The sequence below is a fragment of the Rhinolophus hipposideros genome (assembly GCF_964194185.1).
Source record: "Rhinolophus hipposideros genome assembly, chromosome: 2".
Lineage (NCBI taxonomy): Eukaryota > Metazoa > Chordata > Mammalia > Chiroptera > Rhinolophidae > Rhinolophus > Rhinolophus hipposideros.
In genome coordinates this window covers 75,298,260-75,542,052 of record NC_138048.1, presented here as the reverse complement: position 1 = coordinate 75,542,052, position 243,793 = coordinate 75,298,260, and the positions used below count along the sequence as shown (strand labels likewise).

The 243,793-nt window shown below is 35.0% G+C and overlaps 2 protein-coding genes across 6 annotated transcripts; one reads left to right on the top strand and one right to left on the bottom strand.

Annotated features, from left to right (window-relative positions):
• Positions 1-1,093: 1,093 nt before the first annotated feature.
• PDCD10 (programmed cell death 10) lies at positions 1,094-44,772 on the bottom strand. 4 transcript variants are annotated; one of them, XM_081029074.1, is made up of 8 exons: positions 44,643-44,772; positions 27,607-27,814; positions 19,573-19,626; positions 13,674-13,791; positions 11,872-11,998; positions 5,887-5,965; positions 5,521-5,603; positions 1,094-2,202 (listed from the first exon to the last, which is right to left on the bottom strand). In XM_081029074.1, the coding sequence occupies exons 2-8, from the start codon at positions 27,700-27,702 to the stop codon at positions 2,121-2,123; spliced, it is 639 nt and encodes a 212-aa protein (XP_080885200.1). In that variant the 5' UTR covers positions 27,703-27,814; positions 44,643-44,772; the 3' UTR covers positions 1,094-2,120. The 4 variants fall into 4 exon arrangements, with proteins under 4 accessions (XP_080885200.1, XP_080885198.1, XP_080885201.1 ...); XM_081029072.1 differs by having other exon boundaries at positions 44,662-44,741; XM_081029075.1 differs by lacking the exon at positions 44,643-44,772 and adding an exon at positions 34,963-35,123.
• Positions 44,773-45,048: 276 nt separating this feature from the next.
• Positions 45,049-114,406, top strand: SERPINI1 (serpin family I member 1). Of its 2 annotated transcripts, none has more exons than XM_081029049.1 (9): positions 45,049-45,632; positions 86,735-87,002; positions 88,063-88,293; positions 90,910-91,104; positions 92,558-92,762; positions 100,166-100,263; positions 112,271-112,357; positions 113,757-113,846; positions 114,080-114,406. In XM_081029049.1, exons 2-9 carry the CDS (start codon positions 86,753-86,755, stop codon positions 114,154-114,156), a joined length of 1,233 nt encoding a protein of 410 aa, XP_080885175.1. In that variant the 5' UTR covers positions 45,049-45,632; positions 86,735-86,752; the 3' UTR covers positions 114,157-114,406. The 2 variants fall into 2 exon arrangements, with proteins under 2 accessions (XP_080885175.1, XP_080885174.1); XM_081029048.1 differs by having other exon boundaries at positions 45,062-45,643; positions 114,080-114,405.
• The last annotated feature ends 129,387 nt before the right edge of the window (positions 114,407-243,793 follow it).

The window sequence follows — 243,793 nt, the reverse complement described above, 5'->3', positions numbered from 1 at the left end:
TTTTAACATCCGAAAAATAACCATGACTAAATAAAAAATTACCTTTTAAAATAAATTTAGATTTATTAAAAAAGAGATCACATTGTCCTAGTTTTTCTCATTTCCCTGTGGACCAAGGAGAGCTTTGTCAGGGAGTTAGTATTTTAAACAAGGTGCATTTCGGCAATGGATGAAGTACAGTTCGGTGGAGAGTATGGAGTCTGGAGACAAATGCTAAATTCAAATCCTGGTTCCAGCTGTTACCAGCACTTGTAACCTAAGCTCTCTTACCCAGTTTCTTCAAGTGCAAGAGATAGTTAAGTAATAGGACTGTTGAAAATTAATGTAACTAGAATAGTGCTTCATACAGAGAAGGTGCTCAAAATGTCTCCTTTTCTTCCTTTCCGTTGGGAGCCAGCCACCTTTGTGTTCTCTGAAGATGTTATCCAACTGGTGCCACATTGGCCCTTTGCTCACTCAACAAACTCAGCCCCCCTTGGGTTATATTAAGAATCTGAATTATTATGAGAATAAACCTCCTTTCAGGAGGTAAACATCATGAAAACAGAAATGAAAGATATTGGATAATGGAATGAAAAGATAAAGGGCTTATAAAAACAGATGAGTTGGGGCACTGCTGGTAACTGATGTGTTCTGTTAAGGAGGTACAGACAACAGGAGGAAAGGCTAATGTTAGAAAAGTCTGCTGCTCAAAAAAATCATACTTTTTCACGTATATTCATAAGTCTATTTTGCAAATGAATATCAGTCTACTTCCAAGAGTAAATAATAGTTCATATCAGAAATAAATAGCAGTAAGATCACCAGTTTCTATGATTTACCAGCTATGCATCTTGGAGGAAAAAAAAATTCAGTAAAATGTTCCTAAATTACGAGATTCCATCCAACTGTTGTTTTTTGGCTTATTTCCACATATTTCCTGTTTACATCTAACAAGACAAATTCCTTTTCTGTTGCCAACGATACTGATTCTTTAAAAAATCTATTTTTAAAAATGGAGAAAAGTTTTTCAAATAACTACATTGCATTAAAGCAAAATTTATATTGCCAACAGAATATTTAACATTTAAAATCTTTATGAAAGATAAACAAATTCTGATTTTTTCCTTTATTTTATCATAACCAAAAAATGAAATCACTTAACATGAATATTTAAAACATAATTTCCTTAAAACTTCTCTATGGTGAAACAAAACTATACATATTTAAAGAGTGTATCTAATATTATTAACACTCATGACAATTTCAAACCAACTAACATTGGTATAACTTCAAATTACTACTAGCTGTGGCTATTTTTGGAAAAAAGGTGCAAAGCTTATTAGGGCCCAGCATACCAGAAAGACTTAATTTTACATTGTCACAGAGTTCAAAAAGTGGCACTACAGTGTGAAGACACTATAAATTGCCATCTCTCTCATGTCTCTTAAAACAGGCTGGAAAAATATTCAGTACCCTATATATAATAACTAACAAAAATATTTCCATTGACTAGTTTTTGCCCAGTGATTAAGGACAAAAAATTAAAATTCTTGCTGCTTTATTATCTGATAAATTGCTAGTAAGCGCCTGCTAGACGTTCTTTAGACATTACCCCAAGTCGTTTTGGTCTTCTGATCTCATATATATGTGTATACATGTATATACATACATATATGTATGTACATACATATACATATATATTCACATATATATCCATGTTTTCAAGTAAAGAAATGTTTAACAGATGTAAACTATTTATTGAATATTTGCCACCAAATATTGTTAAATACATTATCTTGCAGCATATCGCTTTCAAGTTAAAATGTCAGAAACAAACACCAATATTTACAATTCTTTTAAGGAATGTTATATAATGACACATTAAGGCGTAAATTCTTTTGGCTTATAATTCTTAAAAGAATGATAATAGCAAAAGTGATGCAAAATCTTCAGTGTGAGATTATGATTAAGCTACATTTTACAAAAATATGGTGTAAGATGGCAATAATCCCATTCAACATCCTGGATTAGATCCCTGCAGGAGGGACTTATAATTTATACAGTCAAACTTTAAAATTTACAGATAAAGGCAGTTCAATACTGCCACTGAGAAGTACATCTCTTAACATATACAACTTTCAGGCCACAGTTTTGAAAGTCTGAAGTATCAAGTTGGTTTGATGAATTAGTCGGTTGGCACTTATGAACACATTTATTGCCCTGTTAAAAAAAAAAGAAAAAGAAAGCATTAATTTTATCCAAAAAATTAATTCTTTAAAAATATTATACTCAACGCCATATACTAACAGTAGCAATGAAGTCAATGTAGAAAAAAAGGGTGAGTTAGTACTGAGTATAACCTTTTATTCCAGATGGAATTGAATGGTCCTCCATCCCTTGAAACTATCTAGGAATTACTGCTCCCTAGTGGTACTGGTTGGCAATTAGGTGTTGGTGGCCCGCTAGCGACAGGTGGTGCCTGAACTACCAGGGTTCATTTATAGGTCAAATAACTGGTCAAAAGAAGAGGATTCAAATGTAGTCTCCAGCTGTGGTTCAAAGAACTTAACAAAATAAAATCTGCCGAAAGCATTATACTCAAGTCTCAAAATCTACGTGTCAATGAGCATTACAAATCCTTAAGAAAAAGCCAATTACTTCAAATTTGATTCATCCCAATCTCTCTTACCTGCTTTCAAAACAAAAATCTGTGACTTCTAATCTACTTTTAGGCTTATTCTACTTTTAAAACAACATAAGCATTAGTTTCAGTATTTCGAAGTTGGTAGTATATAAAAATATGTTAAAAATTACATTGTGCTGTATCACATTTCCTATCAGCCCATCATGTGACTAGAGCATAGAGCTAATGCCCTAGTCCCACTGTGTGGCCTTATCGGTTTCTTAGTAACCTGGTTAAAGATTGTTATCTTTATCCTGCAGTTCTCAAAAAAAGAGGGCCAAAGAAGAATTAGTTGAATAAAAGTTAATTCGTTATTGAAAGACAGCTCAAAGATCAGGCTCCAGTAATAATTTTCAGTTTGAGGAAACAGGTACAAAACTCATGACACATTAGTCATACACAAATAACTGTAATTTAAAGAAGCTGCTGAATGGAGGAAAGTAGTCGCAGAAAGCTTGAACAATCCATATGCCTCTCTAAACTGTTAAAAATAATTACGGGGCCAAAGCATTGGGATTTTAAAATACTGAACCCAAGTGATTCTAATGTATAAACATGACAGAAAGTAAATAATTTCAGATTAATAAAAATTAGGCTCTATATGAATTTTTACCTTTCAATGCGCTTATTGCACATAGTTCTTAATTAATTAGAACCAGAAATAATTATCCCATCATGTAAATTATTCTTTTAATGTGTTTTTGGTTATTTGGGCTTAGCAGAGGACATCCGGGGAAAACAGATGTAAGTTTACTTCCAGAACACACCTGCCATCTTATTAAACTAAGTCATCAAGGAACATTCACCCAAGACAACCTGAATAGTAGTATGGAACAACACAAAAACCATTAAAACTTCAGCTGAGTGTCTTTAATTCATAATATATATACATATAAACATTCTGACCAGTTTGAACTGTTAAAAATAACTTTAAAAATCAACAAACTACTCTAATGTATTATTTTAAAATATTATAATATTGTAATAGCTTGACATGGATATAGGGATCTTAAAACTTCAATGGAAGGATATGATGTTAGAGGCCCCTGCTAATTATAGCTGAAATAACTGCTATTTATTTTTCTGAGTTTAAGAACTATTAGAAATGTTTTTGTCAACAAATTTCCTAGCAATCCACTTGAGCTACAAAGAATTCACTATAAGGTCCAATGCTGCAGATGACATGGTCTCTGCATCAGCTTATACATTTTATTTTTACACACACACACACACACACACACACCACGGCGCCAAAAAAAGTATACATATTTTAAGCGATGATATCTATAGATTACTTTTCGAAGTTGAATTGAATTACGGTAGCAATGTGTAGTATGATGTTCGCTCAAAAGATGGAGTTAATCAAATGAATGTTAGCATCACCATCGGACAGGCAGGACAAAGAAAATGGCGGAAGCACAGTTATGTTCAAGAAGTGCAAGACCATTTTGAAGTAGTATTTGAAATTCGAGAATACTGTGGAAGTACGACAATGGAAGCATGACTATGCAAAAGAACCTCCAACAGGCCAAACAACCACACACACTCATGGTAAGTTTGAGATGCATAATACTATGTAAAGAAATTGAAACAGCATGTGCAGCGATACAAGTGGACACTTTGGTCACCGTTGCTCAAGCAGTAGTTTGCCGTAATCGGAAGTGTCTGGACGCTGATGGTAACCACTTTGAGCACCTCTTGTAAGTGCAGAAGTCAAATGTGACTTGTATTCACCTTTTGTTACAGAGTATTATCATTTCAATACTTTTTTCCTTTCTTAAAATATGTATACATTTTTTTGGCACCCTCTGTATGTACACAGACACACACACAAAAAAAAAAACCCACAAAATTTCTTAGTTTCTGGAGTATTCTACAACCGAATATATGTAAATTAAAAAATAATGTCCAATTTACTTTTTCAGTATTCTACCTGTTTTATAGAATATGTCTAAAAGTCTCCCTCCTTCTAGGACAATGGATCACAACCTTTGCAGCACTTTAAAATCACCTGGAGCATTTTTACAAAACACCTAAACCCTGGCCCCCCTGCAAGCCAAATGAATTAGAATTTCCGAAGGTAGGGCCAAGGCACTGGGATATTTAAAAACGGAACCTAAGAGAATCTAATGTGCAAACAGGATTGAGAACCGTTGTTTTAACCTTAACACAGCAGTTCTCAATAGACGTACAGCATCAGTATTATCTGGAAACTTCTTAGAAGTAAATGCACATTCTTGGGCCCACCTTAGACTAACAGAATCAGAAGCTCTGGGGGGTGGGACCCAAAAGCAATTTGTGCTTTAAGAGGCCCTCCAAGTGATTCCACTGCTACTCAAGTTTGAGAACCACTGCTTCAGGGGTCAGTAAGCCACATCTCACTCACTTTGTTTCTGTATGGCCTGCAAGCTAAGAATACTTTTACATTTTTAATTGGTAAAAAATAAAATAAAAATAAATCAGAAGAATAACACGCAATAAGTGAAAATTATATAAAAATCAAATTTCAATGTCTATAAATAGTTTTATTAGAACATGGCCATCGTGCTCACATTTCCGTATCATCTATGGCTGCTTTTGAACAACAGCAGAAGTGAAGGCGGCAGTTGCAACAAGCCCACCAAGTCAAAATATTTGCTGTCTGGCCCTTCCCATAAAAAGTCTGCCATTCCCTGCGCTAGAGTAGAGTTATGGCTGGATTATCAACCATTCCCTTTCTACTTTTAACAGTCTACTTTAGTATTAGCTTAAGTATTAACGATATAGTAAAAGGCTTTATATTTATATGGTCTTACTGTCATATAAACCACATAATTTATTTAATTTTAAAAGAGAAGGATGATAACAGTACTTACTTGCCATCTTTAAAATAGGTTTTCAGAGTATCACTGAAACTTTTGGAGTACTTTACAAATTCTTTCTTTTGGTGTTCAAGTGCCTATAGACATCAAAAAATAGTAAGAAAAAAGAATAAATAAGAAAAGAGAAATAATACAAAAGCCAAAGTCAAAGACAGGAGATTACACAGAATGTAGAATGAATTTTATATAACAGACAAGCATTTTTAGGAATATTTAGTAAACGCATGTAATAGGATATTTAAATTCAGTGGTTAATGATACAAAACTTCCCAATAATCAAACCGTCTTAGGATTTAATTCAACAAAACAACAAGCTGTTTCATCTAGGGTAGCAGCACATAAAGCTTCTACTGAACTTACCCTGCGGTTCTGGTATTGATATTTCTTGAAAACATTATTCACCGTATCAAGAAGTTCTTTTATTGCACTAGCTATATCCCTGTGGGGTGAGGAAAAAAAAATCTTCTTAAAATAAGCTACATTTGAAAAAAGTTTGTGTACACGTTTACAAATTACTAATCACACTGTTAACTACCATACAAACACCGCATCAAGCATAAATATTTGACTGGCTGGTTGAGTGGTGGTTTTAGCCCAGACTCTTCTGTAATTCTGACTTCTCCTGCACTGCTGACCAGACGTTCCATAACATTAACTTGCCCAAATCAGCATCATTTCACTCAGCATCACTTACTTAAGTTTGTAAGAACATGCCTCTGCCTCTCATCTTTTCCAGTTATGATTTTTCCTTTCTTTCACTAATATAGTTGAATTCAAGTTACCATATTCTCTACTCTTCCTAGCTCATGAACAATTAAATGAAATTTTGCTATTACATGTAACTTATTTCTGTACTTATCCACACTTCAAGTTACATACCTAATAGTTTGATGTTTAAAATATTGCCTCCTCAGGCATAGCTCTTCTCTCTTATGATGCATTTACCTTCTATCCAATAACCGTGTATCCCCATCTTCCAAACCGCATCTGTGACTATTTCCTTTAGAAAATATATTTAAATTTCTGGGAGAGACAATATCAGAATATTCTACCTTAACTTTTACAGCAATCATCCTTTGCTACATGTATATGCATCAATCTTTCCTCCCCTTTCTAAAGAGAAAGAAAATCTGTGATTCTCATTTGATTTGACTATGCTTCCTATCCATGCATCATTTTTCCTGAACTCTTTTTGTCTTTTATTTCTATGCTTTTCAATTTCCATGTTCTAACTTCATAGCAATTATTTTTTTGTCAAACTGAACTTAATGTAATTCTGCCCTCTCAAATAGTCTCCCATTATCTAAGCAAGGCTTCTCTTTTTTCACATCCATTCTGTTAGCTGTTAATTGTTACAAAACTTTTGCTGTTCAAATGCAAGTATGAAGACATAAATTAGTAAAATATAAATCTAAACTATTTCAAATATAACTTTTTATTACTGATTTTTAATAACAAATCCAATATTTCAGTTATTTTGTACCTATCACATTTCAGCTCTACGATTGAAAGAAACAAAAAAGCTCAGTGTCCAGACTGCCCAGATTTCTGTATGCATGTGTGTGTATTTCATAGCACGTTTCCAGTAAATAAATGTAGGAATTCTAAAAATTACAAGTAGACAGGATTTTGGTATAAAAAGGTATTTTAGCCTATTTTAAAATAATAATGACATTTTTATTAAATATTTCAGTAAATATTTACTTACTACCTCCTGAATGCCAACCATCAGTACTACTCAGAAATATTAAAACATTAAATATCCAAATAAGACAAAGAATTTTAGATAGGAATGATAGCTATGCGCTTTTTTCTGCCTCTAGTTTAGTAATAAAAGTTTTAAGTTATACAACTATCCTTTCATTTATGGTTTCAAGCAAGTTGAATCCTTCTGCATTGCTGTGATGCCACAAGCCCATTTCTGCTTAATAAAACGGTGTCATGTGACCATCCTATTTTGTAAGAAAAATTATAATTTCAACAAATAAAAAATGTCCAATCTCTGAATATGGATGATTCTTCAAATCCACAATGAGCCTATTTAATACAGAATATAAAGGAGCAAATTACACAGTGATCAGTTACCTGTTTATACACAACCGACTTTGTGATATACTTTAAAATTCTGCTAAAATAGGATTATAAAAATGTGCTTTCAGAGCTAATCAACAAGATGAACATATATTCCAATATTCAATGATAATGACTGGATTCCATAGATCAAAAAAAGCAGTTCTGAAACTGGTTGCTCACTCACTCACTTGGGCAGCAAAAACGAAGAGAGGCAGGAGCAGGAGAGAGAAGGAAGAGTTTAGTGGATAGTATTCCCGGCCTACTAATAAATATTGGGAATTTGTGCTTTAAAAAGGAAAACAATAATAAGTTTGCTAGGTGATTCTGCTGACAAACCAGGTTTGAAAACCACTGTCTGGATACTCAGATACTAGAGCTAAGGTTTGAGCCATTATTTGCCACAGAACTTTATAAAGAGGAAGGCTGTTTAGTCCTAGGCCTGGCCTTCTCGAAAATAATCTGCAGCATTTTACGTCAAATATTAAGTCCTCTGTATGTACACAGAACAGCATTTTCATTTATGGCATCAAGGAAACTAAATTACATTAGTAAATTACATTAGTAAATTAGTAAATTACATTAGTAAATACCTAAAGGTTTGTTTCCTACAAAAGAAATACCAGCACACACACAAAATACTTATTAAATAGATAAAGAACTAGAGAAAACTTGAGGGTAAAATAACTATAGTGTAATTATATGCTGGAGTTAAGGGATTCTGTGATAAGGGACACATAGTATGGGTATAATAGGAAAGAATCTTAGCAATTTGCAGCTAAATACTTAATGGGGCAATTTTGGAGAAAAATATACACTGTAAAAAAGAACAACCAGTAGCAGATGAAATGTAAATACACATCTTATCAAAAAATTGCATGGAATAGTAGAGCTGTTAATCTCACCCAAATCTGTATATGTTTATGCGAACACTCTAAGGGAAGTAAATTCCTATGTTGTATGTTTAGTTTGTCTAGATTGGCCAACTCTGGAAAAGCTAATTTAAAGCCACATTGAAAACCAAATTCTGGTGAATTTTTGCTTATGAATATGCAAATGTAGATTATAATGAGTAAATAGATAAATGCACAGCTTTCTGGTCTATTAAATCACAAGTCTCTGCTAGTCATCCTTTAATTAGAATGTATCAGACTTTAAAAAAATCCTATGAATTAATTTTATAAATTATTTGTGTAAGTTAAAATGTAGTCAAACAGAAACATTCATTAATTAAAAGTACTTTAAAATATCTGTTTGCTGGATCATTGTTCCTAATCAACTCCATAGAGAAATTGGAAAGTAAGCTAAATACTTGTGCTAGGCACTTTACCTATATCATTTCTTTCAATTCTCATAACTATTACCCTCATCTTCACAGGCAGAAACTAGAATCACAGAAGTTAAGCAACTTATCCAAGGTCACACAACTAAATAATCGGAATGGAGATTTAAGCCTAGATCTACTAATAGATACACAAATACCTGGATATTTGTTAGCTGACAAGAATCTACTTTTCTACTTTAACCTATAACACCACGTACAGTACTTGGCATGTTAGGTATATTAAACATGCTTATTGAAAAATATTGCTTAAAAAATGAAGGTGACAACTACTTTAAATACAAGAAAATAAAATATTTTAAAGAATAGTAACTGCACAGTATGTTGTGCCTAAAGAATAAGTCATTTTTTTATTTTGGTGCAACTTTACCCACTAATTTGTTACACAGTTAACCTTGGTAACAATATGTATGTATGTATATCTATCTATCTATCTATCTATCTATCGATCTATCTATCTATCTATCAATCAATCAATCATCTATCTACCTATCTATCTATCTATCTACACACAGACACACAGTATACACATTTTAAGAAAGGAAAAAACTATTAAAGTTACACTGATGGTAACCACTTTGAGCACCTCTTCTAATTGCGCAGTCAAATGTGACTTGTGTTCATCTTTTGTTATGAATATATACTGAGTATTACAATTTTAAGTCTTTTCCTTTCTTAAAAAGTGTATACATTTTTTTGCACTGTGTGTATACATACATAAATACATATATAATATATACATATATAATGTTATATATTATATATATGTATATGTAATAGAAATAATTACAACTTTAGCCATGAATGCTAATTCATACATTGTTGAATTTTAGTCGTGGAAATAAGACATATTATCAACAAAGTTTCCATGGCAAATTATCCCTCCTAAAATAGTTAAGTAAATTTTAATTGCTAATAATCTTAATTCAGTTGGCTGAGTACACTCCAGAAAACAGAACTGAACTATTTCTACGGCCCCATAAATGAGAGAAGCCCCTAATTCAGCCCTTTCAGTGACTATGGACAAAACTAAGGCTCTTGACCTCAACACCCTTATGATTAAAATGTGGCCATTTTATTAAAGTAGTTTTCAAACTGTATCTCTCTAAAACTATACTGGGTTTAGCAGAGATGCTTCATGGATTCACTAGAGGGGAGAAAGGGAGTCAAATAGCATAGTGAGAGCTCTAGGCCAATCATTTCTACCCCAGCTTCAACCAAAAAAACTGTTCTCCCTCTTACCTACTGGCATTCTATATAAGATGTCCTTTACATTCTTCCAAACCACAGAAACTTTTTTTTTTGTCAGATACCAGATTAGATCAACATTATGATCTACGGGAAGCAGCACCAAGCTCTACCAACGTACCAGCTGTGCCCTTGGGAAAGTTAGTTCATTTATTATGCCTCACTTTCCTCATTTGTTACAGGGCATAAGTTAATATGTACGTATATAAAGTCCTTTGAAAAGTGCTTAGCACGTAAGTTCCATACAAGTGATTAATATTATTAAGATGACATTGATTCTGTAATCCTCTACTTCAATGACCTGAATCAAAATTTTCTGAAAATATTGTTTTGAAAATGTCAAATCTTCATAGAAATGTAGTATAGATCACCAAAACAAATTAAAACTATTAAATTATTTGAAATAGAATAGATATAAACAATAGATGTAAACAATAGAAATAAATTGTTTACAACTGTGTTTGAGATCACTGATAATTTGTTCTTTTAATGGCCAAAAATGTTTACTTTATATACCGAACTAAAAATAAAAATCCATAAACAGTTGACTGTCTTCCTTATTCACATAGTTAAAAAATAGTTAGAAATAGTTAAAGGAAGTTGGGGCTTTTCAATAAAGGTGAAATATTTACCTTAGTGATTGTCCTGTCACATGGATTTTGCTAGTCAATGAAGCCTTTACCATCCTTTCTGGTCCTCAATCAGAGGACCAAAAAGAGGGGGGTCATTCCTTGAGAGCTGGGTTGGATACCCATCATGAACCATTCTTTTCTAAAATGGGACATTCTCCTCTCACTGTTTGTCACTAAAAATAGGTGCCCAAACTAGCTAAAATAGCATTTTGCAATGTGAATTGCAAAGAATACTATTTCTGAGAAATGAGTGTTAATATTTATTCCAAATGAGCCTAAGTTATTTAAAGATGTATGATGAACCTCTTCCAGAAAAAAGAACTGTGCTAAATCTTTCCTTTCTAGCAATTTCAACTTGTGGTTTCACCAAAAGGTTGTATTGATAGGATCACTACAATTATCACCTAATTTCTGTTTTCTATCCATCGAGGCTAAAGAAAATGACCAAATTCTTCAGTTTAAAAAAACCTCATCTAAAAATTATGAATGCAGTTCCCATCTCATTTCTTCTAGCCTCTCATCCCTGAGGAGAGGTTTCTTGGTTTGGGAACCACTCCTCTAGGATGACCTTTCTTAACAGTCAGCCTCCTGGCTCCACTCATATTTTCAGTATTTTTAAACCTGTCTCCAAAAGGCAAGGATTTGGAGCTTCACAATTAGGTCAGTATTAGAAGATGCTCTTCACCAAGAGTACATTACTTATCCTAATGACTTGTGTGCCATTTCTGAAATAAAAACAATACTGGTATCCTTTGTTATCAGTCCCTATAATTTATCCAACTTCTCTATTCACTTTAACCTGACATTTACATTTTTCCATTTTTTACGTACATTTCATCCACTGTTTTATAATCAAACATTAAAAAAGTTACTGTACTCTGAAGTCAAATGTCACAGCTTAGAAGTTAATAAAAAAGTATCATTTAAAAATTCCAAATTTTTTATTTCAAATTAATATTTTAATATTAATGTCATACCAAAATAAAACATCTAGAATGAGTGATTCTTTTGAAGTACTCGAGAAAAGAAGAACAAAACCAAAAAGTTTCTTACTTGATTGTCTGCAGAAACCTCACTCTGTCATTGATCTCATCTGGTATCTTACTGAGAATTTGCTTAAGTGCTCGTGCCTTTTCATTTAGGTCCTGGAATTCTGGCTCTGGTCGTTCAATCATATACTCTGATTAAATAGATACATAATAAAAAACATCATGTAACTTCTGTCAAATTCAAGTCTAAGAATTTACAGTGTTGGCCAAAGGGTGGGGTGAGGAAGGACAGGTAATTAGAAAAGATAGGTTACAAAGCAGAAACTGTTAGAGTTCAATTTATTTGGGTAATAAGAGGGCTCCTACCAAGTTAAAATCTTAATATGAAAGAGTACACTTTTAATTTGGGATAAATGGAAAGCCCATGAAATCTTAAAAAATAAATAAATAAATAAATAAATAAATAAATAAGTAAGTAAGTAAAATTCAAAGGGAGTCGATCAAATTTATGAGGCCTGTGAGGCTATATTTTACCAGGAAACCTTAAAGTAATGACTTTCATAACAAATATAATGGCAATATACATCTGCCAATGGGGAAGATTAATTTATTGTAACAAAAACCTCTAGACTGAATATACAATGGCTTATTACTATGTTTCCCCAAAAATAAGACCTAGCCAGGCAATCAGCTCTAATGCGTCTTTTGGAGGAAAAATTAATATAAGACCCAGTCTTACTTTACTATAAATTTTACTATAAAATTTAACTTATTTTACTATAAGACCGGGTCTAACATAATATAATACAATACCCGGTCTTATTTTACTATAAGACCGGGTCTTACATAGTATCACTTCATATCACATCATATCATATAATACCGGGTCTTATATTAATTTTTGCTCCAAAAGAGGCATTAGAGCTGATTGGCTAGGTCGTATTTTCAGGGAAACATGTTATGTCAAAACCCCAAACAACCTACTAAAATATTCAACACATTTTAATCTCACTTAAAAACAAAAACACCACTATAAATCCAACACAAAGGCTGGGATCACAGAATAGCAGTTTTGGAAAGGAAGTTAAATCAGACCTGGCAGAGGGAAAAAGGTTACTACCAGAGTCACTGCAGACCTGGAAACGCTACTGACCGATAAATATAACCTGGCCTAACAGGCATGCTTAAGTCTAGAATAGTGATGAGGACTTTCTTACAAGTTATGGAATAGGTTAAAATATTTATGTTTTTCTCCTTTAATCCTTTAATAAACATGGGTAATTATACCTCTATGCTCTCCTAAATTGGTGGGAAAATGTAGCTACGAAATTTAAGTGAAACTAATTCCTAATTATTTTAAAAAGCGAAAATTTAGAAAGAGGCAGAAAGATGGTTATACTGTTCTCTCAAATCCATGCTTGAAAATAATACGTTATACTAAAGTTAAAAAAAAAAAAAAAACCAAACTCATTACTTTCAAACTTCTATTTGCATATGTTCAACACAAAATTAAATAGCCATTCCACAGAGCTTATCTTTTGGCAAAACTAGAACTCATCAAATATATTAATAGGAAAAAAAAAGTTAAAGTGTACAGCATAAACAAACGCTTTATTTACTTCAAGTAATTAATTCTGACAAATATAAACAAAAAGCCAGAACCACTTTTCTATTTTATATAGTATTTCCCCCCACTATCCTCTCAATAATAATAATAATAATCATAATAATCATAATAATAATAATAATGAAAAAGAAGAGGGGAGGGAGAGATAAGAGGTGACAGCTCCTTTTGTCAAATAATTAAGATTTGAAAGAAGTGCTTTTCAACAACTAAGAAAAGTAAACAAGAATCTTTCTGATTACCTTCTACATCATCAGCTGCCATTCGAAGAAGGGACTCTGTGAAGTTAACTTCTACACTTTTTTTCTCTAAAATTTTCATAATGATGTCTTGTGTGAGTCCTGGATTTTCTTTTTCAGCCTATAAGAAAGAGAAAGCTAGTTTTGAAATATAGAAACTAAATCTAAATTTCAAAACGAAAAGTTAATTGTTTAGAATCTTTGGGAACTTAGACTGATCAAATTGTAAGAGCAGAAATCTTTGCAAAGCAAGTGTGAGGATGGCATTCACATGTTTTATTAAAGCTTGTGTATCAGTAACTTATTACAGCCATGGTCTCATTTTACATTTGAACATAAAGTACTTAATATTTTTTACTTTTCCTTTACACTGTCCTGCAATCAAACTAATAATAAAGATAGAAATAAACATTACATGGTAATCCAACCATTAACTATTTTCAGTAGTTTAAATATACTGAAGATTTTTACTTTTTTTCATTAGCTAATCTCTCAACTTCAGGATCAAACAACTACTCTTCTCACCAATATTTTGTAGATTCATTGCATTTAAATTAACGGAAGGGGGGAAAAACAAAACAGGATTTCTTCCAAGTTTTACTGAAGCTATATAATCCCTTAAATACTTTCCCACACAATGATTTTCACTTTCTATTTTATTTTTGTAGCAAGAATATTACCTTCACTAGTTTGCAGACCATGAGTAATCCTTTTAGTACCTCCTGAGCTAGTTTCACTAACGAGTTTACATGGGCTCTATGTTACTTTCTAGGGCACTAAAACCTTCCAGTCATTTGAAGACTGAGTAAGTATAGAGTTCTGAGTTTACCAAAGTTAATTTTGAAGATTTTGGTTTTCCCCAGGAATTTTGTCCCATTTTATTATTTTTTAAATTTTATAATCACAATCTAAGTTTGTTTCTTTTAGGATATCTGCCAATTGTAATCATTATGCTGATGATTTTCTATCTTTTTCTGCCCTGATATTAAATAAAAATTGAAATAACTGATGATCTTAATCAGATGGTGATCTATTTGTTTTGTTATGTATCAAGCACATTTAACCTCTGACTTTTCAATTTCATTCTGGTATCACTCCAGATCCAGCTTTCATCTATTCTTATTGTTCTTTCCATTCACTATAACATCTTGTTTCTCATTAGATTTCAGTATCAAAAATTAAAAAGTTGTAGAATGAAATGGGAAAAGAAAACACATACATTTATCTCAATCCTGAGATCATATTCACTGTTGTCAAATTCTATTCAGGGAAATCATTTTGATAGATAATTAATAACAATAAAATGTGCCCTACTGAATTCCATTTCTTTTAACAGTAGTCCCCCTTTATCTGCAGGGGATATGTTCCAAGACCACCAGTGGGTGCCTGTAACCTTGGAAGTACCAAACCCTATATATACAGATGCTCCTCAGCTTACCACAGGATTATTCCCTATAAACCCATCGTAAATTGAAAGTATCACGTCGAAAATGCAGTTTATACATCTAACCAATTGAACATCATAGCTTAGCCAAGCCTATCTTAAACATGCTCAGGACACAATATTCAAAAAACGCTGGCAACACAGTACACTACAGAGTATCAGTCGTTTACTGTCACAGATGAGTGCCTGACTGGGAACTGTGATCATGCTGCCATTGCCCAGAATCACGGGGGTAGCACACCACATATCGCTAGCCCAGGAAACGAACAAAAGTTCAAAATTCCAAACACGGTTTCTACTGAATGCAAACAGCTTTCGCACAATTTAGTCGAAAAATCATTAGGTCAAACCATTGGAAGTTGGGGACTGCCCATACTGTTCTTTCCTATACATACGTATCTATAAAATTTAATTTATAAATTAGGCACAGTAAGAGACCTAATAGAACAATTATAACATGTTTTAATAAAAGTTATGCGAACGTGTTCTCTCTCTCAAAATACTGTAACTATCTTTTACTTGCAGTAAATGACTTTGTGTCACCATTGATGATCTTTTGCCAATGTCTTCATATCGGCTCAATGCTTTCTGGTGCAACATGTTTTTGTCATCATTTGGAACTTTTTCTGTCCATTCTACCCACAAATTTAATGACATTCTATCTTAACTAAACACTTACCATCCACTGTGGCCATAACTTTTGCAGTATAAAGTGCGACAGCAAACTTGCAAATTTTTTTTTCCCTCTTCACAATTGCATTTGTACTTAACGTAGATCTTAGCAACCTCAGCAAACGATTATTTCCTTCCTTATTAAGTCAAAAACTTTCACCTTTTCACTTAGAGGAATCTCTTTAAGGCTTCTCTTTGATATCCTGTTTGCTAGTATCACAATACTTGAGCTTTGGGTCCATTATTAAGTAAAATAAGGGTTTCTTAAACATAAGCACTGGAGACTGTGGCAGATGATCTGATAACCGAGATGGCTACTTGGTGACCAACAGGCGGGAGCACACAGCATTAATACACTGGACAAAGGGACGATTCATGGCCCAGGTGGGACTGAGCATGAGGCATGAGATTTCATCACGCTACTCAAAACAGCACGCAATTTAAAAACTTACGAATTATTTCTGGAATTTTCCATTTCATATTTTCAAACTGTGGTTAAAACCACAGTAGTAACTAAAGTGAAACTGCAGATAAGGTGACCACTATATAATGTTTTGATTTTTCCTTCCATAAATGTATTTTAGAAACTTATAGAAATAAAACAAGCTGCCTTTTAAAAAAAAAAGGTATATAAATAAGCCTAAGGTAGTGTAAACTTTATTAATTTTGTGAACTGCCACAAAATTACATATAATACACTATTCAAATAAGCCAATATTTGATAAATGTTTTACCTGCCCTAAGTAGCATTAAATCTATACACACACAATATATTATCTTAGGAAGCAGGAGAGCATACTCTCTTGATGCCAGCAGAAAATAATCTCTCTCTGATTAAGTTATAATAAGGTGCTGAGAGAATTAAATGCTGAAAAGCCTGAGAACAAAGTTTTTAAGAACAAATTGGTCTGGAGCCCCAAAATGCCAAAGCTAGAATATAACAGAAATCACAGAGGTCCCTAACTTTCTCAGTTCAGTGTTCTTAGTGCCAAAAGAAATACCTAACAGTACTGTGTATTACACAGTTAGGTTCAAACAACTTAATAAGTTAGGACTTATGTCCTAACAATTTAGTAGCCTTAAAAAAATACATAAATTGAAAGAAAAGTGTCTTATTTCATTCTTAAACAACCATGATTATTTATTAATGAGATCTGTGCCTCTGCTGGATTCTGGCCAATTTCTTCAACGTTGGAATTAGATTGGACCCTTCCACACTCATTTCCTTGTACACTGATTTTCTTTGTGGCCATTTACTTTTTATCACAGCAGTGGCCAAAAGTCCAGTTAACAAAGATGACATCACTGAAAGGAATGTAGCCCAATCAAATATGTTGAAACTGCAAGCTACCTCAAGTTCAGTGTCAACCAGATGTTGACTATCGCTGTATTTCTCCAAAATTTAAAAATACCTCATGATACCCCCCGAGATAGCTGTGGGGCCCCAGTGTGCTTCAGAGCACAATTTAAGAACAAGCGCCTCAGTATCTTCTGGCTGGAGTCTCAGTTAAGCATTTTTTTTTTTTCAAATTTTAAAAACCTTTAAATTTACCCAATGACTCTGACAAAATAAACTGATCTACCCTTCAATCAGAGACTCTATTTATACTTCTAGATTTTCCCCCAGAATAAAACCCTCAACTCTGTGGTTGTGGAATTTTAATGAGGAATCCAACTGTGAGAGAAAACTATCTCCAAGGGCAGTAATACCCACTCTTGTGGATCAGTGATTCTCAACAGCACAACTGATCAGAACCTCCCAGAGAGGGGAAGGAATCAAAAGCAGTATCGGCATCTTAAAAGATAATATTCACTAGTATTATTTTACCTTGAAAACAATATTTTAATCCTTTTTATCCAAGTAACAAAAATAGATATTAAAACTTGATAAATATCACTGTTGTTGTGGACCAAGAATTGGAAACATGCATATAAATGAGTGAGGTTTTTCAATCTTTTTCAAATAAGCTATAGTTTAAAAGACACAAAAATCTTTATCTTTCTAATGCATGCCCTCCTTTAAATTTCATTTGAAATTTAACAAATTAAATATAATTAAGAATAAATCAATGCAAAACTAATGTCCTCCAAAATAACCTCCACTATCCTCAATTAAGAATCAGGGCCATGGACAGCAAAATTTTCCCATGTATCAAACCAGATCTACCATAGCCACATACTTTAAATACAGTTTTTGCTTTTTAATTGTATTTCAGTGTTAAAACATCAGCTTATACATAAGGATATTACAAGAAAAAGCTTCATGACATTCATTACTTTATCTCTTTTATGAATATCATTGAGTATACTATCTACTACTTAGAGTCATCTTTATTAGGGTACACAGGAGAAATTTCTCTCTGTTCTGGGTATAAGGAAAGCTAAAAAAAGTGACTTTTGCCTTATTAATACTACACTGTGCAACACATCACTTTTCCTTCTTTCCTTTGGTCACGAAGATGCTTAAAATAGTCTCCATTATGCCTCCCTAATGACCAAATATGCCATTCTGAACCACACCGATACTCAAAGGAAAGAAAAAATAAACAAACTGATGATGGTATTGCTCGCTTGATTCCCTTCATTAGCCCAATGATTTGGCAGGATATATTTTAAAGAAACTAGTATGTATACAGGCGCTACATAGTAGAGTGTTAAACACATCAAAATAGTTCTAATCGAATATATACACTATAATTTCTTGTGGTGAGGTAAGAGAGACGGCTGGTGACACTATCTGTGCAGCCAGTTAGAGTGCTATCCATCATCTAATCCTTGCCATAGAATCAAGCTGGATAGATTTACAGTTTCAACCCCCACAAAACTCAACTATAGATTTAAACATTGAAATACTTTACCCGAAATGTAAATTGTTTTAGCTATTAATAGGACAAACACACAAAAAATAAATAAACATTAAAAGTTTTGGGCACCCTGATATGTATTTGAGGGGGGTAGAGGGGGGCAGATATTGTTTTATATGAAAGAATACACCCAATATGTAGAGCAGGGCCACTCAATAGAAATATAATGCAAGAAACAAATACAAGCCCTTGTAATTTTAAATGTTCCAGTAGCCCATTAAAAAAGTAAAAAACACGTGCAATTATGTTAAGAGTAGATCAAAAATATTTCAACATTCAATCAATATAAAATACCTATTACTGAGTTATTTTACTTTCTCATACTAAGTCTTTGAAATCCAGTGTGTATTTTATATTTGGAGTACAACTCAATGCAAACTAGCCATATTTTACATGCTCAACATCAACATGTAGCTACTGATTATCCATTGAACAACTCAGGTCTAGAGACAATAAAAAAAAATTCTCTCTGAATGACTTAGCTGTATATTCTCAAAGTGTCTTTAACCTGATGTTAAAGACTGTTAATACATCTGTTAATACAGATGTCTTATTTTTCTCACTCAAAAACATTGTCTTATGTTCTACTATTAAACAATATAAAGAAAATCTCTTTGAGTTGTAATTTTACAAAATTTTTAACAACTCAAATAAAAAAGAGTTCAAAAATAATACAAAAAGCTAAAGAGAGAGCACTCCAAAGTCAGCTTGAAAAGCAGAAAAGATGAATATTAAGGAAACAACCTGTGCTCCAGCTCACATTTTGGAAGTGTTTTAAGCTTTCCACAGTACACTAAAACCAGCACAAGATAGCTGAAAAGGTTTTCGCTAAAAGGGACCAAACTGTAAATTATCAGGTGGTATTTAGATTGAGATGTAATGTACATTTCAATATAATCATAATAAATTATCTGCACCTTACCTTAATGAAAGCTGCTCTCAGTGTCTGAGCTGCAGAAAGATTTACTCGTTCTAGCTGCAATAAAAAATTTAAATCATTATTAATACCTATTTCCTTAAAAAAAAGCAACATTTCTGGTACTGCATTCTATAGTGATCACATTGACACACCAATTATTCAACTAACAAAAATATTTGCTAATGACTCTAAGTCACCATAATTCTTCAAACAGATGGGCTAAAATTTTTATTAGAAACCATGAAACATTAAGGTATGTGTATCAGTACCTTACATATTCTTTTTTAAAAAAAAATAAGAAACACTCTACCTTAAAGGTAGATCTAACATAAGCACAAATACAAAATGGTAAGTCTCTATAGAAAGAAAAAACATTCACTTGAATTACTGAAAATAGGGAAGGTTCATGATTAACTCTCAATGCTCTGTTGCAAATACATGGCATTGTGTGTGTGTGTGTTCTGAATACGAAATGACCAACACAAAGGAAACATTTATTACTTAAGGTATTTACTAACTTACTCCTTTTTATAATTGCTTTTCAATACCCTCAGCCAGGGATTAAGCTGAGATTAGCCTATTTTATTAACAGGCTAATATTAAACCAAACAGTGCTGATAAACTGTTTGAAACTCAAATTGAAGACTGTGGATCTTCTGGATTTGAGAGATGCTTATATCTGTTCTATTTTATCAGGATTAAAAAATGGTTACCTAAAATACTGAATCAAAAGATCAATCCAAATGCTTTTAATTTTTATATCAAATATGTGAGATTTATAATTTTGAAAGACTAATATCCTTATTTGACACTTTATATAATTCATTTTTCAGTGAGCCAAAGAAGGCATACTATTTTATTGAAAACAAAAACAAAAATAAAAAAAAAAATCACCTCATTCGTTGAAGAATTTACTGCCAAGCTTAAAATAATTAGCCGCAGTTAAATCCAGGTTTCTTTGGTCCCTAAGAATTAGGCCAATTAATAAAACTCAATATATGTGACATTTGGGACAATATCAAATGTTCAAAAGTATTACAAACTTTATAGATTATTATGCAAGTAGAATATTTCTACAAAAACCTTACGAACATACATCTCATTATGCAATAAATATTCCTTTCAATCCCTTGAGGCAATGAAAATGTGTTTTTCTTTATAAACAACATATACACACAGGTCTAAGGAATCTCCCCAACACTGTATCAATTTATTTTCTAAACAAGACAGGAATGTCAAGAACCCTATATCTCCTTATGAGCTATTCACCTTAAGCACAGACAAAAGCAACAAAATCTGCAAAGAAACATAATTTATCTCTAAAAATAAACAATGGACCATTTGAGTTAGTATTTAACTTGGCTTCTACAAACCCTGTAAAATCGAACATTGTCTTAGTAGGTAAAAGGGAAGACTCAAGGGGACCAGGTAGACAAATATAGCAAAATAGCAACTCCATGAGAAGTTTATAAAATTAACAAAGGAATGTTTCCAAAAATAAAAAATGTTATTCTTCCACACAACTCTTTAATTATAATGACTATTACTAAAGATTAAAATAATAATACAGCTCTTCTGATCTCAAGTTCTTGTGCAAGGGTGGCAGATGTAGACAGACAAGATGAATATATCCACCCTTATTTGGGTTTACACCACCCTCTGACCTCTATCAAGGAGTTAAAGGTCTGAGTCAGATGTGTGCCTTCAATTATCAGTAGAACTTATTCTGTAGGGCCCTAATATGTGAAAGGGTCAAGGCAATAAAAGGTCCAGAAAAGTCAGTGAAGAACTCAAAATTAGCCAAGATAGACATCAACATCTCTCGAGTTCTTGATTAAGTTTATGTATATGCACCTTAGACAAGAAAGGGGAAGGTCAGACGTGAACATATTAAATGAATTCTGGAAGTTGTGAAGTGCCTCCCCAGAAGTCTGTGGGGAGTCATTCTGGGATGCATCGCACACCCACGCATCTTGTGGAAAGCCCACTAGGCTTTGTTACTCATATGTTCCTGAATCTATAATTACAGCCGGCAATACTGAGGTAACAGGATGTGTTTTTATCTTCTCTATTAAAAAGTGCTTCTATTTTAGGCCTCTCATTTGTGATATGGAATTTCATAACAAAATCATATTCTTCTTACCAGTACCTTCCACGAGAGTATCTGGTTCTGGTAATATTCTAATAACAGCTACCATTTACTAAGCACCTATCATGAACTTTATTACACAGAGTATTTCTGAGATACTCAAAATAAATCTGTAACTAGCTATCATCATCTCCATTTTATAGCAGAAGAAATTCAATTTGCATAAGTGTATGCAAATGTTAAATAGCTAGTAAGTACAGAGACAGGATTCACACCAGATCTGTCTGGCTCCAAAACCCATGCACAAACCACTAATGCTGCCCTGCCTCCCTGTACTCACCCTTTCTAGACTGGAGTCTACCCTATCACTGAATCCCTTCAACTACCCAAATCAACAAATTCCTGAGTTTCTGCGATATGTAAGCAAGTCAGGGTAAGAAAGGCAAAGAATCAGATAGAAACTAATGGAACCACTGACAGCTGAAGTAGAAAGGAAAGTCTTTATGAAGATGAGATCTGAACTGGTCCTTGAAGAGTGTGACCACTTAAACTCATTTTTCTTGGCAGTCCTCCCATAAGGCTTTCTTCAGGTTTAAAATGGGGCATAATGATTTCTTGTAAGATTGCAACAGAAAAAGTTTCAGTTTCCATTTTGTTTCCAATACTTTTACTAATGAATCTAGTATTTTTTTTTTAATTTTTTTTTTTTTTTTAGCTTTTGGGATAACAGTTATTGGCTGGGGAATCTTTAAGGAGCCAATGAATTCCTTTTTTAATAGTACTTGATAGTGAACTGAATACACTACACATATTTCGAGTCAAAAGAAGGAAGAGGGAACATATAATTACATTAATGGATACTGAGATGACAGGTACTCCTTGGGCCTCTGCCTTATAGGACTTCCATTTTATCAGTAAAAGGAAAAGAAGAAAATCAAAGAAGAAAGGATACACAACACATCAGCTCACCTGAAAGAGAAGGAAATGCGCCTGCTGGAGAACATTTGGAGGGAAATGATGGCGAGCCTAACAGAGTCTCCCCCAACCTCACGTTCTGCCCAGTTTGGTGACTTCCTCCTACAACTTACTATTCTTCATAGTTTGAGAGCACTTACTATTAATTGCAAACTTGTCAAATTTAACTCTCTGGTCATTTATAAAAATATTTTAAAAGCTTACACATATTTTTGAATCCAGAGAACTCATTTATTATTTGCTCCGTTTATCTTATACTTTATATTTCAGTACCAAGCCAGTTTCTTAAACCAGTAATTAAAAAAAAAAAATCCATTTAACCATTTGCTCAACTTTTAAAGAGGCTTGCATAAAATATTTTGAAAAGTCTCTTTTTAAGGTCAAAATAATTAGGTTAGTTGGTTCTGAATTGTCTACAAATCTCGCTTCCTCAAAATCAAGCACGATTTCCCATGCTGATATGCCTTCCCCTCCCCCCAAGATAATAGATCCTATTCCTTGAAAGGAATTAAACTGGGCCAAGTCACAATAAAAACTCCACATAACACCTCTTATGATTCAAATGAGAATAAGGTGAGTCAGATGAAAAACTATAAATGCCAGAACAGTAAGTAGATGGAATCAAGAGTCCACCTATTAACTTTTGTGCTACCAAAGAGGAAGCAAGTGCAATCATGTGTTACAGATTAAGTTCATATTAAGTTCACGTAAGTTCATACATGTTAAGTACATATTAAGTTCAATAAATATTTCTAAAAGAATCAGTTCCTGGGGCAGTCACATTGTCTGGCAAAAAAGGTAAACAGAGTCATCTAACTAGCATAAAAATATTCCACTAAAACGTTGCCTACAAGTTTGCAAGTCTAGGGTATGATCACAGTTTTGTCAGAAATTATGTGGACGACTCCTTAATAATAACAGCTAACACTTACTACATGTCGGGTATATTTTAAGCACTATATTTAATTCATTTATTTTAGAGTGTGAGAATTATTGTTTAGCTTCATTTTACATATAAGGGAACGTAAGACAAGATTATACAGACTGTTTCCAAGGTAAATGTTAATCACTTCTGGAATGTGGGATTGCAGGTGAAACCCATGCCTTCACTGTGGATAAGTATATCAGTTTCAAAATTTGGATGAGATGTTTTTTTTTTTTTCTTTATAAAAGGGGGAGGGGGGATAGTTAGGTAAAATTGGAGAAGTTTTCCCAAAATTCATTTGTTTACTGGGAAAAATTATGAATCGCACATTCTGCTGAGAGCAGGCATAGGTTCTTCAGATGCTTCTGAATAGAATGATACTAACTGCTTATTCAGAAGCACATTTGTGTGCTTTATTAATAAGCGATCATATAAACTTTGGTGATCTAAAATTTATATTTGGTTGCAAAATTGTTATTTCTGTCTCAAAATATAATACGTAATTCTTCATAAACTGTATTTCACCTTAAAACAATTCCTCCAAAAAGTCACAGGAAAAGAAGACACATGGTATATGTTTTCCTAGAATGAAAAACTGGACGAACCATACATCTCTCCTGTTCCATATATAAAGAATTAGTAAAAAATAACACAGTGCATGAGAACCTGATCTAACACTTGGCATGAGGTGTCTATAAACTCATTCTATAATGCAACTAGGAGACCTATTTCACAGTACATTTACAACACATGCAATATACTTGGACTCTGAACTCTGCAGCAGCTTATTAAAAAAGGAGCCTACTCTTTCAGCTCTTGGAATAGCTTCATTAAGTTTAGCAAGCATCAGCTCCCAGAATGCCATAAATAACTTTACCTTGTAAGCCGGAGTACTAAAACTTCCTCAGGTGTAAGGATGTCCTACTATCTTTAAAAATCTGTTCTACAAGATGACTTCTTGACCACCATTGTTACTGTTATGGATGTAATAATATTGCGAGAATGCATAAGCTTTTTAACTCTTACAATGAATGCACTCTGGAAAAACTTTAGTGAATAATATAGCTTCAGAGTAAAATGCTCATCCCTACTGTGTTGCTACTTTCTGTAAGATTAAGCTGACAACCAGAAAAACAAAACTAAACTAAACTAATTTAGGTGCTAGTCGACTTATAGAAAACCCACATTTGAACTATGGTTAAACATTAACATTTAATTGATTAGGTATCTTATTTTGGATGTTACATTAATACACTGGAATGTCAGAGAACAATGCTAGTATTTTATTCTTTTTAACCCAACACTACACATTTGAAGACACAATAATTATTTGACTCCATTCCTAAACCAAGCCTTAGATTTCATCTCTATCAAACTATCACACTATTCCCAAAAGCCTATTTCTGAATATTCTTTTTTAAATACATTACAAAAATAATTTTTTATAAAGCTTGGAATTTTAATGTCAGATCAGTAAACTCAATTTGAGAATTAGACCCAGACAAGTTGATGTAGCATCTCTCAGTCTGCCACATCCAGCCATTTCATTTTCAAATTTCACTTCTAACAATTACTTCTTGAACCAACTATAAATCATTTGGCAACATGTTCTAATTCGGGGCCCATTAATCCACATGTTTTCAGATCTCATCTGGAAAGAATCACACTGCTTTTAATTCTGGAAGAGATTTACTAGTCCATTCATAGCTATTTCTTTTTCTTTCAAGTTACCTTTCCTTATACGTGAATAAATTAGAAAAGGTGTATCAATATTAATTCGAACAGTTCATTTTCACCAGAATCCCACATCCTATATAACTATTTTCCAAAGTCAAGATTTAAATAAAATCCATTTTCCCTATGTAGAAAAAGATCACTCAAGTTGTTAGGAAAAAAATTTTCTCATTCTTCTTTATTAACTAGAGGATCAAACTGAAGCTCAGCAATGTAATTGACCTCCCTTCATTCAAGAAAAGACTCAAAATATCAGATAAATATAAAACATACCCTCCAAACAACTTGTCCAACAGCCTATTTATTTAACTATGGAGTTAGTCTATAGATATAAAAAGAGGGAGCATCTCTGGGAGGCACTGTCATAAGGGTTCTTGAAGTATGTGAGAAGTCCAAACACTACTCCTCAGGACAGATTACTCACTAGCTTTCAATGACTGTCTCCTTACCTCCTACCTGGTATAAGGATAATTAATTTATTTCCTTAAACATCTGTGTTCTCTATGATTCTTGAGAAGTGCTATGTTGCCTTTTTTCTTCTGCATCTCCAGACCCTAGCAGAGTACTCAGAAAATAAATGGTTGGAATTTAATAAACATTTACTAAACAGGACTGAAGCACTTGCTTCTAACTCTAGTCTTGCAATGAATGGGTAAAGTATTAGAACAACATGGTGGAATTAAGTGTTAGAGTGTTGAGTACAGCTGCCGGAGATGGGTATAACCAGGACTAAAAGAGTGTCTCCAATGCCACCATGCTAGTAGTATAACAGTGACATGTTTTTCAAAAGAAGACTCCTACTTACTTCCTCTTTAGTACTAAACTTCTAAATTTCCCAACCTCCTTTGCAGCTAGGTATGGTCATAAGACTAAGTTTTTGCCAAGACATGTAAATGGAAGTCTTGTGTAGAACTTTCAAAAAGATTATTAAGAAAGCTGAAAGCAGCTGGAAATATCACCCCATTCCCTGGCTCCATTTTTTGTCCCTTCCAGGAAACAACTTAGGCCACGATGATTGGAGCTTCAGCAGCCTTCCCACATGCTGAGGTAACCTCGATAACAGAGGGCAAGCATTAGGAAGATGGGACAGAAATAGGAACCTGAGTTTCTGACAATTGTGTGCCATAACATTAGTCCTGAACCACTTACCTCTATAATTTTTTTATGTAAGAGAAATAAATTTTATCCAAGCTGCTGTTTTGAGTTTTCTTCTATGGTCACTGAACCTAACACTATTTGATAGTGTTTGAAGTTCCAAAATATGTATCAGACATGGAAACTAAGTCTGTGGATTTCAAGTTGAAGAGGATGAATCGCTCTCTATTGTCCCTAAGACACAAGACCATAAAATACATCAAATACATTATCATTAAACCTAATAATGTAGGAGAAATAGTTTTGACACCCACAATCTTACTGTAATATAAATATTTTACAAAAAAAGATGAAAAGTTATCAGAAATGTTGCGGGCTTCCAGACTATAGAAGCAATAAAATTAATGGTGTTGATAGCTTCATAATTAATTAGATTAGTAAAAAAGCAAAAAAATATAATTAAATAGACAAAAAGCCTGAAGCCACTAACTTTAGAGTCCTAGATTTTAGTCCTCAGTAATTTCAGGAAAATAATTTCACGTATCAGGACCTCAGTTCACCATTAAAAGAAGGGGAGTGATTAAATTACATTTCTAAGGAACTTCTAGCTCTACAAATTTTAGCATATACACATTAATTTAAAAGAAAAACCAAAAATGCATTGATATTAAATCCTAGAAAACCCTTCAAATTAAAAAAAGCAACGACTTAGTCTCTAAATACAAAGGACTTGTATCTTCCACTTATCAGTGAAAACGTTTGTCATCACTGACTATGTAACTCATGAGGGTATTTTTGTGTCTGCTCCTCTGGCTACCTAAAATGTTCTTACTCCCAACTCTTCAACTGTCTAACCCTTATTTATCCTTTTCCGATCTTAGCATGTCTCTTCTTTAGTGAGGCCTGCCCTGACCCGTAAAATAGGTCCAACCTGCTATTTTTTAACTTCACAGCATTTACGACAATTTTTCACTTATCTAATTATTTCTATTCTTTTGTTTAATGTCTCTCTCTCCCACTACAGTGAAACCTCTAGAAGGGGCACAGCATGTCTGGGTTTTTCCCATACTGTTTCATGTCCAGTCCTGGCACACTGCCTAACACATGGATGGATTTCATTTATACAAGTTTTGCTATATGAAGGAACAAACAAACAAATGAATAAATGAAGGAAGCATTAGGAAATGCAGATCGTGTGAGGAAATATTTACCCACTTACCTCATTAAACACAGGATACATGACTGCGTAGAGGGGCATAGAAACCATGGAAGTGGTCTCAGCTTCATTCTTCATCTCTTCCATTGTCATCCTCATTCAAAAGCCAACTACAGTAGAAAAAGCAGTGCTAAAATGCAGAGTAATCTTCATTCACTGTATTTCTTCTCTTTTTTGTGATAAAAGAACAGGTCACAAAACATATACTGACCTGGTTAAAGTGGAGAAAGAACAGATTTATTATATTAAGGAGAAACTACAAACACCACGATAACTTACTTTACAGTAACTGTCATTCTAATTTTACAAATGAAAAAGTAGGCTCAGAGATAACCAATCATTTGTCCAAGATCACACACGGAGAGGACCAAGATTCGATGCCGGTACTCAGAATGCAGATCTGAGCCTCCCACATCAAAAAATCAAGTTTGAAGTGGAAACAAAGAACTTCAGCTCATCTACACAAGAAAATGCCCAGAAGTAAATATACCCAGAGGTTGTTTATTCATGGAATAAATGCCCCTTTAGCACCAACTACATGCAAGATGCAGTGGGGGATGAGAAAGACGTGGTCCTCTTAAAAACTTATCTGTGACAAACTGAGGAAGATCTAAGTAGCTTGAGAGATATAATCGAAGGCCTGGAGTACTTATAGCTTCAAAAATCTCCAACCCACCCCATTTAAGAACCGCTTACTATCCTTCCACATCCAGACCAGTGAAGGGTAACTTAACATCTACTTGAACAATCTGGTTCCATTTCTGATGGTTCTAAACACTGAGTTTTTCCTACTTCTGGGCTCAAATCTACTGACTTCACAAAACAAACACAACAAAAATGGCCCATTCCTAAATTTTATTCTATAGGGCAAGAGACAACCATTACCTAATCAAACATTAAATAAATTGCTTTGGTCACAGCATTATAAATAGAATGAAGGAACAGAAGATGAAGGCAGGGAAAACTTAAGGGCCCTCCTATTATCTTTATAAGCGATCAATTGGATCTGAATAATACGCAAGAGGAAATAGGTAAATATCAGTTGTGGTCCTACTGTGCCTATTTAACTACTTAATAGGCCATTTTGGTAATTACTTTTCCATTCAGAAATAAATTGTGAATACCTGTTCATTATAAACTTGGAACAAAGAAAAGGGATTGAAATATAGAGATACTAATCAAAATGAAAATGATGGATACTGTATACTCAGTTTAGACAGTAAAAGAAGGCACTGGTATAATGAAAAAAGCAAGTGAGAAACAGGACAGGGGGAACAACAGAACTTAAAAAAGAACTGTCTCACTGGGTGACAGATAAAAAGAGTCATTTGTTTATTTAATGTTTATTTATTTAATAAATAGTTATTCATCACCTATACAGTATTAATCCTGGTACTAACAACAGACAAGGCTAGACCGTGGAAGGAAAGACAGAACATGAACAATACTGAGTATCACACAGGGAGACGTCAGGATGCTATACTGCTATGAGAGAACTGGTAACGAAAAGCCAAGTGTTTCAAATACTCCCAAGCATGGATATATATATATATATATATATATATATATATATATATGCGCACACACATATACATAAATATGTACATATATACAGGGGGTGCAAAAAAGAATGTATACACATTTTAAGAAACGTTACCTGTGCTCAAGCAGTAGTTTGCCGTAATCAGAAGTATCTAGACACTGACAGTAACCATTTTGAGCACCTCTTGTAATTGCAGAAGTTAAACGTGACTTGTATTCATCTTTTGTTATTGGTATATATTGAGTATTAATTTTTTTTTCCTTTCTTGAAATGTGTGTGTATACATACATGTATCTGTGTATATACATATTTGGCACCCTCTGTATTTGATTCCTTTGATAAGGCCAAGAGTAACACTCAAAGAATAGTGTCACTTGTACACTAGTATAATGGGTGAGGGAACTCCCTGCAGGGGCTGATGCAGTAAACTGGTGAGAGGGAAGTCTGAGCCTAATAATCTCAATAAAAGGAGGTGAAATTATAAAGAAGGTAAAACACTAAAGTAGGCTCCACAGAATCATTTTTGTCTTTTACTCTTTCAAACACACGTGCTTATTCCTGCATACATAAAGGCAGAAATAGTTGAAGGGCTCACTAAAGTGCCTAGGGTCACTTTCAGAATACCTGCTGACATCTACCTATCTACCACACAAAACCTACTCAAATATTTAAATTTCACCTTTTGCAAATACTGGCATTATTATTTTTTAAAATTTTGTTTAATAAGTAATAATGCACGTCAGGAAATTTTCACTTAAGATATTTATGACTCAAATTAACTACATATTTCCCCTAAACTAACTTTACAGTACTATTAACTACTATTTGTCAACAAAAGAGTATTATAGAAACATTATGGGCTAAATAATGTGGCTGGCCTAAACACACTTAACCACCTTTTAATACTGTTCCTACAGAAAATGCTCCAAAGAACAAATTTACTAATTTTCAGAGTACACATTCACAAATTAGGGCCACTCATGGCTTCACTAGTGTTTATATGAGATTAAAAACCAACAAATCCAATAAGGCTTTTAAAAAATTAAACTGTTCTAATTTCAACTTCAAGTTAAAATATACTGTCATTCCTTCTATATGCTTCATTTGGAACCATTAAATGGACAACCTACAATCACCTGGAACAAAGAGCCTGCTACCTAAGGATAGAGAGTAAGGTTCACCTGACTGAGCAGGGGCTGGGGCCCCGCCCCTTTGAGAAGGTTGCTTCCTTCCTGTCAGTGTGGGTGTAACCAGTCCTTGGCCAGCCAGGCAGCACATTATCAGTCCTCTAATACTGGCTGGGGTGAGGACTGCTCACGCAGACAACTGCAGGTTACTGACGCTAAATTCCCAAACCTGGAAAGGTCTTAAAAGGTCACCTCAAAGACCCTCTAACACAGCAGAAACCAAAGTCCCAAAAATAACTTGCCCATGGTTACAACTGTTCGCTGATAAATAAATACATGGGTATGGTGGCAACACAGCAAGAACCACTAGTTTCCCATTTCAAATGTATTGTTTGGGGGTAAAAGTTTTCATTTCAAAGTTAAGTTTTGTTTCTTGAGTGGTTATCATCCACAGAATTAAAAAAGAGAAAAGAACCAGAACTATAGATACTAATAATATAGATAAAAGGTATACTTTCCAACCAACTTGTCTTCAAAAACACCCTTTGTAACATGGGGATACCAAATGAATAGAATAAGCAACCTATCTATTTATACTTTTCCTTTTATTTCCTTGAATGTTCAAAATAGCTCTGCTAATTTCTAACGCAAGATGAATTAGTTTTAAATATCTTCCTGGGCTTAAGACAATTATTTATTTAGACTGAGGAGGCAACAAAACTAGGTTCTTGGCCATTCCAATGCCAAACTCCTAGTCTTAGGAGTTTCTGTCCTGCCTCGCCCAAACAACCAAACAACGGGAGCTTACTCATTTGCAGAACTACACTCTGGTTTATCTCAAGGCTCAGAATCAGCATTTCCTACAACAGCCTCACTTTACTCCATCTGGGGCATGAGATAACTAGGGACAAAGCTATTATTTACTCACAAATAAAAGTAGACAAAAGGAAATCCTTGGTACTGATATATGCAGTTCTTCGGGAGGAAAAGGAAGATTCCTAAGTAAATACTACAACTGAAACGTTTGTACGCAGGTCTATTTGTCTAGCTTTTCTCTATAGTCATAATCCAGTACTTAGCCCTCTTATGTGATCCTAAATTCTTATAATTCCTTTAATTTCCCTCCCCAAAGGGAGAAGTTTTATTTATTATTGTTGGATCTCCAACCTGCCCTTGAACATTTAGCTAAAAGACTTCATTCTAGGAGTAGGCAGCATCCATCTGTTTATGTTACCGTTTGTATTTCTTTTTCCCATTAGAGATGTTAGAAGTCAGGATAGCAGGTACACAGTACACAATGTTTGTTGAACAAACAAATTAACGAGATAAGAGATTGGCAATTTATAAGTTGAATCAGCCTTGCTAATACTTTTAAAATATCAAACCTAGCAAAACAAAAAAAAATAGAAATCTAATTATTTCTATTAACAAAGTCTGAACTCAGACACATTTACCAGCTTTTACTTCTTGCTATCCCAAGCTCTTCCTACTATAGTAAACTAGGAGAATGTAAGCAATAGGTAAAACTCATTATAACTTAAAACTTTTTGCACTAACTGTGGCACACGATGTTAAGAATAATATAAAGAAAAATAAAACAGATTATAAATTCTAATGTCTCATTTTTTATTGGGGATGCTAGGATATTTTTTAGATCCTGGGGATACAACTATTGTACACTTTTAATAGTTCACGAAATTCTCAAAGCACAAGAATTTCCAACATAGTTGTTAACCTTGCCTGACACATAAGCAAAATCCAAAGTTATGTCACTTTTAGCAGAAAGGAAAACTTTCTCTATGGGAAAGGATACAAGAATGATGCAATTTCCAAATGTTGGGTGGCCTAAGCCTTCACAATCACTCAGTGCCTATTAAAAACACGTATTCCTAAGATTAACCAGAATCTCCAAAAAAAAAAAGGGGGGGGCCAGTGAACTGTATTTTTAGCAGACAGCCCAGATGATTCTCAAGAACAGAACAAGATGAAATCCACTGATATGGAAAGAACACAGGCTAGAGTAGAAAATGTAGCTGCTAAGGCCAGTCTCAGGGACATAGGTAAAATTAAATTTGACTAAGCACCTGAGACAGGCGTTTTCGGTTCTGACTTTATGGAAGTTTCACTTTATCACTGGCCTTCTTTCCCCCATCAGAAGCAGAAGGGGTAAAATCATATCACCTTAAGGTCTGAACTCTAAAACTAAGTGATAAAATTTTATTACGTATTGATATCTACTCTAGGTTCAAAAGTAATTTCATGGAAAATAAAAAATAAAGGAAAATATCTCATCAAATCACTAAAAACTATTCACAAACTCTAATAAGGAGATCCTCTTCAATAGTTGGTTGATTCAAAGTTTCAAATAACTGACAATCCCTTGCTTTCTTCTCAAGCACCTGGCATCACGATTTATACCCATCAGGCTCGTAGAGAAACTGAATTTATTCCAAGGCTGTGTAGCTTAGTCAGGCCATTTCCCATAGCTGGAAAGGTGGGCACGTGATATCACAACCTACCTTTAGAGCCTTCTCCTGTCTAAGTGTCAGAGCCACTTCCAAACAACAGACAAAAGTTTAGAGAAAGAAGCTAGGAAAAAGGGAGGCAGAGGAACACAGTAAGTAGGATATCCTACTGAGACCAACATGAGCTAGAAGCCTTCAAGATATACCTACATCTCCCTCCTTCCTCTTCAAATTATATTTTCTGTAATTCATGGTCTTTGTTCTACAGTTTTCTTTTTAAATAATGTAATGTGGAACTCAACCTCCCTGAACATGAAAGGCTGTCAGTTCAGCATTTACTGAATTTTGCATTTAGGGACATCTAGAAACAATCTCTTGTTAATGGTAAGTATAACATATGACACATTCCCACTCTATTTGTTTACACATATCAAAAAAATTGGGGGGAGAGGCTTCTTCAAAATACCAAATGAATAATTTGTGCAGTATTATGGGAAAAGAGCATAAGAATTAAGGTCTGAAAACAGGCTCAACTCCTGGTATTGGCAATTACAAACAGTAGTGTCTGTTCAAGTCACTTTACCTTTCTATGCTTTAGTTTCTTCTTTAACATGGACGAAAGCTGAGCTGTATACTTGAAAGAGATGCCGTTAGAATAAAAGATTAGGTAATTTTTAAATCAAACCATAAAGCCTCTATATTAAAGACTTCATTTCATTTCACTAAGTTACTAAGCACTGTATTTTTGTACTTTTAAATACCTCTTCATAGAAAGTACACATTCTGCAATGAATTATTACCTCACTTGAAGATCTACTCCACTCAAATAAATTTTTAAAGGCACGTTCTCTGTTATACCACAATTTCTGGGTATCTGATACCACCAACTGGTTTAAGAAGTCCAGCTTTAGTCTTTTTTTAAAAAAAAAACAAGATAAAACAGATATAATCTTCAATATCTCTCTAAACATGACTGATCAAATAAGCATTTGCTGAGCTATTAATTAACAAATAACACAGGTTCTAAATAAAATATCATCTGCAAGTTGAGGTCTTTGAAAACAAATAACACTGGCAAATTAGATGAACCATGAAGGAAGAATGCCTAAATATGTAAGTGCTCTAAATTTAATTCATTTTATCATTTTTTTTTTGTTAACCTAGGTCTATCATTACAGAACCATACTTGCTTCTAAGCATACGCTTATAAATCACCCATTTAAAATCACTCATTTATTTTTCTATACAGGGTTAGATTAGAGTTAAGATTCTAAGAAAAACTTCAAAATCTACAATGTTACCTAAAGGAAAATAGGAACTCGATTGTTTCAAACATATTTGGCCAACATGAATAAATAGCGCTGTCATCAGAAAGGTTAGTAATAAGCAAAGTGATTCTAGAACCAGACTGGCCTGGGTTCAATCCTGGAATCCTGGGTCTACCACTTACTAGTTGTATGACCTGAGGTAAGTTATCTAACATCTCTGTGCTACAGTTTTCTCATCTATGAAATAGGAATAACAAGTTATCTATCTCGTATGGTTGACGTAAAGATTAAATGTTATTAACAAATAGAGCATTTAGAACAGTGCATGGCACATAGCAATTATTCAATAGTAGTTATTACAATTAAGTACATTTTAATCTATAATAGAAAGACAAGATCCGATCTCTTTCTAGAAGTCTGTCTCTGGCATAAGCATCTAGCCAGGGGAACCAAAGGCTCTTGAAAGCCAGATAGAGGAAAATAGATGATTTTAATCATCTTTAAAACAGCAGAAATCTACTGTTTGTTTGTTTTTTCAAATAAAATATTTTATAAAACTCTATATGTAAGAAATAAAACACTTAACTGCTCATTCATCCAATAATGTATTAAGTAACTACAATTTACCAGAACCTCCCTCTCAGATGCTTTTAAACACCTTCTCTCTACAACTTGAAAAGCACTTATCTAGGCCAACCAGTACAGAAGCATTATAAACAAAGCATTGTGAAGAACAAAGGTGAACGGCCCCAATAGTAAAGTTAAAGGCTCGCAAAAGATATCTGGACCCAGATTTTTCCATAAATAAGATCTCCAAATGTAACCTTACTCATGTCACAGGCTTACATATTTAAGAAACTTAAATGTTAAGACCATAAAATTTAAAGTGAAAACAGCCATTATACGAGGTCAGGCAATTAAGTTCTCAAACTCATCCTAGAAAAAGTGCTACATACCTCATTACTGAATATCACTACGGTCACCTTCGAAGGACTCCCCTTGGGAAGCTATGCACCAACACCAGCGCCTAGTCCACCCTTCAAAGCAATTTTGAAACTCTTTTTCTGGAATGGCCATCAGAGCTGTCGGCACATTACCCGATGTCCTGAATGTCATCAAAATGTCTTCCTTTCAATATTTCCTTTATCTTTGGGTAAAGAAAGAAGTCATTGGGGGCCAGATCATGTGAGTAGGGAGGGTGTTCCAATACAGTTATTTGTTTACTGGCTAAAAACTCCCTCACAGACAGTGCCATGTGAGCTGGTGCATTGTCACGATGCAAGAGCCACGAGTTGTTGGTGAAAAATGCAGGTCGTTTTCATCTAACTTTTTCAGCCAGCCTCTTCAGCACTTCCAAATAGTAAACTTGGTTAACTGCTTGTTCAGTTGGTACAAATTAATAATGTATAAACCCTCTGGTATCAAAAAAGGTTAGTTAGCAACATCATTGCAACAAGTTCACAAAATTAATTGTTACACTTCATATATTATCTAGTCCAATCTCCAAATTTGACAATTTAAAATTGAAAGTCCACAGAAATTCACATTAAGAAACAGAACAGAATGGTGACATACACTCAGTTACTATAGTCTATTGTACAGGACGTGTCAGTCTGCCAAAGTGAACTACTTCTAGACTAACCCGCTCTGCTGTTTGGGTCATCCATGGTCAATCAGTTTATAGTGTAGGCCCCCAGCCCCATGTGGAGTGCTTGGACACTGGGGCCAGACGGAATGTGGCTCGATTCAAGGTTACTTCATGGTACTCAGCAGCACACATTTGTGGCTCTCCAATCTGGGGATGCTGAGACATCAGACTCACCCTTAAAAGTTAAATGCATTGTATCAGTGTACACACTTGCATATTTTGGGGAGAAGTTCTAAAAATAGACATGTATAAAATGAACAAGAGTAATGAAGTTTTGTGTTTCTTTTTTTACACACAGATGGATAGCATATAGAGCAGTGGGTAAGTGCTCAGATTTGAAACAGAGACCTAAGTTTGAATTTTTGCTCAGCTGGGTGGTATCATTTAAGTTATAATCTCTCTAAACTCAGTGAGAGATTAATGGAAATATTACCTGAAACACTTCACAGGGTTATCATGAGTATTAAATGCATATAAAGCACTTAATACAGTGACTAACACACAATAAGGATTCAATTCATATTGTTATTGATATAGAATTTTATCCTAAACACAAGGCATCAGGACTAAGGCGATGCAAATCAGATGCCTAGAGCACAAAATTCAGCTCTGACTTGCATGACACAGAGTGAGCGCTTTCTTAAATTTTGCCCCTGGGCTCTGTTTGCTTCACTCAGGCTGTGCCCCACCACAGCACACAGAGTGATAGCCTAATACTGGTATCACAATGTCTTAAAGACCATATGCTTACATAGCATATTGTTAAAACATTTTATCCCCCATTTGTCAAAATGGAGGCATAAATAAATTACTGAGCCACCAGAAATAAATTACATAGTTTTGGAATACTTCGAGTTTGGTGAACAACTGCATTTTAAAACTATTTGCCAAACTTATGCTAAAAGTACTTTTTATTCTTTTAGATCAACTTAATAAAGACGAGTGTAGCCCAAAAGCAGACTAGGCAGCAGAGTGAAATCAAGATGCAATCAAGGACCTTCTTGAAATAATCCATAAAAGATAATCTATACCAGATAATCAAAAGATGACAATACAATCAAAGGGCTCCTAACCTCGGAATTAGCTGATGGAAAAAGGCAACAAGAACAGAAACAGCAGACTTCTAAGATATTTCTGCACAACTGTTTCAGGGGTAAGAATACACATCTCCTTAGTTTTGAAAAGCCTCAATTTTTTCCCCATTCCAATGGCTAAATTTTTGTTAAATCCTGGACTGAACAAAACTGAAATGAACACATTTGTTAGAGGCAGGAAACAAATCTGTCCCCTTGAATATGTTCATCTTTTACCCATAAAGTTCTTAATCTAGTGGCTCAAGAATCAAATATTCCTAACTAAACAGTCATTACATGCTTAACTGAGACACATCTATTGTCTTTTTACTAGTATTTGTGATCTCCTGTTTTAATTTCTCCAATATAATGTTGACTTCCTCTAAAATCCCTTAGAAATTCAACTGAATGTAAGCCCTTACCCTGTTCCTATGTTCTCTGAAAGTACAATTTAAGGAGACTGTACCACTACAGGTCTGGCCTACCTGCTCTGTAGCACGTATAATCTTAGACAACTACTAGTAAACTTAATGACTCCTAATTGCCTAAGGTCCTCTACAGTATGCAGGGTGTACTTTCTTTACCTTACTTTACAAAATTTCTTTCCACCAAAACACTGCCGCAAAGCACTCAATGTTGATAAAATTATTAGCCCCAGATAACAAATTGCCTCTGGCTCATTGAACACTAGGTGCTAACAAGGGCAAGTGCCATCTTGATAATGACATCTAACTTTCCTTTAGAACACAATCGATCTCAAATACAAATACAAATACAGTACAATAAGAAATGAGGGACACAACATGGTATCTGCTTATATTATACATTCAATTCCTCCTGTAACTTTCACTTGCAAAACTGTAATTCATTTTTTTAAGGAAGCATGCCAAAATAAGGTAGGGCCTCAGAAATTTCTCAAGTTTTGACAATGTTACCAAAATGCCAATTTTTTTGTAGATGAAAGCTAATAATTCAGGATAATTTGATAATCACAAAGTATGTGATTTCTGAATAAAACCACAGCATTATTCAAAATCTCTGGAATTAAATAAAGAAGTAAGAAAGCCTTGCAACAATCTGAACTAGTATAAGGAGCAGTTGCAGCCTAGAGGCAAGGTCTCTCATTTACCATTCCCAGCTGACTTTTGTTATAGCCACCTTAGGTCCGCCAAGGCAGCAGGGGGGTAACATCTTAGGGCCATTCCTTAACTCAATCTCCACTGGGGCTCCAGTTCGTCCTGAAGGCAGGATGGTTGAATAAAGGATGTTTCAGTGCCAGGGACCAAATGGTAAGTTAGAGAAACTCATATTTTCCCTTCCTATCAGCTCTGACCCAAAATTATCAAATGAACTGATGAACGTGAAAGTACTTAATATACTAGGAAGGGGGTAAAAGGAATCAAAAGGAACAAAAACAAAACCTAGAAAAAAATATATATCAGAAAGGCTGAATGTCCATGTAATGGTCTTGCCAGCCCCTTCCTCTTCTATTCCTAAATTACAAATGCCCTAAAGAGTTGTATTCCTTTCTCTATTTCCTAGTACCTAGCACAGTACTCTGCAGAGTCAGTCTAAGTCAGCAACAGTGTTAGTTGGAGATGTGGTAAACAAGTATAATCCATGCCCTTGAGGTAGTGTAGTCTTGTATGGAAGAGAGACAATAAAGAAATAAAACATGTCAATCTGCAGCTTTGCATAACTCCAGGAGCATACTTGCATCACGTTCTTTACACACACACAACCATATATATATGATGTGCTTAACATTTTTGGTGTGAAAACAAAACAGAAAAATAACTATTGAAATACACAGGTGATCATATGAGGTCTGACAATTAAATTAGCAAACTAGTTGCAATGATGTTGCTAACCTTTATTGATTGATATCACAGGGATTATTCATTATGAATTTGTACCCACTGGACAATTAACCAACTTTACTATTTGGAAGTGCTGAAAAGGCTGCGTAAAAAAGTTAGACGACCTGAATTTTTCACCGATAATTCATGGCTCTTGTATCACGACAATGCACCAGCTCCATGGCACTGTCTGTGCGAGTTTTCAGCCAGTAAACAAATAACTGTGTTGGAACACCCTCCCTACTCACCTGATCTGGCCCCTAATGACATCTTTCTTTACTTGAAGATAAAGGAAATATTAAAAGACATTTTGATAACATTCAGGACATCAGGGATAATGTTGACGACAGCTCTGATGGCCATTCCAGAAAAAGAGTTCCAAAATTGCTTTGAAGGGTGGACTAGGCGCTGGCATTGGTGCATAGCTTCCCAAGGGGAGGACTTCGACTGTGACTGTAGTGATAATTCAGCAATGAGGTATGTAGCACTTTTTCTAAGATGAGCTCATGAACTTAACTGTCCAACCTTCGTAATTCCATTACATGCACACAAACCCCAGAATAAAACAGATGAGACATGGATCTGCAATTTGCCCCCGCCAGACTTAGTGCCTCTTACAATGAGCAACCCTCCACACTGTGAGTCCTGAATGACAATATACATGTATTTATTTTCCAACATGGTCTCTGAATAACAAGTCAAATATTTCAACAAGCATTCAAAGAACATGTAATTCTATGTATTCCAATGCTAGAGGAAATATTGGCTGTGTTGAAGTTATGTTAATCTCCAATGTGGTAACCTCCAGAGGGATTTTTTTAGAGTAAATTTAAATACAAGTTAATTTTTGCCACACACTTTAGCCTTTTATTGCAACTCTAAATCTAACTGTCCTCCAATGGAGCTCAATCAGTAACATAATTTCTACTACAATGATCAAAAATATAGTCTTGAGCCAGGCAGCCTGGAATCAAATCCTAATTCTAAGCAATTACTGGTTGTGTGACCTCGGGCAAGTTGCTTAATCTCTCTGTACTTTAGTTTCCTCATTTAAATTGGAGACAATACTGCCTCTACCTCATAGGATTGTTGCAAGGATTATATGAGATTATGTAAAATGCTTAGTGTGATGCCTGGCACTTAGTTACTTACTGTTCAATAAATAATGGCTATCATATTATATACCAGCTCATCTCAAAGAAAATGCAAGGCATTTTCACACATAATACATACTTGATAAATGAATAAACCAAACTATCATTATTAGGTAACCTATACTTACTTCTGGTAAATTTACTTCCAAGGGACTGGCCTGAGTAAACAGTAGTGGCTACCATTTAATACGTTCCACTGCTGTTACCCAATATAAGCTTGCTTACAAAATCCTTTTTCTTTCTTTCTTCTTCTTTTTTTGTTTTTTGTTTTGTTTTTTTAAAAGACACTTGATTCTAGGCAACTCTATAAGATTGAGATTGAATAGATTCAATTAACTTTTTGGTTAAAAAAAAGTTACCCATTTGAAAATGTAAGGGTGTCCTTGAAAAATAAGATTGCAATAATACTTTACATTTTCAAAATGCAATTAATTTTGTAGCTAAAATGAGAAAAGTGTACTTTTCACCTTGATACAGGTAAAAATGGACCACCAAACTACACTGTTTACCTTTCTGCAAATAAATTATTTCAGATTGCTGCAGTGAAGGTGTTCATTTTTTACATTGTGTATTCTTAAAACATAAGTCTTTTAGGACTGCAACTTTCTATAACATTTTAAATGTAATAATATACACAATCACATTATTTAACTTCTAAATCACTTTTACAGTTTATATAATGGAGAAAAAAATTTATCATGGAATTGACTTAAAATTCTTAGTAACATACATCATAATGACCTTAAGAAGTAGTACTTCACTTTTATCCTCCATACATTGATTATAGGTAAGTATAAATTTTTTATCCAAGATTCAAATAACATAAGGACCAACTTTAAAAAATGTAAATTTAGGACTTAGTAAAGACTTATATTTAATAATAAAAACTGGGATCATTATCAAATTTTAAAGCCAAATATCAGCAAGCACTTTCTGACAATACCTTGTGAGAGTAAACTGGTATATTCAGGAAAGCATGTAAGGGCACAGCAACTCAAAGCTATTGAATTTATTTTATGCCACTACTATAGTACTGTAAAGGATTAGGATTTGTTTCCAGGGTCAAAACTTAATGCAATTTATTCTTGAAATTTTGTTTGCACGTTTTTAAAATAATGATTTATTTTTTACTCTCATAAGTATCTAGGTTGACAGCAAATAAAATATTATCATAAGACCCAATGAAATATGAAAATTTTCAAGAATGCCAAAATATAAGCTGCTTTGAAACTAGCACTATTCAACTTTACAAAGTCACCTTGTCGAAAGCATCAAACGCAGGTAATATTACATAAACGTAAAATTCAAAAAGATACCAAGATTAGAAAAGGAAACAACAAAAGAAAAAGGAAATAGATTTTATTGAGGACAAAATGAAATAAACATTAGGGAAGAACAGAATCCATTAATAGTTTATTCCATGTTTGTATTTTGTTATAATAAATGTTGCTTGCAGAAAACAGGACAACGATAAGATCCCAAAACGCTATTATACAGAAAGTTTGTTATAAGAGAAAATTACCCCTTTGTCATTTGCCCACAAAAAACTACCTATCCTGATTTTTAGAGACTTCCAAAAAAGAACAAACATCTTTCCACAATTTACATTAAGCTTCTGTCAATAATTCCTTTTTATTTAAGGGTGGGAAGCATGTCTGTTTTACTCATTTCTGTATTTCTGTCCCTAGCACAGTGCTGGAGGCTCTGTGAATGTACTCATTCATTCAATCATTCATTAATTCAGCAAGTATATATTGGGCACTTACTTTGTCTCAGATACTGTGTAATATTAGGTAAGGGAGAGGACAAATGAGAAGGCCCTGCCCAGGTAGCTTACAGTCTAATGAGGGAGACAGACATTTATCAAATAAATACAGAAACAGTCCCTATTGTGATGATGCTACAAAGGAGAAGTACAGAGTATGGTAAAGATATCATGGGAACTTACTCTAATTTTAGGAAGGAGAGGTCAAAGAGGTCAGCAAAAGTTCCCGAGATGAATGACATTTAAACTGAGACTTGAAAATTAACTAGGAATTGGCCAGAATTAGGAAGAGGAGGGGAAACAGTCCAGACATGGGCAATAGAACATGTACAAAAACTTCTAAGTCAGGAAGAAATTTATGCATACAGTATCTAAAAGGCACAGTAAATGAAAAAGGCTGGGAATAAGGATGGAGAGCTGGATAGGAGTCAAAAGATAAATTGTCAGTCAAAATCAGAGTAAAAGGATAATAGTATTTGAATATTGAAGTCATTTTAAATCTTTTTTTCTTGTAAAATAAATAATCTAAGGGAACGGAGTCTACAATATTCAGATTTGCAATAAGAAGACGTAGATTATGCCTTCATCCCCCCTGTGACCAGTTATATGACCTTGCACTTAACCACTCTGAACCTCTACATTCTCTTTGTGAGCAGGTACTCACTATTGTACCTACTAGGAATACATTAATACAGTCCTGTTTTTATGACCTTATATCCTTAAAGAGAAAGAGATAGATGTATATGGGAGACATCCTCAGTCCCATAAGAGAGGATGTCCAAAGGCTGACACAGGCTCCTACAAAACCCAAAATCAGAATGTAGACATTGGTGAACTACAAACTACTATAAAAATACAAGTGTACACATAATTCTGTGAACTCTAAATTATTCAAAGTGCAGATATCCAAAATGACCACAGTACCCCAGCATGTGACTGAAAGATGATAAATACAATAGAAATATTATTCCACCACTGCAACATAAGTGAAATAGTATATAATGGAACTCAGAAAAGAGTAGTGGTAGAACTGAACCAAGGATAAACACACATTCTGAACAAGTACATTATATTAATTGTATTTATTTCCAAATCTTCCCGATTTTAGTTCAAAAGCTCATTCCACAACTTCTTACGTGCATGTGAAAAGTTACAACTCATTTCACACTTCCCCCAACAAAAAGCAAATGCCTACTCTACCATCTAGAAAATACATTAACATTCTTGCTTTACTGTCACTGTCTCATGTTTATGGTCTAAACTATCTCACCATTTTAATATAGCACAAAGCCAATTATCCCCCGATAATTTCCCATTTGTTTAGTTGGTCTTCCTTGATGTCTGCATTATTCATGGTACCATATTATGCCTGATTTTACTTCATTCTACAGTACCACACCTACCTTCAATTTTAAAGGTCATATTAATGTACAGACCATCTTAACTTCAGCCATTGGGAAATGTTAAAATCTCTGATTCTAGAAAGTGTGCATTCAGAAAGTAGTAATTGCAGAATACATACAAATTGTAGTGTATTTCAAGGGTCAACTTATATAACAGTAAGCCATGATTGATTACCAGCTATCTGTAGATACCTAATTCTTATTTATAAACTTACTATGAAGAAATCCTGATGTCAATGAATATACTCCAAAATTATATTAAAGAACTATCCAATAATATTCATGAGCTGTAATTGGCCACAGTAACCATTATATAGGATAGGACTGAAACAAGTACATTTTCTGCACAATATAAAACATAATGTCCTATTTTTCCATTCTTTAACGTAAAAGGATGTGTTAAAAATAACAGATGACGCTAAGAAAAATATGTAAAAGCCTGATGCTATTTACACACACAAACATCCCAGAACCAAGAAAGAAGGGGAAACGTAAATAAAAGTCAACAAAATGTGATCTTACCTGCAAAAAATGCAACTTATTTTTCTAGTAAAGCGTACATACACTAAACTCTCTCAATGCTGTAGTATTTGAAAAAAGTGCAAAACAAGTTTTGTGAAAGAATTCCAATCCCACTGTTGTTAGTTTTACAAAATGAGAGTAAAAACCTTACTAAGTTAGGAAAAGACTATCTTCTAACTGTAAGGATGGGATATACTGTTTAACTGACGTTCTCCTATATCACTATCTACTATTTCAAGTGGTAGTACAGTCCATCATTTAATATACCCGTAATAAAGGAAAACATATGTAAGTTGAAGTCAATTATTTTTTTCCTTATTTTTCCAAAAGGTTAGTGTTGTGTCCTTCGTCTTTTATTCAGGAATTTCTCCCCAGTTCAAAAAGTCCTCACCTTACAGACGCACTCTTAGAAATACATAAAATGCATTCCTTTGCAACTTCCTTCACCCTCTTCAAAAAACATAACCAACTCTTTCAGTCTGGACCACAACCGGACTGGAATCAGAAGGTAGGTCTCTACGTGTGTGACCTTGGGCACCTCATTTATCCCCCTCCGTTTCCCCATCCGCATCCCAAAGTGAATGCTCTTTGAAAACAGTAAAGGTGCACAAACAGAGCTTAACAATTACATCGAAGAGGGGTAAGGTTTTTTGCTTAGGGCGAAATTCCTTCCTTAGCGGGGCCACATCCTGAAAATGGAACCGCATCTGTAGGTCTGTCTCTGTCGACATTTGACTCTTTTTTACAGTTCTCTTTCTTCGGAGGGTACCACCTGAGTCACTCTGAGAGAAGACTCCCAACGCCCTTTCCTCCCCCCACTCCTTCCCCACCCCACTTCTACAGAGGGGGGAACCAGCAGGCTCCCCTCCCCTGCCGAGCCACACCTTGAGAGGACCCCACCCCAGACACATCCGCCCTCGCCCTGCTCCGGGGCTACAGGACGCCAACCTCGCCCTGCCCCTCCCGCCCCCACCTCGAGGAGACTTCCTGGAGGCGTTCGGGCCCGAGCGGGGCAGGCGGCATTTACAAACCCGTTTTACGCCACTCGCGTAGGGTAACCTCGCTTACGCCCATAGGGCCCCGTTCTCAGCCCCGTCGGCTCCGCCTGGCAGAACCGAGCCCCAGCGCCTCAGCCAGGGCCCCTGATTAAGCCCAAACCTCTTCTGCTCCGCCCGGGGCTACAGAGACTTGGACAGAACAGCCACACCTTACCGGTAACTGAGGCACTCACTTCACTTCCCACCCTGGAGCCCTCTTCAACTCCCGGATCAATTCACTCCGGCGACGCCGGAAGGACCCGAGAGGAACCAGGCGTTGTCCGGAATCCTGCCCAGCCGGAGTCGCGCAGGGGCCTATGGGGACTCGTAGTCTCACTCACTGACGTCGTCGGCAATGCCTGCACACACAAGACTACAATTCCCGGCAGACCGTGCGGTGGAGCCTAAGGCGATGGGTGGGGACACTTTTAGCCAATAGGAGGAGAGTTCCCTGCCTTTGCGGGAGGAGGTGAAATGAAGAGAGAGGATGCACGGAAAGAGGAGGAAGGGAGGGGTCAACTCTCACCTGCGCCAATCAGAGTGCATGGTCGGCCCCGCGGCAACTCACCCTTTGTGGGGGCGGTCTAGCGGAGCAGAGGAAGGAAGGGGGTCAAGTGGGGCGGAGTTCCAAGTAGGGAACTCGGAAAGGCTGATCTGTGGACGCTGCGCGGACGGAGAGGGAGCACCGAGGGAATCGCCGGGGTGGAGAGAGGGCGCGGTGTGGCGATGCGCCCGGGCGGGAGGAGCTGCTTCCCCGAAACCTTCCGAGACCCAGGCACACCAGGCGACCAGACCTGCGGGTCGAGGAGGGCTAGATTGAGCCTGGGCTTCCCTCGAAGGCGCCGGGGCGGGGCGGGAGGCAGCTCCAGGTGTGAGGCCAGGGAAAGAGAGAGAGTTCCCCAGGGAAAGGGAAGTGGCAGAACAGCTGCAAAAGTGCAGGGAGCGGGAAGATAACCGGGGTGGCAGCTTCCCACCGCCTCCAGCAGGGGGAGGAGCAACAGCTGCCGAATTCACCAACTAGAGGAGGGGGAGGCGGAGCTTGGGTCCCTGTGGCAGCCGAAGGCGCAGCCTGGACTGTAGTTTCCCGGGAGAGAAGCGAGCAGGAGGAGCGGAGCGGAGCGCAATCCTCGGAGCATCAGCTCCCGCATCCCGCCAGGGGTTGCAGGTGTGTGGGAGGTAAGCGCGGGTGCCTCTCCTGGCGTCCGCACACTGCCCAAGAGAAAGAGTCTTCCAGTAGGAATTATATCAAGGCACAGCATAAAAAGAGTCTTTGACTCGCGTTAGAGAACTGGTGCAAACCCTTTTAGGTGAAATGTACAGTTTTAGACTTTGAAGGGGGAAAAAGGAAAAGGTGCTTGACTTGGGTATAAAGGGCGTGGTTAGTGTTTTTGGTGTGAGTTGTGCCATGAAAACTGTCTGGGATTGAAGGAAACCCTGCTAATTGAGAACAAGGATGCTATCAGGATAGGTGCGTAGCTGGCAGGAAAAAAAAAATGTCATGGAACAGAATGACTTCAGAACTCTCCCTAGAAAAATAACTTTGCATTCTTCAATGTCTACCTACCCTTTACGTTGTTTAATCAGATTATCGTGCTACCGACTTGTTTTCTAGGGTGGTTGTACGGCAGGTTCCTAGAATTGAAAGAGATCTGTGTTAAAGAAGCAAATCAAAGCAGGAATAATCAAGATGACTGAACCTATCAGAAGTATAACTTTTGCCAGCAGTGATATAAAAATGTGTTTTAATAAATGGATACTTAGCTTTCTTTCCAGTGGCTCTAGATGTTGGAACAAAGACCAGGACTCAGCCTATACAGTAGGAACATTCGGTGTAATACATTGGTACTCCTTATCCTCTTATTGGCGTCTGGTAATATTTGTACATTTTAAAAAACAAAAGTACCAGAAGAGCGGTGTTAGGATCTTTTCTGTTTAGAGAGTATGTACTAATTGATCACCCTTAATATATGTTATGAGGGATTCAGACTTAAAACACAGTAGTATAAAATAATACTTTATGGTTTATATGAAACCATGTGTCATTTCTTTGAATGTAATTAAATACCTATGGATGAAAATATGTTTTCATAGAAGGTAAAGGTGAAAGCCGCATGTACCTTGATGTAACAATGACAAAATCACAGCCTTTTCTTTTTAGAAAAGTATGTAAAAAGCAATTTGCCTGGTTCTTTTTGTTACAGAGGTTCCCCAGATACATAGCTTTTAATCATAGTAGCATATTGCAGCACATTTTGCTCTGAAATGCTTTCATTTTGACAGTTGTATATTTCAGAGTCTGCCTGAGTACTTTAATCTGGAATTTTTTTCAACAAGGGTCAATAAAATGGAGTAATTACCTTCTGTTTCTTGTTTTCACGTTTTCCTGATTTACTTAGGATTTTTGGATTTTATTTCTGTAAGGTACACAAAAATTCATTTTTGACAATAAATGGCTGGAAGAAATTCTAGCTTAAAGTTCATTCCTACTGAGTGCTACTACTGATAAGCCCAAATGACTTATCAGTGTATTTGCCCCTCCCTTCTGGAGCCCCTTTCACACTCTCACACACCAGAGAAATATATAGACTGACAGACCTTAGGAAAAACAACTGGTTTTTAGATTGTCCCCAAGCAGATCAGGTAAGTATTAGAAGCAGCAGAGACCTTAGAAGAAAGAAAAGCCACAGTAGCCACTAAACTTAGCAGCCATGGTAAGGATCCCTTTTTATCTTTGCTATATCACTGGAGAGTCTTTTAATCCACATAGCTGATAGGACCCTGTGAAAATGATTGTAGGGGGAAAAATGGGGCTAGGGTGTAATGAGGCTCGGAAAAGATTCTTTACCCTTGTTATTTGTGATTAAGTAGATTGTGCTGCATCTGTCTTAGATTCTCTCTCAGGCTCTGCTATTGATTCATTTTGTGAAATTGACCGTTTGCTGTCACTGGCTTATTTCTCTCCTGTAATAATAATAATAATAATAATAATAATAATACTGGCAATGAAGTTCTTTCAGAGCCTTTATTAAAAGATCTTTTTGAAAGAGTTTGGTTGGAGATTGGTTAATAAATAAATGGGATTGAAAATAAATATCAAACTGTTGAAATTCAGATGTATTTTGATCCCAACTATTTATAGGTCTACTCTGATAGAATATGGGATAAGATAGAATATCAGTAGGAATGAATGAGTTTGTGGTATTAAAATATTGGATTTTTTGCCTGTTTCCAAGATTTGAATCCTTTTTATTTTGTCAGTGTAAGAGATTAGGTTCCTATATCATTTGACAGTAAGAAGATCATGTTTTTATAAGGGAGAAAATCATTAGCAATATATGATACTTGGGTATTTGTTACCTTGAACTCATGACACATTTTAAATTGATGTTCACATTAAATCAGATAATCTTAAGACTTCTTGAGTGTATGTTCCTGGTGTGGAGAAGGTTTATTACGTGAGTTTATAATTTTATGTAAAGCACTGCCTAGGTTAAAAGCATATTTATTCTCCTGATTTTTACTATTTGTGTATGGCTATCAGTGAATGAATATATGATAGGATGAAAAAGAAAAACCAAGGAAGTGCAGAATTTCTGTCTTGAATGGAAGATGCTCTTGGGATTAATGTTCTTTAGCCAAAGGATTTGGTTAATTTCAAATTACAAAATATATTTTGGACTTTTTATTATTTAAAATTTTGACTCTTAAGCCTATTGAGTAGCATGGATTTCTCTAACAAGAGGATTCACTGATGCATGCAGCACTTTAAAGAGCAAGACTTAAAGGTTCAGGATCAGATCAAATGGTTTTGGTGCGATGGGGTGAGGTAGGTGGTTTACAAGTGGGGATAGTTATGAAGAAAACTGTTTGGAAAAGATAACCCTTAGCAAGAGAAAAAAGAGATTAGATCTTTGTTTTGTTAAATGCCTGTAAACAATTCCATGGTTTTCCCTCCCTCCACCCCACTCATTAATTTCTAAAGGCCTATATCCATAATGATACAGTACTTTCCTATATCCTCATTTTAACTGGAGTCAGACTGATATAGATTCATGAGATTTTAAATAATCACAGGATATTGAAGCAAAGCTGAAAAGATTGTGCATGCATACAGTTACTTCTAATTAAACTTAACTATTATTTGGACATACCACTGAAAAGAAATAAAAACCTAAAATGATGTTTTGCTCCTTAATAACAGAGGTACTTGAGCCAGACCCTAAAACAGAGCAAGAGCCACCCCACCCCACCTCACCCCCGCACCTTTAAAGCAAACTCCTAAGGTTAAACACTTAGGAGTTAAAACTTTGGGGTTAAACACTTAGGAGGTTAAAACTTTGGGGATCAGGATTAATTATTATACAAAGGTAAGGAGTTATTTTTGTACTGTTTTCAATCTTACCTCTAATGTTTTCAGAATTAAGTCCCTCAAGTTTGGTGTATTTTAAGTAGCTAGATTATTAGCTTCTGGAGACTATAATTTTTTTCTGTGTCCTGCTGGTTCTGAGCACCTTATATCATGCTCAGCATAAAGAAGTAGCCCTATAACCACTTACTGAGTTAGAACCATTACGGGTACTTCTTTAACATATTCATTGAGACCTCTTGCATTTTGATAGACAAGAGTCAGTTGACCTCACAGAATAATTACTATACATTAGGCCTACTGAGAATATCTTTGTGCTGGTTAGCTTTTGCAAAACTGTCGATTGAATGCAGTTTGATTCAGACAGTGTGGGCTGCAAAAAGACTTATCTACTACTTTTGTCTTCCAGTGTTTCTAAATTCATCCCACGAATAGGGAATATGGGTGAGGGAAAAGGCTCTCCCACCAGTGGCACCGTAGGGTCTGCATTTTACAACTAGGGTAGCCTGTGTGTGCCTCACCACCATTTTACTTTAAGCAAAATATCTTCGTTAATGCTTATCTATAAAGAGCATATTTCATTCTATAAAAACTGAATTTGCTCTCCCATTTTTCTAATTGTTTCTTTTAGAAAAAAAAAATAGAAGTCAGACTGATTATGTTTAACTGCCTGTGGAGTTGCGCGTTGATTGTTTTTTGCATTTGACCTTCCAGAAACAGTTTAATCTGATTAGTGTTAGAATTAAGAATTCAAACATGATTTTTCTTTTACTATAAGAACTGGAGAATTTTAGTTAAATGTAAATAGTTCTTTAGTAGTAAATTTAATAATAACATTTAACTGCCTTTTTTTCTGTTTTAACATACTTTTACTATTAATAGCATGCTGCTACAAATTGGCTTAGAACTGATGATTAATCTTCCTTCTTCATGTTCCTTTGGCATTAGTCTTAATACTTAGCACTGTGCCTTGTGCAGAGTTAGCTGAGTTCGTAACTGTCTTCACCACATGCTTCCTATCTTCAGGAATAAGACAATTTCATTTACCTTTGTATTTGCTTGGAGAGCCTCATTTTTAGTCTGTACTTGGTAACAGCTTATTTAAATGTTTAACAACCTGTAGTGAAACATCATTTTACATTTTTCACTAACAAGTACAACTACAAAAATGTGTTTTTATTAGACGTCTGTTTTAGCACAAAATTCAGCCCTCTGCCCACAACAGTTGCTTATATAGAGCTAAATTTAAATATCGCTCTTTTGTTGGATTTCTGAATGAATATAGCAAACATTGCTATTAACTGCAACCTTGCATATATGTGTGTATACTTTAGATATAAATTTATTAACGGGATGTCATTTGGAATTTGTGTAGTCTTCTCTGGCCTCTTTGACTTAAAGATGTACTTTTAAAGGACACTCCTCACACATCCATACACTTTCCAGGACTTTTTTTTTTTTCTTGACACAACACATAGAAATAGAAACTTAGAAAAAAACAGATGAATGTAATATGAGGGAGGCTTTATTTTAACTAAAACTTAACTGGTCTTAAATGTTCTATTTTCAGTGAAATGGTTGCATTGCGAGGCCTTATTCAGGCTTATTAAATGAAATTATGCAGGTATCTGTCATCTGTGAGCCAGCATAGGAAGAGATGAATTTTGAACTTTGGCACTAACAGTGCTCAGTGCTGGCCTTTTAGCACAGCTGCTGAAGTGTGCATGGTACCGGGAAGCCCATCCACTGCTTCCAGGCCCCCTTCTGGTGCAGCCTAGGGAAGGAGATTTCTGAGCTCCTCACACCTTGTAATGTGTGTGAAGAAGGAAGGCAGGGAATTGACTTGGATTTAACCAGTCTGGTTTTCCTAAATGTATTGTTTTTCCCAGACAGGTCTCAGACCAGAGTTCTAAGTAATAGGAACTCGGTGTCACAAATTGATCTCCATAGCACAATGCAGTAATTCAACGATTACTTATCAACTTTGTAGTCCACCCCCTCCCATTCCCCCATTACTCACCCCACCCCTAGCATCTTGGCTTCATTTGAATGGACCTGGAAGAGTTCACTGGAACACTTTTGATATTTTCCCCCACACTGGATTGCTTCTGTCATTTTATTGATAACCTAAATTTTGTTTTTAAAAAAACTAGCTTTATATGAGGTCTTTTAACCCAATGTAACTTGAAGAGTTAGTTAATTTTATTATTTTTCCACCTTTTAGTATAGACACTGTATAGTATAGTTTACTACTATATTTTTAGTATATTTTACTATAGATACTGTATTATGATGTATATAATTCTTGCCATTCACTTGAATTAAATCAGTTATTGGAGCCTTTAATTGTTATGTACTTCACAAAGCAATTTAGAATCATTGAAGCAATTAATGTTTTTTAGATACATTCAGCCTTCTGGTTAAGAAACCTCTACAAAGTGTCCTAAATTGTTTGATATTGAATTACTTGTTCTATGTTCAAAGCAGGTTAAATTGTATTTTATATCACATCATTTCACATAGAATACTGGATGAAATTTGTATAATACCAGTATTCTCACAGCTATGCAACAATGGTATAACTTTTGATTTTGCTAAATTAGGGAACCTTAAAAATTATATTATGAGGTCTGGAACACAAGGTATATTAACTAAATCTAAGTCAGAAAGGTCATTTTTTCTGTATTTCAAAGTTTCTGATATGTTCTTTTAAAAATAAAACGCTAATAAAATTATAAAGGCCTAATAATAACTATTAATGTTTTTAATATGACAGCAGAATTATCTAATAATTAGTAATATAAAATTAAACATTTTGAAGGAAAAACAATTCTTTTTATCCAAGATTTTCTTTTTTTTTTTTTTCATATCCATTGGGACAAATTTTTCTTTTAAATTTATTTATTGGGGTGACAATTGTTAATGAAATTACATAATTTCAGGTGTACAATTCTGTATTCATAAATCCCATTGTGTGTTCACCACCCAGAGTCAGTTCTCCTTCCATCACCATATATTTGATCCCCCTTACCCTCATCTCCCTCCCCCCACCCCCCTTACCTTCTGAGATTTTCTTAAAACCAAAATTTTATTCACATTATATGACCCAAAAATATTGACAATTAAAAAGAATAGTTTTAAAGTATGTATCAATTAGAAATGCTTTCAGCTATAAGTTTTATGCACAATGATATAAAACAATAGAGATTTATTTTTCCAGAACAAGATGTCTAGAGGAAAGTAGTTGTTTACTTTTTGTTTAGAGGCTCAATGTTATCAGGGTTTCGGCTTCATGCTTTCTTTTGTGCCTGCTGCAATGTGGATGCTTCTGCTGATCCAAATATCACATTCCAGTTCAGAGTAAGAAGAATGAGGAATGGCTGTACCTATTCAGTCTTTCTGTTTTAATTAGGAAATAAAACTTTTCCCAGTGACCTCCCAATGTCCATTGTGGACTTACTGGTTCATGGCATCTGGCTGCCCCACGCTCAAGATAGTAAGATATCAAAGACTTGTGACCTTTATGGTGGATAAAGCAGGGGAACAGTGGTTTGAAAATAATTTGGGGGTAACCAGTCAGTAGTTTCAGCCATAATCTGGTAATTAAAAATCATGTTAATTTTAAATTGTATTCTTTCTCATTCTGACTCAGTTCCTCATGTATGTTTGTTTTATCCCCAAGTTAGAAAACAATCTTCTGGATACCAAGTTTTCACTTCTGTGACTACCAAATTTCAAGTCTCTAGGCAAAGACATTCTGCAGAAACTTGGTATCTCTGGTTAAAAAGTCATGAGTCCATACCTCATATAATACTTGTCCTGTACTTTTCATTACAGTTATATTCAATAATGCTTGAAAGGATGATTTCATGATAAATCTCTTTTAAATCTCAAAGTATCAAAAAATCCCCATGTAGACTGCATTCAAGACTATGGGTATAATGCAAACGAAAGAACAATTGAATATTAGGATTCTTTTTAAGAAAATTTGTTTATCTGCCTGATAAAGCAAAATATGCCATTGTTTCATAGAGAGGAACTCACTCTAAAAATGTTTAATCCTAGAAAATTGTGTTATTAACCATTTTTAAAATGTGAAAAATATTATCGACATCTCTACAGTGACTATCACCTAAATTATGTCTCATTCTTACAATGACACATTTTGGACTTATAGTTTTGATCAATTATGATTTCTAGAGATAGGAAAGTTTGAGGAGAAAATTAAAACAGAAAATGAAAGTTTTTTCTACATAAAAAAATAATTCAATCAAAGATGTTGACCATAGAACCTTGGCTATACTTCAGTTTTCTACATTTTCATATTGACACTTTGCTGTCCAATTTTTACATTTTCTCATGTTACCTTTGGTGAATGGCTTTATTGGGACAAAACTCTCCAGATAGAGTTACATGTAAATTGCTAAATTACTTTTATAGTCTGTAGCATGGGGTTGAGTGCTATAGAGAGAAAAAACAAACTATATGAAATCACTTACTCCTTGGCATAGTCTTTTGTCAGTATAGTTAACAACAGAAGATATTACAAGACACATATACATGAAAACAAGGATATTTACCTTTGGACTGTGGAATTACAACAGTTCCTATGATAGAAGTCCAGAAGCAGAAGAAAGTGGGTTATGCTGTCATCAGGGAACACTTTGAGCAGTGTGGTTCATTGGTTAAGAGCTGGGGACAGCAAACTACAGCTTTCAGACACACTACCTTTTTTTCGTAAATCAAATTTTATTGGAACATGGCTATGCCCATCATTTACATACTGTTAAGATTGTCTTCTTGCTACAACAGCAGAGTTGAGTCATTGTGAAAAAGACCACATAGCCCACAAGCCTAAAATATTTCCTACCTGGCTCTTTAAAAAAAACAAAAAACTGTCGACCATTGGTTAATAATGTGCGCTCTGCAATCAGACAAAACTGGGTTCAAATTTGGTTTTGTAATCTGTGACTTGACCCAAAGGTTGTTTATGTTGATACAAGATTTCACATAAAGTGTATTGTACAATACCTGGCATGTGGTAGGTGTTCATTAAATATTTATTAAATTTATTAGATTTTTATTAGGATTTATTATTTTAAATGAACTATAACTTAATTTAAACGTAGGGATTTGAAATTCTAGTTGAGATTTGAAGCTTTACATTTAACTATTTCCTGCTCCTAAAATAAATGTTCAGGAAACTGGGAAGGGTATCATCTAATTGTAAGAAATTTTCAAGAGTTGCACAAACTACTGTGTAGGGACAATGAGCTTGATGTAAGAGACAAACAACTGAAATGTATGGAAAAGTAAAGCCCAGTCTTTAAAATACTATTAGAGTCATACTGTGGAAATATTATGGGTTTGGTTCCAGACCACTGCAATAAAGCAAATACTGCAATTAAGCAAATCACACCATTTTTTTGTTTCCTAGTGCATATAAAAGTTATGTTTACATTATACTATAGTCTATGAAGTGCACTAGCGTTATGTCTAAATATACACACCTTAACTAAAAAATATTGCTCACAAACACTAAACATCATCTAAGCCTATTGGAAAAATGGCACTGATAAGACTTTCTTGACTCAGGGTTGCCACAAGCCTTCAATTTGTAAACAATGCAATATCTACAAAGCACAATAAAGCGAGGTATGCCTATAATTAAGACTGAACAGCATATTGAATGGGAAACTATGCCAGTCAATTAAAAAAGTTAAGATACTTTATAGAGGAAAAGGATACATAAAAGTGAATATAGTAAAGAGGGGACATCACAACCAATCTTAACAGAAATAAAAGAGATTATTAGGGAACACTATGAACAATTATATGATAACAAATTAGATAAACTAACTGAAATGGACAGATTGCTACAAAAACACGAACTACCAAAACAATGAAATAGAAAATCTGTAGACTCAAAAATCCTCAATAAAATACTAGCAAATTGAATCTGGCAACAATTAAAAATTATATACCATGATCAAATGGAATTTATTCCAGGAATTCAAGGTTGATTCAACATAAAATCAGTGTAACGTATTATATCAACAGAAAGAAGACATGTGATCATCTCAATAGATGCAGAAAAACATTTGACAAAATCCAGCACATTTTCATGGTGAAAACGCAAAAATGTAGGAATAGAAAGGAACCTCCTAATCCTGATAAAGGACATCTACAAAAACCCCACAGCTGACAGCATTTTTAATGGTGAAAGACTGAACATTTTACTTTAAGATCATGAATAAGAGACAGAAGTCTGCTTTCACCTTCTATTCAACATCATACTAGAGGTTCTTGGCAAGAAAAGTGAGAAGCATCCAGGTTGGAAATGAAGTAAATCTATTCTGCTCACAGATGAAATATCTTGTACATAGAAAGTCCTAAGGAATCAACAACAACCAAAAAATTAAAAATAATAAACTATTGGAACTAACAAACAAGTTCAACAAGTTTGCAAGATATAAGATCAAGATAAAGAAATCAATTGTATTTTTATACACTAGCAGTGAACATCCAAAACTCAAAAATAATTTATTTACAATAGCATCAAAAAGAAGTATTTAATAAAGAAGGACAGTAAATTTTACAAAAGGAAGTATAAGACTCAATCACAAAAACATAAAATGGTGCACAAAATATCACTAAAAGAGATTAAAGAAATCCTAAATAAATTGAAAGATAACTCACGCTTGTAAGTTGAAAGAGTTAATATTGTTAAGAGGGCAATATTCGCCAAATTAATCTACAGATTCAATGTATCAAAAGATCAGCTACCTTTTTATTTTTTTTTGCAAAAATTGACAAGCCAATCTTAAAACTTACATGGAAATGCAAAGGACTTAACCACATATAGATGCATCATTGGAATGGAATTAAACGTCTAGAAAAAATACCTGACATTAATGGTCAGTTGATTTTTGACGAGAAAGGATAGTCTTCAAATAATACTGAAACAATATCTGCATGCAAAAGAATGAAACTGGTCCCTACCTGACACCATTTACAAAAATATAACTCAAAATGGATTACAGGCCTAACCATAAGAGCTAAAACTATAAAACCTAGAAGAAAACATAAGGGTATATTTTTGTCACTTTGCACTAGTCAGTGGTTTCTTAAATATGACACCAAAAGCGCAAGTGACAAAATGTATAAACAAAGTGGACTTCATCAAATTTAAAACTTTCAAAGAACACAAAAAAAGTGAAAATACAAGCCAAGATTAGGAGAAAATGTAAATTAAATATTTGAGAAGAGGTTTGCATCCAAAGGACATAAATAACTCTTACAATTTAAAAATAAAAAGACAACCCAATTAAAATAGGCAAAGGATTTGAATAGACATTTCTTTTTCCAAACAAGATAAAAAAATGCCCAATAAGCACATGAAAAAATACACAACGGTAGTCACTAGGGAAATACAAATCAAAACCACTAGTGAGATACTACTTCACATCCACTAGGTAGCTAAAATAAAAATACAATAACTATTAGGATGTAGAGAAAATTGAACCCTCATAAATTTTATGGATTGTAAAATGGTGCAACCACACTGAAAAACGATTTGGCTAGTCCTCAAAATGTTAACCATATGGTTAGCATGTGACCCAGAAATTCCACTCTAAGGCATATGTCTAATAGATTTGAAAATACATGTTCACATCAGAACTTGTACACAAATGTTCATAACAACATTATTCAAAATGGCCAAATAGCAGAAACATCCCCATCTATCAGTGAATGAATAGGTTAAAAAAAAATGTATGGCCGTACAATGGAATATTAATTGATCTTAAATGAAGAACTGATAGATGCTACAAAATGGATGACCTGAAAACATGCTACACAAAAAAAGCTAGATACAGCAGGCCAGATTTCATATAAAATACCCAGCAAAGGCAAATCTATAAAGACAAAGTAGACTAGTCCGGGGAGTGACTGCTAATGGTTATGGGGTTTCTTTCTGGGGTAATGAAATGTCCTAAAATTAGATAGTGGTGATGGTTGTATAGCTTTATGAATATATTAAAAACCACTAAATTGTAGAATTTAAAAGTATAAGTGAATAGAAAATGAAAAAAAAAAGGTAGAGTTATGTAAGATTAAATTATAAGGAACCTAGGCTAGCAGATAGAAGTAAAATAGAACAAAATATTCTCATTATGTGCTAGTTGGTCTCAAAACAGACAAAAGTTCATGAACAGACCTAGATCTAGCCACACTTTGTTCAGGTTTTTATTTTATTTTTAATTAATGAAAGGGGTGTATGGGGGGTGGGTGGGTGGGGAGAGAACCTAAACAACTCCAAACAGATACAAATAAAAGAGTGGAAATATCAGCTTGTCATCAGACATCTCTTCTGCAGCATTTAATGATAGTAGGTAATGGGACAATGAATATAGAATTGCAATGGAATACGTTTATGATTCAAAATGGCTTATCCAGCCAAAGTATGATTCAGTGTGCATGAGGATAAAAGAACAATCTTCTCAATCACACAAGGACACACACACACACCAGCACCAACAGCAACAATTGCATACTTTGATGGCCAGATAATCAGAATCAAAAATTCAAGATTGGGATTATAAAATAACAAAACAAATGACATTTAAATAGTTCCTGCTACTTTGTTTTAAAACAATGTATTAAAAATAATTATAATATATAATGCCGTTTGGTAGAAAAAATATATATCTGGATCAAATACCCCAGATCACCTCAAAAATACAGAACAGAATGAATAAGAAAGCATATTTAAATGCCTTATTTTACAAATCAGTTGATACTGATTTACAGTCAGTTGATACTGTTTTATTCTTCATATTCACAGAAAATATATATTTAAGAAGAAAGGAAAATCCATATTTAAGATCAATGCAAAAAGAAAAAGAATAAATAAGAAGCATGACAAAATGCTAAATGAATTTATCACAATTACCAATAAATATAGTCCTTTATTGAAAGGTAGAAACTGCCATGCTGTGTGGAAACAAAATCAAATTACTTCATTTTTTTAAAGAGACAAAGCTAAGTAAAACATACCAGTTGGAAGTAAAAGAATGGCAAAGCAATAATAGACAAAAATCAACTTAAAAATATAGGGTGGCTGTATCTTTGTCTTTAAGATAAGACAATTGAAGGCAAGAAAACTTGCATCTGGTCAAAAAGGTAATGTGTATTGGTAAAGATCTAATAGCCAGGAGCCTATCTGTACTCGTTGTATAGAATTAAAATACATGAAACAATCTGAAAAGGAAAATATGGTCCTTGGTATCAGATCTGGATTCAAGGGAAACAAGAAAATAAACATACAAGTGAAGAATAAGGAAAGGACAAAAATCGACTCAGGAAGAAGCAGAGGTTAAGACAATGGCCCAGATGTAGTACCAATGATAATATAGATTCGAGGAAGACTTGAGACACATAATCGACAGTTTTTACCTGTTAGCTACAGCACAGGGATTATAAAATAAGGCAGAAGTCAGCCCACAGGTAATAGTGTGTGTGTGTGAGTGTGTGTGTGTGTTACTGTTTTTAAATGCCAGTTTTCCACAATCACCAACATTCTCTATTGTCTTACTCGAGTATTGAGCTAGTTGGCACCATTTACCTTACCACCCTGGCCTCTGTAGGCATTTCAGTTTGTGACTCCCCAGGATGAGGTTAAGGGAGGAAGAGGTTAAGGAAGTCCCTCTTAAGGAAGAGGGACTGAGAAAGTTGTGAGTGAGCTATAGAAGACTAAATCCTTGTAATAGTTCAAAAAATAACAATTCTGTACACTTAAAATGGTTAAGATGGAAAAAATGTTGGTGTTTTACCATAATAAAAAATAAGTTCAGAAACCTTTAGAAAGTAATAATTAAAAATCAGCTGAAGCATTTAAATGTGTTTGTCTTAAAAGGGTTCTATTCAATCTGCTTCAGTTTGCTTCATATTATAAAAAGTAATGGTTCATTGAGATGTTGATACATCACCATGTAAAAATTCTAACCTTGCTTTTAGAATAAGGAAGTCAACCTTAGTTAAAATACTATCTCATTTCCTCTATTTTCAGTCTTAAAATTTTTGTTACTCTCATATCATTTCCTTTTATGTTGGAAAATTTTAGTTTTGGGGTTGATACTTGCTTCTTACCTACCACAAAACATATTAATTATGCTTACTGCGCTTACTGAATATAACATTCAGCTAGCTAGCTAGCATGAATAATCCATCACTGAGAATCGTTAACCATATATTACAAACTAGAAATAATTGCTATTTTTATGCAAGTAAAGGCACTCATTTGATTATATGGCTGACAACTTAAAACCATAAACCCAGTTTCACTTTCAATATAATACTGTACCAGCTAATATTTTATGTTTTCTTCCTTTTAGAATAACTTGGAAATGAAAACCTGTAACAGGAAAATCTTGTTGATCAAATGGATCCAAAATTTCCACCAAAACATACCTTAGAACCTAAGCTTCCCAATCCAGCCAAATTTCTTGCTGTAAAATCCACTTTATACGTCCCGTAGTACCTTAATCCCTTATTCAGAGCCTTCAGTTTACTTTTAATAAACTGTTTAATTTACTGCTTAACAAGGTTTAATTTGTACGTTTAGACAAATTAACAATGATTTACTGATATACCTTCTTAATATAAATGAAGGGGGAAAACAATGGAAACAAAAAGCATGGTTTTCTGAAATATACGAGGTATGATTGAAAAATGCAGTGAATATTTAAGTAAAAACAATTTATTACAGTAAAAGTCACATTGTCATCAATACCCCCTTTAAAATACTCCCCCCCCCCCCTTCGCTTCAAACACACTTATCCCATCATTCTTGCCACTTTCTGAAGCAGTTCTGGAAGTCCTCTTTTGTGAGTGTCTTTACTTCATCCTCCATCATGACAATGCTCTATGTCACACATCACTGCTGGTATACAGCAATTTCCATCAAATAAAAGCATTACGGTGTGTCCTTATCCACTTTATTCACTGGATCTGGCACCGTGCAACTTCTGGCTCTTCCCCAAAGTCAAAATGACCATGAAAAGTAAACATTTTGAATCAATTCAGGACATTGAGGCAGCTACAGCAGCACAACTAAAGACACTCACAAAAGAGGACTTCCAGAATTGCTTCAGAAAGTGGCAAGGACAATGGGATAAGTGTGTTCGAAGGAAGGGGGAGTATTTTGATGGGGATTCATAGCAATGTGTCTTGTACTATAATGCACGTGTTTGTGTTTTTTTAATTAAACATTCACCGTGTTTTTCAATCACACCTCGTACATACCTTGATACCTCAGTGAAGTCCAGTGTCACATACTCGTACGCCCTGGGACAATACTCAGTAGGTATTAGTCGGATGGGTGAAGAATAGTAAGTTCAGAATCATGATGTTCAGATGTGACAAAGAAGAGAAATAGTTGCATTTCCAGTTTTCTGAATAAAAAGAAAGTGTATTATACATTTTCTTTAAATTTTATGCAAATCGTTTAAGAAAAGTTAGGTGCTTAAGTAGTAAATTCACAGCTATTGGCAAAACACTTAGCTAGAGTGACATTTTCAGAGAAATTAAGAAAACCAAAGTTTTTCTATGCATACTTTCATATGCGTATTTATCCAAACATCTAAAATAATCGTTGTTAATGGTGGTATGTTTACTTTAGAGATGTGACTGGTTATACATTATGTAGGCTTTTCCAGATTGAGTTTAGGAAGCTCTATGAAATACTTCAGCAGCACAGTTTTGCATGGGGAAATAAGAACAGGAGTAAACAGGAAATCAGAAAAAAAGTTTAAAGCCAGACGGAAAAGTCGAGATGTGTGAAATGTGCACCGGTTTACCCTGCTGACTGATTAACCAGGGAATAGTATTGGGGTTATCAACAGTCAGCATATGGTGATAAGTTAGCAATGACATTTTCAAACTGTCAGCTTGACTGCCAGTGTAAAACTAATTGATTGGTAAGTGGTATGCAGCATTACCATGTATGATTTGTTTTAACATCTTTTGTAAAACAAGTCTCTAGTGTTAGCAAAGATTACTCCTCATGTAGGAAAGAACAACATTGTAGTAGAACTGTATACTGTCTCATGATATAAATGGATTTTGTTCCAAATTGTGTTTATATTAAGTTGAACTTAATGAAATTGCCCACATTTGACTATTGTTGACCTAAAAAAAAAAAAGGACGATTCACATGGTTCAACATCATACATCAGCTATTCCAACCTACAGGGTATTGTTCCAAACTGGGAAACTGTTTTCCAAAAGAAACTAAAATATTGTTGCTAGGTTAGTAATAAACATACGTACATTCTGTCTGTTTTCTGCCAGACCCTGTGCTCACGTGGATGATCATTTTCTCTCTTCATCTTCCTAAGTCTGAATCGGAATTTCCCAGAGCTTGGTCATAGTCTGTCTCTTCTCCACCCTCCCCAGGAAATCTCATTCATCCAGATAGTCTGAAATGTGCTGAGCACTCCCAAATGTATCTTTATCCCAGACCTTTACTCTGAACTCTAACCTTGTTTATCAAACTACTTCCTTAACTTTCCAAGTAGATGTCTCATAGGCATCTCAGATTTACCTATCCAAAACGAAATTCCTAACCTCGTCTCCCACCCTTCTCTGTTCTTGCTCCATCCTTCTCCATTGCAGTGAAAGGCACTTCCACCCACACAGATGGTCCAGGAGAGACCTGGGTGTCATCATGACTCATCCTTCCTTTGCATTACCTGTGTCCTGTTCAGTCTCTCTTAAATAAGGATATCCAGAATAATCTCTTTACTCTTTTCTATCTCCATTGCAACCATCTTAATCTACCTACTATGTCCTTTCACCTAGTTTGTTGCAATGGCCACCTAATTTGTTCTTGAGCTTCTACTCTAGATTCCCTACAACCCTTTCCATAAATACCTTGTTAAATATTCTGTATTTAAAAGAAAATGCAACATCCTTTCTGCCTCCAAAGCCCTATATGATCTGCCCCCTACCTACGTAAGCCAGCCTCCTCTTTCCCTTTTGGTCACTGATTTCTTTCAGCACCTCACATTCTTAAAGCTCTTTCCTGCTTCCCGGCCTTCCTTTTCCCTTCTATCCGGAATACCGCTTCTCTCAACTCATTTATCCTTCAGCTGTCAGCGTAAATGACCCTTGCTCAGAAAGGCCTTTCCTGATACTGATCCCTCACCCCAATCTAAAGTAGGCCCCCGAGATTCTTTCATAGAGCACATCATTCTTTTTTAATTGCACTTAACACAGTTTACAATTAAATACATGTGTGTGTTTATTTGGTTGCTTAAGCTCCATAAGGCCGGGCCCTTGTCTGCTGTGCTCGTCACTGTGTCCAGGGCTCAGTACCTAGTAGATGCTGTACCTGAAGTGACAGTCTGTCTTGGATGTTGGTGCTTGAAGAAAACCAGATTGTTCAGAAGATGATATGGTGATGAGGGGCCTCTAGAAGTGGTATACAGTACGTAGGACACAGGCTGCTCTCAAACCTCACCTTCATTTTGGGTGTGTTAACTCAATTTTTCCGAGCCCTTAAATTGTAAGCTTTTGAAAGTAGATGTTTTGTCTGTTTTGTTCACCACTGTATCATTACCACCTAAAAAAAGTGTCTGGTAAACAGTAGATACTTAACAAACATATGTTGAGTGAATTAACTTCTTGTTTCCTCTTTTGCAAAGTTCCTTTCTCATGACACGGTGCGGGATTTAATAAAAGAAAACACAGAAAATGCTTAGTATATAGCAGGTAGTCAATAAATGCCAGAAAATCTAGTGCCTTTTCCAAAACCTGATTTTGATTTTTTTTTTTTTTGTACCAGTGATTCTCAAAAGCCCTGGGCCCCCATGAAGATTGAGAATGGGGGGCAGTGAGGTGGGTGCATCAGTGCATCAGAATAACCTCTGCAGCTTCTTGCAAACTACTTAAACTTGTACATCTCCTCCACTGCCTACTACAGGGCTATTTTTAAATATATTACTCAAGTGTGCTGAGGCAAAAGAACCATATCTAAATCTTGCCTAGAACCAGTGTCACCAGAGTAATAGCTGATAAATGAAGGCTCTACACCGGAGGACTTTCAATGTGGTTAGCCAATAATAATAATAATAATAAAGGTATACATGTGTGCATATTTTATATGTATATATACTTTATATATATATATATATATATATATATATATATATATATATATGAACCTGCAATGATTATACAGTGATACTACTGTCTGCTGTTGGTAAGAAATATTATAATGTGTGCTTGCAGAGTGTTTCTCTAGGTGTATTACCTTGGATTTAATTCTAAATACAGTTGCTCGCCCATAACTTAAAAAAAAGAAACGATGTGATAGATTTCTGACTCTCCCAAATCATGTACTAACGTTACTTCAAGCTCCTTTCTCAAGGGAAATAGTTATAGTCCCGATGACTGTGGTTGGAAGAGACTCAGTTACGCCACATTTACCTTTGTTTTACCTCAATTTAAGAATTTGTGAGCTCTGCAATCATTTTTATATCAGTTAATTAGGCATGAAATCCAGAAGGGAAAAAAGGATGAGGGTAAGAATCATCACAGGCTGTCCACAAATCCCAGAAATAGAAGTGAGAATCCATCAACCAATAGAACCACACACTACAGCCAGACCTTAGGCTACAGAGACACAAATTCAACAATTGGAATAGATGAAAGTACTTCTTAAAGCCCTCTGCTGGTCTATAATTGTAAAATATTTACAAGCATTTGGATCGTTCATGCAATTGAAATATTTAAGCAATTCTAAGTGCCCTGCTTCAATGGGGCATATATTTTCATAAGTTGCAGTTTCTAGCATGAAACTCTGCTTTCTATAGTATATGGAGACTGTTCAGATTTGAATATTTTAAATGCCACCATAGAATAACATTAAGGTTTATGACCTGGCTTTAAGGAAATTCACAGTGTAAAATCTGAATTTACACATCTTTGGGACATACTAGGAATGTCACTAATCAGAGAAACCCATTAGAAGTAAAACTACTTCTGATAGAGCTTTATTCAAGAAGGGAAGTTAATTGGTCACACCCTCATCAATTGTTCACTTACAACATAACTCATTTGCAAGCTGTTACTCTCTAGGGCTCTCAGATTTGATCAGCTAAATGCCTTAGTTTTCTTCCATGTCAGAATTTCTCAGTCTTTCATTACTAGTCTGCGTGCCCACCCATGGAGTTCAGGGTTAAGCGGGTCTCCTCCCTGTCCTCTGCAGCCCCAGTAGCTGCTTGCTTCTTGGATTCCCACCAGCACTGACACCTAGTTGATCTCCCTGGATTACTTCTTTTCTTCCTTTCCTGCTGTTCACAAACATCTTTGATAACTTCCCTGCAGCCTCAGGCAGCTCAGTGAGCCATTCTGAACTGATATTTCCAAAACGTATTCAACAAATCCAATCCCTTTCTTACTTTTACTTTAGTCTTTCAACTCTCCTAGCAGCCTACTATGCCCTATCTCTCACTCTAAGTATTACACATATAACTCCATATCTACATAAGTGTATCTGCAGAGGGAAAAGTGATACATTTTAATCCATGTTATAGTTCACAATAATAGTTTGGAAGCACTTCCTAATTTTGAATCTCCCTGGTAGAATCAATATTTTAAAATAAATTTACAAGTGAAAACCAGTTCTTTTTTTAAAAAAGTAAAATGATAGCCTTAGATGCCTTCAAAAAAGTCCATTGTGGTGTAGCTATGCTTTGTAAAACGATCTGTTATTTTAGGTTAAGAAGTTAGGGAAAAGGGTACTATAAACAACATGTGCTTGGTACCGGGACGTTTGTACAATGCAGACCAATATCACTGACTATTCCTACTTGAAATTTCTGTAAACTTAAAATGTGAATTTGATATGGCATAAATAGTCTTTTAAAAAATACTTTGGTTTTCATATGTTTGTCACTTCTCTGAGAAAGAAAAGTGATCTCTGAGGTTCTAGTACTAATGAAATGGTTTAGGTTTAGGTTAATAAGCCCCAAACCTATATTATGAGCTATTAAAATATTAGTAGGTGTTGCTGGTTTTCTAAAATTGTTTTCTGAATTAAACTTCCAAATAAGTACATCTGGCCATCAGTCATAAGATAAGTCATCTATCTTATTTTGGAAGATGTAGATAAGCATATGCTCCTTGTAATTAATATGGCTGTCATAGCTGTGAAAGAAATTTCTAGTCCACCACTACAATTATTTAGATTAGCTATTTGATTTCCATTAATCAAAAGAAGACAAGAAAACTAAGTAACTACAATATTCAACCAACTGTCTTCCTCTGACTTGAAAAATAATATATTATAAGTCTCAGCTGACTCTTCATTATGTCATGAGTCTAAACCGCTGTGTGAAAAATAGAATTGGTGACTGTGACTATGTAAATGAGGTTTTCCACCGCAGGGAATCAGCTCTGTGAGATTCAGTATTTAAACCGCTACAAAGGATTTATTAAAGAGAAAAGTGCATCTATTACTCATTAGTCTATTTTGAGAAAAAGGCACATTAAACAGTAATTTTTAAATAATCAAGTTATTAATCACAGTATCAAATGACTTTAGTTTTGGAAAGAATCTTAAAGAGCAAAGACTACTTGCCATTTCCCTGATGCATCCCAGAACTTTTTCTAAGACTACCTGGAACAAGCCAGCTTTTTGAAAAGACCTCATTCCACCAAGCTGCAAGATCACTAAAGACAGTTTTTAATCGTTAGTCAAATCCTTGGTGTTTGCCAAGTGTTAGGAATATGTTAAACATTCAAAGTATGAGTTTGAGTGATGAATTCATAAGAGATTTTATAAACAAACACGATCACCTATCTTTTGCACAGGGATTTGTGCTATACAAATCATACTCAAGGTTGATTTTATGTATTTTCAAAAGCTCTGTTATTAAAGTAGCCTAAACTGATGATTCTCTCTCTCTCCCTCCCTCCCTCTCTCCCTCCCTCCCTCCCCCCCCTTTCTCTCACACACACACACACACAAACACACACACACACACACATACTATGAAATACAGCTATTGAACTCATAGTTATACTTCTTGCTGGCTGTTGTATATTCGGATTAACCAGGAATATAAATATTGCTAAACACCGATATTTGGCAAGGAAGTGGCAAGGCCAATGGGATAATTCTTGCCAATTACCAGATGGCCAAATCTACAGCCAGAGTATAAATGGCAAGGGTATTCAGTATCCTGAGCTTCCGTCTCTTTATAGGTCCTTTGTCTTCATTCGGAGCTGCTGGTATCTGCATCCAGTATGCTATGTCTGTGATACACCAGACATTTTTTTTCCTTCTTCAGCTATACATTTTATTTATTTATTTATTTATTTTCTCATATACCCATCTCCAAACAGACATTTCTAGGAATGGATTGATTTTCAGCAAGGCATTGATCTATGTGAGTTGAACCATCTAAAAAGGCCATAGCAAATCTAGGGCAATTTGAAAAATAAATAATGACAGCAATGACTATAACCCATAGAATAAAATAAATACCTGTGAGTCCATGCTCATACAAACAAATAATTTGGATACATAAATAAATGAGAGAGAAAGGATAGTTCTTCCTTACAGTACAATTCCAATTGATGAATGTAAAAAAGTGATGCAAGCAGAAAAATCACCATTTGGCAAACACCATGTTAATAACTGCAGACAAGAATAATCAAGGGATGTTAAAATTAGTGGTCAATAATATGATGAGAAATAGGATATTTGCATAGTCTTAATGTATTCACTCATGAGATACTTTGAACATTGCAGGAGATATGACAACTAAATACAATGTGGGACCCTGGATAGAATCCAGGACCAGAAAAGGGACATTATCGGAATAGTTGGAAACATTTGAATAAGGTCTGTAGACAGTTAATAGTATTATGTCAATGTTAATTTCCTGGTTTTGATCATTCTGCATCAGTTATAAGTAAAATGTTAACATCTGAGGAAAGAGTAAAGAGTATATGGGAACTGTTTCTATGTTTTTCAAACACTTTGCAAGTCTAAAATTATTTCAGAATTAAAATATAAATATTTTTTAAATAAATAAGAAGGTCATAACACATTCTGATATTTGAATGACCCTTGATAAAAGAAGCCTAGAAGAAAAAAGAAAAAAAAGAAGCCTAAAAGAAGCCTATAAAAGAAATAAGGACGTTTTTATGACGCACACTTGACACAGGAAATAGATGCCAGCTGGTGATTTGCCCAAGGCTACCCATTATGGAGCCAGGTGATCTGCTAGATTTTATTTTCCTCATTACGACCCCTGCGGTCTCATAACTGCTTCACAAGAAAGTTGGAGAAGGCATTATTATTCCCATTTTATAGACTTGAAAACAATTCCAGCAAGAAGAAAAGATTTACCATTTAGTTAGTGAGGGATGGAATTGGAACTCCATTTCAAATCCTCTCACTCTTAATCCAGTTTTCACTTATATTACATAAATGTAGCTATTTCTGTTCCTTTCATGTGACAAACATTTGTTTAGAATCTTCTAGGCAAGTCAATACCCTGAGCACCATGCATGCAATAATGGAAATATCTTTTGGCGGGGCATCTTCCATGAGGTGAGTTTGGAAAGAGACAAAGGTTAGGAATGCCATTCTAAGTAGCCATGATGGTAACTCAGCCTCTACAAACGGTAGCAAGAGTACAACAACATTGGCTTTGAAGCCCAGCCTCCTCGCAGTGCCTTTTACGACTTCTCTAAACATTTGGTGCCTATCCACTAGTGACAGACCACTTACAGGCTGTTGTTTAAATGTACACTTTATTTTCTTCACGTTAACTGCTTTGGGGATTGTTTTAGAATCTACTTACATTCTGCTTTCCTGGCAAGCTTAAATTAGCCTTGCTGCCCATATATGTCTGTGGTCCAGCTATCTGGCCTCATCAATTCCTCTATGTGGTGCCATCAATCAGATCTTACCAAAGTTACAGTGATTCTGGTCGGAGAAAGGCCAACCGCTGACTGAGTACCTAATACCAAGAGAAGATGGGCCCGTCTGGCTTTGGAACGCTGAGTGCCACATGCTGTTCTGGCACAAGGGCAGCAGAAGGCAGCTGAGCAGAGAGAATACATGCGGCCTCCAATCCTCTCACACTATGGCCTTTGCTCGAACGTACTGCCTCAGCCTAAATTCGTGAGCTGGCAACAGATTACTCAGTTCTGGTAGCCTGGCTGCAAAGTGTGCGTGTGCGTGTGTGTGTGTGTGTGTGTGTGTGTGTGTTCTTGACTGCTTTATTCATACAACCCTTAACCTGCTTAAACCAAGGGGTTATTGAAGTGGAACAGCTCTGCTGAATTTATTTAATCTGGTCAAAGATCACGGTTCAAAATGAGTTTACCTTTCCTTCACTGGTTTTAGACATGTGTTCAGATTTGCCTATAAGGGGGATGAGTTCAACATCATGGGGATTTAATGCATTAACATTTAAGATTCATTCATCACCTTTCTGCAAATAACTCTAGCCTAGTTCAAGGAGAGTAAGACCAGATGATTATTTTCTGTGGGGTGGGTAGTCTTGTATCTTTAGCTTCGGAGTGCCAGTGTTTGGTGGTATATGGGATAATATGGGATCTAAGCATCTATATTTGAGCAAGAACTAATACTAGCACAATAGCTACTCCTCATGAACAATTAGGGCAGGGGAACTCTGACTTAGAGGGGTAGAAAACAGTGACTCTTACATGGTTTACTCAGGGGTGATGTTTTGTTCTGATCCTGCCTTTAGGCATTAGAATAATAGACTTTTGGGATCACTGGTTTTGTTATAAAGTTAGTCCACTGCAAAATTAGCCCCTAAGTTGCAATGCTTAGAGACTTGAAGAGTCCAAATAACAAGCTGAAAATTCAGTGATGTCAATTTGAGTGTATTAAACCATTTTAACCATTGACCCCAGATTAAAAACTTTGTGGGCCTCCAGTTTATGGCTGAGGAATTTGCCAGATTCTCTCGTGTTAATAAAATGAAATTCCCAATTGTATCAATTTACAATTGTGTCATTAATTGTATTGGTATAAAAACTTGAAGCCATGTTATCCTTACAGATTTGATTGATGTGGTAGGGCGGTAAGTGGTGAGTAATGCCTTTATTATCTGTTTTATGTTTGTCTGTAAAGGGTATATTCTCTTTCAATCAAAATGACTCACTCTATGAGAACATTAACTCCCTAACACTTGTATATTCTACTGGTGTCCTAATTTCCTAAGATATTACAGTGATTTCTGTTGCTTAAATGATTGCTTATAATCATTTCTTATAAAATGTGCTTCCACACACTCAATAATGTCTTCTTTAAAACTTATATTTCACTGATTACATCTGACAGTCCCATATGGTGAAACTTAGTTATAACCCTTTCAATTAAATTACGGTTGGAAACCCACTTCTGGGGTACACATCTGTGATCTAAATTTCTCAGCGACATTCAGAACATGAAATAATTTGAGAGAATAAAGTTGCAATATAAGTGGGAGCAGAGGAGAAGGTTTTCAATCTATTAATTTATTTTTCAAAACTCATTACTTGTACACTGTAGTTTCTAAGTTAATTCTAACCAAAGATGAATAACACTGCTTTGGCAAGAGTATGTGCATACGATATTTCCATATGTTTAAGCAGAAATACCAAGTACAGTGCATATCTACCAGTAGAATGCAGTGGAAAATGTTCTTATGAACACAGGCTCTCTAGTGCCTGCTCCCAGCCTTGTTTTCAGCTAACAACCTTGCATCCTAATTCATGGAGATAAAGGAATCCATCAAAAAACTTCCATGGCCTCCCACTACCACAGGTCCCCACCTAAAAGCATTTATACCCATGTACTTTGCCTATTCTCCTGTTTCTACAGATGAATTGTCTGCTTCTATCTAAGGCCACCCCCGCTTCCATCTGTGCATAGGTTCTCATCCTCTCTCCTCACACTACCACTCCACAATGCCTTTCTTTCCTGAACCATCAGTCCTCCCTCTTTTCTGGAGTATCACTACTAGGAAATGAACATCCTGTTTTTTCTTTTACCTTAAAAAACAAGAACATGAAGAAAATCTTCCCTTGACTACCCTCTTCTCCATCCAGCTACTGCCCAATTTCTGTTCTTCCAAAGAATTGTCTTTGCTGAGTTTCTGCATCCTCTCTTCCCGATCTTCCTTAACTCACACTGATTAAGCATTCACCCACTCTCCTCCTGGCCCTCTACATTGGCTTGTGTGTCAGCTTCCTGCTTGCTGATCTTTGGCCTAAATAGATTCACTCCTTCCTCAGGCATCTGCTCTGGCTAATCACTGGCCTCTGACCCCAGTTAACAGTGGCTTACATCTTCCTGGAAGCCTTTGCTCAAAAATCACCTATGCACTGAAACCTTCCTAATCTTTTTATTTAAAATTGCAATACTCCTTCTCACCTCCTCACTCTCTTATCCCCCTGTGCAGTTCCCCACAACCCCCCACCCAGGATATTTACCACATTCTAAAGTACCATATTGTTTTATTTTCTAAATAAACTCCAATACGGGTTGATTTTTTTTGTTGTTGTCTTTTTGTTTTGGATTTGAGTGTTTGACAGGCAATATTGATATTGGTCTCCTCTGCAAACAAATTGAATGGCCCATGTCAAAGAAAGGCTGTTGCGGGGTAGGAGCTGGCTCTGCTAACCATAAACCATGTGGTCTAAGCTAGCTACCCTCTCTGAGTCTCAGTTTGCTCATCTGTAAGTGGAGATAATATACCTAAGTCGTTACCTCAGTAGCCAATCAATAGGATAGTCCCAGGTAGTCCTGAATGAGACGGGTGTGATTCTTGCCCTTGTGGGGTTTGCAGTCCAGGGAGGAGGTGGATATTAAATAATAATCCTAGAAATAAATGGAAACATCACAGCCACCCGAATGTAAAAATATGAATGAGCTGGCTTGCAAAGCGCCTTGTTTGTAATTAGTTCTACTTCCCCATTCCTCTCACAGTGTCACTGCCTTGTTTTCACCTCAGTTTTGCTGACAGGCACATCCTAATTGGTATCCTACCAACTTAGTTTTCACACTTGATTGCATCTAACAATCACCCGAAATATCTCTTAAAAATACAGGCAACATGTCTAGCATTTCTGTTTCAAGCGGTTGGTGATATGGCCCCAACCTGCATTTTCGCCACCTGCTAGGAAATTCTGATGCAGAAGTCTCCAGACCTCACACTGAGAAGTGCTGATTTAGAGAAATTGTTTTATCATCTCGTTTTTTTAATAATAAGTTATAAAAATATTTTAAAGTCATGCCATTCTGAATGAGGTACGCTCTCACAGACGCCATTTAGTCTAGGACTTTTGCCTCACGTTAATTATATTAATGACCCTAAGGGGCTCCACCCACACCACCTAAACATACTGGATTCTCAATCTTAAAATAACTCACTCCCGTGAGAATACATTTTGTTGCCTAGTAGCTTGACTGCAAAAAGCACTGGAAGAGTTTTAAAATGCCATCCATTATCATGGCTAAACAGTGAGGAGCAGTGAAGAGATTCACAACCAAAAAGAAAATTGACCACAGATGAGCCTTCCTGCTACAGACAGAGAGCCATCAACAGATGGTGCTGACTGCTGCCGTTATTAAGCCATGCAGCTTCAAATATACACATAATTTCACTCTATTAACATAATTATGCCAAGGCAAGTAATTTTGAAATATGACATGTGGCCATGTTTTGCGATAAGGTCATTAAACCCACAGAACTATTCCTTAATTAGTAATCATAAGGTAACTTATATATTACTCAATTCAGGATTATGGACGGCTGAAAAATCTGACTTGTGTGTTAAAGGCAAAAGGACACCAACGGCAATTTATAATTTGTCTTTTAAATTACAGTAATGTAGTTAGCTGCGTCCATGGAGGAATTTGTTTTTTTGGGTTTTTGTTTTCTAGACAATTAAAATGTATACTGGTAAATACCCCAGTATTTTATTTCAAATGGCTTATGGTAGTTTATCTAACATATATTACATGCATTCCTCTGGAATCTACCAAACAGAGTAAATTCATATTTTTGCGATGGTTCAAGGGCATCATCAGGAATGTCCAACACTGGTTGCTGCTGTGATACCCTGATCGATACAGGACATGTGCCTGTAGTAAGTAGTCCTACATTTTAAGGCCTTATGACAGAGCTAGATAGCTTTTCATCTGCTTGTAAGACCAACATTTTTTGTGGCTACTTCCTAGAGTCACTGTGCCTGTCTCCAGGAATCCCTTTCTCTGATTCTTTTTCCTTTGCTTTTTTCTTTGCTAAAAATGGGAAATCAAAACAAGCATGTATGTTAAGATTGGATTGTGCATAAAATAAAATAAGGAGTTTGGAGTAGGGACCCATGGCATATTCTTCTGAGTTAAGTATAAGAAACTTTAGTACAAAATATCTATATGGATTTTTAATTTTGGTTGTTTAAAAACCTTAAAGAATTTGCTTGTTCTAGTTTTTCAGTTGCATTCTGGATAAGAGAAATTATCTGAGATTGTCATCTTTATATAAATGAGATGGAACCATAGAGCCAAACCTAGAGATTAAAGGCATATTCTCTCATGTCTAAGAGGTTGCAGCTTTTTGATTCCCATTCGTTTTTTGTCCACAAGTCAAATGGCCTATGGTTACTCTCTAATAATAGCAAGAGTTCAGGCTTTAATATTACTTTTATCAAAATGATGTGGCAAATAGTACCTCAGTATAATTTTATTATAATCAGTAATTATTGAGTTTGACCATTTTTAATGTGTTTAAGAGCTGTTTTAAATCTTTTTTGGGTGAACTATTTATTCATAACCATTGCCTATTTTTCTATAATATTTTTGTTTGTTTTATTGATTTATAGAAATTCTCCATAGAGTAGGGAAATAATCCTTTAGTCTGTAATTCAACATTTTTCAGTTTGTCACATGTCATTTGACTTTACTCATATGTTTTTTGCTGTGCAGATTTTTTATTTTGCGTATCACATTTATTAATCTTTTCTTTAATGGCTCCTGAGTCTTTGTCACACTTAAGCCTTCTCCATTTCAACACTATATGTGTGTGTTTTATATGATACATATATATACACATATATATATACACACACACATATGTGTATACCCACATAAATATTTGTGTATATGAAACATACACACACAGACTTATGAATATGTTTTAAAATTCCCATGATTTCTCCCTGGAATTTTAAAGTTTCATTTTCACAATTAAAGTTTGATCCATCTGGAATTTATTTGTTTTAAACTACAAAGTATTCATCTTCTTTACATGTACTGAATGATGTATCTTACCTCACTGATTTCACATGCCAAATTTTATCATATACATATGTATTTTATCATATACAAATTTTATCAATACATTTGCTATTCTATTCTAATCATTATAGCTTTTTAATGCATTTTAGTATTTCATCACTGTTCTTTTTTCTCTAGAATTTTTCTTGTTATTCCTCTTCTTAATTTTTTTCTACATGAAATTTAAAATAGCTGTATTTTAAGTTGTTATTTGTATTGAAATTGCATTCAAGTATAGAGGAATATAAGAAGAACTGGCGTTTTTATTGTACTGAGTGTTCCTATCTAAGAATAAGGTATTAATTTCCACTTATTCTACTCTTTCCCCCCAATTGTCTCAGAATAACATAAATTATTTTTACAGTTTGTTTGTTTAAACCAGCATCCAAATAAAGTCCAGACATTGCAATTTGTTGATATATTTCTCAAGTCTCTTTTAAGCCATCTATCTCTCTGCCTCCCTGACTCTCATTGCCCTTTATTTCTACATCTTATTTGTTGAAACTGAATCAGTTATCATGCGGAATTTTCCACCACTTGGATCCTGGCTGTACCCCCATGGTGTTGTTTAACATGCTCATCTGTCCTTATTTCAGGAAGAATACACATATTTTAGAGTCATAAATATATTCTCTGAAATTTCTCTGATACAACTAGCTTTAACTTTCTTTTTTAATTTTTTATTAGTTCCAGGTGTACAAAACAGCATAATAATTAGATATTAAGATTCCTCACAAAGTGATAACCCACACCTCGAAATCTACTACCCCTCTGACATGGTACATAGCTATTACAATTACCATTGACTATCTTCCCTATGTGATACTTTACATCCCGTGGCTTTAGCTTTCAATGTTTCAGATCTGTAAGAAGCAACCCACATGACAGCGAAACAAAAAGCCAGCATCCTTGCCTGCATTTCACCGTGACTATTCTGAGACCCTTCAGTTGAACTAAGGGTCCAAGGAAAACAATGTGCCTTAATGGTGTGCTAGAGTTGTGAGCACTGATGCTCATAATATAAGATCCATAAAATATCACCCATTTTACCTGTCCAGTGATGGGAAAGGCCATAAGCTGTTGAAAGGAGCTTGATAAAGGACAATAAGGGACAGTTTACTATTACTGAGGACAGGTAAGCTTGGAAGAGATTCAGAAGAAAATAATTAAATCCATTTATCTCGAGATCTCTGAAAATAAGAGTGGTTAATTACTATTTGGAGTAGTTTAACTTTGCTTTGTGGAGAGAAGTACACAATCTCCCCTAACTTTATTTTCCTATCCAATATTAACATTGGTTGATTTCCTTGATTCATCTTTCTACACAATTTCTAAAGGTGGTGTTACTATATCATTATTGTGGTTCTGAAAATTACCAGGAAATGTAACCAGAATACTTTCATAGAGCCTTTTTATATTTACTTATGTTTTACTTGTTTGCCCACACCCTGCAATAAAAATTACAAGTGACTTTTTCAGTCATTCACAGTGATAAACAGGAAGAGGAAACCAAAGTTTCTTTTAGAAATCCCCCTAATGACAATGTGTGTAGAAGATTTATAAGTAGAGTTAACAGGTGGATATTTTTAGGATAGCATTAATACATTAGTCAATATCCAGGAAATTTTGTATTTTTAGTTTATAGGAGCATTAAAAAACAAAGCAGTATGGTGGAAATGTAAATTGGTACACCCACTATGGACAATAGTGTGGAGGTTCCTCAAAAATTTAATAGAATTACCAGATGACCCAGCAATCCCTCTTCTGAGTATCTACCCAAAGAATCTGAAAACATTTATCTGTAAAGATATATGTATCCCTATGTTCATTGCAGCATTATTCATGGTGGCCAAGTCATAAAAAGAACCAGAGTGTCCTTCGATAGATGATGGTTAAAGAAGATGTGGTACAATATACAATGGGATATTACTCAGTCATAAGAAAAGGTGAAATACTGCCATTTGCAACAACATGGATGGATCCTGAGATTATTATGTCAAGCAACATAAGTCAGACGGAAAAAGTCAAGAACCATATGATTTCACTTATATGTGGGATATGAAATTGAAAGCAACAAATGAACAAACAAACAAAAACTCTAGACACAGACAACAGTTTAGTGGTTACCAGAGGGAAAAGAAGGAGGGAGGAAGGGAGATAGAAATAGGTAAAGGGGGTCAAATGGGTATATGGTGACAAAGGAGATTTGACTTTGGGAAGTGAACACAATGCAATATATAGATGATGTATTATAGAATTGTATACTTGAAACCTATAGAATTTTATTAACCAATGTCACTGCAATAAATGTAATAAAAATTTTAAAAAGCAAAGCAGTAAAATTATTTTAGACACATTCTTTCACACTTTCACTTTCCCCACTGGTCTGTAGTCCTGCAGAAGACTGTTTAAAAAGTAATGTAAGTAAATTAATTTCCCCAGGGTACAGAAAGTGTGAGCCAAAAGTATTTTGTATTTTTTTTTCTTTTAAAGAAAAAACCATCTAATTTAAGTTGGTGTTTTATCAGTTAGTTCCTTCTGTCAGTTTCTAGCATTTCTCAACAAGGTGAAGAGAAAAGAATTCTAACAGGTAATCACAGTAAGTTTTCTTCCCCAAATTTCTAAACTAGTGTGCATTTTTTGAAATATAAGATATCATGATTTTTCAAAACATAGAAACAACTGTTTGAAACATAAAGTAGCAAAACAGCGTATAAAAAGTTCTCTTCCATCTGGAAGTAAATGCTCAGTAAGTAGTAGGCTGAAGTTGCCTATATTTGACCACTCTGACCTACGAAAATTCACAAGTTAATATCCTGCCTTATTCACCTTGGTGTCAGTATCCCTTGAGCCTAACCATCTTACTAAAAGAGCACTCAGATCTTGGGATTATTCGTTTTTAGCTAAGATCCAGAAATAGCTTTGTGGGGTTTCAACAGCTGTGAGGGCTACATTACAGGGAATCTAAAAAAGAAAGAAAAGACAGAAACACTGTAAATAACCCAAATGTAATTTAATATAAATTAACATAGTACAATATGATACAATAACTGATATAAATACTGAGAATCTGTGATACTTTGGTGTGTATGGCCAACAGCCCTCACTATTACTGTCCTCTATTAGGATATCAACACATTACAACAGTATATTTACAGTTCTGATTATGTATTATTAAGACAAGTTTAAAACTGGCTTTGGATGCTCTGAAAGTCTTTCTGTGAGAATTTATTCTTTAGGGTTGTGCACTACATAACTTTTCTGAATATTTTACCTCATTTCCCAGACCTTCAGGATATACTGAAATGTTAGTGAATGATTGGAGGCTACTCTATCGGGCTACTCCCAGGTTATTCTCTCCGTTAGCAAAACAGTTGGAAAGGAATCTTCACATCTGGGTATTTTGAGATTTTAAAAGACATGGACAACTTTTATTTTTTATTTTTTTATGGACAACTTTTAAATACTCTATTACACAAGTGACACTTTAATATCGGAAAATTAGAAAATTCAATATTTTTAAAGCTTTAAACAAAAGGTTGGACATCTCTGAGCAATGTAGATGTAACACACGAAGAAAAATATCACAAAGACATATACTTTATGCCATCCTTTTCGCTCTGTATCACTAGCACCTAGTACGAGGCCTGGCATGTAGTTGTCAAGGACAAGGTTTGTTGAATGAATGAATCAATTGATCAATAAATAAATTAATCAATCAATGAAATTCCAGGTATTGTGTTCATATTTGAATTTAATTATTTTTAGCATCTACAGTAGCTCATTGAACATCCTTTGTGTACCAGAAGTAGTCTAGTACAAATGACTGTTTCACACCTATAAAATGAGGGGCTGGATTAATGTTTCCAGCAGGAACCATCTACAACCTTGTAAACAGCTAAACCCACAGACTGGGGAAGAGAACAATCAGTAGAGATTTCTTACAACATTAATGGATAAGCTAAAACCATTAATGCCTGGCTTTCTTCCAAAATGCCCTTGGGCCACACATGACCTCGATTGATGATGACTTTTTAACAGGTCTCTCTGAAACTACTCTCTGAATTTTGCCTTCAGGATTGTGTGTCACTTGTTTAGCTCTCCTGACAGTATTCCAAAGGAAGTCATTCATTGGCAAGTATAGTCTCCCCAATTGTGCCAATGAGAATTATTCATTATCATTTTATGGAAAGTCCAAATCCCATTTCCAGGCAGGCTGGGGACCTGCCAGCTCACTGGTTCTTGTTGGCATTGACTTGCTTTTCCTCAGTAGGCACCACCTTTAACCAAAAGCTCTTGAAACGCCAAATGGAGCCTCTTTATCAGTTGATATCTCCCAAATAAAGAAGAAAGGGAGCATATTTCAAAATAAAACACCTTAGGTAAAGAGACATGTTTTGGGGAGGTTCATGCTACTAATTTTGCTCTATTTTTTGTTTTAAATACTTGTATTGTGGGCTATTTGTTCAAGTACCAATGTTATGAAGAGTAGATCTGTTTAACCTACTTCTAGCCCTGTCAAATATGGTAACCACTAGCCACATGGCTTTAAATTAATTAAAATAAAATACAATTAAAATTCCTGTTTCTCAGTTGCACTAGCCATCTTATAAGTGCCTGCTAGCCACAAGTGGCAAATGGCTACCTTATTGAACAAGTAAGTACACATATGTAATATTTCTATCATTACAGAAAGTTTTATTGGACCACATTTTTCTACGTTTTTGAAGGACACAGAGTAATCAAGTATTTTAGTTTTTAATTTTAGAACTTTCTTATGGCCTATGGTATGAAAAGTTTTGACCAGAGATTTATTTATTCAGCATCTATTTATTGAGTCAAAATAATTTCCTGACGTTATCTTTGCTGTGAAATGTTCTTGAAGGTTTACAGCTCCTTCTTCCTATTAGAGTGTGTGGCCCAGGGAGGTTACCTGGAAAACTGAAAATCTCCTTGGAAGACTCTCCAAAGAAATCTAATCTTCTAAATCAAAGTTTATTTCATTCCATTTAACCACCTCTTCATGCTGAGGTGTTCCAAATTAACATATTCATATACACCAAAGCACTTTAGACCTTATGGAGAATTTTAGCACAACACTTTCCCTCTGTGTTTTTCAACATTTCTAGGACTGGTTTGTCCGTAAGTGAGCAGGACTTGATAGACTATTCCAGGCCTAAACTTCCTCTGGGATGCTTGCAAAATACCCAAGAACTTTAGGCCTGTAGCACAGCCAGCTCATCAGTAATTCCAAGCCACACAATCCTACTGAATCATTTTGGGGTACCCGTGGTACAGTACTAATTCAACCAATAATTAGGGAATATTCACTGATTATGAAAAGACTAATACTACACTTCCTTTCTACTCTGACTGTTGGAATAGCACATGAAAACAAATATATATTTTTTTCTTTGACCCCCGTCCTCCCACCCTTCCACACACCCCTCGCCCCAACCTTCGGTTTTTAAGCCATTGTTTCTCAGTCTAGTTGTCGGGCCAAATATTTTTTGAATGAAAAATCTCTAATTTTAAGAATTTAAAAATTAGTTAAAAACAGATGTTTTTAAAAGGTTAAAATCTTGACTCTCATACAAATATAGAATGAACAAATGTCAAAGACTTTATTTAGCTCATTAATTGATGAGAACCAGGAAGCTGCTACAACCAATTTATGGGAGAATCCAAAAAAAAAAAAAAAAATCAAATGAATATGTAAACCCATCAAGAAGACTGAAATACATTTCCTTAATAGATACAAAACTGCCCAATATCCACAAAGCAATAATCAATTGCATTCAACCATACATGTACAATGTGCATTTTTATGGACAAGAATTACTTGCATCGCTATCAGATATCTGAGATTTTGAGAGCTGTAATATTGTTCAAAGATAACGTAGGGCCCAAAATCCATAGAGTCAGATAACCTGATGAGTTATGCTTTAGATAATGTATAGGTTTTCATCAAAGACATCTAGTAATTATCCTCGTTCATTTCCAATCTTTCATAATTTTTTCTAGTAAATTAAATATTTACAGTTTACTCTCTGCATAGTTCTGCCCCTTTGATTTATCTGCCCATTTCTTCCTTGTTTGAGAGATACCTGGTGAGCTTTCCTTTTTGCTTCATTCAATAAAACAGGAAAAAAAACATAAAGATGTATTTTATTGAAAAGTGCGAGAGTATGGAAAGGGTCGCAGTGGACTCGATAGCTGGATGGAGAAGCAGAAAAAAGAGATATAGTTTAAGATAAAGAGAGAAAGGATTAAATCATTTACATCATAATTTCATAGATGTTATGATTATAGAATTAAACCTTCTTGTATTTCCTTCCTTATTTGGTTCTGACCACTTGGTTTTAAGATACATCTCAATTTGATAACACATTTTTGGGGAGAAATAAAATTTTAAAAGGAAAAAAATGTACAGTTCTTAAACAAACTAGCACAGTGGAGTATATTTATTCATACCCAAGCATATTATGCAATTAATAATCAAAGTTTAAATCTAAGCCTTCTTATCATTTGTCTGAATCACATTGGCCATCATTAATCATGACACGTTAGTTTTCATAATGCATTTTCTGATCAAAACTTTTTAGGACATTTGTGATTGAAAATGTAATCTTAAGGTATTTCGAAGTATGATTTTGGTGTATTCTCTAAATCTCTATTTGATTATTTGACTAGTCTCCCCCACATCTCTATCTTCCACAGATCTATACAGCTAAGTTTGAAAATTATCAGGATGCTTTTGACAGCTCAGTACCTGAGCAATAGACCTTAAAGCATGCATGGTTCATTCACCTTCTCTTGCTTTCAAAACACTGATTTATTTTGAGAGATTTGGCAAATCCTTTTGTTTTTAACTGTCCTGTTTGGCATTCAACAGAAATTTCTTTTGTATATATCCCAAGTACAAGAGATGTATCTACTTGCACAAATGTATCTACTTGCATGTGGCTTCTATTTTTGGATCCTTTATAAAACATTTGTTTTACAAGAAAATCAGTTAGTTCATTTCTCAAGGGATAAATACTGGCATCACTTATAATAAATTTATATCCTCCTTTCGGTTCTCTTCTTCATAAATGGTCCTTTATGTTTTCAGTGCTGCTATTATATATAGTCCTATTGAGGACAATTCTGGATTCAACTTTGAGCAAAAATTTAATAGCGTTAGGCAGTGCCGATGGAAATAAGTCAACTGAGAGAACAACGATACTAGTAAACAAGGAGCCGAAAGTTCACATTTGTCCAGGTTATGACCCTTAACACAGGAAATGACAACAGTGTCACAACTTCCTGTTTGCTTGAGGACTTGCTGGTTTCTATGGACATTGATTGTATAATTTATTACATTTTCAGATAAGTTAAAATTCAGGGAAACAAGGAACACCATGCATGTTATAATTGAGGAAACTTGCTAAACTACAGATTGCTGAAATATAGATTGTTTCAGAAGGTAATGACTTTTTTTATGTGTGACACATTCTTTGACAAATTTCCCAGGTTCATGGCTGCTGATCTAGGTTAACCCTTTCTCTCAGTAAGTCAGGAAACAAAGGGCTGGAGATTTTGACCTGTTCCAAATTTCAACAAGTGACCTAGTACTAACCAAAGTTAGAACAATGGTTCCCAAACACCTGGTGCTAACACTTGGGGGGGGTGGAGGGAATCACTTTAAAGGACTGTCTTATTTTCATGCTGAAATGTTCATTCTCTTATGTGAATATGAGGCATTCTTTGTGTTATTTATTTATTTATTTTGCCCCCATCACAATGTATTTACCTGGTAAAATAAAAATTTAGCAATATAATATTGGTTCCCTTAATTAAAAATTTTTTTCTAGTCCTGTGTACATGCAAAAATCTGAGTTTAACAGACCAGAGAGCTTTAAGGCAGTGCTTTTTGCATTAGACATTTCTCCTTAGTTATTTGCTATAGCTGTTTTTTATTCATTTATATTTTTGCTAGAGAAAGAAACTTCTTCAGCCATTTTTCTCACCTGCAAAAAAATACCTTTTTTTTTCTCAACTCATAATTAAGAAACGATTTTTTTATTTCAATTAATTGGGTTATCAAAGAAAAACAAGTTGCATTTATGAATAACCAATCTCTATAAATAAGATAAACTACTAGGGAAGTTTTAAAAAAGATTTTCTTTTTTATTGTGCTAGTTTTTAGTTTTGTGATTCCTCATACCTCAGCTATAAGACGATTTTGTTTCAAAGAAGTGTTTTCTAAAGCAGTATACACACATATCATGCCCACAACCTACCCTACCCCTGGCAACAGACGTAGAGATGCAAACAATAATGGTCGTTTGTTTACAACTCAACCACTTCTGCCTTTTCTAGCACAGCAGCACTGTGTACTACTATTCTGGTACGACAGCCTCTTGTTTTTATGTAACAGCATTTTATTCAGTAGTTTGAAAATAATGAATGTACAAAGTAATGCTCTGTGTGAGAGTAACTCATTTTAGAATTCGTTATGATTAATGGTGGGGATTTGGCATTTCGGAGACTAATGTTACTACAGTAACATTTGGGTAGCACCTTTTGTGATTTTTCAAGGTGGTGCACTTGTTTGTTAATGCATCCCATGTCCAGTCATTGCATTATGTCAGTGTTGGTGACAGTGCCACTTTGTCAGGCTGGAAAGATGGTCTCAGACTCAATAAGGAAACACTTTATCAAAAGGAATAAAAAATGGAAATGAGGTACTACCTGTGGACTCAGATTAAATTAGCCTCAAGAATTTAGAAGCAACAACTTCTCTTGCTGTTACTTCTAATGCAACATTCTGGGCCTTCACCCCTCATGCTTCATTAATTCAACAAATATTTATTGGGCACCTACTATGTTAATTCATTAGGTGCTTGTTCTGATTATCTTAAGATTTACGGAGGTGAATGTACTTTAATTTATGCCTTCAGAAAGCCTAGAAAAAGAGATGAGGCATGTACAGAATTATCTGTAATGGAAGCAATGTTATATGCTGTGGTAGAGAGAAAATGTGGGGAAATAAATGTGAGAGAGAGAGAGATAAATGTGCAGAAATTGCTGTTTTAACTGAAGAAACAGGATGGTATTAATGAAGGAAATGGGAGTGGAACAGAACCTTGAGGAGTGGTTGGGATTTGAACATATAGAACCAGGCTGAAGTGTTCCAGGAGAAGAACTAGCAACAGAAGAGGGAAATTCTGGGATATGTATTTCAAAAGGGAGTCTGGCTAGAATTGCAGGATCCATGAAGGAGAGTTGTGGATAGACAGCAATGTTAAATCACAGTTCAGTGGGTTATGTTCTAGACCAAAGATTTTGGGCTTTAGTCTAGAAGCATGAAGGATGTCCTTAGGTTTTATAAATATAAGAATATCTGTTCATAACAGTACATGAAGACAATCCATCTGGAGTCTATGCGTATGTTAGATCAAAAAGGATAGTAACCTGGGGTTCAGAGAATGGCTGATAGCTATTGGTGGAGACCTTGAGAATGCATGAAAGAAAGCACGTCACTGTGGCCATGGCAATGACCATGGGATGATGGGGAGGAGGTGTCAGGTTTGCAGCATGGAATAAGTGTGGACAGTTTATTGAACATAAGGGAAACTGAGATGAAGTTTCATCTTTAAAAAGAAAAAAAAGAACAGGTTTTATTAATAAGACAGAGTACTGTTTGAGCCACCTTGAACTTGAAGTGCTGGCAAGAGTCAAAGACTAAATATCCCAAGAACAATTTGCAATGCATATCAGAAATTTAGATAAAAATAAAGCCAGAGCTAGAATTCTACTTACTTGGGAATAATATGATTGGGATAATAGTTGAAGTATCTTTGTTTTGAGAAAAGTTCACCAGCAGGAGTAAGAAGAACATTCCAGAGTTAAGAGGGCCAGGAATAGATCCATGGAGAACACATACTCTTAGAAGGGAGCAGCGGGAAAGGAAGCCTTCCTCTCTCTCCCGGAAAAAAAAATAGACTCGAAATAATCATCAGAGGCAGCAGAGGTGAAGTGGCCAAGGAACAGGGATGAGGGAGGTAGGATCAGAAATGCTGGACAAGGCTAGCAGAGGTCATTTTGCTTACCCACTGGAAATTTTGCCTTCAAAAGGAGGAAAGATCGCTTAACTATGGATAATATGTGTTTTTCCAGAGCAGAGTTCTTTAAATCTTTACTAAGGAGTTTCCTGAGCTGACCCACTCCCACCACTCACAGCCATGCTACTCCTATATTCGTAGCAGAACCTGAAAGTCAGTGGGCTTCTGCTCACTGCCCTGGGAAGAGCCCCCTTTCACAAACATGGGTGCTCTTTCTAGGAGTCCCCTAGTAGCCTGAAGATGCATTAGTTGTTTGGGTATCTCTTTCCCACAGTGAGGGAACCCTGCCAAGCTGAAGGTCCATGAAGCACTACTTCTTTTTGCCTCTGGTCTGTCTGCTGCAGACCAGAGGTTCCTCACTTGAGACCAGTGAATATCACAGCCAGTAAATACAAAGTTATGTTATCCATGTGCAAATATTTCTGAAGAAATGATTTACCCTTCTGATTCTTATAAGAGTCTCTTTTCTTAAATAGATAAGAACCACTGTAATAGATCATATACTCTTGCACAGTGATGTGGGTTCCTTGAAGATAAGAATCTGTTCTTATACATTTTGGTATTTTTCATGGTACCTCTATCAATCTTGATTGAATGAATGGCTAATGGTGCTACAATAGATGGGCCAAAACAATAATAAAACACTCATTTTGGCTCTATAGCCTCTTGTTTGACTTAGCAAATATACACAATTAGGAAACATATTTTCTAATAATAACTAGTATATCTTGTAGTTTAAAATGAGTGCTTCACACACAGGATCTCATTTATTTCTTTATTGTTATCCAGAGTAGGGATTATTATCTTTATTTCATGAATGAGAAAGCTAAGACAGAGAAGGCATGTGACTTGCCAAAGGTCAAACATATGTTTGCTATTATTCTCTTAAGATACATTCATTTGTAAATAAAAATGCCTATGAACGTAATAGATGTGACCTTGTTTTCTGGAATTCTTATTGGTTGTTAGTAAGTTGAGTTTTGTTTTATCTAAATGAAATATATTTATTAGCCTGAAATTTGATACTCATGTTAAGTGCAGTGGTTTCCAAATAGCTGTGTTATAACGTGACAGACACTATCACACAGTGACGTTCATTTCTTGGTCTTATACTAGATAACATTAAAGGAAAGTTAGGAGGTCCAGATTTGAGTCTTTACAGAATAGAAGGCAAGATGGCACATCTGATAGCAATATAACGTTGTGAGTAAGAGCTTGGGCTTTTGGATCTTACTTGGATTTCAAAGTTCCCCTAAACAGCATTACATTCTAAGTATCAAATACCGGATGTGTTTTAAGTTCTCTTTCTACTTAGAAGGAAGAATACCTACTAAATTTCCATCTGAATCTAAAAAGAGAAAAATTCATCTATTCTATTTTCCCCTTTTCCTGGAGTTGTCTCAGGTAGAAAAGGAGGAGAAGATGCCACCGCAGCCTCCCATCCATGGCACACTAGCAGGGCAGCTGTGTTCTCTTGGCACCTGCCTTCTGTCCCAAGGCTGCTGTCCCACTGTGACGTGCAGGTCACGTGCTGTTCTACAGCAGTGCACTTGATCTCCCATCAGCAGGCACCTCTTGCTTCCTCACAGAGCAAGTTGTGAGTGTCCATATTTACACAAAGCTGACCTCACCTTCCTACTCACACGAGTAATATTTAAAACTTAAAGCAACAAGGGGAGGGGAGCAGAAACTTGGAATTTCTCAGTCAAAAAAAAAAACTGATACCGAAAACTGAACCCTAAAATGTGAATGACTTATAAAATGACCAGGCAGTTCTTTGAAATTGGAATTAAAAATATTACAGGACTCATTAGGAAGCTCTGACTCAAAAACCTGTTGGAAACACACTACTCTTAAGTTAAATGTGTATGCATTCTGTTCACTGAGTAATGGGGGCTGTTAATGTTCTATACTAATTAAAATACAATTTTCCAAAGGTGTTGGCTCAACATCACTTTGTATGTTGCTTTAATGATTTTTTAAAAAAATATCAAGGACAAGTAAGCTGCTTAATTGGTTAAATACACAGTTTAGCTTTCAGATGACAAAGTATAAGGATATTAAGGAAAGAGGGTATCGTATCCCCAGTGTGTTTGTGCCAGTAAGGCTGTTTGTCAGAGAGACAAGGCTTTTGGAACCCTGGTGTGCCGAGAGGCAGAAATATTATTCAGAGATATCTGGACACTGACACTGTTTTCTCTTCCCAAGAGAAAATGGTCCAAGAACCAGATGAGCTTGATATTTGGACATATTCATTTAAGCAGAATCACCAGTTTGCTGGTATAAGCTGACATGGTAGCATAGTCCTACATACAGAAGGACATATTTAGAAGGTTCATTTCTGCTCAGAGATTGTTACTGGGAGTAGCAGCCTCCTAGGGAACCAATGTGTAAGAGAAAACCACACAAGGATGAGCTGAATCTGCTTTATCTCGGGGTTACCACTTCCTGTAGTTTCTGCAGCCTGCGCTGAATAAACTGGGGCTCATGGTAGGTATGTGTCTGGTATTTCCCACTAGTTGGTAGCCCAGATGCATGATGCATTAATGTAATAAGTTGTAGTAATGTGGCATTTTCAAATGCCTAACTTCACTAGTTCATCTTAAACCCTATAAATATAAATAGCTGTCATGAACCTATATAGTTTAGTATAAGATAGAGTGAACTGTTTCAAAATCCTGACAGAAACACATATAGTGAGGCTGAGAAAAATTGATAGATTAACCTCAACAAACGTAATCTACAATTTACTTACTACACACACACACACACACACACACACACACACACACTTAACCCCATGAAGGTGGGCACCCGGGCTATCTTATTCCTGGGAGTAATCTCAGAAGTTATGAATATTGTTTGTTCATTTGACTATTAGTTGGCTTTTAAAAAATCGGACTTTCCAATGTATCATTTATTAGGGATTTTGTTGCAGAGATTAACACTGTATATGTTTAAAAGCTTTGGGGTTACTTTACAACTTTTGAAGTAATAATTCATATACACACACACACACAAACACACGTTTGTGTGTGTGTGTGTGTATCTACATATATCGATATACATATGAATGTATATACATATGTGTATATAAATATATACGCATACACACACACACACACACACACACACACACACGGTGCCCAAAAAAATCTATACACATTTTAAGAAAGGAAAAAACTGTTCATTGTAATACTCAATGTATACCGATAACAAAAGATGAATACAAGTCACGTTTGACTTCTGCAATTACAAGACGTGCTCAAAGGGGTTACCATCAGTATAATTTTAATACAGTTTTTTCCTTTCTTAAAATGTGTATGCATTGTTTTGGCACTCTGCATATATATTTTACCTCTCACTCCATTTTTCTGAAATAATTAATAATCATTACGTAAATTATTGTTTTTCAGGCTTGAAACTATTCCAACATGGCTTTCTTTGGACTCTTCTCTTTGCTGGTTCTGCAAAGTTTGGCTTTAGGAGCCGCATTCCCTGATGAAACCATTGCTGAGTTCTCAGTGAATATGTATAACCATCTTCGAGACACTGGGGAAGATGAAAATATTCTTTTCTCTCCATTGAGTGTCACCCTTGCAATGGGAGTGCTGGAACTTGGGGCCCAAGGATCTACCCTGAAAGAAATCCGTCATTCAATGGGATATGACAGACTGAAAAATGGTAAGTGTCTTAGGTTTGATTTCTCAAGAAGATTTGACTTTCACTTTCAATTCAGTTATATTGTCTTATGTCAGAGGCAGCAGTTTTTATACAGGGTAAGAAAGTGATCTCATTGAAATGGTATGTCTTGGAGAAGCATTAGAAAACCCCAGAAAGGTGTTAATTCCTGGTTCCATCTCTGGCTGAGTTCACCTAAGAAAACTATATATTTTAGTATTATTATTTAAGTAAACCTTACTGTGATAAAAAAAAAGCAAACATTGTTCTTGCTCTGATGGAGTTTTTAGTCTAGAGTGAGAGACAAACACTAATCAGTCATCACATACATAAATGAAAAATTACAACTGCAACGAGTATTATAATGAAAAGCAACATGATTCTCTAAGAATATCAGAATTTTTTTTGCTTAAAGTCAACTGTGTCTTCACTGTTTAAATAGCATTAAAGATTTTTTTTAATGTTGTGTTGTTATCAAAATTATATGTACAAGTTGTACTTATATTGGAGAAAATTTCTAACCAAAAGATATTTTGTAATCATTTTGACATGATATAAGATTTCTACTTTAATGATTCAAATATACATGTGAATTAACTCTAAAAGTTAAGAAGTAAAACAATTTCTAATGGATTTTCTAGTTATAAGTTAACAATTGTCTAGTAAAAGTAAATTTAAAGGGTAGATTTGATTTTTAATCGTGATAATTAAATTAAATTTTTATTCCTGATAAACATAAAATGAGACTAATTGAATGAAAGTAACCTAAGTACTTTGAGAGAAAACAACCCCCAAATCTTTATAGATTTTACCAAAATATTGACTAAAATGAAAAATAATTAGTTGATAACACTAAGTTGGAAACAAGTTAATTTTAACGTCTAGCAACAGCACAAATATTGGAACCTCCTTACCAGGTCACTGTGGAAAATGAGCCAGTTCTTTTCCCTTGGGCCTCTGTTTTATTCACGCCCCCTCCCTTGTGGTTTTACTGCTCCTCCACTTTCCTAGATCTTTCACTGTGATTGTTACACTAATAAACTTATCCTTTGGCATTTTGCAGGTGAAGAATTTTCTTTTTTGAAGGATTTTTCTAATATGGTAACTGCTGAAGAGAGCCAGTATGTGATGAAAATTGCCAATTCCCTTTTTGTGCAAAATGGATTTCATGTCAATGATGAGTTTTTGCAAATGATGAAAAAATACTTTCGTGGAGAAGTAAATCATGTGGACTTCAGTCAAAATATTGCTGTGGCCAACCACATCAATAAGTGGGTGGAGAATAACACAAATAGTATGTCATTTGGTTCCTTTCTTTCTCAAATAGCTTAGGTTTAACTCTCTCTTACTACTGAAATTATTTGTCCCCACATTCCTTTAGCATTTTGAATGTCAGATAGCATTTAATTGAGCATTTAATAACTATTTTGTATATAACAGTCTTTTTAGAAGCACTGTTTGTGAATAAACATTTGATAAGGCAGTTAAGTCAGGATGCATAGAATTTTGGCACTGATAAACTAATCTGAAATCTGTGCTTTTGAATTAGTGGGTTTCTTCTGTATAATAATCTGAGCTACTATATGAAATTTTGCTTGAACTATTTAATAAATTAGATCTAATTAGAATGGCAGTCGGTGGCTCTCATCATTAAAATAGAATAAGAGAGAGTTAAAATCATATTTTAAAAATATTTGTTGGCTTTTATTTTTTTTATTAAATTTGTTGCAGTGACATTGGTTAGTAAAATTATATAGGTTTCACGTGTACAATTCTATAGTATGTCATTTATATATTGCATTGTGTGTTCACCACCTGAAGTCAAATCTCCTTTGTCACCATATATCTGACAGCTTTTACCCTCTTCTCTCTCCCCACACTCCTTACCCTCTGGTAACCACTAAACTGTTTTCTGTGTCTATGAGTTTTCATTTGTTTGTTTCTTTCTTTTTCATTTGTTGCTTTCAGCTTTATATTCCACATATAAGTGAAATCATATGGTTCTCAACTTTTTGTCTGACTTATTTTGCTTAGCATTATAACCTCAAGATACATCCGTGCTGTCACAAATGGTAGTATAATAAAATAACCATCTTTTCTTATGGCTGAGTAATATCTCATTGTATATATGTGCCACATCTTCTTTATCCATCATCTATCAAAGGACACTCTGGTTCTTTTTATGTCTTGGCCACTGTGAATAATGTTGCAATAAACATAGGGACACATACATTTTTTTACAGATAAATGTTTTCAAATTTTGGGGGTAGATACTCAGAAGAGGGATTCCTAAGACATAGCTAACTCTGTTCTTAATTTTTTAAGGAACCTCCATACTGTTTTCCATGATGACTGTACCTGTTTACATACCCACCAGCAATGTATGAGGATTCCTTCCCACTACCCCACAACCTATCTAACACCTGTTATTACTTGTCTTATTGATGGTAGCCATTCTAACAGGTGTGAGGTAGTATCTCATTGTGGTTTTAATTTGCATTTCCTAATAGCTAGTGAGTTGAGCATCTTTTCATGTATCTGTTGGCTATTTGTGTATGTCTTCTAGAAAGAGGTGTTTGTTCACGTACTCTGCCCATTTTTTAAATTGGATTATTTGTTTTTTTGTTATCGAGTTTTATGAGTTCTTTATATATTTTGAATATTAGCCCCTTATCTGTGGTGTTGTTTACAAATCCCCCCCCCATTTGGTTGGTGTCCTCTCTATTTTGTTCATGGTTTCTTTTGCTGTGCAGAAGCTTTTTAATTTGATGTAGTTCCATTCATTTATTTTTGTTTCTACTTCCCTTGCCTTTGAGGTCAAATTCATAAAATTCTTTCTAAGACTAAGGTCCGTAAGTCTAGTACCTATGTTTTCTTTTGTGCAATTTATTGTTTCAGGTCTTACATTTATATCTTTGATCCATTTGGAGTGCATTTTGATGTATTTACAAGCCGTGTAATTTTATTCTTTTGCATGGTTTTCAACCACCGAACTAGATTGGTACTCAAAAGTTTGAATAGGATTTCTTTAATAAAGAGTAGCTCATTTTAAGCCTAATTCAGTGGAGAGAAATTAGAAAGATGCATTAATTTAAAATTTTATTTCTAACTCATATGTTGTAAATGTATTTCATTTTTCCAAATGTTTCATATTTTGTCATTTTACTTTCCAATTTTACCATGAAAATAATTGAAATTAGAATCTAAAAAATAAGACTAAATTGAAAGTAGGTAGATTACTACAGATGCTCATTAAATTAATTCATATTTTCAAATTCCTCAAATAATGTTAATCTAATAAATCTATGAGACTACTTCCCACTGTGATCACTTTCACTAAGACCACTTTTTCAACTCTGAGATTGAAATGTAGGATAAAAGAAACATACACTTGATGTTTTTAACATTCAAAGAATGAATCAAGAGTAATAATCTACCTGGCATAGACTGAATTATTAAAAACTGTTTCCAAACTCTTTTAAACACTTAATAATCAACAAAGACCCAGTGTCTTTAAGAATCGATTTAGAAAGGAACATTTCAAAGGATAGAAAATAAGGCATCATGAGTTAAATTAGCTGTCACTCATCTGTGTCCACCGAGTCAAAAGTACCTGTTATATTTGGCAGAAAGCTATACAATATACATGGAGGAAATTGTAAATGGGATGACATTTTAATCATGTACATTGCTTAAAAGTTAACTTAGAAACATTTATTGAGTGCTTACTCTATGTCAAAATTGTATATAATTGTGTGTAACTTTTTCTTTGAAAATAAGGTATTTTTAATTTTTATTGCAAATTTGATAATGGTACACAGTTTTTCTGGATTGCTCTATCTGATGGTCCCCTTTCACCTTTCTATTTAATATGAATTTTCATCCATTTATTTATTTATTTTTTGAATAGGTTTGTTCAAAGACTTGGTATCCCCAAGAGATTTCGATGCCGTCACTCATCTGGCCCTCATCAATGCTGTCTATTTCAAGGGAAACTGGAAGTCCCAATTTAGACCTGAAAATACTAGAACCTTTTCCTTCACTAAAGATGATGAAAGTGAAGTCCAAATTCCAATGATGTATCAACAAGGAGAATTTTATTATGGTAAGATATTTTGGCTTTCATTTTTCTCTTCTTGTGGTGTATCAATAAATTTCTAAAAAAGAACGTTAAATATCCATTACTTAAATTTCTTGTCAATCTAGTTTGGGCTACAATTCAATTTCCTTGGCTCCATTTTCAAAAGTCTCTAATTAGATCCTGAGTGAGTATTATATGCATTGACAGCTTTCCAATCTGTTTTTTTTAATTTATAAATTTGATCACACCAGCAGAGTGACTTTATTCACATGGAAATGCATGACCTTGTGTAAGAATGTTGGCTACGAAAAGCCATTGGCTTTGGGATGTTTTTTAGTGAACTATATGTTGCACCCAGCTCTTGACTTGGGCTTCTCACAACTTTTTAAATTACAAGCATCCCTTTAAAATTTTGCTTTCACACTTGTGTATGTATGGTCAGGCATAATTATTCATTCATAGTTTCACTTACTGAGGATCTATGATTTGTGATACAACTCAATATTCTTGGAATTATTATCAAAGATGATTCATTGGACTTTTCAAGTTTCTGGTGTTAATCCTTCCTACACACCATATTGAACTGCAATAGTTTGTTGTCAGAAGCAGAAATATAATTATAAACTAAATATATGTTAGAACTAATAGCTTGTTCTATTTTTTTAAAAAAATTGTAAAATTAAAAGATGATAGTCATAGTTAATCAATTTAACAGTTAAAATAAAGGAAAATTACCCATTATTTGAGAACATCTAAAGGCCCTAGATCAATTATATGAAAATATTCATGCCAAAAGCATTCCATTTTGTTTTGAATGGGGGAAATTAGAAAGTAGTGGCAGGACCATTTGTTTTAAAGACTTCTTTATTTATATTTTATGAAGGCCTACTCAATTGAGCTAAGTTCATAGAACACAAAGCCAATGATCTAATTTACCTAAGTACCTAATTTGAAGGTCATAATCACCACAAATACACTAGATAGCTACTGTGGAATGCAATAGATTTCATTTTGGCTGTGCTGCCTTTGCCACAAAGCTTTTAGCTGTGGTATTAATAAAATACTAGGTATTACGTGGTCAATTTTTCTCTTCTCAGAAATCAGGTGGATATTACTAAATGTGACATAACCAACTTGGATCCAGGGCTATATTTTTCTAACCAGAACTTTTCATTGTTTCTAATAATAGCTCTTAAATCTATATTCATTTGAAGTATTATTTAAAAATAAAAAGTAAGTCTAGAGAACATGTTGTGACAAATGTGAAATAATTCTGGGGATTCTAAAATAAAATAAATTCTGCAGAGCTGAGGACTCACTTAAATTTCAAGGTCTATTTTTAAATAAACCCTCTTTTTATCAGATGCCTACATTTCTTATATCCTATTCACTATTTTGAAAAAAAAGTTATAACAACTTTAAACCTTTTATTTCAGCTTTGTAATGAGCTTTTTTGTCACGTTTCTTTTCTTTTTAGGGGAATTTAGTGATGGCTCCAATGAAGCTGGGGGTATCTACCAAGTCCTCGAAATACCATATGAGGGAGATGAGATAAGTATGATGCTGATATTGTCCAGACAGGAAGTTCCACTGGCCACCCTGGAGCCATTGGTCAAAGCACAGCTGATTGAAGAATGGGCAAACTCTGTGAAGAAGCAAAAAGTGGAAGTGTACCTGCCCAGGTGAGAGTCTCCTGTTGTGACTCCCTCGGATACCATGGGGGGGAGGGGTTTCAATGAAGGTTCTGACCCCCAAAATATTTTGCCACTACTTTTGAATTTTAAGTCTTGTGCTACTTTCCTCTTCCTTCTGCTCCTCTTCCTCTTTTCTTTCCTCCTCCTCCTCCTCCTCCTCCTCCTCCTCCTCCTCCTCCTCCTCCTTCTCCTCCTCTCCTTCTCCTTCTTTTTCTTCTCCTTTTTAAAAAGTATTCTTTCACACTCATGCAGTCCTGCCCAGAGACACAGGCTCTCTTGGTGCATTCAGTACTATTTAACAAGACCTAGTTTCATCTATGAGTCAGTATTCTTAGCTTCATTTTAGAAGATTTTCCAATAGATTGTCTCTTAGTATCATTTCCATTGAGAGTCTTCTGTAATTCATTAATATTTAAAGCTGATGGTATCTGGAAAAATCATCTCTGACATTGTTGAGAAAAGTGCAAGCAAATCACTGTGCTAGGTGCAGAGATGCAACCCTAAAAAAGCAAGAAGAAGCTTAACATCTCCCTGTGGCTGAAAGAATAAAATCCCTGCAGGGCTTGATGCTATCATTCTCTTCCTCATCCCTACCTCTGGCCACTCAGTACATCAAACATTTTGTAATATGTGCTGTCTGTGTGCTTGTAGTTATGCCAAAGACACCATGCTGTTTTCATGCCCCTGGCTCTCTATGTATGTATTTTTGCATTGGCCTAAAATGTCCTCCTCACATTGCTTTGCCAGATTTATTTACTTAGCCTGCAGAGTGCAGCTCTGGCTCTTCTAGGAAGCCTTCCATGGAACCCCTGATGGAGCAGGTGACCCTCACTTTGGCCTCACTTATGCACCTCACTGTCATGACAATGCATTTATGTTATGACTCTATAATGAAATTACCCTTTTGTGAGTCTTGCTTTTCTTTCAGTGTAGAGTCAGATCTCTCCCCCATAATGGAGGCACAATAAATGTTTGCAAAACCAAAGCCAACTGAAGATATTTATTCTGTCCTTGAATACCTTAAAACTTTGTAAGGGAGCTAGAACAGTAAACACAAACAAGTTTATAAACATAGTGTGTAAATTCTGGACTAGAAAACAATACACACACACAAACAACAGATAAACATATATGTATGTGCATGCGGAAATACAGTTCTAACTCATTCCATATTAGGAAAATTATACAAAGAAGATTAATTAATATGAACATTGAAAGGTGATAAATAGGACATTTAGTATTAAAATTGAATTATTGAAAACTCATTCATATTTATTCTAATGTTAGAAATTGTCATTTAAAAGATACATCTTATATAAATGCCGTTTTTTCCAAAAAATACTTAGTTGATGTTTGCTTATGTTAATGGAAATCTATTCAGCACTGTAGACATTTTGGCTTGAAATATATATACATGTATGTTAGTGTTACGTATCCATAATATATAACTATACATAATATATAGCTATACGTTTCTTAGTCTACATATAAAAATTAAGATAATCATACTATAAATTGTTTGTTTATGTTTTGTGGGATTTTTTGGCTAAAATATTAAGCTTGCATAACTTTCCATTAGAATATATTTATGTAGAAAGAGTCCACTATACGTCTATTCTCAAGGAGAGGTAGTCAATAAATATCTAACAAACATGAGTAAACCAAGTTTTTTTTTTCTTTTTAATATATAATTGACATCTGCATGCTTATTATGTAAACAATGTCTCTTAACTTTAAAAGAATTTACTTTTAAACTTAATAATTAAATTTAAATAACTCAATCAGATCTAAACTCTCACCCAGAGACTTTTTATCATTAATTTTGTATTTTCCTTGCATTTTACAATGAATTCCTTTTGATAGTATGAGAAATTCAGCAGTGTTAATGCTTCCCTTCTTAAATTTTATGTATTAAGAGCTGCATCTCCAAATGCTTCAATTCTGTGAAGATTCAAAGTTTTTAGCAGTGTTTTAACAGAATTCTAAATGAATGCTTAATAAGTATCACATATTCTATTTCAACCATATTCACTAGAAAATGTGGCCTCCAGGTCCTGTCCACTGAGAAACTGAATATAGCAGCAGAAGAAAATTATTTTTTCATATTCTACGAGATACTCTTCAATTATGAAATAGCTTAGCTTGCTTGCTTATATTAATGCCTGTTACTATACTAGGCACAATTAATTACCATGTAGCCAGTTCTCTAGGACTTCTATGAAATCTCCCCCTGCATGGCTAATGCATAGAGAGGGAGGCTGAGAACTGGAAAAGATAAATTTGGTTTCCCTTTTAAAGAGATTGACTGACTGTTTTTAAATATTTACATGCCAGTGATAATCAAAAAGAAACTATCCACCTCCTCCATTTTACAGCATTAGGAATGTTCAACGAGGGTAATGATTTATATGACCCAATTTTAGCAAAGGTAAAAATGGTCTAATAGCTGTGTTCTAGGTTTACTGAAGTATCTGTCTTAAATGGTTTGTATAGTTTTATTCATAAGGAGATTATTACCTGAAAATGCAACTTTGCATTTTTGTACTTTGACCAGTTCCTGTCCTGCTGACAGGTACTTTTACTTTCTATTATACTAGATTTTATACAAATAGCTTTAAAATGTTTTCTTAAGATGTGTAGGGTATATTTGTGGGGGGGAGGGGAGTCAATGATTTGTATTTTTGTTATTTTTTTTCCCTTCTGAACAACAAATTCTATAGGACTCAGAAGCTGAATTGAAATTGTATTTTAATCCAAAATACAATAATCTATTCAGGAGAGAGTTAGATTGCTATACCTATATGGTATCACCAAATCCAGTGAAATACTACAAGGTTTATTCATAGTCACACATCTCTAAGACTTAAATGAGATTGTCAGGTATTCTTCCAATTTATCCATGATAGCAAAAAGGGATCAAATATATGGTGATAGAAGAAGAACTGACTCTTGGGGGTGAACACACAATGTGATATACAGATGATGCATTACAGAATTGTATACCTGAAACCTATGTAACTTTACTAATAATTGTCACCCAATAAACTTTAAAAAATAAGAAAGAAAGAAAGAAAGAAAGAAAGAAAGAAAGAAAGAAAGAAAGAAAGAAAGAAAGAAAGAAAGAAAGAAAGAAAGGAAAAGGAAGAAAGAAAGAAAAGAAGTTTGGCTAATATATAAAATATATACAATCTAAAAAGCACTTCAGAATAATGGTTAGCAAAGAGTAAGCATCATATAAGTATTATCTATTATTGCTATTATTGTTTATTTTTTAATGTGCATTTTAAGTCCTAGTATTTATCTTGTGTTAATCTGTGGGTAGTTTTATGTATACTTTTTTCTAAGTAGGATTTTTAAAAATCTGCTTCTAATGAACATTATACTCCTCATCGTATTCTCTGGCATTTCAGTCTTTACTGATACAGCTTAAGTATAACAAGAGTTTTCTAAAATCAAAATCAAATATCTTAATACTTGGAAGGCAGAGGTACCTGGCTGTAGTAGTACCTTTCATTTGGATTTTTGTTGTCTCAGATTTGCCATTTGTGATCAGTGCTAGAAATCAAAGGATGTAAAGTCATTCTCTATTTTGTAACCAGGAATTACATTGTTATTTTGAAATGATTGTCTATTAATAAAGTACTTTGGTTTCATGTTTGCAAAAAAAAAAAAAATACATAAGCCACCAGATTTTGGTCTTTAACATCTACAAAGGGTTTGCTTAATTGCTTATAAATTTATAAATTTCCTTAAGGGTAATATATATATATATATATATATATATATATATATATATATATATATATATATATATATATATATATATATATATATTTGTTCTTTTCTCACCTTTTGCTCTCCATATGTATCTACTCAGTTTCCAATGCTTCTTCCTTCTGCATACCTCTTCAACTTATTCAGATAAAAAGTTGCAAATACACAACTACATTGTATGTCTTTGTAAAAGCAGGCATGCCTTTTGGTTTTGAAAAGCAATTTTGTAGACTTTTGTTTCTAAATTCACTAGCTGAAGTATAAAATCTGCCTATAGTTTGTTTTTTTTTAAATAAACCATTGTCAGAATTACAGTGATTAGTACTGGGGGGCTTTGCAGTTAGAAAAACCAATTCTATCACTTCCTAGCTGTGTGACTAGGGCAAGTTGCTTAGCTTTGTTGAACTTTAGTTTGTTCTTTTGTGGAATAGAAATAATACCTATCTCATAGGATTGTGTGAGATTGTCATACAGATTATTGAATGAATAAGGTACTATTCATAAAAGGACATGCATAGTGCCTGGGACATAGAAAGCACTTAGTATATGCTTAGTATATGGGACATAATGATTATTTATATCAGTATTATTCTATATTAAGAGGAAAGAGATAGTAATGGATAATAGCTATTTTTAAATAGTTTGACAAAGAAAAAAGACAAGGAATGGATAAGTGGAAATTGTTTACATCGTGTCTTCAACTTAGAACAAACACTATCATGACACCAACATTTTATTTCACTTCAACCTATATGCTTTGTCTTAGGCCAGATACTACAAATATTAAAATGAAAAAGATGCTAGAGTTGACTAATTTACAGTTAAAGTAGCAGGAAAGAATTCAGCTATTTACTTAAATTACTCCACTACTAGTAAAATGCAAATTTACAACACTTTAACATCTATAATAATGTGAATATTATACATAAATGCAATAGAATAAGTATTATTGACAGTATCTGCCATTTATTGCATGCCTGCTATATGCCAGGACCATCCTAAGACTTTCAGAAGCTTTATTTAATTCCCTTAACAATATTATGAAGTGGATATTATTGTTATTGCCATTTTACATATGCTAAAACTAAGGCTCAGAAATGAAGGAACATGCCCAAGTTCAATCTGGGTAAGTTACCATCTTCGCCTAAACAACCAGCCTCAGAAGTGTGAAACAAACCAAATTGTTTTAAGAGGTAAAAAGAATCCCCTACTGATATCTTCCCTTAAGTTTCTATTTTAGGAGAATTAGGACATACATCGTATGACCTGACCCATATCCCTGTATGACCTTTCTGCCCCTAAGTTTCTTCTTCTATTAACTGAGGATAATTATAATACTTACCTCAAAGGGCTCTGATGTTTTTTTAAATTAATCTGTTTTTCCTACTCTTGGAACAGTTTCTAGTATATCATAAGCTCCATATTAGTGACTAAAAGATAAATTAAGCACAATAGTAACAGAGCGCGCGCGCGCGCACACATACACACACACACAACACCTTAATAAAGCCATCAAATGTACTCTCCAAGACATTCCATACTTTTCTCTCATCCCCTTTTTCTACTTTCACAATCAATATCTGCTTTTTATAGAAAATAAATATTAAGTCCATGTTAAAGTGTAGGACATAGTTAAAATTTAGTACTTAGTTTAATATGTTTACTATACACTTATTCCACTGTTGGTCATATTTTTCTATAAACATGAACCTGTTAAAACTGTTTTCCTGTGATCATTCCTCTTGGTGTCTGAGTCTCGTTTATAGCCATCATTCCCCATTATTCTCTAAAAACTAAACATCAGAAGTGATGGTAATATAACTTTTAGTGACTTTCACTAAAGAGCTAAGAGACTTAGTTCTTTTAAGGACACAGACATTGCCTAAAAACTTATTATCTGTATTGATGAGTCAACATCTAAGTAAAAAAAAAAAAAATAGTTCTAACTACTTGTTTTCAGTTTTTATAAAAATTAATAAAACCCTTTACTTTTAAAAAATGCATTTTTTAATACATCCATTCAGTCCATATATTTTACTATAATAGAAAGATGAGTAATACAATTCATTATTTTGGGAGATATTCCATTTTAGGAACAATCTGGATTTCTGTTGATACAATTTTAAAAAAAAAATAGTATTCTGTTTATGACCACTGTAGTTATTTTTAAGGTTTTCAATAATGTTTTATTTCTTCTTATAAGAGTGAGACAAATTTTTGTGTAATAATTCATAAAGTCCATTGAAACAAAAAATATTTACTATTATTTTGTTTAAAAAATCTCTACTGTAATTGTAAAAGTGCACAGTTTTATTTTTTTTATTTTTTTTATTAGTTTCAGGTGTACAAGACAAGTTAATACTTAGACGTTTATCATTTATATCCCTCACACTGTGAACCCCCCTCCCCCCATCCATTATCCCTCCGACCTCACAGTGAGCCATCACATTATATATATAAAATTATAGTTGGCATTCATTATTGTTTAGCTTCTGGTGTACAATGCCATGGTCAGGCATCCACATTATCTCTGAGGTGGTCTCCCAAATAGGACGCATGTCCATCGGATACCCAACAAAATCTTTACAACATTATTGAATAAGTTCCCCCAAACTAATTTTCAGAAAACCCCGAGGCCATCTTGTGGTTACCAGCTGCTTCCTAATCCCTTCACCTTTCCCCTTATCCCCAACCCCCCCCCCCGCCCCCGCCCATCTAACAACTCTCGGTTTTTTCTTTGTGTCCTCAAAACTGTCTCTGATCAGTTCATTCACATGTTCTTTTCTTTAGATTCCGCATATAAGTGAGATCATATGGTACTTGTCTTTCTCTTTCTGACTTATTTCACTTAACATAATGTTCTCTAGATCCATCCATGTTGTTGCAAATGATAAGATTTCTTTCTTCTTTATGGCTGCGTAATACTCCATTGTATAAATGTACCACAGCTTCTTAATCCAGTCATCTACCTATGGTAAAAGTGCATAGTTTTTAAGATGTAATATTTAACTCACTTTCATTGATTAACAGTTTTTCTGTGGTGCTACCATGAGAAATTGTATATATAAACTATATCATGATATATGTAAACTATAGTGGTAGTTTTTATGTTTCCTTTCTCTGATTTGTATGGAGTTGAAATCTTGGATGCAGTTAACCCTCTCCATAGGGTGGAAAGTTGACCAGGATACTAAGAAGAGAATGAAATACTTTGGGTAAATGTATGATTAATCATTACCAGCTTAAAAAGTCAAATATATAAGTAGGTCATAGAATATTGAAAGCTATTCATTTAAAAGTTTTACATAATACAGTGGTAACAATTCTTGATCTCAAAACTCATTTTTTCTATCATATATTATGATTTTGTGTCCATTTTATATATTTTTTCCTAATTAATAATTTAGTACTATTCTGTTATGTTATTCTCTGATTCTCCCCTGTTTTAAAAGCACAATCAAATACTACTTGCAGTTAAAAGCCAGTTTGAGTATAATTTACCTTCTATAAAACCAACTTTAAAAATCATATCTAATATTTTATTCTTGTCCATGATACTGTAACTAAACACTTTTAAAGTGCTGTAACTAAATATTTTTCCCCTATGTGTTCTCCAGGTTCACAGTGGAACAGCAAATTGATTTAAAAGATGTTTTGAAGGCTCTTGGAATTACTGAAGTTTTCATCAAAAATGCAAATTTGACAGCCTTGTCTGGTAGGAAATAAATATCAATTTAAAAAAATTTTATATCACAAAAGCTTTTAAAAATGATGATGCTGAATCCTTTATATTATATTACCCTTTACATATTATGCAGTTCTGAAGTAAAATATAGTTATCATTTACCAGTTAAATACAACAAACACATTTAACTTCTATAAGTAAAGCTATGACTAATCATAACATTAAGCTTATATTATTCTGGTTCATGTCTTATTTTCAATAGTAGATTATATTCTCTACAAGACCTGTCTTACACATCTTTTAACTCCCCATCCCATCTGGGACAATGCCTTATAGAATAGATAATCAATAACTGTGTTGATTGACTATCTCAATATGTCTGGTTATAATAAATCATATAGGAAGGAAGAAGGAAGAGAGGATGAATATCTGCTGTAAAAGCTAGACACATTTTAAAATAATACCTAGTGAGATGATGTGAATATTATTCTAAGTCTTTAATGAAAAACAGTGGTTTTGAAGAAGTAGCTTTGAAATATACCTAGCAAATTTGACACTGAGTAATTTATTTAAATATTGCAAGAAAAAAAAATCCAGTTAAATTATTTGATTAAAATGCCCTAATTTGTTCAGGGTAAAAATCATAACATGTTAGTAACACTGAAGTAATTAGAACATGTAAAATCCTTTTGGAAATATTTTTAAGCAGCTAATGATAAGACATTTATCATTGAAATAAGGTACCTGTGAGTTTAAGACTCAGTTAGCTTATATAATGATTACTTTCTATCATTTCTATAGAACACAGAAAATAATCTGTTTTTCATGAGATAAAGTCAAATACATATCAAGATAAAAGAAACTGAACATGTAAAGCATCTTTATATGCAATTTATTGAACCCAATTTTCCAACTAGACAGAGCTGAGGTGATAGAAGATTCCTTAGTAGTTCATGAGTTACAGGAAAGAACTGAGTTTTCCTCTCCTGAAGTAGCAGGAAAATTAATCTGAGCAAAAAATAGCTTCTAAACCTGGAGTGTGAGATCTCATGGACTGAGCTCAGAGGAGTGGATGCCTCCATCCTTGAAATTACATACAGGGGTACGAAGGGGGGCGGGGAGAGAGAGAGAGAGAGAGAGAGAGAGAGAGAGAGAGAGAGAGAGAGAGAGAGAGAGAGAGAGGAAGCAGAATGGTCATAATTTCCAATAAATTCTCAAGGGGTCTACAATCAAAAAAGGCCTGCCCTCTCAGATTTGGGATTGGGCAGACTGTTTTCTATGCAGCAGGCAGCTTCCAGCAATGAGATGACACCGATGCACTTGATGCTACAACTTCTACCCCTCAGTTAGAGAGCTTACATCACAAGACACTAGCAGAGCTGTTCTAAATGTCTGCTATATAAACATTCCTGTCCACACAAAGAAGTGAATTTTCCCTGAGTAAAGGTTTTCGTGACTTATATCCAGCAGCTAAGGCTATGAACTCTTCAGTGAGATTGTCAAGAAGATAGGATGGGTAGAGATTCCAAAGGTGATGGGTACGTTTGTGTTTGAGTCAGAAATACATTCATGGTTCAAGCACAGTGTAAAGTTCCTATGCTCCCTTAGGAACTGAGAGAATCCGTCTACAATACTGGCCACATTCCAAATGGATAATTACATTCTGCTGTCTTACCATGGCGTTATTTTCACTTTGATTAGAGATTCCTTGTTTATTTTTTCACCCAAACATCTAGTCAGTTATTTCACACCCATAGAACATCTGCTGCTTTTCAGTCCTGAGAGAGTAGCACTGCCATGGCAAATCAGTTATGGTGGTCAGTGTAGCTTAAACTTTTTAACATATCTGGAAGGTTTGTAACATAATATTTAACCACCTTTACTATGTACAGAAACAGTACAGCATAGATATATATTATGAATGCAGATGGCTTGGAGATTAGAAATCACAATAAGGTCTTTTAGAGTTCCTATACGCTATATTAGGGGTGTCCAAACTTTTTTCAACGGTTTTCACCAAGGGCCATATGCGGTAAAATACACAAACAGCCGGGCCACTCACTCGAGGTGAGGTACGTATTGTCTCACCTGGTTTATTTAAGTAAACTAAATATATTTTTGGAATTTGCTGCGGGCCAATTAACAATGGATTGTTGGCCCGCGGGCCACAGTTTGGACACCACTGCATATGCAAAACCTCTGTTTGATCAAATCTCCATCAGAATTGAATCGTTCTAAGCATCCTGCTCCCAGATTCATGCCTGGAACCTGGCATGGGGCCAACACATGGTACACAGTGCCTGTTAGTTAAGTGATAAAATCAGGGGTGGGGAGGAGGGAAGAGGTTTCTGTGGGACCACTTTATACATTACATTTCTTTGAACATTTACTCCTTAAAACATCAGTAAGAAATCCAGGATTGGCCATCCTCAAACCCAATTCAAGTCTTAGGATAACTTGATGAAAGATCTGAAGCCAGCCTCTCAAGCTTTCAATGGGAATTCTTTGATTCTTAAATTTCTAGTTTTATCCGAGTCTTGGTGGCCCCAACATTCCAGCCAGCCACCCCAACAAATACCCACTACATCCTTCTCTTCCTCTCTCTCTCCTCTCTCTCTCTCTCCCTCCCTCCCTCTCTCTCCTCTCCTCTCTCTCTCTCTCTCTCTCTCTCTCTCTCTCTCTCTCTCTCTCTCTCTCACTTTCTCATACACACACACACACACACACACACACATTAATGTATGCATCATTCATTCAAAAACTATCTGGTGACACAACCATAACACTTGCCTCTATGTTTCCTCTGAATTCAGTACATTTATTCCCTGCATCATTTATTTGGGCACTGTATGCTCTGGCTTACATGCTTGGTATCCTTTTCACATGTCTAGTTGTTGTGTCTCCAAATAATGATTAAAGTGTCTATGACACTTAGTCCTCCCCAGAAGTACCCAGGAAAATTATTAGCATATATCATTTGGTTATATTATCTCCTACTTTAATGAGAACTTCATGGTGTTTAAGATGTATAGCATTAATTATATTCAATGCTATATCTCTTTCTTTCATTTAACAAGTCTTTGAGAAGCAGATAGTGTGAGCAAAGTACAATGTCATAAAAAAGAAGAAGCGATTAAAATATTATACCTCCTCTAAAGAAACATGCAGATTTGTGGGGAGAAGGACATAACAGCTGGAATTAATAAAAGGAAGAATGACTAAAATGTTTTAATAGCACAGGGGTTCTTAACCAGGACTGTTTTGCCCTCCACGGGACAACTGGCAATAGCTGGCAACCTTTTGGGTTGTCGGTACTGGGGAGTGCTGCTGATATTTTGGGTGTAGAGGCCAGGGATGAAGTTTACATCCCTGTGATCTACACTGCACAGGACAGTCCCCATAACAAAGAATCATCGTGCCCAAAATGTCCATAACGATGAGTTAAGAAACCCTGTACTAGAGAAAGTGTTATGGAAGCAGAAACACAGGGGGAAAAAAAATCGAAGAACAAAATGGGAGCATAGTATTTGGTCTAAAGATGGAGGAGGAGAATATAGGTATGTATTAAGTTTTTAAATGCATAGAACATTTTTGAACAACATCTTAGAAAGTTATAGCAGTGGTTGGCTCTAGAATATGGGACAGAGGTTCTTTGATAACAGGAGTTTTTGTTTCACATACCACTGTGTATACTGTTTGGAATTTTACTTTATTCTTCGGTTAAAATTCTTAAAAACTGAGAAAAACTTTTTAAAATAACATTATTAGATTTTGTAAATTCAAAAGCACCCAGAAAACGATTAGTTACTACTGTGACACTGCTACATTCTTAAATTATGTAATAAAGTTTTCATCTTTCTTCAAAAATAGCGAATGTGATTTAGTAGCGGATGAAAACAAAAACAAAAATGACCTCGGCTTCATGTTCTGCTTCTGGAAAAAGAGTGACTTGAGAATCCTTTGCAAAGACCTTTTGAATCCACTCTTTTATTTTCTATTTCATGACATCCACCTTCATTTCAGAGTCCCATTACTGCTGCGCTGGACTATTTCAATAGCCTCCTAAGTGGTTTCCGATCTCTCTTCCATTTAATCTGTCTTATCTACCACTTATCTACTATTACTGAGATTAATCACCTTAAAACTCACTTACAGATCATTCCAGTTCCTGTTCAAAGCCTCCCTTCAGCCAGCTGTGTACTGTCCACTGCGGGGCATTCGGACCTCAGCCCCCATTCAGCTTTAACTCTAGCTAATTCCTTATACACAGCTTGTGCCCCAGCAAAACTGAACACACCCTCTACACCACACATCTCCCCAGTGCCCCATCTTTATGAAATCTCTCCTACCCAAAATACCTCTATAACTGGGCCTCAGCTCACATATCCCCAACTTTTTCAAGCCACCATGATTACAACAACCAGAAGTAGTCACTCTTTCTTAAATTCTACAATATTCGGCACTTCACCTTGTGTCACATTTCACATCTGATCTCATATTATCGTTACTTATGCATCTGATATTCCCTGCCAGAATTTCAACCCACCAAAGACTGATCCCTCTGTATGCTTAGGAAGCACCCAGCACTGTGCTTTTCCCTTTGTACTCACTGAATAAGGAATGAATCAGATGAGATGCTCTGTATTTATTTTATCTATATTTTTCATATCAATTTGATGTCCATTGCTTTTAATGCCGAATTTCATTAACATAAAGCATAGTAAGCATTCATACAATAAACATGGAATGTAGAGAGTGCTGAGAAACATTTTCTTCTTGGGCTAGATGTAAAATGCTCATCTAGTTGAAGTAAGGATCCTTTTATAGAGTAGGGCTATTTTTGTAATGGAAATGAATGACTGTCAGCTTTTCGATTAATAGATAATCCTCTTGGAAGGTGTAAGGAGAAGGAGAAAGTGAGTACTAAATCCTTCAGCATGAAGTACGAGCTTTAATAAAGGAGCCAATAAAATAAAGGAGTTAAGAAGACACAGCAGAAGCCATATCCAGGTTAGACTCAAGAGCTTAGATTTATGCTGGACTGACTCTTACACCCCACCCTTGTTTGTTCTCTTTCTCCTTGTACCTGTAAGCCAGAGGGATAGATTTATCTTTCAATGCCATAATTCCATTTCTGCTCTTACTTTCTTACCTGGACTGTTGCAACAGTTAAGCTTGATCTTCCTGCCCCTGGCTTTCACTCATCCAGTTCACCCTTTACAGCTTCTACCTCAGGTGTCTTCTAAAATCAAAGCAGTTGTGTTCCTTTACTTCTGGACAAAGCCCAGCTTTCTAGCATCATGGTCCAAGCTCTTAGATCAGGTGCGTCCCCTGCCACTCCCACCTCCTCGTAGCCCAGGCTCCACTTGGACCTTGGGTCTTCCCTACTGCTTCTCTCACTTTGCAAATATAACCCTCTGCTTGGAATGCCTTTGCCCCCTTCTCTGACACTCACTCTTCTGCTTATTTTTCAAGAACCAGCCCAAATGTCACCACTTCTGAGAAACTTTCCCTGATATCTCTCCCTTCCTAGATGATTTACTTTCCCTCATTCAGAGTCTCATAGTGCAAAGTGCTATCACACATTTTACCTGTTCCTTAGATTATTTGTTCACAAATGTGTCTCTGTCCTCAGAAGCAGGGACGGGGTCATAGACATCTTTCTGTCCTCAGAGCCCAGCATGGTGTGGGGAGCAAGACAGATGCTGGGTGTGTGTGTGCTGTGAGGAGATGGTGCTGGCCCTGCCTTGCGCCACATGTGGAGGCTTCTCTCAAACCTCCAGCCCTCCTCATCATTCATCATGCTCCAGACACACAGGCCATCTCCTGGGTCCTTGAACACGTCTGGCTTGTGTCTGCCTCTGCACTAGGTTTCCTTCCATTGGAAGCTCTACTTTGAGATCTTCCCATCACTGGCTCCTTTGTATTCTTTAGGTCTCAGCTCAAATTGACCTCAGACATGCCTTTCCTAACAGCCTATGCTAAGACGCTCCTCTTCCATGCCCTAGTTACCAGCCAACACAATACTTTATCTTATTTCTTAGTTACACTTACCACACCCTGAAATTGTGGTCATGTATTGATTTGCTTTTATATTGTTCTTGTCATTTATTGTCCTAACCCCATTAGAAGGAACTATTTTAGTTCACCAAGGTATATCCAGTGCATCAGCTATGTTTGGCTCATAGGAGGTGCTTAGTACATGAATGCATGAATAAATGAATGAATGAGTGAATGAATGAATGAACAAATGATATGTGCTGGTCTATAACAAAATCTATCCAGAAACACAAACAAACTATTCCTACCTTGAAGGAAGGAAATTCTAAAAACCTTTCTAAAGTCCGTGGGCCGAAGCTAAAAATATTTTAGCAACTTAAGTGCAGAAATGCTTTTCGTATTCTGGTGTTCTGTTATGGAACTCTCTTTATTTTGTTATTTTAAGCATGTCCTTCCTGACGCAGACATCTATGTAAATTGGCTGTGTTTGGGAACAGTGCCACAAAGGAAGTAACGGCACCCACTTGCATCTGAGGGCCACCCTGCCAACATTATGCTAATCACAGATACTTAGAGGCTTTGGTGCCCTGCACAATACCTCACACAAACAGGGTACTCACGACATATTTGCTCAATGCTAAGTATTTTGTCCTGCTTCCTTTAGAAGAGCTTGAATTATGGCCCAGCTCTTCTCTGGGGAACCTAGGGTTTTACTGGCCCAGTTCCCATCTTACCCCTGTGAAAAGCCTGGCTCCATACTGCCCGGAGGAAAGCTGGAGCAGTCATTTGGCAGCAACATCTGTTGTGGCCACGATTAGACTGCTTGGGGCCAGTATGATTTTTTTTTTTTTTTGGTAGCTCTGTTTGCCTTTGACTTAGTTATTTTCTTTTTTAGAGAATAGTTAACTTTTCTCTAGCCAATAAGATGAGCTTATCAGTGTAAAATAAATCTCCTTAAGTGCTGTCACATTATCATTCATCAACTATCTGAGTGAAAACTTGGTGCCTGGCAGTGTGCAAGGAGTTGATAAGAGATGAATAGGACAAACAAGGTCAGGGCCCTCGAGAAAGGGTATGGCCTAGCACAAAAGATGACTGGCACATAATTACACAACGATGAGCAATTACACGACGGAAGGCAAGCATAGGAAGCTATGAGCTTGCCTGTATCCTTGCATGACCTGATCTCTTTCTAAAATTTAGTGACAGCAGACACATTCTTGATTAAACCACTTTGGGCTTATATTTTATTTTAACCTTTCTGCTTGAAGTTTGCCCCAAAAGAAAAAAAAAATCATTTTTTCCCCTTTGGTATCTGTGATGTAATTTCTTATTTGTTACATTTTCTGCCTCTTGTATAGGCAAAGGGATACTGTTTCTCTGAAGGTTAAGGTTTCTGAGGTCTTGTTTACATGTGTAGACCTTTGCTGTCCATCGTGCATCAGTTCACCACCCCTGAGGGCCGGGACGCTGGATTGGATCTTTATTTTGCTGTCTTTGAAATGTATACAATGACACGGGTCTGGTGGATACCATTCCCTGTGCTCATCTATTTGATTAGATTTTTAAGTTGTTTAGTGTGTGTGTGGTCTTCATATTCTTTCTTTCTCTGGTGCTGTTCTCCATTAATTACCTAGAGCATCTACTTTGGACTAGTGCCATATTTTATTATTACAGGAATAAACTTTATAGCGATAATTATGAACAGAATTGTGGTCATGGTGCCCAGAGAGTGACAACACCCAAAATCCTATGAAATAGCTGACCTTTTCATTCAACTATTAATACATTTCTGTTTATGCTGTGGACTGGGTTAAATACTGGAAAATTACACATTACCAGGAAACTCCCTCTACTAGGGTAGTTCATTTATTAGGCCTACTGAATGCCAGAAGTCAGGGATATTAAAGGGAGTGACACAATCCTTGTTTTAAGGAAGTTGACAGTCCAGAAAGAGAGAGTGATCAATACCAATATGATATATTATGAAGGCGTCAATAGAATTAGATCCTGGGTTCAGTGGGGAAGAGTGGTCAGCTCTCCTTTAGTGGGGGATAGAAATCAGAGGAGAGCAGAAAAGGCCTGGTAGACCTTAAAGCTGAGCCTTAAATGTAGATTAGCTGTCTGACTGAACAACAACAAGGGGTAAGGGAGTTTCTAGAGAAGCAAAGACACAGAAATGATAAAGTTTGGTAGGTTCAGGCTATTGGAGTTCAAATACACCGACGCACAGGGTATGAAGTGAAGAATGCTAAATGAATGAAGGAGAAGCAACCTAATAGAGGCCCTCTTATTGAATGCTGAGCAGGTACAGGGGGATGCGATATACTGAAATCGAGATGGGAGGTAGAGCAAGCAGGAGAGGGGGTAAACATTTTTAAGTAGGGTAGTGGCTTAAATTGGTTTCTATTTTGATAAGATCATCCCAGAGAAGCTTTAATATAAACTCGAGTCTGTTAGAGCTATTCTCAACTGCGGTGTCATGACACATTGTGACAACGTTGAAAGTCATTTTTTAAAAAAATATTTGTATATCTTGCGGGATTTAATTTTCTGATAAAAATGAACTTTTATCTCCATGTTATTAGGTATTTGGTTAATGATTTTTTTTCTCTCTTAAGACTGCCCTTACTCAATTTTAATATCAACCTAAGACTTAGATTACTTTTTCTAGAATCTAGAATGGTCTTATAACAGAAATTTCTATCTGTTCCTTAAAGATTTGGTTAAAATCATTCAGCAAACCATCTAGGCTTGGAGTCTTTAATTTTGAGGATGGGGGAAGTTTTTGTCTACTAATTCAACTAGTACTTTAATGCTTACTCGATTATTCAGATCTTCTATTTTTTTCCCTTGGTTCAATTTATAATTTATACATTTCTATAAAAGATTGATCATAGGCCTATTCATTTTCAAAGTTATCTGCATAAAGAAATACAAGAATCTTTTAGGGGAGATGAAAATATTCTGTATCTTATTTGTGGAGGTGGGTACAGATATATACATCTATCAAAACTTACCAAACTCTGTATTGTATAGAGATACAGTTTATAGCAAATAAATCATACCACACAAAGTTGGTTAACATTTATCTGCAGAAAATAATACATAGCACTTTTTGTGATTTAAAAAAAAAATTACCTTCTGTATCTTTAGATTTTTTCTTCTTTTTTTTGTCTTAATATTGTTTATTTGGGCAATCTCTCTTTCTTCTTCATGCATCCGGTTAAAAATTTGTCCATTTCATTATCTTTTAAATAACTAGCTCTCTGGGAGAACCCTTAGTATCCTTGTCTTGACTTTTCTGCCACAGTTCCTTACCACCATTTTGTATAAGTAAATGAAAGCATATGAAAGGATATGATTATATCTTTCATATGATTAGCATATGAAAGTTGATTAGAGGAGGGTATTCTTGGGGCAGAGGCCAGAAGTGAAGGAACAAGATTCCTTTTCTCAAGGTGCCTACTGAAGCCAGCAGATCAGGTTCACGAGTTACTGGAGGTGGTTTCCTCTATGCAAATTGATGTGGCTGAAATATCATTTGGTGTTTTTGAGAACTCCCCTCAGAATAATTGAAGAGGACTTAGCTGGCGATGTGGACATTCATTAACCTTTAGGACTGAGTTCTGTCACTTTTGCATTCAGGGCTGTAATATTGGCTCTTAGTGGATGACCCTATCAGACTGATGAAAATGGGCAGCAGAGTCTGAAAATCATACAGCATCAGTTAACTACTAAATCGTTAATGTGTTGTATTGTCTTGGAAATCATGTGTTTGTTTTACCAATTAAATATGTTTGACTAGTTATAAAGGCAATTTATATTTTTCTTTTTATTCATTGAAAAACTAGTCTTCTGGATTTGAAGGAGCTAATTATACTTAATTGTTTAGTGTAAAACCTTTATTGCTTTTTATTTTTCTTCTAGTCATCAAATGCATTCTAGAAGAAAATGTCATAATATGTGAGATGAACTGTTTCATAATGCAATGCTTATATCTGAACACTATATATGAGCTTAGAAAGTAATATCCCTATTAAAAGAATATTCAGAGATGCCTCTCAGTTGTCTTGGATTTTATTCAGAATAAGCAGGTGCTGTGCAACAGATGTACCAAAAACATTGTTGAACATCATTCCCTATCCATATAAGATAATTACGTATTTTTGAAAACTTGAAAGGAAAATGAGTGTTGTGGATAGGACTTCGTTAGTTATGGAAAATTACTAAGCAGCTTAATGGGAAATCAACTGTGCTTTTACTAATACTGATCGGTGCTGGTCATCAGCAACGAAGTTATTTATCTTAAATTCGAATTACACCTCCAAGAATTGGAAAAAGGGTGGAAAAACAAAATTGAGTAAACTACCCTGTGCTATTTTTTTTTATTTATTTATTTGAGGTATCTTTTGTTTGTTTTGTTGATTCTTGGGGATAAATTGGAAACCTAAGGCTAAAGGCCGCTCTATTGTATAATTTGCCAGGACTGACCTAACAAGTACCACAGACTGAGTGATTTGAACAATGGACATTTACTTTCTAGTAACAGTTCTGGAGACTGGAAGTCTGAGGTCAAGGTGTCTTTGGAGTTAGTTTCTTCTGAGTCCACTTTCCTTGGCTTGTAAATGGCTGCCTTCTCCCTACAACGTCACATGTTGTCAAGGTTTTCCAAAGAAATAGAACAGGAAAAATCTATATCTAGATCAAATCTATCTATCTATCTATCTATCTATCTATCTATCTATCTATCTATCTATCTATGCATATTTATGCATATCTATCTGTCTGTCTGTCTATCTATCAATCATCATCATCTATTGAGAGATGTAGTTTGAGAAATTGGCTCACACAGTGTAGAGACTTTGGAAATCCAAAATCTAAAGGGTAGGCAGGCAGGCTGGAGACTCAGGGAATAGTTTCAGTTCAAGCACAAAGGCAGTGGTTGGCAGAATTCCTTCGTGTTCAGAGAAAGTCAATCTTTGGTCTATTAAGGTCTTAAGCTGATTGGATCATGCTTTACTCAAAGTCCACCAATTTAAATGTTAATTTCATCCAGAAAACATCTTCACAGAAATACCCAGAATATGTTTGACTATCTGGACACTGTGGCCCAGCCAAGTTGATACATACAGTTAACCATCACACATGGTCTTCCCTCTGTACCTATCTGTGTCCAAATTTCCTCTCCTTATAAGGACACCAGTCATCATTGGATTAAGGCCCATCCTATTGATCCCATTTTAACTTAAAATCTATCTCCAAATACAGTCACGTTTTGAAGTCTTGGGGGTTAGGAATTCAACATATGAAGTTTGAGAGAACACAAGTCAGCAGATAACCACCATTAATTTAAAAATAAGCATGAATAGAAAGATAATTCAGAGGGAAAAGCAGTCCTCCTACTATTGAAAATGTGTTATTTCCTCTGACTTTAGGGTATTCCTCAAATAAGCCAATTAACTGGATGCAATGTAAAGAACTTTTTTATATGTTCACATTTCTACAACTTAGAAAACAATTTTATTTTTCTTTGCCAAAGTTATTTACATTACAACAATAATTAGAGTTTAGATTTTTTTTTAATGCTTCTTCTGGTTATATCTAGATTTCTATCTTTTTAAATTTTGTGTTTGCAAATTTCAAATTAGAGCACAACATGTAAGATGTTCTTTCATACTGCATTATGAACTAATTTGAAGTTGCTATTAGAACAGCCACTTTCTGCTTTTTCTGGCAATATAAGAAATAAGCAATAGGAAAATTACCAATAAAAATGAAGAGAAAATTAACAAGAGAATATGAAATGAGGACAATCAGAATACACATCTTCAATTGTTCTCTCAAATCATAAACGTAATCTTACAACATTATATCTTATGTTTTACATCATTATGTTTATATCATATATTAGTATCTTATGCCTCTTCTTATGTTTTTCAAATCCATTTAACTAAAGGTTAAAATGCTACCCTATCTCTGACACTGAAGAAATGCTTGTATTATCTACTTTTTTTTTTTTTTTTTTTTTTTGCAGATAACAAAGAGATTTTTCTTTCCAAAGCAATTCACAAGTCCTTCATAGAGGTTAATGAAGAAGGCTCCGAAGCCGCTGCCACCTCAGGTGCCAAGCTGTTTTCTAAAATCTTCTCATCTTTTCTAGATTTGTATTTTTGAAGCAATCTTGGGCAAGGGGTAGGGGTCATTTTTAGAACCAACCATAAAACTGACTCTTCTCTGGCTCTGCTCTAACTGAGAAGTATAGCTAAAACTAGCTAGAATGTTCTAAACTCACTCTAGTGCCCCATGTGGTGTGACTCCCACCTCCCATTTTCTAATGAAAGATGGGAGGACATTTGGCAGCTCTGTAGAGTAGACGTTCCTGCTCTGCTGCCTGTTTCAATGTTTTAAATATTTCCCTGCTGCCCACTGAAACATTTTCTTCTTAATTACTTGTGCAGGTTAGTTTTTAATTTTGTCAGTGAAAGGTTTTGATTTTTTAAAAGCATATACATGAACAAGAGCATATGATTGCAAGTAATAAATAACTTTAACTGAATTATAATACTAATAAAAATCACAATTTTAAATAAATAATTCAAAAAATTGCCATAAATCATGTGTCCAAAGCCAAATGGCAAATGTCCTTGGTCATTTTGATCATTCTGACTTCCCTAGTTATGTGAGAATGATTTTTCCAGTGCTTTTTTTCCCTTTCTATAATTTTTTGGATTGGTTTCAACCTCATCATCAAAGTTTAGTTGAGTTCCCCCCCACACACACACATAAAATGTAACACATCATAGTTGTACACAATATTCTACCTTTGCATAAATTTGTCCATTAAAAGGATAACACCAGTTAAAAAAGTATTTTCAGGAGGAAATAGAAACACAGTATTCTCAGACATCAAGAAAACTTAAAATCTTACATAATTTAATAGTGACCTTTTTCTCACAATTGAGTCACCCTTGAGCAAGTATAAAATGATCGTTCATAAGAAGGATCTCAGGGGAATTCAGTTTCCCAGCTGTAGGAAACACATTTCGGCTCCCATTGCTGTATTTTCCCTTTAATCACTGCCATTTCAGCCACTTACTAAAAGCCTGGTGACTTGCTATGTAAAAATACCCATTTCAGACAAATAATGATTTGAGAATATAAAGAAACTCTTTGTTTTTTTGGGGGGAGGGTTACTTCTCTCTTCCCTTAACTCAAAGGTCATTTTAGTAAAGCTGTAAGTATTTATCTGACACTGAGACTAAAAATATTGTAACAGGCAGAATAAATTGTCCTATTAGTTTTGGAGGGGTGGAGATAGGAAACTGTGTGTGTGTGTGAGTGTATGTGTGTGTGTATTTAAAGTAGAAGTGTTAGCACCTTTAGACTTTTTCTCTTTAAGTCTTTAAAATCATGTTTCCTGTAAACCATTGCCTTTGCATTAAACATAGATGGTTTGAAGAAATTTCTCATTATTCCCTGCACATACACAGACATGTAATTACTTTCTCTCTGCACTGTAGGAATGATTGCAATTAGCAGGATGGCTGTGCTCTATCCTCAAGTCATTGTCGATCATCCATTTTTCTTTCTTATCAGGAATAGGAGAACAGGTAAGTCTGTTATGAAAACAGAACATTTTAATAGGTTAAAGAGAAATAATTTTCTTTTAAATGAGACTGCTTTCTACGTTATTTATCAGATAATTTCTAATGTTCAAATGATTTTTTAAATGAAATTATATTTTCATTTTGAGATCATTGCTAATTCTAAGCAAGAAGGGAAATAATTCTCCTTTTTGTTTGTTTGTTTATCCCCTCTGTTGTTCACTTCCAACCCAATGCAGGTACAATCCTATTCATGGGCCGAGTCATGCATCCTGAAACAATGAATGCAAGTGGACATGATTTTGAGGAACTTTAAATCATTTCATTTGAATGACAAGAAAAATAATAACTAAGCACATTATGTTTGCAACTGGTATATATTTAAGATTTGTGTTTTACAGTATATGTCAAGATAATATTTAAAATAGCTCCAGATAAAAACAATGTATGTAAATTATAAGCCAATTTGTCAAGGAATGTTATCAGTATTATTGAGGTAATGGTCCTGTCATGTCATTGTGTTTGTTGTGCTGGTATTCAAAATAAAAGTACATATTGAACATGGAAACAGCTCTCTTTTTCATTTGAGAAGTTGCAATATAAAGACACCTCTAGGTGAAATTTGGAAACACTTATGCTTCTGGACATTTAAAACAAACAAACAAACAAACAAACAAACAACAACAACAACAAAACATTTAATAGACATTTAATGATATTAAGGAATTGACTTTTGCAAAGTGTGAAAACTTCTGGACATCTTAAATTTTTCCTAATCATGCAGAATCAAAGCACCAAAGTAAATTAGCTTCATATGCTTTTACCTAATAAGTAATTAACAAAGGAAATAAAGACAGGTACTCCACAAAAATTCTAATTGTTTTTCCTCTGAAGATGGTATATTACTGTGTAGTATAAAATAATGTGAACTGAACATCTTCTGTATGGCTCCTTGTCTTAGAAAAAAAACAGGGCTATGCAAATCCATAGATTATAGCTATGGCTTATTTACTATGTCTTTAAAAATCCACTTGGCTTCTTAAATACAGACTACAACCAAGTTCCCAAAAGTCCCCCAAAAATCCATATGAGCAAATGAATAATAAAAATATGCCTTTTGGTATGTCACCAGATAACTAACTACCATGTTTCCCCGAAAATAAGATGTAGCCAGACAATCAGCTCTATATGCATCTTTTGGAGCAAAAATTAATATTAAATACCTGGTCTTATTTCACTATAAGACCAGTTCTTTAATACAATACAATACAATACAATACAATACAATACAATACAATACAATACAATACAATGTAATATAATATAATATAATATAATATGATACTGGGTCTTATATATTATAAGACACGGTCTTATATTAATTTTTGCTTCAAAAGACGCGTTAGAGCTGATTGTCTGTCTAGGTCTTATTTTCGGGGAAACATGGTAGAAGAACTGTGCTGTACATATACCGGAAACTGCCAGGTCACAGGCTGAATGCTGCCCACAAAGGTGTTCTTGTTTGTTCGGTGTGAGAGATACTTGCTTTGAACTTGAACGTCTGTAATTGGGATATCATGTTTTTGTTTTTCCCACTGGTTACCTGGTGAATGGCTCCTGGGTGCATCTGTGTTTGAGATCTCTGGTGAGTTTTAACAACTACTTTGCAGACTATATTGGTCTTATTTTCTAGAACAAGAAGTAGTTGATTACAATGGAGGTAGTACTAACTTCTTAAGGTCTCTAGTAAATTATTTTTTTACACTTTGGCTGAAATAATGTCATTCCTTTAGTGGGGACAGGGAGGGATAAAGAAGAATGATCTCGTCATGTCTCGTGAATGACATTAGGCACATATAATTACCAAACTTTTGATTCTGTGATTAATGGTTTCAGAAAAAGTTGGAAACATTTCGGAATTTAACAGAAACAGTTTGCATGTAACTTTCTTGTGTGTTCGGTATTTTCCTAAGATTCGGGGCTGTTACCAAGAATTGACATTATTCTTAACTTTAATTCAATTCAGGAGGGTTGTAGTTTAGGGAAACCAGGCCTGATCCTAGACCTACTGTATTTTAAACTCTGAGGAAAAACTAGAAAATCTGTGTTTGTTTGTTTTTTTTAACAAATCCCCTTGGTGATTTTGTTACACTCTAAATCTTGAATATTGCTAAAATAAAGGATACATGTGGAATACGTACTTAGGTAATAGATGCTTAGGTATAATTTATAGAAAATTAGATCAATGAACAAAGTATCCAAAATTAGTGCTTCTCAAATTTCTGTGTGTTGGAATTACCTGGGGATGGTAATGCAGAGCTTTATTGGGCATATCTGGAGTGGCACCTCAGAACCTGCATTTCTAACAAGCTCCCAGTTAATGCCATTGTTGTGTTTCCATGGACTCAGGTTGATAGCAAAACTGCACTTAACAGAAAGGTTTCATGCTTGATATTTTTATACATGGAAACAGAAAAACTGTGTAATTTTCGTACAGTTTGGAGAGATTCAGGGGATGGAGCAGTAGTCTCCATTAAAAATGCCATGCACTTACACAAAAAGAAAAATAGGGTTTTGCTGCAAAGCCTTTTTTCCTATTGCATATTACAGAAAAATGCAGACTTGCTCTGCATATTTGAACCCTTGACATATATTCTTTAAAAAAATATAGGTACATTTATAGGGAAAGCCCATAAAAGAATTTATGAATACCCAAGGCCACCATGCTTAACACTAAATCTTTTACAGCTTATAGTCTCAGAAAACTCATAGTTTATTCATAAACCTGAGGTTATTCTAGAACAGTGCTCTTGTTTTCATTTATAATGTACACAGATTGGGCTAACTGATGTTGACAGAGGATTGTTATTCTGAGTTTGTGAGAGTCTTCATTACTGGATCGCTACTTGTTAAGCATTACATATTTGCTGTAGTTGTATGTCTATTAGTCAACTAAACGAGTTACCTGTAAGGAAGAGCAAACATCATTAGACAGGCACGTGGGTTTTATAAAGCCCAAAATACAATTTTTAAAGCTAATATAAGATGAAATGCTACCACTCAGAATGTTTACCTTAACATATTTCAATACAATTTAGATGCTCCTTAGAATAAAACTTTGTTATTAGTATGTTTATGGAGTGCTTCAAAATAGAATACTTGACAATACCAAGTTTTTCCTATTGCTTGACTTTGTTTATAACTTCTTCAATATTTTTCTTTCTATTGAGAAGGGAACATCTTATAGCTTAGTTTCAATTCCTTTGAAATGCATAAATTACTACACACACAGACACACACACACACACAGTGTGCACAACCTCCAGAAACTTCTTTCTCTTTGAACATATTGTGGCAGAGGAAATCAACAATTAGGCATCATTTGCTTTTAATTTAAATTTTTTTCCAGCTTTACTGAGGTGTATTTGACAAAACTGTACATATTTAAAGTGTACTACAATGTGATGATTTGGTGTACATGTCCATTGTAAAATAATTACCACAATCAAATTAGTGCATCCATCACCCACAGTTACTTTTTGGGGTTGTGTGGTGAGAATACTTGAGATTTACTCTTTAGCAATTTTCAAACATACAGTATAGTATTCATAACTATAGTCACCATGCTGTACATTAGATTCTCAGAACTTATTCATCTTATAACTGAAAGTATGTACCCTTTAAGCAATATCACCTGATTTTCCCAAAACGCCAGCCCCTAGCTACCACCATTCTACTCTCTGTTTTTTCAGATTCTACATTATGAGTGAGATCATGCAGTCTTTGTCATTCTTTGTCTGGCTTATTTCACTAAGCATAATGCCTTCCAAATTCATCCACATAGATTTCCTTCTTTTTATGGCTGACTAATATTCCTGTATGAGTGTGTGTGTGTGTGTACACACACACATATATATGTGTGTTTATATATGTATATATTTATAACATAGGAATATATATTATATATTATATTACATATAATATATGTCATATAACATATATATAACATATATATTATGTGTATAATATATATATATATATATATTACATTTTCTTTATCCATTCATGCATTGATGGACACAGGTTTTTTCTATATATTGGCTATTATGAATAATACTGAAATAAACAGATATCTCTTTGATTTTGCTTCCTATGTATTTTAGATATTAATCCCTCATTATATATATATGGTTTGCCTATATTTTCTCCTGTAGGTTGTGTGTTTTGTTGATAAGTTTCCTTTGCTGTGCAGAAGCTTTTTAGTTTGATATAGTCCCACTTGTTATTTTTTCTTTTGTTGCCTATGCCTTTGGTGTCATATCCAAAAAATTATTGCCAAGACAAATGCTAGGGTACATTTTCTCTGTGTCTCCTTCTAGTAATGCAAACATAGAGTGTACGATACTTAGCCCAGCTGCTTTGTTTCATGACTGCCAACAGTTATTCTGGAGGGAATGTGGAAGCCTCTGCATGCACATAAACACAGCTTATGGAAAAAATATCTGTGTCTTATGAAGATGGAGAGAGATTTTCACAGAAGAACCAGTTTAATTTTTTATTAACTACTTTGGTTCAAAGTATAAAAGATGGTTTAACATTAATAAACTTAAAGCTAAAAGTGCATTATGTTCATATGATTTTGGTGAGATAGATCCATGGATTTGTAAAAAGAATGTTTAATTAATGAAAATAAAATCAATGCAAACAAAACGTGGTTTTTTTGGTTAAAATCCACTCTTTATTATACATTAAGTATAGATAAACTTTTCCTCTCTTTAAAAATTGCAAAGTTTTTGTTTACTTGGAAAAAATTAAGTGGTTATTTGTGACATATGGCATATTTCAGAAAATGTTTTTTCTGTAGTCACCACAGTTTCTAGCTGATATAGCATTTTTTCTCTTTCTCAAATAGATCATATTTCATCTCTTTACTTTTCTGAAAGTTTTGTAATAATTCACAAATATATAAACCTGACATTTGTTCACACAATTGTTCTTTCCTCTGTCTATTATTCAAGGAAAATTTCTGATGGAGCGATTGTCTTTCCAAATGATTGAGTGACCTCCTTCTTTTGGGATTTTCTGTTTAAGTATTTATAACCAGATACCTATGGGAAAAATATGGGTGGTGGAATGACACAGAACCAAGTTTAAACATGAGATCTACCACTTATTAGATGTCTGTCCTTGGAACAAATTGTTTAAGTTTTAACTACATATTTAAATGATAACTTCTACTTCGTAGGAGTATATTAATGATTAAATGGTATAAATGTATATGAAAAAATATAAGTAGTACCAGACACATAGCAGTCACTTATAAACGCTAGCTATTAGCATTCACATTACCATATTTCAGCTTTACTATGGCACATCATTTTTCACATTTTAACGTTTATGAAAATGGAGCGAGCACTATGTTTTACAATTGCTGGTAAAGGTAGCGGTCATGACTTTAGATGGTGTTTGCCTCTGCATGCAGTAATCTTGTTGTATGAGGGTTGTCTAACTATAATCCCTTGGCTTCTCAGTCAACAAACCATTCGAGAAAGAATCATGATGACTATTTGAGGAAGCACTGAAAATCCTGGTTATTGTCTGAAAAACCTTTCATTGATTTTTCTGTAAGATAAAGTGCCAGTTTCAAAACTTGTCAATAGCTTAGAAGAAAGTCCTAGAGATAAAACTTGCTTTCTGGGCATGACTGTATCACCACTGCTCTTAGTGGCATAGACGACAACGGTAGGGGTAAACACAGACATCCCAGAAAGTGACTTGGAGCTGGACACTGTGTTTTAAAAACATTGTATTTTTTTGTATGTTCATTGTACAATATACATAAGTATGATATATAATCAAATTCACTTAAATAAGTCTAAAAGATGTACTTAATATTTTGAATGAGTTTAAAATAATTCTATTCAATGTGACACAGTCTAACTGATTTTTTCTTCCTTAGTAGTACATAAAACAAAGGAGTGTCTTATAATTGATGTCTTGAATTAGAAAATAATATGTTATCCATAGCAAGACTTGGGAAGGAATCATGTCTATTCAAGTGCATAGCAAGTGGAAATGGTATCACCTATAATTTCCAAAAGGCATTGCTTTCATTGGCAATCAGAGGTTTATGTAGAAGTGTGAATTCAAAAAGAGAGGAGGAAGGGAGTGGGGGAGGGAGAAAAGGAAGAAGGAAGTAGAAAAGCAAATATTCACAAGCTACCTACAAATGGAAATTCTTTTCCACTAAATGACTCTACAGTACCTGAAGCAGACTAAACTCAGTTACTAAAAAACGTCTGAAAGAAGAATTTTTCTGCTTTTCATCATGTAGAAGTGAACATTAACAACTGCAATGTGTGTGTGTGATAAGAGCAGAGTGGGAGAGTGGAAATCTTGAATTTAGCCTGTCTTTAAAAAAATTAATCTCTTAATGTAGCTTAATAGCGTTCTCACTTTACATACTGTACACGCTAATTAGAGGCAGTCTATGAGAAGGCTGATAATTATTAGATTTAAATGGCAGAGGTTTAATTTCGCCCTAATTTTTTATTCTTTCAATAAAACTCTTTCCTCCAGTAAGACTGTTTTTAATTAGCGGGTCTTTGCAATTTATAGAAGCTATGATCACACAATACTTCCATAGCAGCAGACTTTTAATTTTTAATTTTATTGTCTTCAGATGGATCGAATTGAAACCAATTTCTAGGGCATTTCCTCTGTCATACTGGTGCTAATGGAAGAAAATTTAAAAAGTAAATGCTAGATCTTGATAATTTTGAAAGAAATATTTTTCTAATTGAAATCATTCAGAAATATTTCCTTGAACCAAATAAAGCAGAAAGCATTTTGTTCATTTGACTTCTATTTCAATTAATGGTTTCTGGGTTATTCCATTTATATATTACATTAATAAAGCTAAAATTCTTTATTAAGAACTAAAGTGTTAAATATTTACCTGGGCAAATTTTAAAAGTGACAATAAATGCCACAAGATGTCACTGTAATCCTAATAAACTAATAAGGGTAGTAACCACTTTTATTTCAACATTTAAAGAAGTTAGGTGAAAAATATCTTCACAATAGTCACACAGCAGTTGGTAATGTTACAGTCTATCTTTCCAGATCTACATGTAAATATAAAAGTGCACCCTGTAATAAGCCTCTGACATTCAGTGCCAACTTTCATAGACTAGAGTAAGAATCTTTTACTCTATTGAAATAAAATAATTTTCATTTTCCATCTAGCTAATTTCTGATTATTAGCTAATTAATTATTAGCTAATAATTAGCTAATTATTTTCCGTATAATTCCATCTAGCTAATTTATGATTCAGATTGGAAATGGAATAGTTTTAACTCAATGGACATAAAACTCCAGGTTAAAGATCCTGTAAAAGCTCTCTATACCCATTCTATGATGTCTTTGATGTCTGTGAAAGATTCCATTGCCAGCCAGAATGCAGATAAAATTGACAAAACACAACTTGGGCCATAAAAAAAAGCAAAAATAATTCTCTTTTGGTAGTGTACTCAAGACACAAATTGTAAATGAACTACCCATTCCTGTTACATTCCCTGTTGAATAGTCTCCTTCTGATTCACATCCACACAGATTAAAGGGGAATCTATAAACCTTTTTTAACTACAGTGACAAAATCATGGACAAAAGATAGTTTCGCTGTTTTTTTCAAGATTGCTTTTACCATTAACTGATAGAGAGAGTAACCTATCGTTTATTAAAGAAAGCTCTGCTATGCCTTTGAATGTGTAAAATAACATTAGATTTAAAATTCTTAAATATTCTTAGCTACAAGGGACTGATTGCAATGCATACATGGATTTGGAGGCAACTGTTTTTGGAAGTTGTCCCCTACATTTCAAAAAAGGATGTCTCAGTGAAAATATTTCAAAAAACAAATTCTCATAACTAGGTGTATGAAAGCAATCACCACCAGTAACTTTGGTGATCACTTTTCCTTTTACTGAAGTTTTCTCCAAATTTATTCACTTAGCAATTACTAATTTATCATACACTAAAGATACAAAGATGAATTAAACACAGACTCAACAGAGTCTTAAGGCTCTTGAAATCTGGTTGGAGGAGGCAACTGCTTTAGCAGATGACGTTAGGACAAGAGCTCATATTGGGTGCAACTGGACATAGATGAAATGGTGAGTTCTTTAGGAAGCAAGGTAAAGAGGCCCACTTCTATATAAATCCCAAATGGAAGGCAAAAATGACCTTCTGGTGATTGTTTTTTTCTCTTAATATGCTGATTTATTTCCTTCTGCACTGAGAGAAAACCTGCCAAAATGCATGATTTCAATTCTCTTCTCAATTTGATAAGTTTCCTTAACTAATGAAACCAACCATTTTCTAATATGCATGACATTGTTAGCACACACACAAAAAAATGTAAGAAATTGTTTACTTGAAAATAGAAAACATTTCTAAAGAGATGTTCTCTTTAAAAAAATGCTCATATGGCTGCATAATTATATTGGATTTTACACTTGTTTGCTTCTGCACATAACATTGCAAAAAGTGCTTATCTATTGATCTGTATAGGTATGTAAAAGAGGAAAAGGTACCAAAAAAAAAATTCTAATGAAAAATAATTCTAAATCAAAGCCTATGATCTTATCAGCTAGAAGTTGTCTCTCCGTTAGTAAAGCATTTTATTTATGTATTTATGTATGTATGTAGTACGTGTGTATATATGTATGTATTTAAGTTTTCAATTATAGTTGACATTCACTATTATTTTACATTAACAGGAAAGCATTTTTAGACCCCCAAACCTAGTCTTTGGAGTTAGGGAAATAGCTTGTCACCTGTGGTAAGCCACAGCTAGAAGGTTATTCCAGTGCTGGCACAGAAAGGATTTTTATGTTCAGAATTTGGTATTATTACAAGATGACAAAGTTCCTAAGTAGTAGATTTATAGCCATTGACAGGCATAGAAGCTGTTTCTGGTAAATGAACGGGCTGGGAACAGACAAGAACAATTCACAGTTCTCATGTTCCTCCCATCTCCGGGAGATCTCCCTCCACAAATGTCACCAAGAGCATAAACTTTTGGGCAACCACTATAAGGGAGGCATGAAATACTGTGTCCACCCACCCACATCTGGTGTTTATATCCTTTGTACTGCTTCTTGCTGTTTGGGGGATAAACTCAAGTACTGGCAACCTAAACTTAGGTCCAAGTCATATCCACACCCACCCTGCAACCCTAGCTTCTCTGGTCTGGCCTAGTACATGCTATGCTTCTCCTTAAAATAAAAATTGCAGTTACGGTCAAACAGAAGATATTTCTTTGGAGAATTAATTTTTTTAAAAATTAAAACAATTATAAAAAGAAACTCTCATTTGCAAAAAACAAACACTCTGATTACAAAATGGACAGAGGAAATGAATAGACATTTTTCTAAAGTAGACATACAGATGGCCAACAGGTACATGAAAACATGTTCAACATCAGTAATCAGCAGGGAAATGCAAATCAAGGCCATGATGAGCTGTACCTCACATCCATCAGAAGGGCCATCATCAAAATGATCAGTGAAAACAAGTGCTGTTAAAGATGTGGAGAAAAGGGAAATATTGTGTACTGTTGATGGGGATATAAACTGGTACAGCCACTACGGAAAACAGCATGGAGGTTCCTCAAGAATTTTAAAGTAGAACTACCATACGATCTTGCAATTCCACTTCTGGTTATATATTCAAAGGAAATTAAATTACTGTCTCACAGAGATTTCTGTACCCCTATGTCCATTGCAACATTATTTACAATAGTCAAGACATGGAAACAGCCTAAGTGTCTATGTAGAGATAAATGGATAAAGACAATGTCACACACACACACACACACACACACACACACACACACACACACACCAGAACATCATTTAGCCAAAAAAAAAAAAAAGGAAGGAAATACTGCTATTTGTGACAACATAGATGAAACTTGAGGGCATTGTGTTAAATAAGTCAGACAGAAAAAGACTAATATGTATGATTTCACTTATATGTGGAATCTAAAATAACTGAACTCATCAAAACAGAATAGATTGGCAGTTGCCAAGGGCTGGGGAATTGGGGTGGGGGAAATGGGTGAATGTGGTCAAAAAAGTATGAAAATAAAAATGAACCTAACAGTTCATAGGAAGGGAAAAAGATAGAACTAGCCATGTGGCAAAAAAAGAAAAAGAAAAAAAGGCTAACTTTAAATCACTGGTTTGTTTTTCTCCTTGGTACACAGCATATCCCATCTTGCCTTGTAGCTGGGTGCAGCAAACAACTAAATTCTGGCAAAAAGTATGTAAGAGGACATATGTATGTCATTTATTATCCTCCAGCTCTTTCTCTCCCCTCACCTGCTGGCTGGGTGCAGAATACTCAGAGAGGGGTCAGGCCCTAGGTGCTGAAAGAAACCCCAAGAGGAAAGGAGCCTGGTTCCAAGTTGCCACTTGGAGAAGAGATGTCCAGAAGAGCCATGGGGCCAGGCACACTCATTTGACCTATCCATGAGCAAACGCTAATACTTGTATAGTTAAGACACTAAATTTAAGTCTATTTGTTTATCATAACTGTTAGCCTACTGTGATTTCCAAGCATATATATGACTGAATTATTCTCATAAGCATTCTGCATCCCCTTGTATTTTTATCCATTTTTCTTTTCCCTGACATTTTACCAAAATATGTAACACTACAAAATATACGTATCCCAGATCACAATGTGGCCCCCAATTAGCAAGGCATACTTACTTTAAATTAATACTTGATCTTTGTGAGGTTGCTTTCACTAAAAACTGTTGAACAAAGCAGGATATTATTTTCAGGAAGGAGTTTTGATGCTGACACCTTAAGTAGCCCCTTTATACAGGCCTAGTGGGTCAACAAACAGATGTTGATTAGATTGTACCACCTCTGCTTCTGACTCCAAGAACCAAATACATGAAACAGCCTTTTGTTTCCTGGACCAGTCTGCCCCAGGACACTGCATCTTTTGCCTGGTTCATTCTGTCTCTCTCTCAGCTCTGACTGCACTTACACCCTCAGGCTGAAGCTGCTACAGCTACCTATTGACCTTTAACATCGTCATCTCTTCCCAGGTCTGAACCACTAAGAAAAGCAGTCAAGCCATATAATAAGATATCCTATTAATGAATGTTTATTCGTTTATGAATTTATTCTCCATTGTCTGAGCACCTACCTGTGAGGGCACAGAGAAGCAAACGAGCTTGGCTCAACCCCTACCCTCAGAGAGCTTACACTCTTGTAGAAAGAGGTTGAGGGGAGAGACAGAAATGTACACAGGCAGTTGAGATCCTGTGCAAGGCGTGTGATAGAGGGATCTGTCAAAATGAATTGAGTTGTAGAAAGTTACGATTTGTGCTGTTTATTGTAGGCAACATAATACATTTTTAAAGTACTGTTACAAAAGGAACTTATTAAAGCATTTTTAAAATAGCTTTTGTTATTAACATCCTTCTTCCTCTGTTGCAAGGCCCACTTCCTTTAGATTTGTTTTCATACTGCACTTATTTAAATATATTTACCTGTTACTTCTGATTTTGAGTTTGGGCCTTTATTTTCTTTTAAAAGTCAAGATATTTACTGATCCTTTATAAACTAACCTACTTTGGGGATATTTATGGCATTCTCATTGCACAGGCATCACACAAATTAAAACAGTGCTAAAAGAGTTTGAAAATATAACATGCTATAAAAGCTCTAAATGATAACAGAATAGATGAGGGAAGACTTGCAGGCAATTTATCAGTTTTGTATGCATTTTTCCCCCTGATAGACAAACTGAGTTCAAGTTATCGATATTAGAAAGCTCTTAGAACAAGTTTCAAAATCAAATCAGAACAGATAAAACCCCCAAACCCAAAATGTCAAGCAAAAACCAACAATTGAAATCAATAGTTTAAAACAAACTATCTGCTCCAAATATTATTATGACAACAACAAAAATAGAACAAATTTTAATATAAGTATAGGTAAATAACAGATCATCAAATATGATCTTTGGAACGTGTATTTTAAAACTAGTTTTCAAAAATAAATTGTACTATATTTTAAGTGTTAAAATCCTGACACATTCAGTAAATACTATGAGTAACATATTGAGTAGTAATGTATCTGATATTATGACTGTGTATGTCTACAAGGCAGGCCTTAACATTTTTGAAAGTGGGAAAAAATATAATCAGTGGTTCCTACAATGGTAACTATTTAGCTTCAATCCTGACAAAGATCACTTTCTTATTTCACAATGTTAAAGAAAGTATTATCATTGCTAGGATTTGGCAAGAGTCTCAGAGGTGGAAAAGTAAACATTATGAAAAATTCACCTGTGCATAGCTCAGGAATACAATTGTTATCTCTGTGTATTTGAACTTCTAACTAGGATGTCTAATATATATTAAGGTAATGGAAGTTGAAATGTTTTTTACTAGAAGCTTTCCCAACCCCCCAAATAATCATTTATTTCCACTTAAGAGAACACTATTCAACCCTGCATTTTACTGTTGAGGAAACATACAGAGATGCAGCTTTCCCTGAGCGTAAGCATCCGCGTGTGGACACTAAATGTGCACCCTCTCTGTGCCGACCACTGTGCTTTATACACTTTGCATCATGTCATCCTTTTAATAAACCTAGGGGCTATTTTTATCCTGATTAATAAATGAGGAAAATTATGCTTGAGGCAATTGTATATCATACTCAGGGTCACATGGATACAATTTAAGTCCTGGGAGGGTCCTTCTTCAGAGGTAGCATTCTTACTCACTGCACCAAACTGCATATTGATTGTGGTGTCATAGTTTGAACCCAGGGCTCAGGACTACCAACCACATTCAGTACAGTTACTACACAACTTGTCACATTTTAGGCACTCAAAGATATTATGGAGCAAATTAATGAATGAACGTTAAATGCATAAAATGTAATGCTATGTCTTCACAAATTTATCTGCTATGAATTTTCACTAACACAGCTAGGAGAGTGGTTCCTTTTTTATAGTTAGCTAGACATCAGTTTTGTTTCCTTTCAAAGTTACCTTTACATTTTAATCACTATTTTAAAAGAAAATAAAATATAAGACAGTTCAGAGAAGGAAAATGTGCATTACCTGCAAAGCAGTTATGATTTGAAGTTGTTACCTGAATATGAGTGTATATTGAAGAAAATAAGAATAAATGCGAAAGAAAATATTCAGTGATACAACTGAAACTATACACTTTTAAAGAATTAATATAACATCAATTTTTTAAAATTTCTCATAATTTCAATTTAGTATATAAGATATGTATACATCATATGATGATTTTATGTATATATATATGTGTATATATATATATATATATATATATATATATATATATATATATATATATATATTTCCCTAAATGGGTATTGATTTATGTGCCAATATACTGCTATCTGATACTTCTTTATTGAAGCTTTAATTTAGTAAGTATTGAATAAGAAGCTTTCATCTAGTAAGTATTGAATAAAAGGGTTAGCGAGGCATACAAGAATCTATTGTAATTTACCATAATCATGTTTCTCAGATTTTCTAGGAAAATACCAATTTAAAGTGCATATTCTGCCCACACTCCTTTTTGTAAAACACCCAAGTGTTTTTGAAATTTCCACATTTTGATATCATCATGCCTTCTCCCAGACTTTTTCTCAAAGCCCCAAATCAATATATTCAATATCCATGTAGTCAACAAATATTTACTAGCTGTCCATTATGTGCCAAGCCCCTAGGATAGAGGCGTGAACATCAATCAGTACTACCTTTGGGTTCAGAAAAGTAGGTAGCTCTATGTCAACTTAATGGTGAATTATACATTAAAATTCAGTTGACCTTTAGAAAAGGTTAAAACTTTCTCTTTGTGCCTGTTGTGTGACTGCCTAGGAAACTTCCATTAAAAAAAGGATAACACAGGTTTTTGCTTTTTCCTTTATATTCTCCTTAGCATTTAGGAGAGTAAAGGTTTTATTTTTGTTTTTTTTAATTAAAGATGGAAGAATTTCAGGTTATTATGAGTTTAAACAGAGTTCATATCTATGGAAGGGGAACTTATCTATAGATATTTGCATTTTAGTGGCAAAAAGAGATAATACCTACAAGATAAAGATACTCCAGACAAATATATATTATTTGAATCCCATCAAATTATATTTTTCACCACTGCTCAACAATTTCAGTAACTTTTGTGATTTTATAGAAGTAATATCACTTGATTGTATAAAATATGAATTAAATGCCCATCAAAACAGGAATGGATGAATAAATTATTATAGATTCATACAATAGAACACTATGTATTAATTTAAAAAATAGAGTTTCAGGGATTAATGTGAAAAAAATCTCAAATACAGTATTGAGCAATATATGTGTGTGTGTCTGTGTGTGTGTATAGTAATATCATTTCTATAAAATTTTAAGCCATACAAAACAGTACCATATAGTACCAAATGGATGTACATAGTAAAAATACAAAGACCTGCATGGATTAATAAACAACAAATACAAGATAGTGGAGATGGAGAGAAAAGACTAGAAATGAGATCAAAGAAGGGTATCAAAGGAAGGAAGAGGTCAAATGTATGTATTAATACTACAGTCCAACAATTACCTTCATGAAAACATATAGGTGATTCCAGGGCTTCTCTGCCTTTCCTAAAGGTTCCCAGTGCTGACTGCCTTTAGTCTGATATCAGAAAGTTGTTGTCTCCTATAATTCATTTTATTTAAACTACTTAAGGTAGAAAAGTAATTCCTGACCCTCTTATTTCCTTATGGTTGAGGTGCAAATCTTATTAAATCTGAAAAATAACAACAAAAAAAGACCAAAAATAAAAAAAACACCCCAAAACTCTGAAACTGATATAGAGAAATATTGTTACGATTTGGCACTTTAAATTGTCAGGTCTGGAATGTTTGTTATATTATACTTTATACTTTTCTGTATGTTTGAACTATGTCATAATTTTAAAAAGCAAGTTATTGAAGACAGAGATAAAAGAAAACTTTTAAAAAAAATTCTGACAAGCCAAAAGGAAAAAAGAATTTTTCATTACTCTACCACCATAATTCTACCATCCAGAAGTAACCATGTCTACATTTTGGTGTGTATTCTTGTGTATTCTACAGTCACATGTGTGGGAAATGACATCATACATTTTGTTACCACTTAAAAATTTTATATTGTTAACATACGTTCAGAATATTAAATGTTTATTCTTACATCTTTCTAGAATGACATTTCATTGTATGTTTGTAACATGCTTTATTTAATCAATCCTCCCTAAAAATTTTATATTGTTAACATACGTTCAGAATATTAAATGTTTATTCTTACATCTTTCTAGAATGACATTTCATTGTATGTTTGTAACATGCTTTATTTAATCAATCCTCCCTTTCTAGAAACGTAGGCTGTTTTAATTTTCATAATTTTAAATAATGTTATAATGAATGTTCTTGAACATGTATTTTGTACATATAATTTCCATATAAGCATAATTTCTGGGTCAAAACTATACACAGTTTTCTAGGTTTAAAGCATGTTTTGAAATTGCTCTCCAAAAGATTATATTAAGTTATATCATCAGAATATGAAAGATTCCATTCACTAAAAATAGTGTTTATTATTTTAAAAAATCTCTAATAGTTACATGAAATAGAATTCTACTCTTTTTACTTTTGTAATTTGTTTCATAATTTTGCCTATATCTTAAATAGACTTTTATCATTTTACTTAGTTCTCTAAGATTTTTTATATTAAATATATTAACCTTTCTCATATAGTGTGAATATTTCTTCCACGTTATATTTTGCCTTTCATTTTAGAGTGTTTTTAATGTTTTCAATTTTATAAAGTTAAATCTATCACTATCCCTTTTTGTTTTCTGCTTATGTGTATAATAACTTATGCATTATTTATCATTTCTGTTTCATTTTGCACTTGGATATTTAACCATACAGAGCTTATTTTAGTATATTTGCAATAAATATTGTGAAAGAAATCTAATTCTATCTTATTATAGATTATTACAAATAGTTGATCAGCTGTTTAAAAGGCACTCATTGAATAGTCCAGATTTAACCTGCTAACTTGAATTTTTTCAATACTTAATTCTTATATATCCTGTTTGTGAATTTTCTATTCTTTCCATATTAAAAACTGAATTATTTTTCTACAAAGAGATAAATCTCTAGTATATATTTGAAGGAACTTTAAAAAGCAAGTTTCCTATGGTTCACATTGTGTTAACATTTTTAATGCAATCTATATAACTTAAACTATTACTTTTTCATATTTTCACTTCTCTTAGAATTCTAGTTTACTTGTACTAGAAAATAAAAAAAAGACATTAATGATCTATTGATTCTTGATAGTTAGAATCATTACACTCAAAGTTCAGGAATTTGAATTCATAATAAAAATAATTACAATATAGCAAGCACAAAGCCTTAGAAATACTCCCTCTTTATTGGCTAAAATGTTAATAGCAAACCATGAAACTGTACTGTGTCATATCATCCAAGTGATGGAAGTCTCAGTTTTACACCTCTCTACCTTGTTCCTTCTTTGCATCAGTGAGAGGAATGAAAATTCAAAGGACATGATCTGAACTCTCTTATTCTTATCCTCTTTCTCACCTATGGAAAATGAGTACCTGCATTTCTTACATTCTCCCTTCTTAATTACATAAAATTATACTGATTTTGCCATGGAAGAGGAAATATACATAAGGTATTTCTTTATTGAACAAGCCTCTCTGTTGTAATTATTAACATTTTGCTGTTTTTGTCGCAGCAGTTATTGATATGGTGACATCTCCCTTTTTTTCTTGTAATAACACACTCTCCCGGTTTGCCTCTTACCCGTCTGGCAGATCTGCCACATCCAGCACAACACGGGCAGTGAGAGGACGAGAAGTGGTGGCGAAGGGGTAAGAAAGAAACAGAAATCAAGAAAGTTTTGAAACAGTGGTCAAAGTTCTCACAGGACTGAGTGCCCCGAATCGGCCACTTTGTGGCTTTTATTGACGCACATACAAGGAAGTAGCATTGTGTTTATTAGGGTCTGTGAGTCCCATACACCATACCAGAAAACTGGTTCAAACCAATCACTCTTGCCTGTCAAAAGTCCCGTGATGTATAAATAATTATTGTTTGTACCTCCCCAGGGGACAAAATCTTTATGTTGAAAACTTATTGAGATGGAGAACTGATGAATCACTTCCCAAGCAGGTTGTGGGAAGGAATACAGCCACAGAGGCAGATCCTCTCTTTAGACGGGGGAAGGTGGGAGTCTTTGCCCATCTCTATCAACCCTGTGAATTCTCCTGGTGGTCCCCACACGACTGTGCCTGTCTTAAGTTGTTCCTTTCTTGAGGAATCTTACCCATCATTGGCTAGCCAGCCATCCTTTGGGGCCAAACAAGGAGATGGCATAAAGGTGAAGCCATGTCCCTGAAAGGAATAGTCTCACAGACTCTTCTTTCTTTTTAGGGGTAGGTACGAGGGGACACACAGGCATGCTGCTGTGTGACAACACAGGTCTTTCTCAGTCTCCTCTTCTTTTCTTGAAACTATCAGTTTTCCCTTGAACTCACCCATTTCTATGTCTTCATTTGCCATCTTTGACCAACTCCAAAATTCATATATCCTGTTGAGATATCTTTTCTGAGGGACATCAGACTCAATACAACTGAATGTGAGCACATTCTCTTTCACACATACTCTCCTCAACCCAGCTCCTTCTTCATCATCTCAAGAAATGATGTATCCATCCATTTATTCATACCAGAAACAGAGATACAATGCTTGATAATCCTCTCTCTCACAATAAATCATCAAATTAGTCAATTTAGTTTCCTAAACCCTTTCAAATGTGCCTACTTCTTTCCATCTCCATTGTCAACACAATGATCAGCACTGTCTGACGAAATATAATGGAATCCATACCTGCAAGTCACATCTAACTTCAAATTTTCTAGTAGCCACATTAAAAAAGTAAAAAGAAATAGGTGAAGTTGCATTTAATGTTATTATTTCACTCAATATATTCAAAATATCCTCATTTTAACATGAAATCAATATAAAATATTGTTAATGAGATATTTACATTCTTTTTTTCTTGCTAAGTCTTTAAAACCTGGTGAGTATTTTCTACTTACAGCACATTGTATCTTGGACAAGCCACATTTCAAATGCTCAATAGGCACATGTTGCTAGTGCCTGCCATATTGGACAGATCAGCTCTAGTCCAAGCCGTGACCATTTTTTGTTGCAGTGTCTGTTAATAGGCTTTATACAGGCCCACTTGGTCCCTTTTTAATTCATTTTTCATGGGCAACAAGGGTGATCTTTTTTTAATGCAAATCTGCTCTTATGACTGAAGATCCTTCATTAACTTCCCATTTTTTCCTTTGGCTAACGTCTGAAACTTCTAGCATAACCTATGTAACATCTATGATCTGATCTCATTTGATATTACTAGTTTGTGTAATGTACAAAACTTCTTAATTCACAGCTTTTATGTAAACTTGAAATATTTTCACTCTTATCCATCCTTAATTCTTGGCTTAAGTAACACTTAATTACAAAAATCTTCCTTGATACCCCTTTTCTCTTTTCCCCCAGAATGAGTTAGGATTCTAATTTACACAGTCTTATTGCACACAGTACTTTTACTTCATTGGTGAAATTATTTGTGTTCTTTATCTGTTCAATGTAGGCCTCCCATTTAGGACTATTAGTCACTCTTCTTCCTCTTTACATCCCTGTACCAAGAACAGTATTTGACATTGAATAAATATATATTGAACGTATAAATTTGTTCCTCTTAGCATTATTCATGTGAGAAAAACCAAGGTTACCAAGATGGGATTAGACCAATCTTGATTCACATTCCTGGGCTAGGGAGGGATTCTTCTTCCTTGAGCATAACGTTACCTCATTCTTGAACAAAATTAATGGTCTGGTAACAAGAAAGATGGGGAAGAAGTGGATACTGGGTAGGTTGCCAACACTGTCTACTAGAATTTCCAAATTATTGTTGTGATAGACTGCTCATCTACTTTAGCTTACATCAGCCCTAAGAAAAGCAAGGCAAAGGCATCTGGAGGTAAGTTTGTGGATGGAGTACTTTTGTTTTGTTTTTGACTATAAAAATAAAGGGGAAGAAACATACTATATTACTCTGGGTTCTCCAGAGAAACAGAACCAATAAGATATATATCTATATCTACATATCTGTATCTATATCTATTTACCTAAAGAGATTTATAATAGATATTAGTTCATGTGGTTATGTAGGCTGAGAATTAATACATTCTGCTGTCTGCAAGCTAGAGAACCAAGAAAGCTAATGATATAATTCAATTCCAGTCTGAAGGCCCCAGAAACAGGAGCCGATGTCTAAGGATAGGAGAAGATGGATGGATATTCCAGCACAAGAAGGAAAAGAGACTTTGACCATTCACCACCATTTTATTCCATTAAGGCCCTAAATGGATTGGATGATGGCCACTCACATTGGGGAGGGCAGATATCTTTATTCAGTCCACTGATTCAAATGCCAATCTCTTTTAGAAACACTTTCATAGACACACCCAGAAATATTTTACGAGCTATGTGGGTATCACTTAGCTCAGTCAAATCAACACATAAAGTTAACCATTACATGTTCATTATTAACCAACATTCACAAACATTTTCCTGCATCACTGCATTTGGTCCTCTGAACAATTCTGGGCAATCTCATTAAGTTGCTGTTATTACCATCATGCATAGTTTATAACAAAGAGATCACAAATCAGAGAAGTTAAGTGATTTGTCCCAGAGCACTTGGCAATTAAATGTTAGGACTTGGAGGTAGTAATCTGTTTCCCAAATCCAAACCCTTTCCCTACTACAGTGGTTCTTATATTATCAGTCTTATCTGGGAACTTGTTAGAAAAGCAAATTCTTGGGCCATACCCCAGATGAAATAAACCAGAAATTCTGGGAGTCTGACACAACAACTCGTATTTAACAAACACTCCAGGTTATTCTGATGCTTCAAGTTTGAGAACCACTGGACTACATCCTACAACCCACACTACTTTCCCCTAAGTTGATCAGAATTTTTGTCTGGTCGTTTTATAGTTCGGCAGAAAAAAAAAAAAAAAAAAGAAGAAGTACTGCTCTTTCCTAATGGTCAAACCAGGAAATACTTAGTGGGTATTCAAGTACATCATAAGAAGTCAAAGTTGTCTTTACCCTCCTTCCAGATTCAAAGGGCTCTTAAATTTAGGGATCTATCAATTGGGCTCCATTTCCAAGCTTACATTCTTGAATTAAATTAGTAGTGGCCAGGTACTCCTTATATACAGCCCAAGTTATATTTCTATATAAGCAGGCAAAGCAAGTTAGGAAAAGTTTGCATCTCATAGAACCACTTTTCTTTTACTTAACAATGAGTCACACTGAGCTCTGTCCTCTGCCAGAATGATAGCCCTTTACTCTCTATTTCCCATATTCTTCTGTGAACCAAGCTTTTTACCACAAACCTGCAGTATTTTCTCCTTAAAAAACAAAAGATATTTCAGTGACTAATAATCATCTCTGACAAATACGCCCTAATTCTAGCACAAGACAAGTTTGCCTTCTTTGAACTTTGATCCTATCGTTTGCTATATTATCAGTATTACAATAATTCTTTTTTATTTTTTGTACTTACTGGCCATATATAAAAGCCTTAACCAGACACTGAAATCTCAATTGTAACAATGAATATTCTTGGTCACGAGAAAGACGGGTCTAATAAAGAATCCTTCCCTCCTATTAGAGCAGAATTCCCAGCACATAGCATTTTTATGGTGATTTAGTTAGTGTTGTTAAGTGAACCTTGTAAATACTCCAACCAGATTCAATCTTCAGGTAAATCCTTCATACCAAAACACAGGAAAGTAGATAAATCACAATTTATATTTTTGGTGCATAGCAATTACTTATAAAGGAATATTTCCCAGCCACAGGTACAACAATCCCCTCCATATTTTCGCTTATTAAAAAAATACAAATAAGTATAAAACCAACATTGTTATTCTCTTTCCATGTCAAAATAGGGTCTAGTTTATGCCTTAAGAATTTATTCTTTAATGTTACGGCAATAACAATAGACCTGGTCAATGATCTATAAGAAGTATATAATACAGGAAATCTGTAAGTCAAAATGAACTCCAAGATTTATTAAGTGACAGGACTGTGCTGCACATTATAAGCAGAAATGACATACAAGGCTCATTAATAGTAAAAATTTCTATATTACCATTGAAATCTATTTTTCTTCTTGAAATTATTATATTTCCTGAAGGTAGACTGTATTTAAGAGTCTACAGAAATTTCAATCTGTATAAACTTATGTAATAAATTTTAGCCCATTAGTAATCAATCTATTAAATATTGAAGAGGCTTGCAAATTTTGAACAGGTGTTTTTAGAGTCTGCTATAGATTTTATTGTGGTTAAGGTGCATGCCATTTTTTTTTTTAGATCTCATATCTAATTAGTTAATTTTATTTTTACTTTTATTTTTTATTTTTATTTTTTACCTTTGACCCCCTTCATTCATTTCTCCCAACCACACTCTCCAACATCTGGCAACCACCGCTTTATTCTCTGTATCTTTGAGCTTATGTTTTTTTGTTTTGTTTTATTTCTTTGTTTTCTAGATTCCATGTAGAAGAACTATCGCATGGTATTTATTGTTCTCTGTCTGACTTATTTCACTTAGTGTAATGCCCTTGCGACCTACTCATGTCGTCACAAATGCCTAGGTTTCATTCTTTTTTTGGTTCAATAATATTCAACACATATTAAATAATTTCTTTATGCATTCATCCATTGATAAACACTTGGTTTCCATGATCTTGGCTGTTGTAAATAGAGCAGCAATAAGCAAGGGGTTGCATATATCCTTTCAATTTAGTGTTCTCATCTTCCTTGTATAAATACCTAAAAGTGGAAATGTTGGATCATATGGATATTTTATTTTTGATCTTTGGAGGAACTTCCACACTGTTTTCCATAGTGGCTGTACCAATTTACGTTCCTACCAACAGTGCACAAGTGTTCCCTTTTCTCCACTTCCTCAATAACACTTGTTATTTTTTGTATTTTGGGTAATAGCCATTTTAACAAGTGCAAGGTGACATCTCACTGCGGTTCAGATTTGCATTTCCCTGATGACTAATGGTGTTGAGCATCTTTTTATGTATCTTTTGGCCATCTATATGTCTTTGGAAAAAAAGCATTTGACAAAATTCAGCATCCACTTATCACAAAAATTCTCAACAAAGCAGGTATAGAGGGAACATACCTCAACATAATAAAAGTCATACGTGATGAGTCCACAGCTGACATCATACTTAATTGTGAAGAGCTAAAAGCCTTTCCTCTAACATCAGGAATAAGACAAGGATACCCCCTCTGAACACTTTTATTCAAGAGTATTGAAAGTCTTATCTAGAGCAATCAGGCAAGAATCAGAAATAAAAGACCTCCAAATTAGAAAGAAAAAGGTAAAATGTCACTATTTGCAGGTGACATGATATTACATATATAAATCCATAAAGATGCCATGAAAAAAAAACTATTAAAACTAATAAGCCAATTGAGTGAAGTTGCAGAATTCAAAAATCAATATGCAAAAATCTGTTATAATTCTAAACACTAAAAACAAACTATCAGAAAGAGAAATTAAAAAAAAATACCATTTACAACTGCATCAAAAAGAATAGAATACTGAGGAATAAATTTAACCAAGGAGTTGAAAGACCTGTATACTGAACACTAAGAAAAGACATTGAAGAAGACAAAATACATGGAAAGATATTCTGTGTCCATGGATTGGAAGAATTAACACAGTTAAAATGTTTATACTACCTAAAGCACTTTACGGATTCAGTGCAATCACTTTGAAAATTCCAGTGGCATTTTTCACAGTAATAGAACAAACAATTGGAAAATTTGTATGGAACCACAAAAGTTTCTGAGTGCCAAAACAATCTTGAGAAAGAAGAACAAAATTGAAAGTTCCATTGCTACCTGATTTCAAACTCTATTGCAAAGCCATGGTAGTTAAATTAGTATGGAACTGGTATAAAAACAGACACATGGATCAATGAAACAGAATAGAGATCCCAGAAATAAATCCATACACATATGGTCAATTAATTTATGGCAAAAGAGCCAAGAATATATAATGGGGAAAAGATTGTCTCTTCAATAAATGATGTTGGGAAAACCAGCCAGCCAAGTGCAAAAGAATGATACTGGACCACTCTGTAACACCACACACAAAAATTAACTCAAAATGGATTAAAGTCTTGAATGTGAGACCTGAAACCATAAAACTTCTAGAAGAAAATGTAGGTGGTAAGCTCTTTGACACAGGTCTCGGCGATGAATTTTTTGAATCTGACACCCCAACTATGTGTAATAGCAACAAAAGCAAAAATCAACAAGTGAGACTACATCAAACTAAAAATCTACACAGCAAAGGAAACCATTAAAAATATATAAATGCAACATACAGAATATGGGAAATCATTTACAAATAATGTATCTGATAGGAGATTAATATCCAAAATACTGTGTTTCCCTGAAAATAAGGCCTAACTGGACCATCAGCTCTAATGTGTCTTTTGGAGCAAAAATTAATATAAAACTTGGTCTTATGTAATATAAGACCAGGTCTTATGTGTTATGTTATGTTATGTTATGTTATGTTATGTTATGTTATATTAAACCCGGTTTTACATTATATTAAAATAAGACCGGTTTTATATTAATTTTTGCTCCAAAAGACGCATTAGAACTGATAGTCTGACTAGGTCTTCTTGTCAGGGAAACACGGTATGTAATGAACTCATAGAATTCAATAGCAAAAATTACACAAACAATCCGATTAAAAAATAAGCCCTACAATAATTCTAGCCCAAATATCATGGGACTATGCGCTTGAATACTGTTTATTTCTGGCATATTTGTGAGGATAAAAGGAATCACAGACCCAGGGTCAATTTTAGGCCCAACTGATATATTGGCAAAGTCTATCTCTCCCAGTTTTTGAGCCTTGGAAGCCTCTGTTAGTGACTACCTGACCATAATACTAGTAGTTATCCACAGACTTTTGCTGCTTCTTGGTTTTCTGAGTCCCACCCTATCATATATTACCATATTGTCTTCCCTCAAGAGCGCATCTTATACCTTGTATCCTATTCAAAATCACCTTTACAGAAAGAGGAAGAATTGTGCTGACTTTGAAGTCAGACCAACCTTATATAGCTGGTGACTTGAAGCAAGCTGATTACTCTTCAATTCAGTTCCTCATCTATAAAATGGGTATAATGCAGTCATTCTGAAATGGCAGGTACGTTGGAATTACCTGGAAGGCTTATGAAAAGGAAAAACAGAGTGCTAGGCCCGCCAGAGAGTTTCTGATTCAGTAGATCTAAAGCAGGGCCTGAGAATTTGCATTTTTAAAAAGGTCCCAGGTGATGCTGAAGTGCTTCTTTATTGACCACACTTCGAAAACCACTGAAATAGTGCTATTAGGATGAGAAATACTATTTATCAAGTACTCGATTCAATATAACCACCTAATGAATGTTAGTCTATTGCCCTCCACCTCTATAGCACGTCCTCAAAGCAAAGAAAGTAGACAATAAAAATGAATTAGTGACATTGCATTTGAATGGAATTGAGCTAAATACAATTATCTTTGGACAAGGCCTTTCTGGAGGCAAACCAAAAGACATGTTTCTGTGGAAATAAATTAAAAATTAAAGGAGATATTTTAGGCAAATTAATCTTTGAGAAGCTATTGATAAATATTAGCAAAAGCATCAGACAAAGGGCACTCATACATCATTAGTAGAGAAATAAAACTATATATGATTTTAGAGGGCAATTTGGTAGTAGTTTCCAAAATGTGAAAGATACATACACTTTGACCCAGCATTTCACTTCTAGAAATATATCTTCAGAAATACACATAAATGCACAGGAATATAGTACAACATATTTGCATAGCAGCATCTAAGCTCAGGTATGCAAGAAATGTAATTTTTTTCCTATAAGTCAACTTGATTTATACTTCAAGCCCATTGCACCAGGTGGTAAAAATAAATCTCTTTCATTTCAGGATTAATTCCTTGACATTTTTCTGATGTTGCATCTGAGAACCAAAGGCATGTACAGAGCAGAGGTGTTGGGGCTGTGTGTGAATAGTTGGCCTTATGTCATAACCCAGGCATGCTGTCATCTCCTGAGTTGGCTATTATTCTGTTGGGTGATAGATTTTGTATACAGATTGCTGCTAACTTATTGCATGATATCTTCCCTGCGGTCCCATCCTGCCTTTCTTCTACTACTCTCATACCATGCTGGGCTGCCAGACACAATTGGAGGCTGAGACCCTCACTGCTATGATGCTAATTTCAGATGCTTGAATTTACTCTGTGTCTTGTAAATTCTGAGGTTGTCTAGGGCTCTAGTCAACTATATACCTACTTATTTTAGTTCTCCTGATAGAAGAGATCAATAAAGTTCAACTGATAGTTTTGAAAGTGTCACAGATTACCTTTTGAAATCTTGTATTACTTTAGTTTTTATCAAATGCTGAAGGAAAACAACCATTTTGATGGCAAAAATCTTATTTTCAAGACAAGTCCCAAATGGAAGCCACTCCTTAATCAGTGACTCAGTGATTATAACTTAGCAACACCCAAATCTTTGTTAACTATATATAGCTTTATTTTTGTATGCATTGAAATGAGCTTCTGGTGGTCAAAAGCGTTTTATATTTTCAAAATGATGGCAGCTGTTTATCCTTAATTTTGAGAATAATTTGGAGAGCGATGTGCTTTATTTTTTGCCCAAAAGACAGGAATGACTTCATTGTTTAGGTACAGAAAGAAATATGTTAAATCATTCAACCAGTGCTGCTTGGAATAGACTTCTTTAAAGCATATTTTGATTGTGTAACTGTTCTGAACTAAACTGGGATTGCCAAATCTCAGGATGTTATATAATCCCTGAGAAAATATAAAAGAAAGAAATAAAGACATTTAAATAAAAGACAACAGAGCTGAGGCGTTTCAGCACACATTTTTTTAAGTACCCACAGTGTGCCAGATATTGTAGACGTGCACATAGGTATAGCACAGCTCCTGTCACTGAGATCTTAAATTAGGTGGGTGAGATAATCAAATAATAGAGACAAAGTTCTATCAAACAAGAAACACAAAGTACAGAGCCAGTTAGCATTTATTCTGTCTGAATAAAGGCTTCACAGTGGAGGTAACGTTTACTCTGTGGTGGAAGAGGGAAGGAAGCATATTTAAGGAGCAGGGACAGAATTTATTAAGAACAAAACATCCTATTTATCAGACTATATTCTCCGTGTTAGGAGAAAGAATGTCTGATTTAACGACTGTATCGTGAAAGCCAGGAAGAGTGTCCGATGCCTAAGAGGTAATCTATATATTTTGTCAAATGGATGAAATCATGATTTCATGAGAAAGTGAATAATACTAGGTTGTTCTATCTGGATAAAACACAGAAAGATTGGGGTTAACATAAAAGGGAAACTAGGTAAAGATCAAATGCCATAACGATGATCTTCTAAGGAATTAGGATTTTTGCCTTGCAGACACTGGGAGGCCACTAGCAGCATTTGAACAGGGCAGTGAGACAGGTGAGTATGTAGGAGGATTTTAGTACTAGAGCTCATTTAGGATTAATACCTCATATTCTAAAAATAATATTAATTATTCAGGCAACAGGCTTTACCTTTACCTCCTCTCCTCCCCACCCCACCTATCCACGCCCCCCCCACACACACATACCTCCCCTCAGACAAGCACTGCTGGGAAAAACAAAAAGGGGCCTACAGTATTACTGGTGAGGTGGAAGGTCCCCTCACTTGGCCAGGGTGCCTAGACAACCCTATAAGCTATGCTCTCTCTTCTACTCTCCGTGTTCCTTCACAGGAAGCCATTGGAAACAAAGCAGTCCTCTTGTGTTCTCTCCTGGGGCCACAGGACTTGGGATGATGATCCTATTTCCTCCCTTTGACTTTTCTTCAGAAGCAAATTGCAGAACAGACCTCTTTGCTAGGCAAACTGTTACGCAAGCCTCCTGCCTTCATACGTTTCTAGACTAAAAAGAGTGTTCCCGTTCAGGGAATGCCCATCAAGCTTTCCCAACGAATCTTTCACTCTCCAGTGTACTCTGATACTCCACCAATCTCTCCTCAGATCCTGCAATGAATCAGGCATCCAGCCAGGGATGGAGGCGAAAGGCATAGCTCCACCTCTTGCAGGAAACTTCAAGATCTTATTCCCATCCCCTACCACCCAAGTGTCATCATTGGCTTGAGGATGGATGGAATGTGAACACCTGGAGGAAAGGCAGAAGCCTGTCCCCAAAAATCATTGTTCTTGGGAGTGTATTATTTGGTTGAAGTTGGGCTTGTAGAATGAATAGTTTAGTTTAGAAAGTCAGTTGTTTAAAAATGTCAGGTATTTATGTGAAGAAAACAAAAACACAAATTTGAAAAGATATATGCACCTCTATGTTCATTGCAGCATTATTTACAATAGCCAAAACATGGAAGCAACTTAGGTGTTCATTAATAGATGAATGGATAAAGAAGATGTAATACAAACACACACACACACGCTCACTCACTCACACACACACACTCACACACTCACACACATACAGAGAGAGAGAGAAAGAGAGAGAAAGAAATATTACTCAGCAATAAAAAAGAATAAAATCTTGCCATTTGCAACAACATGGATGGACCTAGAGGACATTATGCTAAGTAAAAAAAGTAAGACAATACCTATAATCTCACTTATACATGGAATCCAAAAAAACAAAATGAATGAACAAACAAAACAGAAACAGACTCATAGATATAGAGAACAAGCTTATGGTTGCCAAAGGGGAGGGAGTGGGGGAATGGGAATTTTAAAAAAATTAGAAAAAAAAATAAATGAATAAAAAATTATCTGGAAGCTGTATTTTTCCTAAGTTACTGCTAATTAAATAGAGGCAACTTTCTAGAAAAACTTTTCCTTGAACTCTATATCACAACTTTTTAAAAACTGGTGAAATTTATTATCTCTTAAAACACAAATCAAACTTTTCTTCCACAAAGGCAGCTCAATATAGCCTTTTGCAGATGGATGGGTCTACTTTCAATGGCCTGGTAACTGAACACAGGCTAGCTATGCCCCATTTGCTCTGTTTCAGATTTATTCCTTCAGACTGAACATGAATGAATCAAGATTCAAGAGTAAAATTGCAGTCATTACTTTTAAAATGTATTTATTTTTTGGTTTGGCAAGTTGCCTCATTCCACAGAGACTTTACGAAATGTTTATGTCTTACTTTTTGAAGGTGAGAACTGTGATCTAATCTGTATTCTACAGGTTACTTAGCACACTGAGGATGCCCAATAAATATTAAACAGGAAGACTTTATCGAACCACTCTACACCATATACTTCCTAGTTCATCCATCGTGCCAGCTTCCAGTGCAGAACCATTATGAATAGATGGGTGGTTGGGTAGATTAATGAGTTAATTTATTTGATAGTTTACTGCCAAAATTTTGCTACCTATAATTAAGTCATATTTCTTGGTCTTCTACCACGAATCACAAGGAGAATAGTCTCGATAACATTAATAAAAAGCCCAAGTTTGAACAAATACACAGTAAGCTTCCGGTCTCTAAACACTTTAAAGCAGAGGTTAAGTCCTAATAAACTTCATTCCCATCAACCCATAAAAAGAGAACCTCCAAAATAAACATCTGGCACCTCCGAATCAAAACACTTTAATGATGTTATGATATGTGGTGATTACATTGATTCTGAATTATACAAAATTGAATTACATTCAGTACAGTTTTAATGTTAAATGATTTTTTTTCTCATAGCTATTAATTTATTAAACTCATTGATTTAAAAAGAATTCATAGATCACCTATTATGTTTCAGGCATTTTTTCTAGGCTCTGGAAAACAGATAAAAATCCCTGCATTGGTCGCCACCATTGCTCTGGGCCACCTCTCACAACTCACCCCGCCCCTGGCCCCACCTATCTGGGTGGATCCCTGCAGGAGTAAACAGAACTGCTGAAACAAACGGGCTCTGAATCTGGTGCAGAAAGAGCTTTGGAACTCCAAAAGCTCTTCGCATACCTATCAACCTGTTGCAGAAGACACTCCTGTAGATGTCTAGGAAGAGAAATAGTAAATCAGTGATTGCCATGAATAACCAAGGCAACAAGATAGCTCAGAAAGAAAGTGAAAAGTCTCCAGAAAAGGAACTTAGAGATATGGACCTTTGTGATTTAAATGACAGAGAATTCAAGATCGGAATTCTGAAAAAACTGAACGAGATGCAAGAAAACACAGAAAGGCAGTTTAATGAACTCAGAAACACAATCAAAGAACACCATGAGCATTTTACAAAAGAGATTGAAATCTTGAAAAAGAACCAAATAGAATTTCTGGAGATTAAGAACTCAATAGAAGAAATTAACAATAAAATATCCAGCTTAGGTAGTAGAGTTGACCAGATGGAGGAAAGAATCAGTGACATCGAAGATAGGAACCTGGAATTTACACAGAGGGAAGAAGAAAGAGACTTGAGACTTAAAAGAAATGAAAGAACTCTACAAGAACTTTCTGACTCCATCAGAAAGAGCAATATAAGAATAATGGGCATACCAGAAGGAGAAGAAAGAGGGAAGGGAACAGAGAATATATTCAAACAAATCGTCGATGAGAACTTCCCAAACTTGTGGACAGAACTGGATCCTCGAATCCAAGAAGCAAATAGAACACCTAATTACCTCAATCCCAACAGGCCTTCACCAAGGCACATTGTATTGAAGCTGTCTAAAATCAATGATAAAGAAAGAATCCTCAAGGCAGCCAGGGAAAAGAAGACGGTAACTTACAAAGGAAAGCCCATTAGATTATCATCAGATTTTTCAGCAGAAACTCTACAAGCTAGGAGGGAATGGAACCAAATATTCAAACTATTGAAAGAGAGAAATCATGAGCCAAGAATAATATATCCAGCAAAGATCTCCTTTAGATATGAAGGAGGAATAAAGACCTTTCCAGACATCCAGAAGCTGAGGGAATTTTCTAATACACGACCTGCACTACAAGAAATACTAAAGGAGGCTATTAGACCACCATCAACAGGGACAACTTGTGGCAACCAAAACATAAAAAGGGGGAGCGTAAAGGCCTGAACTGGAATATGGGAATAGAGAAAGTAAGCGGACTGAAAAAACTGGAATACTCTAAATATCAAACTTTCTTTTACATAAACTCAAGGGTAACCACTCAAAAAACATCCAAATCTGAAATATATACTGTAATAAAAGAAGAAACAGAGGGAAACATCATAGAATACTACCACACAGAAATAACAGACAACAACAAAAAGGCAAAGAAACAATGGAGACACAGCCTTACCAGAAAACTAAAGACAGAATGACAGGAAATCCTCACATATCAATAATCACCCTAAATGTAAATGGACTGAACTCACCAATAAAGAGACACAGAGTAGCAGATTGGATCAAAAAACTAAACCCAACCATATGCTGCCTACAAGAGACACATCTCAGCTACAAGGACAAGCATAGACTCAAAGTGAAAGGGTGGAAATTGACACTTCAAGCAAATGGTACCCAGAAAAAATCAGGTGTAGCCATAATGATTTCCGATGAAACAGACTTCAGGGTGAAAAAGATAACAAGAGACAAAGATGGACATTTCATAATGGTAAAGGGGACTATACAACAAGAAGACATAACAGTCATCAATATTTATGCCCCCAATCAGGGAGCACCGAAATATACCAAGCAACTACTAACAGAACTAAAGGGAGAAATTGACCAAAACACAATTATACTAGGGGACTTAAATACATCATTGACAGCTATGGATAGATCATCCAAACAGAAGATAAATAACGAAATCGCAGCCCTAAATGACACATTAGATGAATTGGACATAATTGACATATATAGAGCACTTCATCCTAAAACATCAGACTATACATTCTTTTCTAGTGTACATGGAACATTCTCAAAGATAGACCATATATTGGGACACAAAATCAGCCTCAGCAAATTTAAGAAGATTGAAATCATACCAAGCATATTCTCTGATCACAAAGCTTTGAAATTGGATATCAACTGCAAAAAGAAAGCAGGAAAAAACACAAATACATGGAGATTAAACAACATACTTTTAAAGAACGACTGGGTCAAAGAAGAAATTAGAGGAGATCTCAAAAGATACATAGAAACAAATGACAATGAAAATACATCCTACCAAAATTTTTGGGATGCCGCGAAAGCAGTTTTAAGAGGGAAATTTATATCATTACAGGCCTATCTCAAGAAACAAGAAAAATCCCAAATAAATAACCTCATGTTACACCTTAAAAAACTAGAAAAAGAAGAACAAGCGAAACCCAAGGTCAGCAGAAGAAAGGAAATAACAAAAATCAGAGCAGAACTAAATGAAATAGAGAACAAAAAGACAATAGAAAAAATTAATGTGACAAAAAGCTGGTTCTTTGAAAAGATTAACAAAATCGACAAACCCTTGGCTAGACTCACTAAGATAAAAAGAGAGAAGACACTAATTAATAAAATCAGAAATGAAAAAGGGGAAGTTATCACGGACACCACAGAAATACAAAGGATTATCCAAGAATACTATGAAGGACTATATGCCACCAAATTTAATAACTTAGAAGAAATGGACAAGTTCTTAGAAACATATAGCCTTCCAAGGCTGAACCAAGAAGAAGTGGAAAATCTAAACAGGCCGATCACCAGTAACGAAATTGAATCAGTCATCAAAAACCTTCCCAAAAGCAAAACTCCTGGACCAGATGGCTTCACCAGTGAATTCTACCAAACCTTCAAAGAGGATCTAATACCAATCCTGCTCAAACTCTTCCAAAAAATTGAAGAAGAGTCAGTACTCCCTAACTCATTTTATGAGGCCAACATTACCCTGATACCAAAACCTGGTAAGGACAACACAAAAAAAGAAAACTACAGACCTATATCTCTGATGAATACAGATGCTAAAATCCTAAACAAAATTCTAGCAAATCGAATACAACAATGCATTAAAAATATTATTCATCACGACCAAGTGGGGTTCATCCCCGGGGCACAAGGATGGTTCAACATTCGCAAATCCATCAATGTGATACATCACATAAACAAAATAAAGGACAAAAACCATATGATTCTATCAATTGATGCAGAAAAAGCATTTGATAAGATACAACATCCATTTATGATTAAAACACTTACTAAAATTGGTATAGAAGGAAAATACCTCAACATAATAAAGGCCATATACGACAAGCCCTCAGCTAACCTCATAATTAATGGTGAAAAGCTGAAGCCCTTTGCTCTACGTTCAGGAACACGACAAGGTTGTCCCCTATCACCTCTGCTTTTCAACATAGTGTTGGAAGTCCTCGCCAGAGCTATCAGGCAAGAGAAAGAAATAAAAGGCATCCAAATTGGGAATGAAGAAGTTAAATTGTCACTCTTTGCAGATGACATGATGCTATACATAGAAAACCCTAAAGACTCCACCAAAAAGCTATTAGAAACAATCAATGAATATAGTAAAGTTGCTGGCTACAAAATCAACGTACAAAAGTCCATTGCTTTCCTATATACCAACAATGAAATCTCAGAAAAAGAGATAGAAAAAACAATTCCTTTTGCAATTGCAGCAAAAAGAATAAAATACCTAGGAATAAACTTAACCAAGGATGTGAAGGATTTATATGCTGAAAACTATAAGACATTTTTGAAAGAAATTGAAGAAGACACAAAGAAATGGAAAGACATTCCGTGCTCATGGATTGGAAGAATCAACATAGTTAAAATGGCCATATTACCCAAAGCCATATACAGATTTAATGCAATCCCCATTAAAATCCCAATGGCATTTTTTAAAGAAATAGAACAAAAAATCATCAGATTTGTTTGGAACCACAAAAGACCCCGAATAGCCAAAGCAATATTAAAAAAAAAGAACAATACTGGAGGTATCACACTCCCTGATTTTTCCTTGTACTACAGGGCTACAATAATCAAAACAGCTTGGTATTGGCGGAAAAACAGACACATAGACCAATGGAATAGAATTGAGAACCCAGAAATAAAACCATATAAATATGGACAGATAATTTTTGACAAAGAAGCTAAAAACATACGATGGAGGAAAGACAGCCTCTTCAATAAATGGTGCTGGCAGAATTGGATAGCTACGTGCAAAAGAATGAAACTGGACTGCTATCTGTCACCATGTACCAAAATTAATTCAAAATGGATCAAAGACTTAAGCATAAGACCTGACACAATAAACTGCATTGAAGAAAACATAGGTACTAAACTTATGGATCTTGGGTTCAAAGAGCATTTTATGAATTTGACTCCAAAGGCAATGGAAGTAAAAACTAAAATAAACAAATGGGATTATATGAAACTGAAAAGCTTCTGCACAGCAAAAGAAACTATTGACAAAATAATGAGGCAACCAACTGAATGGGAGAAGATTTTCGCAAACAGTTCCTCTGATAAGGGGCTAATATCCAAAATATACAAGGAACTCATGAAACTCAACAACAAAAAAACAAACAACCCAATTGAAAAATGGACAGAGGACCTGAAGAGACATTTCTCCAAAGAGGATATACAAATGGCAAATAGACATATGAAAAAATGCTCAACATCGCTAATCATCAGAGAAATGCAAATGAAAACCACAATGAGATATCACCTCACCCCAGTCAGAATGGCTTTCATCAACAAAACAAATAGTAACAAGTGTTGGAGAGGCTGTGGAGAAAAAGGAACTCTCATACACTGTTGGTGGGAATGCAGACTGGTGCAGCCGCTATGGAAGGCAGTGTGGAGGTTCCTCAAGAAATTACGAATAGAATTACCATATGACCCAGCAATCGCTCTCCTGGGTATCTACCCCAAAAATATAAAAGCATTTCTCTATAGAGACACGTGTACGCCAATGTTCATTGCAGCTTTGTTTACGGTGGCCAAGACATGGAAACAACCAAAATGTCCTTCAATAGATGAATGGATAAAGAAGTTGTGGTACATATACACAATGGAATACTATTCGGCGTTAAGGAAAGATGATATAGGAACATTTGTGACAACATGGATGGATCTCGAGAGAATAATGCTAAGTGAAACAAGTCAGACAGAAAAAGCAGAGAACCCTATGATTTCACTGATATGTGGTATATAAACCAAAAAGAACAAGACAAACAAATGAGAAACAAAAACTCATAGACACAGACAATAATTTAGTGGTTACCAGAGGGTAAGGGGGTGGGGGGTGGGTGATGAGGGTAAAGGGGATCAAATATATGGTGATGGAAGGAGAACTGACTCTGGGTGGTGAACACACAATGGGATTTATAGACGATGTAATACAGAATTGTACACCTGAAATCCATGTAAATTTACTAACAATTGTCACCCCAATAAAATTAATTAAAAAAAAAATCCCTGCATAGATGGAGCTTGTATTCTATTGGAATATTTAATTTAGTAGGTTCTCAATCAAAATATTTAGAACATTTATTGTAATCAACAATTTTAATTCAAGTATTTAATGATTTGATTCATTCCTACTTAATAGAAAATCTATAAGGTAGATAGTAGAATTAGGGAAACAGCCAAGATCACTTGATTACCAAATTTATGTTCTTTTTCTAACACTGTGACAAGTACTTGTCTTTATATATATCTTGTTCAGGATTAGTTACAAGATCCCCTCTGCCTCTGACACTTTTTTTTCTAGCTCTGTAATAAAATATTGTAATTCATATACAATCTCAAGAAGATTGGGTTTCAACTTAAAAATAATGTTAATCAGGCTAAAGATAATACTGAGAAAATTACTCATTCCTAAAGGGACTTTACAAGAAAACCCAATGAAAAACTCAAGAACAATGCAGTACAATCATATCCTTATAGATTGGATTAAGGTGATATGAATTATATGGTAAACTGGAACCACTGCATTTTACATTCAAATATATTAACCTCTGCTCTTCCCAAATTGTTCTTAAATGTGTGCCTTAGGCTAACTAGATCTGACAGTTTCCCTATAAATCATATATGTGTATATTATGAACACCCTCCTTAAATAATATGACAACCTCCTCAAATAATATGATCTTCTCCCTTCACCTGAAAGCCTCCTACAGCCAAACTGCTTCACTTCGGATACCTACTGCAAATATATTTGTGTTTTAAAAAGTTGACTTAAAAGGTGGTAGAGGTGATTTCTGGTCAAGATGGTGAAATAGGTAAATGCTGTGCTCACCTCCTCTCAGGATGACATCAATTACAACAAAACCAAAGAATAACTGATAGGTACATAGAAAGATAGAAAGAAGCAGGAGAAGGAGGGAACTAGCTCCAGTTAGGAGGCCCCTTGCAGCTGCTCTCACTTGGGGCACAAACACCTTGCTTGCTCAGCAAGATATTGAAAACAAGATATATCATCAGAAGAAAAAAATACCAGAGAGGGAGGAAAACCATTCTGCTTATCAGAATATACATCCTGCTTCTCAGGATCATTTTTAATGAGCTTCTCAAATAAATCTTGGGAAATTAACAGGATCATGCTTATACCCTGAGAAACAACCTTGAGAACCAGAGGGGAGGATGGGACACCTCAGCAGAGAAAGAAAAAGATAACAGAGAGGGAGAGGGGCAGACAATTCTACCCATAGAGATAAAAACCTTCATACAATGTAAGTAGAGTTTGCTTCCCTCTCTTGGGTCAGCCTTTTCTAGGTCTTGGAGTGTACTAGCTTTTACTAATAAACGTGCTGTCCTATGCCGCACAAACTCTGTCTCTAGATTCTTTCCTTCAAGAAGACAAGACCTGAAGTACACCATCATTCCTGGTAACACAACCATTATGGAAAATTGCCTGAAGTCCAGCTGAACGAAATCTCTACAACTACAGACATACAGAAGCTGCACCTCGAGACTGGTAAGAGGGACAGAGACGTAGAATGGACTGGTTGCGTCCACATGTAACCATTTAAAATCGAAGGGAAAACTCAGCTTCCCAGGTCCCCCCACTGAGGAATGAGGGATCCCAGACCCACCCCATCCCCAGATTTCAGTGCCAGGAAGAGAAGTCCTTATAACTTCTGGCTGTGAAAACTAGCTGAGTGAGATGAGGGAGGCTGTACTTGCAGGCTCTCCTCTAAAAGGGTCCGCACATGAACTCTTTGATGGATTCATTTGCTCTGAGCTCCAGTGCTGGGGCAGCAGCTCAAAAGGCACCAGGTACCTATGGAGAGGAGCTGAATTTTCTAGCTTTAGAGTAAGAGCTGAAGAGGCAGCTTTCTCCCAGATGGAGGTGCTGGCAGAACTCATTGTTTCTTTGTTGATCCCTCCCCTTTCCTGCATGCAGACACAGGCAGATGCCATATCTGAGTCTCCATCAAACTGGCTATTACCTTCTGTCTGCCATGCCCTAGTGATTCCCTGAGACCACACCCCCACCCAACATTTTGGCACACTGAAGCTACTCCCAGTGGCTTTTATGTATAAATAGCCAGCCTTGACATGCTGCAGACTTTTCTAAAATCTCTCAAAAGTCCACAAAACCGACATAGGCAGCATCTGGCTTAGGGATGTCCCATGCCTCTGGCTGAGCAGCTCTAAGCCTGGCACTAGAAATAGCCGGCTTTGGTTTGTGGCTTGGCCTCTCAAGTCACCTCCAAACACAACGCAGGCAGCAACCATTTCTGGATTGCTTGGAGGTGGCCAGACTATGGCTGAACCTGGCCTGTAGCAGGTCCCCTCCCAGGAGGTCCTGGGGCTGACAGTCCAGGTGGCCAGCTTCAGACTGGCCTGGACCTTCACCTGGTCACCTCCAAGGACAACACACCCAAAGAGAAGACTAGACAGGCACCAGAGTCCCACTAAAGCAAACCCTACTCTGTAAAGTCAGCCCCTGCACAACACTCCCTCCGTTGTAGTCATGGATAGTACTCACAAACAATCAGCCTGAGGGTCAATCCGTATCATTCATGTGCAAACAACAATCAACTTCAATGACATCAGGAGGGCACACAGAAACCACACAAGGGACACACCTGGAGTACCCAGTTCTGGTGACCAGGAAGACTGCATCACTTGCATCCCACAGGACACCTGCTACATAAGGCTACTCTACTAAGACCAAACGCATAGCATCCCTACATAGAAACAAACACAAGGAAACAAAATGGGGAAACAAAAAAACGTGTCCCAAATAAAAGAACTGAACAAAGCTCCAGAAAAAAAGTAAAAAAGAAGAAGAAAAATAAAAATAAAAAACACTAAACAAAATGGAGATATGTGATCTACCAGATGTAGAGTTCCAAACACTGGTTATAAGATGCTCAGTAAAGTTATAAGGAAAACTTCAAAAAAGAGACAGGAAACACAAAAATGGAGATAAAAAGCCTAAAAAAGAACCAGTCAGACATAAAGATTACACTAACTGAAATGAAAAATACATTAGAGAGAATCAATAGTAAATTAGGTGAAGCAGAGAATTGAATTAGCAATTTAGAAAATAAGGTAGCAGAAAATACTCAATTAGAAGAGTAAAATGAAAAAAAGAATCCACAAAAATGAGGATACTTTAAGGGGCTTCTGGGACAACATCAAACGTACCAATTTGCATCATAGGGGTACCAGAAGCAGAGAGACGGAGCAAAACATCGAAAACCTACTTGAAGAAATAATGACTAAAAACTTTCCTAACCTGCTGTAGGAAATAGATATTCACGCCCAGAAAGTGCACAGAGTCCCAAACAAGATAAAACCAAAGAGGCCCACACCAAGATACATCATAATTGAAATGCCAAAGGATAAAGACAAAGAGAGGATCTTAAAAGCAGCAAGAGAAAAGCAGTTAGTTACCTATAAGGCAGCTCCCATAAGACTGTCAGCTGATTTCTCAGCAAAAACTTTGCAAGCCAGAAGAGATTGGCAGAGAACATTCCAAGTGATGAAAAGAAAGGACCTACAACCACAATTAACCTACACAGCAAAGCTGTCATTTAGAATTGAGGGACAGATAAAGAGCTTCCCAGACAAGAAAAAGCCAAAGGGGTTCCTCACTACCAAAGCAGTATTACAAGGAATCTTAGAGGGACTTCTTTATGATGAAAAATAAATAAATAAAAATATGAATAATAAAATAGCAATAGTTACATATCTATCAACAATTACTTTAAATGTAAATGGATAAAATGCTCCAATCAAAATAGAGAGTGGCTGAATGGATAAGAAAATAAGACCCTTACATATTTGTATGCTGCCTATAAGAAACTCACTTCAGATAAAAAAACACGCAGAGACTGAAAATAAAGGGATGGGAAAAAGATATTTCATGAAAAAGAAAAAAGATAAATAGTTGTGGTTGCAATATTTATACAGACAAAATAGACTTTAAAACAAAAGCTATGACAAGTGATAATGAAGGACCCAGTAATCCCACTTTTGGGTAATTATCCAAAGAAACCCAAAATGCTACTTCGAGGAGACATGTGTATCCATATGTTCATTACAGCATTGTTTACATTGGACAAGATGTGGAGGCAGCCCAGGTGTTCATCAAAGGAAGAATGAATAAAGAGGAGGTGGTACATATATACAATGGAATATTGCTTATTTCTTGGCCATGGAAGGGAATGGGCTTTTCCCATATGTGGCGGCATGGATGGACCTGGAAGGTATTGTGCTGAGTGGAGTATGTCAGACAGAGAAAGGCAGAGGCAATGTGATTTTGCTTATATGGAATCTAAAGAACAAAATAAACAAACAAAACAGAAACTTGTTGATACAGAGAACATTTTGTTGGTTACCAGACAGGATGGTGGTTGGGAATGGGTGAAAAACAGGAAGGGATTAAGAAGTACAAATTGTTACGGAGTAGTCTTGGGGGTGAAGGGTATAGCATAAGGAATATAGTCAATAATATTGTAATAACTATGTATGGTGTCAGACGGGTACTAGATTTATTGGAGTGACAGACGGGAGGGGATTAGGGGACAAGATGAAAAAGGAGAAGGCATTAAGAAATACAAATTGGTAGTTACAAAATAGTCATGGGGATGTAAGAGTAAAGCATAGAGAATGTAGTCAATAATACGGTAATAACTATGTATAGTGCCAGGTGGGTTCTAGACTAGTCAGGGGGATCATTTCTTAAATTATATCAATGTCTAACCACTATGCTGGACACCAGAAATTAATGTAAAATAATATTGAATGTCAACTCTACTTCAAAAAATTTAAAAGTGAGGCGAAAAGGTGACCGGGAATAAGAGGTTCAAATTTCCAGGTATAAAAGAAATAAATCGTGGGGATGTGATGTACAGCATGGGGAATATAGTCAGTAATATTGTGATAGCATCATACCATGTCGGATACTTGCTGGATTTATCATGGTGATCATTTCCTTAGGTAAATAAATGTTGAATAACTATTGTGTACACCTGAAATTAATATAATATTGTATGTTAGCTATATCTTAATAAAACACTTTTAAAAAGTGGTAAAAGGTAAAAGGAATGATGGAGACAAAAAAAAAAAAAAGGTTGGGAAAGACTATGTTTAAATAATTGGAGACCACACAATTATTTAGAAAATTACTTGTTTTAAAAATTCTGAAAGAAATTTTATTTTTCCAGCTTCACTGTCTTATTTAAATAAAGGCTAGTTGGTAAAATTAACTTGTCTTTGAATTTTGTATTACAACTTTAAAAATATTAAACAAATCTAGGATCTCTTAAATGAGATAACATTTTGAACCCTGAGCAATCTTTTCAGTTTCACTGAATAGTATAACTGCTTTCCGAAATGTAGCTTCTTATACCTAAAAAATCAAAATAATACCTTCTAGTTTCCTTCCTGAACTTCCCTTAATTTCATAAATTCCACTAGTGTTTATTTAAAAACTTATGTGCCAGGTGCTATTTCCCAGGGATGCAAAAATGAATGCTGTATTACTTTCTCTCAATATACTCACAATCTAGAAAAAAAGAAAGATAGAAGAAAATAATGGAGTTAAGTATAGTGATAGAGACAAACATAGTCTAATGAGAGTTTCATGAAAGGGGGTCTACAGTGTCAGCCAAGGACACAGAGGAGGGTTCCCGGTGAACATGATGCCCAAGAGAATGTGGCAGAGTGATAGGGGTTCCTCAAGGAGGCACAAAGGCAAGTTGCCTCTGCTCTTTTCTGAAACTGATATCCATTGTTAAGCTCATCATTAGTGTAGTCCACATGCTTTGTATCTCTCATTCCAAATAGTGAGTTCTATATGTGAAGGCCATATTTGACACACATTCTCTTGCACATGGTCTAAAATAATATCTTTAAGACATAAACTTTCAGTAAAGCAATTCCATTCTGCAAAACACAGGTAATTTGGGATTAAGAGACATACAAACCCAGTGCAAAAGTTTATATTAATTGCATCAGAAACACAATTTGCAAGACTTGACATTTTTCTCATATTGGAACAGATACAGACACTTGAAACCTTTTAAGGAATAATTGAGTAACTCTCAACTTCCCTGTGCATACTCAATCAAAGCCCATGAAAGAATTCTAAGGGAATCATTTCCATTTTGTTAAGCCTGTATATGTGTCAAACCTCACATAGAACAGTGTAGACAACATAAGCGAATACTGAATGGTGTGAAAGAGGGTAACTTGTCATGCCATACATCAAAATGATAGCACTGAAAATCAATGCAAGACAAAGCAATTTCAACTGAAAGAGACATTGTCTTGTAGCTTCCTTTATCCCTCTCCTCTCACCTCATCAGCCTCAAGAATTCACAGCAGGATATCAACACATGTGTTTATATTTGAATATAAAAGCACACACAAAAAATTCTAGTAAAATATGGTTCTAAATGCTTATAGCAATTACCTCTGATTAATATATTAGATCAAACAGCTTCTTTATTACTTTCCTGTTGTTTCTATTTTTTTTTGCAATGGATATGCATTACATTGATAATCAGAAGCTTATTATACTATTATAATTCTAATCCCAGTTTTCCTCATGCTGTGTTTATTTGTTGTGTGTTCTGATATAGACTGCAAGTTTCTTTGCATTTCCAGCTCCATGACTTGGACCCTGGTCTCTAACCAGTGTATTTGTGACAAGTAGGACATTCTCATGATAATTTTAAGCTAGAAAAAAAAAAGATGTTTTTTAGAAATTCTGGGAAAGGTATTTTATAGTTTATCTGCACACAAATTCTGACTGACATTTAATTTCTATTCCCACGCCCATGTTCACTGAAAAGCCTGACCTTGTTTATGTGGAATGTTTAAGTCACATGTTTTGTATACAGTCTTCCTTGATTCCTACAGCAGAGATGGGTTCTCTCTTTGACCTTCAAGCTAGGCAGTACAACCATAACACAATATTCAATTTTCTCTATTTTGTGGATGTTTTTTAGACTGTAAACTCTTTGAGAGAGGCCACGTGTTTCCTTTTTGCGCAGAGATCAGACCGCAGCTGATTATACAGAATGCACTACTCCCTTCTTTAGGATCATGGTGAGAACAAAAGCTCAGTGTCCTGGGGAATTCGAAAACACCACATTTAAAGATACTTTATGAGTCCTTTTTGAAAATAACTTCACAAAGCACGTATATATAATAGGTATTTGGCAATCTTCCTCATGATGAATAGACTATTTATTAGTCTACACCTCAGTGTGAATAAAATAATTGAAGTGTATGCTGTTATTGTTGAAATCATGCCATTGAAATATAATAGACTATGTCTAAATAAAATATAAGAACATAAATAAAATAAAACAAAACAAAATAAAATAAAACTGCCCCTTCCTGAGCAGTTAATTTCAGCATTTTGGGTAAATCTTGGCTTGCTAGCAAAGGATTGTTTCCTTTGAAAGAAGGGAGATGAACACATCACACATCTTCCAGGAAATAGAACTACTGAGCGTAAGGTGGTGTTTCCTAGTGAATGTCAAATATGATGCCATGCCATTTTCTAAGATGCACTAACCAGTTCAGGGTTCTGAAAAGGATAAAATCATCAAGAGCAAGTCCTTCGCTGTCCAACTGAGTGGCATTTACATTACATTCTTCAAACAGCAGAGCCCCAGAGAAGCTTGGAACTATAGATGTGAGAATCAGATTTGGGGTTCCAGGAAGGGATGAAACAAGCTCCCTATGCCAACAGCAATTCTCAATCATGAATGCAGACCCAGCCTTCAGGAGCTTTCAGCAACATAAACCAGAGGAAAAAGGGTAGAAACATGGCAACCACACACCACTCAAAGATCTCAGCTTTAAAACAACGCCAAACCGTTTCTTGCACTAATTCTAACTTAGAAAGGAAATGGCCTGGTAGTGCAGTGTTTCTCATATTTGAGAGTGCACACCAGTCACCTGGGGGCCGTGTCTCCCAGGAGATGTTGATGCTCTGGGATCTTGGACTGAGAAGCAAGATCTCAGAATACCATAGAGCCCTGTATGGTGCACTGAATCTGGTGGGTTCCAAAGGGCTGGGACAGCGTTGTCCTTCCTCAATGTTTGCTGTTTAAACCAGTGGAAGGTGGCATTGGGTGGGGTATGTGTAAGCTCAGAGGTGATTGGAAGCTCCAAGCCTGACTTAGGGCTCTGTCCTGTTGGTACATGCTTAGGCCATATTTGATGCATGTGCTGTTCAAAGAGGGGGCAGCCTTGTTCCTTCCATGGCTGGAGGGATCTCAGGAGCACAGCACGGACAGTGGAAGTCGACATCACACAGGCCCACATAGCATCATGACCTTAAAGACTGTGCACTCATTCACGGGGAGCAAAAGAGAGTGCAGGAGGGTATGCTAACCCTTTGCTCTTATGGCTTCCAAGCCTTCAACTTTCCAGAAGACAGCGTTTCCCTTCCTGCTGTCCCCGCCTCCCGGGAGAAGGTTGAGCCAGACCATTGCATCAGTTCATTACTGCGTCATCTATCTGCATGGCTTCCCCAACTCCTCTTTCATCCCAGAAAGACAGTAGCCTCTGACTTGTATTGTAGTCTATGATACTTCCACTACCATTGTCATTCGTGGCCCCAAGACACCTTTGTGCAAATCAGAGGGTACCCCTTCATTGGAGACAGAAATGTGGGCAAACTGAGGCACAACTTGGCCAGTGGAGCAGGGCTGGACTGAAGGTTCCACTGGCTCTCAGTGGCCACTTGGGCAAGCCACAAACTGCATCACTGCCTTTCTGGTGCTTCTCCCCCGCCCTGGAACTATTCGCCTGCAGAGAACCACTCAGACTCCTGAGTACGCATCCAGCTGCCAGTGATAGACATGTCCCCTGCCTCGGGTGGAAGGGGGGAGGGAGGGGCAAGAAAGGGTGCGGCAGAGAGGAGTTCTTGGAACTCCTCCAAAGTTCCTTCAGTTGACTGAGATGCCTCTCCCTTGCTGGAAATCAGTCCCTGGGCCCCACAGGGCCAGAGAAGCCTGACTCATGCTCGGCCATGACAGGGAAATTGTCAAAAATAGGCCTGAAATCCTTGCCAGGCCTCCCCATGAATTTTGTATGACCTTAAATATACTAGATAAGCCAGAAGCCTAAATTAGTTCTGCTCTTAGAATAATAGAACTTAGTTTTCTCCTTCCTTAAGTGGAATTATTAATTGTTAAATTTTAGACTTTCTTTCTTTGTTAATAGAATGTTCAAGGCCACAATTCCATAGATTTTTGAAGTGTTCATAAAATTAATTAATTTGTCATTATTAGCCATGTGATTTCTACTCTGATCTGGTATTTGTTTAGAAAAGTACTTTTGGTTATTTATTCATGATTTTTTTTGGTTGATTTTTAGTTTTATTGGGTTGACTGGAGAATGTGGCCCCTGTGGCTCTCTGTGAGATGAAGTACATGACTCACAATTGTATGTTTTAATAATGGAAGGAAATAATGCAGGATCTCCGTCTGTAGAAGACAAATGTTAAAATATACATATGTTTTCACACATTTAAAAAGGAGTCTTCTGCTCCTTTTTTTAAATGCATTGCATGTTTATTTGATTAAATTATCTTTGTATCTTTGGAGGATTTTGTTTTATATATTTTTGATGTTGTGTGCCTGGTGAATAAAGTTATAAACTTTACTTGGGTCTCTAGCTTTTACCATGATATAATTCCTTTGTTTCATTTAATGCATTTGTGGTAGATTTTGCTTTATCTCATGTATTGATATCGTCAGTCCTTTTTTTATTTGCATGTGCCTTTATAATTTTGCTCATCCTGTTCTCTTCAACCTTTTTCTTCTTTTTATTTTAGGTGTGTTTATTATAGATAACACATATCTGTATATATATTTATAGCCAATTTAATATTCCTTGTTTCATGACAGGGAAATTTGATTCGTTTTCATTTCAATCAAATTGTGAAGGTAATATTTTGGTTTTATTCTCATCATACTTGCTATTTATTAATTTTCCTCTTTTGACCTTTCTCTATGTTCTTGCTCATTATAGAAGCTTTTTTGCTAGTCCTGTTAAGTTTTTATTCAGTCCTCTCACTCTCACTTTTAAATTAATGTTATATTATGATTCCTCATGCCCTTAAATATTACCTTACTATTTTAAGAATAATATTAAAATCTATGTATCTCTATTAACACATAAAAATAAATAACTGTAGCCATCAAAATATTTCATTTGCCCATTGCCTCCTATCCCCACCCTTCCCCTCCTAACCCACTGAAGACAATCCCAACCACCCCCACCCCTCCATCCTGAAGAAACTGTACACCCTTGCCAACAACCAATACTTGAGTTTTGTAGCAACAGTTGTATATTTTTCACGTTTCATATCCTGGCTAACTTTTCTGCTACAGTCTTTTTTTCTGTTTAGGAATAAGTACTTAAAATTGAAATATATTCAAGTCATGTCATCTTATCCATTCATTTTATCTTTATATTTTAATATCCATGGCATTCCATGGGTCAACATTCGGAAATCTATTACTATGATTCATTAAGTAAACAAATTAAAGATGGAACATCATATTGCCTCTTTATGCTTTTGGTTTTAGTAATATCCTTTCACATTTATAATCCAGAAAGTGAGATAAGTAAGATATTATCCCATAACGCTCCCCTTTATTGCTCTTTCAAACTGGAAAAAAAAACACATTGCTGCCATTTTAGTCAACAGTTAAACTTTACTATAAACTAGTAAATAAATATCAAAATAAACTATTTTGATACCCTTTCCTGCTAAAGTAACCTGCAGCTCAAATCCCATTTGGGAAATCATCAAACTAGCAGATTCTGCAACATGGAATCCTATGAGATTTGAGGTCTGGATATGTCCAAGCCTTTCATGGGAGCTGACACTAAAACTTCAAAAATACCATACCTTCCAGGAATTCACATTTTCGTTATTTAATGTAGAATTGTGAAATCTTTAAGAAATAGCTGAATCATTCTTTCTTGACTATCTCCTGCCTGTTAAAGCAGGAAGTATGAAATAGCTCAAGGGAAGCAGTGAGGAATTTTCTTCCATTATATTCAGTAGCCTGAATCTGTCCAAATCACGTATAAAAGGATGTGAACAAATATAAATTAAAATTGAATTTTTCAGAAGAAGTTGAAAAAGTGCCCCTGGATATATTAAAGATATAAACTAAAAATTGATGTAAGTCATGAGTTCAGTGCTGCATAGACTGAAAGATTATGCAGTTTTAGGGACATTTTTTCTTTCTTCGCTTCCTACTTTCCCAGACTTCTACAAAGTGATTTGCTAGGAGGAATAAAAAGATAGATAAATTTTAGTGATGCTGAATGTATGTGTAAGTGAATTCTCTTCACTAACAGTAAGAGTGTAAATTGGTATAGACTTTCAGGATATTTTGAATGTATATAATTGTTTATTTTTTGTAAGTGCATACAGTTTTTAAAACCTGATTTCTTTAAAACCTAATTTCTTTAAAATTTATTTTAAGGAAATAGGCAGTTGTGCAAAGATGTATGTAAAAGTAGGTTTATTCATTGTTCTCAGTAGGAAAAAAATCTTTAAAAAAATTCCATAAACATCTGTTAAGCATAGGTGGTAAAATAATTTATTGTATATCCATATATTCAGCATTTAAAAATGGTTGATTAGATTTCTATGTACTGACATTGAATAATGCACACATTAATTGAAATGCATACACATATAGAGAAATATGCCTATGTCTAAATAGAAAATATCTGCATATCTACTTAAGAATAGATAGAAAAATATCAGGAAGGATATGGTTGAAAACCTTATTGGTGGTGTTTACAGTAGTGGGAAATATGTTGACCATATTCTTTATGCTGTGGGTATTTATTTGTGAATGGCTTGTCAGTATTTCTTCCTCCTGCATTTTTTTCTTTTTCATTAGTTTCTCTTCATTTTTCCCTTTTACTGAGGTTGATATATTGACTCATTTGAAATGAATAAGACATTCGTGTTTCTGACAAGGAGAAAATTCTGCATAACAGTATTTCAATAGCAGAGACTTCTACGCCATGAGCAAATATTTTCATCCCCAAATTTGGTATAAATGATTTAACAGAGAATTATTTTTCCAAAAGTAGGCATTATGGTCTGATTGGTTGCCCCCACTTTTTTTTTTTAAAGCAACTACACTATGTTATTGTTGCCTATGTAATACTGGGCATGAAAATGTTAAACAGTAAACCTCCTAAGATATAGCAGCCATATGATGTGTCATGGCATTCTCATTTCTGTTCAATGGCAGAAATGTGCTTTCAATTCAAACCCCAATAAGAAAGCTACTCTTCCAAACAAACTAGGCTAAATAACCCATCACGACACCACAGAAGACAATGGACCTAGACACAGAGGAAGCAAGCTAGAGAAAGGCAGTGCGACCATCAGAGACATGCAAAGAGCAGCGGCATCATGCAAACACAGAAAAGACAGGCCCGGTTAGTAAAAGGTCTTAACCCAGCACTTTTTTACAGAACAGATTGGGAGGGAAGCAAAGCTCCCTTAGCAGTTCTCCATTGCCTTTGCAGCAGTTAGTGTATGGCAACTTGCAATGAGGGCAAAGGGGTAGGAAAGTCATAGCATGGAAATAAATGGGATGCCCATAGAAGAAAAGGTACAACAGAACCTGGGGTACACAGGAGAAGAAGAGACCAGCTTGTGTTCAGCAGAAGTCAATTTATTAAGTGAATACATCTGTCAAAATATTTTCACTAGTTCGCTAATAAAGAGGTACCAAAAGCTAATTGTCAATCACATATACTTTTATGCATATATGCTTATATTACTTGTATTAAAATAGTATCCTTCTCAAGCTATATTGTGAGTTCAATTAGTCTTCAGAAAAATGTTTTCCTTAGTACTTAACCATAATCTTCAATTATCTGACTTATTTATAGCATATGCTCCCTGGTTATCTCCCTCCTGCAATAGAATGTAATTACAGACTGGGACAGAGGCCATCTCTGTTTTGTTTACCTCAGTGTCACCAGAATGAAGAACAGTGTCTGGCACACAGCAGACCTCACTAAGTATTTGTACTACAGTATATGCCAGACACTGTTTTAAGTGCTTTAATCTTCACATCAGTGATATGATTTAGGGTCTATTATTATCCCCATTTGACAGATGAGGAAATTGATACAGAGAGAAGTATCTTGCTCAAGCTTAGGTACTAGTAAGAGGCAGAGTCAAGACTTGAACCCAGGCAGTCAGTCCCCATCACTCATGCTCTAATTACTACCTCTAGTGGTTATGTATGTATTCGTATGTGTATCTATTTGTTGTATAAATACATGAAAACTTATTTCTGCCTGGGTGTATAACACATTAAATTATAACTAAATAATTTTGAATATAATTGAAACTTATTCTGATCATAGACAAAGTAATGGCCCACAATGGACATAATGATTATCCCATCATACACCTTATAGTGTCTCAGTTTTCTTTGCAACCCTCAATTACACTGCTTTTTGATTATCATGGTTTTACAAAACTTTACAAATGGAAAAGTAACACATTCATAAAGAGTTGTGACTCAAAGTGCTAGACATTCACATATTTTCATGAGCAATTGTAATTCTTTTATGCAGCCAGACGACCCCTGATTTATAGTTTCACATTTTTTTGTATTCCATCATTTTTTGTGACGAATTCACAAAAGATGAATGTTTACTGACTTAATTCAGTTATTATTTTTGATAAACTAAAAGTTGGGAGACATTTCAGTGGATGATGGAAAAAAACAGAACTGAAGGTTTGCAATTCAATCGGGAGTACCTAAAAATATCCATGTTTATATATCCTAGATATAATTCTCATGAAGAGTGACATATTTTCCTTTCTTGTCAAGTTTAACCAAAGTCATACCACCACCAAAACTGGCTGAAAACTTAAACATTCAGATAACCAGTTTGGTGGATGCTTGTTCAAATTTGTTGAACTACCCATTACTTACCAAGCAGTTACAGAACAGTCACAGTTTAAAATGAGCTATACATCATTGTTCCACGGAGGACCAAGAAATTATGTAGCCAGACAACCCCAGTTGTGCCAGATAAACCCACTCCTTCCTTCTTCCAAGACAGTCCCTGTTGTATTAGACAGCTTTAGAGCATTGTTGGAAAATCAGTAGACAGATTCTAAATTATTTTTTAGTGTTCAAAAGCTGTAGTGGTCTGAGAAGCCCAAAAACTTGGAACAGTAGGTAACAGATTATGCTTCAAGGTAGTAGGCTTTAATTCACTGATAAACTGTTTTTGTTATTCATCTAATGAAAATAGGTTTTAGAGCCAAATTCATGCTTTTGTGAATGGACTTTGATACACATCGAAAATATTTAATTCAGTGGTTATATTCCTGTCTGATAAGAGCAGATCATAGAATTTATTAAGCTTAAACATTTAATTAGCATGTCTCAGACTCCATAAGTCACTAGCTGAGTAGTCTTGGTCCAATTAGTTGACCACTCTAAGCTACAGTTTCCTCAACTATAAAATAGAAGTCATAACAACTCATAGGAATGTTAAAAGGATTAAATAAATGATGCCTGTGTCCTACCTGACACATAGTAAGTGCTCGTTAAATGTTGATTAATAGAAGTACCATTAGTAATAGCTACCTTATTTAGAGAGCCATCAATTCTGTTTGCTAAGCGTTCTGTTAGTGAGAATTATGCTTGTTTTTTGTTTTTAAATTGCATTGCTATCTTCAAGGGTGTAACTTCCCTTTAAAACTATGCAAACAGTAAGTCAGGGAAAAATGAACTGAAAGCAGGGACTCACTGTCTAAATTGCTTGAAAACCTTTAAGATGGATAAAATTGCATGCCTTAAAAAAAAAAAAAGCGACAACAAACTAGATTTGGTTATGAGAAAAAAAATAAAGGTTCCTCTCAAAAGAAAGCCCTTTTTGGCAGTCAACAAATTTTGGGGACAATTGAGTACAAGGAGAGTCAGCAATTAACTTCCTCATTGCATAGAAAAAACACTAAGAGCCCATCCAGAATCTGGAGGTGAAAGTGGGGAATAGAGGGGAGAACAGGGCAGAGGCAAATGAGATGTTGTCACCATTTCCTACTTCCGCCCTGAATACTCTTAAAAAATAAAGTTGTAGGAAAAGATGGAAAAGTAAAGTCACCATTTTATTGGTACCCTGAGTATTAATTACAGGGAAACATATATAGGCTTCCATAATCCAAGGTTGGGTATGCATGGTGACAAGTGTCACTTAGTTTGAAGACTCTAATTAGAAAACAAGGCTGGAGTTCTAGCTAGCACCTTCGGCTAGAAATAAAATATGAGGCAACAGCAACTCCAGCTCTAGAGACCCCACAGCAGTGAACCCTAGGGTGGCTTCTGAGAGGGCTCAGTAGTATCAAGCTGCAATGGTCTAGAGAATTCATACTTGAGCAAATGTTGGGAAAGCATAGACTGGGTTAGGTACCACTTGTTACTAGATTTTATGTTTGTCTAGCCCTTAAATGACATTTTTCTTTCATATGAATAACAAGAATGATAAACATAATCTGTTTTGTGCATTTCCTATATTTCAAGCACAGTTTTAACCACTTTGTTACATTTTATCTTATTTAATACTCACAACTTTATTGAATAGATGGAATTATTAGCTCCATTTCACAGGCCAAGAAACCAAAGCTTAGAGAGATTAATTAACTTGTCCAAATTCACACAGCTAGTAACTGGTAGAAATGGGATTTGTACAAATTTGATGCCAGGTGAGGTGTGTACCCTTTTATATTTTACAATACGTTTTCATTTCATTTTGTTTTATTACCCTGGAAATATCTGTTCATTGTAAAAAAAAATAAGGCAAAATACATATATCTTTACATTAAAGGGTGTAATTTGCTTAAGAAAAGTTATTTATTTCAAAATCATATTCAGCTATTTTGCACATTTCTCTTCTTATGGAGGGTGAACACTTTGAGCACTTTCTCATGTCCATCACAGGTCTTTGCACATAATGGGCACTCAAATGTACGTAGACCAAATAAATCCAACAGCAAGCTGCTTGTTGGGGCTGCCAAACTAGTGTGATAACACCCCACAGTCACTCTTCCGAACTGCAGTCCCCAAAGTTGGGTGCCAATATTTGCCCAGCCAGCCCAGGTTTCTGGCCATAGAACATGGCAATCCTAAAAACAGCCTTACAAGTGCTATCGGAGAATTAGATGACGAATAAATATCATGGAAGCACTTACTCCATTTTTTTTCTACTCTCAAAACATCTCTGAGCAGTAACTTATCCATACATAAAAAAACTTTTTCTTGTATTTTTTTTTGAATATTATATTTGGTTTTGGGGGAAACAGGCTCAGTGAAGAAAGAACAAAGAGAATAAAATTTATCACAAGAACAAAATTTAGAAATTTTACCCTTTAGGCAGATCCTTATTTTAAAAATAACTAGAAAAGAGAAGAAAAAGGAAAGGTGCAAGTGTCCAAATAAGATTCCTGATCAGTTGTTTCTTTTCATTGATATATTTTCATCATGTACTTGAGTTACAATATTTATGTATCAGGAATAAGAAAGTTTTAGTCATAAAAATTACGTAACATTCCTACCAACAATTGATCTTATTGTTCTCTTTACATGTATAGTGAAGAGTTATTCTTTTGTATGCCCAGACAAGATCTTTGTTACCTTCAAGAGCTGTAACTCTCACATTCCAAAATATGGTCCTCATGGGACCTGCCAATCACATTATCCCACCTCCAGGACAGGGCATGGTGCCAGATTGGGGTCAATCACATACTCCTTACCAGGCATGGAAAGAAAGTAGCTTAGGGATAGATGTGGGACTCAGGCCAATCAGAGTACTTTTATGGAAGTTTTCTAACTGGTACTGGTAGGAAATAGCTCTGCTCCTTGCGAGTTACAAGGCTTTAACAATATAAGCCCAGAGTGATCTGCTACCAGTTGCTGCCTCATGGAGATCACGTTTAAGAGGATGAAGTCAGCAATTAGAAAGGCAGAAGTGTGTGTGTGTATGTGTGTGTGTGTGTGTGTGTGTGTGTGTGTGTGTTTGTGCATGTGTGAGAGTCAGACAGAGACAGAGATAGTAATCCACTGCCTATAAGGCCAAATCTACTTTCCAAGGCTTGACTTTAGGAGCAAATAAATTGCCCATTTGCAGAGTTAGTTCTAGTTGAATCTCTGTCATTTAACTAAGAGTCCTGACTAATAGCCAAAACTCCAGGGTGCTAAGTAAACAAAATCTGCAAGACATCTATTTCCCTACTTCTATTCCTCTTGACATCTGTCCTCAAAGAAGATTTATGCAGGAAATGCTGAAGTCTCTTTGGCAAGTGTATAAAAATTACATTATTCAACAAGTATATCACATGCCTCTTTGGGGCCAGACATCATGTTAAACACTGGAAATAACTAAGAGATTGGGACAGGAAAGTCCCCTATCTCCATGGCAGAAGCATACATTAAAGCCAATAGCTACAGAACTGTGTAAGAAGGGCTTTAATCGGCACCTGTAGAAAGTGCTGTGAGAACTCAAAGAAGCAAGCAAAGTGTTCTAAAGGAAAGTTCAGTCTGGAACTTTGAGTATCTGGAAGAATGGCAGATTTTGCCAAGCAGAAAAACAGAGAAAAAGAGAACTATAGAAAGAGAAAATAGCGTATTGCAAGGGCATGGATATACAAATAAACACATGACATGTTTGAAGGGTAGCAAAACCTTGGATGCAATCATAGCAGAAGGTTGTGGAGTTGGGTAATGGGGAGGGATTAAGCTAAATCATTAGGCAGGACTCTGATTCTGCTATTAATTTTTATATCCTTATTTTAAACCTGTGTCTTTACCAAATTCTCTTATTAACTATTGTCTTTTCCATCGATTCTTTTGAATTTTCCAGATATGTAATCGCATCTCTTAGTAAATAAAGTTTAACTTCTTTGTTTCTTATTTATATTCTACTAATTACTTTCTCCTGTCTAATTGCATTGGTTAGTATTTGCAACATAATTCTAAATGTTATTACTATAACAGGGTTCTTTGTTCCTGACTTTAGAGGAAAATCATTACTACATTAAATATTAAACATGAAAGTTTCCCCAGGTTTTTGGGATGACATAAATATATTATAATGTTCTAAGGACGTTTATTGAGATTTTTAATATGAATGGGTGTTAAATTTTGTCTAGTGTATCTATTACATCTGTACAGATAATCATGTGGTTTTTCTTCTTGGTTCAATAATATAATGAATTACAATAATGGATTTCCAAATATTGGACCACCCATACAATGTTCAAAAAAACTAATTCGGTCATATCCATTTAAAAAAAAAAACTGAGCTGTTGGATTATTTTGGCTAATATTTAAGATTTAGATTTGTGTTTTAAAGAGAACATTGTGGAAATTTTGACAGATGTTTTGGAAGCAGATGAAGTTGGAGGATAATTTTAACAATCTAGGTGAGGAATTACTAATGGGACAAACTAATAAACAGTTACTTATAACAGCTATACACGATGTCACATGGGTAGTAAATGGGGGAGGTTGTCACTTTGTGAGGGGTGTAAATGTCTAACTATAACAATGCTTTGTGCACTTGAAACTAATAATAATAATAAAAATAAGTCCATTTCCATCAGGACCCCACTCAGTAGCAGAACCCCTGAAGACCCCGTTCACACTGTAGATGAGGATTTCTCCAAGGGGTGACATTTTTCATGGAATGCCATGTGACTGAGAGCACCTGCTGTTGTGCAAATCTATGGTACTGCTCAGTCTTCCTTGAAGTTTAGTTTATATAATTGCCTGTGGAAAAGAAAGTGAAAATATTCCTCCTGGAAGGGGGAACGTATTCATTTTCAACTGATCACATCCTTGTCTTTATCATGTTACAAATAATGTATATTTTTTAAGTAAAATAAAAAAAAGAGTTGTCTGTAATTTCTCTGTTTCATGTCAGACTGTCTATACCATCTGTCTTGTCATGGTCATGTTTCCAGATCCCATTACGGTCAGCAATATTGTCACTTAATAAATAAAAGAGTAAAAAGATATAAACGAATAAATAGGGGTTAACTGGAGGAAATAAATTCAGGTAATAGTCACCAGGTAGAGTTGATGGGATATAGGTACAGAATAAATGTGAGAGATTAAATTAGGTGATATTGTTGTTATTAATTTAGGTAAGGATTTTAAGAAAGAGAATTGGTTTGGGGATGGATAAGATATGCGTATTGATTTGTTAGATTTTGATATATTATCTTAAGGTTTCTATAAGACATCTGAGTGAGACAATCTGTCAATATAGTTCTATTTTCTAAGAAAATTGAATATTTATTAGGTTCTTATTTTTTGCCAGGTACTGTGCTAAATGCATTACATGTATTGCTCCATTCTTACTTAACAAGATATTAGGATTCTTATCATTCTCAAATTATAAGACAGAAAACTAATACAATGAGGTTAAGTAATTTATCAAGATCACCTAACCATTAAGTGGTCAAACCAGCTTTTGAACTTTGGCAACAATGCCGGAACCTACATATAATCCTTTTGTGGTGCCAACTCTCAGGATCTGGAGAGCAACCAGTGTATTCATGGTAGTCAAAACACTAGGAATGAATTAAATGTTCAAGAATGTTTAGAACAATGGTGAACAGTGATTAACAAAATTAAAAGCTGAGGGCACAACAATTAAAGAAGCAGGCATAACAGGAACCTAGGGAAGAGATTGAGAAGGGGCAGGCAGAGAGATGAAAGGAAAATCAAGGAGAGAGTGCAACATGGTACCAAGGAGGAGAGAGTGATGGGGAGTTCCAGTAGGGAATTGGTTTATTTTCTGACCCTGATTCTTTATTTTTAAGTTTTAAAATTTCCCGTGTAAATCAATTCCTGTTCTTTTAATACTTATCAAAAAAAAAAAGATGCATGGTGTGCAATACTGCAGGGTATCAACTGTCTTAATGAAATCAAATATTAATAAAATTATCAAACAGAAAAATTTTCTTTATCATAAGGAAAGATCAGTATGTCAATTTAGAAAAATTATAAACTTAGAAAGGTTCACATTTTATAAGCCTAGGTTGCTTAAATTTATTTTAAGTCATTAGTCAAAATAAAGCGATATGCAACTTCACAAAAGGAATTTGGTTAATTAGAAAGATAATCTCTAACAGATTCTGAAATTCAATTTTTATATAGTAATTGAGTGACAACATTAAACACTGTGGTATAACATCATTCTACAAGCTCAGATTTCTTTTTCCTCATTGTACTCTTCAATTGAAACTCCCATATATAGAATAAATAACCAGCATACTGATCAAATGAACAAACAATATATCGAAAGTTTTTTAAAAATGCAATTAACTAGTTTTACTTTACAGTAAATATATTAGCTTTGCTTTGTGAACTTTATGTCATTTCCTTCTTTGTGAGATATAAGAGGCAAGATCAATGAGGTTATTCATTTGGCCTTGGTTGAAAACATTCCAGTGCAATATTGCCATTCATCTTCATAGTCATTTGAAAGCAATTTGTTAGCCAGTTTTGTGATTCCACTTTACATTTTTTTGAGTTGATAAGATTCCAGAATTGCTTTCAAAATCATCTATCTTGTAAAGAGCAGAAAGCTTTAATCCCTCCACCTCTATGCAAGGAGGAATGTCTTAGAAATGTCTCCCCCAAATGAATTCTTGAAAAGTAGGAAGGATGGAGAGGATGAATCAACAAAATGTTATGTTTCTGCACCTTATCATTCTAAATGATCTTATAACCTGTTTCTTTTTATAAAAGGGTTTGTTGACTATGCCATCTTGTGGCTGACTTAAGCTACTACATAATGAACTAGAAATTTCATTTTATGTAAATAATGTGGAGGAGGGCAAAGTTTTGGTCATTGAATTTCATCTGCATTTGTTTTACTTAATAAGCTATTTTTAGTGCCAAATTTGATCTAATAAAAATTCACTCCCTTTAGTGTAAGCATCATCAAAGTAAAAGGGAAAAACAAAAACAGAAAGAAAGAAAAAGAAAGAAAAATAAAATAGCATTTTTTACATGCCACAAATTTATATTATATTTTATAGTATATAATTGAATTATGTTTCTTAAATTATTTTAGTTCTAAGGAGATTCCATTTTACACTGAAAAAGTGCTAATTCATTCTTGAAATACAATTACAATAAATAAAACTAATGTATTTAAATAGAAACATCAAAGATAAAAGTGAGCGTATAAACTTCTCCCCTTATTTTTGCTATTGCAAAATATACATATACTTCACAATGTAAACTGACAGAATTAACTTTAATTAGATAGAGACTATCTAATTTAAAAAGTCTCTATCAAAAGCAATGAGTAATTTTCTGTCCTTAATTTTCTATCTTACTCAATTCTCAGCAGCATTTGACAGAGTTAATACACCCCTCCCTCCTTCTAGAATCATTTTCTTCACTTGGCTTCCAGGACACCAAATTTTCCTGGTAGTATCAGCTACATAATTTGTGGGCCCAGAGCAAGATGAAAATGTGGGCTCCCTTGTTCAAAATGCAAGGAAAAAATAAAGACGATAAAGTACTAAATTATAAAACTTTACTTTCTCTCTCTCTCTCTCTTTCTCTCTCTCTCTCTCTCTCTCTCTCTCTCTCTCTCTCTCTCTCTCAACTTGTTATGGTGTTTGTTGCTTTCAATGTTGTTATAAGTAAAGAAAAATTTTAAATTAAAATGGTCAGCATGAATTTTACCATTTATATTGTGCAATGCCAGATTTAAATGAAAATGTAAGAGCATTTAGCTCATATAAATTATACAATTCATACTTTGTAATTCATATATGCATATATTTTTCACTTTTCTCAAAACAGTGGAAATGCTGCATAAAACTAACTCAACTATTTTTATTTATATTCTTGATACGCACACATTCTGCTATACTCTCTAAACTTGGCTTATGTATGAGTAAGGAAAGACCAAAAAGAAAAGGATCTATGGGTTGCTCTAAAGTTCCCTTTCCCTATATGTTATTTTCAGTGTTAAGTCATTGGCCAACACAGGGAACTAATATAAGTAAGAAAGGTAACGATAGGGTTCCTTGGTTGTTCATGTTTCTTAGATCACCATTGCCTTCTTTTCGCTCTAAAAGAAAATTCTGGTTTGAACAGAACGCACAGCCTCTGGAGGCTGTCAGCACCAACACTGCTTTCTCTGCTGTAGGTGTAATATGCTTATCTGTACTTGCTTTGAGTTTTACCAAACACCCAAACATCTGTGCTCACAGGGCAACATAAATTTGAATGGATGTCAAGTAATGGTGGATACACGTATTGTGAGTACCTTCTCTCCTCCCTTGCATGCTTCATTGTCCCATCAAACTCTACTTACCAAACACAGGTTCAAAGATAAAATTATTAAGAATTTGTGACAACTGAGCAATCAAGTATGGGGACCATCTGAATGCGAAGTACCACGTGGCTGCACAGGTCGCATGTCCATGAAGCCTTACCTGCTTCCTGGGTTTCCTCCTACATCGCTGGCTGCACCTTCTCAGTTGTCCTCATTGACTCTAGATGTCATCTATGTGTGGATTACTTACAAATCTGTACTTCTAGCCCTGACCTGTTCTCTGAGATCCAGCCGTACACAATCAACCCTGCCTGGCCTTTCCCCTTTGATGGATAAAACGTATCTTATATCTAACTCTCAATTTCACCCATAAACTTTTGCCTCCTCTAGCCCTTTTAACGCACTGTTCACTTCATCACTTAAACACAGGAGTCTTCCTTGATTATTTTTCTTGAATTCACCTAAACCTAAACCAGACACAAGTCCTGTCAGCTCTACCTTTCCAGTATATCCCCAGTTCAACCGTATCTCTCTACCTACGTGCGAAGAAATCTGACACAAATATAAGACTACTTATTTCCTGCAATGCGGTGATGACCTCTCAACCAAAGTCTTTGCTTCCATTTGTTTCTCTGGTTCTTTCCCCACACAGCAGTCAGAGTGATTTAAGATGAGAATCATTTTACAAACTCTCTGTTTAAATCTCTTTAATGGCTTCCCAGCACATTTTGAATAAAATCCAAACTCATCTAATGACCTGGGCATGCCTATCCTCCTGACCTTATGTCCTACCACGCTCTCCCTGGTCCCTGCGTGCCAACTAGTTTTGCTTTTTTATTTGCTGAACACGTCCCAAATTCACTCTTATCCTAGAGTCTCTAGAATTGCTCTTTCCTCTAGCAGGAACGCCTTTCTCCAGCCCCAATCTTCAAATTGCTCACTTTTTCAGGTCTTTTGTTTCTCTATTCAAATATTCTCTTCTCAGAGAGAGATTTCCTGCTATTCTACCTAAAATAACATCCTCGCCCCACTCCCCCACTTATATAGCCTATCCCATTATCCTTTTTACATTTTTCAGAGCGTTTATCGTGATTGTACTCTTTATCCATTGTTTACTTGTTGTTCTCTGTCTCACCCGCTAGAATATAAACTTCAAGAGTACAGCTTTGTCCATTAACTGCTGTGTCTCCAAGGCCTAAAACAGTGTCTGGAACATAGATGGTGACAAATATTTGTGGAATGAAAGAAGGGATGCTTTGTCTTCATATCCCTGGAAACTAGCATAACACAATGTTTGCACAATATAACTGCTCAATAAATGTTGTGGAAGGATAGAAGAAAGGAAGGAGGTTGCAAGGAAGAATCTACATTTCTCAGCTTATTAGGTTTATATGAAATAATAATTAATTAGTTCTGTGTGGTTGGCATCTAAAATTATTATATAGATGAATTCTGAAAACATACTTATATTTAATTTTTTTAAAAATGTCTTATTATTCTACTAATATGGCTAAAAACTGTTTTTCTGCTGGAGGAAAAATAAGATTAGGACTTAAATTGTAAGAATTTTCATCTTTTGTTCTTTTACTTTCAACTCTGATTTACCTTATTAAAAAGGTACATAGACAAAATGTTTAATTCTCTATTTAGTTGTAATAATCTCATAGGCAGAGAGGTCAAAATGAGATTCGACATATGCTTTGTTGACAGGTGACTAATTGCCTGGTGAATATTTAAATGACACTATTGCCTTTGTTGATAAATATTACATTGTACTTTTCTCTATCACATATTAAAATTGATAAAATATAATTTCTATAACTTTTGGAAAACAAGCACTTAGATTTCTTTAAGTTCAACAAAAGCAGTGTTACATCTCAATAAGACTAGCCTTTCCTTAATAGAGGCTCAATAATTATATATGGTCAGTGAATTTGCAAATCTTTTATGTTTTTAATTCAGAATATGTATATATGTGTATATATTTATATGTACATACGTATATAATGAAATAGCTGTTTATTATGAATAAATTCAGAAAGCTGGAAAGTAGATACAAGAACTCAAGACAAATGTGTCTAAATTGGTAGATATAACTAAATGAGTATAGCTATAATAAAATTTGTTTTTACTTGTTTGTTTTTCTTATAGCAATCTCATTCTGAGTCAGCACTCCACAGTGAATTTTGGAACTTCAGTAATGATCACTTCCTTCTGGGTTAAGTTAAATAAACATTTTATTTATTAAATATCTCACCTATATGACAAGAACTATGCTAAGATTTGGGAATATATTCATGAATAAAAAATATTTCCTAATTTCTGAGGCTCACAGCTTAGTAGGAAAACTAACAAATACTTTCTTACTTCAAAAAAATACAATACAAGAATATAATGAAGACATGCACAAAATAAAAAGGGAGCAATATGGACTAAATTACCTTGAAGGACAAACAGGGCAAAGTCAGGCCAAGTGTTAAGGGGAAGTGTTACAGAAAGGGGAAACAGAATGAAACAAGATACCTGTGCCTTGGAAATATTAAAAATGCTCTAAATAGGCAAGCATGATAGGTATATCATCACTTGAAGGGAACAAAGAAGTGGGGTAGTGGTAAGAGATGAGGTTTTTGAGGTAGACATTAGCCATGCTACAGAGACCTTTGTGGACCATGCTCAGGATCTTAGACATCACCCTGTACTCCATGTGGAGCCGCCAAAGTGCGTGAAGCAAAGAAATAATATAGAGTAGAGATGACATATAGAGCTGTGCTTCTCATAGTTCAAGTTTTATACAAATTATGTGGGGATCTTCTTAACTCTGAATCTTGATTCAGCACCTGGGGAGGGTGGGGAGAGAGGGGCTGCATTTCCAACAAGCTCCCAGGTGATATACTGGTTGGTGGGCTATCCTTTGAGTGGCAACATTTTAGGGACCTTTCCTTTGGGAGTATCTAATCAGGAAAAACATGATGGCAGGAATACTATGGTAATTATTGCAGAAATTTAGGTGAGAGATGATGAGGGCAGAGGGCAAAGTGGCAGTCACTAAAGGTAATTTGAGGGCAAATTGAAATATTTTTTTTCTAACACTTTTAATGAAAGAAGATTGAAACATACAAACAAGTTGAAAGTCTTTTACAGTGAGCACCCATATACCCACTACCTAATCTTATAATTAACATTTTATTATACTTTCATTATCACATAACTATTTACCTTTTTATCGCTCAATTTATTCATCTATCCATCTATTTTATGCACTTCAATGTAAGTGGCAATGTTAGTACACTTCCCTGCATTGAAAGAAAAACTAAGAATGATTGAAAATGGTATGGGTTGTTTATAAAGTTTATGTTTGATGTGGAAGAATGTAGAAATAAAGTTTGTGGTGTGAACTTGGAAATGCTTTGTGGAGTTTGAGCCAATAACACTAAGGTAGAGATATCAATTTAATAGATGCATTATGCATATGTACATGTAATGTCAACGGCTTTAGTTAGATTTCACAGTGTGAGACAGACTGGAAGTTTCAGTTGTTAGTTAAAATGAACGGAACAGATGAGACTGCTCAGGCAGACTGTAGAAAGAGAAGAGGATCAAGGACAGCATCCTGAGAGGAAAAAATGACATTTAAGACATGTACAAAAAAACATAAAGGAGAGTAGGAAGGAATTAGGGAAGCAAAAGAGAATCAGCACAGGGGAGGGTGACAGAAAACATTTCTTTGTAAATCTCTTCCGTTTAGGATTATTGTGGTTTTAAAAATGCTGACACTTTAAATATAATATACCATGTATCATATTCTATTTGTACATTTATATTTAAAAATCTGACATTACACTTTGAGTAGCCAATCTGAAATTCACACTGCTTTATCTACTCACCAGTGGAAGTAAAGAGCTATTCAAAGGGAAAGATTATATTCAGTAACTTCCTCAATTCTCACTTACTGAAATGTAAACTAATATTCCTTCTTTTGTCCTGAGTGGGGATGGCAACTAACTGCCCACCGATCCTCTTTTCTTAGACGGGAAGTCCTTTTCTTTAAGGGTTGGTCCTTGGTTTATAGACATATGTTTACAACATAGTTAAAAGTAACTTCCAGTTAACTTTAGACTCTTAGGACATTGGGCATAGTGAGAATAAAGAATTGTTTTTTTTTTTTCACTTCAGGATTCAAGGAGGAACCTACAAATTCATTCAATAAATCACTTTTAAAATATTATATTTTAGTTCCACACTATGGCTATTCAAAGGAGAAAGAAAGTTAAAGAGGGGAACCATAAGAAAGAATCATGGATGATTGGAAGGAAAAAAGTGGGGTAAAGCAAGAAAAGAACTGAAAGAAAAAAATAAAAAGAGGAAAAAATAAAGATCTTTAAAGGAAGAATAAATTTGCGTTTCCTTGAAGAACTATGTGTTATCCAGAGAAGTATACACACATTTTCTTATCAAGGGCTGGATAGTCAATATTTTTGGCTTTGTTCTGTCACAAATTTTACTCTCTGCCATTGGAGCACAAGAACAGCCATAGACAGTACATTAAAAACAAAACAAAACAAAACAAAAAACTGCATGTGGCTTTGTTTCAATAAATCCTAACTTATAAAATCTGACAGCCATCTGCATTGGCCCACTGGCTTCTTCTGCTGACTTCCATGTTAGAGGGTCAACACATGGGGACAGCAAACTTGTACCCTAATGGCCATTTATGTCTCTGTCACTTATTCTTCTTTGTTGCTGTTTTTTGTTTGTGTTGGTTTGGTTTTACAATCCTCTAAAAATATAAAAGCCACTCTTGGTCACATTTGGCCTGTGGGCAGTAGGTTGTCTGGCCTCTTGTCTAGAACCTGTATGTGTTGAGTACAATATCATGGGAGGCATTTGCAACTCTGCAAATTGTAAATAACTGGTATATGCAGAATAATTTTTGTCTATAGACCTGACATGCAAATTCTCCATAGAGGTCCAACTGACTTCCCTCACTCACAGTGGAAGAAACTAGTTTTGCCTCTATTTGCACATTCAATTTGATATTCCAATTTCTAAATATGCCTGTTCTTTAGAGTTCCCTTATAAACTGATTGTAACATCTTACCCATTTCATTATTAATGAACTAAAAAATTTTAAAAACATGTTGATTTTTAAGTCTGTATGAGAATCCTGATTTTCTTTTTTTTGACAACTCCTTTGAACACTGGCATAACTCTAATTTCCCCTTAAAACCTCCTGGGTTTCAGTACTGGAGTGGATTCTCCCAGCTACCTTGAATCTGACCTTTCCATGATGCCTTCTTCACTGAATATATCCGACCACCTTCATACACACTTCTCGATCCAAATTATTTGTGTGGAAAACCATTTTCCTCTAACTTTCGATTGAATGTGGTCTTTTCTTTTGTATACATGGATAATCTTACTTATAAATTTCAACTTTGGGAAGACAAAGATTATTGAGACAATTTTCAAAAATCATGGCAGTGAAATAAAAATTTAACCTCAGGCATATTTGACCTAGGAAGTGAATAACCCCAGCCCTGGGTTTAGCTGGGTAAGACTTCCATGTCCATATGCTTCTGGACTATCACTCATAAATAAAAAGGAACAACTGCTGGTACATACAACAATATCAGTAAAAATCAAGTGCATTATAATAAGAAAAATAATTCAAATTAAAATGCTATATACTTATGATTACATGCCATTCTGGAAAGTGGAAAACTATAGGGACAGAAAAGAGACCAGTAATTTCCAGTGAATGGAGGTTGGGTGAAGGGATTGATTAGAATGGCACACAAGGAAAATGTTGGGACTAATAGAACTGTTTACCTCCTAATAGTAGTAGTGGTTACATGACTATATATGTTTTTCAAAATTTATAGAACAAAATAGCCAAAAAAATATGAAGTTATTGTATATAATTATACTGCAATAAATCTGAGTAAAATATCTATCATCACCTATATATTTACATGGTTAAAATATTTGAAGATCTACTTTTTTAAGTTGAAAAACAATATCTAAATACACAACTTGTTATAAAAGTATAATACTATCTAAACTGATTTAAAGGTTTAAATTATAGCCCAAAGAAATACTTCACTATCTTTTTCCTAGTTTAGTGTTTTTATCATGAATGGTATTGGATATTGTCAAACGCTTTCCCTGCATCTATTGATTTCATCATGTGATTTTTATTCTTTACCCTGTTGATGTGATGGAGTGCATTAATTGATTTTTGAATGTTGAACTAGCTTTGCCTGCCTGGGATAAAATCCACTTGGTCCTGGTCTGTAATTCTTTTTCTACATTTCTTGTTGGATTCAATTTGCTAATAGTTTGTTGTGAATTTTTGCACCTATGTTTATGAGATAGGATATTAGTTGTAGTTTCTTTTCTTGCAATGTTTGTTGCCAGGATTTGGCATTAGGTGAATGCTGGCCTCATAGAATGAGTTAGAAAGTATTCCCTGTTCTTATCTTCTGAAAGATATTGTAGAGAATAAGTATAATGTTTTCCTTAAATGTTTGGTAGAAAGAATCCACCAATGGACCCATCTGAACCTGGTGCTTTCGGTTTTAGAAGGCTGTTAATTATTGATTAAATTATTAAATAGATTTAGACCTTTTTCAGATGGTCTATTTCTTCTTATGTGATTTTTGGCAAATTATGTCTTTGAAGGAATTGGTCTTTTCTTTCATCTAGGTTATCAAATTTGTGGGCATAGAGCTGTTCATGGTATTCCTTTATTATCCATTTAATGTCTATGGAAACTGTAGTAACATCTCTTCTTTAATTTCTAATATTAATAATTTGTGTCATCTCTTTTCTTAGGTAGAGTTGACAGAGATTTATTGACTTTGATCTTTTCAAAGAATCCCATTTTGGTTTCATTGACTTTCTCTATTGATCTCCTATTTTCAATTTCACTGATTTCTGCTCTAATTTTTATTATTTCTTTTCTTTTGCTTACTTTGGATTATTTTGCTCTCATTTTTCTACTTTCCTAAGGTGGAAGCTTAGATAATAGACTTTAGATCTTGTTTAATCTTCAAATATTTTGGCATTTTCTAGCTATCCTTCTGTTACTGATCTCTAGTGTAATTCCACTGTGGCCTGAGAGCAGATATTATATGATTTCTAGTCTTTCAAGTTTGTTAAGGTACGTTTTATGGTCCAGAATGTGGTCTGTCTTGGTGAATGCTCCATGTGAACTTGAATGCATGTGTTCTCTGCTGTAGTCTATTGAAGTAGTCTATTGATGTCCTTTATAACCAGTTGATTGATGGTGTTATTAAGTTCACCTGTGACCTTACTGATTTTTTGCCTGCTGGATCTGTCTGTTTCTGACAGATCCTTCAGCTTCATCTTTTCACTTGCAATTTATTTTTCCATTATAAACCTTAGCCATACTAAACTACAAATGTTAGATGTCCTAACCACAGTGTTCTCTCATCTCCAGCCTTTTGCCGGCACTATCCTTTGTCCGGAAGCACTCCTCTCCTTTTCTTTGCCTACTTGATTCCTCATTAACTCCAAGTGTTAGCCTAGATGCCAATTTTTTCAGAAGGCTTTCTCTAATGTTCTTCTACCCCAATGCATTAAGTGTCCCTTCTAGGCAATTCCATAGTTTTATGTGGTCACTTTTATTGTAATTCTTTTCATGTGAATTAATGATTTCCTACTACTACTTTCACCTTTACAATGTAAGTTTCTTCTTAAAGATATCTGACTTGTTTACAATTGTATTGCCTATCATAGTGCCTAATATACAGAGTAGGAGCATAAGTGCTTTTAATAAACAATGATAGAATTTCTTAATCTGAAAAATAGGTTACTTAAGTTTAAATGAAGCCTCTTTATAAAAATTGATTTATCCGATGATTTAATAAAGCAATGACCATTAAGTATTTGGGCCTTATTCACCATGTTAATGCTGTCATATTTTGCCATTGGAAATGGAGTGAACTGCGAAGACTTTTCATTGAAGAAAACAAGAATATATGATTTAAAATATAAATATAATTTGATTTTTGTTTGGTATTTATCATAGTAATTCTTTTTAATCACTTCTCTCAGAGCAGCCAGGTTATGTAGCAATTTCAGTTAATTAAAATGATTTCAGATTCAACGAAATTACTTAGTGCCTGTAGACTTATTTCTACCAGATTAGAAATCTCATATTAAAACATAAAGCAAGGTAGTAGTCTGAAGGACATGCAACACAATAGAGTCAGAAATGGAATCTTACTATTAGAGATTGTCCATATGTACTTAACAGTGATTTTATTAATCACGGCAGGTTAATGGCTTCAAAGAAAGTAACAAAAACATTATAAGATTTTAGAAATAAACTGTTTTTGAAAGTTGATATGATATATGCCAACATCAATATAGTAATAAAAATTTGGAGGTAAAAATTTGAGTGCAATAAAAGACATATAGAATATACAGTGGCTTCATTAAATGTTGAACATTTATTAATCTTTTTCCTCAAGAAGCAACTCATTATAACAGGGGAATATTAGTAACTTTACAGACTTTGGCAAAACAAAGTAGAATCCTTGGCACGTATTATATCATATATTTTTCAAATAAAAATTTTAAAAGTGAATTTCATTGGCATTCGGTTGCTGCCATTTCCATGTAGAGAGAAAAAAAATTTAGAACTTATCAGTCAGGCTAAACAAGAGGACATATGTATGAGAAAAATTTTAAGATTCCAAGAAACAACAGAGTTATTATATCACACCTGTGGCAGCCCCAAGTATCATTTAGTTTATTCTCTTGCACCTTTTATCAGAACCATCTTGTCCTCATATTTTAGGTCTCCAGAGTTGAGCTGTTAACTTATCCCATAATTTAGCTGAAAATAAGAAAGTCTTTCTTCATATTTCACATAAATCCTTTCTGTACAAATGATGTTATCATACCAAAACACATGAGTTATATTAGTATGACATGCCCTATGGCCCTCTTTGAGTTTCAGGATTATAAATCTCCTGAATAAATAGAATGTTCCTACTATGGTATGCACACTCCAGCAGCCTGTTTCCTTCTCTAGAATGGACTCCAGAACAGTGATGCCAAAAGACCCAAAGACTGTCCACAAGTTCGTGTCAGCAAAGCCAAGGACAAACAAGGACAATTTAAACAAACAACAAAACAAAACAAAACAAAAAAACTGAGTAGAGTTTTATAGACATTTTGTTAATTTAAAGGAATATTCTTTATTTTAAGATAGTATTTTTCCCATTGGATTACCTAACATATCTTTTAATTTTAGAAATGATGATGAAGTGTATGGTATTTTGTTGTTTTTGTTTTTTAATTATCTTATTTGAAAAATAAGAAATTTAATTTAAGAAATGTAGTGGAAAATTACTGTTTTACAATGGGACTTTATAATAAGAGCTACTTTTAATTAAATTAAATTTTAGATTGAAAAATCTATATTTTATATATGTATATATGAATATACACATGCATATATACATATGTTCATATAATTATTAGAAGATACCTTATGAAACTATTCCATATCTTTTTCAAAAAGATATAAAATGACAGGAACTTGACCCATCTCATACTTTCTATCAATCATATTGCCTAACAAAAATTTCTTCCAGTTTACGTTTAGAGCTTTCTTTGGTTTTTAAATGGGTGCTATTAAAGTTCTTGGTTTGCCTATTTTTCATTGGAGGTAAGATCTTGTTCTCTCCTAGAAAATTTAATCTCTTGAAGCACTTCCAATTCATTGGTTTCATGCCACTGTTGAGTATCTGTTACATGTCAGGGCTGGGCCAGATACTAAAAACTCTGTTAGACCAAGCACATACTATTTATACTACAGGAAAAAAAGAAAAGGCAAAACTTTAATTTGTCTCCAGTTTAACCTTACAGGAAGAAAATGAAAGCTTTTTTCATAGTTATTTTCTCCTCCCCAAAATGGAATGTGGAACAAGACCCATATGTCTATGTTACAAACATGCCATGGAATTTTTCTCAGCTTTTATCTTGTTTCCTGATCACTTATTCGTTATACTATTATAGAAAAATATACACATCTTTTTCAAAAGCTGCCAAGTCAATTTGTTGGGAACTAAAGTGAATTTCTACTGAAAGAATCCTCTTGAAATGTTTTTCCATAAACAATGCACATTTAAACACACAAACATTCCCAGTAGTTACACTGTGAAGTATTCTCCAGCTTAATGACCACCTCTCTCCATCTTCCATATCAGCAGGATGACTAGACTCTTGTACTTTCACTTATTCATTTAAAAATATACTTATTTCATGTCTGTGATATTCTAGTCACTGTGTTTGGCACAAGAGATATTAGTGGTGAATAAAAAAAGAAGGAAAACTATTGCGACTGTCAGCTACCAAATAGTAAGCAATGACCAATATGGCGAAAGAGTAGAAGACTAGTTGTTAAGATTTTGGTAGAGATGTTTAAGGTTATTCCCAAATGACCTTGTTTGGCAAGAACTCATTTTGGGGCTCTATCTCCAAATCTATCCTTTTTATTTCATGTATTTTCATGTTTCACTTCCTTAGCTTTCCACACTGTAGTTCTGCAAATTTATCTGCCCTTTCCTAGTACCACGTTCTGAGTCTTTCCATTTTCTCAACTATCACTTGGTTCCACTCCCATGGGAATTGCCGATGACTAATAAGCTTTTATCAATCTAATTCTTACACAGAAACCCATTTATAAAATAGATAAAAGCACAAGACTGCCTGAAGTGTTGAAGGGAATGAGAGGGCTCAGATGAATAACCCAGCCTATCTAGGGCTCTAAGGAGGATAATTTGAAAGTCACCACTCCATGATAAAGTTTGATAAATCAAAACTCATTAACATGACCTCTCATAAATATACATGTTCATTTTAGTAGGGTTTTCTGAATGTCAAATACCCAGTTTTTAAATATTTGTAAGCCATGCAACCCTGAAATAACAAATTATGTGGTACTTCTACATATAAAACAGATCAAAGAAGTTCATTCATTTAAACTCATTTTAAAGTTTAATTATACACTACTCATAGAAACAATCAGTGAGACAATCCTCCTCCTCGTGCTCCTCCTTTTTGTCCTTCCTCTCTCTGTCTCTCACACATACTTTCTCTCTATATATATGTATACGTGTATGTTTAACTTCAAAAAACAAAGAAAAAAAACCTGCCAAACTGTTTTCCAAAGTTGTTTTATCATTTTACACTCCCACCTACAGTATATGAGAGTTTCAATTTCTCCATATTTATACCAACACTTGGTATGATCAGTATTTTTAATTTTAGCCATTCTAGTAGGTTTGTAATGGTATCTCATTGTGATTTTAGTTTGGATTTCCTTAATGACTGATAAGGTTGAGAATTTTTCCATGTGCTTATTTGCCACCCATATTTTCTTTGGTCAAGTGTGTTAAAATATATTGACTTTTTTTTTTTAACTGAGTTGTTTTCTCCCCCCATTATTATTATTGAGTTTGAGAGTTCTTTGTATACCCTGGATTATCAAAATTTGAAAATATTTTCTCTATGTCTGTGATTTGTCCTCTCATTCTTTTACAAGTATCTTTTGAAGAACAAACGTTCTTAATTTTGATGAAATCTAGTTTATCATTGTTTTCTTATATGGATAATGTTTTTGGTGTCACATATAAGACATTTTTGCACATGCCACGTCACAAAGGGATACTCATAGTTATCTTAGAACTTTTATGGTTTTAAGTTTTACAGTTGGTCTATGATCCATTTTGACCTAATTTTTGTATACAGTGCAAGGTATGCATCAAAGCTCATTGAGTGGGGAGAAAGAGCATGGGATATTATTATCCAATTGCTGAAAAGTCTACCTTTTTTCACTGAAATGCATTTATACCTACCTGGAAACCTATTGACCATATGTGTGTAGGACGATTTTTTTTCAGTTCTCTATTATGTTTCATTATAAAATAATGTTAGACTTACTGAATTTGCAAATTGAGTACAGAGTTCCTTCATACCCTTCACCTAGCTTCCCTACTGTCAAAATCTTCCACAACCATGGTACAACGATTAAATTCAAGAAATAAATATTGGCACAATATTATTAAACAAGCTACAGACATTAGAATTTCAACAATTTTTTAATAATATTTTTTTGTGTGTGATCCAGGATCTAATCCAGGATCCATCATTGTATTTATCTATCCTCTAATCTGTTGTACTTCTCCAGTCTTCTCTTATCTTTCATGACCTATGCCTTTTGAAGCATACTGGTCAGTTATTTGTAGACCGTCTCTCAGTTTGAGTTTGATGTTTAGATTGACATTAGGAATGTTGGCAAAAATCCAAAAGAAGTGATGATATATCTTTTTCCATGCATTAAATCAGGGTACATAACATCAACATGTCAAATTATTAATTCATGTTAAAATTACTATTTTTTTACGTCAATACAGAAATGCCTTGTTGTATATTGTAAGTGTCCTAATCTTTTCTTTGTCTTTGTGATATGGGGTAACCAGTGAAGTGTTTTGATTAAAAGAGTGACTGGTATATTAGCAGAATCACTCTGGGCACTGTGTCTGAGGATAGAATGTGGGGAGGTGTGGCTTGAAGCAGGAGACCTGTTACAATGATATTATTAAGAAATACCAGGGTAGCAGCTGTGGGGTGGATGAGCGATGGTCAGATTCTAATATATTTTGAAGGTAGAGCTTATAGGATTTTATTCAGGATGAGTATTATGTTTGAGAGAAGAGAGTAGTTGAGGATAATTCCATAATGTTTGGCTTGAATACATGGATGTATGAAAGATGCTGATTTGAATAGGAGCTTTAGAAGTTTATTATTGGAATATTAGAAAACTATAAAACTTCCAAGAGGAATTTTAAGTAGGCAGGTGAATGAATATATGAGTCTGGGATTCAAGAAAGTGAGAGGTCTAGGATGGAGTTATAAATTTTGGAGTCATTAGCATATAGATGGTTTTTAAAGCCATCAGAATGGATAAGATCATTAATGGAGAGAGTTAAGAGAGGAAGAAGTCTAAACTCTGGGCATATTAATTAAGAGATTGGGGACAGGATGAGAAAGGAATAGCAAAAGAAATTATATAGTAGAATGAAACCTGGTGGTGTATGGAGTCCTAGAAGCCAAATGAAGAGAGTGCTTCTGGGACAAGAGAGTAACTTTGTTTCAAATGCAGTGGATAGATCAAGAGAATAAGGATTAGGGATTGACCATTGGATTTAGTAACTTGAAAGTCATTAGTGACCTTGCCAAATGTAGTTTCAGTGGAGTAGTGGAATAAAAACATTATTTGAGTGAGTTCAATAGAGCCGGGGAAGAGAATTGGAAGCAACAAGCATAGACAATACTTTTAACACTATTCCTGCACTCTGTAATGTATGTAAAGGAATGGGATGAAAGCTGAAAGAAGAAGTGGATTAAAGGGTATGTTTTTGTTTTAAATGACAAATATTACAGAATTTATTATTTTTGTGGGACTGATTTAGTAGAGAGGAGAATTTGATGATACAGAAGGGAGAGAATCGATGGCTTCGGGTAGAGAGGAAGAGCTAGAATCTGATCCACAAATAAAGATAGAAGAATTTATAAGTCATACCTGTTAAAGAGAGGAAAGCAGAACAAACGGTTGGGCAGATGTGAATGGGTGGATAATGGATGATGGTACACTGTGAAAATTCTTTTCTGATTTCTTGGGTGAGAGTGAGGATGGAGTCATAGATCATGGAAGTCAGAAGAGAGAGGAGAAGAGGGAGACTGAGGGAGAGAATGGATCTGGGAATATAGTGTTATTTCCAGACAACACCTTAAGGTGAGTGCTTATACATTTTAAAGTGAGACAACTCGTGGTCATGAACCACCTTCTGTTATACAGATGTAGGTGCAAGTAAGAATTTGAAGGTATATGACAGGAACCTTTTAAACATTGTGATGTCTGGGCCTTGCTCACTTTTATAAAGATATTCTTATTTATTACATTTGGTTGGGGAAGGCCCTGGCCATTGGATTTTTTTAAGGTACCCCACATGATCTAAGGAAAAGTCAGAATCACACCACTGAAGTATTACACAGCTTTTGTCTGAGGCACTGGAGGTATGGAGTAGTTGTCAAGGGCTACAAAGCTAAAAAGATAAATTAAGACCAGTTGTGATTTATTTATCTTACTAATTAATTTTTGAATAATATCAGTCTACAACTTTTAGACTTGGGGAAATTCCAACAGTGCTTAGAAAAGACAAGGGTAAAAAAAAATGTCTGACATTTGGCTTCTCTACCCCCATTATGGGAAAAATATACAGAAAATTGAGACATAACATTTTAGGTATTTGATAGTTTTTTAAAAAAAATATACTAACTTGGATGGAAACAAATCAATTTGTGATCTTCATCAAATATGCTACTATTTTTTTTAGCATAGAGGTTTTTACGCTAAGTTTCAGCCTGCAACATTTTGTATATATAAAACTGAAGTTCTAACAGAAATTTCATGTGAAGAAGAATGTTTCGTTCTTTTGATATGAAACACACTCATAAGTTTACTAAAACTTTTTCAGTCTATGGATGGATCACCACTGCACAGAAAAAAAGGAATAATGGGTTTTCCAAGATATGCCATATATCTTGTTTTGAAAGTAGATTTTGAATACAAAGATTTCCTAAATGCCCTGTTCCGCTAAAGCAGTAAAGACTATGGCAGTATTTGCTGTGCTTTTGGCAAACGACGGTTTTTCAGTCCTCAAAAATACTTCTAACATTTTTCAGTTTGTGGAAAGGAGACATACAAGTTTCAGGTAGAGACGACCTTTGTTTTATCAGCTCATGATGTTAAAAATTCACAGTGCCTTCGGTATACAGAGCAGGCGCTCTGAGTATACTTGTTGGACCAATAAATGAGTGTAGAATACAATATGATACTCTCCCTTTTCTGTCAAAAGTTGTAAAACTTTGCTTTGAAAAAAAATCTATTATTTCTGTCTTGTACTGAACAAGGCAGAATTCCTTATCTTTAATTTAAAGAAGTTTTATTTGAGCAACGTTCAAGTAGGAATTAGATAATTTCCTTTTTGTTCCTCCGCTGGTTCTGAAACTACAGAAGCAAGAAACCAAATACTGAGGGATATATTGCACAAATATGACTTCATATAAACCCAAGCCAGATGTGAACCATTCAAGAAATAATGGAGCTGCAGACAGAAAACCTTTAAGGGATGCTGTGGATGTCTGTTCCCTCTGCTGTCATTTATGTTTCTGTTGTCAAGGCTTACTTATACCATAGTTTAGACAATTCCTCGGAAACGAAGTTCAGGGTTTCGCTGCTCCAGGAGCACAGGGATTCTTTGATGAGCTCTAAGAGATCAGTAACAATACCTCCTGAAGGGTCAGGTTGCTAAGTTACAGCTTGTTTCCCTGGTCACAGTGAACACATGGAAGACCCCCAAAAGAGACTACAGATTCTTGGTGGACAGCTCTCATATGCTCTCCTGGGAGAATAATGAAAAATGTCTTCAGGAAAATAGCTCTATGAAGGTCAGAGGGACTTTATGTACCTGCAAGACATGTCTGAGAGGTAAGAAAATGAAATGTTAAAAGTAACCTAAGTCATTACTTGAGAGAAAACAAACCAACATAGATTGTGTTACCGGGTTCAGTGTCACTTAAAGATGTATAGTCATGCAACTGTGTTACTGATGATGGTTGCTTTGGGAGAGAAGCAAACCCCATTGCCACCCTCTTCCCTAATACGGTGCAACAGGTTACAAGTACAACGCAATTTCTGTGATCATTGTTATAGCTGAAAGAGGTGGGCTTACTGTTTTAGTAATGACATGTATCTATAGATACACAGGACTCTTTAAGAGAGCATGTGTGAATTTCAGGATAAAAATAGGTAAGATTACCAAAAGGAAATGTCAATTGGTGAATTGTTATTCCTTATTAGCTAATATTTATTACTTAAGTTTACATGAAAACCTACCACAAAAAAACAGGGCTTGTTCTAGCACATTAAAGCCACAAATCAGATTAAACAGGCCAAAACTCAATTCTTATTTCTTCATTCCTAAATTTCATAGCTATTTTGTAAATGTTTCTCAAATCATGCTGATAATTAGACAATATTTTTGTCTTTATATTGGTGTATAACCTGGCTCTCATGTATAAAAAAGAGAGTTGCACCTTTAATTTTCAGGCTTAAGTACATTGTGGTTTCATATGAATGTATGGAACTTATTTGGAGCTTTCATTTATTGTCTATAGTTAGGAGAGGAAGCACATATAGGTAGGGATTTAGAAGCCAAAGCAATTCTATTATAGAAGTTCTATTTTTGTTAGCAAACTCAAACAGTGTCTAGATATCATGTTGATTTTAATGTTAAAAATTGTGTCATAATTTGTAGAAATGGACTTGTGAAATAACAGTTTTTAAATGGGTAAAAGTTCTGTAAAAAATTGTAAACTTTATTTTTCCCTGTTTTCTAACACCCTTTAATACACTGTGCCAAGAAGAGGTTTATTTGTGATGTCTGTATAAAGTGACCTTTAAGATCACTATTTTTTTAAACTAGTAAATCTTTAAAAAATTATTTTAGAGAGGGAGGGATTGGGGAAGAAGGAAGGAAGGAAAGAAGGAAGAAAGGAAGGAAGGAAAGAAGGAAACAAAGAAGGAAGGGAGGGTAAGTTTTCTTAGTGCCAGTATTTTTGTTCAATCACATTACTGCATATCAAGAAACAAGAGTCTTATTCATAACATCTTTCTAATATACAGTCAATTTTATTGGGGATTTTATAGTTTTACCTCTGTTCACAAAATCTACCTCCATCCCATATTATTCTTTAGTGCCTATATTCTTCTTCTCTCTTGTGGTGTTGTATGTGGTTGAATTTTCAAAATTGTAACAACATATGGAGTAGTAAAACACTCCTCAAGTGTTGAAAATCTTCTAAGTAGCAGCTATATATGTGGTTACTAGTTGTAAAAACTTCTAAATATGATATTGTAGAGGCAGCATAGCAGTATCTCAGTCTCTGCATCTTCATTATTTCTGATTTTGAATATATGTTTTGCTTCTATAAATGTCACAAACCCACTAATAGTTATTGACGTTTACAAGCTTTATCTCTGGAGAATTTTTACAGGTGTTTGTTCTTTTATTCTTGCTGTACCTTAATTTGGGTGCCTATTTGTGTTTATAGGAATGTGCATGGGGCGGCTGCCACAGAGACATGCAAAATTAATAAGAATACAAATAGAGTCACATAAAATTAAGCTGTGACTCATTCAGATAGAAGTAGAAAAATAACAATTTTAGTCATATGTTTTTCAAAATTATAGTATTATTATATGAGTTTAGAATCGACAATCTAAATAATTTAAGATTTGTCTGCTAAAATCCTAGGCTTTAGGGACTGAAATATTTTTGGAATATCTATCTGTAAAACACATAGTTTTTCAGAACAGCTCATTGCTATATTATTATTTACTCACATTTTGGTTTCGTTTCAGGTTCTTAATTTGAAGCCAATAGAAATTTAAACATAATAACATTCAAATTTAAAAACTGGGTATAGTTAAGTTGCCATTTCAAAACCTATTAAATTATAATATCAAATTCCTTCCTGACATTATAAGAATTCTTTTCAGAGGACTCTCTATCATCTCGTTACCATCTTTAGCATGAAGATAGCATAATCATTACTTAGTTCATAAATGAATAAAATACAAGCATAGAGAGGACAGGAATTCTGGATTTAAAAAATAAAAAGAATTGTCAAAGAAATTAAAGAAGCTGATTTGATATTTCCTTTCATCTAAATTTAATGCTCTATACTCAGTGCCATACAGCCTGTCTCTACACTGTGTTCATTCCAGTTCCTCAACTTAAGGTATCTCTCTACACTTATTAATTTAATCCTTATATCATGACGTGACCGTAACTTTATGTATATATTGCTCCTTGTGGTAGAGATCCATTGATTTCTATAACTCTGTTATTATATCCTTTGTAATCTCCTTCAGTAAGCATGAACCTGCTCTTCTTGTCAGGCTGTCAGTGCCTTGGGATCTACGACCGGGATCATAAACCCACCTGCAGGATATTTCATAGTGACTGACTTAGGGTTAGGTTCACCATGTTTCTCTTGACTTCAACTGTTAGCTAAGCAGGCTTTAAGCAGACATCCCAGTGTAGGTGGGGGAAACATAAGGCATTTCAGAATACATATTCTGAAAAGGTTTTGCACCAAGAATGTTGTTCTAATTTTCAACACAAATCAGTAAAACTCATACTTCACTTTATAATTCCTGTGAACACAAATTTATTATATATAGTTTCAGTTAGTCAGTTTTAGAATTACTGAATGTTAACATGCTTTTGCAGAAAATGCACCTTTTTAATCTTTAAGAAAAATTAAAAAATAAGGTCACTCTTGTGTTGTGTGTTAAACAGAGGCATTTGAAGTCACATATGGTATCGTCTATGCAATTGATGTCATACTGAAAAACCTCACTTGATTGTCTGTTAAATAAAAATATGTTTTCCTCTTTCTCTATTAAAAAAAAAAAAATAAATAAAAAAAAAAATAAATTTAATGCTCTAGTGTCCACTGAGATTCGCTTCTAGCCTGTACCTCAGAAGTGCCTGGTTTTAACAAGATCCCATAAAATTTGAGAACCTAGTTCTATTTAGGGGGAGAGAGGGAATTTAAGAATTTGGGAAAAATTTGTTAACTGAAAAATAAGATTGATATATTTTCTTCCTTTCTAAAAAAAAAAAAAAGCTCTCATGATACAGCATTAAATATACGTAGAACATTTAGAAATTGAGTCATATGCAATACAATTTTAACAACCCTAGGTATCTGAAAGGGGCCGACTGCCCTTCTGGATTGCTTCCTTTAACTCAAGAGTTCAGCTTCACCACAAAAACTAGACCATCTGTCACTTCCTCCTTCACTCACCTTACAAAGTTACATAATCACCAACTTGACATTTTAATTAAACAGATAGCACCTGTGGCAGCTGGCAATTTATGAGGCTTATAAATTCGTGATTGTAAAGGACATTGCAATCTTCTGATGAAAGGGGCCCATGAATTGATGAGTTATATTATTGTTGTTTATCATCCAGCAGTCTCAGCTCACCTCATTCCTTCTTTTTGGCCATTCTACACTTTTTAAAGCCAGGCATAGATGGCCAATTCAGATAGTGTTACCTACTTTAAAGACACTATAAATCACTGCTGATGAATGCCATGCAATTTTAGCTGTGGCTCCTTCTCCATGGCAGCCTCATATTAGAGCATTAATAATATTAATTCTTCTTTCATAAGGTTTTAGATTTGCAATTTATGATAACTGTTTGTTCACTGCAGGCAGAAAGATTAAAAATGGGTCAACCAATATACCAAACTGAACTGCATGTGTCTGATTTTATGTTCTTTTAGGGAGAAAAAGTAAAAGAGGGTTTGAAAAACAGCTTGATGTTATCTGTAATAGTCTTTTCATAGGTTCTACTACTGAAGGCTTAACTTGTGTTCTCAGTAAATAATAACTGCTCGGATTTATGTGTTCTATAAACTAGTGCAGTTATTTACACGTACTTAAGTGGGGCAATTGAATGGGAAAAATTAATATTATTGATTTTCCTTAATAACTACACATTAATTATGATACAGCATTACAGTTATTTAAAGAGTCACAGTAGTTTATCTGAATCTTATTTGAATCCTAGTAGTTAAAACTACTTGGATCACGGACACCACAGAAATACAAAGGATCATGCAAGAATACTATGAAGGACTACATTGCCACCAAATTCAATAACCTAGAAGAAATGGACAAGTTCTTAGAAACATATAGCCTTCCTAGGCTGAACCATGAAGAACTGGAAAATCTAAACAGACCGATCACCAGTAACGAAATTGAATCAGTCATCCAGACCTTCCCCAAAGCAAAAGTCCTGGACCAGATGGCTTCACTAGTGAATTCTACCAAACCTTCAAACAGGATCTAATACCAATCCTGCTCAAACTCTTTCAAACAATTGAAGAAGAGACAGTACTCCCTAACTCCTTTTATGAGGGCAACATTACCCTGACACCAAAACCTGGTAAGGACAACACAAAAAAACAAAACTACAGACCAATATTTCTGATGAATATTGATGCAAAAATCCTAAACAAAATTCTAGCAAATCGAATACAACAATGCATTAAAAAGATTATTCATCACGACCAAGTGGGGTTCATCCCCAGGGCACAAGGATGGTTCAACATCCGCAAATCCATCAATGTGCTACATGACATAAACAAAATAAAGGACAAAAATCATATGATTATATCAATTAATGCAGAAAAAGCATTTGACAAGATACAGCATCTGTTTATGATTAAAACACTTATTAAAATAGGTATAGAAGGAAAATAACATAATAAAGGCCATATATGACAAGACCTCAGCTAATCTCATAATTAATGGTGAAAAACTGAAGCCCTTTGCTCTACGTTCAGGAACACGACAGGTCTGTCCCCTATCACCTCTGCTTTCAACATAGTGTTGGAAGTCCTTGCCAGAGCAATCAGGCAAGAGAAAGAAATAAAAGGCATCCAAATTGGGAATGAAGAAGTTAAATTGTCACTCTTTGCAGATGACATGATGCCATATATAGAAAACACTAAAGACTCCACCAAAAAGCTATTAGAAACAATCAATGAATACAGTAAAGTTGCTGGCTACAAAATCAACCTACAAAAGTCCATTGCATTCCTATATACTAACAATGAAAATCTAAGGAAAAGAAACATAAAAAAACAATTCCTTTTGCAATTGAAGCAAAAAGAATAAAATACCTACGAATAAACTTAACCAAGGATGTGAAGGACCTATATGCTGAATACTATAAGACATTTTTAAAAGAAATTGAACAAGACACAAAGAAATGGAAAGACATTCTGTGCTCATGGATTGGAAGAATCAACATAGTTAAAATGGCCATATTACCCAAAGCCATATACAGATTTAATGCAGTCCCCTCAAAATCCTAATGGCATTTTTTAAAGAAATAGAATAAAAAATCATCAGATTTGTTTGGAACCACAAAAGACCCCAAATAGCCAAAGCAATCTTAAGAAAAAAGAACAATATTGAAGGTATCACACTCCCTGACTTTAGCTTGTACTACAGGGCTACAATAATCAAAACAGCAAGGTATTGGCAGAAAAACAGACACATAGACCAATGGAATATAATTGAGAACCCAGAAATAAAACCACATAAATATGGACAGATAATTTTTGACAAAGAAGCTAAAAACATACAATGGAGGAAAGACAGCCTCTTCAATAAGTGGTGCTGGGAGAATTGGATAGCCATGTACAAAAGAATGAAACTGGACTGCTATCTGTTGCCATGTACCAAAATTAATTCAAAATAGATCAAAGACTTAAGCATAAGACCTGACACAATAAACTGCATAGAAGAAAACATAGGTACTAAACTTATGGACCTTGTGTTCAAAGAGCATTTTATGAATTTGTCTCCAAAGGCAATGGAAGTAAAAGGTAAAATAAATGAATGGGACTATCATCAACAAGACAAATAGTAACAAGTGTTGGAGAGGCTGTGGAGAAAAAGGAACCCTCATACACTGTTGGTGGGAATGCAGACTGGTGCAGCCGCTATGGAAGGCAGTGTGGAGGTTCCTCAAAAAATCACGAATAGAATTACCATATGACCCAGCAATCCTCTCCTGGGTATCCACCCAAAAAATCTGAAAACATTTATACATAAAGACACCTGTGCTCCAATGTTCATTGTACCTTTGTTTATGGTGGCCAAGACATGGAAACAGCCAAAATGTCCTTCGATAGATGAATGGATAAAGAAGTTGTGGTACATATACACAATGGAATACTATTCGGCATTAAGGAAAGATGATATAGGAACATTTGTGACAACATGGATGGATCTTGAGAGTATAATGCTAAGCGAAATAAGTCAGACAGAAAAAGCAGAGAACCCTATGATTTCAATGATATGTGGTATATAAACCAAAAACAACAAAAGAACAAGACAAGCAAATGAGAAACAAAAACTCATAGACACAGACAATAGTTTAGTGGTTACCAGAGGGTAAGGGAGGTGGGGGGAGGGAGATGAGTGTAAGGGGGATCAAATATATGGTGATGGAAGGAGAACTGACTCTGGGTGGTGAACACACAATGGGATTTACAGATGATGTCATACAGAATTGTACACCTGTAATCTATGTAATTTCACTAACAATTGTCATCCCAATAAATTAGAAAAAAAAATCAAATAAATAAATAAATAAACTATTAAAAAAAACTACTTGGTCATTCACTTGTGTGACTTGGGCAAGTTATTGTCACCTTTCTGTGCTTCAGTTACCTCATCTGTAAAATCAAAATCATTATGTTACTCACTTTATTAGGTGATTTCAATATTTAAATGAGTTAATCCATGTAAAACTCTTCTACAGTACCTAGCACATAGAAAGTGATCAATAAATGTTAACAATAAAATGATACTGGTAGTAGTAACTGTCATCATTTCAATACTGTTACAAAATGAAAACAAAACAAAAAAACGCTGTCCCTCAGGTAGAGTTCACATCATCATCTGACTATTAAAGATTAAGGAATGCCACGTCTTGCCCAAGGACATAGTAGTAACTATTCCTTAGATTCACAGTGTTCACAGGATTGCTTAGATCTTGCAATTTTGACTTCATTGATGTGTACATTAAGGCCCTTACAGAGGAGTAGGAGTTTGGGTTAGTTATATAACCTGGAAGATGTCTTATTATTTCTTTTCTTTTTTTAAACTACAACATCAGAAATTATCTTATTTTGCTGAGATTTAAAAAAAAAAAAGAAAGAAAGAAAAGCAGGCTAAGAAAATTTCCGTATGGGATTTGTGATAGAAGTAACAGAACCAAGACTGTGAGCATGCCCCAAAGTTTTCACCGCAACATCCCAGCACATTGTCCTTTGCCACCACACTCTGTCATGATACCCAGGAGAAATATAAGAATGTGAGGGGAGAAAACCAGATTGGGTGGCCTACAGACAGTTTTCACACTGGAAGATTAGTCCTCTACTGATTAGAATCTTCTCAGGTAATCTTGTCTTTAGTTGAAACTCATCACCAATCATCAATCATTCTGAAAAGAGAGAGACAGAGATGGAGACAAAGAGATGGGGGTGGGGATGTTAGTTGCCTATGGTGTTAAACAAATTTTTAATTACCTTCTATTATTAATAATGACTAGTATTCATCAGGATAATGGCATAAAGATTTCTTCTAAAATTATCTAATGTAAACAAAGATGGCAAGGCGATTTTCAGTTACGTTTAAACTTAATTTCACCTTGAAGCTATTCTGTTTAGTCTTATAGCACTATGAAAGGAAAGCAGGGTAAAACTCCAACAAACTAGGTCTTTTTTATCAAATATTTTAATGATGTCAACTTAGTATTCCCCCGTGTCCTGCCTTGGGAAGATTATATAAGAAAAAATAAGACCATTTCTCACATTTTAGATTAAAAAACAAGAGAGGGGGAGACTTCCAGGTTTTTCTATTAACTGAGTTTCTGACTGTGGAATCATCACTGAAGTTTCAAATCACCACACACTAGTCGCTGAAGAAAGATTCAGCCACGTTCATTATTCTTATTTTCCTGATTTCATTTTGGTATAAAATGGCTTGCATATTTTAATGAACCAAAAGAACCAAAAAAGTAAGTTTCATTTGCCGTTTGCCTCTGATATTTTATTTTCCTCCAATTCTTTCTCCCTGATTGTTGGCCAAAACTCCAATTATAGATGGCAGGATTTACCTGCTTCAAGAATAATAAATTTTGCACAATTTAATACTGTTCTTCTAATGTTTGTTAATTTGTTTCTATGGCAAGATACTCTTACATAATTTCAAGAAACAATATCTAAACTATTAAAGAATTGCTCAAGTGAAAGAAGATATGAGAGGCATATATTTTCTGACTTTTTTTACATAAGACAAAATTCTTTTTTATAATTTAATGGCAGATGGAAGAATAATTTTCTCCATGATAATAGGGCATATATGTTTTTTGTTGTTGTTTTAATGTCACAGTCATGCTATTTTTAGAATATGATGTAATGGTGGTGCTCTTTTACTGCACCCACTCAGTTAATAAATGAAAAACGAAAGACATATCTGTATTATAGAAACACTCATGAAAGAAACCTCAATATACAAGAAATGTATAGGTTTTTTTTTTTTTGTAAACAAAATTGCCACAGGGGCACAATAACTGTGCCATAAAATATAGAATGCTGTCTTTTAAGATTCATGGAGCCTGAAAAATGATCAAGAGTAAAAAGAGGCAAGAAATAGAAATACAATTTCTAGTTTTACTTAACATACAGAGGTATATTTAGATATTATTTTAAAATTGGCTTAAAATATACAGTACCAATTGCATTGTTGGGGAGAAAGAGAAAAGTGTAAGAATAACGATGAATATTAAGTCAGAGAATTAGTATAAGAGAGCAGGAAAGACATATCTCAGTGGTATAAAAATGGGAATTCAGAGAGAACTTAACTGAAATGGTTGAGTAATATGCCAAGTGAGTAAAATTGATTGAAAAACCTGATTTTTAAATGTCTTTGCCACCAATTTAAGCAACTCTAAGAGGTTTGGAGAAAATTTCAGGGAAATCCTAAGACCCAGATAGATGGGAAAAACAACAGAGAGCTTACAGAGGCTCATTTGTGCCACATTTGTAGTGGTAGTTCCGCCAGGAATGATATTCCAATTTGAGGGCTGACTTCCTTGTTCATATCTCATAAATGAGTGTGTGCATTTGTGTGTATCAATAGATCTACTCTTCTAAGAAATGCAGTCTACATAGACACGCTTAACTTTGGGGACAATTTATCTTAAGTGACTATTAGCCAGAAAAGTGTGGACTATGGTAAGATGTGAAAGTCCTGATATCTAGGTAAACTAGGGTATCATTTATTTCTCCTCTAAATGGGAAAGTTGGCACTTAAAAATTATTGTTATTGTCATTTTATACAAAGGTATTTATATTTAAAGACTTTAAAAGAGATACGCAATACTTTAAACATTTTCTTTCACTCAGCTCCTCAGGTCTAAACACAACCAGTCAGAAGATTCATCCATCTAACTCATCATACAGCTTGGATCTAAGTGAGTCACAAAATTGGTCAGCTCTGTCAAGGAACAGAACATTTCATCCACGTTCAGATTCTGGAATATCATCCCAGGTGAATACTTTTAATTAGCCCTTTACTCAAAGATAAATGTATACAAGGTACTTTATCTTATATTTATCACTTTTCAATAAGTGTATAAACCCTTGCAATTGGGGGACAAATGAAAGGTTGAAACTCTCAATTCCCACTCAGAGGAGAAATGGAAAGAAGCTGGGGTGGGGGAAGATAGACAAAGAGATGAGTGGAAAAGATAACACAAAAACAAAAATGACTTCCCTTCCTTTCTCCCACTGAGTTCAAATTCTGTCTCTAGTCTAAGATATATGTTTTTTGCTTCCTGAAATGTCGTTTGTTGACAACATAAGATTTTCCCTTTCCAAACTCACCATTACCAAGACTTTGTCTCTGACCCATCTAAGTGGAATCATATGGGCTTTTCCCTTCTTTCCTTTATCTACAATTGTTCCACTTATCCCACTGGATCAAGATGAGTTATTTATATGTCTGGCTTTCAAATGATAGAAAATGAGTTTTTCAAGCACAAATGCCACATTTTATTTTACTCTGTATCCCCAGTGCATGACAGAGTGCCTAAGAAGCACAATATATATTTTTGAATAAATGAATCAAATGAAGCATGCTCGTTTCTAAAACATTTATTGAATCACTAGATCAGTCAATTGGTCTATCAGAATTTAAAAAGGAAAAAGAACAGGGTAAGACACAAATAGTCACTGTTCCTTTAAGAAGAAACAAGTCACACAACTGTAACACACTGACAACCTTACATGGATATAAACAAAGAAAAGCAATGGCTTATGTTCCTACAATGTCAGAAATACCAAAATCACACATATAATTCCTTTAAAAAACAAATAAAGAGGTTTTTGCACAAAATTAGATGTGAGTTGAAAAACGTTCTTCTCAAATATAGCTTTAGCCTAGATTCTTTTTATTCCTAGCAGGAGCCTCAAGAAAAAGCACAAAAAGGTAATGGAGTGTGGCAACTCCTGGGAACTTAACTTCTAAGAATTTTTTGTTCTGTGATAGAACCAAAAAAAAAAAAAAATCAAAATAACACATAACAGTTTGGGAAAGAAGCTTCTATAAGCATGTAAACTGAGCAACCAAAAATAGTCCACGAACTATATTCCTCAATAATCTAAAATGTATTTGTGTTTCTTAGATTTTTAAAGAATAGTTCTAAAGAATGAGTAAATCACTTGAAAGCATGTTAGCAAATCATCAGTCTATTTCAAAAAGGTGCTCAATCATTAATATTTTAGTATTATTATTAATAAGGTAAAGAGCTATTATTACTAGTTTTATTTTTTTAATGAAGATATTTAGATATTTACTGGGACAACCAAGGCCATTCAGTGAGTAAGTAATTAAAATAAAAGATCAAAGCTAAATGATCATTTAAAAGCCACCTCTTGCCAATTTATTTTGAGGCAGTTTTGCCCCAATTCTGCTTCACAGGCTGCACGGTCCCACATGCTGCTCCAAGAATAAAAGGTTCTTTGTTTTAAAAGTTCAGGGGAAACCTTTGTAGTACAGACTCACAATACATATTAGAATATTAAAGTCTGTGAGAAGTCTGATAATAAAGAGTGATACTGAACCTGGTTGAATCAAGAGCCTCAGAAACTCATTTAATAGTGGAAATGTTTTTTATGTTAATCACATAGGTTTACAGTTTAAGAAAAGCATAAGCTCTGTGAAATGTTGCTATGTGAGATGATTGCAGTTGTTCCAAATGCTTTATTAACATTTCTTTAAATCAAATATTCTAGGTATATGTGTATAACACTGGCTAGCATAAGAATGAATCTGTGGTGTATGTACTCCACATATTATTTTCCTAGTGATATACCTTTATGTTTGTGTTAGCCTTGAAACTAGCATAAGCTATGTGAGATAAGAAGTTTGACTGACTACCATCTCAATAATAGTAAGCAATATAAAATTGCCCAAAATGTGACCTTGAAACGTATTTTGGTCATATATATATATTTTTTATTTATTTATTTTTTTTCTGGAACAAAGATAACCAGACCTGAAATGTTTCATTTACTACTGGCTACACATTTAAGAACAATGTCAATAAATTGGTGCTTGTCTCAAGGAGAACCACATGTTTTCCTGGATATGTAGTAATTTGCAAACCATGATCTGTGAGTAATAATTGACTTAGGAAAAAGATCATAGCTGGTACGCAACACTTAAAATAGTAGTCACACATGGATGGATTCTTCGGGGCCCATAGAATGAAGACTCCTAACAATTAGAACTCTTTTAAAATAGGATGAGATTCCTCATGTTTATGTGCTGAGTAAATATTAAACGACGATGTATCAGAGGTGGTGTAAAGTGGATTCATGAATGGGTACATATATTTATATATTTACCATCAAACATAGATCAGTTGCAGGCACTGGAGATGCAAAGTTGAAAAAGAATGACTTCTACAAGCACACTATTAGGTACTTGGAGTTCTGTGTGGCTGAATGTGTGGCATGGATTTGTATCGCTTTTACACATAAAATTAAATGAAATATATACTGCCAGGTGATGTTTCTTTTCTTTCTTATTTTAAAGCTTCCCTCAGATTCTTTTAAGTACCTCACATGGCATAAGGTAGAACAACATGACATTCAAGGAAGTCAACTGCGTTGCCCAAGAGTAAGAGAAGGTAAAAGAACAAATGTGTATACTCTCTGTGTACAAGCTCTGAGTAGATTTTTTTTCCAGATTAAAAGACATTCCTTTAAATAAAAATGGTATTACTTGGAGGTAGAAAATTTTTCTTTTTCAAGAGCATGGTATTAGTAATATAGTGAAGCCACCTTTAAAAGCATGTTGTAATATCTGATTATAAAAATAACAAATGTTCAGTACTAAATACTGTAAAATAGATAAAGAAGAACCTGTAATTCAACCATCCAGAAATAGTCACTGTGACTTTTATTTCCATGTAGGCTTTCTTTGAAAAGCATTATACGTATATACTTCTTTACAGAATTGTATGAACTATTTTGTTTCTTGAGTTTTTCCACTTAATCTTGATATTGTGAGTATTTCTTCCATGTTATTAAACATTACCCAAAACATGTTTATTAAAGGTTGTATATATTTCCATCATATGGATATTAAACTGATTTAACCATGAGCTTTTTGGAAATTTAGTTTATTTACTATATTTCATGATCCTGGATAACACTGTCACTTCAATGGATGACTTTAACCTGATTTAATTCTACACTGTTGTTGTTTTTTAAGGTATCAAAAGAGAGTAAATAAACCAGGTCATCTCATTTTATATTTTTACTAAACATTTTAAATTTGGTAGAATAACCAATGTTTTAATATTCCTTTTTCATCCAATAAGATTTTATATGAAAATTACTGTGACAGTATGAAGAATCATGATCTGCAGCCTTGATATACATAATTTGATTAGTATAGGAAGATTATAGTTTGGTTTCTGTAAGTAACTTTCAATAGATTATAAATAATGTAAGAACAGGGGCCATGAATTTTTCATGTCTCTTTTGCATCCCCCATAAGCTGATGAAATAACATTAGACATCATTCCTGCACAGTGATTATTCAGTCTTTATAGAAGATCAAATATCTTGGCTATCTTCCATTTGTATTTGCAGACTGGCAGTTACATTGTACAATTACAATATTGATTTAGAAAAAAGTGGCTTAGATATATTCATCTGCCCATTTCCCCCTCTCACCTGCATTACTTTACTCACATAATGTCTTTCTTCTTTCACTCAAACTTAGTTGACAAAAGAAAGAGACTAAGTGGCATCATTTTCTGAAAATGAGTAAAATAGATTCTTATGTTTTAACCGTCAACTCTATTTACAGCTAAGCACTGACTCCTATTTTTTTTAAATAGTAGGTAGTCCAACTAGAGGTAAATTAGATTTGTCCTTTGGAGACCTTAGAATATTTTACAAAGAGTAAGAAATTATGGGGAATTTGGAAGAAATGAGACCAGAAGAAGCAGAGGCAGTGTGTCACATGTGTAAGGAATTCATCAGCAAAAGGAAGAGAAGGCTACATCAGAAGCTAAAGTGGGCTAAGCTCAGTTGGCTATTAAACTTTAGAATGTGGGTAAATTACCTGCAAGTGTGTGAAAATTCAGGTTCCCAGACCCTACTCACCCCCAAATCTGATGTGGTTAGTATGGAGTGGGGCCCCAGTACCTCCCTTTGTAAGAATTATCACAGGAAATTCTGGTGCAGATTATCTGAGGGCCATACAATGAGGCACACCAGTTTAGGAGGTATAGGGAAGGCAGGGAAGGAAGAAATTCAAATACAAAGTAAGAAGATTGATAAAGTAAAGGTGCTGGCATTTATGTGTGTGTGAGGGAGGCAGCTGATGATTGTGGCAGCCACAATGAGGAGAAAAGAAATTGTATGCTGAGCACAGATGGAGAGTGAGGTTTAGAGAGAACTACAGAATTGAAGAAATTGGAGGGGAAGACCAGAGAATAAAATGTAGGAGAAGCAAACTGAAAATGTGTAAAGAGAGTTCAATGGCCTCCCTCCTTCCTTGATTTAAGCTGTCAGGTGTGGGGACAGAGACCCAGAGAGCAGTTTCAGGCTCTTGGCCTCACGTGGAGGGGTGCTGGCTCAGGTAGTAGATGGCAGTCAGCTATGGCTAGTTGGCCGTCAGCTGTAACCAGTGAGCCATTGGCCACTAATGTAACTGCCAGGGCTTTGCTAGAAGAAAATGGTGGCTAGCAAGAAGATGGTGGCTGAGCCTACAAGTGGTGCAGTAAGGGTTGTGAACAGTGTAGCTCCTGCTTCCTGTGTCTCCAACCCAGCCGCCAGCGAGAATATAGTAGTATGACTCCCCTACCTATGGCTCCCTGGGTGTTCCTTTTTGGCCTCACCATGTCCTGAGTTCTTATGTGGGGAGCGGGAGCAGACACCCTGCAGGAGACCCTGCATGACACCAGGTCATGTGCTGAGGTCATCCCTCAACAAAACCAATCCCACATAATGACCATGGTGGCCATTAATGCTGAGGACATCATCTCTGTGTAGAGAAAAGGCATATTTTCCTGCCATAGATCATTAACAACACACAATCTCTTGCTTAGTGAGAATAGAGTATGATTTAAGGGATGGAAAATATTGGAAAATCCCATCACCTCAAACCATAAAAAAATAGATATCCCTGGTTTGTTGCCCTTAATTGTGTTTAAGTTATTTTGTGTGTGCGAGATGAAGAGCAAATGCTTTTCAAAGCATTCTGATAAGAATTACCCTCCTTCTAGATCCTGATTAGATCCTGAAACACCCATCAAAATTACTTCAGTTGGTCTCAACTGCACCATTGTACATCTAAGAAGAGTTCCTAAAAAAAGAAAGGTGATCTGGTGTGTGATAAACTGCAATTTCCCAAGACTTTGATCCCCAGATCAAGACTGACAATTCCTCCCAATTAAACGAAGCAAGGAGCAAACTGTTGGTGGAATTCCTTTAAAGAATAAATACTTCATGTTTGAAAATCCCTCAGCAAACTAATTCAGTCACTGTTGTCACGAGTTATAAATCCAGTGAGGGGACCAAGAACAGTCTCAGAGAGAGCAGAGGAACCCCGACACTCCTGGGCTGTCAGATATTCCAAACTGTAGTTCTCGGCTGTTAAGATATATCCTCAGTTACTAATCAAGTCTGATTAAAAAAGAAAAGAAATAGTTCAATTTAATGCAACTCTTTACAGTAGATGTGACTTTTGGCCTCCACCTTCAAAGAAATCTTTGAAAGCTGCTTTAAAAAAATAATTGAAAGAGCAGAAGATCAATAGAAGTCAAACGAACAGAACAAGGCAGAGTTTAATAAACTCTAGGGTATCTATTGCGCAAGGAAAGTTATCAAACTTGGTATGGGTGTTAAAGACAATAGAGGCCAAGGTCTTCCCAGTCAATTAGGCAATTGTTCCAGTTTATCCAGTTCTATGACTTTTAACTCCAATCATCCTAATCAATGAAGAAGAGAGTTTCCTAACACAAAAACATTTTATTTGTAAATTGGTTGGGATACTGCTGCCTTCAGGATTTGGTTATTTCCTGGCTGGCAATAGTTTATTATGAGAGAAATGCCTGAAAAAGCAGATTAGACCTTGGTTTCCACCTGTGCCTAATGAAAGAACTGATGTTTGTGTCAAAAATAATGAAATATGGGAGTCTTTCTCGTATTGCTTTCCATAAATCCTTCACAAATGGACTCCCTGTCTCCCATCATAGCCCAGACAAACCTGCCACAAAACAGTTTGTTCCTGATGCCTTTAGTATCTTCTTTCTGGGTTCTTTTCACCCTTGAAGTGAGAGGAATCATGCATTTTAGAAAAAGGGAGTGTTAGAAGTGAGTAAAACTGGTCTCAGATATGACTCATGGGGAACACAATATGTTAGAGTTGGGAGGGAATTGAAATCATTTAGTTTATGATTGCTACCGGGAGTCTGGGTCATCATAGCAGAGTGAAGTTTGTCTGGAGTAGCACAACAGAGTGTAGGGGTTTATGGCAATAAGAAAGCATATGTCGATCTACGACAGTATTTTGGTATTAAAAAGCACTAGATATCGGTATTTTTATACAGCATTATGAACTTCAAACAAACATATTTACTCGCTAAATTCACCTCAAGTTGGGTCCTTGATTCCAGTTTTTCCTGTGTTGTTGCAGATGTGGAAAACTGAGGTGACAGTTAAGCTCAGAAAATTAAAAATAGTCATCTGGAGTTATACAATTACCTAGCAACCAACTCCAGATTGGACATAGGATATCCTTTCCATAACCCTGGAAGTTTTGTGCAAACCTGACTTGGAGAACAATAAGGTTAGAAATAGTGGGAAATGAGTTTGGAAACGAGGATTAGGATAAGATTGTGGGAAACCTTGCTTGACAAGCCAGGATGGTACATTTTTATTTGGTAGGCAATAGGAAATTTCTGAAATGTTTTGAACATGCGATTCCTATGGTAAAGCTGTGCTTTAGGAAGGATGGATGGCAAGTTGTATCATTTATTTTGAGAGAAAGAAGATTGCGAACAAAGAGATCCAAAAGAATGTAGTTACAGTTCAGGTAGAAAAATAATGAGGGTCTGGACATTGAAAATGAAGGGATGGATTCTCAAGGGAAAAACTGGTAGGACCAGATGACTAATTAAATTGAGAAACACAGTGACTTCACATCCCCAAAAAGAAAATTAAATGAAGATTAAATTCACTATACTGGTGATTTTTTTCTCACTTGCCTGTACTAGAAACAATTTATGTAGGGCTAAAAGTTAACTCTTTGTTACTGCACACACTATTTACTCACAATTCATGTCTCCTCAATTCTGATATCTAATGGAAGTTTAAAACAACCAGTCAATTATCAAATAAAGCTGTCTGTCATTTTGCCTGAAATCTACTTCCAAGATCTCACTGTGTGACCTTTTGCCTAGGACCCTCTGCAGAAGAGTTGCTCTTCACACAGGAGGAGTATGCCTTGTCTCCAAGGAAAAGAATCCTTGAAAAACCCAAATGTGAAACATGGCTACAAGAAAACTGGGAAGACTGTAAGGTGGGAGCTTTAAAAACAGAAAAAAAAGTCTATTTCCCTCATTGATTAAATTATGACATTTTTTTAAGGGCAATTACCAGGATGAATTGTTTAAGCCTCTCTTTAGAGATTTCTCTAAAACTGGTGGTATTCGGGCTTCTCCATCTCTTTTTTTTTTAATCCCTTCTAAATCATGACGTTACTTATTTTCTAAACTTTATTTTATCCAGATATTGCTGAACTTTGGAAAAATGTGAAATAGTTGAGAAAATTGTTCCTTTTCTTTCTTTTTTTTTTTAAAAAAAAAGTCAATTGTTGGACAATAATCTTTATCAATGAGTTTATGGTGCAATCTAGAGTTCCTTGAACAATGCATTAAGCCTAAAATTCTGGTAAGCTGGGCCAGCCAGCTAGGTCTGAACAGATAGCTATGCTGGAGAAATCAAACTTTTAATCGATGAAGGATATGAGCTGTGATTCCTTGGTGCTGAAAGGACCCTGCTGACTGAGCCACTAGCATTGAAATAGGTCCTGCATTTAGTCAGCCTGCTCACTACAAAGCTTGGGGGCAATTCCTCAAACTAATTCCTTTTGGATCAAGTCATGTTTAGGCAGAGAACTGAAGATTTAACTGGGAAGGATACACTTTGGTAGCACTAAAAGAGTCTATCAACTTCTTCCCAACAATGTGTTAGGTCCATATATTTGTTTTCTGAAGCAACCAAGTTGTTCATGAAGATTTTGAAAATGAGCCTGAGTTTAAAACCTGCTTGTTGGGGTCTCTTGATGCCTCTTTTTCTTCATAGATTGATCTTGAATGTCCTAGGATTATAGAATTAGGGGTTAAGAAGGAGTTTCAAAGAGGTTCTGGTTTAAACTCCTTCCTTTCAAAAGAGGGAAGGAAAGCTCAGAAAGAGAAATGATTTGAAGTCACACAAATTGTTAGTAAAATATATGAAATTAGAATATTGTTTCCCAGCACAGTGCTTTCTTTTTAAAAATAAGTAAATAAATTATTCTTACATAATGAATGCATACATTCTACTCTTAAGAACTTAAACAATGCCCCTATTTATTTGAAAAATTTAAACAACACACCTAAAACTTTGATCTCCGTTCCCAGGACTCTCTTTAGAGGTAATCATTTCAGGGTATATATGCATTCACTCTTTATAGCTGCCATTGAAACCATGGATTTATTGTAAAGGCCAATGGAGGCTTGCTAATAAAATATCATAGAAAATTTAATTGGTCTTGAGATAACTATACTTTAACAGGATGGTTAAATAAACTCTTAAACTATAACAGAGAGCTTAGTGGAAAATAGTGATAAAAAAAAAAGCCTATCTGAGGAGATGACATTTAATATAGGAATGATAAATATAATTTTTTAATCATTTTTTTATTTATTTCAAAATTAAGACCTTTTATACTTTTGGAAAATGGAACTTAAAATATCAAATTTTATGATGTTTAATGTCTAAAAATACCAAGACCTTAGTGATCTTTTTAAAGATAGATATTTCTGTATTTCTTTAAAGATAACAAATATTTTGCTTCAAATTTTTAAAAAGAGGATTGTCATTTTATTCAATAATTTTTTTTATTGACAGAAATTGATGGTAAAATTGTGTAAATAAAAAGCAAAGTTAACTTTTGGGAATATAACTTTTAAGAGCAATGCTACTACTCAGAGTGGTTTCAATTTTCTTTACATCAAAGTTGTCCGATGTTAAAAGCAAAAGTAAAATATTCACTATCTTTGAAATATGCCAAGTGATTTTTAAATATGTCCCTAGTTACTTTGAAACAAAATCATAGTTTTCATTTTTTGAATGATGATGTTTTACTCTGAAACTTTTATAAATGTGATCTTTGAGTATCTCCAAGGAGTCTAAAGATAATTAATCATTTAAATCAGTAATTTCCAAAGTTTTATTCCCTCCACTCTCTACCCTTAGAGAATTTCAGAATCTGTTTGAGGACCCTGCGCTCTCCCTGACCCCTAACCTTGAATGTAATTTTAATTAGGATTCAGTCAGGATCTTCATGCTCACTACCTTGGGAATCTCTGCAACAAAATTGTGAGTGTTTGGAAGTGTGAATATTTTAGAGAGAAAAAAAGAGTGTGTATGGTGGGGGGAGAAAACCCCTGTGTTTAAATAACATATACAACATATTCTTAATTAATACTATTTTGAAAAGTTGACAACTTGCTTTTTCTTTTTGTTTTCTCCTTCAGAATTTGAACCTTTCCTTTCAGGATTTGGGGGACCCTTACCAAGTTGCAAATTTTAACAGGATTCTTAGAAGACTAATTCGAGTTGAAACCCTCTGGTTAGTGGATAATTCACTGGTGGATTTAAGTGCCATAAGATTGCCAAGGTACCTGCTCTCTAGTATGTCCAGTTACTAAATTAAAATGAAATCTTTGCTATTTGGGGACATGTGTCTATTGTCTATACATACTGTGGCTAACCTCATATGATCAGGTCTTAGAGGTGATAGTGCTAAACGATACCTGGGCAAGGCAAAAAGGGAAATTTACATATCAAAATGTTACATCTTCGAGGGAAAAATATATTATTTTCCAAAGTAATATTATTATTATCAACTTTTAGGGGAGTAATTTGTAATCATAGAATCATACTGGCAGAAAACCTTGCCATGTCCCTTGCATTGTAAACTGGAAATACAATAATATGTATGTGTGTATATATATATATATATATATACATATATATATATATATATATGTTATTGTTGTAAGACAGCAACTTTTAGTTATAGTTACTGAACACCTATGGGGAAAGACTACTGCAGTTGATGCAAGTCTTGGCTTGACAGTCACATTCTAAGAGAGGGGTGGGCTTGCCAATCAGAGGGGTGGGCGTGCCAGTCAGAAGGGTGGGCCTGCCAATCAGAATATCAACAGAAACAAACCAAAAATGTACAAAGTTACATAGACTCCTTGGTCTTCCAAGGATCCCAGCTTCTGATGTGAAACATAATCTACCTCATTGTGCAGGATTGCTTGAGAGCCTTTCGTGTAGAGAGCTAATGTCTGCTTCATAGACAGTTGGTGGAGTGAACCTTGGCAACAGACAGAGGGGCACACAGAGGTCCTTAGGAAAGAATTAAGAGGTGAAGGAAATCGAGCAGCTACAGAAGAAAGAGTAAATCCTAGAACAGGTTAAGATACATCTCTGAGCCTGAGCTGACACAAGGCAACGAGAAGAGAGACCATCATAGCAGCACAGGAGAGGGAAACAGTCCAGCAGACAGAGCAAGTGTCAGAATTGGCAATGTGTCTGGGCATATTCGGTCATTTTCAAAGCCCCTTTCAAATTTTAGATAGAGTCACATAGCATTTTATTTTACTCATGATCTTTTTAAATAACAAATTTAAAAATAGCTCAATAAAATTTTTCAAGAAAAACTTAAAACCAGTCATAAATAAAAAATCAGTAGCATTTTCCGATGTTGATTTATTCAGTTTTTAGTCCCAGAATTTCTTCTAAAGATACAATACTGATGCATTAGTTACATTGTTCTAATACACATTTAAATAAACAAAGAAAAAAATTCAATAACATAGCATTCTTTAGAAACATAGAACTAGGAAATAATTTACTTAAAGTATCTGATCCATGGCAATAAACCTCCAAATCTTATCTATCTTATGAATAGAGAGAGAGACACTCATTAAAGAAAAGACTTGATCCAGTTTCAGAGTTCTCTAGATATATTCTTTTGACCTTTCATTCTTTAGAAATAGGAAATATAATTTAAAATTATATAATTGCAATTCAAACTTTATAACTGCCAAATCAATGTATTATGGGAGAAAAAGAAATTGATGCATGTATCATGACAGCCAAGTCCTTCCCTTCTGTGCCAGGGGAAAAACCACACTTGGTTTGCCACTTTTCTCCTCTAACATTACGTTACGGATTCAGAATCTGTGATGGGGTGAATCTGAGAGGCTGTGAGGGTGGCAGGATATACAGTGACACTAAAAGAACGACTGGCAGATGAGAGAAAACAGATTTCAGAGAAGAACGGAGAGAACGGCAGTTACACAAGAAGTGCTTGGGCTGAGTTTTCAATTAGAAACCATCCTAGTATGAAAGTGCTACTGTAGATTATGTAACTTGGAAATGAGTAGAAACCAAAAGTTATCAAAGATATGATTGGACTGTGTAAAATATCCATATGGAGATGGATGGAGGGAAACAAGACAAATGAAAATAATAGATGTGAAATAACTATAGTGAAGCCTGGGTGTGTTCTAACAGAATTTGTTTTTCTAATGCCATTGTGCATGGCCGTCCTCTCTCTGTTTAGCGTCATCTTTATTAGTAATAATCATTTACCAATTGTCTTTGTGGGGTACAAGACTCATAAAAAGTACCTTGTGTTTCTTTCTGGATACTGAATCCCAACTTATACATAAAGGAATTTTTTCTTAAGGCAGGTGTCAGTGATAGATTTTGAATAGATTTTCTATTTGCTCAGTCTTAATAATGGGTTTAAGGAAAAAGTATTGAGAAGCATTATTTGTCAGGAAAATGTATTCAACCTAAATGCCTAACACACATTTCTTCTCCTAATCAGAAACATCTTTTAGTTTTCTTTGATATAAAACAGGCTTTTTTTGTGCTCTAAAATGCTATTTCCTCAATATAGAATTTAAGTACAGAAAAGTAGAAAGAAAGAAAAATAACTATAATCTCACTACTTAGAGGCAATACTCGCCACAAGTTACCATGTGTCTTTGTGTTAACTTTTATTGCTGAGATTACATGCAGCCGTTTACTCTTTCATTCAGGACATATTGAGAATCCACCATGGGCCAAATACCATGTCAACTACTGAGTGTGTATGTAAGAAAAGAAAACAGATTCTTACCCTCAGCAAGCTTACAGTCTATATATCCTGTTCTCTTAATATTTTAATGTAAACATTTCTCTTTTCTTCCAAACCACATTTGTAGAAAGCATCACTGACACTCCTTTGAGGAGTTATGGTCTAGGTGAGGCATATTAGTCCTATGCAAGATTTGGTACTTAACCACCCTCCTTAGGAGACAAATGACAAGTTGTTTATATTTTGTGTCCAGATGCAGAGTTTTAAATATGAACAAAAATCATCTCACATCTTTCAAACAATTGCCAAAGATACCTCAGATACAGCATTTATCCTTGGCTGAAAACCACATTGAGACTCTGACTGGGCTCTCCAGTTTACAGTGCACTCCACTAGAATCGCTTATGCTCAAGAGGAACCCTTGTGAATTTCGCCAAAATTACCGGAAATGGTAAGGCCACAATGCCTTGTCACAATTTGTCCTTCTTTGAATATTATACTTTTAACAGTTGTTCTCTTAAATGCACTCAGCATTTTTTTAATCATATCTTCTACATGTTGAGTGTTTCATGCTTCTAATCTCACCGAAAGAATTTTGAAATGTTTTTTGTCTTTTTCAAATCTTTTTTTTTGCTAGCACAGCAATTTATTTATTTACTTACTTTTATTAAGTTTATTGGGGTGACATTGGTTAGTAAAATTATATAGGTTTCAAGTGTACAATTCTATAATAGATCATGTATATATTGCATTGTGTATTCACCACCCAAAGTCAAATATTCTTCCATCACCATGTATTTGATCCTCTTTTCCCTCTTCTACCTCCCCTGACTCCTTACCCTCTGGTAACCACTAAACTGTTATCTGTGTCTATGAATTTTTATCTGTTTGTTTTTGTTCATTTGTTGGTTTCAGTTTTATGTCCTATATATGAGTGCAATCATATGGTTCTCGAATTTTCTGATTTGTTTCACTTAATAACCTCTAGATCTATCCATATTTGTTGCAAATGGCAGTACATCTTCTCTTCTGGCTAAGTAATATCCCTTTGTGTATATGTACCACACATTCTTTATCTAGTCATCTATTGAACACTTTGGTTGTTTGCATGTCTTGGCAACTGTGAACAATGCTACAATGAACATTGTGGTACATATATCTTTACAGATAAATGTTTTCATATTTTTGGGGTGGATACACAGAAGAAGGATTGCTGAGTCATATAGTAATTCTATTCTTAATTTTTTGAGGAACCTTTATACTGTTTTCCACAGTGGCTGTACGAATTTACATGCCCACCAGCAGTGTATGAGGGTTTCCTTTTCTCCACAACTTCTCCAACACTTATTACTTCTCTTGTTGATAATAGCCATTCTAACAGGTTCCAGGTGGTATCTCATTGTGGTTTTGATTTGCATTTCCCTAATAGTTAGTGAAGTTTAGCATCTTTCCATATATCTGTTTGCCATTTGTATGTCTTCTTGGGAGAAGTGTCTGTTCAGGTCTTCTGCCCACTTTTTAATTGGATTGTTTGTTTTTTTGTTGTTGAGTTGTATGAGTTCTTTATATATTTTGGATATTAGCCCCTCATCAGAGGCATTGTTTGCAAATATCTTTTTCCATTTGGTTCATTGCCTCTTTGTATTGTTGATGGTTTCTTTTGCTGTGAGAAGCTTTTTAGTTTGATATAGTCCCATTCATTTATTTTAGCTTTTACTTCCCTTGCCTTTTAGGTCAAATTCCTAAAATTCTCTTTGAATCCACGGTCCATAAGTTTAGTACCTATGCTTTGTTCTATGCAGTTTATTGTTTCAGGTCTTATGTTTAGGTCTTTGATCCATTTTGAGTTAATTTTGGTATATGGTGACAGAGAGCAGTCTAATTTTATTCTTTTGCACGTGGCTTTCCAATTTTCTTAGCACCATTTTTTGAAGAGGCTTTCTTTTCTCTATTGTATATTTTTGGCTCCTCTGTCAAAAATTATCAATTACCTGCCCATATTTATGTGGGTTTATTTCTGGGTTCTCAATTTTATTCCATTGGTATATGTGTCTGTTTTTCTGCCAATACCATGTGTTTTTTGTGTTGTTTGTTTGTGGCTTTTTTTTTGCTTTTGTTGTTTTGTTTTTTTATTGTCACTTTGTAATATAAATTGAAGTGAGGGAGTATGATACCTCCAGGCTTATTCTTTTTTCTCAGGATTGCTTTGGCTATTTGGGGTCTTTTGTGATTCCATACAAATCTGATGATTTTTGGTCTATTTCTTTAAAAACTGCCATTTGTATTTTGATGGGATTGCATTAAATCTGTATATTGCTTTGGGTAATACAGCCCTTTTAACTGCGTTGATTCTTCCAGTCCATGAAAACGGAATATCTTTTCATTTCTTTGTGTCTTTTTCAATTTCTTTTAATAATGTGTTATAGTTTTCAGTGTATAGGTCCTTCATATCTTTTGTTAAGTTTATTCCTAGGTATTTTATTCTTTTTGTTGCAATTGCAAAAGGAATTTTTTTTTCATTTCTTTTTCTGAAATTTCATTGTCAGCATATAGGGACAAAATGGATTTTTGTACATTGATCTTAATACACTGTTCTCTTGGTTAAATTATGATCACTGTACAAATTTTAGGCTCCTCCTGTAACGTGACTTCACGTATACCAAGATGTTTCCTTTTAGATGTTCAAATCGTTTGCATTTTCTTTCATAACGTTCAATAGATATTAAGTCTTTTTAAAAATTTCTAAATATAAATTTCTTTCAAAGCCCATGTGACAATCTCATAAACTGTTTATTCTCTGGTTTTATTTTCACTCCTTTGGGCCATAGGCCACCATTAACTAAATACAAAGAAGTAATTAATTCACGTGGTTGAAAGAGCTTGAAAACCTGCCAAAAATAAACCATTTTTATTCCTTTGTCACTATTGGGAACATTTCTAATGATGATAATGGAATCTAAACAATCGTGGAGTATGCACCAAGTAATATGCCCACCTATTTATTTCCAGCTAATTCCCAGCACCATTATTAGTGTACTTACAGGAATTAAAAGGGCATAAAAAAGCAACTGAGGTCTTGAACCTGTATTTGCCCTCATGTGACCACAAGTCTTTTCATCTCTCAGTTTGAATCTGTCATACAAAGGTTTAGACCATCTCTAAATTCCACTCCTGTTCTATGATTACAGTCCTTCATTGACATTCAATTTCAATAGAAAACACAATTCTCACTACCTTCCTTTCTCACCATTCCATTTTCCCATGACAGCAACTATACTCCAGAGATCTGAATAATATTTGACTCTTCAACCCCTGATGTACAGTGAAAAATTGTCAAAATAAAAATTCTAATATCTGTTGTTACTACATAAATCTCATTATGGCAGTTGTCTCCCTTATGACTACAGTCTGAAAGCAAAATTTCATGTTCTGTAATAATGAATTCTCAAATTGCTCTTGTATAAGTGAAAACTAACAGCACATTTGCTATAATAATGTTTTGAAGTTTAAAATTATATTTCCTCCAGTCAGGAGGTTTAGCTGGACATTTAACATCACTCATAAAAAACACATTTCTAGTCATGAAGATAATTATTATTACATGTCGTTTTTTTAAATTTATATGTGTGATTTTATAAAACATTTTAGTCCCAACACAGTCACTTGCCTCTCTTCAAGGAATGCCTTACAACAATAATATTAAGATTAATTGTCTGAAATCTGATATGCCCTGAGGTCACACTATAAATCTGTCTTCAAAATTCATGACGTGGTGAATGATATTATGTGGGGATGAAGGATATAATGAGGTTCTTCTTTTTTTCTTGTATTAAGTCTATTGGATCTAGTCCAAAGTAGATATATACTGACACTGAAATTATAAAAAGCCAAATTGTATTGACTTAGGTATACAAAGTTACTTTAAACAGAAAGATGCAGCCATTTAAATTATGAAGGAAGGATTTTTAAGTATCCACTCCTGCTGAGGAACAAGCTGAAATCCCAAGTTCACCCAAATTTGGGTTTAATTACCTAACCCAAAATCCATACTTTGAGGATTATAACAGCATTCATTTTGTCACAGAGTATCTTTGTGTCAAGGCCAGACCTTCAATGACACTTTACATTACCATCAGAATTAAGTATGAGCTTTTCTTGATCATTGTCACCTAGAATTGTGACTATCTTTCCCTTCCTCCTTTGTTTCAGATCCTCCACTAAGAAGACAGCACAGTTCAAAAGAGAAAGGACTTAAAGATAGAGCTAATATAGTGTAAGTGCCAGTAGGTCGAGGGCAGCCCCACTTGTTGGAAAACAAGCCAACTCTTCTGCCATTCTTCAGAAGTCATTGTGGTCTTAGTTCACCATAGTTTGACATTTTAAAAAACAAGTTGTGATGAGTAGTTCCTGCCAGCTAAGTCTAAACGTTGGAGCCAGAAGACTTAGATTTTAATCTTTGCCCTGTCACCGACAGACTTTACAATCTTGGATAAATTACTTAAAATGGGGCATAAAAACCAACCTGACAGAGTTGTCGTGAGGATAAAATGAGATAATGTGCAGAAAGCAATTGGCGCTAAAAGAATCATGCAGCCTATGGGATTACTCAAGGAGGTCAGCACCATCATTAGCTGAAGTTGGCAAGTCTACTAAGAGGTTTCAGTATCTTTCATTTTGGGAAAATACCAGTGCCATACATTTCCTCTGACCTGAGCCCCCAGAATTCCCAGACCTAGAAAAGCTGACCACCTGAAACAAAATGTTGCTTTATAACACTGCTAGCTTTATGACTACTGTTTAACTGGATTGATGTGAAGGACCCCTTCCTGAACCTAGAAGTAACTGTCTAAATATGAAATGTGAGCTTCAAAATGCTCTTTGTCAAGAGAAAATAACTCAGCAGAATATTATTTTCCACCTCCTCTCTTATAGTACTTCTCACACAGAATTCTTCCTTAACTATCACTAAACAACATGGGCTTGTTTTACTTTTTCTTTTTAAAACTTCTAACTTTATAACATACACATATTATATCATGTTCTAATTCTTTCTTTTTTGGTTAGTTGGCTAATTTCACTCATTAACTTTTTTTTCCTTTATAATACTTTGTAAAAACCGGAATGTGTCATTCTCTTATAAAAATAGATTGTATGCCGTCCACGTTCTCTGATCAATATTTAACAAATCTACTGAATTATCTAGTATCTCCCTGAGAAGGCAAGCTACTGAAGGCTCATCAGCACAATGAACATGACTATTCCATATTTTACCGTAACTCCATTGCAAAGATAAACAAAACAGAATACAGAGATACCATTCATCTTTCTTGTAACAATAGGCAAAGACCACTTATTTATAAAGGGAATAAGTGAAAAACAATGGTTTTGTTCAATAGTTACTGTTTTCTTTTTCTTCTCCTTCTTTTTTTTTTTTTTTTTTTTTAACTTTTGCTTTAGCGTGTTCTCCTGTTTGCCAAACTTAAAAATGCTGGATGGGATCCTGAAGCTACCAGAAGATTCTTCACCACCAGAAACCAATATTTTTTCTAAAATATGTACTGTATCCTAATGCAATCTGTATAGAAAGAAAGCAATCACTGTTATCTCTTAAAAGCTAATAAACACAGGAAAATGCATGACTAAATATTGCTGTTTATTGTATATGTAATATATACTGCTTTCTTTTAAACCAGGGATCTCCACTTTTTAAAAAATTCTATACCTCATCAGTAGTTAAATTTTGAGTACACACACATAATTATTAATTTTTATATACAATTTTAGAAATTACATACTTAAAATACTAAATAAATATATAATGTATATTTTAAAACATTAAAAAGTAGAGATCTTTAAATGATAAGGTAAAAGTTGAACATGAGTAAGAGTGCTAAGGTTTCCCCCATATTCCAGGGACTAATCCCGTCCACCCTCGGCATTATGAGCCCCTTATTTTGCACGTACTTCTTTAAATATCTGAACCCATCAAGAGGAAAAGGGACAATCAGAAATGCTTTGTCTTACTTTAAGCCACATACCTTGGATTCTTCATTTTAAACAATGTTCTTTCTTTCATTAGTGACTTTCACATAACAGAAATTTAGAAAGGTCCTAAGCTATAAGCTATTCATTAAATAATTAGAAAATACACAAAAACGGTAAAGCTCTGTTTTGATTAGAGAATTTCATAAATGCAATTTTAAAACTGCCTTCCCTATATGTTAATGAGAAATTACATAGTTCAATTTAATTGCTTTAAAAAATTAGAGAAAGGTTAACAACTAGATCAACGTATGACCTTATATGTTTCTTTATCTAAGGTTTTGTTGCAGAACTAAGGTTTTTCCAAGATTGTTCATTGATTAACCAGGGACCCTGGCAAGAAATAAATAAAATATTTTCTGAATTATTCTGCCAGAGTGAATTCTGCTTGCAAAAATTTGCAACAAAAATTCTAACAAGACCAAGATACAGTCTCTTCCCTCAAGAATCTTATGAATGACTGAAGAAGATAGCACATATAATTTAATTTTAAATTATGTGAAATTTACAGAAAGAATATTATCTAAGATGGATATTAAACAATAGCAGACTTCCACAGGTAGCAACAGGTAGCAGATTGTTCCAGTCAGTCGGCACAAATGAAAAGGGGCACAAAGACCAGAAGTTGTGTGTCAGTTAGGAATGGGCCTGGCTACAAAAGTCAAAAGAAGTGAATTGACAATGTTTTACAAACAGTATTATTAGCAATAATAGCTATAATTTTTGAGCATCTACTATATATCAGGCACAGGACAGATATACATCCATTATTTAAATCCTCAAAAAACTATGAGTTCTAATACTTCTTGTTTCCTAGGCAGGGATAAGTGAGGCTCAGACAGGTTAAGTAAATTATTTAAGGTCACACAAGTTAAGTCACACACTTACTACATGGCAAAGCCAAGACTGAAAACCTGAACATCTTTCAACACTCTTACTGCATTTTTTAATATTGTAGTTCTAACTTAAAAATTCAAGATGGTATTTTTTGTGTTTCCAGAGACAGCTTTATCTCCCAAAAATCATCACAAATTTTAGCATTTAATCAAAATCAAGTACTCACCATTCGTGAGCATACCCTAAATTTCCCTTCAGGTTTTTCGTTTGTTCTGCAATATTTTTCCCTTGCAGTCACTCCTGAGAAAATCTTTTCTCCTTTCAATGCTCACTTCAAATATTATTTCCTTCAAAAATCTTCCCTCATCTTTTCAATCATGTTTCCTCTGAAGTTCTATAGTATTTTTTTGATGACACGTTTTCTTAATAATGCCTCCACTTGATTTTTTAAAAATTATACCTTGCCTGCTTGCCCCCCAAAAGGCTTCATTCATGAAATAAATAAGAAAGTTGGACATATTTCATTTCAGAAGTTTATACATGTATTTTTTTGCCTCTATAAATCAGGTTAGGAAAACATTTTCTGAAAAGGACCAAGGAATAAATATTTCAGGTTTTGTGGGCCATATGGTCTGTCATCATCACTCAACTCTGCCACTGTAATGCACAAAATCCATAGTAGATCATGTGTAAATAAACGGGTGTTGTTCTGTCCCAATAAAAGTTTGTGATAGCCTGTTGTTTGTTGACCCCTGCTCTAAAATTTAAGATCATGTGGTCGATTGCTTTACTCTTCAGCAATATCTGTTGTCCTTCCTGGGAGAGAAATATACTTCTCGTATTCCTTGAAGTCATCTGTGTCAAGCAACTTGATTTGGCCAGTGAAATATAAGTGACTGTGATACACTCGTAGGTTACTTGTAGGCAGACATTTTGAGAACCAGTTTGTGCTTTGTCATACTTCCTTTCTTTGTACCTCACTAGCAGGCAAATTTCCAGAGGGAGGCTTTTCCATTCACATAAGTCCTGTAGTGAATATGAGCCAAACTGGGTAGAGCCACACTCATCCTCCAGAGGATGTATAGCAAGAGAGAGTTAGACCTGTGTCCTCAGCCTATGAGATTCCATTTGATGCTATACCATAGACTAGTCTTTCACAACTAATATAACTCCTTAAATTTAGAAGCTGCAGTGTAAGTTATTTATGTATTTTCCCCCCAAAATAACATAGTAGGGACTCAAAAAACAACATAAATGATTAAATGCCTATAGATAGGAAACTATGACTGGGATAGAATTGCCAGGTAGGATACAACAACAAAAGTTAAGGTGAAATGTATTATATTAAAAACTTTAGGGCAACAGGGTTGGAAACAGACAGAGGTTATGGGGTTGGAAATAGACAGAGGTTATGGGGTATTATGACAGCCAACAAAGTTTTATTGTTTAAGCTTTCTTAAAATGAGTATAGTATGCTATTATTTCAAATAAATCTGCTCATTTGACCTGTGTAATACTTCCTTGCATTTTCTGTAACACCCAGAGAGCTGAGTCACTCTGTTTCATGGTTTAAGCTTATTGGCAGACATACTGTATTGGGAAATATGCAAGGATTTTTATCAGTAATAGAGCAATATGTATTTATGTGAATTTTATGCATTGGCACCAAAAGAGCTAACTTCTAACAATATTTTATTTAATTCAACAGAACCACACCAAGATCCCACTCTAAAATGTCTAGGTACATCCATCCTTCTGAAATATTCAGTTTGTCTTCAATGTACTGAGGTCATAGGCATAAAAGGAATGTCCTAACGCAGCCTAGCATCTCACATCTAATTATGTGTGTCAATTTCATTCTTCCCCTGAATGGCGCATGTATTCTAAACTAAATGGCTCAATTCAGAACAGTGGCAGGGATTATATTTAGTAGATACCACAACTTTCTGACAGAGGACATAGTGCAAATTTGAGCAACTCTTTTGTTAGAAAATAATTTCAGTAAGAGAAGCTCATTTAGTGCGTGAAAAAACCTAACATGTCAATTGGTCCAACTCCTCATGAGCTCTCAGTGAGTGAACTTGTATCAACTCTAGAACATCTAATAAAGGATTTTACAGTTTACGTTTGAATAAATGGAAGAACTATAAACATATGAGAACATTGTTTTAGATCCACATTAATTTTCAGTTCTTTATATTGAACTGATATTTGCCTTCTGCAACTCCCAACTAATTGTTCAGATCTCTCAAATAAGTATAATTAATTCCATCATGTAGGAAATTTTTCTCAACTTCCAGGTGCTTGAAAATGCCCTGACATTTTTCTGTCACCTTACAGTGGAAATGTAAATGGTTAAACTAGGATTCATGGGAAGAATCCAAAGAAGATGGAAGAAGGATAGAGAAAAGCTAACTAGAAAGAGCCAAAACAAGAAAAAACAGTTTTTTTCAAGTCCTCTATAATAAACCCAAAGAGAACAGCCCTGAAATGAATTCTCTTTACCAATTTTTTTTTTTTTTATCTCTGGAAACTTCAATTTATTTATTAATTGAGACAAAATTCACACAATTAAAAATTTTAAATTTTGACTATTTAAAGAGTAAAATTTAGTTTTTTAAAATTTATTGGGGTGACAATTGTTAGTGAAATTACATAGATTTCAGGTGTACAATTCTGTATTACATCAGCTATAAATCCCATTGTGTGTTCACCACCCAGAGTCAGTACTCCTTCCATCACCATATATTTGATCCCCCTTACCCTCATCTCCCTCCCCCCACCCCCCTTGCCCTCTGGTAACCGAATTTTAAAAATTAAGTTAGCAAGCTTATTTTTCAATTCCTTTAGAAGTCATCTACATTCCATTATTATTTCTTTCCAGAATACTATTATAACTAATTGCTTATCATTATACTACCAAACTGTGTTAATGGATGCTCATGTTTTTAAAGGCTAACTGTAGTCATGAAACAAAATTTCTAATTAGTTTTAGAGCTTTGGAGCAGATGCATCAATATTTAAATCATACAGGTGCGTATTTGCTTATCTGCTTTTTTTGCTTTGCAAAAGTGGTGGTATTCTATGAATTGTACTTGAAATGTCTAATAGATCACTTTAAAACTATACTACTTTATAAAAATCATACTGAAATATATGGCTAATTTTTAAAAAATTTCTCCAAACTTTCAGTGTCCTTGAGCAGTACATATTTTAAGATATATTTCCCTTTATAGTTTATGTTCTACTTATTTTTGAAAACATATAAAATACGAGTTCCTTAAAGGGCAGGATTCAACTTAATTCCTCTTTATCCCCCTCAAAAACTAAATGAGTGAAATTTGAGTTTATCTTCCTTGAGGTTAGATCTCTACTGTTGGAAAATATTATTAAAAATTATATCTATTAGTCTAAAGAAATAAAATTATAGGGAAAAAAACATATTTTGTGGAAACTAAAAATCTCAATGAAACATGAACTCTGTGAGAGGAATGTTAGCCTTGGAGTTCCTTCAGGCTTCTTTTCACCCATTCCCTTACTCAGAGGAAACCCTGACCAAACCAAATCTCAAGCCTGCAGCTCTGCCCACCCTCTCCCTTCACCTAAGCAGAAAGGGCTGAACTTGCCTACAAACTCCTCTAAGTTTTCTACGGGTGGAGCTTTCAAGACTTTGATTTTTATTTTCCTAATTTTCTCCCTTCCACAGTTGTAAAGTGGTAAGGAAACCTGCTTTCTCTTCTCTCTCCTTCTCTCTTCTCCTCTCCCCTCTGTTTCCTCTCTCTCTCTCCTCTCCTCTCCTCCCCTCCAGTCTCCTCTCTCCTCCTCTCCTTTCTCTCTCTCTCTCTCTCTCTCTCTCTCTCTCTCTCTCTCTCTCTCTCTCTCTCTTTCTCTCTCTCTCTCTCTCTCACACACACACACACACACCCACACCCACAAACACAAACTTTGTCCCTCTCACTCCCCCCCTCATCAGGACACTTTACTTAGTCTGGAAGGTAAGCCTGTCAGGTGATCTGGGCCTACTCATACTAGTCAACTGGAGTAAAAGCTCTTTTCTACTTGCTTGTCCCCATATTTTCCTCAGTTGGCAGGTTAGCTGTTTGTTTTATAGGGGTGGTCATTTCTAAATGTCATATCTGGGCTAAGTAGGATGGTACCCACTGGTACACTTGCAGCTTGAGTGCAAATTCTACTAAATCCCAGTACAATTGACTAGACTTTGTCAATGGCTTTTGAGTGAGAGAACTAATTTGTAATAAAATGTTATTTTGTTTAACTAGTCATTGTTTTCTTCATTTATTTCCTTCCAGAAAATTTTGTGAGGTATTTTTCTGGGGAAGGATTCTGGTATTCCTGAGTCCCATGGCCAAAATACCATTTTAATAGCATGCCAATCTCAACCTTCTCTCAATATTACAGTATGTGTTTGCACACATACATACATACAAATATGCTGATAGATTTCATATTAAATATTAAATTGAGTTTAACCTATATTAAAACTTACTATAAACAATTAAGACAATATCTTTATTAATTTCTATAGGTCCCACTTGTGCAGATTCTCAATCTATTGCCAGTATGGCCAGAGTTAGGTAAAAGATATTCCCTACGCATACTGCATAACACAGAAAGCTAATAACATAGCAAACATTTGTTGTGCAAATTAAGAGTTAAATAAGGACCTAATATTAATGTATATTTATTCACACACAGAGCTTTGAAATTCAACCAAATAGCTGAATATTGGTGTGTGTTATTCGAAGGATTATGGCCTCTCTCCTTGGCTTTTTTAAATAAAAATAAAGACAAAGCAATTGATCACTAGGTAAAAGATCTAGGGGACTTTCAAATGAATATATATTAAGTATACACAAGGTATATTGCCATCATTTTTTAGAAGTAAAACTCATTTGGATGAAAAATTGTGTTTTAAAAGGTTCATTTATTTCCCTTTTGCAAGCACACATCTGTTCAATAAGTAGATATATTTTCCCTGCTTTTAAAAGCATTATCTGTCCACAACACATTTTTAGAAAGCTTTGTGTCTTTCTCTCTTAGTAAATTGCCACAGATAAACATAGAAAATGGTCCATTGGTGAGGGGAAATAAATTTATGAAAAGCAAGTAAATTTTATCATGCATCGCTGTTTGAATACTTTAAACTTTGGGGGAAAGTTTGTGCACATCCCTACCCCTGCTCCTCTCATACTTAACTCTCCACAGCTCTTTCATCTACACAAAAAGCATATGTAATTTAGCTCTGATTTAAGGGCTGCAACAGTGGTTGAGGTACTCACTAGATAGGAATCAGATACTTTACATTATTTAGGATAGCTTACATTCATTTAACAGCCACAATATTCAAGACCCTATACAAGCATTTTTAGACCCTGTGCTATCACATATGTAACTTTTCCATCCTTTTTGAAAAATGTAATTCTAGCAATAAAGAATGTTATGGGATATGAGAATCCTCATACAAACCCCTCCAGTCTACAAAACTGTCTTCTAAGATTCCTTTTGCATATGGGCCTCAAACCCATATGGGAGCAGATACTCTTCTCCTTTTGGTTTTGACTGGGGAAGAGTGGAAAGGAGAAAGAGGCAGGTGTGTTATATGCACAATTGGACATATGCAAGTTGTGAGGGTTAAATGTATGTATCAACTTGACTAAGCCTTGGTTCCCTGATATTTGATTAAACATAATTCTGGATGTTTCTGTGAAGGTGTTTTTTTTTTTTTAAATGAAATTAACATTTAAATCAGTGGACTTTGTGTAAAACAAATTGCCCTCCATAAAGTGGTGGGCCTCATTCAATCGATGGCTCAGTTAAATTGAATACGTGAAGCCCCACGTATTTTCTGTGTTGAAAATATGTGCTTTGAAAAGAATAGAAAAAATGACCAGCCCTCACTAGTAGAGCATTTTGCAAAATGTGGACTGTGTAAAAGGAATTTTAAATGGTGCATTAAAAAACACTGAATCACATGGATAGAAGCCTTCTGCTTTTTAATTCTGTTTTATTTCTTGATTAGTCAAGAAAAACAATCTTTTTAGTACTGGGATATCTTTATTACATCACTAACACTTGCAAATATATTTTAATAAAGAGATGATAAATTTCAGGCTCAAAGGCTCAACCAGGCAATGCTACTAGGCTAATATTTAATAGCAATGTTTTTATTCACTCTATTTAAAATATGTTATATATGTGACAGGTGGGTGTTCATTTAAATAGAGATGCAAAGCTTCCTTTTAAAACACTTTTATTTAAATAAAGAAGTAAAGATTCAGATGAAATTATTTGCAAGAAGATGCAAAAAAGGCAGACTGCAACTGGACTGGCTGAGTAAATAAAAATCACAAGTGTTTAAAGGAAAAACTAAAGAAAATTACTAAAATCATACTATTTGAGGGTTGAAATATTTCATTGTGTCATTTGCTTGGTCTGCATGTAGAGGGATGATAGTGTCTTCTTTCAATTGAATGAATAATAGATGATAATTGGCCAGTCTTATTATTCTACCTTATCAGTAATTCCATTAATTGATCAATTACATTAATTAAACACCCCAATCAAAAGGCAGAAAATTTTTAAATGGATCCAACTATATGTCGAGACACACTTTAGATTCAAAGACACATATAGGTGGAAAGTAAAAGCATAGAAAAAGATGTAATATGAACGCAGTAACCAAAAGAGATCTGGAGTGCTTTCTACTAATATCAGAAAAAATAGACTGTAAGGAAGAAACTGCTATTAGAGACAAAAGATATATTATGATAACAGGGTCAATCCATTAGGACCTGTATTACTATAAAAGGAGTTTGGGATTGTATTTATTTATTTATTTATTTATTTTTGCTTTTTGCTTTTGAGGAATTGCATATTTTGATAGTGCCTATCTAGGCTACAGGTAATGTTTATTTTCCAAGCCAGTCCATATTTTCACTCAAATTATTGTGTGTGTGTGTGGGGGTCTTAGGTGAAGTGTAGTCTGTGCCAGGGAAAATTGTAGCAGATTAGAAATGAGGGTGGAGTATCCTGGAAATGGAGGGCATATCTGGAGTGGCCTGTATGCTAAGTCTGTGAGAACTCTCTCATTAAAGATCTAAATTCTTCTACTAGGATGCCTTATCCCTCCTCCCTGAAAGAAGAAAGTGAAGAGACTTTCTTCTCTCTTTCAACTGGAAAGAGAAAGGTATATTAGAACAAGAAACAGGGTGAGGTGTTTGAGGAGAGAGCAGATTCCCAAGGGGGTACCAGACAGAGGTCAAGCAGGGATTAAGACCATAGTGAGAGGTCTGGGTAAAGCCCAGGCAGGGGCAGGCTGGAGTTGGGTGCATAAACAACTAGCTCACAACAAGAGCAGATTCCTGAGCAGAGAAAAAGCAGATGCACTAGAAAGCATTCAACTTAAATTTGAAATAAGTTCCCTTGGAGAACTCAAAATAGAGATTCAAAAAGACTTTAGAAAGGATACCCAAGATGGCAGAGTAGATAAACACTGTGCCTGCTGCCTTCTGAGAATACATTAAAATTGTGACTAAATTATAGAACAATCAACCTCGAGAACCATCTGAAGTCTAGCTGAACAGAAACTTTATAACAAAGGATATAAAGAAGCCATGTTGAGACCTGTAGGAGGAGCGGAGATGCAAAATGAGCTAACCCCAAACCTCTGTGTGGTGCTTGAGAACCGGAGGGATATCTCAGTCGCAGAGGTTCCCCCTGGAGGAGCAAGGGACGCCAGTCCCTTATGCCAAGCTCCTCAGCATGGAGTACTGGTTCCAGGATGAGGAGCCCACACAATATCTGGCTGTGAAAAAGAGTGGGGATTCCAGCCATCCTGGTGAGATGGAAGGCTTCAGGAAACCCAGGCATCATCTTAAATGGACCATGCAGACTCACTCACTTGCAGGCACTCACCTTGAGCTCCAATATAGGGATGGTGACTCAGGGGATGTCAGAGACATATGGGGAGCAGACTGAGATGTGTAGCTTCAAGGTCAGTCCCATCTTCCCTGTGAGAGGTCCTAGTCTGTGCAGCTGGCTGGCGGCCACCATATTTAATATGTTGAGCCTGCCCTCACACTGCCAAATCTGAATCTGATTGGCCTGGTGAGCTCCAGGGCTCTGCCCTGCTGACTCATTGGGACTCCACTCAACCCAACGCCCCCAACACCTGAGGCACTTTATCCATCAGCAGCCAGCCCTGCCCACATTGCACTCTTTCTTTGAAAACTATCAGAGTGAAACAGACATCAGGTGGCAACAACTGGCCTTGGTGTGCTCTGAGACTTTTGCTGAGTCACTCCAGGTTCAGCACTGGTGCTAAACCAGAATCTACATTAACCCACTGACCACAATGCTTCCCACAGTAGTGACTCCCTGAGACCCTGCCTCACCTAATTTGCAAACCACATGATGCTTAGTCAGTGACTGAACTTTAAGGGAGCTGGCAGGTGGCAGCAGGACGTGGGGTGTCCTGGATTTTTGAAGAGCTACCCCAGGCTCAGTACTTGTGACAGACATCTTTGATTCTCAGCATGGCCTCTACTACATGCCTCCAGGTGTAGCACAGGCAGCAAAAAAAAATGGATTGCTTTGTAGCTCCTACCAGGTAGTCCCCAGCCAGTCACAGGCAGTGGGTGACTTGGGCCTGCACCAGAGTCCCTTGTAAGAGGCCCCAGAACCAACATACATGGAGATTGGCTCAGATCACAACAAAGAACTAAGAAAAATACACAAAGGGTGGTCTCAACAGGAACTAGAGCATGGTGGGTCAAATCCCACTCAGTGGGGTAAGCCCCCTGCACAGCAGCTGTAAGCTGCAGAAGTGGCCAAACCCCACAGCTGATAATCCTGAAGTTCAATCCCACCTACTGATGTACCAATAGCTATCAAGGCTCATTTATAACAGGAGGGTACACACAACCCACACAAGGGACATACCTGGAGCACCCAGAGCAAGTGACAAGGGAGACTGTGCCAGGGTCCCACAGGGAAACTACTACAGAAAGCCACTGAGCCAAGACTACATAGCAGATCTAACTAACATATAGAAACAGAGAGGCAGCCAAAATGAGGAAATAAAGAAATATGTCCCAAATGAAAGAACAGGAGAAAACTCCACAAAAAGAACTAAATGAAATGGAGGCAAGCAATCTCCCAAAAACAGAGTTCAAAACAGTGGTTATAAGGATGCTCAAAGAACTTGGTGAGAACTTCAACAGAGAAATTACAAGCATAAAAAAGGACATAGAAACCATAAAAAAGAACCAGCCACAAGTGAAGAACACACTAACTGAAATGAAGAATGTAGTAGAAGGAATCACCAGCAGACTAGAGGAAACAGTGGACTCGATCAGTGATTTGGAAGACAACATAGCAGAAAACACCCAATCGAAACAGCAAAAAGAAACAAGAATCCAAAAAAATTAGGATAGTTTAAGAGACCTCTGGGACAATGTCAAGTGTAATAACATTTGCATCATACGGGTACCAGAAGGAGAAGAGAGAAAGCAAGGAATTGAGAACATATTTGAAGAAGTAATGACTGAAAACTTCCCCAACATGATCAAGGAAATAGATATATAAGTCCAGGAAGCACAGAGAGTCCCAAGCAAGATGAACCCAAACAAGCTCACACCAAAATACATTATAATTAGAACGGCAAAGGTTAAAGACAAAGAGAGAATCCTAAAGCAGCAAGAGAAAGGCAACTAGTAACTTATGAGGGAACACCCATAAGATTGTCAGCTGATTTCTCAACAGAAACTGTGCAGGTCAGAAAGGATTGGCACAAAATATTCAATGTGATGAAAAGCAAGTAACTACAACCAAGATTACTCTACCCAGAAAGCTATCAGTTAGAATCAAAGGACAGATAAAGAGCTTCCCAGACAAGAAAAAGCTGAAGGAGTTTCTCACCACCAAACCAATATTATACGGAATCTTAGAGGGACTTTTTTAAGACCAAAAAGAAAAAGTAAAAAAAAAAAAAAAATGAATAAAATGGCAAGAGTTGCATATCTATCAACAATTGCTTTCAAAGTAAATGAATTAAATGTTCCCCTAAAAAGACAGAGAAGAGCTGAATGGATAAAAAAACAAAACCCCTTACGTATACTGCCTACAAGAGTATCACTTCAGATTGAAGGACACACACAGATGGAAGGTAAAGGGATGGAAAAAGATATTTCATGTAAATAGAAACAAACAAACAAATAAAAAACTGGAAAGCAGTATTCCAGACAAAATAGACTTTAAAACAAAGGCTATGACGAGAGACAAAGAAGAACCCAGCAATCCCAATTCTGGGTATTTATCCGAAGAAACCCAAATGCTACTTTGAGGGGACGTGAGCATCCACATGTTCATTGCAGCGTTGTTTACAACGGCCACAATGTGGAGGCAGCCTGGATATCTCTTGATGCATAAATGGATAAAGAGGAGGTGGGCCTCGACATGAAGATTTTTCCATCTTCCCATATTGCTCCAAAATCTTAGTAAAATGTTTTGAAGGATTTATTGGAAGGGAGAAACCAGACGCAATACATCCAAGCTACTCATTCTAGAAGTTGGGAGATAATAGAAAGAAGAGAAATGGGAAAAGTTGCTTAAATCCAAGGCCTGTGAATCAGAGAGAAAAAGACCCAAAGCAGAAGAACAAAGCTTCTATCAGGACATACTGTTACTTGGAAAAGAAAAAAAGAAGACTTTAGAAATGTCAAGAAAAATCTAGAAATTATACAAAGTTCAGTAAAGGCTATTTCCTATTGAGAGCTATTGATTGCAGCAGCAGACTTGAGAGTAAACTGCAAAATAAACCCATGAGAAAAATTCCCAGTGCTTATCACTATAGGCAATATATTTGTGCACACTGTGTAAAACATTTCTTATATTATTGTATGTAATCTTCATAACTTGTCCATGAGGTTGTAGTATCCTCATTATGTGGTTCAGGATACTGAAACTCAGACAGGTTAGAGTGACTTGCTTGAGATTATTCAGCTACTAAGGGTTGTTGTTGGTTCAGTCCCAGGTCTTATGACCACTGAACCAATCAGCCTGCTATAGCTCCTACAGTCTTCATGGCTTCCAGTATGCTTCTACCATGACCCCATTTGTGGACGTTCTCCAGGACCCTGGAGTGTGTCTTCATCAATCAGAAGCACAATCACAATAGGCCTACTAGGAAATGTCATATGCTACAAGGCAAGATTACTTCCAGCTCAGCCTAGACCTAAAATTCATTTTCCTCATCCCCATAGAAGGTAAAGCCCAGATGCTATAATTCCCTGCTGGAGTGTTATCTCAATAGCAGAAATCTTTAAATCTTAAAAAAAGTGAAATACCTGGGGAGATACGTTTCACATTAGGGTGACTAGAAGGAGGCAGGAGAGATGGGTGCATGTGTGTGGTATTGACTCAAGATGAAATGTGGGGGATAGTCCTTATTATTCTCTAATCTACAGAATGGAACACAACTTTAGAACTATGACTTGTTTCAAAATCTCTAAGTGTCAGTATTCTTGCTTTGTCTAATACAGATCACTAAGCTAGTGGGATCTGGCACCATACATCTACACTAATAGTCAAAACAAGGAGACTATTCCTTCTTTTTTTTTTTTTTTCAAAGAGAGTAAACAGTACAAAAAACCACATCTATTGACAGGGTAATCATTCAAAGGTTTAGAGTGATTTGCTAAACGAGTAGATGAATTAGACTTTTTTTTTTCTTTAACTGCAAGTCTCAGATTAGAGAACAAGAAAAGTAAAATGTGGTGATTTGGGGGAAAAATTTACACCTAACTGTAATTCTTGATCTAACATTTTCCTCCACTGAAATGCCACTTTAAAAGCTTTTGTGGCATTATACCAAGATATCTCAAAAGATTAAATGTGTCACTTTCGGTGACAGAGTCAAATGGTACACTTAAATGTAGAATTTGCCATTCTAGGAAGAAAATAAAAGACACATATTTTAGATTTTTTAATTATAATCATCTACAGTAGTATCATCATTATCACCACCATCATCATCATCATCGCCATCATCACCATCATCACCATCATCACCATCATCACCATCATCACCATCACCATCATCACCATCATCACCATCATCACCATCATCATCATCATCATCATCATCACCATCATCACCACCATCACCACCATCATCACCACCATCATCATCATCACCATCATCACCATCACCATCATCACCATCATCACCATCATCACCACCATCATCACCATCATCACCATCATCACCATCATCATCATCATCATCACCATCATCACCATTATCATCATCATCATCATCACCATCATCATCATCATCACCATTATGAAGTATTTTCTAGGCACATATGGCACAATGGAAAAAAACTGAATTTACCAAAAAAAGATGAATGTTAAATGAATGCTTTTAGCAAATAGAAGTTATTAATACTAAAGGACACATTATTTATGCTATCTTTAATCGTTCTAAAAATTAAACAGAGAGGTGCTAAGATAGAACAAAAAGGCACGGTGAATAAAATAGTAATAATTGCTCATGTCACAGATGTATAGCCATAGCCTAAAACAAACATGCCTCATGCCTCATTTCCCACCTCTAAAAAATAACCTAGGGAAATTTCATTCAATTGATGTGCTTCATCAAGGTCATCACCTACTTCACAGAAAACTGTGTAACTATGAGACGTTCCATAACAATCTATAAAAACCTTTCTTCCAAGTGCCTAATGTTCATTTTGGCCTTTGATTTCATCTTCCATTGGAAAATACGTTGCATTCCTTCCTTGCATGGAAAAAATTAAATTTCATTAGAAGTATTCTACATTTAAGTGTACCATTTGACTCTGTCACCGAAAGTGACACAGTCTGGCATCTTGCTAAAGATATTTAAAAAGTTGAGGCCAAACTGGTTAGTTACCGTATTTGCCAGCGTATAAGACGACTGGGCGTATAAGACGACCCCCTAACATTTCCACTCAAAATACAGAGTTTGTTATATACTCGCCGTATAAGACTACCCCCTCTTCCTCACACCTTCCACACACCAAGTAACTTTCAGTTTAAAATTTGCATCATACTTCTTTCTTTTGGCTGGTGCCATGATAGGGATGATAGGGGTTTGACTGGTCGACATTTTCTATGCTGTACTGTACAATGGTGTAGTATTGTGGTTGGCTGTTGGCTGTATACAAAGCCTGATTTGATTGGTCCCTGCTCCCTGTTTGCCCGCCCTGTCACTATAGCAGTCTGGTCCACCCTTGCATCAGCATCTCCCTGGGACCTCACTAGTGCGCAAGTGCGAGCTCTTCAACATTCTAACAGGCACCATGATAGCGCAAAATCGCGAATCTTCAATGCATATGTAAAGAAATATACGGTAACCCGAATTTACCACACTCGCAAAATCGCACACAGCCGACCATACACCCAGTATGGTATCGCGATTTGCGATTTTGCGCTATCATACTGGGTGTATGCTCGGCTGTGTGCGATTTTGCGAGTGTGGTAAAATCGCATAACAGCAAAATCGCATAACAGCCGAGCATACACCCAGCAGCGCTGCTGATGCCTGAACGGTATGTGGAATGAAGTGGGCGGGCATCGGGAGGCCACTATGGCACGGGGCAAACACTATGGGCAGTCTATCTGAAGTGTACCTGGCGTATAAGACGACCCCCCCACTTGGAGGCATATTTTTCGGGGCCAAAAAATCATCTTATACGCCGGCAAATATGGTACATTATAGACACATTGTTTGCTCCATAGCTCAAGTGTTTTTGACAGAACTTACCCCTTCGATAACCATCTATGTCAGCATATATAGTTGTTTATGATCAGCTTCCTTATCATACAATAAAGGGAATAATCCTGAATTTAGCATATTTCCCTTTACCCGATTCACAATTTTTACTACTTAGTTTGTTGTATAGTTCATCTGGCTTTTGTTTTTTCCTTGAAGCAAGACTATTAATGTTGGAAGCAGTAAGTTGATTCACAAACTCAATCTGAGTGACTATTCCAGGTTAGTTTCCTGTAATTTCAGCTATGCCATCAGAATTTATTCCCAAACTAAACTTAAACACTGAACCACATTTACAGACAGAATCATCAGCAGCATGTGCAAATCACACACACACACACACACACACACACACAAACACACACACACGAATTGTCATGAGCCATATCTGTGCTTTTGTCAAGGTGTAGTGAAACATATTTTGCTAGCCTTGTTTTCCATATCATTCGCCTATTCCTTAAAATGTTAGGCTGTGATTTCATTGCAAAGTACTTCATCTGCCTTCTTGGCAGCAGAGTCACCCGACATTTCCAAGCAAAAATCTTTAGTACAGTCTTTTGCCTAAGCCTCAGCAATTTTGTATAGTGCTACAGTATAGGTAACCCATAAAGCACTCATGTTTATATATGAAATACAATGTTTATATTTGAAATAGTTGACATGTACTTTCTTCAGCTTTTCATTTCGATGCTTTTTCTTTAAACAATTATTTTACATTTAAGCATATTTCTTTATGCTTTGAATGCAAATACTGCTTAAATTTTTATAATTTGTGTTACTTCATTGACCAGTACTTTTTCATAAGTTATCCATTGAGGTTTTAGCACTTCTTCATCAACAGTGAGGCATCATTTTTTCCAATTGAAACCAGTACGAGTAATTCAAGTCTTCCTTTCTTAGCAATCACTTATATTTTATTGCCACATTCAGAAAAATAAACGTCTTTTCTATTGACCACCCCCCAAAAAAAATAATCTAGGGACTCAGGCTTATAAAAAGACCATCTGTAAATCTATAAATTAGGGTTGAACATCATATTATATAAATTTTACTTATCAAACATAGCGAATAATGTAACTAAATTTAAAAATCTGAATAAGTAAAATAACTAAAAATAATATTATATTATTATATTATTATAATTATATAATTATATATAATTATATATAATTATATAATATTATTATAATAATATTACTACTAATAATATAATAATATTATTATTATTATAAAAATAATATTATAAATATTTAATGCTTACCTGTTCTCAGATTTTTATATACTTTTGGGTTATAGCTGACAAACTTTGAAATATGACTCATGACAAGTATGCAGCTGAACAACCAATCACCATCAAGTTCAACAGAATCTGCACTGATCTATATACTATTAAATGAGATGAGTTCTCTGATCATGAATTTGGATACCATGGTATGCTAATTGCAATAATGGTTTCTAAATACTTAACTCTAATTTTTTATACTTTCTTTGTATTATAGTATTGCAAGCCAGTAACCAACAGTTTGCAGTGAATAAAGAACGCACTTTGACACTTAACGTAATATCTATCTATCATCTATCTATCTATCATCTATCTATCTATCTATCTATCTATCTATCTATCTATCTATCTCTATAGAGAGAGATTGAGAAGATTCATTTTAAATCCGTAATCTGTATTATTACCTCACCTCTCAATATGTTTTTTTCAAAATACTTTGTATGAGTCAGATTTATTTAGCCATGTTCATTATTCAAACCCTAACATTCTCTTCTATTTCAGGAACTGTGTCCTGGTATAACTTTAAGCTATCCCTTAGCAAAACCCCTAACCTCACCTCAGAACTTTCCTTTAGGAAAAATAAGAAAATGATTTATTATAAAATGGCTTTTTAATTAGAAAATCTGACTATTTCAGCATCTTCTTTTCCCACCCTGCATGAGAGAGACCAACATAACCCTTTTAAGGGTTTCAAACAGACTCTTTCAGAGGGGAGAAGAAAAGGTAGTGGTAGCCGTTGGGAGAAATGAGTCCCCTGGAATTTCAAGGGGAATATATTTGAAGGTTTCATGAGAATTACAAGCTCATTCAGTAACCATGGAAGGTGGCAAAACTGTAGGAGGTGGGAAGCTGTGGAGAACCTGGGAAGCCTAGATCCAAGGTTTCGAATCCTAAACCAAGGCAAAATATCTGCTGTCTTCCTCCCAGATACCATGCAAGTACATCGGTGACCATCCCAGGGGAATAAACCACAGAGCCCTTGCCAAATTTTCTGGACTTCATTAGATTCCCAGGACCTATACACAACCCTGCAAAGGAGAGGGAGGCCTAGTGATGATTGATATTGAGCTTTCTACTATTTGGGCCACATAGGGGCTCCGAACAGAAATATAACTTAAAGAAATGAAAGAGCTATGGGATTTTCAAATTAATACGCACCCCATATTCAAATTTCTATAAAATAAGAGGTAGCAAACAAGTTTTAGATTCAGAAGATTTATAAAAGCTTTCTAATGCTATTGGCTTTGTGACAAGCAAATTGAACACATTCTATTCCTAGATAAATCTTTATAGTATTCATTCAATTATTCATTTATTCATTTATTCACCAAAAGTATATTGGGTTCCTTCTATGTACTAGGAACTGTTCTATGTGCTATGGATACAACTGGAACCAGAAGAGACAAGAGGTGCTGCACCCCAGGGAGCCTGTTTTAGCCATTTAGACAATAAGTAAGCATAACCTGTAGTATTTGTATGTTAGAGAGTGGTAAGTCCTAAGGAGAAAAATTAACTAAAGGGGAGCCTGGATTGTTGCGCATAGGTCTCAATTTTAAATGAGGTAATCAGGGAATGAGTCTCTTAGAATGAGACCTTTAAACAAAACCCTGAAGGAGGTAAGAAAGCAAGCAATATGGATATGCGAAGGGAAAGTAATTCAGGCACAGGGAACAGCACATATAAAAGCCTGTTATTTGGGGAGATGCCCCCATGTTGGAGGAAATGCAAAGGGGCCCTTGTGACTAGAGCACAGTAAATAAGGCAAGAGGAACCAAAGATGAAATCCAAGAAGCAATGGAAGGCCAGATCATGTAGGGCTTCATAAGCCTGTGTAAAGATTCTGGCTTTCACTCTGAATGAGGTGGGAGAAATTGAAGGCATTTGCATGAAGAGGTGACATGATTTGACATATATTTTAGAAGGTCATTCTAGTTACTGCAGAAAGTATTTCTCTCCAGCAAATTCCAGCTGCATGGATTCATATTCAAGGTGAAGTAATCATGTGATAAAAAGGAATCTATTTAATTCCTATTCGTCCTTTGCATTGTATGTAGTAATTCTTTCTTTTTATCGTCCACCAATACTGCCATCATTACCAGAAACAAATGCTATATATAATCTGTATTGTTCACAGGAGTGAACAATGGAAGCCTTCTTTTAAAGCGACTACTCATACGTTCACGCTCCTTTTTAAAAATTGTTTATTTTCTTTCAGTTATTATATACACACTTTAATTGATTTTTCAGGGACTTGGGTCTGAAAGAATTGCTGCTGTGGATAACAATAACTCCAGCAATGCCCTGAAAGAAACATATGCTCTAAGTTGCAATGTTATTAATATTCCCTCTTATTGAAATAGTAAGTCATTTATTAATCAAACAGAGCAAATTATTTAAATAAATATGGCATTTTTCTTTTTGAAACAGAAACACACTCAGATGTAGAGAACAAACTGATGATAGCCATATGGGAGGGGCATGGGGTGCTGGGAGGCATTCAGTACAAATTGGCAGTTACAAAATAGTCATGGGGATGTAAAGTAAAGCATAGGGAATATAGTTAATAATATGGTAATAACTGTGTATAGTGCCAGGAGGGTACTAGATTTAATGGGGGAATCCGTAAGTTATATAAATGTCTAAGCACTATGCTGTATACCTGAAGCTAATATAATATTGAATGTCAACTGTAATTGAAAAAATTTTTAATTAAAAATAAGAAAACAACAGATAGTGTATTATACAATTGCACACCTGAAACTTATACAGTGTTAACCAATATCACCCCCAATAAAATTAATCTTAAAAAAGAAAGTATGTGTTCTTAGGTTGCAGTGCTATTATTATCCATGTTGTATGAGAATACTGCTAATTTCTCCTCTCTGATTTAAACAGTAAGTTTAATTAAACCTAAGAGAGAAAATTATTCAAATAAATATATTATTCTTCTTCCCTTCTTGGCTCTCTTTTTATAACTAGAGTCACAAATGTAGGTATTTATTTTCATTAATTTTATTTCTCAATAAAATTTCTCAATTGTGTGTGGGAGGCAGCTAAAGCAGTGCTAGAGGGAAATTTGTTGCTTTAAATGCTTACATTAAAAAGGAAGAAAGACCTACAATCAATAATCTAAGCCTTTTGAGAAGCTAGTAAAATAAGAGCAAATTAAACACAAGAAAGATATAATAAAGGTATAATAAATATCAGGGTATAAATCACTGAAAAAGAAAACAGGAAAACAACAAAGAGAAGCACAGAAACTAAAAAGTTGGTTCTTTAAAATGGTCAACAAAATTGACAAAACTTTAACTAGATTTACCAACAGTAAATGAGAGAAAACGTAAATTACTAAAATCAGGAATGAAAGAAAGAACATCATTGTAGACCTACAAAAATTATATATATATATATATATATATATATATATATATATATATATATATATATATATATAAAACTAGGAATATATTAGGAATATATATATATATATTTAGGAATATGTATATATATAATTAGGAATATATATAATTAGGAATATAAATATATATGTATATATAATTAGGAAATACTGTGAACAACATTATTCACTAAATTAGACAATTTAAATGAAATGCAAAAATTTCTGAAAAATACACTAATTACCAAAACGTATTGAAGAAATTTAATATCAGAATAGATCTGTAACAAGTAAGACATTGAAATAGTAATTTAAAATTCTCACAAAAAAAATATCAGCCCCAGATGGATATATGGGTCAATTCTATCAAATATTTAGGGAAGAAATAACGGCAATCATTCACAAACTCTTTCTGAAAATAGAGGAGGAAAGAAAACGCTACTCAACTTGGCGACCTCTCAGTTAGGATGTATCTCAATTCTGACCCAGGGGCTACCTCACTAAGACATAAATTTTCTCTCCCTTTTGATCTCAGCAGTGTGGTGAAAGAAAGTACACTTTCTCAGAAGGAAGTGGCTCCCAAGTTTCAAAGGTACTAATGTATCATTTAGGTGGCTATAACTTCTATTTACTCAACAATTACTTCTTGAAATAGAGTGACACTCAGTATATTAATAAGTTTGAAGCTTGTACTCTAGTGTAGCTATTGCTTGTCAAAGCATAGCTCATAGTCATCAAAATCGGTGAATCTCTTCTGAAATTGTTTATTTCCACAAACTTGCTCTATAATTTTCAGATTCTGTTTCTTTTGACTTCAAATAGTTCTGCAATAGGAAACGAGATTCCTCTATAGTATCTGTTTACATAATGTACATATAATCCAAGTGTATTAGTCTGGTTTCTCCAGAGAAATAGAACCAATCTCTTTCTGCATTAAAAAAAAATATATATGTGTATATATATATATATATATATATATATATATATATATATATATACATATATATATACATATATATATATATATATAGTGAGGAATTGGCTCATGCGATTATGGAGACTGCAAATTCCATGATCTTCATTTGGCAAGTTGGGGTCCAGGGAAGGCAATAGTATAACTCCAGTCTCAGTCCAAGTCCAAAAGCAGGAGACCAGTATTCCAGCTTGAAGACCATCATCAGGCTAATTGCCTACTGTTGACTGGAAGCCTTACCAATGACATAAACAATCAATTAACACATATTTTGTATGTTATATGTATTATATACTGTATTCTTACAATGAAGTCAGCTATAAAAATGTTATTAAGGGAATCATAAGGAAGAGAAAATATATTTACAGTATTCATGAGGAAAAATCCACATGTCAGTGGACCAGCACAGTTCAAACTGTGTTGTTCAGGGGTAAACTGTATTCTAGGAATTTAGTCAATTAGTCAACAAATGCGTATTAAATGAATGAATGTCAGCCATTTTCTTCCTTTGTCATTTCTGGGGCCTGGGTTGAATCTGTGTAGCACGATAAAGTTGCCTCATGTCTGAGATCATCTGAAGCTCACAGCTGATACAGCTCTTGATGGTCACCAATGTTATACTGACAGGTGTCCCAACACTGTCTAGGACCCTTGAGAGACCAAAGGGATCTTGGTTTCTTGGAATCCTGAGCTCAGTGAAGACAGTCTATGTTTCATGCATAAGTGGATGGTGTTGAGGACATAGTCTCACTTCTCACGCCCCATGTCTTACACTATGACACATGGATAAACAAAAAGGCCTATTTGTACCCATGTAACTTAAAGAGCTGTTAATACAAACAAATTTGTGTTTAAAAATATATTTATAGTCCCTTAAACTTATATGAATCCCAGGAAATTGGAGTAAGTTTGGGAGGGAGGCTGAGAATCTAAGTAACAAACCATGCGATACTCAAATTTGCCTCTCCAGTGACTGAGTCTTGGCCACTTTACCAGCCCCACACATCTGACTCCTCTTACCCTGCGGATGATTTATCTCCTAAGACGCGCTTCATTCCGAATATAAATAGACTTCTGGTGAACCAGGGCCCCTTGTCCTCCAGGCATGCCCAGTCATGTTTTCGCTCCAGCAGTGCACACAGCAGCAGATCAATCTGGCATCCTAGCTACACACATCATCAGTTTGCAGCTGAACTACCCACTCTTTGAACAAATCGATAACAGATTTGTTTGACCTCCCTGAGTTTTTAAGACAAGTGCGTTCAGTGTCTTGCCATCTCACTAGAAAAAATTTAATCTTGTGAGTCATGAAGGATCTGACAACTTGGCTACATTAGAGGCCTTTAATTCCCAAAATTTTTGATTTAAAAAAGTTTTTCTGTAAAAAGTTTCCCCTATGTGTCCTACATGACTTAAATTTAAAATTTATATATCTAGAATTTGCTTTTTTCTTCTTCCAGTGAGACATATAAATATTTGTATGGTAATGTTAAGTGCCTCTGGTGATATCTGAAGTCCGACACAAAAAGAAATGTTTCAAACTTGATATTTCCTTTTCTGCCACACTATACAAAATCTGACTTGCAAAGTGCCCAGCACAGAATCTCCTAATGCATGATGCAAAAGAGTTGTGACAAGCAGGCCCTTCTGATTTGAGGAAGCTGCTGGAATCTCCCCTTTGGCCTTTTGGGTTCCGGACGCTTTTTCTGTGCTAACTCAGCTCTTCCAGGTTTAGAACACATTTCTCCAATTCTTCACTGGCAAATGAGTTAATCATAACTAGTTTTTGAGTGCCCACATATGGAATTTTGTTTTGCTTAATTTCATATTGAATGGATTATCAACAACTAACATTTATGGGAGGTAGGCATCATTATGAGACAGTTTCTTTAATCTTCATAACCCACAAGACAGTTATTCTTCTTCACATAGAGCAATTGAGATAACTGTGGCTGAAAAATGACTTTACTCACTTGTCCAAGGTCACCCAACCAGAGACTGTAAGTTGAGGTTTAAAGAAGGTTTTGCTAAATTATTTATGGTTACCCTGTGTCTGTAATGCTTAATGCAATAACGTATTATGTTACAACACAGCTATGGTTACAAAGAAAGACGGAAATTTTATGGTTTAGTGAATCCTTTGGACAGATGTTTTGAAAACCAACCTCCACAGTTTCCTGTGTTCTTCTTGCTGATAATGGTCTACGTGAATAGGAAGCAAAGCTGTTAGCTTTTTCCCTTGGATATGCACAGGAAAACTTGCACATAAAAATTTGCCCCATATTAGTCTTGGTAAGTATGTTAGTTTTTTTTTTTTCCTTCCATTTAATGTTGGGGAGGAAGAGGGCATACAGAATGGCTCAGAGTCAGATGGCAGCCCTCTTTTGTTCTTTATCACTGTTTCTTAACACTGTCTGGCCAACTGAATTCCCTAAGAGGCCATTGTCTAAATATGGGCTATATCACAGGGCACAGGCTTCCTCCTTCCTTCCCTTGGTGTAGGAGTTCTGGTCAGGAGTTCTGCTCCTCTTCCTTAGTCCCTGCCATCTGTCCATTCTGACACCTCTTGCTGCTGGGGTCCCAATAAATGGCTCCGTAAGATCGGGGAACTGGTAGGATTGATCAAGACCCATGATCTTTTGGTATTCGGCCCCACAAGGGACTCCATTAACATGATTATTAGAAACATGATGATTAGAAAATTTAAAGACATACATTTCCAAAAAACAGGAAGCAGGACAGGAAACAGTAAAAAAAAAAAAAAAAAAAGAAAAAGAAGAGGGCAACACGATTGCTAGAAATAAGATAATTCAAGCTGTAAAACCCAGACAGTGGAGCTCTCACTGGCATGGAAAGGGTGCAGAGTGGGGTTGAAAACAGGAGGATTTGTTGAAAGTATTTAGATATCTCACTTCAGCTTTCAAGTTCATTCTCACATTCTGCATGGCCAGGATACATTCCCCTTCCTTTCCTCAGCAGAATATTCAGCTTCAGTCTTTCAGGATAAGACAATAAATTCAAGGGCATCAGATGTAGCCAAAGTGACATATGAAGCATGAAAGTATCATATTAGAAACAGGTAATAAAGATTCGGTATTAGTCTGCTTGGTCTGCCATAACAAAATACTATAGACTGGTGGCTTAAACAACAGAATTTTATATTCTCACAGTTCTGGAGGCTAGAAGTCCAAGAGCGAAATCTGGCAGGATGCGTTTCTGGTGAGAGCTCTCTTTCTGGCTTGCAGATAGTCACTTTCTCACTACGTCCGTCCTCACATGGCAGAGAGCTCTCTGTGGTTTCTTCTCACAAGGACACTAATCCTATTACATGAGGGCTTCAAACTTATGATCTCATTTAACCTTGATTACATCTACAAAGGCCTTATCTCCAAATAAAATCATATTAGGGATTGTCACTTCAACATATATATTTTAGAGGGACACGAAAATTTAGGCCACAATGCCCTTTAACTCCTTTTGTAGATTGGCTCTCAATATACTGGCAATAGGCCTCGTCTCCAAGGGAAAAGCAAGGCAGGTTCCTCTCTGGGAAAACTAAGAAGCCCATGAAAAAAGATCTATAGATATTCACATTTGAAGAGCTACTAGAGATTACCTGATAGTAAGCTCACCTGTAGGTAAGTCATGCCCATCCATGCATAAGTTCTAATCAGTATTTAGTAACATTTTCTTAAATATGAATAGACAGCAAAAAATTATTGGGCTTTTGAGCCTCTGATAAAATATAAAGAAGCTGAAAAAAAAACAAACAACAAAACTCTAGGAAATACAGACAAATCAGGGAACAGGAGAGAATGTTAAAAAAAAAAAGTCATTAATTCCCCACAGATATAAAAAGAAAGATATAGTATTTATGAAACAAGAGCAAGAAGTTATTTAAAATAGATATTAAGAGAATAATTTAAAAGCTTTAGAAGATAAATAAATCTGTATTAGTGAGGGTTCTACAGGGAAACAGAACCAATAGGAGGCACATATATTTACTCTAAGGAATTGGCTCATGAGATTATAGTATCTAAAACATCTCAAGGTACACAATGGGCAAGCTGGAGACCCAGGATAGCTGATGGTATAGTTTCAGTCAAGTCTGAAGGTCTAAGAACCAGGAGAACCGATGGTGTAAGTTCTAGTTCAAGTCCAAAAGTAGAAGACCAATGTCCCAGTTTGAAAACAGTCAGTCAGGCAGTAAGAATTCTTTCTTACTTAGCCATTAATTATTTTCAGACCTTCAATTGATTGGCTTGAGCTCACCAACATTGGGGAGAGGAATCTACTTTACTCAATCTATGGATTCAAATGTTTTCTCATTCAGAAAATCCTCATAGATACACCCAGAAATAATGTTTAATCAAATATCTGGGCACCTTGGGCCCAGTCATGACAAGGTTAATATATAACCATATACATATTTTTCTACATTATTAGTATATATATATATATATATATATATATATATATATATATGAAATAAAAAATGTAATGCAAGTTCTGGAAGATAGATTGAGGAAATCTCATAGGATACAGCTTTAAAAGAGAAGGAAATTAGGAGAGAAATGAATGTTTTAGTAAAATTGTATAAGAGATATAACATCCAAAATAACAATATTGAGAAATAGAAAGCTTAATACAAAATTTCCAGGTGGAATGGCTTTCCTGAGTACCCAACATAGTGAAGGACAGAAAATCCAAACAAGACACAGACTTATGAAATTCCAGAACACTAGGAGTAAAGAGGTAAGCATAAGGGTCCCACAGAAGAAAAAAATAAATTATTAAATTATTTAATAAAAAATATCAGAAATCAACCCGAGAATGCTGTTCTTTTATTTTTTTAATTTATTGGGGCGACAATTGTTAGTAAAATTACATAGATTTCAGGTGTACAATTCTGTATTACATCATCTATAAATCCCATTGTGTGTTCACCACCCAGAGTCAGTTCTCCTTCCATCACCGTATATTTGATCCCCCTTATCCTCTTCTCCCACCCTCACACCCCTTACCCTCTGGTAGCCACTAAACTATTGTCTGCGTCAAGTTTTTGTTTCTTATTTGTTTGTCTTGTTCTTTTGTTTTTTTCGTTTATATACCACATCAGTGAAATCATATGGTTTTCTGCTTTTTCTGTCTGACTTATTTCACTTAGCATCATACTCTCAAGATCCATCCATGTTGTCACAAATGTTCCTATATCATCTTTTCTTACTGCCGAATAGTATCCCAACAGCATAAGAATCTAAAAGAAAATGCAAAATATCCCTTCAAAATTTCAAGAGGAATAACATATTCAACTTAGAATTCTTTGCCTAGCCAAACAATAAGATAAACATGGTAAAATGTTAACAATTAGGATACTGGGGTGATAGGTATATGGGATTTCTAAAATTTGCAGCTTTATGCAATTTAAATTTGTTTTAAAATAAAAAGTAAAAATAAGTTTTTATGTTGCCCTCTGAATTTTTAAACTAAATGCATGTATCGTGGTGATAAAATTGAAAAATTATAGCAGAGATATGGATTTAGAATGGAGCAAGAGCGAGCATGGTCTAGTCATGACCACTCCAGAATAATAGTAATAATAATAATAATAATAATAAATGCAATGGCCAGATATTCTCCACTAATCTGTAGCTGGAAATTCAATATACAGAGTTCATACAGCAAAATTTGTAAAATTCTAGAGTCGGACAGCTATGGTTCAAATCTGGGTACCATCAGTTTTTAGTTTTGCTACCTAGGAAAGTTATTATGTGATCGCGATGTAGTAGACACAATTCTGACATCACCTACAATGACTCAACTCTTGAGTATGGGTGTGGACTATGAATATGGCAGCACTGTCACTCCCATGATCAGAGTAAATCATATGGCCTAGCTCACCTGAAGAAAGGATGGACCTGACTTTCTAAATTTGAGTTTAAAGGTCAGAGACAAAGCAGTCAGACATTTGACACAAGACATCACCATTGCCTGCTTTACAGATGAAGGGGCCACATGGCGAGGAATGAGATCAGCTTCTGGGAGCTGAGATGACCCTCCGCTGACAGCCAGCAAGGAAACTGGGGCCTCAGTTCATAATCTCAAGGAACTAGATTCTGCCAACAATCTGAATGAGCTCGAAACTGCCTTCTTCCCTGCTGGCTCTAATAAAGAAAGCAGACTCGCTGGCACTTTGGTTTTAGCATTGCGAGATCCCTAGCAGAGAACCAAGCCACGCCCTGCTGGGACTTCTGCCCCAGAGAACTGTGAGCTAATTAATAAATGGATGTTTTAAGCTGCTACATTCCTGGTGATATGTTATGAAGCAACAGAAAAGTAAAACACAAAGGATTGATTTCCTCACATATGAAATGAGAATGATAACACTACCTCATAAGATTATTTGATGAAGGTATTTCTTCATCAAATAAATCATATAAAACATTTAGCACACTTCCACATAGTACATGCTTAATTCAGGTTCCCGCTCTTGATCATTACTATTACTATTGTTATTGTTATCATAACAAAACAATATCTCAAAAAAATAAGAATCTTCTCCAGTAAACCCATTATAAGTTTAGTTTATTCATTAATATGCCAATCAGGATATTTTGGCTTACCTAAGATATAAATGATATTCCTAATATCATCTATTATTAAAGCTTTAGCTTTTATTCAAAATCTGATTCATCCCAATGGTGGCATTTCTTAGTAGAAGATAAATTTCTCATTCCTTTAAAGTATTCATCACAAGGCTAACTGTCAAGTATTGTTGATGGGTGGAAAATGATGGAGACAGCAGAGAACACTCTTATAAATGTCCTTTGAATATGGCATTTAAAATTTTATTTTAACTGTAAAACCGAAATACTCCTGCCAACTAATGGAGACAAGATGGAATTTGTGAAACAAATAAACCAAACCACCTGAATAAAGTTACAATGGTAAAATGGACGGAACAGCTTTGTGTCACCTAATCCCAGTTATAAGCTCATGCTCAATATGGCTGATACTCATTCTATAATCGACTGATTGTAAAAGTGCACTTGTGCACATGTGAAGCAAAATAGCACTTATTCCCATGGTATTCATCTTTAGCAATGAAGCAAAGCAACTGCTAACCCACGCAATATTAAGTTAGACTAGCCTTATCTCAAATACTCCATAATTTTCATTTATGTTTCATACGTAATATTACCAAGATTGCCATGGATTAATCCTCCTTATTACCAAGGGCTGTATCCACTCTTTGATCCTGACTTTCTATCAAATTTAAAACAGTACCAGCATTTTAAGATGTCTAGAAATAACAGAAATGTACTATTGAATAATCAGAGCAAGAGAGAATGGCACAGCTCACAAGTGTATCCACCGGTCTGCAATAAACTACAAAAAATAAAATCGTTAGAGAAATGAAATTGGAACATAACTTCTCAGCAAGATGAAACTGTCATTAAGCTGTATGACTATTTTTGAGATTAAGACATAATTTTGAGAAAACATTAATTAAGAGGCATTAAACACCTGCTTATGATAAACGACTTTTGATAACTGACATTTCTAGCTTAGAAAATTAATCTTAAAATTTATTTAAAGTCTTATTCAACTTCCCTCACCTTAGACATAAATCCATTCTAACTCACTGGAGTCATTTCACATTGTCTTTTATATTTTGAATCCTAATAGCATTCTTACTTTAATCATTCTTGACACACTACTAATTTGTGGAAGGAAGGTTTATTCATTATTTTTACAAAACACCTTAGCTTATCATCAACAGAAATGCTGATTTACAAGTTTATTTTGTTTATACATAATTTTTATCTTGAATATTTATGTGCACATCACATTCAAAACACATTGTACTTGAACAGAATAAATAAAGCAAATCCAGGCTAAATCCTGTTATCTGAATAATAGTACCTGAATGATGATATAGGGTACATATCCATATACCAAAGGGGGTGGTGGTGATTTTCCACCCTAAAGACTAAAATGACTTAAAAACTATTTTAATATATTCAGTCAAGATTTAGTGAACTTGTTAGGCAAGGATAGATATTTGAGAGTATAATCGCTAAATACAGAAAAATAAATATAAATTTAACTTGCATATTTTTAATTATTAAATATCATTATTTTAAATAGCCTTACTATAACATAACTAGAAATGTTTTGAGGTTTGTTTATTTAAAAAAAAAAATTTGTCTCTTTACTTCATAGCAGCATTTTAAAACCAGATATGCTTCAGATAATCAATTAATTCCTGAAAACCCTTTTTGGTGTGTGTCAGCTTCTTGAAAGAGGCTCCACAGCTTTTACTTCAATAGTCAATGATTATGAGTTCCCAAAATTATAAGAACCATGAGAATGTTTCATCATTAGAGAATTAAATAAATATTAAAAGAAGCCCATCAAAGAGTTAAAATTATTTTACATTAGTGATAAAAATAATTTTATTTTTATTTATTTTGAGAAATACTAAAAAACAGAAAAATAAAAAGAAATTGCTTGTAAATCTACCACAATATGTATATACATTGATGTGCATTCTCCTCTCCCACATCTCATACTGGAGTTGTTACATTAACGGTTTGGGACACGAAAAAAAACAACACATTTTTCTCTCCTATGCAGGGAAAAACCCAGTTGTTCTTCCCTACAATGAGTTTCTGTTTTTTCCTTGTGAGTCTTCTTTACTACTCACACATACACCCTGACACTTCTAGTCACCAAATGTGCCCCCGCCCCCAACAACCAGCAAGCCT

Bases quoted from the DNA above. Each gene is read 5' to 3' on its own strand.
- SERPINI1 (XM_081029049.1), top strand. From the start codon at position 86,753: ATGGCTTTCTTTGGACTCTTCTCTTTGCTGGTTCTGCAAAGTTTGGCT. The intron at 87,003-88,062 runs GTAAGTGTCTTA...GGCATTTTGCAG, and splicing joins ATATGACAGACTGAAAAATG to GTGAAGAATTTTCTTTTTTG. The intron at 88,294-90,909 runs GTATGTCATTTG...TTTTTTGAATAG, and splicing joins GGTGGAGAATAACACAAATA to GTTTGTTCAAAGACTTGGTA.
- PDCD10 (XM_081029074.1), bottom strand. From the start codon at position 27,702: ATGAGGATGACAATGGAAGAGATGAAGAATGAAGCTGAGACCACTTCC. The intron at 5,966-11,871 runs GTAAGAAACTTT...CTCACCCCACAG, and splicing joins AGGTTTCTGCAGACAATCAA to GGATATAGCTAGTGCAATAA. The intron at 5,604-5,886 runs GTAAGTTCAGTA...TGATGTCTATAG, and splicing joins ATCAATACCAGAACCGCAGG to GCACTTGAACACCAAAAGAA.